Source organism: Chenopodium album, chromosome 24 (genome assembly GCF_948465745.1).
Source record: "Chenopodium album chromosome 24, dcCheAlbu1.1, whole genome shotgun sequence".
Lineage (NCBI taxonomy): Eukaryota > Viridiplantae > Streptophyta > Magnoliopsida > Caryophyllales > Amaranthaceae > Chenopodium > Chenopodium album.
The window spans coordinates 6074789-6348161 of NC_137857.1; the positions used below are offsets into that span (position 1 = coordinate 6074789).

General features: G+C 33.3%; 31 protein-coding genes, 1 long non-coding RNA gene and 1 pseudogene across 34 annotated transcripts; 22 read left to right on the plus strand and 11 right to left on the minus strand.

Moving 5' to 3' along the window:
- Window positions 1-11328: 11328 nt before the first annotated feature.
- On the plus strand, window positions 11329-12936 carry LOC145610451 (uncharacterized). Its single transcript, XM_081665792.1, has one exon. It carries the CDS (start codon window positions 11329-11331, stop codon window positions 12934-12936), a length of 1608 nt encoding a protein of 535 aa, XP_081521918.1.
- Window positions 12937-18292: 5356 nt separating this feature from the next.
- LOC145610452 (WAT1-related protein At4g30420-like) lies at window positions 18293-22059 on the plus strand. The gene is made up of 7 exons (XM_081665793.1): window positions 18293-18471; window positions 18809-18877; window positions 19602-19718; window positions 20706-20949; window positions 21090-21248; window positions 21502-21653; window positions 21879-22059. The coding sequence occupies exons 1-7, from the start codon at window positions 18293-18295 to the stop codon at window positions 22057-22059; spliced, it is 1101 nt and encodes a 366-aa protein (XP_081521919.1).
- Window positions 22060-22784: 725 nt separating this feature from the next.
- On the plus strand, window positions 22785-23249 carry LOC145610454 (transcriptional regulator TAC1-like). The gene has a single exon (XM_081665794.1). The coding sequence runs from the start codon at window positions 22785-22787 to the stop codon at window positions 23247-23249; it is 465 nt and encodes a 154-aa protein (XP_081521920.1).
- Window positions 23250-27623: 4374 nt separating this feature from the next.
- LOC145611873 (WAT1-related protein At4g30420-like) lies at window positions 27624-30271 on the plus strand. The gene is made up of 7 exons (XM_081667254.1): window positions 27624-27870; window positions 28322-28393; window positions 28515-28631; window positions 29085-29322; window positions 29402-29560; window positions 29667-29818; window positions 29939-30271. The coding sequence occupies exons 1-7, from the start codon at window positions 27689-27691 to the stop codon at window positions 30138-30140; spliced, it is 1122 nt and encodes a 373-aa protein (XP_081523380.1). The 5' UTR covers window positions 27624-27688; the 3' UTR covers window positions 30141-30271.
- Window positions 30272-30616: 345 nt separating this feature from the next.
- Window positions 30617-33196, minus strand: LOC145611474 (tetraspanin-8-like). The gene is made up of 2 exons (XM_081666803.1): window positions 32497-33196; window positions 30617-31178 (listed from the first exon to the last, which is right to left on the minus strand). Exons 1-2 carry the CDS (start codon window positions 32995-32997, stop codon window positions 30870-30872), a joined length of 810 nt encoding a protein of 269 aa, XP_081522929.1. The 5' UTR covers window positions 32998-33196; the 3' UTR covers window positions 30617-30869.
- Window positions 33197-39685: 6489 nt separating this feature from the next.
- On the minus strand, window positions 39686-45182 carry LOC145612181 (cytochrome c oxidase subunit 6b-2). The gene is made up of 4 exons (XM_081667557.1): window positions 45047-45182; window positions 42247-42335; window positions 42024-42105; window positions 39686-39945 (listed from the first exon to the last, which is right to left on the minus strand). Exons 1-4 carry the CDS (start codon window positions 45053-45055, stop codon window positions 39892-39894), a joined length of 234 nt encoding a protein of 77 aa, XP_081523683.1. The 5' UTR covers window positions 45056-45182; the 3' UTR covers window positions 39686-39891.
- A 680-nt stretch (window positions 45183-45862) lies between these two features.
- On the minus strand, window positions 45863-51217 carry LOC145610146 (cyclin-dependent kinase C-1-like). The gene is made up of 13 exons (XM_081665414.1): window positions 51096-51217; window positions 50822-50999; window positions 49871-49952; window positions 49661-49751; window positions 49546-49575; window positions 49301-49410; window positions 49129-49201; window positions 48924-49044; window positions 48676-48793; window positions 47778-47917; window positions 47623-47680; window positions 47024-47094; window positions 45863-46901 (listed from the first exon to the last, which is right to left on the minus strand). The coding sequence occupies exons 2-13, from the start codon at window positions 50929-50931 to the stop codon at window positions 46367-46369; spliced, it is 1539 nt and encodes a 512-aa protein (XP_081521540.1). The 5' UTR covers window positions 50932-50999; window positions 51096-51217; the 3' UTR covers window positions 45863-46366.
- A 909-nt stretch (window positions 51218-52126) lies between these two features.
- On the plus strand, window positions 52127-53400 carry LOC145610455 (F-box protein CPR1-like). Its single transcript, XM_081665795.1, has 2 exons — window positions 52127-52466; window positions 52571-53400. The coding sequence occupies exons 1-2, from the start codon at window positions 52127-52129 to the stop codon at window positions 53398-53400; spliced, it is 1170 nt and encodes a 389-aa protein (XP_081521921.1).
- Window positions 53401-53998: 598 nt separating this feature from the next.
- On the minus strand, window positions 53999-58373 carry LOC145612221 (protein FLX-like 4). The gene is made up of 4 exons (XM_081667599.1): window positions 58237-58373; window positions 55690-56189; window positions 54780-54919; window positions 53999-54474 (listed from the first exon to the last, which is right to left on the minus strand). Exons 2-4 carry the CDS (start codon window positions 56148-56150, stop codon window positions 54254-54256), a joined length of 822 nt encoding a protein of 273 aa, XP_081523725.1. The 5' UTR covers window positions 56151-56189; window positions 58237-58373; the 3' UTR covers window positions 53999-54253.
- Window positions 58374-61377: 3004 nt separating this feature from the next.
- On the plus strand, window positions 61378-62131 carry LOC145611487 (uncharacterized). Its single transcript, XM_081666817.1, has one exon. The coding sequence runs from the start codon at window positions 61420-61422 to the stop codon at window positions 61852-61854; it is 435 nt and encodes a 144-aa protein (XP_081522943.1). The 5' UTR covers window positions 61378-61419; the 3' UTR covers window positions 61855-62131.
- Window positions 62132-65135: 3004 nt separating this feature from the next.
- On the plus strand, window positions 65136-65885 carry LOC145611486 (uncharacterized). Its single transcript, XM_081666816.1, has one exon. It carries the CDS (start codon window positions 65166-65168, stop codon window positions 65613-65615), a length of 450 nt encoding a protein of 149 aa, XP_081522942.1. The 5' UTR covers window positions 65136-65165; the 3' UTR covers window positions 65616-65885.
- A 1868-nt stretch (window positions 65886-67753) lies between these two features.
- Window positions 67754-68614, plus strand: LOC145612515 (uncharacterized). Its single transcript, XM_081667868.1, has one exon. The coding sequence runs from the start codon at window positions 67873-67875 to the stop codon at window positions 68329-68331; it is 459 nt and encodes a 152-aa protein (XP_081523994.1). The 5' UTR covers window positions 67754-67872; the 3' UTR covers window positions 68332-68614.
- Window positions 68615-73737: 5123 nt separating this feature from the next.
- On the plus strand, window positions 73738-79077 carry LOC145612506 (uncharacterized). The gene is made up of 2 exons (XR_014106626.1): window positions 73738-73937; window positions 78676-79077. It is a non-coding gene; the product is annotated as an uncharacterized LOC145612506 (long non-coding RNA).
- Window positions 74596-78180, minus strand: LOC145611577 (uncharacterized). Its single transcript, XM_081666917.1, has 6 exons — window positions 78050-78180; window positions 76692-76951; window positions 76492-76615; window positions 76110-76409; window positions 75900-76016; window positions 74596-75093 (listed from the first exon to the last, which is right to left on the minus strand). Exons 2-6 carry the CDS (start codon window positions 76943-76945, stop codon window positions 74596-74598), a joined length of 1293 nt encoding a protein of 430 aa, XP_081523043.1. The 5' UTR covers window positions 76946-76951; window positions 78050-78180.
- A 2122-nt stretch (window positions 79078-81199) lies between the features above and the next one.
- On the plus strand, window positions 81200-82906 carry LOC145611663 (UDP-glucuronate 4-epimerase 1). The gene has a single exon (XM_081667014.1). The coding sequence runs from the start codon at window positions 81316-81318 to the stop codon at window positions 82660-82662; it is 1347 nt and encodes a 448-aa protein (XP_081523140.1). The 5' UTR covers window positions 81200-81315; the 3' UTR covers window positions 82663-82906.
- A 4656-nt stretch (window positions 82907-87562) lies between these two features.
- Window positions 87563-88311, plus strand: LOC145610456 (protein VACUOLELESS GAMETOPHYTES-like). Its single transcript, XM_081665796.1, has one exon. The coding sequence runs from the start codon at window positions 87563-87565 to the stop codon at window positions 88142-88144; it is 582 nt and encodes a 193-aa protein (XP_081521922.1). The 3' UTR covers window positions 88145-88311.
- Window positions 88312-101598: 13287 nt separating this feature from the next.
- LOC145611345 (protein VACUOLELESS GAMETOPHYTES-like) lies at window positions 101599-102615 on the plus strand. The gene has a single exon (XM_081666663.1). It carries the CDS (start codon window positions 101687-101689, stop codon window positions 102293-102295), a length of 609 nt encoding a protein of 202 aa, XP_081522789.1. The 5' UTR covers window positions 101599-101686; the 3' UTR covers window positions 102296-102615.
- Window positions 102616-105887: 3272 nt separating this feature from the next.
- LOC145611719 (protein VACUOLELESS GAMETOPHYTES-like) lies at window positions 105888-107132 on the plus strand. The gene has a single exon (XM_081667071.1). It carries the CDS (start codon window positions 106175-106177, stop codon window positions 106757-106759), a length of 585 nt encoding a protein of 194 aa, XP_081523197.1. The 5' UTR covers window positions 105888-106174; the 3' UTR covers window positions 106760-107132.
- A 1161-nt stretch (window positions 107133-108293) lies between these two features.
- Window positions 108294-113462, minus strand: LOC145611717 (uncharacterized). Its single transcript, XM_081667070.1, has 8 exons — window positions 113200-113462; window positions 112991-113115; window positions 112862-112899; window positions 110954-111064; window positions 110674-110753; window positions 110000-110036; window positions 109699-109740; window positions 108294-108624 (listed from the first exon to the last, which is right to left on the minus strand). Exons 1-8 carry the CDS (start codon window positions 113422-113424, stop codon window positions 108557-108559), a joined length of 726 nt encoding a protein of 241 aa, XP_081523196.1. The 5' UTR covers window positions 113425-113462; the 3' UTR covers window positions 108294-108556.
- A 1603-nt stretch (window positions 113463-115065) lies between these two features.
- Window positions 115066-126806, plus strand: LOC145612005 (uncharacterized). Its single transcript, XM_081667387.1, has 13 exons — window positions 115066-115357; window positions 115562-115729; window positions 115994-116130; window positions 116231-116380; window positions 117907-118008; window positions 118560-118724; window positions 119261-119371; window positions 121333-121430; window positions 122895-123018; window positions 123214-123303; window positions 124874-124918; window positions 125633-125953; window positions 126465-126806. The coding sequence occupies exons 1-13, from the start codon at window positions 115264-115266 to the stop codon at window positions 126489-126491; spliced, it is 1632 nt and encodes a 543-aa protein (XP_081523513.1). The 5' UTR covers window positions 115066-115263; the 3' UTR covers window positions 126492-126806.
- Window positions 126807-130956: 4150 nt separating this feature from the next.
- LOC145610185 (SWR1 complex subunit 2-like) lies at window positions 130957-139524 on the plus strand. Its single transcript, XM_081665465.1, has 12 exons — window positions 130957-131883; window positions 131979-132133; window positions 132246-132315; window positions 132788-132859; window positions 133077-133120; window positions 133200-133500; window positions 134470-134545; window positions 134645-134764; window positions 134930-134998; window positions 135567-135609; window positions 135951-136016; window positions 138638-139524. The coding sequence occupies exons 2-12, from the start codon at window positions 132066-132068 to the stop codon at window positions 138825-138827; spliced, it is 1119 nt and encodes a 372-aa protein (XP_081521591.1). The 5' UTR covers window positions 130957-131883; window positions 131979-132065; the 3' UTR covers window positions 138828-139524.
- Window positions 139525-140057: 533 nt separating this feature from the next.
- LOC145610186 (uncharacterized) lies at window positions 140058-145750 on the plus strand. The gene is made up of 5 exons (XM_081665466.1): window positions 140058-140458; window positions 141164-141343; window positions 143996-144122; window positions 144223-144336; window positions 145328-145750. Exons 1-5 carry the CDS (start codon window positions 140147-140149, stop codon window positions 145441-145443), a joined length of 849 nt encoding a protein of 282 aa, XP_081521592.1. The 5' UTR covers window positions 140058-140146; the 3' UTR covers window positions 145444-145750.
- Window positions 145751-146981: 1231 nt separating this feature from the next.
- On the minus strand, window positions 146982-153070 carry LOC145611344 (uncharacterized). The gene is made up of 15 exons (XM_081666662.1): window positions 152783-153070; window positions 152002-152327; window positions 151761-151840; window positions 151302-151402; window positions 151076-151198; window positions 150883-150952; window positions 150278-150364; window positions 150110-150175; window positions 149890-149982; window positions 149596-149652; window positions 149350-149478; window positions 149169-149259; window positions 148655-148743; window positions 147985-148178; window positions 146982-147499 (listed from the first exon to the last, which is right to left on the minus strand). Exons 2-15 carry the CDS (start codon window positions 152219-152221, stop codon window positions 147424-147426), a joined length of 1476 nt encoding a protein of 491 aa, XP_081522788.1. The 5' UTR covers window positions 152222-152327; window positions 152783-153070; the 3' UTR covers window positions 146982-147423.
- Window positions 153071-155616: 2546 nt separating this feature from the next.
- Window positions 155617-166425, minus strand: LOC145611904 (autophagy-related protein 18b-like). The gene is made up of 12 exons (XM_081667286.1): window positions 166105-166425; window positions 165914-165987; window positions 165301-165374; window positions 165057-165166; window positions 164137-164228; window positions 162912-163024; window positions 162253-162372; window positions 159344-159489; window positions 158097-158201; window positions 157237-157302; window positions 156558-156948; window positions 155617-156084 (listed from the first exon to the last, which is right to left on the minus strand). Exons 1-11 carry the CDS (start codon window positions 166161-166163, stop codon window positions 156807-156809), a joined length of 1101 nt encoding a protein of 366 aa, XP_081523412.1. The 5' UTR covers window positions 166164-166425; the 3' UTR covers window positions 155617-156084; window positions 156558-156806.
- A 1781-nt stretch (window positions 166426-168206) lies between these two features.
- LOC145612557 (protein CLAVATA3 INSENSITIVE RECEPTOR KINASE 2-like) lies at window positions 168207-173055 on the minus strand. 2 transcript variants are annotated; one of them, XM_081667905.1, is made up of 11 exons: window positions 172782-173055; window positions 172560-172692; window positions 172374-172445; window positions 172068-172211; window positions 171900-171971; window positions 171646-171705; window positions 171405-171508; window positions 171179-171313; window positions 170734-171078; window positions 169978-170357; window positions 168207-168997 (listed from the first exon to the last, which is right to left on the minus strand). In XM_081667905.1, exons 1-11 carry the CDS (start codon window positions 172864-172866, stop codon window positions 168611-168613), a joined length of 1917 nt encoding a protein of 638 aa, XP_081524031.1. In that variant the 5' UTR covers window positions 172867-173055; the 3' UTR covers window positions 168207-168610. The 2 variants fall into 2 exon arrangements, with proteins under 2 accessions (XP_081524031.1, XP_081524030.1); XM_081667904.1 differs by having other exon boundaries at window positions 170734-171081; window positions 172782-173052.
- An 11912-nt stretch (window positions 173056-184967) lies between these two features.
- Window positions 184968-188421, minus strand: LOC145610457 (isocitrate lyase-like). Its single transcript, XM_081665799.1, has 4 exons — window positions 188413-188421; window positions 186075-186927; window positions 185238-185990; window positions 184968-185080 (listed from the first exon to the last, which is right to left on the minus strand). Exons 1-4 carry the CDS (start codon window positions 188419-188421, stop codon window positions 184983-184985), a joined length of 1713 nt encoding a protein of 570 aa, XP_081521925.1. The 3' UTR covers window positions 184968-184982.
- Window positions 188422-189378: 957 nt separating this feature from the next.
- Window positions 189379-192009, plus strand: LOC145610458 (PKS-NRPS hybrid synthetase cheA-like). The gene is made up of 3 exons (XM_081665800.1): window positions 189379-191338; window positions 191425-191879; window positions 191941-192009. The coding sequence occupies exons 1-3, from the start codon at window positions 189379-189381 to the stop codon at window positions 192007-192009; spliced, it is 2484 nt and encodes an 827-aa protein (XP_081521926.1).
- Window positions 192010-203355: 11346 nt separating this feature from the next.
- LOC145610408 (S-adenosylmethionine decarboxylase proenzyme-like) lies at window positions 203356-204885 on the plus strand. The gene has a single exon (XM_081665754.1). The coding sequence runs from the start codon at window positions 203482-203484 to the stop codon at window positions 204685-204687; it is 1206 nt and encodes a 401-aa protein (XP_081521880.1). The 5' UTR covers window positions 203356-203481; the 3' UTR covers window positions 204688-204885.
- A 4833-nt stretch (window positions 204886-209718) lies between these two features.
- Window positions 209719-211317, minus strand: LOC145611604 (S-adenosylmethionine decarboxylase proenzyme-like; annotated as a pseudogene).
- Window positions 211318-232706: 21389 nt separating this feature from the next.
- On the plus strand, window positions 232707-235131 carry LOC145611692 (putative GDP-L-fucose synthase 2). Of its 2 annotated transcripts, none has more exons than XM_081667039.1 (3): window positions 232707-232901; window positions 233684-233795; window positions 233932-235131. In XM_081667039.1, exons 2-3 carry the CDS (start codon window positions 233777-233779, stop codon window positions 234879-234881), a joined length of 969 nt encoding a protein of 322 aa, XP_081523165.1. In that variant the 5' UTR covers window positions 232707-232901; window positions 233684-233776; the 3' UTR covers window positions 234882-235131. The 2 variants fall into 2 exon arrangements, with proteins under 2 accessions (XP_081523165.1, XP_081523166.1); XM_081667040.1 differs by having other exon boundaries at window positions 233730-233795.
- A 20566-nt stretch (window positions 235132-255697) lies between these two features.
- Window positions 255698-259800, plus strand: LOC145610126 (putative peroxygenase 4). Its single transcript, XM_081665394.1, has 6 exons — window positions 255698-255848; window positions 255985-256077; window positions 256207-256292; window positions 258586-258680; window positions 259021-259146; window positions 259249-259800. The coding sequence occupies exons 1-6, from the start codon at window positions 255809-255811 to the stop codon at window positions 259400-259402; spliced, it is 594 nt and encodes a 197-aa protein (XP_081521520.1). The 5' UTR covers window positions 255698-255808; the 3' UTR covers window positions 259403-259800.
- A 1601-nt stretch (window positions 259801-261401) lies between these two features.
- LOC145611905 (putative peroxygenase 4) lies at window positions 261402-264167 on the plus strand. Its single transcript, XM_081667287.1, has 6 exons — window positions 261402-261426; window positions 261525-261617; window positions 261725-261810; window positions 263546-263640; window positions 263776-263901; window positions 264011-264167. The coding sequence occupies exons 1-6, from the start codon at window positions 261402-261404 to the stop codon at window positions 264165-264167; spliced, it is 582 nt and encodes a 193-aa protein (XP_081523413.1).
- Window positions 264168-266493: 2326 nt separating this feature from the next.
- On the plus strand, window positions 266494-269305 carry LOC145610395 (putative peroxygenase 5). The gene is made up of 6 exons (XM_081665740.1): window positions 266494-266530; window positions 266651-266743; window positions 266837-266922; window positions 268257-268351; window positions 268674-268799; window positions 269134-269305. The coding sequence occupies exons 1-6, from the start codon at window positions 266494-266496 to the stop codon at window positions 269291-269293; spliced, it is 597 nt and encodes a 198-aa protein (XP_081521866.1). The 3' UTR covers window positions 269294-269305.
- Window positions 269306-273373: the final 4068 nt, after the last annotated feature.

Consider the following 273373-nt stretch of genomic DNA (forward strand, 5'->3'; position numbering starts at 1 on the left):
GTGACAGCAGCCACTGCCGCAAAGGGCAGCAGCGTGGAGCTGCTTTGCTGGGGCTGCAGGCCACCGTGCGTGGCCAGCCAAGGCTAGCCACGGTGGCTGGCTGCTTTGCAGCAGCCACTGCCGCGCAAGGCAGCAGCAGAACCGAGCTGCAGCCGAGGCAGCAGCCGTGCAACGGTTGCACGCTGCTGCCCACAGCCACCCTAGACCGCCGCCCTCCCTTCCCCTCCCTCTTGGACGCCACCTTGTCGGCAGCCGCCGTGGCTGCGCCACCCAGCCGCGGTTGCCGGCCAAAATTAATTTTTTTTTTTTTTGTTTTTGTGTTTTAATTTAATTAAAATAACATTTATCCTAATTAAATTAAATTAGTCCATATGATTAAAAATTAAATCATATTCAATTTTAAAATAGGGTTCATCATAAAATTAATCCCAATTTAATTTTAACATTTAAAATTAAATCTATGATCATACATAAAACATTTTTATGCATAAATCAATTCAATTAAAATTATGAAACATAAAACAAAACGAATAAAACCATAATCAAGCACAAAAATCATATTTTAGGGCTTGGAATTTTCGAAATTTAGGGTTAGGGTTTTCGAAATTTTCGAAAATATTAGGGCATAATTCGGTCCTCTTTATGGCTATTTGAGCATAATTAAATCGCATTTAACCGATTCCAAAAGTTTAATCACATTAAAATAATAATCGAACCATAATTAAATTAATTTCTCCCTCTTAATTGATTATAAAATTAACGTGGACATCAAATAATCGTATTATTATGATCTAGCGCGTTAATGCAAGAGGCTAACTGATACCACTGTAGGAGTTTATAGGTACTACGCAGCGGAAATAACATATATGAATCATATTCAATAAAGTACCTAATCCCAAGAATCGCATGCATAACACACAAGACACATAATCATACCTTTGAAGCGTGAATTCCACGAAGCTATTCGACAGGCAAATCAGGGAGAGAATAGAGCCCCAAGTGTTGCTCCTCTACTTAGTCCACGAGATTCGAACGAGTCGTCCACCAATACTAGATTGGTCGAGTGATTGAGGAAAACCGCGATCACCACCTTTTCGGACAACCGACCACCGCACGAACCACCACCACCACGAGACACCACCGTGCGCCGGGAGGAGGAGAGAGCCGTGAGAGAGGGAGTATGAGAGGGGGTTGGTTTCGTGTTTGCTAATTAGGGTTTGATCTAAATGATCAGTCAATTCCTTACATGCAAACCTAGGCACCTAGTCTATTTATAATCTCATCATAATTAGACTAGGGCACGAAGCCCAATAGCCTCTCAAAGCCCCTACATGGCCGGCCACCTAGAGAGATGAGGCCCATGATGGGCCTCGTCCTCTAATGCTCGATCTAGCCCCTTTGTGTGACCTTATAGGATCCGTCCAATTGGGCTTTGGCCTATTTTACTAGTCCAAAGATCGTAAGTACCTCTAGCTATGGCAAAACGACGACCCAAATGTCCGGACTTAATTATCTCCATAATTTGATCCAATTATATATCTAGTAATTGCACACGACGAAGACATAACTCCTTCAGGTTCTACTTTCAAGATTGAAGATTTCATAATTAATTCCAAGTATTGATTTCTTTTCTCAATTCTCTTATTTTATTATTGTTATCATGTTTTCTTTAATTACTTGTCTTGTTATTTCTATTATCATGTGTGAGTAGTTTAATAATCTAGGGTTAGGTTGAACCCTAATATGGATTAATGTGTTATTTAATTTCCCAATTCCCAATTTAATTAATTTATAATTCCTCTTTATTAGGGTTGGTTTTATTATCAATGATTAACTAGAAATAGTATTATTGAATGTGATTAGGTTTACAACGAAAGTTGATTCTTAATTGATATTAGAACCCTAATTAAAAGTTGGAGCTTTTATGCATGAAAATAGCTAATTGTTCTTGCTAGGACTTATAGGATGCCGTTCTCAATGTCTTTAATATGTATGATTCCATGAAAATAGGTATGATTGCATGTTAGGGAAGCTATTAGTTGATCGAAAGAAACTCTTAGTATTGTTTTAGGGAGCATCTGTCCTGTGGAATATTTATTGATTTAATTGAGGGAAAGGGATTGTTCTATTGCATTGATTCATATTAGTGGGGATACTTAATCTTAGATGTTTTTAGTTCTTGATTAATTTCATATTGTTATTATTTATTGCTTATTAGTTAATATTGTTCTAGTTTTGATCTATCGATATTGATTGGTTACTCGCTTAGTATTTATTTGAGTCTATTTAATTAGTTGAACCATAGTCTCTTGGGATCCGACCCTTACTTGCCCGTCTACATAGTAGTGGTCTTGTTAGGTTATTTTTGTTAGGTACGCGACACGCCTATCATGACACCTATTGGGAAATAAGATATAAACATTATTTTTGGTTATAAGTTAGCAATACAATCTTGTAGCTTAATGGTTGGAGGGATTGGGACAAAGCCCAATTAGAAAGGCCCTAGCCACACAAGTCTTGAGTTCGAGCCTTATTACTTGTAATTTTTGTATTCCTTTTATCTTTTTGTTTTTGTTTTTGTTTTTTTTTTTTTTTTGGGAATTCCTTTTATCTTTTTGTTTTTTTGTTTTTTTTTCCTTCCTATGTTATGGTTATGTGATTTATTGATTTTCATGTGATTATTTCAATTTTTTCCTTCTTTTTTCATTTAATTCATTGTAGTAGCATTAGCTAGAAATAGAATATTTTTTTTTTTTGGTTTTCCTTTTGAAATGATAATGAACTTATGATATTTGATTATCATGTGATTAATTTGATTATCCTTCAATGCTGTTATGTTTTGTGTTGTTGAGACATTACATTAAGTGGTTTTTCTAATTTGTGTTGTATATATTATGTTTGTATAATTAAATTGGGTATTGTGACTTAATTGGCTATAATATTCTAAAAACCACTTGGGTATAGAATAGATAAGTTGCAAAAAGATTGAATTAATCTATTTTTGACAATATTGGATTTTGTAATTAAATTGAAATTGTGACTTAATTTTCATAAAAACATATGATATAACAAGTTTCTTTAGTCCCAAGCATCCTCCTCCACAAACTCATCGTCTATCACAAAATTCATCCACCTCCGGTATGCGGTCGATGAGTGATGATCGATATAGGTGACAGTGACCCAACACCTTAAAAATCCTGGATCCGCCACTGGGTGGGGTCAGTCCAAGGTTCCTTCGCTAAGTTCATCCACAACGCGTTTTAATACATATATTTAGCCCTAACTAGGCTCAATAAACCTAAAGAATCGATTTGATCCAATTTAAGCTAGTTATTAGGGTAAAAGAAAATTATTGACCCAAAAGGTTGACCCAACCCCATGGCCTAACTACTCCACACCTCTATCTGACCCATAATTACCTCTATTTCGAGGATTTTCATACAATTATATTGTCACCTTCCCCACCACCAACGCGCAAACAGGCCAAGCACGCTCGCTATCAATCCTATATCACGGTATCACTATCAATGCGGCTCCCAACTAGCTAATACGGGGTCATAAAATTCTAGAAACCAGCTTGCATCTTTGTGATTTTGCCTAGTAGCTTAATAGCTGCCTCTAGCTTGCACATCACACGTCTGATCAACTTCCCTAAAAACGGTTCCCAACTACTATACTTAAGATTTAAATTGTCATTTTCATGCAAAATTGAGTGAAATTATTACGAAACCTAATTATTAATTAACACCAAATGGTGTTACATCATGGGGAAGTAATGATGTATTTCAGGGAAACTTAGGACACTTACCAATATCAACCATAAAAATTCTTTTGTGCGTATGGATTATAGAATTAAGACTTTATTTGGTTAGACGATATTTTTTACTCCCTTTGTTATTACCGTGAAATAAAAAGAATGAGGCAATCGTTAAGGGCCAAGGAAATCTAGCTAGCTAGCTAGGAGGCCGAGAATCTAAAGATTTGAGCTTGTGAACTTATTATTCAACTCTAAATTGTACGTTGTATGCTAAGGTATATATCTCAAATTACTTGTATTGTTTTCAAAGTAAAATAACAAATAAATAAATGAAATAATTATGAATATGATTTGACCATTACATTTATAATTCGAGACATCATTCGGACACAAAAATCAGTTGTTCATTCTTATTACGTTCACTTAACTTGATTTAGAATTAGAAAATACGAGTAAATTCGATTTTAAAATATGACAATCATTACGTGTTTTGAGTTATATAATCCCTACTTAGAATTCCAGGCCATATATAAATTTATTGCCATGTTTGGAACAACCAGGGAAGATGAAGATGAACCATGCATTTTCGTTTCTTTTTTAGTTTTGTACTATAATTATTAAATAAATATATTTGTACAATGATTACTAAAATATAAAATTCTACCGAGTATGTGCAATAATTGATAAATTATGCTATCGTGTTGAATATAATGGCTAAAACATTAAATCAATTAAAGGTATCAAATAATATGTACTCCTATTAAGCTCAAGCAGCTCAACTAACATCATTTACTCTTCCTATCATCCTATGTAATTACTAAGCTAATTAGTATTCTTCAAAGGAAAATCGATTATTGACATTCTAAGACAATATTCACTGCTTATTACAAAGTAATTGTGTATATTATTTGTATTTGATAGATAGGGGAAAAAAATTGGTGCCATGAAATTATCCTTGACCTAAATGTTCATTTTTTATTTTATTTTTATTTTTTTTTGTTGAAAGAAAGGGGGAAAGCACTGAAACGAACAATATAAAGGAAGCAAAAAATTAAACTAAAACAACAAAACAAAGGAAAAACTAACTAGCCATGGAGACCTTTTTGACACTAGTCTTGGCCACGCCACCCCACTTATTAGGTCCTCTACTAATACAACATGAAAATCCTTAGGGAAGACTGTAGGGGTGATAATGAGACTGAGCTATTCGTGAACTATTCGAGCTCGATTCGGTCAAAGCTCGATTCGTGGTGGCTTGACTCGGGTTTGAGCTCGGCTCGAGACCTTAACGAGCCAAGCTGAGTTATGCCAAGTTCGGCTCGAAAGTTCGTGAACAAGCTCGATTATTTTTTTCATATAAAGAAATCATGTATATAAATATAAATATATTTATCAATAGATATTACACAATAATAAGTTAGTGTTTTCAATATTAAAAAAATAAACTTGTTGTAAAATAAAAAAAATTAATAATAAACAATAAAGAAGACAAGTAAACTAGGGATAAGAATAAATCAAGTTTGTTCGTGAACAGTTCGAGTTCGGCTCGGTCAACGCTTAGTCAAAGCTCGGCTCGGTCAAAGCTCGACTCTTAAAGGTTTGAACTCGGTTCGAGTTCGAACAAATTTAAACGATCACGAGCCGAGCTGACCACAGTTCGGGCTCGGCTCGCTCGATTAGCACCCCTAGGGAAGAGAGTGAGGGATAGCTCAAGTGGTCAGAACTTCCCTCCCGATTCTAAAAGATCCTGGGATCGATTTTCACCCCGCTCTTGTGGCTCTCTAAACACCAAAAAAAAAAAAAAAAAAAAAAATCCTTAGGGAAATAGGAATCACCCCGAATAGTAAATACTTCTGATTAGAATTATCCCCATATATATATAATTCTACAGCTCGGCTAGCTTCCATATAATTGCAATGGTTAATTGTAATCTTCTAATTATTTGAACAAAAATGATTTAATTTGTATCTACTTTATGTTAAACCTTAAACTTAATTCAAGATCAGACTTGCTTGGTAGCCCCCACTTATCTAATAATCTCACCGTTATATATATAGATATAAATTTATGATGGTACATTAACTTTCCTATAAGTAAAACATCAATTTTCTAATTGTTTCTTTCAACAAAAATTAAATATATCCAAACAAATCTTTGAAAAAAAAGAAATATCATTGAAAATTCGAAATAGTGCAAAAACATATCAATTTCCTCATTAAAGAGTTCATATTATATGACACTATCAATTAGATCGAACATAAAATTTGTAATTAATTGACGTCTACTCCTAATGTACAGTCAACTAAAGCTGCTGTTTCATTTTACAAACAACTTAATTTGAAGGGGTTGCAAAGATCTATCTTGTGACTCTTGTCTGTTTATCATAAGATGATGTTATTGACTTTTTGTTGTTTGTTGTGTGAACTAATTAACAAATACAGTCCAGTTTAAGTGGCCTGGAAAATTAATACTAGTACTACTGCTTATTGAGTCATTCAGTGTATATGGCCACTGATTATCTGTGTTAAGATCACAAAAGATATACTAATTTTGAAATATTTGTACCCATATCCTTATAATTATTAAGATATACTCTTGATAAGATAACATATAGATGGAAGTCATTACCCTATAATGGTACCAAGCTAAATTTGGTCTAATAATAATGATTATACCTTCCAACTTTTATGTTGGGGTTCATTCTCTACTAGACGAAAACACTTTAAGAGTGGGGATCCCTTACCCTTTTCTTTCATTTTCAAAGTGTCTGACCTATAAAATCGAGAAAAAAAAAAATCGTGAGGATTGAGGTATAACCAAAGTCCTTCTCCTTACCTTTAAAAAAAAAAAAAAAAAAAAAAAAGTTATCCTATGTAAGACCCCCTCCAATGGTGAGACTCAATTGAGTATTTTTAAGAGAGAGAGAGTATTTTTTGCAATGTATACCAATAAGTTGTTATCTAAACTTAACAACTCCAAAAGAAAGTTGCTAAGTTTAGATACTCAACTTTGAGTCTCATTTGACAAAAAGTGTGGGGCCCTTGTCAATATTCTAATATATTTTGTAATTTTTTTAATTTTTTTTTTTAATCTTATCATATTTGATATTAAAAAAGAAATGGATTTGGTGAGCCATAAATTAATAGTGATATTTGTATACTTTTAGAGAATCTCACCATTGGGAAATTAGACTTCACATGAATTGCTAAATTGAAAAGTGGGTATGGTATCACTATTGGAGGTAAAAAAAACAACTCATTTTGTATTTCAATATTAAAACTTGAGTCTCACCATTGGAGATGGTCTAATAGGAGGATTAGCCCCATTGTTTTATCTGTGTCTTCTTCAACCAATGTGGTAGGTCCCTTTTAACTTTGTCTCACGTGATTTTTTGAGGCTAGAGTGCTTCTTCACTCTCCCTCACATAGACCAACTCTTGCCCCAAGGAACTTTAGCAATTTAAGGTCTCATATTGTGAACCTAGCTCTGATACCATGTTAAATACGGGTCTGGGTTACACCCGCAAATCAAGAAAGAGAGTCAAATAACAAGTTCATGGAGGTTCCATTCCAAAACTATATGGCAATAGGAAATTTAGTCTCATAGTCTTATAAAGTGTTTATCTCTCTCTTCTTCAACCAATGTGGGATACTTACTTTCGGACACTTACTTGGGAGGTTTATTCTTCAGCATTACCCAAACCTTCTAAACAAGTACTTAATTACGATTATAGTTTAACTGATTGAGTTTCCAATTCAAAAAACACTCTTTATAAACATGCTCTAATTATTTTTCACAAAACGCTTACTTATTTTTAGTTCGAAAAAATGCTTAAGCATATGACATAGGCCGTTCATGTATTGTTTTTCCTATCCCAAATCGACTCGTTTTCCTTGCCTTTGTGTAGCAATTTGATGTCTTTTGTCTTTTATGTAATGCTTGTTTTTCGTTGCTCGTTTCCATAATTGGGCCGTCAAATCAAATTAGCCTACTCTACTGGCTATCATAGACCGGTATTGGGCTATTAAGTTGCAAGTGATAGTACTTTGGGTCCGGCAGTTTGTTGACCCGGTAGAATCAAGACATTATTTGTTTGTTTTTTTTTTTTTTTTTTTTTTTTTTGAAAGAATCAAGACATTAATTTTTAGGTATAAAATAAGAAACCTATCGAGTCGGAACACCTCACATGACAATCAATCCTGAATTAATGGTTAAGATACTTTGTTGGGAGATAAGAATGATGTGATAGAGTATAAAACATATTCATAGGCTTCAAGCCTTCAACCATTATTTGATTATCCTTTACACAATAAAGGGCATTTATTAATAACTAATAATGATTTTTTTTTTTTTTTGAAGAGAATAACTAATAATGATTTGATTATCCTTTACCAGATTAAGGACACAATTTTAAATTTTTAACCTTATATCTGATGGTAGAACGTTAGTTACAACCAAACAATCAAGCCTAATTTAAGAGTAGCAGGAAATTTTTTACAAATTGGTCCAAAAGCATGGTTTATAACCTCGCAATTGGAAAAATTTTGAACTATGCTAATCCTAGAAAGGAAAGAGGTTGGAGTGCTTCCTCTAGATCTTACCTTGTCTTATAGCTCGTGATTTGGAGATACAACGAAATTTCAAAATAGCCACAAATTTGAGCTAAACTTATACTTGAGTCTTTGCAAAGCTATTAACAGACAAGTTATGGTTTCAAATAAACTTTTACCACCCTGGATGACAACCATGCGTGCATTCACTATCTTTTTGGAAAATTTTCTCAATCTCGAATTGGTCCTTAGTTCCTTACAACTTGGATGCCTTCGATTTGGGACAAATTTTGATTTTTTTTTGGGCCCAAAAGGAAAATAGGTTAGGGTTCATTCCACAGAACCCACGATTTCCGATAGGTCACTTTGGTGGCAGGACCATTTCTATTGACTACCAAATGCTACAAAATTTCAAAATTGCTATGGAGTACAAAACTGAATCAAGACTATAATACGGGCCTGTTCACATTTACTTAATTGATATGGAGACCTCGAAATAGCATTATCAAGAAACAAAATAGCAATCATCATTCCTAACTAGCTGCGTTTTTCCAAACAAAATGATATAAAGCCAAGTTATTAAGTTAAAGGATATACCGTTATTCTATACTATAATACGGGCCTGTTCACATTTACTTAATTTCAGTTCAGTTCAACTCCAATCAGTTCAGTTCAGTTTAGCTCCAATCAGTTCAGTTCAACTCCAATCAGTTCAGTTCAGTTTAGCTTTTAATTTCCCTTTCTCATAAAATATTCATTCAGCTTAGTTCAGTTCAGTTCAGCTCCAATCAGTTCAGTTCAGCTTCAATAATCAGTTCAGTTCAGTTCAGCTTAGTTCAGTAAATGTGAACAGGCCCTAAGACATTAATTATGTGATTAAGTGCGCAATCTATATATCTATATACTATACTCTAAAGTAATCACCAAAGGGGACACTTGACATAATTTTGTGAAAAATTTTCCCTCCAAAATGCTATTTATATTTTTTTACAAAAAATTCTATTGATAAATTAAAATTCTTTTATAAATTTTATTTATGCAACACATAATTATTGTTACATAAGTCGTTTAATCTCAATTAATTCTATATAGTTTCAATCGACTATAATTATTAATAAATCTTACTTTATAAATTCGTGCATTGCACGGGGCCAAAAACTAGTTATAATTATAACAATCCTCCAACTCAGGAACTAGTCAGCTCCAACAATGCTTTTTTGACACCACATGTATAATCATGTGTTGCATTCTAACACAACAAAATAAGAATATTAGATTGACCTTATTTTCGTTTTAAATCCTTTTTAATCATTGTAATTCACGTTGTACATATATTTGGACACATGATGTACGGCCAACTTTCTTCGTACAATAATACGAATAGTAGATTAGAATTCAATGAACTCAATCCTACAAATGATTATTAATGGCTTTTTTATACACTTTATTTAGTTCTTTGGACTCCAATTTATTTAAATATTTGAATTGTCATGTTTAATTCTTTTACAATGTAGTTTTAGCTATGAAGTATATTACTTTTAATACAAGATCAATAGATATATTGAACAAAAATATCTATTAGGCTGGTTTACTGAAATTAACTAGCCTTTTGGCCCGTTCGATGCACGGGTTCTTACCTAAGTTATTTCATATGTAGGTATGTTTTTCAATAGTTGAAACTTTTGATATGAAATACGAAGTAATTGTTTCATTGTTAAAACTAAAAGGGAAAAAAAGAATGAGGGTAGATCAATGGAAAAAGATAATGAAATTTAGTTACGTATATATACATGAAGATTGTAGGATATGAAATGACATATTAGTTTAAGTTATGTTTTAAGTTTAGGAATTAAAAAGACAATTTTTATATAATTCAATTCATATGTTTAAGTGAAGCATATTAATTGGTTCAACTTTATTTTATTATGATGGAAATGAAACACTTCATTTTCTTAATTGAACTTGCAAGTTATGGAATACATTAAGACTTAAACAAAAAGATTAAAAAGGTGACATGTGTCATATGTGGTATTGAGTGACTTGTGATGACATGTGTCATATGAAAAATTATGGTTTGTGTTTTTAAATACTAAGTGTAGATATAGATGCCTTAATTAGTAATTACAAGCCTTTCAACACGCGCCATTTGGTAAGTAGTCAAATTATAAGAATAAAGAAAGGTAATTATTTATTGTATGTAACTTTGCTAGGTAATTATCATGTGGGCATTGACAGGAAACTTTCTTCTTTACTTGTGAAATTTTATTTATTACTGTTACCATTACTACGATTTGTTACCAACTATCATATAGGTCGGACTTAATCGGATATGCTATTAGACGACAAGGCAAACAGTACACATGAGGGGAGTAGGTATACACCTCTTAATGCCCTTCACAAGCTTCAGATTATTGCCAGTATGCAACAGTACGTACAATTATATAGTGATAAGAACACCTCACTATTCAGATCACTGGTGCATTTTATATGTTACTTTTAATAATTTAGTATGATTGTATCTTCTTAGCTGGTTCGTTCTTAGCATAAACAGCAATCATCATTTTTGATGAAATAGAGAGTAGTAATATATGCTGTAGTAAGTAGAATATGATTTGTCTGTTAGTACTGTCATAGGCTAGCAGTCATTTGTTTTGTTCTGTAATGTGCTGTAAGGTTCCTAGTGGTCCTAAGAGGCCAAATCCCTAGGTTAAATGTGAGTGCTGTCATATATAAGGCAGCAAGAATATTGTAGCAGTAATTCAGAAAACACTAAAGAAAATGCTCAATGAAAACATCCTGCTCCTATCATATTTGCTGCTATTCTGTTTCTGCTAAAATCGAGCCTTTTATGTCTGTCATCATGGTATCAGAGCTGAGGTCAGTATATTAGCAGCAATTATGCAGTAAAGTTTTTAAATTTTTTTTTTGTTCCTTTAATATTGTGAACTGTAGATCTGTGAAAGCAATATATAAAGTTGATATCTTTATTATTAGATAACCATTGTATCTTGCATATAAAATATGTCGACTGTAATAGAGACCACTAGCCCCTTATACTTGCATCCATCTGATGGAAGCAACTCTATCAGTGTAGAGAAACTAGAAGGATCAAGTAATTATAGATCTTGGAAAAGATCAATAAAAATCAGTCTTGGATCCAAGAGAAAATATGGGTTTGTGACTGGGACTGTAGGAAGAGACTTGAGTGATAGGGTAAAACAAGAAGCTTGGGATACATGTAACAACATGATAATAGCATGGATACTAGAAAATGTGTCAGATTCTATCAATAAATCTGTCATGTTAATTAGTAACTGCTCTCAGATCTGGAAACAACTTGAACAAAGGTATGCTATTGCTAATGGTTCAAGGAAATATCAGTTGAACAAGGAAATTTATGAAACAAAGCAGTCGAGCAAAAGTGTGACTGACTATTATACAGAATTAAAAATTCTGTGGGAGGAACTAGAAAACATGACAAGCTTGCCTCCTATTACCACCACCAATGCAGAAATCACTGCATTCCTTACTGCCCTGAATCAGCAAAAGGATGAACAGAAGTTGTTCCAGTTCCTAAATGGACTGGATGAGAGTTACAGTCAACTAAGGAGTCACTTGCTTATGCAAACTCCTTTGCTTAGTGTTGACTCAGCATGTAACACCCTGCATCAAGAAGAGAATCAGAGAACAATGCTGAAAACTGTAAAAGAAGAAGTTGAACCCTTGGCAATGTTTAGCAAGGGTAATAGTGAGAGTGTGACAGGAGAAACCACATGTACACACTGTGGAAAATTTGGTCATGTCAAGGAGAAATGCTGGTATCTGAAGGGATTCCCAAGTGGACACCCAAAAGCTCAAAAAGACTTCAGAATGAACAATAATAGAGGTGGATTCAGAGGTGGAAGAGGTTATAGAGGTGGTGGTAGAATAGGAAGAGGTGGAAGAACTGCTGCAAATGTGCACACAGAAGCAGGAAGCACAAGCAACAACTCTTCTACACTGCCATTCAATGCAAGTCAGCTAGAACAACTGGTAAAATTGTGGCCAAATGTGGGAAGGTCAGCTGGAACGGGACAAGAAGAAGAAGATGATGTTGACTTCACACATGCAGGCATGGTGAGCTGTTATTATGCTGATGCAGCAAAGGCATCCTGGATCATTGACTCAGGTGCCTCAGATCATATGATAGGGAACCTAGATGTACTTGAAAATGCTGAGAAATGCAGGAATGAGGCAAAAATCAATCTGCTAACTGGTCATACATCTGGAATCACTCATAAAGGATGTGTGAGCCTAGAGAATGGGATGAAACTCAAGGAGATTCTGTATATTCTAGTATTCAAGCATAATCTGCTGTCTGTGCAAAAGTTGGTGGAAAATGAGTCATGTAAAGTGGATTTTCATGCAAAGTATTGTGTAATACAGGATAAGAAAAGTGGAGAAATCAGAGGGATATGCAAGGCTGAGAATGGTCTGTACTATCTCATAAATGAGTCAATGAAAGATGTGATGAAGAAACTTTCTGAACTGAAGAAACATAGTGAGAAAATAGCATTACAAGCAGCATCAACAATGACAATCCCAGGGACTATGAAGAATGTGAACAAGCTGAGTGAGCCAACTCTCTAGCACCAAAGGTTAGGTCATGCTCCTATGACTAAGATCAGAAAAATTGAAGAATTGAAGGGAGTTGAAAAGAAATATGAAGATGTGTGTCTGACATGTCCTGCTTCCAAGTTTACTAAGCTGCCATACACCTTGAGTGAATCAAGGGCAAAACAGGCATTTGAACTGATTCACATAGACATCTGGGGAGCATATAAAGTGCCAACTAGATGCAATCAGAAGTATTTTCTTACAATTATAGATGACTTCTCCAGAGTGACATGGGTAAAAATGCTGAAAGAGAAATCTTAGGCATTCAGTGCAATAGAGGAATTTGTTCATATGAGCAAAACTCAGTATGGAAAAAAGGTGCAAGTCATAAGATCTGATAATGCACTGGAATTTGATGATGAGAGCTGCAAAAAGATGTTCTGGAAGATGGGAATGATTCATCAGACAAGTTGTGTGGACAGACCACAACAAAATGGAAGAGTTGAAAGGAAACACAGGAATATTTTGGAGATGGCAAGAGCTCTCAGAATTCAAGCTGGAATTCCTTTGCAATATTGGGGTGACAGTGTTCAAACAGCTGTGTACATAATTAACAGGCTTCCCACTCCACTCTTGAATCACAAGAGCCCATATGAGGTACTCACTGAAACCAAACCAATTTATAGTCACATGAGAGTGTTTGGATGTTTGGCTATGGCAAGTAATCCAAGTAGAAATGTAAACAAATTTAGCCTAAGAGGTGTGCCATATGTGTTCTTAGGATATCCTTTGAATCAAAAGGGGTACAAACTACTCAACTTAGCTGAAAACAAAGTTTTTGTGAGTAGAGATGTGAAATTTCTTGAGTCTATTTGTCCTTACAAATTGTTTCATCCCCATAGTAAAAATCAGTCAAAAATTATAGATAACACTGGAATTCACATTGATAATAAGGGAATAGAAGATAGTGAGGACATTGAAATTGAAGAAAATGTGGAGTTGGAACACATAGAGGAAACTGAGGAAGATATTAATCACACTGAAACTGTACAGTCAGATCATGATCAGGATGATAATGAAGATGTAATGAGAAGGAGTAGTAGACCTCATGTGCCACCTAAATGGCACAAAGATTATGTGATGGGAAAGTCCAACCTTTGTTTCAAAACTGTTCCTGAAAAAATAAAAACAGTTGTCAATGTTCCAATCAGCAATACCTTTTCTGTTCTCATGTCTGAAGTCACAAAAAACCCTGAGCCAAATTCCTTCAAACAAGCTGTTAAAAAACAAGAGTGGGTGAATGCTATGAATGAAGAATTAGAAGCCTTAGAAACCAATAACACCTGGGAAATAACTGACCTACCAGAAGGGAAAAAGGCAATAGGATGTAAATGGTTGTATAAAACCAAATACAAGCCTAATGGAGAGAAAGAAAGAGATAAGTCAAGACTTGTGATTCTAGGAAACAAGCAAGTGTATGGCATTGACTATGACCAAACATTTGCCCTTGTAGCAAAAATGACTACTGTGAGATCTCTTCTTGCTGTAGCTGCCTTAGAAAGCTGGAATGTGCATCAAATGGATGTTAAAAATGCTTTTTTACATGGTGAATTGCAGGAAGATGTGTACATGAAGCTACCACAAGAGTATACAGGAATTGGAAGCAGAATAAGTGTTCAAGGAGAGGGGGAGCAAAGTGCCCTGAAAACTGACAAAGTGTGTAAACTGAAGAGATCTCTGTATGGGCTTAAACAAGCTCCCAGGCAGTGGTTTGCAAAGCTGAGTGGAGCTCTGAAAGCAACATGTTCACTCAGTCAAAATCTGATTACTCTGTTCTATAAGAAAAAGGGCAGAAGTTTGACTGTGATCCTAGTCTATGTTGATGACTTGATAATTGCTAGTAATGACATGGAAGCTATGAATGAAGCAAAATTTTTCTTAGCCTCTCAATTCCACATGAAAGACATGGGTGAGCTAAGATATTTTCTTGGTATTGAGGTTGACAGAAGTGATCAAGGAATGTTTCTGTCACAAAGAAAATATGTTGCTGATATTTGGAAGAATATGGAATGACCAATGCAAAACCACTTAAGCTCCCTATGGATCCTCACTTAAAGCTGAGAGATGACAGTGGAAGTGTGCTGAAGGATGCTGAGCCATACCAGAAACTGGTGGGAAAACTCATTTACTTAACAATCACAAGACCTGACATATCATTTACAGTCCATGTGTTGAGTAAATTCATGCATAAACCAACTGATGTGCACTATCAGTGTGCTAAGAGAGTGCTCAGGTACTTGTCTGGTTCTACACAATAAGGTATACTCCTTGCCTCAAAAGGTAGTGCAAAACTAAAGGCCTACTGTGATAGTGATTGGGCAAGATGCCAAAATACCAGAAGATCAACATCTGGCTTCTGTATTCTGTTTGGAAATTCTCCTATTTCTTGGAAATCCAAGAGACAATATGTTGTTGCTAGAAGTACTGCAGAAGCAGAAATCAGATCAATGGCTTTGACTGTATGTGAAGTAATGTGGCTAAAGAATCTCTTGAAAGATCTGGGAATGACTAAACTAGGGACAACCTCTGTGTACTGTGATAATCAAGCAGCTTTAGCTATTGCAGCTAATCCTGTTCACCATGAGAAGACAAAGCATGTTGACATTGATTACCATTTCATTCGAGATAAGTCAAATGAAGGTGTAATTGCCCCTAGCTATGTCCACAGCACTCATCAACTTGCAGATGTGTTCACCAAAATTCTGTTTGTGGGACAGATGAATCAACTTTTGTCCAAGCTTGGAGTTCAGTCTCATTCCTCACTCTAAGCTTGAGGGGGAGTGATGAAATAGAGAGTAGTAATATATGCTGTAGTAGGTAGAATATGATTTGTCTGTTAGTACTGTCATAGGCTAACAGTCATTTGTTTTGTTCTGTAATGTAATGTAAGGTTCTTAGTGGTCCTAAGAGGCCAAATCCCTAGGTTAAATGTGAGTGCTGTCATATATAAGGCAGCAAGAATATTGTAGCAGTCAGAAAACACTAAAGAAAATGCTCAATGAAAACATCCTGCTCCTATCATATTTGCTGATATTCTGTTTCTGCTAAAATCGAGCCTTTTATGTCTGTCATCAATTTTCTTAGTAAAGCATCATTAACTTGAATTTAACTAATATATAGAATTATGGGGATAACTTTATCCCACTATTCAATTTACTCCTCTTCTGTTCTTCATTTTTGTAACTTTTTTTTTTTTTTTTGAGGAATCATTTTTGTAACTTATGTACTATGTAATAGTATTAAATACTAATAGTACGAGTATACTAACATATAGAAGGTCTAGGTGCATATTAAATCTCAAAAGTGATATGATTTGTATAATTATATAAATGTATGTATTTTCTTCAAAAAAATATATATGTATGTATTATTGTTAGTCTTTTTTTTTTTTTTTTAATAGTGGTTTTGCTAATAAAATTTGTTGCAGAAACGTTTAACAGAAAGCCTTTTTATTGAAGTGGCTGGGAGTCCTTTGATGATTTTATTATCAACTCTTAGCTTAATTAGTACTTCTTCCGTTTTCTTTTACTTGCAACGCACCTTTTAGGCACGCAGTTTTAGGAGATGATTAGTGAGGGTAAACGAGCGATTTTATCAATATAATTTTTACATGAAGATTAGAATAGGATTAAGTATCATTTGTAAAAATTATAATGAATAATTTATCTGTTTACATACATTACATAAACCCGACCTCAAAACACGTGCCACAAGGCTGTGTTGCAAGTAAAAAGAATCAGAGGAAGTATATATTTGTATTTATAATGCATGATGAGTAGATTTATCTTACAAAACTTAGAGTATTTTCTTTTTTCATACATATTTATTTACAAGGAACAATATATACCAAGTGTATTTATAATTTAATAAAGATTATTGTCGATGCATGCATAATGAATGATAGAGTATAAAACATATTCCTGGGCCTCAACCATCAGTTTAACCTTTTGGTTGAGTTGGTCTTTTAACAATGAATATCAACATCAATTAATTAATTTATTATGCTTTGAATATTTGAATTTGTTGTACTTTCAACAGCTTATCTTTGTAACCTCTTCATTATCATCATAAAATTTATTTGAATCAACATAATGTTTTTGGTTCTTATATAATACCATGTGTGCAATTATCACATATATATGGACCCGATCTCTTCTAATCTTAGGGCTTCTTACAATAAATAGAATATGCTCCATTTTCTTTATTTGAATATTTCTAAGAGAATGCCTTAATTTTTAATAGCTAGCTAGGTTTTTTTTTTTTTTTTTTTTTTTTTTTTTTTACAGTGCTAGCTATGTATTTATATGGTCGTACTATTTACCTATTTATCTATTTTACTCAACCAAATACAAGTATATATTCTACTTTGTTTAGAGCACATACAAACAAAATTTTTTAAGATGATGAAGGAAGTACAAAATAGCAATTGTCAAATATCCACCTTTTATAAGCTTTCAAAGAAGTAAAACGATACAACGAGACAATTGAGCTAGTAATTGGATTTGGTTGCAATTTGATTCCTCCATATAAACAAATGTACACTACAACGCTTATATATGCTTTTATGAGATTATGAGACTCTTATGATTAATCCGACGTATAAAATGCACATACTGCCGAATGTACTTGTAAAATTGATGAGACAAGAAGTAATATAAACTTTCCAGAAATATCCTGATGGTTTCCTAATGTTCAGCGCCCCCCATACAGCACATGAAATTTCAAAATGCTTGAACAAATTCAGTTGTCTAGCTTAGTCACTAATGACTGTGCACCTTATGGCTGCCAACACATACATTCACTGATTCACATTTCACTAATAATTATAATTATTTCTACCTTCCTTTAACAACCTTCATTAGAAGAGTTCTACTCTTTTTTAAAATAAATTATATAGGGCTTTTTGACTCATCATTAAAATTGCCAAATTGTAAGATCCACCGATTTATAAATGATTATAAAGGAAAATAACTCTAGAATCGTGCATATTAATGTAATTAACAACAACATTACATAACATCTTTTGTCTTTTATAATAATTTCCTTGATTCAATTCTATTTAATTATTTCTTTAGTTTTTTTTTTTTTTTTTTTTTTTTTTTTTTTTTTTTTTTGTGTTAATTACATTAATATGCACGATTCATCTAGAGTTAATTATTCTTTAGTTATTTGTACTATCATTATAAGCTTTATAATCTTAGTATAAAAAGGGTCTTAGATCGACAATATTTATACCTCACTATCTATCTCCTCACATATTATTTGTAAATAATAATATACATACAAAGTGAAGGAAAAAATTAATTAAATTAGAGAAGATATAACAAAGATGGGAAAGATGGAAGATCAATTACCAGCAATAGTAATGGTGTTATTGCAATGTATATTTGGAATTATGGCACTATTAAATAGGGCTGCCCTTGTTAAGGGCATGAATCCTAGGGTGTTTATGTTTTATAGGCAAGCTATTGCCACTTTCTTAATGTGTCCTGTTGCTTTCTTTGCAAGGTTAGCATTAATATACATCATTGTCCTTCTCAATTGTTCTATGCTTCATGATCAAATTGTTTTTGTTATGTTAAAAATGGTGGTTATGTTAGGCATATTTAACTCGTATATCTGTAGGGCAACTTCTATTCAATTCGCCGGTGAAGTTGTAGTTAAAAGTTGAAAAGATGGTTGCTGGGATACTTTTTACTTGTTTCGATTAATCTTGATAAACGTGCAAAATATATTTTAGCCACGTAAACTATATATAGTTTTTTATTTCAATTTTTAATTCAAAAGGCTATTGTTTTTATATTGATGCTTAATAAAAACTCTTGTTGCATTGTTTCATTTGCAGGGGGAAATCAAGTGGTTCTTGGATGGGATTTAGGGCCTTTTTTCTAATCTTTGTCGCCGCTTTCATTGGGTATGTTAATTTCTTGTTTGCATTTTAATTTGATGTGTTCAATAAAAAAAAAATGATCAAACTCAAATATTATAAGCTACTCCATCTTAAACCATAATTTGTCATGTCTATATTACAAATAATGTTAAATTCAGATGGAGAGAGTACATACAAGTATATAATTGTCAACTAGTGTGTGTCCCGGGCGATGCCCCGGATTGCTAATTTGTACTTTTTACTTCTTTAATTTGATAATTATGTTCAATTGATTTTATAGCTAGTGTTTGATCCGAGCGTTATTGCCTCAGATGTTACGGTTTTTTTTTAACATCATATATATTTGTTTTCTAATATTGTGAAGAATAAATAAATTGAATAACCTCTAATTAATAAGGAATGTATAAAGTTAATTATGTGAAAGTTAAAACACTAATAATAGTGGTTGAGATGGTAAGTGTATAACCATTATTTGTTGGAGGTTGTGGGTTTGAATCTAGATTAAATCATAATTCATTTATTTTGTTAAATGAAGTTGCAAGCTTATGTGTCTCAAAAATAGTGACGTGGCATTGTGACATGGTGTCGTATACATTGAAGAGTGCCACGTGGCACCGTTCCTTTAAAAGGAACGCTTTTTAATAGATAGTATAGATATAGATATAGATATAGATTTTTTTCATTTAGCTCTAGTTTGTTTTCGGTTTGATAATTATCCGGTGGTTTTTTTTTTATTTTTTAAATACAGAGTGGTGTTGAATCAAACAATGTACTTCAAAGGACTATATCTGGCTTCATCATCAATAGCAACCGCCATGTCTAATCTGGTCCCTGCCGTTACATTCTTGATAGCAGCTATCATGGGGTAATTAATTAAGTTACATATGAATGACCAACATTATTATTTCATCACAAAACTCCAACTTGTAACAGTTGTAAGAACTGTCACACAATTATAGTCATTTTGGAATTTGCTCAATTATCAAAGAATCGATCGCAATTAAATACTTACAAAATTAAAAGAATTTTATAACGAATATTATAAAATAATTTTGATCCTAGAATACGCCTTTCCAAGAAGGTTGGAAAAAATTTCAATTTAAAAGCAGATAGATATGTATAGATGTCACCACACCCACAAAAACAATAGTAGTTCTAGGGTAGGATAAGTGAAGTACAATACGAGTAAAAATGATGACTATTTAAGGGATGCTATTTAAGATTATACAATTGTGAAAATCAATAAAAACATTGTTGTAATAATAGAATTGAATTGGGAAAATTATTTGAAATTGAATTAAGAGCGAGGAACATAATATATAGTGGGATTTTTTCAATCAACACATTGACATGTAATATGACTATTTGATCTATTTTGTTAAAAGTTACTTTTACATATATAAGTATATGAGAGGAAACACGCTTAAATACACAGATAGATAAACATATTTGTTTAAGAAAAAAAAAAGATCTGATCTGAAATCATGGCCTGGTTTTACACTAGTAACGTTGCAATCTTTTTTAAAAATAAAAAAATAAAAAAAAAATAAAAAAAAAAATAAAGTAGCAATTCTTATATAATTAAATCTCATAACTTACATTACAAAGCATTATTATGCTAATTAACTAATTAAGAAGCTAAAATTATAGGAATAGTAAAACTTTTAAAGGAAGAATTTGAAAGGTAAAACCAATTGTAATAGTGAAATGTCAATCTGACATTAACCTACTGTACGTGTTACATATGTATACATTTTTAAAATTTATATTTTACTTTACAAAATTCATTACTTTTGAGAAACTAATTAAACTAAATGTTATTACATGAATTATGATGCATGAAACAATGCAGGCTAGAACAAGTGCATATGAAGAAGTTGAGCAGCATGGCGAAGATGTTAGGGACTATCTTTTGCGTGGTTGGAGCAGCCTGCATGGCTTTTCTGAGAGGTCCTAAATTACTAAACAACGTCAAACTCCCACCATCACCCAATTCTCTTTTGCTTAACTCTTTTGGAGGTGATGACAGTTGGTTGATTGGCTGTCTCTTTATCTTTGCTAGCATGTGTTGCTGGTCAATCTGGCTCATTTTGCAGGTACTTTTCACTACGACATACTCTCTCTGTCCTTAAATAATATGTTAGCTACAATATTTTTTTTACTTTTTAATTAGATCGAAACATAACCACATTTAAGATTTATTTAGTAATTTTATGTTAAATTTTATTATGAATAGGTACCATTGACCGCGTGCTACCCTAATCATCTATCTCTCTCTGCTTGGATGTGTTTCTTCTCTATGTTGCAATCCGGGGCAATCGCCTTGTTCTTAGACCATGATCCAGAAGATTGGAATATTACCTCAAATCTTGAACTCGCTTGTTGCTTCATTTCGGTATGTGTAATCAGCACATACATTCTAGTGTATGTCATTCAATTCATTTACAAAGTACAATAATGTATCTTAAGACGAAATAAAATTAAATTAAATTAATGTGAATAATCCAAACTTATTACTACATATGCATACTTCGTATTTTTTGTGGAGTATGTTAATACCATATTTGATATGAGATACAAGTATATAATCTATTTCAATATAAACCTAGCTAACTTCGAAGGTCATATACTCTTATCTGATTTACTAGGGAATATTTGGATCCGGAGTTCAATTCTTTGCACAAGCCTGGTGTATCTCGAAGAGAGGTCCAGTCTACTCAGCCATGTTCAACCCTCTATCCACTGTTATCACTACTGTCTTGGCATGCATCGTTCTCCATGAACAACTCTACGTTGGCAGGTACTACCACGTATTTATTGTTACAAGAAACTTTTGACGATTTTCAACACGTATATATATAAATTGAGAAAATGGTAGATATAAGTATGTAACCCTAACATAACAACGACTGTGTGTATAAAACTATATGATAACACTAAATAATGTAACTGTACGTGACTTTATCATAAATTTCTGTATGTTACCTCTAACAAAGTGAGTTGTTTTTGTTGGTTACTTTTTCAGTTTATTAGGTGGTGTTGGGGTGATCATTGGCCTGTACATTGTGCTATGGGGCAAAGCAAAGGAAATAAAAGAGAATTTCGGATGTGTAGATTTTGAAAGTGATCTACCAAAAGCACCAAGCTTTAAGATTGTTGATGATCTGGAACAGCCATTATTATTCACAGATAATTGTACTGAATAAGTTTAATTATATTTAGCCGTAACTTATATTTAATTTATAATATTATTCTTTATTTCTTAAAAATGTACTTATAGTCCATTTTTTTGACCAAGCTCTATTTGGCCAGATGTTACATGTAGGTAATATAGAGCACATTACTTAGATGCCATCGAAAATAGAGGATGTAGTATCTGTCAATTTTGTTGATTAGTATGTTGTTCTCAAGCAGTAGACAAATTCAACTAAATACTAATTTTTCTTTTTATTATTATTTTTGCATGATAGCTGACCTTTTAAATTAATCTGGACATTTTAGAGTTGTACTAAGTACGCATACATAAACTATAAACGTGTAATGTTGTATAAGTCCCTCAACTAATGTTAATTTTACAAACTAATTAATAAAATATGCCACCACAATTCGTCATCATGTTTTTATTAGAAAAATTCTTCTACTTCATCTTATAAATAATGTCTAATAATAATCTTAAGTGTAATTATCCGTTAGAAACAATCAATCTACTCCTATACCTTGTCACTTGCGTCATTGCTAGCTTCGCCAATCACCACCGGCCATAAACCGACCAATTTTAGTTGACCAAGCCGTTCACTAATTCATAATGTTTAATTCTTCTTACCTTTCAAAAAAAAAATAAAAAATAAAAAAACGTTCACTAATTCATATTTACATATATCTTTTCTATATGCTAATTCTATCACAATGAGTTCGTTTTCCTGTCTCAAAAATGGAGATAAGCCCTCAACAAGAAGAAAAGTCCGGTAAATTCGACGATCAAGCATCAAACAATTCAACTCCAAGCTCAACCACAACAGATCACGAGCAAGTTTCATTAAATGATGAGTATTACGTTAGATCTTACACATGTAACTTCTGTAAGAGAGGGTTTTCTAATGCACAAGCACTTGGTGGACATATGAACATCCATCGAAGAGACCGAGCTAAGCTTCGACAATCATCTACTAATGATAATTCGTCGTGTAATGACCGTGATTCTATGCAATCTAATACATCCATTACTAAAACAAGGAGTCAAGTATTTGTGAAAAATGAAACAAAAGATGATATTGAGGTTGGGAAAAAGAAGGCCCTTGCCTTGTTTGTTGATTCGTCGTCGGGCAAGCAAGGAATGGTTAGCAGGGACGATTCTGGTGTGGACCTTGAACTTCGACTAGGGCGTTCAAGAACTTAAATATGAGTTCGTTGTATTTATGATCAACTTAATTAATTAGGAGTCAAAGAGCGAGGTTAGTAATATCATCTAATGTTAGCTCCTATCTACTACTTGTATATATGTACTGGTTGTATATATGAACATATATATTGAAGGTTGTAAATGTTTATAGTTATTTCTTGTTTTTATGAATTCACTTATTGTTAAAGGACCAACTTAACCAAAAGCTTAAGCTAATGGTTAAGGCCTAAGAATATGTTATATATTTTATCATTCCCCTCACAACCCCTCACATGAAAGACCCTTGGACCGGGGCTTGAAAATGTACTGTGAACGCAGCACAGACCCTCTCGCACCCAGCGTGAATTAATTTCACTTTAAAGGAGGGGTGGATGAAATTCGAACCCGTGACCTCTATGTCACGTTGGCTCTGTGAATATTTTCTATCACTTATTTTTTCTGATTCACCATTTTTTTTTGTTACTTTGAATTGTTGATACATGCCATTGTAGTGGGTTATTACTTTTGTTTCTCTGCTAGATGAGATTAATAATATAAATAATTTGATATACTAGTATAAGGTGATGTTTGAACATTATGATATTATTATCTTTCAATTCAATTGTATTTTTATTCTGTATTTACACTTTTATCCCTAAATACTTCGTCCTCTGTCTTTTTTTGTTGATACCTTTCTATTATCATGCTTGCCAACGCATGTTTTTAACGCTTAATAACTTCAATTATCAACATTATAAAATTATAAAAAGTGGATATTAATTATATATATATATATATATATATATATATATATATATATATATATATATATATATATATATATATATATATATATATATATATACGATTCAAACAAGATCTCACATGAATATGTTTTATCGTATCTATAAACAACAAAAGCGAGTCAAAGCGTGTTGTCTGAATAGTGTAAAACTCAACTTGTGTCAACTAAAAAAACGGAGGAAGTAGTAAGTTTTATTTCCATTTATATGGAGTATTCTTATTAGTTATTATTGACATTTACTAATAGCATAATTCAATAAAATCAAATACATTTTTTTATTAGCGATTATGCAAATTAATAGATCAATTTGTAAAATTACATCAAGAAAAAATATCAGTTTTAGACATTACAGAATTAAGTTTATTCAGATTTATTATGCATGGATATGATGTTAATAACCGTTCATGTACACACGTGACACACCATGCATCAATCTTTGAGACTTTGAATCTTAAGGGTAAATATGGCATAACCACATAATGTAACAAAACGTGTTTAGGCTGTTGGGAAGCCTCTTAGTATTAACCCAGCCCAATATCAAGCAGCCCACTCCATATGGCAATTAGTATTATGTGCACCATGGTGCACCTAGTTTTAGGTGCACCACGTCTATACTTTTGAACATTTAGTAAAAAAAATTGAACATTTAACAAAAAATGAACATTTAATAAAAAAATATGAACAAGTCACAAAAATTGAACATAAACATGCAATTTTTATGTTCATATTTTATACAGCGATGTTCATTTTGTATATAGTTAATGTTCAGTTTATTTTACAAAATTATTAAATTATTACGATGTCACACAAACTACTTTCAAAATTTGTTGACTCGTAATAATTTAAAATTTGCGATTGTTCAGATGTTTTTACTAAATGTTCAAAATTTGTTATTGTTCATAGTTTTTTACTAAATGTTCAAAAGTATAGGCGTGGTGCATTGCGATTATTCAGATTTTTGTACTAAATGTTCAAAATTTGCGATGTTCAAATTTTTTTACTAAATGTTCAAAATTCACAATTGTTCAGATTTTTTAAACTAAATGTTCAAAAGTATAGGCGTGATGCATTGCGATTGTTCAAATTTTTTAACTAAATGTTCAAAATTTGCGATGTTCATATGTTTGTACTACATGTTCAAAATTTGCAATTGTTCAGATTTTTATACAAAATGTTCAAAAGTATAGGTGTTGTGCACCTATTTCTAGGTGTTGTGCACCTATTTCTAGGTGCACCATGGTGCACCTTAAAATTTGCGCTCCATATGGGCCTTGCAAAGCACTTGTCTATAGATCTCAGTAGCCTCTAAGCCCAACCCTAATGAGTCTCAGCTTAATAAAAACCCATGTGCTATATATGACTAGAACAAGAACTAGAAACTAGAAAGGATTGTCAAAAAAAAAAAAAAAAAAAAAAAAGAAAAAAAAAAAGGAAAAAAAAAGACTAGAAAGTAGTCAATATGATGTTTTTCATAAAAAGAAGTTCATAGATCACTCTAGTCTAGTTTATTTGCAAAAGAATTTATGGAAGCCTAAGAAATATTTGGTATTCCTAATAGACTTGTACTCTAGCTATCGGAGTCAGTCATACGGAGTTATGAGTAAACCTATTAAGCTTGTTTTGGGCCGGGCTGAGCCATGCCACCAAATTAAATTGCAATATGGCTCATGGAACGCATTCTGTGGCTCATGCACACTATATAGGGAGGTTGGCTTCTCGGGCAAATGGGATGCTCTAATTTGGAATAGCATCATATAAAGGTGGTTTTGATGAGTTATTAACTTCTTGAGTTAGCCTTCATAACTAGACACAACCTAAACAAAGTGCTGGCAGCCTACCCATTATGAATGAGCACCACAGTTTTTACTTGTAGCTTGAGGTGATCAAGTTGAGCCCGGCCAGATTTTGAGCGGGCTTGGACAACTTTTTCAGGCCCGAATCGTGTCGGGCCCGGCCCGATTTAAAATTTTTTTGGCTGCCTTTGGAAACCAATTTTAGTTGTTTTTTTGGCCTAGCCCGAAAAGCCCGCATGGCCTGTTTAGTTTGGGCACACATTTTCAGACCCAAAGTTTGGCTCGCCCCGCCCATCGATCACCTCTACCCGTAGCTTAATACTCGATCATCTCTTCCCGATCTCTTGCCCTTTTAGACTGTTTACAACTTGTTAGTCTAGACTCTAGACTACACAAGAAAGTAAAAGAGTAATTTTTTCTTATGAGAATTATTTGAGAACCAAAATATTGGGCAAACAAAAAGAGACGGAAGAAATAAATTGGCGAATTAGAAGGACATTTAGGTCCCACCAACAGGCAACAGCCATTATGAGTTGTTCTTTTAAGGTGTGATTTGTACGTGCAATTGAACATCAAATTGCTCTTTGCAATCAAGTTTGCATGTGAGCTTATTTGTCTGGATTGTCTTACATTCTAATTTTCTGTAAATAGAAACAATGGTTATATTACCTAAGAGGGAAAGTAATTCCTAACAATCTTGAGTCATTTATAGGTGGAAGGAAATCTGCTTAGTCATATTTTGGTGGAAGGCAAGCTGGCAAGTGGTAAGGACAAGGTAGTAAATTAAGGTAGCTATGGTAGGGGGAAAACATTCACTTGTCAATTGTAAATGATACAACTTGACCTTTTCTTTTTGTTTTGTAATATTTTGCTTTTACTTTATTATATATGAGTGCAAATTATATAAAATACAAATTTGCACATGATTATAATTTGTATAATAATGATACTTCAAGGTCCAAGTCTTAATGCGTTAAGCATTAACAAAAAGAAAGATAAATATAAGGTATTAAATATATATTGCTTAAAGTTTAAAGGCTTACATAATTGAAATTTTAAACTAGCAATTGAAAGAAAATACTTTATGTAACATTCATCAATGATTGTTCATTTGTTCATCAATAATCTTAATTATAGTAAAATTTCATGCCCAATTCTCTAAACTTGCCAAAACTTATCATAATTTATAAAAGCTTATCTTAGATGAAATTTAAACTAAGAGTTAACTCTTACCAAAACTAATCTATTTTTCTAAACTTATCTTAATTGAACTCGTGAATTTAAATAAGTAAACAGAATCAATCAAACCTGAACAATCTCCTTTTGTGTGACAATCTAGAAAATTCTTACTTCACACATACGGATTAACAAGTAAGGAGTGTAGTAATCTTGATTTATCAATTTAGGATGAAAACTTACAAAACTTCGTAGTTAGGTCATGAGCTCATGACTATATATAGTTGATGAAAAATAAGAGAAAAATAGAGCAACTATGACAGAAATCCTAGTCATCCTGATAGAAACAAATTTGTAGTCCAATGAGGAAACTCGCCGCCGTGAATCATCATAATAATGCTACACTCCACTAACACACCCACATGCAACGTACATAACACCTATAAAAATAATATCTTTTACAACTGTCCTCTTATATGTTAAATCTCATCTTTCTGAATACAATTAATTTTACTTCTATATTCATATTATATGTTATCATTGAATATTTATTGCACAATAAATTACTTTAATACTTACAAAAATAGGTGTATAAATATATTATGTTGGTAAGAGGCCAAAGAAAGTGAGAGAGAAATTCTATTTTGCAAAAAAATAATTAAGGAGAGCCAAAGAAGAAAAAAATGGGGGCATGGGAACATCAATTGCCTGCCATTGGAGTGATTTCCATGCAATTTTTGTATGCTGCTATGGCTCTTCTTAATAGGGCTGCCCTTGTTAAGGGTATGAGTCCTAGGGTTTTTATTTTCTATAGGCAAACTATCGCGACTTTGGTCATTTCTCCCATTGCTTACTTCACAAGAAGGTTAGTACCTATAATTGACACGATCAATATATATATGTAATGTATTCATGTTCGTGAATTAGTATTTTTTGATTCTTTGATTTCGGTATAAAATTAATGATTTGATTGATTCTGATCAACTATTGTTTAACCTAGATTACATTTTATTTAATACGCAAAGTAGAGTGTTTTTTCTATGCCTCAAGTATATGGAGTTTATTTTTAATCGCTACACATACCAATGATGAGGTGCGTTACCTCGTGTGGTGTACAATAAGTGAATATGGTGGATGTACTATATATAAAGACCTCCGATTGTGTCTTTGTGCCAAATTAAAATGTTCAAAATGCCTAAATGATTAGTTGTGAATGGTTAGCGTTGTATAATACATTAGATATGATTTGTTATGATTCGCGTTAGCTTGAGTAATTAAATCAATTTTTGAGATTTATGTTTGTGTTTTATTGGCAGGGGAAGATCTACTGCTATGCCAAGTATGGGTTTTAAGAGCTTTATATTGGTGTTCATCACAGCTTTCATTGGGTATGTTGTTTTAATACGGAGTACATATGATTTTAATTAACATCTTAAATCAAATATTAAGTGTTACTAAATCTTTTTTATTTTGTTTTCAAATGCTAATTTGATAATAATGTAAAAACAGGGTGACTCTGAATCAGAACATGTACTTTGAAGGATTATACTTGGCTTCCTCATCAATTGCAAGTGCAACATACAATCTAATCCCTGCTGTCACCTTTATGACTGCGGCGGCTATCGGGTAAGACTGTAAGACAGATATTCAACTTGTATCTTATCTCTTATCTAACTAAGGGTGTATTCTACTCACCTGAATTTCACTTATCTAAACTTACTAAATAGACTAATGGTGCGCTTAGGAAAATCTATAAGATATGTTACAATCATTATTTTCTGTGCTAAGTCAGACTAATTGTATGATAATCCTTTCCTTAACAAAGTTGAAATTTTTTGATGTGTCTCATGATTTTGGCTAACAAAACCAACTTGTGATCTACTAAGAGTAAGTGTATACAACATGTTCAGTCATCCTGAATTTCAAACATCTCATCTCAAATTGCATAAAGGTGTAATGATCTATGTGATTCAGGATTTCAGGGTATTATCTAAGAAATTGAGAGAGTCTGCTGTATAAAAGTGTTTATGTTCAAATGAGACAACTTTTAAAATTGATGAACTTTGCTTGAAATACTAGGTTGGAGCAAGTGAACTTAAGGACATTAAGCAGTGCAGCAAAGATACTAGGAACAACCTTCTGCGTGGTAGGAGCGATTTCTATGGCGTTGTTGAGAGGTCCTAAGCTACTTAATACTCAACTTCCACCACTCAATTCTGCATTGCTGCACTTGTATGCAGTTGACAACACCTGGTTCTTGGGTGTTCTATGTCTCCTTGCTAGTAGTTGTTGCTGGTCTTTTTGGCTCATTTTGCAGGTACATTTCCCCTTTTATGTGGTTACAATGATTTGTTCTGTTATTACCACTACTTATAATCATCTATTTGTAAAATCAGGTGCCAGTGAATGCGCGTTACCCTGATCACATATCTCTTTCAGCATGGATGTGTTTCCTATCTATGCTGCAAACTGGTGTTGTTGCCTTGTTCTTAGAGCCTGATCCTGTTTCTTGGAATTTAAGTTCGGGCCTTGAACTCACTTGTTGCATTTTCTCGGTATGTATATAAGACTACTATATATAGTATCAGCCTTAAATCTTTAGCAATACACTGTGTACATGATTATCTACTGACAATGTGGAATGGATGGTTTAATCTGTAGGGAGTTATGGGATCAGGGGTACAATTCTTCATTCAATCCTGGTGTATCTCGCGTAGAGGTCCATTTTACTCTGCCATGTTTACTCCTCTAGCCACTGTCATAACTACTGTTCTAGCCTGTATTTTTCTCCATGAAGAAATTTATCTTGGCAGGTAACTACATAAACAAAAGATCAGTTTTTACAGTCGATGTCAATATTTTTGATACATATTTGTTCCAGTTTTTGGTAGCTGTAATGCAATTAACACAATTTTAACTTCATTTCCTCTCAGTTTACTAGGTGCTATCGCTGTGATCATTGGCTTATACGTCGTGTTGTGGGGCAAATCTGAAGAGCTAAGGGAAAATCTGATTCTAACATCAGAAAAATGTCCAACTGTAATAGCCCAAGAAAAGAGAGGTGGTAAAATTGATTTGGAGCAACCACTTTTGACAGCTGATAATAATACTACTGATAAGGTTTATGTTAGTTGATTGTAGAGTTGTAAAATTGCATTCAATTTTGTGATCAACAGTGTACTAGCTAGGTGGTGTTCATTAGTACATATCTCCGTAGAATGTATGTGTAATGGATGCATTTTGATAGTGTATTATTAGTCAATTAGTTGTGCTATCTTTGGATATCATTGTTATGATGTTTGAACATATAGCATTCAGGCACGCTGTGCTTTAAACAAGCTTGCGCTTTCATGCTACGGGTCTCAGGGTCTGGCTTATAACTCTATCAACGTAGCAAAGTTAAGTGGCTAATTTGCCACTTCTTTGGACACAATACAGTTATACTACCTCCGTTACATATTATTTGCAACGATTTGACAAGTAGAGAGGAAAAAAGGAATAATCGTTGCAAATAATATGTAACGGATGTAGTACAAGTAAAACTTATGAAGCAGTTTCAGTAGATATCAAGAACGAGATAAATCAAACTCAAGAGTATAAACAATGAGCTATGAACACGCCAAATGAGAAGCTCTGTCATAGTATAGAACAAAGTGATCATATACACAGCAACATGACTAACATATAAACCGTATGTCCATATACACTACTACTAGTGTAAGAAATTAATAGACAAACACAAGCTATGCAGAGGTTACAAAAATAAAAATTGAACCAGACAGTATCAAAACAGATCTAACATCTGTACAGATAACACTCTTAAGTAATAGTACTGACTACGGACTGATCATCTAAAGGTCATCTTCAGCGATATGGCTTCCATGGATCAGCACTGTCCCACCTGTTGTTGCGGAAAGCACAGCAACCGATAGAATATACAATGATGAGGAAGACGAGGAAAACGATGTTGATAACAGCAACCCTCTTCCAGTCACTCTTGAGGTTCTGCAGAAACCCGGCTTTGCACGAAGTGCAGTCATAGCAGAGAGTGGATGGGTTGTTTTTCCAGGCACCACAGTCGGGATTGTTTGAAGTGAGATTTCCATTCTTTGTCCAGCTGGTTGGGCTTTCATACACGAATTGGCAGTCTTCTGGGGGCTTACAGCAACCAGACTGCATAATGCAATAGAAAGATGTTCAGTACAAAGCAAGAAAATGTTCTAAACAGTTTGATTATACGAGTAATGCAGATAAATTTCAGACACCCTGATAAAAATGAATCATTTACTAAACAAAAGGCAGAGAAGCATACTCAATTATCAATTCTAATAGGGACTCATCAATTCTAAGGACCCATCAATTCAAGCAAAGTAATTAGCAATCACAAACTCAATTATCAGTTGAATTCTATATGGCGGCGAAAATTCAAGCAATAAAAACAATTATCAGTTGAATTTTGTATGGCGGCGAAAACTCAAGCAATACAAACTAAATCAAATCAAGGCCTCGGCTCGGTTTGGCTCAGCTTGTCATAAAATAAAAGGAGATAAAACTAGACAAAACTTTGAAATAGAAAGTACCTAGAGTAAATATCTAAACTCTTGCAAATTGCAATTGATGTGACACAAGAACATCCAACGTTATCAAGAGTTGTAAAAACTAATAATTCAAAAAAAATGACCAAAAAATACAAAATGAATGTTCAATTTTATCTAACAAAGAGAAAAAGTCCTACAAAGCAAAAGACCATTTCATGATACAAACAAAAAGGCTACAGTTAATTAATCAATGATTAACATAGAAAAATCAAAGATAACTTCAAATTATTCTAATAAATCTGACTCAACACTCATAAAATAAACCAAAGTCTAACCAAAGATCAAATTACTGTAAACAATTAATAATTGAAATTTTCTAACATTTTCCTACCAATTTCTGAATTTTAGACTAAAGGGACCAAAAAAGGGAATTTAAAAATAAAGGTATAGAGTTTGAACTTTGAAAGTGGTAGAAAATTCTGTAAAAAGGTTCTCAACTTTTTCAGAAGATCTGCAAAAAGAGCAAACAGAAACTCATGCAAAAGCATACTACACACATATTCCACAAGACAAAACTTCTCAATTCTGTTCAAAAACTGAATCATCATGTTCTCATAATCACCTAAAATTACTCCTAAATTCACCAAAAAATACATAACAAATTCAATCAAATTTCAGACCCAAAACATAATAAATTCTCATAAATCCACTTCTTGAATAAGAATTACAACTAAATAATTACTACTAACCATTCAAATCAAGAACCCAGAAAATTACTCTTAACATAAACATATCAAAAATTCAAAACAAACACAACAAATTACACAAACCCAGAAAATCCATGAAGTAAAAGCAAAAACCCAGAAAAACCCAGAAACTAAAGAGATCAAAATACAAAAAAAATTCAAAAACTAAGATGAAATAATTCTAAAAAGAAACAAGAAGAATTATACCTCAATAGGAGACAAGTGTTTGGCGAAGAATTCAGTAGCACCAGTATTACGTTCTTGAGCAAGTTTCTGACAAACTTTACCATCAACCAAACAACTCCTAATTCGATTCCAATTCTTAGAATTATCAACCCTTTTCTGCAACCAATTGGAGTAATCACCAAGCTTATACTCCTTATACCCACGATTACTAACAACTTCACCAGCACCTTTGTTGGTAACAACAAACGCAAAAATGGTGAAACAAAACAAAATTACGATGAGAATGAACATGACAACAAGGTAAACCCAGAGAAGCCAATTAACGCGACAACAAGCGCCGATAAATCCGGCAAGAGAGACGACGAGGAGGAAGACGCCGAGTGCGATAACGGGTTTTTCGAGGTATTTTTCGCAGTCGGTTGTGGCTTTGTGAGCGAGCCAGATGCCGCCGCCGAGGATGGGGATGGAGAGGAGGAAGGTGACGAAGTTGAGGATTCCGACGAGGCTGTTTGAGCACTTCATGGTGGTTGTGTGTTAAAGGAGGTTTTTGAGGAGAGAGAAAACTGGGGTTGTTGTTAATGGCGGTGTTTAGGAGAGAGAAAATGGGGAGGAAGAAGAGGGTATTTGTAGAAGAAGAGAGAGAAAATGACGGTTTCGAAGAAGGTGAAGTGGAATGGAAGAGAAGAAGAGGAGGAGGTTGTAACGGATTTTGGGGTGACGCGCTAACACGCGGAAGGTTGACTTGACTGTTGTGGTAATTACTAATTAGAGATTTAGCGATGTGAAAAACTGACTCGATTGACTTTATGTAAACTGACTTGACCAACTTATGTAAACTGACTCAACCAACCTAATGTAAAATGTATAGTTGTATAGGCATAATAATATAACTTGACAAAAACTTGAATTGAATATGATCGATCAGACCCAACTTAATGTAATTACCTAAATTGATACCTCTAGGCTCTAGTAGAAAATGGATTTTGGAATTCTTTTGGGGTTAATGTGGGGCTGTAAGGGTGATTGGTTGGTGAAGGTAGGTTGAGTTGTGCTAAAGAGGATGATGACTAATGTGAGGAAAATGAATAGGTAATATGTTTTATCTTATTAAAATGAGAATTGACAACTTGGATATGATATTGACATGGAGGGGAGAATTGTGGAAATATCTAGCTTGAGTTGGTGCCTTGGTGGTTCTAAAGAATGAGGACTGTGAGGTGAGTGAGCGTATAGAGGTGGGATTTTGAACATGTATGACATGACACGAAATCGTATAAAATAGGTATGTATAACACAACATATATGAGAGAGGTTTAAGCCTTAAAGGGATATTCAATTTTTTTAAGAGTAATCTAATTATATAACATGACACAATAAAATTTACATTTATAGTATACATATGTTGTTAGGTACTTAATTGTTATATAATATAGTCATTATTTGTGGTCAATTTAATTTTTGAACTACACATGATGTAAATTATCCAACGAAAAGTTAAACCTAACAGTACAAATAGCAAAAAAAAATAAATTATTTTTGTATGAAGGTTTTGACAATATCAAATTATCACTTTTTATGCAACAATAATGGGGTTTGTTGAGTTAAAATTAAATCGGGTTTAATCAATTCATTATGATCCAACATCCAAACATATATCAAGTACATGTATGTAAAATTGTAAACATTGAATTGGAATACAACCAGCCAAATATCGGTCCTCGATCTCTATTTGCTCATCAATAACATATTATTGTTTCTTTGCTCAGGAACATTTAAGATCATTACTAATATACCTACAAAACTACAAACTCGAGTAATTTTATATAAGACATGCTACAATACTACATAATCATCCAACTCAATTCAAATTTTTAGCCTATAAGAATAAAGTTTAGCCATGTCAAATCTTCTTATTTGATGTATTTTGTAGTGAGAATTTTCCATTGTACTATAAAATAATAAAATTACAAAGTGTATGTATCAATGGTGTGACTGTTGAGAACGACCTAAACCAAATGCCGTGTTGGTTTGGAATTACAAAGCTAAAGAAATTAGAACCAAACAATGTTTCAATAAAGAGATAAACTACTTCTTCAAACAATTATTCCATAATTATTTTATTGGTTGTAAGAAATAATCAGATTATCCGACCCCTTTAAATTGGCTGAAAAAGTAATCATTTAGCACGTGAGGTATTGTTTCTGTGAGTCATACCAAAATTAGCACAAGTCGTCGTCAGATTTGATGTCTCATGTTCAAAGTCAAGTAAACAAGAGGTAATTCCCTTTATTATTTATTAATTAATCCGTTTTAATTTTTCATAATTTTTAATAATCTGCAATTAATCATAAAGAAATGTAGGGAATCCAAAGAAAATACGAAATAACAACATTTAAATTGTCACGGTGCAAAAGTATCAATATTTTTGTTGGGTCAAATCATGAGATCGAAGAAAATATCAATAATGTCTCAAATTTTGTTTTAAATTAAAATACGAAAAATCAAATGTACCATAATACGTAGTAATAATTGTACTAAGTACTGTATTTATGTTGTGGACCTTTAACTTTTTTTTTGTTGGGGGCTTGGGGCAAACTTCCAACCTATCGATTGACTACGTAAACATCATGTTCATGCATCAAGATTCAAGAAGACAATGGTTATAAATTTTACGCTCGTTTAGTATCCAATGTAAGATGTGGTAATTGGGTTGTTTTGTTCGGGTCAATAAGGATCAGGTCAAACAGTGTTAATTGGTTTCTGAAAGTTCGGTCAGATATTTTAGGGTGGATGATAAAATAATTTATGCATATTATATTTACCAAGTCTATTTTGCCAGGTTCATATATGTTAGCTACCGTAGGCTGCTTGTCAAAGCTCAAAACAATAGTTCATGCATGTTTGTTAAGGCAACTTCATTTTTTTTTCCATGTGCTATGTTGTTACCTATCTACATGCTCAAGTCTATGTCAAAAAAAAAAAAGAAAAAAAGAAAAAAAAAATCTACATGCTCAAGTCTATATACGAAGTATATAACACTTTATTTAAAACATACAAATGATAAATACTAGGAAATTCCACGGCAATTTGATGACTAGTCATGAAGATAAAATCCAAGTATGACCAACACAATTCATGATTTTGTGTATCCAATGATTCCAATCTATTAAATGAAAAATTATTCATGCATGTAATACAAAAGAATATGTCATCAAGCTACAACTTAGTTTTTGTCATGCATTTTTTCAACAAATTAATTAGTTAATATTGGTATGGATAGATTTGCTCATGCTCCGAGGTACACGATCTAAACCGATATGTTGCTACTCCTTCCCTTGTTTTTCACAAAAAAAAAAAAAAAAAAAAAAAAAAAAAAAAAAAAAAAAATGCTACGGAGTACTATTATTAGACCATGTATACCAGAAAAAGGCTAGTGTACCTAACGATTGATTAGAAACATGACATTATATTATTGTAACTTTGAATTTGAAGGTCATAACTTGAACATGGCATGAAAACAGAAAAGAAGACATGGATTATTGGATTTCTTACATTCTAGCAACGCAGTGTGGTTTTCAGTATATACGCACATGGCATGCATGGAAGGCATGCATTTGGTAATAAGAACAATCATAACATATACGACCACCCATACATATACGAGTATATTTTATATGCACTATAATATGCATGTACTTCGTATAAAATTAAATTATATTAAAAATTTTGTGGCAGAATATTCTGATGATAAATATATATACTTGTAAATTGTTGGCAGTGAAAATAATTTACATACACAAGTTGCAACTTTCAATTGTAAATAAGAGAGATTAATATATAAAATTATTGGACAATTTTTTTTATTTTAAGGGCATGTGATGGCTAGCTATCTTGTACTCCCTCCGTCCCTAAATTACATTCCTCTTTGGAAATTTACACGGGAATTAAGGAGGGAAGAATAAGACAAATAACAATAATTAGATAATGTGATGGGAAGTACAAAGATAGATTAGTTATTACTCATGACATGTCATCAATCCTTGCAAAAAAAAAAGGACCAATCACATGCTCCTAATTGAAAATTTTTAACCAATCATATTCATTGGAATTTGGTACAAGAATTATGAGTGAGATTAGGTAAGGATGAGTGAGAAAGCATTAAATATAAAACAGAAAAGAGAGAGTTGATTTACTAAAAAAAACTTACCATAAATAGAAAGGAGGAATGTAATTTTGGAATACCAAAAATAGAAAGGAGGAATGTAATTTAGGGACGGAGGGAGTACTTGAAAGTTGAAAATTACAGAGTCGTCGTCTTATTTTTTATTGTTCATGTTGTAGAACTAGTCAATATTCATTAAAACCATGTTGAATTATATTGATGTTAATTAAAATCATACATAAACTATGTAGTGAAATGTTTATAATATACTACTCCGTATATTTCAGTTTAATTAATTGCTTTGTTCTATGTACTGATTAATTAATTAAAGAGAGTAAATAACTAAAATAATGATATGTAATAGGACTAAACAAATAACGTTAGACAAGTGTTATTTAGTATAAAAAAAAGTGTGTTGCAATGTAATGATAGATTTTATATGTACATGCCACAATAGTAATGCCAAATTCTTTCAAAAATAAAATGTTTTCAATTTTTGATCGATCATAATGTTCAACAGAAAATATTCCTCAAAAGAAATGTTTAATAGAAAATGTAATTGTAGAAATTAGATTTAATATACTTCGTATAAAAAAGGGAAGAAATTAACATTAGTGGTTCTAATACCAAATTTATTGACTTTGTTTAACTAAAATGGTTTGGTGAAAGAATTTGAATGGGTGACGCGCAAGTATTGTGTTTGAAGGTATGCATGCAGCTGCAGCGTTGTTTGGGTGACGAATTGAAGATAAGTTTGTAACGGTCTACTATTTGCATGTTTCGTAATTGGTTTTGGTTTCTCTTAAAATTGCATGAAGTATACATTTTAATTTTTGGTTTTTTAAAATCAAAGACAGTAAAATTCAATTAACCCACGTCTCAATAATATTAACCATCTATGATTTTTTAGAGTTAATAAGTTATTATGCTATATAAGATAAGATAGAACTATTTAAGTTAAGCTAAAAATATCATGAAAGAAATTTTGATAAGTTCAGATAAGCCACAAATTACTAGGGTTAATAAATAATCAGATCTAATAAATCTTTACAATAAGATTCAATAAGATAAGATAAAATGTCACAAAAAAAAATTAAGATAAGTTAAGATAAATAATTGCTTTAAAAGATATGATGTACTTCTCATCTCAACACGGTCCTTCTTTTTGGACAAAATGTACCGAAAAAACTCATGTTAATCCATGAGAATGGTTATTGCTCCTCGATATGGTGCACTGATTCACCGGTAAGAAATAAACTTGTATAATGACTAATGAGACTATCCAAATTAAAGCATATTTAATTTGATTAAGGAAATAATTCCTATGGTTCAAATGACATGAGAAATATTACTTTATATGTTAACAAAACGACCAAATAGGCACTTGTTAAATACGGGTCTGGGCCGCACCCGTTACGGGAGAGTGCAAGTCCACCACTTTACAAGACCAAGGAGGTTCCACCTTAAAACCATATGGCAATGAGGGGAGTAGCCCCTTAGCCTTATATTGTGGTGGTAACTCTTGAATTCTTTCAATGTGGGATTTCATTACCACTACACTTTCCCTTTTTAGTGTTTTTAGTGTGAGACAAGAAGAATGCTCATATGTGGGTTGTTCATGGGCTCAACAGCACTAAAACTAGCTATGGGGATAGTTCTACATATAAGTAATTATTAATGACAAAAAATTCAAGTATACATCGTTGGAATTGAAAAACAAAAAAAAAGGTGATATGAATGGAATAATGGTGTAGTTGTTTGTATTTATCTGCTAGCCACCCACTAAGAGGACAATTGACAAGGTGTCGTCCAAGCAAATGCAATTAAAGACCTATCAAATTATAACTCTATGGTGCCACTTAATATTATGTTTGCTTCATCTATTAGAGCTGGATTATTCGGCATGATGCACTTGCAGTTTTTTAGGTTTTTTTTTTAATTTTTTTTTTCGACAAGTGAAGATTAGAAGTGGAGAAGACAAAAACTATAGTATTAACAAATTTAGTGGAAAGAATAAAAAATTAACTTCACAAAAAACAATAGAAATACTTTAACATTTTTTAAATTACAGTACAAATTAAATGGTATCAATTTTTCGGTTGCAAGAAACCAAAGTTTCATAAATAAATAAATAATAGTATTTGGGAAATGATTTTGGCAAATCAAAATTAATTTTGACACACCCTTATGAGAGACTACAATAATCTAAGCTATTCTCAGATAAGCGTGTGCCAAAATCAATTAGTGGTGTACCAAAATCACTTTCCGAGTATTTCTTATAGTTGAACAAATTATCATGACTTAAATTTCGACAAAACTTTTAATGGTCATTAGGACTTAGACATCTTCTTCTTATATGATTTAATCTCTGGCTAGAACTTTCTCTAAATGTATGTATGCATATTATTTATAAAGTAAAAATAATAGTTTATATCATAAAGTATTTCAATAAATTTATATAGGCTAGTATTGACTTTACATCACCGCGGCAATAGGAAATAAAGTCAATCTTTAAATCTACAAGATCCAATAATATAAGTCAATTTGAGCTAATTATATCATTTAAAAAGAAATCCACATTACCAAACAGGCCATTAGAGTAAATAGAATGAAAATCAACGTTTGATATTCTACTTGCTAAAGAAAAAAGTACTCGTAAAAATTTGGAAGAAAATACATTAGCAAATGAAATGGAGGCAGAATGCAACGACTACATGAGGCAGTTATAAACACGTTTATATGAATTTACACTTCTTTCACCATTGTTTGACTAAAAGACTAGTTCCTAATTTTATATTTATTTACTTTTTTTTTTTTTTTTTTTTTTGAAAAGACTAGTTCTAGGAAGTTAATAAAGATGTGAAATTGTGAAAATACTGCAAACGTTGAAAAATACTCGGTTGATTATACGTTTAAAATAAATCTAGTTTAATTTGGATCAAGTTCAAAACTTCACAAAAGACGCACTTTCTGAGAAGTCTTGGGCCAATTTTGAATCAACCTATGAGCTCAGGTTGAAAACCTACAATCAATACACAAGCAACGCAATTCAAAGACAACCATCATCTGAAACTAACAATGAAGTTAGTCACACATTGTGTGAACAGCAAATGAGGATAAAATTCGAGTATTTCAACGGAAATTTTATCAATCCAGCCGGGTTTAGGAATAAAAAGTGAATAGTTGAAAGGAAATCGAGAGCAATTTAAAGTTTACAAGTGCCGAAAGATAGATCTTTATCAAGCATTTGATGATTACAGAGGCCCAGGAAAAGTTCCATTCTCCCTCTGCTCGTTCCAGCGATCAACCTGCCAAAAGTTACAAGGATTTCATCAAAATGTAATATTAAACATTGCATAAGAAAACACTAATACAGAACAAAAAAAAATTAAAAGCAGCCAGTTTGTTGGTTGCCATTACTAAGCTCGTTTTGTTGGTTACCATAACTAAGATTGTTTACAAGGTTCCACTTTAAGGATTAAGGATAAGGAACCACCCATTAGGGAATTATTCTCACAACTACTCTAACATGAAAAACATTACAGTAATTACAAAAACAATCATATATGGCCAACAGCCAACTGTGCCACCTTTTAATGTTTTCTATCAAACCACCATAAACTTCGGCATATATTCCACCAGACCACCACTCCAGCCTATTCGAACTACCCTAAATACCACCAATGTTGCCCTTCCATTGTTAATGACTTCTAAAAGTGAATAAACTTTGGCTGCAGTATTACCAATTAAAATCAAGATGATAGAGATACCAACATAAAATATAGGGTGGGGGTTTCAAACCTTTTATCATAGGCAACAAAAATCAAAACACTTATTATATTCACCATTTTATGTTCCGATGCTAAAAAGAATGACTTGAGAATAGTAGGTAAAACCGTGAAAATGCTTAAATACACACCCAGGTTCAAGGTACACGCAAGGCCCAAGGGTAATTTTTGCTCATTTGATGATTAAATGAGCAAAAATACCCTTAGGTGCGCTAAGCACCTAGGTTTATATAAGAATCTCTGGAGAATAGAAGAGAGGGGGCTAAGTAGTGAGGTAAATGAGAGCAAATGACGAGCATTTTTTCAAATAATTTTGTTTCAGCATATGATTTGTGAAAAGTTCTGATTCTTATTTTTATTATTATTGTTTATATTATATTTCAATTGAAGCTTTGAGTAGTAAGAAAAAAGTACTCCGTAGAAGTTTTATGTAATTACAAACAAAATTTGAAAGCAGAATGTGGTGTTTGAGTTTTGTAATTGAACGAATAAGTTCACCATAAAAAAATCCACATTTAAAAGTAGATTTTGGTTAATTTTCCATAGCATGGTGCTGTTAAACCTTCTGATACAATATATATCAGCAAAACTGCAGAGAACTGTATAAACAGGAACTTCAGCTTGGCTGGTATAGATAAATTATCCCATTACGATACATTGATCTTTCCTCCCTCACCTTAGTCATCAGAAAGAGGAGGGTGCGCTTAAAAAGAAAGAGGTATCAATCCTGTCTTTGAACTCTTGATATCCTGAACGATCCTCCTGTGCTTGCTTTGATTTTAGTTCTCCATGCGCATATTAAAATAAAGAAGGTAATTTAAAAATTGGTGTCAGTTTGGTTCGTTTGAATTGAGATAGATGCACGGAGATCAGCTTTAGTCTACATCAGTCAGCGAATAGAAAGTCGAAATGGAAGTAAATATATTTTAGTGGGTAGGTTGGAGTCAGACACTGAAAGCTGGTAAATTTAACTGCAGTTCAAATCGGCCCTTTCAATTCTACAGACATAATGAATGGACAGATAAGACAACCAGAGCTTTCATTTTCTTTATGAATTGAATCTCAACCAAAAGAATACCATGGAGAAAAGAATCCTTGCAACAAGGATAGCATGAGGCGCAAGCAACTAATGGATGACATAAAAATTCCCATCTTTCAGTAATCACAAGGATAAATGGCATCATTTTTTCTTCATCTTCAAAGGGTATGTGGAGTAAATGATAAGTCCATTGATCAATTGGTGGAAATTTTGCCAAGAAAATGCCAAAAGGACTTTCAAGATCTTATAAAAAAAAAAAAAAAAAAGGTTTGAGGCAACAACAGTGAATGGCACCAGCAGAGGATCAACTGTGAAAAAACCACTTCAGTAAATTCGTTATCTTAGAATGTGGACCATCTAGTACACCAGTAGGTTATAGCAAAAAGGATCAGTTTGTGTCCTCATGGGAAGGAAATAGGAAAGAAGGTAATTAAGTTGATTTGGAGCATAGTGACAAGATCTTTAAAAACCAACTTGTAGATGGTATTGAACTCAGTAAAGCAGTTCATAAATAAAAACCATGTATAGCCTATAATATTAAATTTTTAACAAGACTTACCCATTCACCAGGACAAAGTGCACGATAGAATCTCGCAAACTTTTCACAAGCATCGGACTCTTCACCCTTAGCTGCTGTGCACCTGAGATATATTTTCATCAAACAATACCCAGGTTGAAATAGATTCATCTAGTATTTACTTCTTAACTAACTTATGAATTAAAAAAATTAGGAATTCATACATCTTGATAATCAGGAAACACCAGAAAAGCAGAATTCATACCTGTGAAATTCAATGTATCTGGTGAAACAGTGACGAGTTTGATTCGTTGTTGGAAACCGAAAATCAGCTGGAGCAGTCTTCAGTTCAATCTGCGAGCCAATAAACATATATAATATCATAAAAAGAAAGTTGAAGTACATTTAAACAATAAAAATCTGTCCTGTTGATTACAAAAACATTGAAAGGGTATATGGTACATACTTTTATGAAACAATAACTTCTACTTGTATAAACTCCGTACTTCGTTTTTGCAAAGAACCTTTATGACTTTCTTTGTACGGAACCACCTATTAAATTATTTTTTCTTTCACAATACCGACTCTTGAAATTTTCTTTCTAAGAGTACTAGTAATCCTATTTTACTGCTCATGTAAAGTGCAAATAGAATTATGATCTCACCTCATAACCCCCAAGTCTATCTCCTGCTCTTGAAATGTATTTTCCCTCCCAGTTCTTCAACCAAAACATAGCTCGAAACATTACTAATTTACTGCTATGCAATAACTCCCAATCCCAAACTCATTTATTATATGATACCCAAGAGGTAGGATTTTAAAGTTAATGTAAAACAATTGTAGCAATAGCAATAATAAGAAAAATTGCCTTAACATTGTCTTTTTGTCCTATAGATTTCAACCATTATACAAATCCCCAAGTATTAATTCCTACTTTTTCATAGACCTCTTCTGTCTTCTCCACCAGCAGGCTTTTGATTTTGAATATGATTCCTATTATTTTTGTGTCTGCTTAGAACAAAATTAACTAGAGTTTGAAAAACCAGAATGAACTATTTCCCACACTCTATTTTCATCACCCATGGTTTTTTCAACATTAGTGAAGTATTCCATTATTTGCTTGGGGTCTATTCAAAATCCAAGTAATTTAGGTCATGTTCATTAAAAGTGTCCCTTACCGATTCATCAAATCTTCCAAATTTTCTGTCATGAGTGGAGATTTCTAACAGTCTACCTATCCATAATTCAAATATAAGATATACCTCAAACACAATGGATAAAGGTAAACCAAACAATGATCAATAATTCGATATTGTTGTATACTCTTCAATTCCAACGATGCTCCTCATGAGACATCTCTTATCACATAAATAAGTCAGTGTAATAGCAGAGCTCCTCAAGCTCTGAAAAGTCGATTTTCCTCTGGAACCCCCACTCATCCCCCTTCCCCCACCAATATGATAACAATTATTCATAAAACGTTATCAAAAAAATTCAATTAAATTGGACTTGAATCAATAGGTCACACAGCTATTCCCAGTAATGAACACACAAACAGATAACATCCCGAAATATTAAGCCTATATAATTCCCTGGGAGAAGAGATTGAGAATGATTACTAAACAATAAATGATTTGTGAATGGCTGAGGAAGGGGATTTCATTAGAGTGATTTGTGGTGCGAAAAAATTAAATGGTTCTAGATCTATATCTTACAACGATAAAAGAGAAAAGAAAAAACAATAATAAAAAAAAGAGTTCATTACAACTTTGTACGTAGGTGTTGAGCTTCAGTCTTTGTCTCTTTGAAAACTTTTCAGCTGAACTTTATTGAGTAGACGGAGGTTTAAAACACTAGTTAACATCTACAACTCCAGTAAACACAATCACCACTCTCAAGATACCAATATAGAGAAACTTTAAGGGGCACGTATAACTAAGATTCAGGAGATCAAAACCTATCATTCCATTGGCTAACTAATGTTGGACTAACAGAAGTAGTTCAAATCCTAGAGAACTTAAAAGCTACAGAGGGAATTTTTCTCCAAATATAATAAAGAGGGTATATAAGTCAATGAGCTATGATTAGCACTTAGCAGCTCATTTACATACATGATGATAAAGCCTCCCTTCAACAAGGGTGCAAATCTTCATAATTCCTAGTTGATTGATTGATCAAAGCTCTACATTGCCACTTGCAGCCCATGAAGATAGTCTTTGAACGAAAAGAACTTATCCAAACAAAACATACGGAGAAAAATTTGAGAATAGAGGAGGAACCATAGGGAATGGAAAACGTTTTACATCAATCAACCACACCATTAAATATATGTTTATATTTCTTCCCATAAACTCCCTCCCAAACAAAAAGGTCCTTGTTTCTTTCTTGGTGGGGGGTAAGACCAATCACTATTGCGAATTTTTGATGAAGTTGCATTTCTTGGTTGCTCATTCTTTTCAAAATATATACGAAATATATATTTACAGATTATATGCACTTATCTTGGTAACATGATGGTATAAATTATTCACTACACACATACGAAGTATTAAGGAGTATTTTTTAACACCTTTTCATCACTTCTCTTCTGGAAAACCCTGGAAATCCATTAATAACACACTACCAAGCTTTACAAAATTACAAGGGCGTAATATCATTAGCATTTGTCTCGAAGGAAACAAACTCATGCTATCAATGAGACTATTGTAACAAGGATTAAAGCTCTGATATTGTTTCTGTCGTATAACATACTCAAATATTACAAACTTTTCCCAAATTCATAAACATTACCAAAATATAATTTCATTCATAATTCAATCCTAAAACACAGCAAAATTCTACCAAAAATAAATAAATTATCGCACTTTATTTTATTCTACAAATACAACGTAGCAATTTGTCGATAATTACAAACAAAATCAAATAATGCATTCACCAATAACAGAATTCAAATTGGTAAAATAAATTGCAAAAATCAATTAAAATTGTAAATCAAACATAAAATGCGTGAGATTCAGGAGAAAGAAAAAGACAAATCGATAACGATGAAGAGCAGGGAGATTTACCTCGTCCATTTTCCGATCAGATCAAACGAAAGTGAGAAGCGAAACGATGAAACAAGGAAAGAGAAAATATGCAGATTATTGTTCTTAATTGCAGAAAAATGAAGTTAAATTAGTCCTTTTACAAAACAAAACATTTGTTGGTTTACTTTGACTGGGCCCAACCTGGTACCAATAAGGTATATGGGCTTGAGTGACTAACTGAGTCGACGGATTATGGGGATCGATTGCAAGATTTCTCATACAACGGTTACACTATAGGAACAACGGCTACATGTGGACTAAACTTGTTAAAAAGGGTTAGTTCAATTGGTTTTGGCATATCCTTAATTACGAGAAATTAGGATTTTTGTTCAAGGTATACAAAAGTATATGTCGTTGATGTGATCAATTAAGGTGTTGTTCAACTTCAAATACTCCTCTGTTTTTTTATATGCATCAGTTTAACCGGTACATTTGCCGAGATGCTACTTTGACCATAAATATCTTTAATTGTGTATTAGTAAAAATTGTAACAAAATTATATTATGAAACTAGACATTATGACAAATCTAATGATATATAATATAATAACATTTATTCATTTTTTAGAGGTGAAAAAATTAAGTCAACCATGGTATGTGAATAGTGCAATTGTCAAAGTGATGCATATGTAAAATAACAGAGATAGTACAAACATAAACATGATTTAAGTTTAGTAAGATATAGAGTATTTAGATGTCATAAGACTAATTTAATTTCAATATAATTTAAATTCAACAAAAATAATTTAAGTTCAAATGCATTAAAAATCTAGCACATGATAATCAAAGATTGATCAACCAACAAGGTAAGTTTATATATAAAAAAATTAATTTTTGTATTCTGAATTTTCATACAACATGAACATTAGAACCATACATCAGCCCAGCAAAACTGGGCAAAAGGAAGGGGAAGGTAGCAGCTTAGCTCAGCAGGCTATCTGATGCATTAGCACATAAAGAGCACACCTCCACCAACTTCTTATACTAAGCTCAATCATCAAATCTGAAATGCAGCAAATATAGATACAACCATAATTAAACGTCCTAAATGTAAGACACTGACAAATTCATCTACGAGCATCACCCACACACTTGTTGGCTTGTTGCAACTTGGATCCTCAACGTTCTCCATGGCCAGAAGAAACTTAATTGCATTGAACCATAATTCATTTTATTTGACAATTCCAGGTTCAGGGCCATGACCAGATCCCTTTGGACAAAATAAAAAATATATGGTGTGTAGTTTTTCAGTGCTCAACCTACAGCATGATCCTTTCTACCTCATCTAGGATTCATAATGTCATTGCTGCCAACCATACTGCTGCTGATTACGGTTCATATTTGAGCCTCGGCCAGTACCTGAACCGCCATATGGACCACCTTGCTGAAAATTTGGTGCACCTGCTCCATAGCCGCTTGCCCCACTACCACGTGGGCCACTTGACCCATAAGGTGGGCCACGCCCTTGCTGTGGGTAGGGGGCATTTCCATAGCCCCCTCCGCCACCGCCTTGGCTTGCACGATTAGGGTGATTATATCCACCACTAGGATTACCACTCTGGGAATATCTGTTAGGGCCTCCAGCAGAGGGCCCTCTAGGTTTTCCATAGTGATGGCCAGGCCCTGCAGGAACTGATGATTGAGAACCATGCATGGGCTGGTTAGGACCAGGCCGCATCTGACCATGTGACTGACCAGATTGCTGAATAGGTGGAAGACGAGAATGTGGCGGGGGATGCTGAAGTTTCTGACGTTTTGCTGCTTCTTCATGTTGTCTTTGCTGCTGGCGTTTCTTCTTTGTTTGGAATTCATGTGATGCTTCATATTTTGGCAAACTGATTTCCAAAGAATTAAGTTTTTGCTTAGGAACTCTGATTAGCTTGTAAAAACTTGGTCTATTACATACTTGTACATTTTATACCGAAATAATATATCCAAGAAAAAGAAGTAAAAGAACCTCTTTGGATCACAAGGCAATGGATCAGCCCAGAAGTATTCAGCATCTAGTGCATCCTTAGCAGAAATTCTCTGAACCAATATGATATTATGAGTCATAATATGCAAAAGAAAGACAAATCAGCTCATCTAAACAGAACATTGACTAATGGAAGCAAAGCAAATGACAAGCGTTTCACACTTCAGAATGTCTTAAAATAAGCATGCCATTGTTGTTAAAGTTGGCCACTAATTTAGAATTAATTTCTACTTTTCTCTCTCCATCAAAACCTTTTTCTCTTTGCATCCCGCACTTTCACATACTACTTCATTAACTGAATAATTAATCCACTTTTCATTTTTCTTTACTCTCCATTTAACAACTTCTAATAATCTTTAACCATTTACAAATGAGAATGTAACATGGGACTTGGACAATGAAAAATGTAACATGGGACTTGGACAATGAGAATGTAACATGGGACTTGGATAATGAAAAATACAAAATTTGATTTAGCCAAATAATCAATTCTTTGTTCCCTACTTCAGTTATTTTCTCCAACATTTAGCAAGAAAAAAGTAAAGAGAGATTTTAAGCATAGTTAAGCTGCCACTTGTTACCTGTGCTGGATCAAGTGTCAGCATTCTCTCCAACAACTCCAAAGCATGTCGATCAAAGCTGCCACAGGAAAATTTCAAAATAAATTAGGGTGACTATCTGCAAAACTGGAAATGATTATTGGTTTTCAAGGCATGAAAAAGGAAAATCAACATACTGTCTAAAATACTCCCGTAGACGTCTCTTCATTGGCCTATTTGGCTTAAAGTTGCTATACCAAGGGAGTTTTGTAACCCCTGGCCAGTTGGCCTCCTCTGGAGCTCCACAAAGCTCAAAAATCTTATTTATTTGCTCTGGCTACAATAGCGCAATACACAATAAGATCAAACCATGCATCACACAGGCCAGAGTAAGTAGTAGGGAAAATACAGCTCTTCATACTATTAAAGACAGGATTGCAGTTCAGAGCCAAGGGCATCAGATAGTAACACCTAACACAACAAGAATCACTGCATAAGAAGCAAAAAAATGACACCAGGCTGACCAAACCCATGACTCAACAGATGATGTCAATTCATAGCTTTAGAAGTTTAGCCTGACCAACCCAAGAAAGTAGACAACAGCCACTCCAAAATACTGACAAACATGCTGAGAGTTCTGCTAAAGTCCAATATCCACAAATGTGCTAAAGAAGCCACTGCTGACCAAATCTAATAGTTATTACACTTTAACCACCCAAAATCTAGATTTAGTAGCTGTCTATGAAAGGTAATCTGATACCCAAAATTTTACCTTGGTAATTTGGTAAACACTTACAATTGGGGTAAGTAGTGGTTTGGCCACTTACAATTGGGTAAGTGAATGTTTGAGCGTCTACTCTAAAATCTAGCCATAGCACCTACAATCGGGATAGGTAGAGCTTCTATTAGAGAGAAATCAGCATGTCAATTGTCAAATTCTTACTTTTGTTCCATTTGACTCATTTGTGGAAGGACTATTGTTATTTAACAATAAACTTCCTTCCCTAGCGCGATCACACACACATACAGGAAAATAAATACTCTACAGAGAGGGGGTAACATGGCTTAAACCAGCGTCCTATTCCTCATTTGTACCTCATCTTTGCCAGGAAATACTGGTTTTCCATGGAGCAGCTCTGCGAAGATACATCCAACTGACCACATGTCAACAGCAGGACCATACTTCGTGCTACCAAGCAGCAGCTCTGGAGGTCTGCCTCAAATTAAAAAAGGATTAAATATTGACCAAGAATAAAAAGTTGATAAGATCTATAAGGGCTTTGAATAACATAATGGAGGATATCAATAAATCCATATATTAATCCCTCACATCAACAACACACCTGTACCACAATGTAATAACACGGTTGGTGAGGTTCCCATTATGATCACTAGAAAAAGAGCGGGCAAGGCCAAAATCTGCAAGCTTTAGCATCCCCTCATTGTCAATGAGAAGATTTGAACCTGACATATACATATATCAGACTGGGTCCTAATACTCCTAAACTCAGCAAACAAACCAAACAACAGGATCAGAGATTATAAGACCTTTAATATCACGATGCAGTACTTGGTTAACGTGACAATAGTGAAGTCCCGTCAAAAGTTGTCTCATGTAACACTGCAACCGCAAAATTACACGTTCAGGTTTTAAAAAAACAGCGGAATCTGGTCAATAAGGAGATAAGAATTCAGTAAACTTGTTACAAACTTACAATACCTTGATCTGTGGAACAGAAAATCTCATCCCAGGACGATCAGCAAGCCCAGTTAAATCATGATCCATATACTCAAAGACCATGTAGATTCCACCTTTATATTTATTACCATCTGCAGCAAGAATTCAAAGGCCACATAGTCTAAGCTAACTTGACAAACAAATAACATGTATTAAAGGTTATATAGATATAGATATAGATGTGCATAGAAACAACATAATATGCGAAGAAGATCATAGTCTATTACCTGGCCTCCCTTGCTCATCCTTTTCAGGACCTGAAATAGAGCATGCATACAGTAAAAACAGAGTTTTGAAGAAGATAGTAGAGTTGTTAGCAGGCCAAAGGTCAGAGTAACTCACCAGGGGATGTTACAATCTCCTTTAGTTGTATCACATTTTCATGATGCAGCTTCTTCAGAATCTTGATTTCACGAATGGCAGTTATTGGAAACTGAAGCAGTAATCAAAATTAACTTTAGATCTAGTAAATCAAGTTTTAAACACTGTTTAGCTACCAAGTATATTAAATTTGGAAAGCAACACATAGGGCTTGCTGCCATGAGCACATACCCCTTCTTTTTCATTGTCCATTCTTATTTTCTTCAAAGCAACTATTTCTCCAGTCTCAATTTCTTTAGCCATGAAAACTTGCCTGAGGTTAAAAAGACAGAGAAAATATCATCAGATCATTCCGATAGTGTATGCATCAGTTAAAGAGGGCTAAGAAATAAATATCCTATTATGTAAAAAGGATATTACTTGTGATAAGGACCATATAAATGTAAGTTTTATTGAGGGCAAACAAATTCAATACATTTCTATCATGGAAAGATCAAGCAAAACTCATGGCCAGACGAAAAGCTAATAATCATTAATTGACCAAGCAATGGAATTTCACCCTATAACTGAATCTATTGACTAAGTTCAGGTCAACCTCACCTCCGTCAATAAATTGACTCATAGAAATACAACACAAACGAACAAAACCAATACAGAAACAACCCAAGATTACCGAAAATCTCAAAGTGGATGTTCGGATTTCACTCAATCAAGAAGTGCCCATTGTCGAAACACACAGAGCTGAATTACCCAATAACAATTCATTGATCATAGGCGAACCGTATTCCAACCCCAGTAAGGCAGTAAATAACCTTTCTTTTCATAAAAACTAAAATCACTCCCAGCATAATTCACACCAATTCATCTAATTCCCTGTCCCCATCTCCCCTGCCTCGCCCGGGTTAAATTAGACCATCAAAACTAGATAACAACCTAAGCATTGCATCAAAAGAGTAATTGTTCACACGAAATCACACTATTCTTGTTCCAAATTTACATCAAAAATCAACAATCCCACACAATTCAAATCCGTAGAACGCAATGCCAAATGAGGAAACTTCTTAATTATAGACCCAAAATTCAAAATTAAACAACTAAGAAAACCCATCAATTAACAAACAAGATAACATCAATTTGAAAATTATGCCAAAAAACACAAAATTAAGAAATTTAGTAAAATACCCATAAGTTCCTTCACCAATTTGTTCCAATTTCTGGAAACAATCGACGATTCTAGAACCCCAAGTGGGTGATTCATGGAGGTTGAGTTGGCCGGGAGCTGCCACCGCCATGGCAGTAAAGGTTTGCGGAAGAAGAGAGGAGAAAAACTAGGGTTTCGTAATTGTAATTATAGAATTCACTGCAATTAAAATTGTTTGACAAAGAGTGAACAAAAAGATAGCTTCAATCAACAACAAAAAAAAAAATTGAAATTCAACATTTTGTATATAAATACCTTTTCCCTCTTTATTTTTGGAATTGGGTTGGATTGGAATCCATCCAAACAAGTACTGTAAGAATTTCTAAATGGTTTCCTAAAATAATGTTTGTACTTCGTGGCTTCGTGCTCTATAAAAGAAAATAATTTGAACATCTAGTATTTTTAGAAATAGTTTATGCAAGCTTAGACTTTTCCTCAAAAGTCAAAACAAATAAAAAAATAAATAAATAAAAAGCTCGAAGTATATATTGTATTATTGTCATACTTTCTTCGTTTTTTTCTACTTTATTGATCTACTTTGACTATATATTATTCACACATACACCCTCTAGCTAAGTTATGAGTTACCCAAGGCTTAAAATCCAACTAATTATCGGACAATATTAGAATTTAGAAGTATTAAATAAAAAAAATGCAACACTTGAAGAGTTGAAGATTGTTACCCAAGGCTAAAAAGTAATTGTTTTATTTTGTTACACTTTGCAACATGAACTAAATTTCTTTAGTTGAGACTTGAGGGAAAAATGTTTGCAAAAGAAAAATAGTGTTTCTTTTTAGCGTAAACTATATAATTCCCCAATCATGCTCGATTTTTTAAATTAAATGGTGATTGAAATTCAAATATACAAAGTAAAGGTTCCTTGAAAATGTAGCACAAAAGTTAATCATATAAATAATGATTCTACAAAAATCCAAAAGAAAAAAAAATATATTAAGTGGAGTTTAGCAGTAAAAATTCCCTTCAAAAAAACTAATATGTATATACTACTATATCACTACTATATAGATATGTGCAGGCCTTTTCCTAAAAAAAAAAAAAAAAAAAAAAAAAAAATATGTGCAGGCTTAAAATTGGGCCTTACCCAGACCTATCTTAGCCAAAGGTGCCTTTTTGTTTATATAAATAGAAGATACCTAAACGACTACACTTATATAATCGAGATAATTTTATTTTTCCACCTACAAAATAAACCCTACCCAAATATTCTTAAGAAATTTCAAGATCATAAGAAAACCGAAAAACAACACACACCTCCAAGGCTCCAATGAATATACAACATATGCTTTTGTATGAAATCCTTCATAGACTACCTACGAAAACCCTAATGAGGTTCAAATGCATTAACAAATTCTTCCAAACATATATTTCTTCCAAAGATTTCATCAACCTTCATCTCCGTCACTCCATCACCTCCGGCACCAACCGCCTTGTCATCTTTTTAGCTGCTCCTGAAAGCGACAACAGCAGCACAGATCGCCTATATTCATTAGATTTGGATTCAGTGCATTCACTCGAGCCCCGGGCTCATCATTGTCTCGACCTTCCTAAACCCATCTGTTGCAAATCCGACCTTCATGTTGTAGGTTGTTGCAATGGTTTAATCTGTATAAAAAACAATAACAATACAAATATACAATCGTGTTAAACTTGATGATTTTTAATCCATGTAGTGGTATGTTTAAGTCTAACATCTCATTGATGTTGTCAGACTTGTGTTACCGTATAAATATGATTTGCACGAGTGTTGGATTTGGTTATGATAGTGTGAACGATGATTATAAGATTGTTGTTGTGGATTACTACCACGACGATCCTGTCATTTATAGAAAAACTTTGGTGTATAGCTTAAAGGCCGATTCTTGGAGACGTGTTGATGAAACCTTGACTACATTGATGAGACATCATGATTATTTTTATTTTTACACGCTTTGTAACTATGGTGTTCTTGTAAACAGCCATTTAGTCCATTGGTTGTATTGCTACCCAACCAACAAAGAGACGAGTATAGGGGTCTTCAATCTTGAAACCGAAAAATGGGTTGATGATGATTTACCATTGCCTAATATTAGTTTACCACTTCCTTACCCTCTTGAAGACCTTGATTGTACAAAATTTTATCTGGGGGTTCTTGATGGGTGTTTGTGTTTTACCCTTAATTTTAAGGGTAAACACGAAATTTGGATGATGAAGGAATATGGAGTTCACGAATCGTGGATGAAGTTTGTAAGTATCCCTATAAGTAGATGTTCTGTTGTTTTTCCTAATGGTTGTGGTACAAGAGGAGAAATTTTGCTTAGGAAAAAGAGCTTATTCGTGCCTTATGATGAATTTTATGGTCATACACTAGACATTAAAAGTAGTGTATGGTATGACATTGAAGATAAAACAATGGAGAGGTGTTTGACATTCACTGGGGCTCCTCTTCGTCATAAGGTTCTAGCATTGACCCTCGGAAGTCTTGTTCCAGTGTACGGAGGACGTCAAGCCATCAAGATAGATGAAGGTGAAGCTGAATTAGATAAAAGAGATGATGCATGAAGAGGTTTACCACAAGTAAATAAAAATTATGCTATGAATTGAAGTAGTGTTAATTATGTTTTATGAATTTTGTGATTTTTGTGTTTGGTCTTTCATTCAGTAGGAATGGTAACGAAGTTGGCCAATATTAGTTTTCAACCTTATAAACAGGCAGATGTATCTATTGGTTGGATTTCAGTTTCCTAACGGTTAGCAGTCCATTATATATGTGTTTGCTTCTGTTAAATCTTAATGAAACATATAACATACTTTGCCTGCAATTTCACCTCATCAAATTGGACTTGCATTAGTCACAAAAGTTGGCTGGTTGGGTAAGGGACAGGGGACTGTGATGACCGAGAGGAGTGATGGGGTGTGGGGCTGGGGGGCTGGCGCTGAGGCTGAGGCTGGGAGGGTTTGAGTGACAGGAGGGTGAGGATGACGAGAATTCTCTAGAGGCCGATCTTTGTCTTTGTCTCCGTATCTGTCCCTGTCGCTACTTGTTAGTAGTACTTTCACAGGTGAAAATGAGATTCATCTATGCTGTATAGTGTATAATATCATAGGACATGCAAATGCTGCAATTAAGGAGAGAAGGAGAAAGAAGTGAAAGAAATAGATATATACATCTACACTGTCAAAAACTCAAACCCACAAATTGTTAGCAAGATTTCTCTAACAGCATAAGCTCATCTGCTCATTAATTCAATCTACCGTTTCAAGAATGCTGGTTCCTAAGGAGTAAAGCTGACATTCTGTCTCTACAATTGTTGGCTAAGAACCCCACGTCCCTGATCTACATACTGGGGTTGTTAATGCAGCGAACACTAATCCTGAAACAATACATTCATGTGAAAACTTCAGTTTCATAGCTTCAATCTCGATTGCTGTGCAAAGATTCGAACTTTGGATCATAAGCCACCCAATGCCTATGTGGATTGGAGATGGAGCCAACTGCAGGTGGATCACCAGAATTGCTGTGAGAAACTGTTCCTTCCATTGCTGCTCTTCTATATGGATCATAATATAGATCATTGCTCTGGTATAAAGAAGGGTATTGGGCATCTTGATTTGGGTGTGCGCCGTCATAGGGAGCTGGCATTACACACAAAGACAAGAGAGAACTGTCAGCAAATGCAACAAATTCCAACCAAAGAACTAAAACAACAAAAAAAAATCTTATAAGCTCTATGGAAACCTAAATCAAATTTTTTTTTCCTCCTTTTTTTAGGGTATGTTGTATACCCAGTAAGACTCACTGAGATAGGATATTCATGTTTGTTTCCTTAAATTAAAAAACATATATAAACTATATAAGCCAAGAAAAACATTCCTAAAAAGCCGAAACAAAATTTCCACCAAAAATGTAAAGTATACAATATAAAGCCAAAAAGAATAACCTTGCACTCTCTTCTCCACATCCAGTATTTTAGCTCGCAGGGTTTCTACCTCCCTATCCATGCTGACCAGAGTTTTCTCCTTCGCTTGCATATGTTCCACTAGATCAAGATTCATGTGTTTTTCATGCTCAAAGGCCGAACTTCAAAAGAAACAAAGTCACTAGGTTTAGAATCAATTCCAAAGTCAATGTAAATACAACAACAAGAGATGACATAAGAGTTTCAATGAAATTGACGTGATAAATTCAAAGAGAAGATGATAATGAGATAATTGATATACGGAGTACAACGACATACAAATTCAACCTCTATAACAACAGACATCAAGCTAAAGAGCCAACAACCCAAAAACCGATGATTGAACTAAATGGTCCAAAGCTAAAATCAACTTGTACTTTCCTAATCGGTCACTGTAGTATGCTATCATAGAAGTATCTCAGTTAATCTGCTCATAGAGATCTTAAAGAACCTAGGGAGTTTAATAATTCAACTCACTTTCACTAGGCTATGTCAAAGTAATGGCTATTTATCTTTTATTGCATGAAGTCCAATTCAGAATGTTAGATCTAACCTAAAACTTTTGCTAGTTAAATAAATTACAAAGAAGATGCAAGGAGAGAATTATATGGAAAATATACTTCAGCGAAGCAGAACCATTGCCATATTCCACAGTCCACAGACTGCAGAAGCAACCCTCCAATGAATAAATAAATAAATGAAATAAAATCCAATAGGAAAGTCATATTTTAAATGCCATAGCTTGCACTTATAAACGCATGCACTTACAAACAAACGCACATGTTTTGTAGAGCTTGCTGGCTTTATTGGTTAACTACATTGCTAATACTCCGTGGTCAAGAAAATGACAAATTGATTTGAATGTTAAAATGCAAACACATACAGCACTCACCGTAGACGTTGGTGTTCCAGCTTCATACTGTCCAATTTAGAGAGCAATTCAGGAATCCTCTTAATGTCAGTATGCCACTTGTCAAGATCTTGACTTGCTTGCTTAATTTTCAATGTCAGCTCTTGTCTAGCCGCCACTAAGCTCTGTGCATCCTTGTGGGCCTGTTGGAGGTCCTTCTTTACACTCTCTCCAGCTTTAAGGCCTAACTCCATTCTTGCAATCTTCTCAAGCAAAACCCGAATTTGAATATCACTTTCCGTCTCAATACTTCTAATGTGAGCTTTAACTCTACGTATTTCCTCATCAACTATGGCACGATCTTGTCTCATAGCTGCTATTGATGTCGCCAATCTCTTATTTTCCATTACAAGATGATTTATCTCATCAATCTGTGTTCCATTTCCAGGGGGTGGTCCATGCCGCATCACCCCAGGCACCGTGAGATGACCTCTTCCTGACATCTCCAAGTAATTAACTCAGGCTAAAACAAGTGCTTCTGCCTGCAGAGCCAGCATAAAAACCACATATTCATCAATGCAAAAAAAAAAAAAAAAAAAAAAAAAAAGTCATCAATCTAGTAGAGAGTTTTCTGTCAAAGAAAAACTCAGAATGCCATTTGACCAATGCACAGTTCTGTGTTCAAAAATAGTATTGGGAAATAGCCAAAATCACAGGCATAGTGAACCTTTTTTGTTTTTTGAATTGGCAAAAGATATTCAGAACATGCAGCTGAGAACAAGGCTTATAAAAGGTTTTAATCCCATTTTCTACCACATCTTTTGTTAAGTCCAAGACAGATTTATAATATGAAACTAAAAGCCTCCTACCTCAAATATTCTCGCATAACTGTAAAGCAACTGTGTGCACAATATGGGCCAAGTACAGAACAATCGATCAGGAATACCTCCGGCTCAAACAAGAATTAAATCATATAAATTTAATTAACTTGGGATCATACAAATAGAAGAAAGCCAAGAAACCAATTATTATTAATTACTAGTTCTTTTATCTACATAAGAAAAAATATTGAACAGGCAACCAATATGACAAAACCTCAAACCATAATAAAAAATGCCCTTCAGACTTATGAATCAAAGGCCCTTCCATTACTCTCATTTCGTTAACAAATGATATCCAATCAGCTATTATCAAAGAAGTATGATGAGTATCAAATTTTATAGCCCAGATTTTTTAAAAATATCTGTAGCAAACCATCACTACATTTAGATCAATTAGATGAACAAACAGAAGAATTCTTTTCAATCTTTGTGCTACTTGAAAATTTGAAAAAATAAGAATGGCAAAAACTGGAGACAGAGACAGCGAACTCCCTGAATCTAGCACCTAACACTCATGTTTCTCACACACATTGAGGAGGAGGAAGAGGACTCTATTTGAAGTATAAATGTGTCAACAGCAACAAAGGCCACTATACGCATGCACAACCCTTGAAAATTACCCTTTCCTCACACTCTCCTCTCAAAGAAAAGTCAGTTATTACAATGACAAGTTATTACAATCCACAACTCATCCTATCTTAGAAAATCTGCTAATTATCAATCAAAATTATGTTTATAATTTTCAAACTAAATTGAGGGTTGTGTGTGAGTCCAAGGGATTTGCCTGCCTTTTAAATGGCTTTTATTACCTTTTTCTTTTAAGAAACATTTGGCAAGTACAATTTGCAACAATAATGTACAAAGGAAGCACTACTTCTGCCCCTTTTGCTCTTTAAGCTTTCATCATAAGTCCATTCCTTTCTGTTCTTCACACTTATGACTTAATAATCTTTGTAATCTTTTACCTCCATAAACCACAACTAAAGAGCTATGGTTTGCCATTTGCAACCTCAATTTTTCAATCTCTTCTTTTCTTAAATCTTGTGCAAATACTCCGTAGTAATCATTAAGAACATTAAGGAACGGGGGTAATAATATCCCAAGATACCATTTACTAAAACACATACTTGTATTATGTTTTCATTTTAACACAACTAAAACAATTAATACCTAAGCTTGACATAAATCCATGGTGCAACATTCATCAATTTGTATATATACCAATAGCAACAGTAATAGATTTTTTAAAAATTATCAATTTAATTAACATCATATAATGTGAAGAATCAAAACAATAAATTCTTCCTAAAACCACCAATTCACACTTCATAATCACAATAACAAATCAATAAACTACCACAGCAATCAATCAATCAATCCACATTAATAAATTATCATAAAAATGAGCAAAAAGCCAACAAATTAAGCTGATACCTACTTCATTAATTTATTAATCATCCCATCATCTTAAACGAAATCCAATTCAAACCCATCAACAAACAAACACAAGAATTGAATCAAAAAAACATAATTCAAATTTAACATGCACCCAATTATCTCCAGTAATTCACCCAAATATAAAATTCTAAAGAGCGTTCAAAAATCCAAACTTTTTTATCACAAAATGTAATTTCTTGACAAATTTCGGCAGCCCTTAAAACAATCTAGAAATTTAGACTAAAAAATCAGGTAAGAGAAGGGTACTAACGATTAAATGGGTTCGATGTTTCCGTCGCCGGAAGTCGGGAGCCCTGCTCGGAGCCTCGAAAGCTTTAATCGGGCCTTTGGATTTTCCCTTTCTAATGTCTTTTTTCTGTTTATATTTTCTTTTCTTTTGGACTACTCCGTAGTCCCAAATGCACAAGTCATAATATATGTACGAAGTAGTTGTTAACACTTAACAGCATAATGTTTTACTCCGTATTTTTTTTTTTTGGAAAATTTGTCAAAAATAAGTCAATCTTTGTCCGGTTCGCTTAAAATAAGTCAACCTTTCGATTAACTCAAAATAATCCAACCTTTATAGGGTATTCACTTTAAATGAGTCAAAACCTGTTGTAACCGGTTATTAAGGTTAATTGTGACACGTGTTAGAATATGATTCGTCATTTTTCTATTAATAATTAATTAGGATATATTATATGATTAATTATAAAAAAAAACTAATAATTATAAATTTCAAAAAAAAAATTAAAAAAAAGGAAAAAACCCCAACCCCCTCACCCTCCCCTGCCAGCTCACCCCCTCCCCTACCCGGCCGCCGGTAGCCGGCAACCACAAATTCCCCGAAGCCAGCACCGACGGCCTCTCCACCCACCCACGACGCCCCCACCCTTTCCTTTCCCCCTTTCCCCACCCCATTACCCCCGTCCTTCCCCTTCCCCACCGTCAATCGACACCCCAAAACCCTTGAACCCTAATTCCGATTTTGTAAGGGTTTCGTGAGGGTGGGTTAAAGGGTTTGGGGAGTCGACAGATGGTAAGGAAGAGGAGGGAGGGGTCGACTTCTACAGGGAGACGAGGGAGGGGGGTTGTTTCCGGCAGGGGGTGAAGGGGAGGGGGTGGTGTCGTGTCGGGGTGGGGAAAGGTGAATGGGGAAGGGGAAGGAGTGGGGTTGGGTGGGCGGTAGAGGTCGTCGGTGTCGGCGCCGGGGAATTTTGTGGTCGCCGACCACCGGCGGCCTGGCAGGGGAGGGGGGGTGAGCTGGCAGGGGAGGGGTGAGGGTGTTGGGGTTTTTTTCTTTTTTTTTTTAAATTTATAATTATTAGATTTTTTAATAATTAAATTATATTATAATTCCTAATTAATTATTATAAGAAAAATGACGAACCACATGCTAACACGTGTCACAATTAACATTAATAACCGGTTAATAAACGGTTGCAGGTCACTTGACTCATTTAAAGTAGATACCCTATATAGGTTGGATTATTCTGAGTTAATCGAAAGGTTGGCTTATTTTGAGCGAACCGGACAAAGGTTGGCTTATTCTTGACAAATTTTCCTTTTTTTTTGCTCGATTTGTCTGTTAAAAAAGGGTTTCGTTAAAGGTTTTGGTGGTCAATTTTGCACTTAAAAGTCCAAATTAGTCTCGAATTTGACTATTAAATTATATTCGTATAAATATATCATTTTGCGTATACTACTAAAAAATTTCTCGATTTGCGTGTCATAATTTTTCGTCACCTCTAATGTTTTGACCTTACATCTGGCAATATGGCATGATGAGGAAGTATAAATGGAGTGTTGTGAGACATGGTGAAATGTCTCACAACTATTATAAAAAATAAAAAATAAAAAAAAAAAGGTGCAGTGAAGAGAGATAGGAAAAGTGAAAAAGGTACCATTGAGACTAAATTTTATATCACTGATAGTGTATTTTGTACCACTGAAACTCCAGTGGTATTATTTGACAGCTTAATAAGACGTCTCTAAAATGACGTCTGAAATGCCTACATTGCCTTTGTCAGACATTATTTCATTGTCTCACAACCCTCCATTTGAAACACCTCTGATGGCATGATTATGCAACCTTTTTTTTTTTTTTTTTTTTGAGGAAATGATTATGCAACCTATTGACACAAAGTTTGTTATTTCGCGTTTACTTCACTTTGTAGATTAGATTTAGGACAAAAAAAACTAGGTAACTTTATGATTAATACTTGTACGTAGTATAACACATTACCACTTGCCATGCTATATATGGCAAGTAGCAAGTGGATTTTTTTTTTTTTTTTTCAAAAAAACCTTTGAAATGAAAAACATGTATACAAACAAGTTGAAATGAGAAGAGCAAATTTGTAGATCTCTCTCAATTTTCTAGATGTGATACAAGTTAAAATCTAGGCATATGTATTAAACTATATAGCTTAAAATTGTTATGTCGTTTACAATTTTGAAGGGAGCCTTGAAATAAAGGTTTTGATAGCCGTCCATACTCTTTAACTCATGTACCCGATCCGATCCCTAATAACTTAATTAATTGGCCAATCTTCTTACCTTGTTCAAATCTTTAAATATTACAATTCAGACATTATTTAATTGTTTCAAAAATAAAAAGTATATGTGTGTGGATGTCAATTAACTTAGTTTGTTAAAGTTTTGGAAATAATGTTGGTCGGATCCCAAAATTTGGATCAAGGTGTTGACCTTTTGATATACATTGATCTCAAGTACATAATGAATTGTGATATTTGATTTTATTATATTTACTAGAACCCTCACATCAAGAACTTCTTAATAATTATAAGGTCGAACTTTATAATCTTTGAATGTAATTTAATCAAATTACATTCAAAGATTATAAAGTTCAACCTTACAAATAACAATTATTTTGCACTTAATTATTTTAAGACAGATGAAGTACATGTCTTCTTGGAAGATCTAGACTGTTCGGTGGATGCTTTCCCCTACCACTTCATAGGTATACCGACCTAGTGGGAAATCACCAACAATAAGGCCTTATTCAAGATAAGATTTCATAATCCTGCTAAAAAGCTTACTACTGTAATCGTATAAGGATGCACATCTGAATTGAAGTGAAATAATAGAGATATTTTTTTGTGTAGAAAAAAATTGTATGAGCATGCCAAAAATTACAATGATAGATAGTCATCAAACTTTAATAATGGACATTTTCATGCATTCCACTATCACAAATTCACAATAATTCCTTGAGTGGAAATCACATGGCATATCACAACCTTCACAAATGTACATGTCATAAAACCATATACTAAAATTTTTATTAATTTTCTTGTACCAAAAAAATTCAACCGTCACTCCACTTTTATGTAATGGACTAATGGTTAGCATCTTACCACAAGGTTCACTTATTTTCTTACTATAAATATCCCTTTCACTCTTCTCTATATTTGAAACAAATCAAAACATGGCTCGTCTAAAATCAAATGCTTTACTAATTGTACTACTTGTTGCAACTTCTGTTGTATTGAGTGAGAGTAGGATTGCAAGGAAGGACTTGGGTTTAGACCTTGGTGGTGTAGGGCTAGGGTTAGGCCTAGGGTTGGGTGTTGGTGGAGGGTCAGGCTCTGGAGCCGGTGCTGGTGCTGGATCCGGTGGTTCAAGTTCTAGCTCGAGCTCTGCTTCATCTAGCTCAAGCTCAGGTTCGGGTGGAGGAGGTGCAGGCTCTGAAGCAGGCTCATATGCCGGGTCTAGTGCTGGGTCAGGCTCAAGATCACGAGGTGGTGGTCGTGGTGGAGGAGGCGGTGGTGGAGGTGGTGGAGGAGGAGGTGGCGGTGGTGGTTCGGGTCAAGGAAGTGGGTATGGACATGGTGAAGGTGGTGGACATGGTGGTGGGGACTAAATATGAAGTCTAAGCTAAATTTAAGTTAACATTCTTATGTTAATTGAAAATGAGCTTTTAAGAGAGCTTGTTTATTGTTTAATGATTAGCAATGCAAGTTACCATGCATGGCAACATCTATGTACTTTAAGGAGTATACAAATAGAATAAAGTAAATTTATGGTTTCCCATTGTAGAAAGTCAATTTGCTTTGCTAGTTTGTGTTTTATTTACGCTGTGTTATTTATTGTAATGACGTCAAAAAAAAGTTTATAATGAAAAGTTCAGTTTGCATCCATTTTTTTTTTACTAAATCTCTTATTCAAACTCATTTATGTATGAATTGGAGCAACAATGAGAATAATATACAATTTTGTATAAAAATGATATTAACGACTATGTATTGAGATGAAATAAGCAAAATTCCATAAGAGTATATGGTCTCTTTAAATAGGTTATAAATTTTTCGAGAGAGTTTTAGATTTTAACTGAGAAGTTAGATGACAAGCAAAGAGAGTATATGGTCCCTTTAAATAGGTTTTATTTCGTATCTTTATTAAAACGAAATATTATGAAGTATAAGAGTACTAATCCAATTGGCAAGTACATGATAGTCGGGTGAGCATATAGTTAGCTACGGGAGTACCGAGGTCACAAGTATTCGTGTTAGGCAACTCAAACATGGAGCAGGAGAGTTCAGTCCACTTATAAATTCAAAAGATGTTCAATACTAAAACCATTTGGTGATAATAAGAGATTAGTAACTTCACCCTTAAAAAGTGGAACTATATATCTCTCTTTTACTTTATTTTTTGAGATGGAAGTCATGGAACACTTACAAGTAGTTTCAACACATATGCTACTATATATGTACGACGTAGTATGGATGGGTAGCTAAATAAGACTCCAGAAGTGCGTGAATAACAACCACCTTTAGCGAGCGGTAGCTTCATTAACACACTATATATACTGTCTCAATAATTCGATTATTCAATTCCTACGAGCATATGACTACTAGTAGTTAATATGTACGCTTTATCAAATTACTTAGAACAAACACAATGGTTGCGGGCAACCATTGTGGTTATTGCTTATTTTATTAATTTCTATTTCTTCCACGTCACCTATAACCACTCTTATACCCATTTAATAACCAATGTCTCCCAATAGTTAACCACGACTTTTTGGTTATACATTTTCTCTTTCTTATTTTTACCCAACTCCACCATATAATCTCTTTTTTAAATCCTATCATATACATTTGCCACATCATCAAAGACACCCATCAAAAGCAAAAAGTGGATATTATTTTAATCAATAACCAAAACTTGTACCTGGTTATTTTCATAACCTGGTTATTACTTTTTTTCAACAAAACTTTATCTCTCTTCATTGTTTTAATATTTTTTCACTTTCTCGTTCCCCATAACCAAGCTAATTGGTTAATGGCTGGGTTTGCTCTTATGTTCATGATACGTTAACCAGACAAAGATCTAAATGTTAATGATCAATCAATCAATCATCAATCATCAATCAATAATCATCAATAATATATACTAAAAGACACACCAATAATGACAAATGTCATCTCCTGGTGTGTCCTTAGTATTTTGGTTTTTTTTGTTTTTTTTTTTTTTTAAATTTAGAAAATTTTATTTAAAAAGTTATTTAAAAGAAAAGTTTTTTTTTTGACAACCAAATAAACAAACAATAATATATTTACCTTTCTTATGTTATTACCCAATTAAGTACAAATTAAAAAGGAATTAAATAATCTTTTTACAGAAGTGTAATTATGGTGGAATATAATTTATTCTACAAAGATATTAACTTTTTATTTTGTATGCCATAAATGCATAAATTAATTTATAAAAAGAAAATATGGAGTAATTAAAATAACCGTGCATGGCACGGGACCTAATCTAGTATGATGATAATTTAAACACCAATTGACTAATTGAGTAATGATATGTCAATATTTTTTCAGAAAAATATGTACAATAATCAACTTTGTATGTATCACATACACAGTCACACTTTTTTTTTTTTTTTATTATTATTATTATTATTATTATTATTATTATTATTATAATTTCGCCTACATATATACAATTTGCATTTGAAAATCATATTGCACATTGTATGAGAAAAACATTATATGGAGTACAAAATAATAATTTACTTAACACATGTAAGGATTCAATTTGAAGAAACCCAATTACCGATTAAGAAAACGTTTCTTGATCTCAATCATTAAAAATTTAGATTGCCATGATCGCTCTTCTCACTAGGAACTTAATTATTTAATTAACAAGTATTAATTAATGTATGATATTTAATCATCATCCTAAAGAGAACTTAATTGAAAATTGAGATGGCAATCATATATTTCTTTATTCATTATGCATAATGAAAATTAATGTAAGTAAAATTAAACAATATATATTGAATAATCCTCAGCAAGTTATTAATGGTGGACATAGCCTAGTGATTTGTTAGTCACTAACTTCATCTTACAAGCTCAAAACTCAAAGACAATTACGAAATAAAAAGTTAAAAGTTGGGGATTTAGGGCAAACAATTAAGTCAACAAGCTAAAAATAGTGCGTGGGACCTTTTTTGCATGGGACGGTTGACACGGTTCCATAATGCGGCAAAATATTGGAAACCACAAATTTAGGTTAAGTAATTAATTAGTAAAATACTAGGTTAAACCCCATGCAATAGATGTACGGTTGTTCAATGAACATTATAAATATTATTTTTTTAGGCTACGTATAAAGTTATATTGAACAATTAAATATTTTTAGAAAGTTTGGTTTATATTTTATATAAAGAAAATGTAATAAATCAGATGCAATTCTTTTTTAAAAGTTATAATTTTTAAAGGAAGGATTATTGTGAAAGATAAATGTTTTTAGCAAGTATTATTGGAGGGAAAATTTTTAATAAAATGTTGCCATGTGTCCCTATTAGTTTCGCCTTTAGTAGTATGTAATAGATTTTATATAAAGAAAATGTAATAAATCAGATGCAATTCTTTTTTAAAAGTTATAATTTTTAAAGGAAGGATTATTGTGAAAGATAAATGTTTTTAGCAAGTATTATTGGAGGGAAAATTTTTAATAAAATGTTGCCATGTGTCCCTATTAGTTTCGCCTTTAGTAGTATGTAATAGATAGATAGAAGATTGAAGAATTGTTACTATATAGGTTGAATCATCAAAACACTAAGTATGATCAAATGCTTTGGCATCTATAAATAGCCCTTCTTTCATTCTTATTTCATTACTATCAATTGACTTGATCATATAATATTTAAAACAAATAAAAATGGCACGTCTAAAATCTATTGCACTATTCCTTGCCCTAGTAGTTGCAGCTTCTGCTATATTCGGTGAGAGTAGGGTTGCAAGGAAGGACTTGGGTATAGATCTCGGGGGTGTAGGGGTAGGTTTGGGTCTAGGATTGGGACTCGGAGGTGGATCGGGCTCTGGAGCTGGTGCTGGTGCTGGATCTGGATCTGGTGGTTCAAGTTCTAGCTCCAGCTCTGCTTCATCTAGTTCGAGCTCGAGCTCAGGTGGAGGTGGAAATGCGGGCTCTGAAGCAGGATCCTATGCTGGGTCAAGAGCCGGGTCAGGATCAAGATCACGAGGTGGAGGTCTTAGTGGTGGTGGAGGTGGTGGTGGCGGTGGCGGAGGTGGTGGTTCAGGTGAAGGAAGTGGGTATGGACACGGTGAAGGTGGTGGGTATGGTGGAGGATATGGCGGCGGCGAAGACTAAATTAAATATAAAGTCTACATGAAATGGTCACCAACATTCTAGTGTTAATATCTTCTAAGATAAAGCATCTGTTTGTGAGTAATGTAACAGAATAAAAAGTAAGGTGTCCCATATAGAAACGTCTATTTACTTAATCAGCTTCTAGCTTGCTTGTTTGTATTTTCGATATGTTCGTTTATTCTAGTATCCAAATAACATCATGTCTTTGTTTATGTCAAAATTTATAGTTGATCTGGCTATTTGCCTAATAAACTACTTATTGTACTAGTTGTTCGTTGTGGTAGTAAATTAAAGGACCTAAAGATTAGTTCTTAAATACGAAGTAGCTGTTAGTATTTTAGCAAGTCAAAACACTAATAAAATTACTACAAAGGTCATGTCAAAACGCCCAAGGCTCTAATGCTCTAGCTACGATTATAAAAATAACGTTCGAACGCACTCATGCACAATTCTTGAATGGAGAATATGCAATGATATAATAGCCCTCGTTTTCGCTGGACTGAATCAACTATTAGGTGATGGCGTGATGCACAGTACAACTAATTTGGTGGAATTCCTCTATTAAATTGTTATCGAATTTAGTACAAAGTATTTATTAAGTGCTAAAGAATGACAAACGTAAAACTTTATACCATTTTTGTGTTATTGTTCAATATAATCAAGGTCTAGATGGTGTGCATGTTTTGGCCGAAAAATAATAAGTATGTTCAATTCAGCAATATAAAAGTTCTATATAGTAAACTTTTAGGTCTAGCTAGATGATTTTAGAGTTGTTTATTTTTATACCAATAACCAATATGTCAATATATCAGAAAGAACTCTTTCAAAAAAAATATATATATCAGAAAGAACACAGCTGCTTAGATATCCATTGAATTATGACTTAATTAAGTTCTATATCATGTTGTGCCAATGCCTTCAATTTGGGATCTTGCCTTGGTCTTCATCATGTTGCGTGCAATGATTTGAAGAACCTCCTCAAAAACAAATATCAAGTAAGACATTGCGATCAATCCAAATTACATCTTAATTACAATTATATTCTATTCACCGTATTTTCACTTATTTCAGGTCCCATAAATAAGTTCAAATAAGATAAGTTCCGTGGAAATAAGTTCTAATAGAGGTTAATGAAAATTCAAATTCAAATTGCAACTAAAACAACTTATAATAAGTTCAAATAAGCTTAAGTTCATGTTGTTAAGATAAGTTCAGATAAGTGAAAATCTGGTGAATAAAACACAATTTACATTGATTTAGTGCGTCTTCAGCCTCTAAATTTACCATGTTGGGCTTCAAGATTATAGTGGGGTTAAATGAATTTTTTGCATAAGCTCTTCTCTTCCATGAAAAAAGCTTCCAAAGGTGTAGGTACAAGGTGCATCTCATTCTGAAACACTATAATGAGTATCCAATTTCGTACATTGTTGAAATTATTTGTGACAATTAAATCATTTAATAAATAAGTGCAGTGTATATATATAGATTGACAACAACATAGTTGAAATAGGTGATATATAAAGATTTACGGCATTCATGATAGACCCTAATGGTGTAATTATATGTGTAAATAATTATACTATTCGTTAGAGTTTCCCTTCAAAAGATTGTTGTTTATTGTTAGAATTATATTCTTGTCTTAGTATTAATAATATAGATAATTTGCACCAAGAAAATATAGATAATTGAAATCACTTTGTTGCTTGACCCCATCACTAACTAATAAGAACTCAAAATGACAAATGACATGCATGCTTAGTATATAATTTTATTCTATTAAGTTTGATTAATACATGCATGTTACTCATCCTAAGATAAACCTTGAGATGGCAAAATGTCAACCACAATTTCCTTTTGCAAGCAAATTGTTAATGGTAGACAAAACCTAGTGGTAGCCGCTAACTTCATATTCAAATCTAAAATAGCAAATTAAAGCACGTATGAAATTGTTTTGTATTACTAACACACTAAGGCTACACAAGCCAAGAATAATGCGCGGACCATTTTTGATGCATATGTTAGTGCCCTAACGCGGCAAATTTAAATTGTAACCCCGAGTTTAGGATTAATAATAATTTATTTATAAAAGAATTCTAGAATTTTCGATCACAATATGTTTAATAACCACCAAACACCAAGTAAGAACACCTTGCATGCTTTGGCACTATCATATGCCATAGATCTATATATATCTCCCCTACGCTTTCAAATTACTTCACAATCAACTAATTTGATAGTTTTGAAACAAAAAATAAACATGGCTCGTCTAAAATGTATTGCACTATTCATTGCCCTACTTGTTACAACTTCTTCTGCTGAGATTGAGAGACCTGAGAATAGGGTAGGTAGGAAGGAATTGGGTATAGACCTAGGGGGTGTGGGGGTTGGATTAGGGTTAGGGCTAGGCTTAGGTCTTGGTGGTGGTTCGGGCTCAGGAGCTGGTGCCGGAGCTGGATCAGGGTCCGGTGGTTCAAGTTCTAGCTCAAGTTCTGCTTCATCTAGCTCAAGCTCGAGCTCAGGTGGAGGTGGAAATGCAGGTTCTGAAGCAGGCTCCTATGCTGGCTCAAGCGCTGGGTCTAGATCAGGAGGTCGTGGATCACGAGGAAGAGGTGGCGGTGGCGGCGGCGGTGGTGGTGGTGGTGGTGGAGGTTCCGGTGGTGGAAGTGGATATGGACACGGGGAAGGTGGTGGATATGGCAGAGGTGGTGGGGATTAAGCACAAGGTCTAAATTAAAATTGTTTATTGTATGATGATGACAATTGACAATAATGCATGGCAACATATATATATCGTATAAACAGAATAAAAGAGTACTCCATAAAGGAAATCAAGTCCATTTTCTTGCATGGCTTGGATTTGTTTTCATATGTTTCGAGGTTCCTAAATCATGTATGTACTCAGTGTGTTCAATGTAATGGAAAATATTTTATAGTGAATTTCAACTCGCATCTTATGTGCTATTATATAATTCATAACTCTTTACAAATGACCAGACAGAGATAAGAAGGTACGGTTGAATGTATTACTCGTACTACTTTATCTAGTGTACGTATAGTATAATGGTTTTTTTTCTTATTTCCTCAAAATATAGTGAATGAGATTAAAGGTTTAATCTTGTGTATAATCAAGCATATGTATGTACTTAAAAGAGCAATAATCCTTGTAGGGCTTCAAGAGCATTGTCTTGAAATAGTTACAATTTACCACAAGTCAAGTCAATACTAATGTTATAAATTAACGAGATATCACAGGTCATTTTCTCTTTCTAGTTTAGTAGGTATTAGTAAACCATTTTGCACATTAGTTGTTAAAACTAACAGTCGACGTCTCGACGAAAACCCGTTCTTTTGAACCTATTTTCAATTTTTTGATTGTGTTCAATTCAATTTAAGCAGTTTCCTCGCTCTCTATAATTTCATTCAAATAGTTCCATTCACTCAATTTTATTTATCACTGTGATTTCGTCAAGTTTACTCTTCAGCTCAATAATTTTCACTATGTAATAAACTTCATTCAATACATGAAATTTAGTTCACTATAGTACAATTCATCTCAATTTAAATTCATCATTATAAAAGATTAGGATTCAACAATGCTATACTCCGAAACATTATATTTAACCCTTAATATACATTAAATCCATGCATATAATTAAAAATCGAAAATGACAACATACATTCAAATTCAAAACTTAAATGTGGAATCTATATCTATATCTATATCTATACTTCTATATTAAAAAGCGTTCCTAATACAAGATATGTGCCACGTGACACCCTTCACATGTATTAGAAGTATGTCACATCATCCATTCATCCATTGAAATATGAATATGAATGAACATGTTTTAATTGCAATAAAAATGTTTATGACAAGGTTTGAACACAAGACCAATGACAAATAAAGTAATGTTATTACCAACTTTGCTATCTTTACATTGTGCTTCATATTCAATAATAATATAAATATTTTAATTTGTACTTTACAAGACATCAATTTGAGAGCGTTTATTTAATTTCATTAGTTATTATTGTCCACTTATTTTTTGTAGTTATATAGTTTATGATTTTATAGCCCAAATAATATATGTATTGATATTCAAAGCAAAACCCGGTGCATCGCCCGGGGCCACACACTAGTTCTAGAGTATAAACAACTCCATAATTTTAAAATCATATTTAATGCTTACAATTAGGGCTGCATATCAATTTAATAACCATTAAAAGTTACGAATTGAAGTATGGATGCTTTTTGAATATATTCATTTATTCTTATGAAATGAAGCTGAAAATTTTCTCAAATCGTAATAAAATAAAATTAAACTTCTTGTACGTGAATGAAAAAATACGTCAAAATGTATATATACTTCGTAGTTTTAATATTTTGATCACATAATCAATCACATAGGTCAGAAGTATAATTGTTTTCCTATCTAGTATAATTTTTTTTAAAAATCTTTTTTCAATTTTTTTAAGTTGAATACATTATATACACAATTATATTGAATTCAATTTCCTCAAAAAAAAAAAATAATAAAAAAAAAATGTTGAATTCAAATTGATAACAATCATTCACCTTCATCTATTATGGATACAGGATACCACATCTACGGAATATTAATTTAAAAGTTTCCCATACACGTGTTAATACCTACTACGTACCAAACAAGTCCATAAATGATTAGCAACACTTGTTTGGTGTATCCGTGTATAAGATTGTTTATACACCATTTGTACGTGCAATGAACCTTTCGATAAATTAATTTATGCACGTAACTAGTGCAATACATATATATCTTGATCTTTGTGTGCAATAGATCATAGAGGAGCATGCGCCAAGGCAAAATTTGATCCACAAATTCAGTATGCGTGCAACTGTGCAAGTGATAAATTATTCTCAAGAAAATTGGTGGGTGGACAAAATTTAGTGGTAGCCGCTAATTTCATCCTCAACATGAGTATATTTTGTTACCAAAAAATAGTGCGCGGGACCAAGTTCTTGCATGGGACGGTGCAATATTTTATCTTACGTTCATACCATATATGCTATCTAGCTTGTTGACTAGAGTCAAGTGATTGCAATTAAGGAAGGACGGGCCGTGCACCGGTGCTGATGATCAAGTGATCTTGGGGCTGGCATAGGTTAGGCCAATAGGCCTACCGCCTACAAATGGTACGGTGCAGGTGCTAGAGTTTGGAATTTATAGTTCAAGTTCAAGCTCGTGCAGTGATCGTCTACTAGATCAAGTAGTTATCGGATAGGCAGACTGGTCTCAAGATGATTTTATGAAGTACTTTGAAGCTAATTTTATGTATTTGGATGATTTTGCATTTGCTTGAGCGTGATAATTAGACCATTAATATTTTTCCTATAAGAATTTATGCATGTTGATTTAACTCAATCACACAGTTTAGCTGGCACAAGTTCTTCATTAATGTATCTTCAAAGACTCCAATCAAAATGAAAACTATAATGTTGGGTGTGGCCCAAATTTTAATAGGCCCATTATTTTGATGGAGCGTTGGTTCATATTCTAGAAGCTTCCGGATACATGAAGCATATTGGTATTGCTCCTTCAATTTCCTTGATTTTTCTACTAGCTCGTATCATGCAAGCTACTAAAATATTCTAGAGAACTCTTGACATTGGGAGTAACTAGAAATATGATTCATGAATTTTCTAAAACATCATGGATACAAGAATGATAGAGTAATTTCTGAAAATTTCCGGCCATTTCTTCCACGCTCTATCTACAACTATAAATATGAGTCATGGTCATTCAACACATACAGACATAAGAAGCCATCTATACATAATAGTCTTCCTACATACTACACCTCCTTGTATCATACACCTCTCTAAAAATCCACTATATATTCCTATTTTTGAACTACTCTTTGTGAATTTGTATAGTGAGAGTTTTCTTATACTACCCACCCTTTGAAGGGTTTGTACTCTCTTATTATCATCTTGACGTTCGTGGTTTAATTATAATTTTCCCACGTTAATTATTGTTTGCCCATTAATCTATTACTTGTCTTGCCTTTATTTTGTTCCTATTTAATTTATCAATCTCTAAATCTTTAATTTACTTTTGGAGCGCACTCACCAACCCTAACCTATACTGCATTTGGTTTTGGTAATAAATAGAGTATACTATATAAATATATAAATTAAAAATAGTATTGCATAATTGGATGAGGGTATATTTATCAAATAATCGATTAATGTTATTAATCAAATGTCTTTGTTTAGCCATAAAAGGGTCTATCTCGCTCAATCGTAGATGTTTGAGTATATATAAGACCGTATCCTACCATTATAATTGAACGAACGTAAATGGTTACAAATGGGTGCACCATATGTGAATTTCGATATAATATTATAAATTCAAAAAATAAAAAATAAAAACAAATTTATTTGATGCGAATTTAATATAAAACATGAATTTAAATACACTACTGAGTGTCTGACTACAAAACATAGATTTAAATACACTACTGAGTGTCTGACTATAATGTTTTAAGAGTATTTGGTTTGATGTAAAATATAATTTAGGAAAATCTTTTCATTAAACTTTGGTGGATTGTAGTATGTGAAAAACTATTTCATCCTTCATGAAAAATATAAAGTTTTGTTTTTTTCTCAATTTAAATAAAAAATATAACCTATTGTAAATAATGATAGCTACATTTTTTTTAACTCATTATCTCCCTTATTCTTATCATTCTCCTGATCCACTTTATCAATTTTCCAAAAAATGAATATAATTGTTGTATTTTCTTTTAAAATAAAAAATATTTTTTATCAAAAGTATTAAATTGATTGAAGATATCTCCCCAAATAAGTGGGTAATTGCATGTGGCTAGCCACACGGTACGACCACATTGGTTTATAAGAGTATCTTCATTTATATGTACGAGTAACCCTATTTTTTCATAATAGTAGCTCCATGTTGTCCATAAAAGTAACTCAAATTCATTATACGAGTAAAATCAAGTAATTTCAAAATAAGTAATCTCATTTGTTCATTCGAGTAACCTTTATTCCTTTGTTTTAAAAACTAAAAAAATAATTCCATATATATTTAAGATAGTAACCCCTTTTCTCATTTAAGTAGCCTATATACGTTAAGATAAACCCCATTTGCTCTCGTGACATATATTACTTAATTAATTGTCTTATATGTGATTATGTAAAGTGGCCACACCATTGCCTAGCCATATATAAGAATTTGTGAACCAGATATAGCCGTGATACAATCACACGTAACATTAATAACAGTAAACCAATTTCAATTTTGTTAAAAACTAGACAAATATAAATTGTTTACTTAACTTTTTGACTGACACTTATCAATAAAAATAATGTTTACTCCTCTCACTTGGTAGATAGAAGAAAATTAAATAAATTAGTACGTAGTTAGTAGTGAAAGTAACTAGTAAGTAATACTTCGTATATATTTTATAGCGTAATGAAGCACTTACTGATCACTCCCACAGTCCCCCCCCCCCCCCCCCCCCACATATTTGATCAAGGCTTAAGTTTTTTAAAATTGACAACACATGATTGCACTAATTTATTTAAGCATTAGTAAAACCCTAGCTAGCATCAAGCTAAGGCCACCAAAAAGAGAATGAGAATTTGTGTATATGCACTAGTTATTGGTTTAAGATAAACATATGCAAGCAAATTGGTCAAATAGCCAATCATCAATATGTCTATGTAAATCCTGGCCGTTTATTTACATCATTCGCTCTTCGTGGCTATCTCTACAGACTACAGTACCAAAAAATACAAAGACAACAGGTTCAAATTTCATCTACCCCTAATTTAAAGTGGAATTAATTGGCACCAAGTATGGGTGGGCCTGTGTTGCATCCACATTTCAAGCCCAAAGGGTCTTTCATGTAAGGGGGTGATAGAATCAAACATATTCCTAGGCCTCAACCATCAGTTTAAGTTTTTGGTTGAGTTGGTCCTCTAACATAACGTAGCTTAATTCTCTTGCGCTTGTGCACCATCATATTGATCTTTCAATTCTCCTCCAACCATCTCACCTTTTGCATCCATATAAATATAGGCCTTAGCTTATTCAACAACTCACTCTTATCTTAAAAATCAATACATTTCATTAAGCATCATTTTTCATTTAGTTACAATTTCACCCTACAATATGGCCACTATCAAAACTAGTCTAGCTCTTTTATTATCATTTTTGCTATTGTTATCAACATTAGCAAACGTGACCGAGGGTCGTGTCGAAAGAAAGGATCTAGGGTTGGACCTAGGTGGTGGCATAGGTGTTGGTGTAGGAATAGGCACAACAAGAAAAGGGCCGTTTTGCGACGGAAATAATTCGTCGCAAACTGGCAAAATTCCGTCGCAAAGTGACTTTGCGACGGATTTCCGTCACAGGCATGGCGTCGCTCGAACTTTCGTAGCAAACAGTCCTTTTGTGACGGAATATCCGTCGCAAAACGAATTGCGACGGATTTTGCGACGGAAAGGTAGTTGTAGCTGAAAACAACATTTGCGACGAAAATTCCGTAGCAAGAGGAATCATTTTGCGACGGAATATTCCGTCACAAATTTGCGACGGAATGTATTTCCGTCGCAAAATGGATTCTTTTGCGACGGAATAGTCCGTCACAAATTTTGCGACGGAATTACATTCCGTCGCAAAGTTATTGTAATTTTAATTTTTTTTTTTTTTGTATTTTGTTTTTTTTCCTGGAACCTGTATTCCTGCAATCCTGTTTAATTTTTTTGTATTTTGTTTTGTTTTCCTGGAACCTGTATTCATGCAATCCTGTTTAATAAAATACGTGCATTTAAAATAATTTCAGTCAAAAAGTCCACGCCCTAACATAATTCAAATATATACAACACGTAGCCGTAACTACCAAGTACGGTACATGATATAATTTTTTAAACTACAATGTCATCCATATACAAAAATCGAAAAATGACACCTAACTAAACACAAGCTGGCTGTCCTTGGCCTGCACCACCACCACCACCACCACCCGGGTCGTTCCTGGGGTCTCGAATCTGAGGCTGAATCGTAGAACAAGTGAAAGGAGTGGTCAATCCTGTAAATCTACTGGCTAACTCCTCTAAGAACTCCTTGTTCTTCCTCTCGATTTCAGCCATCCGTTCTGCCACTCGAGCCTCCACTCGAGCATCGAGCTGTTCCGCCACACGGCTATCGATCTGGCTCTCAATTGCTTCCACCCTCTCATTCAACTCCTTGTGGAAGTTTTCCTGCATTTGAGTTATGACCGACGGTACGTATTGGCTGGAAGAACCCGATCCTCGTCCCCTAGATGTGCCGTAGTACAAGTCAGCACCAACACCAAGACCTCTAACACGACCCTTCTTATTACGACCACCAGCCGCCTCAAAGAAAATTTCATTTTCAGACAGTTGGGAACCCTGGGTTCTTGATTCCTCCTGTCTGTGTTGGTACGCCTCCTGTAACAAACAAAGGATATACAATGCAGAAATAAAAATAAAGAATGAGAACCTATTGATATAGTTCATAAGTGGCAATATAGGTTCACTAGGTCCTAAAACTAGGAAAATTGGGTGAAAATGGGGCGTTTTTGGTTCTAACTTGTCTATTTCTCACATTTGTTATCTAATGAACCTATTTTTGACCTTAATACACCTAACTAACATAGTTACTTGAGTTTGAGGCTTGAAATTGTTTATAAGTGGCAATATAGGTTCACTAGGTCCTAAAACTAGAAAAAATGGGCGAAAATGGGGCGTTTTTGGTTCTAACTTGCCTATTTCTCACATTTGTTATCAAATGAGCTTATTTTTGACCATAATACACCTAAATAACATAGTTACTTGAGTTCGAGGCTTGAAATAGTTCATAAGTGGCAATATAGGTTCACTAGGTCCTAAAACTAGGAAAATTGGGTGAAAATGGGGCGTTTTTGGTTCTAACTTGCCTATTTCTCACATTTGTTATCTAATGAACCTATTTTTGACCTTAATACACCTAACTAACATAGTTACTTGAGTTTGAGGCTTGAAATTGTTTATAAGTGGCAATATAGGTTCACTAGGTCCTAAAACTAGAAAAAATGGGCGAAAATGGGGCGTTTTTGGTTCTAACTTGCCTATTTCTCACATTTGTTATCAAATGAGCTTATTTTGACCATAATACACCTACCTAACATAGTTACTTGAGTTCGAGGCTTGAAATAGTTCATAAGTGGCAATATAGGAAACAAGTGGCTTGAAAATGGGCGAAAACTAGTTATTACCGCAATTTCCTTCGCTCTTTTGTTCGCAGGAACCTTCCCTTTCCCGGGCACCTCCTTGAAGTGTGTATGCAAGAAGAGATCAGGTGCTGATGGAAGCTTCCCTTGATTCTTTGCCGCCTTGCAATGTGAACAAGTGAACAGTATTATTAGATACAAATGTAATTAAGCACATATAAATACGTACATTCAATTTTTTATACAACAACTTACCAGCTTTTTTGCATGTTGTACCGCAGAGATGGAACCTTGAAAATGGGTCGGTTCTATTTCATTATCCATAGAGCCAGATCGTCGGTTCAATCTGTTCTGTGCTGACCTCTTCTTGTAAACGTCATCCACTTGGGGAATATCCATCATCATCTTGTGGATGTCTTTTGAGATCCAGTCTGGCTTTCTCCCTCCCATCCTTTTAGTGACGTTGTAGAACATTTGTCGCAACCGAGTTGCAGCATAAGTATCAAACGCCCTACGCACTTGCCCCTCCAAAGCAGGTGCCCAACTGTAATGTTGCTGAATATACAAAAAACTCTATTAGTTACATATTCATTTGGTTAAATTTATGACACCTATTATTTATAAGTTAAACTTATACCTTGAACAAGGTGAACCAATGTTCCTTGGTGGGACCTTCAACCTCGCTGTAGTTCTTCCAAGGAGCTTTGTAGTAGCCTTGAATTACATCAGTGACATTCCCCTTTACAGCGTCATTATCAAACCTATGAAACAAGGGTATTTGTATTAGCATTATATGAATAACAAATCAGAATTTTCCCTTTTCATTTAAAATCTTACCAGAGCATAGAAGGTTCCAACACCGGCATGTTAGACCCGGTTGAGCTAGGTTGCTCAAGCTGAGTGTCATCCGTATCCATACTCGAACGGTGCACGGTACTCGGCTCCGCCTCTGAATGAGGGGTGGGTACCTGAGTGTCACCCAACCTGGTGGCATCCTCGGTGATGGTAACCGGAACAGGAACCTGCAAGTGATAAGAAGGAAACTCTCTGCTCTTGCTTGATTTCTTCTTCGGATCACCCCGTTTACCCATTGATACCTGCATCATATTCATTTCACATGATAGGTTTTTCAATTAACAACAAATATAACATCAAATTGAATATAACATCAAATTAAATCACAGTTAAACCAAGATACGCATCCAAAAGCAAAAATTAAGTTTCAATTAACAACTCACGCATATAATCATATCAGTCACAAACAATAGTAGCAAAGTATCAAGCTAAGTTCTTTTCTTCATAAAATCAAACCTACATGAGGTTTTAGATGACATATATCCAGGGGTCCTTACCACTCCAACCTAACCCATCCTTGGACATCTTATCTCACTAGTGAATGTATGCCTAGTTTTCAATTCTATAGAAAATCCGACAGCATATCCCTACAGTTCTCCAAGTACACGATGTAGGTAATTAAACACACCAACATATGTACCCAGAAAACATTGTAGAGAAATGAGACGCCAAGATATTCCATAGAATCAAAAACATTGCATACATTCACCACCTAAAGTGAGATTAAACGTCAAAGGACAGTCCCAACCGGGGACTATTCAAGACATACTCCTAATGTGTATGTCTTGAACGGGTATCTAGGAATAAGAAGATGCAAATGCTTTCAAATCTTAGTGAACATATATAATTAACATACATACCATAATTGTTTAATTTAAACAAGTTTAAAGCAAGTGATGAAACACATATAATTAACACACAATTACCCACATTCAAATAAACATACATACACTAACATGTATTTTTAAATTAACATATATTTTAAACTAATCTAACATATATTTTAAACTAATCTAACATATATTTTAAACTAAACTAACATACATTATAAACTAACTAACATATATTTTAAACTAAAATAACATACATTATAAACTAATCTAACATATATTTTAAACTAAACTAACATACATTAAACTAATTCTAACATTGCAATATATCTTAAAAATTAAACTAATTCTAACATTGCAATATAAATTAAACTACACTACACTAAACACAAGTAATTAAATAATAAAATTTAGTTACAAATTAAATTAAAAAACATAATTAGAAAAAGTTAGGGTTTACATTAAAATTAAATTGAAAACAAAAACAAAGGGGGATAGTGGAATACTCACCGGGATTTGAGGGTGTTGTGGCGGAAATCCGGCTGCCGGAAGGAGGGTGGTGTGGTGGCTGCACACCGCCGGCGAACGGAGGGGCGTGAGTGGGCTTGAACGGAGGGGGTGGCGTGGGTGGGCGTGAGTGCGCGTGAGTGGGAGTGAACGGAGGGGGTGGGCGTTAGTAGGTGTGAGTGGCCGGATTCCGGTCGTTCCGGTGGCGACAGCGGCGGTGAAGTGGCCGGATTTTCTTTCTCTCTCTACGCTTTCCTCTATCTCTCTCTACGCTTTCCTCTTTCTGTTCTTCGTTTTCTTTTTCTCTCTCCTTCAGCGAAACTTCAGTTTTTTTTAAAAAAATTTAAAAACTTTTTGCGACGGAATTTCCGTCGCAGAATCCGTCGCAAAATGTTTTTTTTTTATTTTTTTTTTAATATTGTTTTGCGACGATTATTTCCGTCGCAAACAAACTTTTGCGAGGGAATAAATTCCGTCGCAAACTTTGCGACGGAAATTCCGTCGCAAAAGTTTGTTTCCGTCGCAAAGTTGCGACGGAATTTATTCCCTCGCAAATTAACCCTTTTTGCGACGGAATTGTAGTCCGTTGCAAGGTTTCCGTCGCAAAATGACCTATTTCTTGTAGTGAGGTGTTGGGCTTGGTGGAAGTGGCTCAGGTGCGGGTGCTGGCTCAGGTTCAGGTTCAGGTAGCTCGAGTTCGAGCTCGAGCTCATCCTCCTCTAGCAGTTCTGGTTCCCGTGGTGGGTCGGGAGCTGGCTCTGAGGCTGGTTCGTATGCTGGTTCTCATGCTGGTTCCGGAGATGGAGGAGGTGATGATGGTAACTATTAACTAAAAATTTTTACAAGCTTGTGGTAAAATATGTTTCATAGTTTTGTGTTTTTTTTTGACGAGATTTCATAGTTTTGTGTTGATTTCATTTAAAATTTGTGATTATTGTTCATGATTTGTACGTATGTCTTGTATTTGTTGTACTATATTTGCATCGTAACGATGCAACTACTCTATATTATAAGTGTTGCTACTTTTTTTATCGAGTTAAGTGTGATTTACTATTTTTATATGTAATCTAATGTTAATAGCTTTGTCTAGTGCACAAGTCAACAATGAAAATATGTATGAATAGATTGTTTCTTTTCTTTTTTTTTTTTTAATAATAAATTTCTTGATTGAAAGTCAACTGTTATTTTGTACCAAAAAAAGAATAAGTTTGAACAATCTTATGATCATAAGATCAAAATCTCATCTTGAAATTTTGGTTTACCCTTAACTATGTATAGCCATATTTACTGAAATACTGATTAAATTTGGACATATTTTTCTACGCTAGCACATTTGTTCATAATAATCCCGTCAAAAAATATATATATATATATATATATATATATATATATATATATATATATATATATATATATATATATATATATATATATATATATATATATATATATATATATAAACTTCATTGACTAATACAATGATTGGAAGTAAGAAATATGAGTAAAGTAAAATTAATCTAACCACTCGAGTCCACGACCCAAAGGCCAAAGCAATAACGTAGTACAAAAACAGTCCACTATAACATTTGTACCCAAATGTACGGGTCATAAACTCATTACAAACACAAGATGGGCTTTAGCCTTTTGGTCCATTTACAAAATCAGCTTAATTAGTTACTCGTATATGGACTTGACACTAGTGAATTGGTGATACTTTAATTAGTTATTTTGAGGTCTTTGACATAGATTTAGGGCCTGTTCTCTTATGTTGAAATTTAGTTCAGTTCAGCTCCTAATTTACTTCTCTTATAAAATATTCATTTCAGTTCAGTTCAGCTAAGTTCAGTTCAGCTGAGTTCAGTTCAGTTCAGTTCAGCTGAGTTCAGTCAATGAGAACAGGCCCTTAGGCTGAATAGCTATACTACTACTCGTATAATATTCAGAGTATTTATTTTAATTTTTTTAATTCTACGGAGTATTTACTACAGTCGATTTTTCATTTGAGAAGGAGGCTTGGCTCAGTTGGCCAATTCTCTAGAATTTCATGTGAGAGGTTTGGGTTTGGTTCTCTTCAAACTCAAAAAAAAAAAAAAAAAAAAAAAAAAAAAAAAAAAAAAGAGAGAGAGAGAGAGAGAGAGAGAGAGAATACTCCATATAATTGTGTAATCAATAGGTGAATATTGTAAAATTTAAAGTGTTGCATTTACAAGGTTTCCAAAAAAATGTAATGTTCTCATTACATTACTAAAATCTATATCTTTGCCCAAGAAGTAACTAAATCACATGATATGATACACACAATCACCAAAACTATTGTCCAGATCAACAACTAGAACATTGTCCAGATGAATAACTACTTACTAATTAGTTTCATGATAGATACATACTGTTTACACGTTTATACAAAAAGAAAAAGAAAATACATATTTAAATAAAGAAGTTATATGAAGTGTAATTCTTCAAACAATTAAAAATCTTTAAATCAACACCATTCATTCCATGAAATATTTTCTTCCTTAAACTCTTAATATAGTCAAAGTTAAAAATAATAACCTCCCAACTTAGTCCATCTATTTTCTTATTTTTCCTTGTTCAATTATCCTCATACAGTCATACACCCATACAAAATACAAATGAGAAGATATTCATAACACGGTCCAAATCAAACAAGATCACTCATCACCTAAGCCCCAACTACAGGAATCAAACCTTTATCTGACTGACCCAACTCAATCCGAAAAATGGAGTATTATCATTTTGACTCGTATGAACACAATAATTTAGTACTCCATATGACTTAAGTTAAATATAGACCCCATCTAATCCGGTTTTACCGAATCCAACCCAAACACCTAAACTAACGGCTATAGACGAATGGGGCTAACATTACTGGTACAAAGCTGAGTAGCTGACCATAGTACTGTACCGGAAACCCCTACACACAAAGTCACAAACACACAGGAGGTTCTCTGTCAAAAAACGAGTCAAGTTAAAAGTAATAAATAGAGAGCAGTAGAAAATACTGAAATACATCCAACCTGCCCGTCTTTTTAACGCGTTCACGCGTCTAGTTTGGTTAATTTGTCTCTATCTTCATTCCTCTCTCTTTCCTTGTGGGTGACCACTATATATCCCCCTCTTCTTTCTCTTCCCTTTTTTTCTCTTTGCAGATGCAGATTTACCATTTCCCATTATTCCTCCATTCTCTTTTCTCTGCATCTGCTAATAATCTCAATTTACACCAATAAAATTCCATTTAATCAAATTGAATGATTAAATTTCTGGAAAGAGAAAATCAAAAGAGAATAGTAATGCCTCAATTAGAGGATGAACTCTTCCCTTCAACACCTGGGAAATTTAAGGTTGATCAAAGGGGTGCTCATTATTTCATGAATCGTCAGCTTCATCGATGTTTCGCTTCCACAAGTACCATGTTTCTCTGGGCGTTGTTCTTGATCGCTCTTACGGCGTCGTATTTGAGTTTCCAGAGTTTTGTCGATACCGGTAGCAAGTATTTCACCGCCTCTTGGGGCGGTATTCAATGGGAGAAGCAAGTACGGACATCCGCGCAGATTCATCGATCTGGTGGGATGTCCGTACTTGTTACCGGCGCTGCCGGTTTTGTCGGGTCCCACGTCTCCCTCGCCTTAAAAAAACGGGGCGACGGAGTCGTGGGCCTCGACAACTTCAACAACTACTACGACCCGTCGTTAAAACGGGCTCGTAAGAATCTACTACAATCTCATGGAATATTCATAGTCGAGGGTGACATCAACGACTTCAAGATCGTGTCGAAGCTCTTCGACACGGTCGCCTTCACCCACGTGATGCACCTCGCTGCCCAAGCGGGTGTTCGATACGCGATCGAGAATCCCATGTCGTATGTCCACAGCAACATTGCGGGTCTAGTCAACTTGCTGGAAGTCTGCAAGTCAGCTAACCCGCAACCGAGCATCGTATGGGCTTCATCTAGTTCCGTCTACGGTCTCAACGAGAAGAGCCCGTTCTCGGAACTCGACCGAACCGACCAACCCGCATCCCTCTACGCCGCAACCAAAAAAGCCGGCGAAGAAATCACCCACACCTACAACCACATCTACGGGCTATCCATCACCGGGCTCCGCTTCTTCACCGTCTACGGCCCGTGGGGCCGGCCCGACATGGCCTACTTCTCCTTCACCCGAAACATCCTACAAGGGAAACCAATCACCGTTTACAGAGGTAAAAACAAGGTCGATCTAGCAAGAGATTTCACATACATAGACGACGTCGTAAAAGGGTGTTTAGGAGCATTGGACACGTCAGGAAAAAGTACCGGAAGTGGCGGTAAAAAAAGAGGGGTAGCACCGTATAGAATATACAATTTGGGTAACACACAACCGGTAACGGTACCGACACTTGTCGGTATACTAGAGAAGCATTTGAAAGTGAAGGCGAAGAAGAATGTAGTGGAAATGCCAGGAAACGGCGACGTTCCGTTTACTCATGCGAATATTAGTTTGGCCCAAAAAGATTTCGGGTATAAGCCCACTACCGATTTACAAACCGGGTTGAAAAAGTTTGTTAGGTGGTATCTCTCTTATTACGGCTACAATAACGGCAAACCTGTAAATTGATTTTTTTTTTTTTTTTGGAAGTAAAATTTTTTTTGTCAATTACAGAATTTTGTTGGGTAATTTTTAATTTTTTTTTTAAGGGTGGAGAAATATATGGGGGTTCTTTTTTTTCAAAAATGGAAAATTAGGATTCCAAAAAAAGAAAAGGTGAAAAAAAGTATCATGGGTAGATGAATTTTATTTTTTCAAGAATCATATCTGTAAAGGAAAAATCTTTTATTCTAGGTGCCAACTAATTTTTCCATATTTGCATACTTTGGATATTTTTGCTTTTATTTTTGGTTTCATACTTTCAAGGGCGGGGGTGAGAATTTTCTGGAATTGGGAGGGAAATTCTAACCACTTAAGCTATCCCTTATTCTCAGTGTTATTAATTAGTGGTGTTTATTTACGCGTTTAATTATATAATCAGTAAATAGCTTGGCCGGTTGGTCATTATTGATAGTAGTACAGCAATAATTGAAGGAAATTTCTTAGGAAAGAAAGAAAGGAAGGTCTAGAACGTGGCATGTTGCATCAATTTTCTACTCCGTAATTTGTTTGTAATGTTGCAAGTTATGTAGTGCAATGTGGTGGCATACTTCTAAGTGCAGGCATAAGATTTGATTAAATTACTAATGACATTAGCATAATTATAATTGTATTGATGAATAAAGACAAGGCCTTAAAGTAGTGTATAACATTGGATTTAGTAGGTAGTTACAAAGAGTTCATACCTGGTATTGTGTGTAAAGGTATGTAGGAATGGTTGGCCACTAAGTGTGCTGTTAATTAGACTTTATTTTTGTCTACCTGTCGGTGTTTACTGCTAATAGTTAAGTAGTCAAGATACTAATTAAAGAAAGGATGAGGCATGGCATGTTATACTTGTTGAGTAGAAAAATGCGTTTTAGGATTAATTAATGGTATGGTATGCTTAGCTCCTAATGAAAAAGGGGTTATATATAGAATACAACAAAGTGTAAATTCTACTCCGTATTAGAATTAGTTATTTGTAATCATGTCTAGCTAATACTGTATATATATTTGAATCGGTAACGCAATAACTTAATATAAAGTATGACTAATACGGAGTACTTAATAATATTTCGCATTTTTTGGTAATCACGTGAAATATAGTAGGAGGTGAGATTCGACCTCTAGCCTCGCACTTGATCTAGCAACGAGCATTGGAGATTAATCCTTGATTGTTGTGCAAGTACAGGGTCATTGTACACTATTACAGCTGAATGATGAGTAATGAATTACACATGTATCTTGTCACATACCCCATGACAGTTCAAATCACTATAAATGGACTATTGGAGTGTTCAACTTGGAAACCTATAGTACTACTTAAGTACTTAATAGTTAATACTTATACATGGATTATTATGGAATATTAAAACAGTTCAGTCTATTCTTAAGGATGAAGTTATTTGAATTCCCATAAAGATAGATTTCGTATTCCTACGCTCTACATTGTATATTACAAGAAGAATATACATTTAATTTAGTTCCCACCTTTTTCGTGATTTAGAAATTTTATAGTAATAATATTCCAACCTATTTTTTTGAAAGAAAATAATATTCCAACCTAGCATTGAATTATTCCATTTTTTCTAGAATCTTGTATAACTTAAGTTTTTTTTTTTTTTGGAAAGTTGTAATACATCTCGTACCTCTGTTAGAGAGAACCATCTAAATAAAAAACAATAAAGCCAAAAGTCGAAATAAGAGTGAAATAGTTACGTCATTTATTATTATAACAACATGACAACTAATTTGGACAGATATACTCGTAGTATCATATCTGTCACCATACAAAATATGGATTAATTTAATTTGTAGCTAGTGAAGCGGAAAAAGTCTAGCTTAATACGGAGTAGCACATTAAGTAAAATGTACGTATCAATAATAATGATAGTTTCAATCTTAAGCATGTTTCCCACAAAAATGTATAGAATTAGCCAACAAATACAATATAAATAGTGATCCATTAATAAACTTTTGAACTACTATTGCTTCATTAAAATGATTGCGAGATCCAACTATACTAGACAGAGCAAGTGGTGCTAAAAAGTTAAATAAAATTGAGGAATAAAGACAGGCTGGTTTTTAGAGCGTGACATACGGTATTGTTAATGGCGATGGGCCCACTAATCGGCTCTTGTGGGCCCAAAAAGGCCCAATATATATTTATCTAGCTGTTAAAGTTTGTTATTTAGCTATTTATATAGATGGATGTAGATATTAAGATTATGATATGATGGTTTATTATAACAACACATGCTTTACCGACAAACATACACTAGATTTTTTTGTTTTTTGGGTGCTATTTTTGTAACCGAGTCAGTTATACTTGTATGTTATACCTCCGTTTTAGATTAGGACATGTTCTTTTGAAGTTCTGAGAAGATATTTCTAATCTCAACCTGTATCTTACCTTATAAAAAAAAATGTAATATCTCTATTTTATAGTATATGCAACTTTAAGAGAATCGTAAGATTTTTCGGCAAAATTTATTTGTGAGTTTAAATAATTAGATAAAATGGATGCATGTGGTAAGAGATATATAGAGAAATGACAACCTACAAATAAGAGAAAACATTTGTTGAAAATAAAATTTAGCATCCACATCGACAAAGTCATAAACAATACAAAACGTTGTTGGCAAAAGTTGCAAATTATATAAAACGCATGGTTTGTTTTTTTTTTATTTTTTATTTATTTTTTATTTTTTATTTTTTTTATGAAGGATTATATATTAATTTTGGTTCCAAACCTTTTATTATTATTTTTATATTTTTTTCCCATTAGTTTTAAAATTTAATGGATCTCATTCATATTTGGGCTGAATGGCTGTATCTAAAATTCTCAATTATTAAATTTTTGTATGGATTTGAGTCCAATCCAATACCGGGACTCTTTCAACTAGTAACAACTAACAAGTCCGCTATGTGTGGTAGAGTAGTAGACTAGTAGGTAATGAGTATTTCACACATTTTCAATTTGACACTAATTACAAACTCTTGTAAAAGAAATATTTTAAATCCTAATTTCTCCGTTTCTTTATAATTGCAACACTTCTCTAAAATGTAAATTTCACAATAGTTGCAACATACCTTAGAAAAAAAGTTTTTAATGTGAAAATTGTATTGTTACCTTTAATTAAAGCACAATTATACTCCTTACAACCTTTTAAGTTTTAACCACATTTTAAGTGTATTATAACATGTGGGGTCCACTTTTCTTAAATATCGTGATAAAGTATGTGTTAGAACTATTAAAAAAAAAACGGAGGAAGTATAATACAATAAAACTACTTTTTATTACGAAATGAGGGGAGTACCATTCATTTCTTGAAGCTTAAAATGCATCAACAATCCTTTGTCAAAAAAAATAAAATAAAATAAACAGTGTCTTTTTGGTGCAGCAGGCCACATGGTGTGGCCTGCTGCCAAGTCAGCAAAAATAATGGGAGTTACTGGTATTGTCAAGGTTACTTGTATTTTTTTTTCAGGAGTTACTTGTATGATTACTTATTTAGGGGTTACTTATAATTTTTTTTTCAAGAGTTATTTGTATGGAATACTTATTTAGGGGTTACTTGTTTTTTTTTTTTTTTTTTTTTTTCAGGAGTTACTGATTACTTGTACTTTTTATGGGTTACTTGTTTTTTTTTAAGGGGTTACTTGTATGGATTACTTATTCAGGGGTTACTTGTATGAGTTAATTCAAGAGTTACTTGTATGATTAATTATTCAAGGGTTACTTATATGAGTTACTAGCTTATTTAAGGGTTACTTGTATGCATGGGTTACTTGTATGAGTCACTTATTCAAGATTACTTGTATGAGTTACTTGTTCAAAGGTTGCTTGTACGTATGTCTTATACCAAACCAGTAACACCCTACAAGTAACCCCGACCAAAATTAGTAACACCCTACAAGTAACCCCTGACCAAAACCAGTAACATCGTACAAGTAACCTCTTGAAAAAAAAAAATTGTATTCTGGGTTACTTGTTTCAATTCTGGAGTTACTTGTATTCTGGGGTTACTTGTATGGAACACTTGAATGGGTTGAGTAACCCCAGATCAAAATCTCGTACCAAACCAATAACACCCTACAAGTAACCCCTGACCAAAACTAGTAACACGTATACAAGTAACCCCATAATACAAGTAATACCTACAAGTAACCCCTGACCAAAACTAGTAACACCCATACAAGTAACCCCATAATACAGGTAACACCTACAAGTAACCCCTGAAACCAGTAACACCCATACAAGTAACCCCAGAAACAAGTAACACCTATAGTAACACCATACAAGTAACCCCTGCCGCACCATGTGGCCAGCCGCATACAAAAATTTGTGTAAAATAAAATGCATCAACATTATCCCAATGCATATTCTCCCCTAAATTCGATTGTGTATTTAAAGGATTATTTTTATGGTACGAGTACTTTGTTATTTTAAAATTCTTTAGGAGAAATTTAAAAATCCCCCTAAAAAAAAAAGTCTACATATTATAAGTTTCCAAGAAATTTCACGAGCTGTTAAGTATTTATTTTTAATCTTTGCTATTGAATTGAATTGGTCAAGACTAGATTATAAAATTGTAAAATGTATTTGACTGTTTAAACTTTGAAAGCAAACACAAATTATATTAACAAACACATCATGATCAGTGACAATACATTGGTAGAAATTTTCATACTATGTAACAAATTTAATTGATTTATGTTATTTTCAAAAGGATTATGAACATAAATATATATAGCATACCCTTAAGATCAAGATTAACTGGCTATGAATCTTCTAATATATATATATATATATATATATATATATATATATATATATATATATTATATACTATATGATCAATTATTGTTGATACCATAATCAACCATGTATCACCTAGAACAACCAAAATGGATCCAATACATAAAACACACAAAACACCCATTAAAGGAAGTCTACAAAAACTCAAAATTTGAGTGCAAGTCTTGCAAATCTGAGGGTCGAGGCATGAGATTTCGATGTGATCAATGCAACTACGACATCCATTCAACTTGTGGAACTTGCCCGGTTATGCTCTCTTCATTCACACACCCACGACACGTTCTACAACTAATGGAGCCACCACAACTCTCGTACCATAAGTGTCACCTTTGTCAAAAGCATGTCAAAGGGATGGCTTATAGGTGTAAATCATGCAACTTTTTTGTGCATCCTGTTTGTAGTCAATTGCCGGAGTATTTGATTAAACATGCTATGCACCCTCCTCATACGTTGAAGCTTCAATTAATGGCATCTAGTAAGTGTGACGTTTGTGATAAATCATGTAAATATTGGAGGTATTTTTGTGGGATTTGTGATGTTCATATTCATGTTGGGTGTTTATCAAGTAAGAGTACTATTAATAATGATGATGAAGGTGGTTTTGGTGATGTTTTGACTGAGATTATTGTTGGTGTTATTTCTGGATGAAGTTATGTATACATATATTTAGATTTATATGTTCTTTCAAAAAAAAAAAAAAAAAAAATTTGTATGTATAATAATTTTATCATATGGTGATGTATTGTATATGTTAGCTATGCAAATATGTATCATGTATCCCATTTTTTAGGAATAATCAACATTTTTTTTGAGCTTATTAAGACACGAATTGATCGCGGCGATACTTCACCAACCTAATTACCATATTGATTATTAAAGAGAACTTGCATATAGTGATATTAAAATTGTTAATTTTCCAATTAATCTATGATTGAACCATACATTGACTGACTACTTGTTTATCACTTTTGTAAATATTAGTTAGTTTGTTTTAGTAGTAGACCTTAGTGGCTTAGATTAATTTGTATATCTTTAAAAAAAACCCCTTTTTCTAAGTAAATATGTACATAAAATATTTAGTTGTTGACTTGCTGTAATGTATAGATTTAATTTATTAGTTAAACCATAAATTTCAGTCCTCCAATCTCTTCGTGGGATTGACACCTTATTTACCCTTTATTAGCTACTTGTTAATGTTTGTGCGGGCTAGATTAAATTTATGTAAAATTAATTTACACGTATCACCTCTTGGTATACATAACCTTATCATAGGATCTAGAAGGGTTTATACACTATCTAACCTTCAAGCATATTTTGAAAGACTTCAACTATTGCAAAGGTTTGATTAATTCATAAGATAGAATACAAACGACAATGCGGATCCGGAAAAAATATTTAACGAGGTCAAATAATATTTCACAAATTTTAATGGGGTCAAGTGAATAATTTTTATTGAAAAAACTTGATTTTTTTTAGAAAAAAGGTGTAATTTTAGAGGAAAAAATTTCATCCTTCCATGCTCAAGTGGGGTCCCTTGACCCCACTTAGTTGTATGTAAGTCCGCCACTGATGTCAAACGGAGTATAGAATACAAACGACTATACGAGTGATTAAGCTAGAATACAAACAGAGTATAACATTAATTCATAAGTTTCATGAAATTTAATGTAAACTTTAAGATAAATCTAACTGAGATTTTTTCAAATCGTAGCTCAAAAAACTCTTGGCAAACTATGTATCGGATGATCATCAAAACAAATGAGTTTCCTTCACCAAATATTAAGGTGCATTTTCTCTTTTATTTGATGTACGTAGCACCTTTTCAATTTTATTAAGCCAAATATAGTCCTAATACAGTAATACTAGCTAGTTAGTCTAGGAAGGCATAAGTGGCTCGGAATCTGAAGTAGGAAGCTAAGGATTGCTTCGAAGGTGAAAAGTATAGAGTAAGATCGAGTTGGGGCTTATTCTGATTGACTGAACTGAACTGAATATTTTATGAGTGGAAGGAAATTAAGAACTGAACAGAACTGAAAACAATCAGAAGAGAACAAACCCTTAAACTAACTGTAGAAAAGTTCATTATGAGCTTGAATTCGAACACGTGAAGGATCATCAGACTTCCTGATAAGCTTAAATGATTCAGAAGCTCCAGGATGATGGGTTGTTGTTACCACTACAATGTTGCCTTCACTAGACTACACACCAGCAAACTGATTGTTGGACACCCGAAATTGAATGTGTATTTCGTTGATTCTCCAAAACTGCACCTCCCGTAAACTTGTTAGTTGTTACTCACAATAGTAGCTAAGAAAATTTGCTCCATGAGATTGTATATATATATTATCCTGCTGAGGTCAAATATATACTCCGCTCTGTATAAAGAAAGTTTAGCTAATTACCCTGAAAGTTTCCCAATCAGATGCAGAAGTTAGATATGATTAGCAACTAACTAACTAAGATGGATTGTGTTCCATCCTGTGTAATATTGAATAGGGGAGGATGAAAAGACAACGAAAAAGTTGCATAATCAATAAGAATTTTGAATTTTAACACCAAAAAAAAAAAAAAAAAAAAAAAAAACTTTTATTTTAACACCACAAAACTTTTTTAAAAAATTTGATTTTACCACCACCTAACGGTTGCCATCCAAAAATCCGTTAAGTGGGGTTTATTGTGCCACATGTCATATTATTAATTAAGAAAAAAAATAAGAAAAATTAAAAAAAAACCCGTAAACTACCCAGCCAACTAGACCTATAGAAACCAATCCGAGAATCCGAATATTCGATCTGCAACCAATCCGAATTTTAAGATATTCGATCCGAGTTTTAAATTCATTTTGGATCAGATATCCGATCCGAAAAATCGAATATTGGATACAGATTCGGATTCCGATTTTCAAATTTTCCGATATCCGAAATTAAAAGGTTAAATATTGAAATTAGATACTATTTTTTTTTGTAAAAAAAAAAAAAAAAACACTGTATATTCCATAAAAATATATACTACCTCCGCTTCGGATTACTTGCAACAGTTTTCTTAAATGGCTGCTTCACATTACTTGCAACAATTATTTTCTTTCATTTTTTGGTAAGTTTTTTGCTACAAAATGACAATTTTACTTTTACTTTTTTTTTAAAAAAAAACATCCTAATTAAATCATAAATCTATTCTTATTACATTAATCCCTAAGGTTAATTAATTTTACCTTACCACCACATCCATCCTAATTCATTCAACAGCTTCCTCCATAAGTTCTCTCTTTTCCGTCATAATCCACCACCTTCAATGGCAACCACCACCATCACCACCACCACTGACCACCACCACCACCATCTTTAATGGAAACCACCACCTACATCGATCGCCGCCTCGTTTTCTCTCTCTTCCTTTGCTTTTTGTTTCCTTATTACCCAATTTCGAAGGTTTTTTGTCAAATTTAACCATCAAAACTCTAAATATAGAGTTTTGAAGAGTTTTGATGGTTAAATTTAGTCAATTCAAGCTTTAATTGATGATAGAGAAAGGTTTATGGGTTCGTTGAAGGTTGGATTGTGGTTTTGATTTCGGTTGCTGCGGGGTACGGTGGTTTTGGGGTTTTGATTAAAGGGTTCGTGGGTGGTGTTGGACGCGTCGGTGTTGGGTGGTAATGCTGGGTGGTTGTGTTGGGTGGTGATGCTGGGTGGTCGGTGCTATAGAGGGTTCCTGGGTGGTGTTGGGTGCGTCGGTGGTGCTGGGTGGTTTAGGTGATGCTGGGTGGTGGTGGTTGGTGGGTGGTTTCGGTGATGCTGGGTGGTGGTGGTGGTGGTGGTTGGTTTCGGTTGCTGGTTGGTGGTGTGGGTGGTGGTGGGGTATTTAATTTGATTAAAGTTGAATTTGTTTTTCCTTTTTTTATTGTTGGATTAATACCTAAACATATATCCTTATTTTTCCATAATCATGCTTCAATCTTTTGCCTTAGCCTCCGCAATTTGTACTTTGTTGCGAGTAAATCCGAAGTGGAGGTAGTATTAACTAAACACACTACTCACTTAGGGCATGTTCTGATTCACTGAACCAAGCTGAGCTGAACTGAACTGAACTTCTTGGAGATGAACTGAACTGAATAGTTTATAAGAGAAGGAAATTCAGAAAAGAACTGAACTGAATTGAACTTATTGGAGCTGAACTGAACTGAATTGAACTGAACTTATAGGAGCAGAACTGAACTAAACTGAAAATAAGCTGAAGAGAACATGCCTTTACTTTCTTTCTTTCCTTTTTTTTTTTTTTGAAAAAACCCGCAAAGGGGACTAAATAGATAAATCGAAATGGACTACATCAAGAAAATGAGAAGAGATTACATCAAACCACATTCTTTGACCTACTTCCCATGGTTGAAACCGAGCTAATTCATGTGCAACTTTATTCACTCCTTTTAACAAACGACCACGAAACACTAGCAAAATTAGAGCAAAACAATAAAATATCTTCAATAACAAGATTAAAATCACTTGGGCCAACATCCTCATTCTTCAGAACCTGCACCACCTGCAAACAATCGCACTCAACAATAATAGCCTGCACACCCAGCTCCGCTGCAAGCCTAAGCCCCAACATCACCGCCTTTACTTCAGCCACCCTCACCTCCCACACCCTGAATAACACTGCTGCACTCTAGCTGCCTGGACAGCTCTATCCCCATCCCTCACAACTGCACCCAGACCACAACCCAACTCCCTTATAAAACCCGCATCCACATTGACCTTAAAAAGTGCCTGCAACCGGAGGCAGCCACCTGACAGAAGCGTTGCTGTCAGCATCAACAACCCGACGAACCCCACTCCCCTTAGCACACGCCTTAAGCACTTCTTCATTTGATTTCAGCGCATACAACACTACCTCGATCGGCAGGATCCTTTCTCTCCTCTTCCACCACCAGTGAGTTTCATCCCCCCCCCCCCCAATCGCCCAGCAAATAGCAATAATGATTGCAAGTTTGCAACGTCATCCACATCAAGCTCCAAAAAACAAGACTCCCACCAATCAATAACACTATAAGCTCACATAGAAGAAACAAAAGCATAAGCAATCTTACCCCAGATTGCCTACAACCAACCCCATCCCCACCGCCGGTAGGCGGCGCTAGCCATCACCTCACCCAAACACCACCATTTCCAGCCCCAGCCGCCACAAACTCCGTCTCCACCCTTTCCCCCTCCCCAAAATCGACAAAACCTCCCAACGACCGCTTAAAAAGGGCGATCGTTTTTCAAACCCCCCAAAATTGACCACTAGTGGTTGATCTCGACCATAAACCGGTCGTTTTCGACCCTTAGAACCCTTTTTGGTGGCGGTTAGGGCAAGGTTGTCGGTTTTAATGAGGGGGGAAAAGGAGGGGGAGGAGAATTTTGTGGCTCTGGCTGGGAGTAGGGGTGTTTGGGGGGGGGGGGGCAGTGATCGGTGCCGCCAAGTCGGAGGTGGGGATGTGGTGGCTGGGTTAGTTTAGGGTTTTTGTTTTTTTATTATTTTTTAAAATTATTTTCTTCTAATAATATGTTGACATGTAAGCAATGAGGAGCCCACTAACGGATTTCATCCATAAAGTAAAGTTGTGGTAGTAGCCAATATTTTAAACTTTTTGTGGTGTTAAAATAAAAGTTTTTATTTTGTAGTGTTAAAATCCATTTTCAGACTATTTTGTGGTGTTAAAATTTAAAATTTCCTGATCAATAATAACCTAATAAGTATCAAACTTAGTGCCCCTGATTTAATGTTTGCTGATACCAATGGTTGTTCTCATCTTTTTGGAATAATATAACAACCATATCAATTATGCTTGATCTTTATAAACAATATTAACCCCAAACTCTTTGTACTACTCCCTCCGTTCCCAATTGATAGTCACTTTTGGTAGAAAATCACGGGAATTAATAAACATAAATAAAAAGTAACAAAAGTACATTGAAAAAGTAAATTTACATTGAGTATGAAAACAAGTAGAGAGAGAAAGTAATTAAAGTACATGGGAAAGTAAAAGTTACATGGAAAAGTTAAATTTGCACAAATATTTTTGCAAATGGGAGCGAATTTTGGTAAAAAAATATTATTAATAGTACTTGAAAAAAGCAAATGTGACTAACATTTTGGGTCACCAAAAATGACAAAAGTAACTATCATTTGGGGACAGAGGGAGTATTACATAGAATATATCTTTTGAGGAGTGAAGAGATGGAGGGATGGTTGTCCCTCCATCTCCCCCCATTGTATAGTGAGTGGGCCCTCCCTCGTAGTTTACCGTTTATAAACATATATAATATATCTTCTCTTGATAAATATACAGAAGTTTGATAGAGAATATCATTGCAGCTAAAAAACATAACAATTACAACCTAACCCCACCTAGCTTTGGACAAACCATCTAGGATGGACTCTCCAAAAGAAAGGCAATAACAAAAATTAATACATCAGATTTTAAAACAATGAACAATGCTCCAATATTTCAATTCCCATGATCAAGAGAAAACTCTATCTTCCTCAAAATTTTAAAGAGGGAATAGTCTCAATGTCGGTCTTTTTATCATCTTTTAATATAGATTCACTGAGACTCTAATCTTAGGCTCCCGACGCATCCAATGTTCTTTTAATTGATTCTTTAAAAAATTCTTATCAGTTGTAGAGAGTGACTGCGCATCATAATACTTTTCCGAAATCATGTTTTCCAAATCCGACTTGAATATTCCAATTATCCTTATATTGGGGCACTGTCATATCGCCACTCATATATGTCAAAGGCACCGACTCATATTTATATGTCTTATGAATTTCACAACCAAAAGGATTCATATCAACCAAAGCTAAAATCGGGATTTTTAACGTGTTGGAAACTTGTTTAACAAACATTGGATACTTTTGAAATGTCATGCCAATAATAAATACACATAAAAAAGTATGTAATTGATGAGATATTAACTCATATAACACAGCCAATTTTTCCACCACAAGAATACAAAAGGGTTTGGGTTTGGTGGAGTAAAATCTAATGTTTTTTTTATGTTGGTATAATTAATGGGAAATGCTTGGACCAATTGACTGTCATCTTCATCAACTGTCCTAAACAACAACTATATCATTTCTTATATAAAAACCATCTAATTTAGAATCAATACCAAAATCGGAATTTTCTATTTCGATTGAATGATGTTTTTTGGTTAAGTTGCTATTAATATTGTTTATAAATGGTTTCAAATAATCAATACACATTCTTAATTAAATATAAATAAATTTATGGGTGTTAATCATGAAAAATAAATGCAAATCTATAATAACATCATTTCTATATATGAGACAAATTAACAAATTACATTAAAAATATTTACATATTAACAAATAATTGCATGTATTTATTCTTCAAAAAAAAATGCATGTATAGTTATTACACAATATTTTTATTAAATAAATAGTGAGGTCAACTCATAATATTTTGAAATTAGATCTGCCAAAGGTTACGTGAGAATGACAACAAATAATTTTTTTTTTATGACCGTAGCTGTGATATAGAGGTTTATATTTGGTCGGTGAAATCTAATATTCTTATATGTTGCTATATTTAATGGAAAACACATTCCTTTATAAAAACCATCTAACTCAGAAACAATACCAAAGATTGTCTAATGGACTGATAATAACAAAAAATATCAACAATCATCATCCTCCTTATCTTTTCTGTGCTAAGATACCTTCGTAACTTTTATCATTCATCATATAATAATAAATGTCTTGTATCGGGGTCGACAACAAACATATTTGATCGGCTAAGTGACATAATTTTTCAATAATAATGCGTAACAATTTAATCAAGAACTTGCAAAAACTTTTGTGCACATGTTTCTTGTCTTGAACATATACACGATATTTTTTTCTTAACAGGCAAATCGATCTCTCTGAGGTAGTTCAACTGTATCTCCATTGAAACACTTGGATTGCAAGACAAGTAATTTGTTTTTCATTGTTGAATAAGATAAATTTGAATAAGATAAATAGGTGTTAACATGTGAAACATAATGAGCACCTTTTAATTCCAATTGAATCTTTTTGAATATTTCACTTAATGCTGAACTCTCTTCCTTTGAGTGGCTAATTTGTCAAAAAATCAACAAAGAAAGAAATTAAGATTTGAAGAAGAAAAGGCTGAGAAAAGTACATCGATTTAGCTAACAATGAAAGTGTTTCGTTTGAACTTCCGTTGTTATTTCTTTTCCTTTTCCTTTCTGTTAAGGTTTAATAAACTTTCATTTTCCAAGTCGTATTTAGTAAATTTTTTCTCTCTCGTACATTTAAAAAATGTGTTTTCTTTTTTTTTTTCTTTTATTTTTTATCCACATATTTACCCTTATATGATCTACCATCATTAAGTGTCGCTAATTTCCTATCTAAACAAATTATTGGTAATTTTTTTATTTTTTTATTGGTAATTCATTGTAATAACGATAAGTATAATCAATCAATCAATTACATGTCAGTTCATGGTGTTATTTTTGAAGGATTTATATCTTCGTCATGTGCAATTACTAGATACATAAATAGATCAAATTATGGAGATAATTAAGTTCGTACATTTGGGTCGTCATTATATCATAGCTAGAATTACTAACGATCTTAGAGCTAGTAAAATAGGCTAAAGCCCAAATAGACGGATCCTTTAAGGTCACACAAAGGGCCTAGATCGAGCATTAGTGGATGAGGCCCATCACGGGCCTCATCACTCTAGGTGACCGGCCATATGGAGGAATAAGGAGGGTTTTTTGGGCTTCGTGCCCTAGTATAATTGTAATACCTCTCATGATTGCTTTAAAGGAGTTTGATATACTACTCATATCAACAAGATGCATCTTCCTTTTAGGGAGCCCATATTCTAAGAATACTCCATAGTTAAGCGTGCTTGGCTGGGAGTAGTCTTGAGATGGGTGACCTCCTGGTTCACTCGACCAATCAAGTATTGGTAGACGGTTCGTTCGAATCCCGTGGACTAAGTAGAGGAGCAACGCTTAGGGCTCTATTCTCTCCCTGATTTGCCTATCAAATAGCTTCGTGAAATTCACGCTTCAAAGGTATAATTATGTGTCTTGGGCGTTATGCATGCAATCTTGGGATTAGGTGCTTTATGAATATGATTAATGTTTTTACGCATTATAGTACATATAAACTCCTACAGTTTTTTTCCCTTCAAAAACTATTTTCCAAAATTAAATATATACTAACTTTAAATCTTCCTTTTATATCTTTTTGATTGAGAACTTACTGAAAGCATACACACACACACACACACATATATATATATATATATATATATATATATATATGATATTGAGAAATAGCAATTAAAGATTCTTATTACTAATTAAGATTACACACACACACACACACATATATATATATATATGTTTGTGTGTGTGTGTGTGTATATATATATATATATATGATACTGAGAAATAGCAATTAAAGATTCTTATTACTAATTAATATTGATATATATATATATATATACATACACACACACACACACACATATATATATATATATGTGTGTGTGTATGACACACACACACACACACACACACACACACATATATATATGATACTGAGAAATAGCAATTAAAGATTCTTATTACTAATTAATATTGATATATATTATTTATTGGAATATTTGCTTCAAATTGTTAGTGGTTAGTTAACTCCTAATGTTAGTGGAATCATAATAGTAGTGGGTTAGTTTAGTGGGGGTTAATGTTAGCATGATCAATGATCATGGGATTATGTTCCTTATTTTTAGTTATATTTTGCACTAAATATATGTTGCAATGTAGTACAATTTTAAATGGATTGAGTACAACTTTTATTATTCTTTCCCTTCTCTCATCTCTATTTTATTATTTCAACATTATTTGCTCAAAATATATTTTTCTTCTTGATTTATTACAATCAATGGATTCAAATTATATTTTATAGTACGAAATAAGAAGGAAAAAAACTTTACGTTATAGTGTATCGAATTGACTCTTACATTAAAATTTATATCTATGTATTATATATTTTATTAAAGGTGAAATTGGGAATGACATGTGACATCTTTTTTTTAAAAAAAAATCCCGTCAAAATAATAATAATTGCATAGTACTTTGTATTAAATGTCCTTTAAGAAATAAATAATAATAATTCTTTCTTAAAGGATATTAATACAAAGTACTATAGAATAATACTTCCCTTCATATAACTTTGAGACGTAATCAATTACACATAGTTAGTCATCATGTACTCCCACTATTACGTGAAAATTACCGTGCATGGTACGGGACCTAATCTAGTAGTTTATTAAAATTAAGTTTCATATATAATCCCTCCATTTGTAAATACTTGTTCCAATTCTCCCTGTGAGGAGTTTTTGGAGAAATTAGATAAAGTACTAAAATATAGAGGTAGTAGAGTAGGTGAAAGAATAAAAAATTGTAAAAAGCAAAAGTAATTGAGACAATTAGAGGGAAAAGAATATAAAATTAATAAAGTACTATAATTTATGTTAGGTCCATTAGCTAAGAGAAATGAGTTAATTATTGTAAAAGTTTTCCAAATAAGAAAATGGAACAAGTATATAAAAACGGCCGAAAATAAAAAATGAAACACATATTTTAAAACGAAGGTAGTAGTGTTGGACATTCGATAAATCCTAACTTTCTTTCTGGGACTTTAGTTTCGTGTCTTTGCAAGCCATTTTGAAGAGCAAGGACATGGCGATAATAGATAAAATTAAAATTAAAAAAAAAAAAAAACAACTTTCTAATAAGATAATACTTTTAGTACTACAACATGTAAAAATAGATTATTTGTTCAAAAAGGAATTACAAGAATTTTTCACACAAAAAAAAAAAAAATGAATCACTCCGTACAAGAATTTCTCTCATTCGTTTAAAAAAAAAAGAATTTCTCTCATTCAATTATGTTAATAGGCCCCAATATACTCCGTATTTTTTTTTCTCTCATTCAATTAGTCTCGATCAATCACTCTTATTTATGGAAACAAAGTGTCATTAGTAATCAATGTTATTTATGAATCAATCTTATCTAGAAAACAAAATAACTATTTTTCAAAAAAAAAAAAAAAAAAAAAAAAACAAATACAAAAACAAAATATCTAGAAAAAATATCTAGAAACAAAATCACGCCTATAATTTTTAATTTATGAATTAATCTTTATTCAAAAAAGAAAAAAAAAATATCATTAGTCTCGAGATCATAACTTTTTTTTTTCTTTTTTTTGTTTTTTTTGAATTAAGTCTCGAGATTATAACTAAGAAAAGTATTCGTATAGTCGTATGTTGTTTCTTTCGTACGAGTAGATTGTTTTTGTAAATAAAATAAAAAATAAAAATAAAAATAAAAATAAAAACTGTATAAGTTTGCAAGGACAGAAGAAAGAACCCGTCAAACAAAACAAAAAGGACAGAAGATAGAAAAGAAAAGAGAAGGCGGCTGTTGTAAATCCATATACATCCATAGAAATTCCACACTTGTCACTTGGTTTTTTATTTTTTTATTTTTTTCATTTGTTTTTTGGCTAACCAATTCTTAATTGCAACCCACTTGTACTAGTAGTACAAAAACTTAGGCAAACCTATAAAATGCAAATTGACAACATTAAATTGACTTATACTTATGTTAGTTGACTTCAAGTCAACTAATCTTCTACCACATATTTTTCTGCTTGAACACCTTAATCCCATAAGTAAGGTAAGCTACATGAACCAACATGAAGATTTTTCATGTAATCATCCATTATAGTACTAAATACTCTCAATCATGGTAACTTATGCCAAGCGATGTGACAAAAATTTTACCCTAGTTGTTACTGACTTATGTTAAGCGATGTGACAAAAATTTACCCTAGTTGTTACTGACCTACATTTGGGACTGACAACGGGTAACCCACAATTTTAAATAGATGAAAGAGATAACAATAGATTTAAAATAAAATAAAATGAAATAACTACATTAATAAGTAGGAGAGGTAGAGAAAGTCGTCATTGGTCAAATTAAGTAATTTTGAAATTATTTTACAACTTCTAAAAGAAATACGAAGTACTACCTCCGTTAATTATTATGTGCATCAAAGGAATATTTTATGTCTCACCTTTGTTGCACATAATAATTAACGGAGGTAGTATATATATTTCCTATATGACCCGTGATGATTGTACTACCACATAAGCAACTATACATCAACCAGAGCAAGCTGCAAAGTGGATCCAATACAGCAAACACACAAAACATCCATTAAAGGAAGTCTAGAAAAAAAAAACCCAAAATATCTGGAAAACAATATCACGCCTATGTTTTTTAATTTATGAATCAATCTTTATTCAAAAAAGAAAAAAAATGTCATTAGTCTTGAGATTATAACTAAGAAAAGTATATTGTTTCTTTTGTAAAACTGTTTTTAGTAAAAAATTAAAAAATAAAAATGAAAACTAAGAAAAGTAAGGGTTTGTTCTGTTCAACTTAATTCCAGTTCAGTTCAGTTCAGTTTAGCTCTTAATTTCTTGCTCTCATAAACAATTCATTTCAGTTCAGTTCAGTTCAGCTCAACTCTGTAAATCAAAACAGGCCCTTAGAGTTTGCAACGACACAAGATAGAAAAGAAAAGCAAAGGCGACTGTTGTAATCCATATTACTAGGGATGGCAACGGGTCGGATCTGGACCAGGTCTGGATGGACGCGGATCCAGATCCGTTTTTGTATCTAGGATCCAGATCCGACCCGGATCCGTCGGGTCTGGAAAACGAAGACCCGGATCCAGATCCGACGGGTCCAACGGATCCGGGTCCGGATCTGGGTCCAAAACGGGTCCAATATATTTTGCCTAATTTTTTGCAAAAATTTAATATTTAGGTCAAAAAATGCATTTAAAACTTCCGTCGTTATTAAGTTCAACCTAAATTTTAGTTATACAACAAATCTAAAAATACAAAGGTACCAACTTATACATTTATATTTTGAAATAAAAATTATAAATAATGATAAAAGTACGATTTTAGTAATAGCTAGTGAATTTGATATGAGGCATCCAAAATTCATATCTTAAAAGGGCTTTATCAATACTAACATTGTCAACATATTTAATAATGAAACAAACCAATTATTATTATTTTTTTTAAAAAAAAAAAGGGTAAACGGATCTGGATCTGGGTCTGGCCCCCAGACCCGGATCCAGATCCATTTTTTCCAGCAGGACCCGGATTCGACCCGGATCCATCGGGTCCAAAATTTGAAGACCCGGATCTGGATCCACGGATCCGAGCCGGGTCCAGATCCACTGCCATCCCTACGTATTACTAATAGTCATTCTTCCACAAAATGAAGTTTGATTAATCAAATGAAACTATACAGAAAACCACTATATAAATCCATAGAAATTATACACTTGTCAATTGGGCTTTTTATCTCATTTGTTTTTTGGCTAACAAATTATTAATTGCAACCCACTTGTACTACTAGTACAAAAACTTAGGCAAACGCTAATTGAATGCAAATTGACAACATTAAATTGACTTATACTTATGTTAGTTGACTTTAAGTCAACTAATCTTCTACCACATATTTTTCTACTTGAACGCTTTAATCCCATAGATAAGGTAAGCAACATGAACCAACATGAGGATTTCTCATGTAATCATCCATTATAGTATACTCTCAATCATTGTAACTTATGCCAAGCGATGTGACAAAAATTTTACACTAGTTGTTATTGACCTACGTTTGGGACTGACAGCGGGCAACCCACAATTTTAAAGAGATGAAAGACATAACCAGGGGTGGTGCTGAGCATGTGCAGGGTGGTCGACCGCACAGGGCCCCTAAGTGAAACTACTATAAAAGGGCCCGACTTTTTAATTTCGTAACATACTTTTCCTTAAAAAATTGATTTTAGGTCCCAATTCAACAAAATTGCACCGGGCCACTTTAAGTGTTAGCATTTGTAACCCTACCTCTGGACATAACAATAGAATTAAAATAAAATAAATTAAAAATATTAATAAGGAGGAGAGGTAGAAAAAGTCATTGGTCAAATTACAACTTCTAAAAGAAATACATATTAGTGCATTATATATATTTCCTATATGACCCATGATGATTGGTACTACCACATAAGCAACTATGCATCAACCAGAGCAAGCTGCAAAGTGGATCCAATACAGCAAACACACAAAACATCCATTAAAGGAGGTCTACAAAAACTCAAAATTCGAGTGCAAATGCTGCAAAATTGAGGGTCGAGGCATGAGATATCGATGCGATCAATGCGATTTCGATACTCATTCTACGTGTGGGACTTGCCTGGTTTCGATCTCTTCGTTCACACATCCAAAACACACACTACAACTAATGGAGAAACCAAAGTTACCTTTCCATAAATGTATCCTTTGTCGAAATTACATCCAAGGTATGGTTTATAGATGTAAGGAATGCAGCATTTTTGTGCATCCTCTTTGTAGTCAATTGCCTGAATATTTGGTTACACATGACAAACATCCTCCTCATACTTTGAAGCTTCAACTAATGGGTTCTAGTAAGTGTGATGTTTGTGATAAATCGTGTAAACATTGGAGGTATTTTTGTGATATTTGTGATGTTCATATTCATGTTGGGTGTTTGTCCGGCAAAATTCCTAGTGATGATGATGATGATGAAGGTGGATTTGGATTACTTGGTGAGGTTTTCGGTGGAATTTTAAGTAATGTTATTGCTGTAGGTTTATCTTCATAAATCTTTTATATTAATCTCTTATTGTGATCTTGTAATGGTTGAAAATAAACTCGAACCACCAGTGTTTTGGTCGATGATGTATAATCTTTTTTTCACTTTATTATGAAGAACTAGTCTTTTAAAACGAGTGTTTTAAATTAAACTTCATTAGCTTTAATCAAAGAGCTATTTATATTTTATATGCATATGAACGTAAAATCGATTTGTCCATGTATTAATGTATTGGATTTGATTTCTCTCCAAGTGATTGTTTGGAGACTTATGTTTTCTCATTACAACTTGATTCATTGATAAGAAATTATGTGGTATTGTGTGTATTACTTCTTTGTCTACAATCAATCATATTGGATTAAGTTCTACTTCAATACGACAATTATCGATAGACCAATTTACCATTATCCATTGGCAGAGTGGGCCTAAGTTCATAATGGCTATAAGCCATAACCATTATCCCATGGATCCATATATTTTCAGCATATAACTTAGGCAAATTTGTCAAAAAAAAAAGGCCTTTTAAAAGCATTATTTTGCAAAAAAAAAAAAAAAAAAAAAAAACCTTTTTAAAAGCTTTTTGGTTAAAAAAAAAAAAAAACAACCACGTTCAATTTTTTTGCGAGAGGAAACCTATTTCCTTAATTATCCTCTAATTAACTTAATTAGACTCTAATTTCCTCCTTTCTAATTAACCACTAACCCACCCAATTACTTAATAATTATATATAATTTATAACCCCAATCACCAACCAACCACCCTTCCCCTTCTTTGTTCCTTTCCCCCTCCCTTTCAAGCAACCCCCCACCCACCGGACCCGTCGCCCAGATCCTCCCCACCTCCGGCGACCTACTGCCACCGCTGGTGGACCATCCCTTTCCCCCTTATTCCCGTTGGCAACCACCACCTCCCTTCGAATTTTGGATCTTGTATACTCAAACATGCTCAAATCAAGTCCAAATCAATTCCAATTTGATTCCAAATCACCCTAGCATCACATACATACACAATCAAAGCCAAAACAAGCATCAATTGCAAATAAGATGCACAAAATAAAAAAAAATAAAAAACCCCAAATTAATTTTCGAGTGTAGTTTTCAAAGTCAAGGAGATGGTTGTTGCCTTGTTGGGATGTGATTAGGGGGAAATGGAGGGTCATCTAGCGGTAGAGGAGATCGCTGGAGTTTGGGGGATCCGGGCAGCGGGTCCGATGGGGGAGGGGTTGATTCCATGGGAGGAGGAAGGAGGAAGGAAGGAGGGGGTGGTGGTTTTTTATATATATTAATTAAATTTAATTATTTAGTAATTTCGACTTTAATTAAGTTAATTAGAGTGTAATTAGAGGAATAGGTTTCCTCTCGCAAAAAAAAAAATTAATGTGGTGGTTTTTTTAAACCAAAAAGCTTTTAAAAGGTTTTTTTTCGCAAAATGGTGTTTTTAAAAGTTTTTTTTTTATAGACAAATTTGCCTATAACTTATTTCTTTATACCATTTACTTTTTTGGTGAAATTTTCCTTGTGGAGGTGTAAAGTATGTACCAAACATGGTACATATGTTTCATTAAAGAAAGGTGGAATGAACATATAATTGCTTTGTAAAGAACATATAATTATTTTGTAAAGAACATGATAATATTAAATAACATTATTCATATAGTAAATATACACGTGATAATTTATAGAATTTAACTATTATAAATGATCATGCAAGTATATGAAAAAAAAAAACATTTTACTGCATTTTAATTTACATTGTATTATTTACTAGTGAACATACGAAGTATATGTTATAATGTTGTTTACAAGTGTAATTGTACATTGTATTATATAGATCATGCAAGTATATGAAAAAGAACATTTTACTGTATATTAATGTACATTGTATTATTTAGATCTACATCTTTTTCTGAATTTGTCTATTTGTTTGCTTTCTTCTTCTGAAATGTAATAATTAGTCGGTCTTCTATAAGAACTTTATTTTGTTTCTCATTGTAACACCAAAACCGCATAAATTGGAAATTAATTTCAAAAAAACAAAAAATATGACCAAAAATTACAATTTTCAACTAAATTTATAAAAAACAAACAAGTACGAATGTTACTCTCTGTTACTCTCTTCTTACCTTTCGTCGTTTTTGTCTGTCATCTTGAACTATTTCGGACTCAAAAATTTTGAATTTATTAAAATTTTGCTTAGGGATTGAGGAATTTAAATGGTTTTTTTTTTTAAAGAGAAAATGAAGTTTTGGTTAAAAAAAAGGTGAAATGATTTGTAATTAATGTATGGTAAACAAATAATTACTACTTATCGATTCCCTTTTTTACATAACTGATGCACAAAAATCTCGCGTAGATTATAAATGAACACTATGTTCGTTTATATGCCCATGTACATTGGAATATACATATATGTACATTCCGCCCTTTTGTTGTTTTGGAGCGTATGTAGGGTGCGGACGGCATATAAATTAAAAGTAGTGGTTGAAAATTTAATCTATAGTTTTAGAAAATATATATTGATTTTTATATGTAACAGCAAGTCAACCACTACTTTATCGAACACTTATATTTAAATTATCTATCTTCACAGCCAAATGCGTGCTTGTTTACAGTTAACAATTACCTACACAACTAACAACTACTACCACAGCTCGCTACCCTTCACAGCTATGATTTGCCAAACATGACCTTATACCAAATTCCCACTGAAATTGGATATAATACAATATATATTGTTTAATTATTTAATTTTTTATCCAATTTGAAAGATACCTTGAGCCATATTTCAATACTTTTTTTTATTCATGTATGTTTCATTTAATAATTCATTCATTTTTTTGGTGAAAATAATTCATTCATTAAAATATCGAAGAGCAATATAAGTATCATTTTTCATTTTAAATTTGGTTGCACCACAAATTTTTTTTTTTTTTAGATCACAAGTAAAAATGTAAGTTTTGATTTTTTTATTTTTTATTTTTTTTTTTTAAATTAGATTATTTGTTCAAAAAGGAATCAAAAGAAGTTCTGTCATTCAATTATGTTAATAGACCCCAATATATTTTTTTCACTTTAGGCCTCCAAAATCTCAAAAAAGACCTTGACTTTGACAATCCGTATAGGACGGTTGCTCCTACAGTCCTACCTTATCTTGTGATTAATTAGACATTTTATTTTCATAAAATAACCCCATTTGGCCGTTTAGGAATGAGGGTGCAGTGGAAGTAGAACTAAAGAGTTTGCAAGGACAGAAGATAGAAAAGAGAAGGTGGCTGTTGTAATCCTTATTACTATAATTAGTTAATTACTAATACTCGTCTAATTCTTCCACAGAAGTTGATTAATCAAATGAAACTATACAGAAAACCATCATTATGTACATCCATAGAAATTCCATAATTGGTTTTTTTTTTCCCCATTTGTTTTCTGGCTAACAATTTCTTAATTGCAACCCACTTGTACTAATAGTACAAAAACTTAGTAAGCAAACATTAATTAAATGCAAATTGACAACATTAAGTGGATCAACTGATCTTCTACCACATCATGGTCGGTTATATGGATCAACATGAGGACTTTCTAAGTGGTGATCCATAGTACTACTCTCAATTATTGTGGCTCATACTTGTTATTGGCTTACTATAACTCTCCTTTTTTATTCAGGTTTTGGACTGAAAGGGGTGACAACGACGACGACAACAACAAAAAAAGAAAAAAAGAAAAAAAACATTGATGAGGAGAGGTATAGAGAAGTCAGTGATCAAATAGTGTAATTTTGAAATTATTTTACATTTTCTAAAAGAAATACATTGCAATCACAGTCGCGTATAATTGCATTAATCATTATATATATGACTAATGATTATTGGTACTACCACATAAGCAACTATGCATCAACCAGAGCAAGCTGCAAAGTTGATCCAATACAGAAAACACACAAAACATCCATTAAAGGAAGTCTTCAAAAACTCAAAATTCGAGTGCAAATGCTGCAAGACTGAGGGTCAAGGCATGAGATATCGATGTGATCAATGCAATTTCGATACTCATTCGACGTGTGGGACTTGCCTGGATTCGATCTCTTCGTTCACACATCCACAACACACACTACAACTAATGGAGAAACCAAAATCACCTTTCCATAAATGTAACCTTTGTCAAAATCACATCAAAGGTATGGTTTATAGGTGTAAAGAATGCAGCTTTTTTGTGCATCCTGTTTGTAGTCAATTTCCTGAATATTTGGTCAAACATGACATACATCCTCCTCATTCTTTGAAGCTTCAACTAATGGTCTCTAGTAAGTGTGATGTTTGTGAAAAATCATGTAAACATTGGGGGTATTTCTGTGAAATTTGTGATGTTCATATTCATGTTGGGTGTTTGTCTGGCAAAACTCCTAGTGATGATGATGAAGGTGGGTTTGGATTAGTTTGTGAGGTTTTGGTTGCATTTTTAGGTGTTATTGCATAAGGTTTATATTCATGAATCTTTTATATTAATCACTGACTATTGTGATCTTGTAATGGTTGAAAATAATTAAACTTGAATCACCTGCCTTTTGGTCGATGATTTATGCTTTTTTCTCGCTTTTATTATGGAGCACTAGTTTTTTAAACTCGTGTTGTAAAAAAACTCCATTACTATCTCTAATCAAAGAGCTATTTATATGCATATGCAAGTAAAATCGATTTGCCCATGTATTGGATTTAATCTCTCTCCTAGTGATAGTTTGGAGAATTTCGTTTTCTCATTACAACTTGATTTGTTGATAGGAAATTGTGTGGTATTGTGTATGTTTGTTCTTTGTCTACAATTAATCGAATTGGATTAAGTTCTACTTCAATACGGCAATTATCATCAAAAGCCTAGAGTAGGTTGTATTTGTTTCAATTTGATTTGTATTTTAATGTAAATGTTGTAAGACTTCAAATACTTTGTCAAAATATAAATAAATAAATAAATATGAGGTATACTTTGTACCAAAAATAATACATATCTACTGTACAAAGTACGTAATTAGATTTCTTCAAAAAAAAAAAAAAAAAAAAAGTACGTAATTAGATGATAAAAGTATGCATTCGGTGGTTTCCCTATTTTAAATCATATCACATTATCATCTACATTATGTCCCCAAATTAGATATCCTCATTTGTATTGATTTTAATGTATTATCACAGTAATCCACGTGTACAACCTAATATAATTCCACGTATCAACGTACAAACACGTGTCGACCTACACTGGCTAAGTAAACCCACACATACGTACAACCGTACAGCTACAAAAACCACATTCATACTTAGCAATGACTAAAAAAAAAAACAAGTCAAAATCATGACAACATCCAAAGTCTTACTCATGAAGAAATTATTGTTACCATGCTCATCCAAAACATCAATAAATTCTGTCTATGTTAGTCCTAAAATTTATATTAGGACTATAAGTTCAAATGAAAGAAGTAAGGAGCAACATCCTAGTAGAGAAGAGACCATTAAACCTGATCCAAGGCCAGGCTTAAGCCCTGGTGGTCCAGATTTGGTAAGTAGTCCGCACGACTCACCGCCTTCGGACCGTGATGATGGTAGTCCTCATTTTGGATGGGATCCGACCCTTTCGCCTCCTAAAGGACCTCTGGATCGAACGCAGCCCGATCGACCCCAACCTTCGTATCACTCTTCTTCTTAGGGTCTTAAGCTTAGTTACCTTAGTTACTTTGTACAACTATAATTGCACTCAGTCCTACTCACTAGTTTTATCTAGCTTCTTGTAACTTGTGTTGTACTAGTTTGTGTAACATTTTAATTTTGTCAACGATGTTACTTACATGAATGTATGATATAACTACGCTTACAGTTTTGGCTTCTATGATTATTAATAGGAGTAGATTATTAGTTACAGAGAAATTTTGATTATTGGCAACGCTTCTGTAAATGAAATCATAAACCAGGAAGAAGGATATTGGTCTAATAACCCCCAAAAGTAACTCCTATATATGACTAGAGTATGCATAAAACTCGCTTCATTTCGACAACATACTCTCAAGTCACTGATAAGTTGTCAATACAGAAAGACGTAAAATCGACTGTAAGCCAACCGATGTTGATGGAGTTATCTATGAGTTAGTTCTAGCAAAAGCGGTAAAAAAAAAAAGCCATCCTGAGATTCCAACAGACTCATAAGATCTAAACAATCTAAACAGGCAGGGAGTCAGACCTTCTGGAGTTACAAAGCTTAAAGCAGGCTGTAAAAAGATGGTGCTGTAAGTTACTAGTGTTTTGTTCTTCTTGATGCTATCTCCAATGCCCATGCTTTGCCGATATCAGTTTGGAATTTCCCTGAAAACAGTTGTTCATTTTCAACAATCGAACTGCAGAGTACAGCCAAGGCTCTAAGCAATATCAACAAAATGCAAAATCAAGAACCCGTTATCTCTTCCTAATTCCTAATACACTAGAGTGTCTTAGAAAAACAACTGCGTATTTCCTACCTTTTCACCATGCTTTCGATCTATGTTGGTCTAATGGTCTCCCACCACCACATAAGAAACACGAAGGGTTGGAGGGAAGAGGGGTGAGCGGGGTAGGGAAGGAATGCAAGCCTTACACTTTGTTTGGATAGAAGGAAGTGGAAGGAAAAGAAAGGAAGAGAAAGGGAGGGAGACAAACTCTCTTTTTGGGTTGAGGGAAGGAAGGGAAAGAGAGGGAGTGATCCATTTTCCCTCTCTCTTTAATAAGCATAATCTCTCCAAAATTGGAGAGTTTTGGAAGGAAAATGGAGTTCACCTCCCCCTCCCTTTCTTTCCCCTTCCTTTCCTCCTATTTCCCTCCCCTTCCTTTCCTTATTTGCTATCCAAACAATTTAGAGTTGGCATAATCTAAATAAGGTTACCTAATTGAAGAAAACTTTACAGCCCATTAGATACAAAGACATAATTAAGTTAACTTAAGAGAGGAGTTTGTGTAATTGTTTTTTTCAGTTCATATCCTCTACCTAGTGAAGTATTAAAAAAGAACAAATAAAGATAAATGAAAAACAAAGATTCCATAAGAGCGGATGCATTACTATGGGTATTCACACATTGTTATATTACCTTAGCTTAACTGATACCCTATACTAAACACGCTTTTGATAGCTTACAAATACAAATATCGCTGTTTATCCTAGTGTTTTGATGTTAAACAAATTTTAGCAAATCCTTTTTGCCAACAGTGAAGGTGGAAATTAATTCTTTTCTTATATACACAATACAGTATAATATTACAAAGGGACAGATGTATCCTGTAGGCCAATACATCCTTTATATAGGTGTAGTGTGAAAATTTCAAATAATAAAGAACAATTTTTATATTATTATCAACAGCAAAAAAATTGCTACATTGATAAATATGAACAAGGTTAGAAATGCCTACCAGCAGTGGACTCAAAAAACTCCTCCAAATCCTTCCCTTGTTCTGTGCAAGGACAAAAAAGAACAAGTCTGACATTAATTTCTATCTCAACACAACTAGCTAATAAGACTTCAAGCAGTTCAACGCATATGACATCTCAAAAGAAGGGTAAAGAATCGAATAAACTGTGAGCAATTCCATCATCCTTATACGCTTAGACCAATAGTAGTAACAAAAGGGGGAAAAAAAATTGCACATTTCTCTTTAGCTAACCAATTCCGGACTTTTCCATAGTTATCACCGCTTATATTGACAGCCTTACCTTTTTCATACTCCAATGCCTGAAGTATCATCTCAACCTGAAGAAAAAACAAAAAAAGTACATTACAATGACATCAGAACACTAGACAACAATCTTATATGAGACTTGGTTTTACAAGATAACTTTCAATATTTAGTATCCAAATCACTTTCATAATCTAGCAATGTTCAAACTGAACAATTTGGTTGCACTACTGTGATTTGATAACCACATAACTTGAAAACAACACAATTTTGTGATGCATGATAGAACACGTAATGCAATCCTTTAAGTATACATTGTGAAGCAATGATTCAACCATAGCATTTACACAGAAGGCAAAAGGCACACTCACATATTCTTATGATTGACCAGGGGTGAGAAGTGACTAAGTTGAAGCAAAAAGTGATACTACAGCCTACTTACATAATATACATAAGTCTGAAAGTGACTTGCGGCCTTGTGCAATAACATGATTATAGATCTAGCTATAACTCAGATAATATAAGACTTAGCCTAGAATGTACAACCAAAGGCCTAAGTCAAATGACATAATGCATCTACTACCAAAAAGTGAATTTACAGATGACAAGACTTCAATGCAATAGCTGAGAAGAATATACTGCAACATAAATTACGATCTTAAAGAGCACAGAAAATGTTAATTGCTGAAAGAAGTGCAGAAGATAACATACTTTATCGAAATCCTTGACAATCTTTGCTTCAAGTGAAGAGCATTCTTCGTACTCCATCCATAAATCATGAATCTCTTTGGCTGCAATTTATAAATATTACTCAGAGAACATAACACAATCAAATAACACGGCAGCTTAGAATTTCCACTAGGGGGCTATATTGAAGGGGTTTGATATGCCCTTTTCATATTCCTCCACCCCCCCCCCCCCCACCCCCCTCCCCTCTCATCAGAAATAGAGTACACAATGAGCTAGCTAGAGAATAATGTTCAGAAAAAACCTCTTGATCCTCCACCAAGGAGATTGCACATATGGTCAAGTGCTTCCCTTTCTCTACGGCTTTTTTCTGTCTTGGAAATCCCATCACAAGGAGTAATATCACCAACAATTGCTGCAAAGGGGGAGGGAACAAAGAAAAAATGTATTGAACTTTAGGGGAATCAGATAAGAAATCATATAGAGTTTAAAGGACATTAGAATTTTGTTATTAATAATCATATATCATGCGGATTATGAGTTTACACAAAATATACATCAGTTAAACTTAAAGCAGTATTACCAAACAAATAACATCTTTGCCTATCCTGTATCACGATATTTTTTTCTCCAACAGGTGAATTATAGCTCTTTTAAGAATTTAAGTTAATGAATAGTACTCATTTTTGCAGCTGAAAGGCCACTTATCACAGAATCTCTTAACACCTAGCACTTTATATCTCCTTCCATCCGAAAACAGATGAGCATTTAGGGGCCAATTATGCTATAAGTTTTGTCAAGCTATTAAGAACCACAATTTCCTCTCGTCAAAAAAATAATTAAAAAAAAAAAGATAATGAAATAAAAAATAAAAAGAAGAAGAAAAGGTTTAGGATTAAAAAATGGAGCCTCCAGTGTTATTAATTTAGAGGTATGGGACGAAGGGAGTAAACTGAAAGCACCTTTTGATGCATCTTTTATATCTAGTTAATTAATTAATTGAACATTGATGGTTTTCTTTTTAAACAAAGAACAAGGAATTCAGGAGCTAAGGCGGAGCACATTGCTTAAAAGAGCTGGCCTAGAATGTCAGAATCAATAATATATATTTGCAATTTTGAAAGTTTATGAAGTATGCCCAAGTATGTATACTTGATGCAGTACGAGGTGGGAATTGGAGCTCAGGTAGGCATGAGCATATTATTCATCTAAATCATTCAAGATATCGCATGAAAATTCCAGTAGTTGTATCATCTAAGCTTAGAGTATTCTCTTGCTTTGGGAGGGACCTTTGTAGGGGAAATATGATGATATAGGCAACAGTACATCCCTAAACACCAAAAGTGATGAAAGTTTACATTGCTCAGGCCCTCAGAGGGCAGTCTCAGACAGTACAAGTTCAATTATAACCTTACACCTTGAACTAAGAGATCTAATTTAGAGCTGGTGTTGAGATGCATAAATAACACATAGTATCTTCCTTCAGTGAGAGCTGAGAAGCACCTCAATGAACAAAAATCTACAAGCTAACAAAAGTCATTGCGCATCAGTCAACACCCTAACACTGTATTTAAGGTGCTTCATCAGAATTATATCCAAACTTCCTAGTGCTAAACAATATGAAACTAAAAACAATATACACCCTCCATATTTTTCCACTCTACTTTTCAACAAAGTTTTCATTGCACTAGTATCCCCACTATCTAAAAGTGAGATTCTGACTTTAAAAGGAATACATTTCTCATGGCCCCAAGTAGGTTTTACAATTTCCTTTCCTTTTTTCAATATTAATGCCAATGATAATGCCATAACCTATAGCCAGATTTCACTTTTTTCATATGTCCACTAACGACCCTTTAAGTGATTGAGTTACTAATCAGCACAATGCTAACCAAACAATTAAGTAATGCCAGCGTTAAATCACGTCATTTCAATATGCCTTCAAAAGCTCGGACAATTATAATATCTCAATTCACAATCTCATGAATATAATCCTAGTTCTTTTGATTCTATTCCTACCTCATATTCCAATTCTAATCAACCTCCATCACAACTCTTGTTACATAATTGTACAAACATTCTCCAATTCTAAATTACAAAACAAGTAAAAGAATACAAAAGTTGTCTTCCAACTTAGCAATTCCAAAATCACAAAAATATACTAGTTCAGCAAACTCATTTGAATTGTAAAATCAAATCAAAATCCTCATACCTTCAGCCATATCATGGACAATAGCCATCTTCACACACCTTAAAAAAAACAAAATAATTTCAGAAATTTTAAACTAACACTGTTTTTGATAATATTAACAATCAAATAAAACACCAAAACAAAGCATACTTATCACGATTAACACCAGGAATATCAGCAGAAATGAGAGCCATTAACCCCATACGATACATATGGTCAGAAATTGATTCTGGGTTTTGAACATCTCTCTTCACCCACCCTGCCCTTTTCGTTGTCTGCCATAAAAACAACAATTTCATCCAAAAAAAAAAACCCCAAAAAATACTAAAATTCCAATTTAAAGCAAGATGAAATTGTACCTTGAGACGATGGCATAGTGTGAGAAAGTCGATAGCAGAAGAGGGAGAAACAGAAGCATTATCTGGGTTGTTATTGTTGTTGGAAGAGGAGGAAGCTGCTGTTGTTGGTGGTTCAGAAGAAGCCATACGAAGAAGCTTGGGAGTTGATACAATGGAGGTGAATTTGTTGAGAGAGGATAGGAAGGAGGGAAATGTAGTCAATGAGCTTCTGCTTACACTCCACATTTTTCCCCTTCTTGGCTTGGGTTTCTTTTGGGGGCCCTTTCCCCTTCTTTTCCGGGGGAGTGATACAAGACTACAAGTGCATACGACGGGCGTGAATTAGATCGTTTGGGTTGGATTATGTTCAATGTTAGGGTGTGAATTAGATCGTTTGGGTTGGATGGGTGTGAATTAGATCGTTTGGGTTGGATTATGTTCAATAATAGGGTGTGAATTAGATTGTTTGGGTTGGATTAATTTTAAGTGAAGAAACTCGTTCGAGTTGATTTTGTATTCAAATCGATCACATTGAGTTTGTTGTCAATGTGCTTTGTATCATAATAATGCACATTTGAGTTTGATGTCAATATGCTTATTATAAGAACTTTTGTTAGTGATCGTCATTGTAGGTCAAGTGGTATTTGGTGGAATGTGACTTTCAATCATGTATTTTTTGATCTAAATTAAAAGTCTTACATATTAGCACATCATTAATCTTAGAGTGTTTGGTTATCAGGGGCGAAGCCAGACTTGATTAAGGAGTGAGGTGATCTAATAAAAAAATATAGGGTCACAAAGGCCACTTCAATCAGAACAAGTATGGGCCATGGCACTCTTAGGCCCCAGGGTCAATTGGTTTTTTTGCTTCAAATTTCAAACATTGTGCAATCTTGACAATAGGGTAGTTAAATGGAAATCAAAATTTTCTTTTGTTCATAAATGTGAGTCAAAAAACGAAATTCCTCCTTGGTAATTTAATAACACATATCTTATTAAAACAATGGATAGTCAATTTTTAAAATAAATCGTGCTTTGCACAAACTAAAACAATATGATGAATCTTTACTTCCTTCCAAAAACATCTTGTGTCTCTTTTTCGATTGTAAGTTCATCCTCCATCTCACAAATTTCGAATTCATCTTCTTCCATTATTCATTGAGGCATCCTTTTTGAAGGCTTAACCATTGAATTATGTCATGTGGGTGAAAGGAGGGTCTATTTTAACGTTGCTACAATGTACTCAACCATCAACAAAAAAAAAACCGTAATGGAAACCAAATTTTCTAAGTTTTTTTTTTACTATTGCAAACTACTATGTATAATTGAATACAGAATAAGTTATAGTCTAAGTAGTAGATATGACTAGAACTGATCGAATTCGAATGGAGAATGTACATGTAGGGATTTTTTTAAAATTTTTTTTTTAAATCTTTTATTTTTTTTTTGTTAAATGGTAAGGAGAAGACTTATACTAAGAAGAGAGGGGGGGGGGGAGGGGCTTTAGGGACAGACACCTAAAAATTGGAAAACCAGCTAACTACTTTATCATTCTATTTCAATGTGATATGTAGGAATATCTTAAATCAAGTTGATTTCAGACAATCCTACTAAACTTAAAATGATCCAAGACGATCTTAAACTTGAATTTGGTACACATAAAATACAACACAAGTCTAAAAACAGAGTAATCCGACAAGACTTAATCTAAATCCAACTTCCACATGACAAGACTTAATCTAATTCCAACTTCCACATCCGATTTGACACCTTTACCCGGATGAAAATTGGAATCCAGCGCTTGACATGAATCACATGTTAGAAACATTAAAAAGAAAAAAGGAGCACGAGATCACACGCTCTTACACTCTGTAGCACACAATTAAAACACCCGCCTACTTTCCATATTCCAACGCCGTCGAAATTCATTTTCTGGAAATAACATCAAATTCAACTCTCCAAACTTCATCACATTTCAACAGAATTTCTTCAACGAAGAACCCTAATTCTTCGTTTCCCCCAATTTCAACCTCATCGTTAATGCATTCTTGAACAATTTCAACAAATTTTCTCTTCTACTCTGCCATGGCTGCATTTCGTAGGCTTCTTCCTTCCCGCTCATTTGGTGTTTTTAGTCGGACTTGCAGTTCTTGGACTTCTTCTGCTTCTTCTACTGAAGGTACTCATTGTAAAATTTGACTTTTCTTGCGTTGAATTTGGTTATAATTTGAGCATTTTGATTATTGTTGATGCAATGATGTTCAATCTTGTAGTTCTACTGATAATACTTAATTCATTATGAAATTTGACTTTTCTTGCGTTGAATTTGTTTATAATCTGAGCATTTTGATTATTGTTGATGCAATGATGTTCAATCTTGAAGGATTGGGAGGGAGTTTGCGGCATTTCAGTGACAAGAAAGTGTTGAAAATCGAAGACAAGGTAGTCGAGGATGAAGTCGAGAGAATTCGGAGTGAATTCGAGATTGCTAAGCAGTGTTTCCTTCAAATTCCGCAGACTCTCAAGTCTATGCCTAAGATGAATCCTGAGGGTATGTTCTACATCCATTTCAGATTAATCATTCATTTGGCTAATCTTTTAATATGGTATAGTTTGAAACTTCATATCAATGCAGTATTAGTTCTTAAATTTCGGTTTAGAATAGCTATGCTATAAATGTGTGCATAATGTTAAAAGGCACCTGTATTGTAATGTAGGGAGTGATTCTTGTTTAATGGTTAAATGCATTGATATTGTTAAAATGCACTTTGATTTGGGTTATTGAATCAACACTATGTTGGGATTACTCTTCCAGGGATATATGTGAACAAGAACTTACGATTGGACAACGTTCAAGTTTATGGGTTTGACTATGATTACACATTAGCACATTACTCTGCTTATCTACAGGCTTTGATATATGACCTTGCCAAGGAGCATTTAGTCAATGAGGTTTGTTCTCATGTTTTTTCTTGAAATTTGAATCGGTTGTTTTAGCCATTAGCTTCTATTTCTTTGTTATATCTTACATAGTCTACTCTGATGGTTGTAGCTTAGGTATCCAGAAAGCTGCTTGAAGTTCAAATATGACCCTAGCTTCCCTATTAGAGGTTTGTACTATGACAAGTTAAAGGGGTGTCTCTTGAAGTTGGATTTTTTCGGATCAATTGAGCCTGATGGATGCTTCTTTGGTCGTCGTAAGGTGGGTTGTGACCTCTTATTAGCATTGCTTCTATGCATTGTCTCATTTATTTTAAATAGTAGTGTTTTCCTTGAAATTAGAGTTTGGAGGTTCACATTGTACATTGAATGATTACGTTATAAGTTAGTTGTATTTTAGTGTAATCTTGCTACCCCTAAGTGAATGGGATAGCAGAATCCTCTTTTAAGGATTAGAAAACGAATAACTCTGAACACTGTCATTTGGAATATTATTTCACAAATGAAATGGAATGTTGGTGTGATACTAGATTCCTCTATCCTGTTTCGCAGAATTAGCACTCCCAAGATTTGGTAATGACAAGATTCTCATGTACTGTGTTGGGAATCATGTAGGAGCTCTCACTTTTCTAATCATGAAGTTGGGGGTTCCTGTTCTTTGTTGGCCAATCTCATAGCCTCTGATTAGCCTTATTAGTGTTTGTGCACATGAGATATGGCCTGTTATTATCCACTAGCCACAAGGATTCTTCTTGTGTAGATGAGCTTTTGGGTCATCATTGGCGTATTTCCTGAGCATTGCCCTCTTGCCAACTTGCTGTTGTGTTGATGGAAAAGTTTATAAATGCTCATATCTTCCTTGAGACCCCCACCCCCTTTCAATATAATTTTAACTTTATCTTCATTTTATTTCGAATTTTTGGTTTGTTAAATTCTTCTATCTCTTGCTACCCCTCTTAAAGCTCACCCATCCAGAAGTGGAATAGATAATATAAAAAGCAGTTTTTGCAATATGATATAAAAAAATATGATTTGCAAGGATTTTGCAAAAAGGAGCTCCTTTTCTGTGATGTGCATACCTTGTGTCTTAGTTGTCCCTTGCACTTTTCTAAACCAAGCATTTATATAAACTTTGTACGCTGATTCATAGAAAGTGATGTAATTTGTGGAATAGTTAATGTCAATGGAACACTATCAAAATGCTTTATGATTAAAGGTGTTACTATATTACTACCGTCCAAGCTGAACTTAAGCACCATGTTGAACCATCAATGAGCAAATAATAAGGTGGAGAAAAAGGAAGTTTGGCTCTTAGATGACAATGGTAATGCAGTTTTAAAGGATGCTTAGATGCTTCATTTTACCTTTGTGCCATTGTGGTAACTCTGCACCACATTTTGCAGCTACAAGAAATCTAAAGCAATGTATTAAATAGCCCAAGGTGCACTTAGGTGATGAGGGGCCTGCTGCCAGCCTCATTGAAGTGTGTTGCTCTTAATAAATATCAGAAAATTTTAGAGTAAACTTTCAAGTTTATGCGCCTCACCTAGCTCAAAAAAGTTCTGTATCTGATCCAAAGCTTATTATATTGTTCATATTTGATAGGAATTCTGAACATTTGTGTCTGAGAATCACATGTCTTTTCTCAATCACCCTAGAATTGGACTTTACTGTGTCTCCTAGGAATGATTTCATTGTGTAGCATAATCTATCTTAACTGATGCAAATAAATTGGTCTATAATGAGGAATATCTGATTCCTGCTGATGTTTTCCATTTGTATGTACAGCTAAGGCGGGAGGAGATAATAGAGATGTATGGAACAAGACATATTGGTCGCCATCAAGCACGGGGGCTTGTTAGTTTGATGGATTTTTTCTGCTTTAGTGAGGTAAGACCCTTTTTCATCACATTTTTTTAATAATTGCATGCTGTTATCCTGCCTTACTTTAGCAATCACATTATTAGTCTGTTTGTATTTATAGATTCACATTATGCTAGCATAGGTAATAAGAGTGGGGTTGTACAATATTTTTATTTTATAGTATGTTTTACCTTTGCAATGTTTGTACAGAGCGAAATCAAGCTGTGAGTCCAAAACCACCTTCTACCCTTTCCATCTTTGTAATTTTTTTAAAAAGAGTAAAAATATAGAGGAATGAAAGAGAGACAAGACTGAATGAGTATAATTGATGATTTGTACATTATTAAACTCACAATAAGTGTGTGGAAATAAGACATATGGTTGTTGTTATTATGATTTCTTGTAACATTTATATTGCTTCAATAACAGTCTTAATGGTCAAGCAGATAATTTTACTTCTGGCATCAACTGCTCTCTTTTAACTTATATGCAGCCCCCCTCCCTCTTTTTTTCTTCCCCCCCCCCCCCCCCTAGTCCTGGTCTGCTTGTCTAACTCCCATCTGCTTGCTTAATTGAAGGCATGCTTGATCGCTGACATTGTGCAACATTTTGTCGATGAAAAACTGGAGTTTGATGCTTCTTATGTCTATCATGATGTCAATCATGCAATTCAGCATGTTCATAGAAGTGGAGTGGCTCATAAGGCAATCATTGCTGATCCTGAGAGATATCTTGTTAAAAATGTGGGTAATTATGCCGTTTCTTCACTATCACTAGTAATTCTGTGTTACTCAACTGTTCATTTGTCCCAAAAAAAGGTTTTAAGTTTATAGTCTATACATCCTCAAAATACAATTAAAACTGTAGTGGAATTTTGAACAAAAAGTATAAAATATTGTGTTAAATTTTAAAGTGACTATAGAAATGATTCATCATGTCCTCAATTCTTTCTAAATCTCAAAGTGTATCCTATATTTTGGGACAGACGAATAATTATTGTCTCAGATTTTATGAAGTGTCAATTTGGTTGGTGCATAAGATATAAGCAATTTGGTTAAATTACTTTTTATTCAATGTTAGTGAAGTTAGAGCTTTTTCTGCCTTAGGAAATGGAGTACCTAAAACTCGTTGGTTATTATAAACCTGTCTAGATGATGGTTAAATAACATTTGAAAAAGTATTATCAGTTTTATCACCTACAACTTGATAGTGTGATGCGTACTATATTTAAAAGCAGTCAATAATATTTTTATATGGCTTGCATTGCTTAATGCTACAGGATCAGTTGTATTGCTTTTTGAAGATGCTAAGAGACAAAGGAAAGAAAATGTTCTTGCTGACTAATTCACCCTATTATTTTGTTGATGGCGGTTTGCGCTTTCTTTTGGAGGTAATTTTCACACTATGTCAATTCTTCCCTTCACGCACATCTTGGTTCACTAACTTAACAAAAGTATTAAAGACAGGCTTAAACTTTATGTAATGTGCTTTCTGGAGTCATAGGATTGCTATCATCTTAAAAAATGAGCATAAGAGTCTGAATGAAATTGTTCAGGAATTTATGTTTCATGTTGCATGTAGATGCACCGATGCTATTAGGAGTCAGTTGAGGATGTAACAGCAGGGTTGCCTGCTTTTGTCTTTTAAGGCTTATTTGGTTTGGAGGCTGATCTCTCTTGTAATTAACTTTGTTACTTTCCTTGGTTAATTATATCAATTGCCAAAATATAATAAAAATTTACAAAGGTACTAAATTTAATATTACAAGCTGAGGGAAACACAAATAATGAATCAGATATATGCTTTTATTGTGAAAGCAATCATGGCATCTCTAATTTGCAGTAATAAATATATGGTAATAGATAATGATTTATGTTTAATTTAACCACAAGTCATCCTACAAGTATATGCTTTAACATTTTCAATAAATTTCCTAGTCTCTTGGGTAATGCATCCCTGATTCCCCATTAGCTTCCATTCTTCTCTGTATTAAAAAGGACTGCCCAACATCAATTTGGAATTTATGTGCTCTTATGATTCTTGATCATCATTGGGCTTATCTATAATCAAAGATAGAAAATTATAGAACATACAAACATGCAAAATTAATGTGTAGTTAGTATATACAATTTCCTCTAGACATTGTTTTTAATACTTAGATTAGTAAACTCATACTTATAAATCAATTCACCTCCAAGTTTTATATTCCTATTTTCTAATTATTTACGACTAAAAAAACTATCATTAGATGAGGAAAGAGGACCAACACCAACAGTGGGATTTTAAAATTCATAGTTGGCCGTTCATTTTTTATGGTGTGCCGTGTGCCTTTTTGAAGGCAATCAAGGCTTGGAGGCTATTTTCTGTGCATTGGAGAGACTTGGGTCTTATCTTTACAGTGTTGGATCTGCAATAGGCTTGTTTTGTTGGCTTTGGAGGTGCCAAGGAAAAGATGTGTTGGAATCCTTTTATGACTGTTTTGTGGTGTTTTCTGTTAGAATGAAATGCAAGCATTTTCTGTGGAGCTGGTTAATAAACTGATATGTTGTGGGTTTGATACTTTGATTAGATATCTAGCATAGGGCCTTAAGATTTACTCAGGCAGAGAATCAAAGTAATTGGACTTCTGTACTAAGGACGATTTGTCCTCTGACATTGTACTCTTACTATATATCTTGGAAAAATAGCGATAAGGAAAGGAGCTACTGACTATGCACTGGAATGCAAAAGAGATATGATGACAAACACCTATAGCCACAGATGAATAGTTTTTAGGACCATAATGGTAGGAGAAGAAGAAGATTCACAATGACAATAGCGCAATTTACATGATTAGATGACAAAATAAACTAATAAATTCAAGATTTCATGGAAAATAATATAGGTTTTTTTTTTTTTTTTTTAAATTTTTTTTTTTTAAAAATTCCTAATACACGTATATCTGTTGCTGAAGAGAGAGGTGGTGGTGAGTGGGTGCAAAAAGATTCTAAGGTTTTTCTGGGGTTTCACTTCTATGTAGTTTTTGGGTCTCTTTGTTATGTTGTATGGATTTATAGTAATGTATGAGGATTGTGCACAACTGCACATCCTCATATTCTTCTCAATCCTTTTGAACTCTTAGTAAGCCATGATTGCCAAAAATGTATTGGGATAAGAAACAACTGAGTTAATTTGTTAGGATTTATTTTTAAAATATTATTTATACTCCAATCTCCTGCTTTATTTTGGAGGATCCTTTAATTGGGTTGCACATGATCTTCACATTTGTTTTGTCATTTCAATAAATTATATCTTATTTGTGAAGATTCATGAAGTTTAAAAATTGTAATGTTCTTTTAATGTGTTGATCAGGATTCCCTGGGCTGTGGTGACTCTTGGAGAGAACTATTTGATGTAGTCATTGCTAAAGCCAATAAGCCAGACTTTTATACGTCAGAGCGACCATTCCGGTTAAGATCTTATGCTCTTCTAATTGCTTATTAATATGTAGATCTTAACCAGTATCACATTATTTATCTATATGTGGTTTGTTCTTGTGCATGTCATGGATATGGGAAGTTAAGTTGCTTTCTACTTCATAGTTTGTTTTACTATTTGACAAGTCCACAATTTTTTTTTTGGGCAAGGTTGGGAGGGGAGCTTGGAAAGCAATTAGCAAGTTTGTTGAATCCTGTTAGAAGAAATAACCTCTTCCCCTTTAATTGTTAATGGCTTTCACACTTCATACGAGTATGGAAGAGTCTGAACAACCTATAAATAATTTGGATTACATAGGTTTATAGCTTCCAATTCCCTTAATGTTGTGCTTTAAGGTATTAATTAATATGTTAACTGTTACAAAGTATGGTATGTTTGAAAAAAATGAGTATCAAACCCTGTTGTATATGTAAATATGCGTGCATTAATGCCATTCATGCCAATGTCTGTTTATATGGGTATACATGTATGTCTCACTTTGCATGTGTTTGTGTGAGTCTGTGCCTACTATATGCTTCTGATTTGTTTGTGAGAAAAAACCGCACATGGGTAGTATAACTTGTCAAGTGGCACCCCCAATCCAAGTTAATTATTATTAAATATACTGTATTCGATTAAAAGATAGTTAAGATGGCATGACTTTTACTCTTTTTTATTGGTCTTAAGTTCAAACCCTATAATAAACATCTCTATTGTCATTAAAAATCTTTACAATTGAGTGGATGATGTGACATGTTTGTAGTGCATGAGAAGGGTGCAACTTGGCACGTGTAATTTCTTAGATCTATACTTTAATATAGATTAATATATACGACGTATATTTTGACATAATTATGAAATATACTTCTCCTGTTTCTCATTACTTATAGAAATTATGTGTTAAGAGAGAGAAAGCAAAAGCAAGTAGGTACAACAGTATTAGTGGAAATGCAAAGCAAGGAAAGGGAAGGCAAAAACTACTGGGTAAATGTTACCCAAGAAAATGTGTCAACTACTTGTGCCATATGGAGTTTTACGCTTATCACTACTTAATTTGTCGTGAATATGTTAAATTATCTTTTAGTTCAAGTCATAAAAAGTTGATGTATTGAAAGTATATATCTAGACGAATCTAATAAGATCCTACATGACTATATCTTCCTTTATGCTCACAACATATGGTCAAAGGAGTGTGTGAATGGTATAAAAGTGCAAGTGGTGCAAGTATCAATAAATCGAAGAAGTACATGTCAATTAACAAGAAGCAAATTTAGTAAGTATATATGAAGTATTTAAAAGTTAAAACTTTGGACTTAATTGGACTTATGGAGCCCAAGAGGTTAACTCCAAAACTATATACCATGGGTGAGAACATTTGTACTAGTTACTTCTCTTGAATTCTTGCATTTTTATTTCATTGACTGCAAAGTACTGATTTTGATCTTTCTGTGGCACAGATGCTATGACACGAGCAAGGATACGTTGGCATTCTCTAAGGTGGATGCTTTTCTTCCCAATAAAATATATTACCATGGATGTCTGAAATCCTTTCTCAAAATTACAAAGTGGCACGGGCCAGAGGTATGTCAAAATTTGCTTTATCTTACTGAAAGGCTCCTTTATAGCATTAGGTTTCTTCTACTGATTCTGCTTGCTGGAACTTAATTGTATAGAAAATGTGCTACCATTACTTCACTGAAACTGCAAGCTTTTAGTATTATTCTAGCTGTCACGCGTCATCTTTTGGTCCTTTCTTTAAATATCTACATTTTGTAGGTCATATACTTTGGTGACCATTTGTTTAGCGATCTAAGAGGGCCTTCAAAGGCAGGGTGGCGTACTGCTGCTATCATTCATGAATTGGAAGTAAGTTTTGTGTTAATTTTGTAGCAATTCTTTTTGTCTTATCAATTAATTGTTTTGGAATGTATGCAATTTTCTTCATTTATTGCATTGCCTCTTCATTTTATGTACGAATCCTGAAAGCCTGAAGCTGATATTACTATCATGCTCAGTGGATCATAATTTCTTTGTTAACTGGTTTGATTTCATTTCTTTGCCACACCTGTTTTGAAATTCAACGAGGTTTTGTGGAAAAGAAGCAGAACTATTTTATGAGCAACATGTCCGGCACAGCCATTTAAATTACTAGATTAAGGCATTTAAGGGTGACATCGTTATATCTTTTATCTGATGAACATGGAAAACTTGTTAGAAAGAAGAGCATACTGCGTAAGTAGGTGAAATCTAAAGGTTCAATATGAGATAAGGTTGGTATCTTTCTGTGCAATAATGATGATTAAGACTTGGATTTCTGATGTTGACATTACAAAGACTTTATGGGGGTCTAGTAGCCTGTCTAGTGTCTACTTTGATGTCATTTTGAGCAGAATAAGTAATATACCTCTACTAAAACTCCTAATTTCTAACATAATAACCTAATCAATAAGGAAACTTCATGCTCTGTGCTGTCAATGACTTTGCCGCATATACATGTTAGTTACTTAGTCACTTTGCCAAGCTCCCATCAAGGCTTTAAGTTAATGTCAAAATACTACTTGACACAATCATGTGGTTAGCTTGGGTTGCAACCTAATATCACTAACTAAAATTTCTTGAGAATTTGGAATCCTAAAACCCAATAATGGAAAACATAAGTTGATACCTCTACACCACTGGTTTGAAGTATAAATTTCAAAACAACTCCTTGCTTCTAAAATTGTTGAAAGTTTTATGAAGTATTTCTATTCAATCTTGATTCACATCTTATCATCTACATACCATTGCACATTATCACCACCATCAAAAGATTTGAGCTGTGCTCTACATGGCGAACTTCTCACTAGCTACTCTAAAACAATAAGTTTGACCTGGCCAATGTTATCATCTTTTTTTCCTTATCAAATCCTCATTTTGAATTTGCAATGATCGATCATAACCTAAAAACAAATGAAAAGAAACAAATAATAGAGAAAAACAACGATTAAACAAGAAAATGCACAAAATAAAGAAACTAACTACGAAAAGCACAAAGTAAAGAACTAACTCTCTTTGTATTTTGTTATGTTTTGGAATTAACAAATAATTACCAGGCTTACTAAATGTGCTTTAAAGATTTGGTGTTGGTGATAACATGTATAGATGATGAGATGTGCGTCACAACTAAAAAAAAGATCTTAAATTTTTTTTACTAATTTTGAAGCAAGGGAGTTTAGCACGGTGTGTTGGTATCAGTGTCTTCTTAATGCATTCATGGGTCTAAGGATTCCAAATTGTCAAGATATTTTAAGCACTGGGTGGATGTATATAGCCACTTTCTGATCATGGGATTAGTGTTCCTATAATCATAGTCCTGGAACAAATTTCATCCATTGATGCTTGTGTAGTTTTTTCAGTTCACAAGCTCCTTTATAACTGTTTGATTTGATTTTTGCAGAATGAAATACATATTCAGAATGAGGAATCTTATCGTTTTGAGCAGGTACCCTTTTTGTGATGTTCTTATTTGTCACCTCCACCGCCCCATTCATTTAATCATTTGTGGTCAGTATTTTACAATCACTGATAGTAGTTGCAACTTGATGTAATCTCACATATTGCTGACTATTTCTCAGTAAGGTTGACGATGTAGATATTGATTATCTTATCATACAATGCTATCTGATTAACTGGGATATCCTATGACTGGAATTTCACAAGTTTACAGTTTTGTTACATGTACAAATGATGATTAGATCATGTAATTTGCCAACCAATGATGAAGCAAATTGCAAGAAAATGAGATCAAAAGCAGATTTTACATAAACCCTGCAAAGTTCTAGCCTGATCCAATTTATACTTTTTGTTGTAAAAATTTAATGAATTTGCTGCATACAGTAGGATATACTTTAGGATGTATGCTATTTTAAATTTTCATTTGAATTTGTGATGCTATTAAAACCATTAAATAAACTGATGGTTGCTCCCATTTGATTGGGGGACAAAATAAATACTTGTTATAATACACATAAAATAAGAGTATCTTCTAGATGTGATAGTTTAACCACATATTTCAGTTGTACACTCATCTTTGCCAAAATTATTGGACTATTTTGATGCTTGTAGTAGATTTTGTTTCAAAATGTGTCAAGTCCCTTGATTTCTTTTTATTCATTTGCCATGGGTCTTCTAAAGCTTTATCTCTCTTTTGGCACAGGCGAGATTTCACATTATCCAAGAGCTCCTTGGTAGATTGCATGCAACTGTTGTAGATTCACAAAAAAGTGAAGCATACAGGTCACTCATGAAAGAGCTCAATGAGGAGAGGCAAACAGCACGCTGCACCATGAAAAACATGTTCAACAAGGCTTTTGGGGCCACTTTCCTCACTGATACTGGTCAAGAATCCTCCTTTGCCTATCACATCCATCAGTATGCAGATGTTTACACCAGTAAGCCAGAAAATTTCTTGTTCTACCCTCCTGAAGCATGGCTTCATGTGCCTTTTGATGTCAAGATCATGCCACATCATGTGAAGGTATGTTAGAAATTTGAGTTTGTGTGAAGTCGACTTCTATGCTTTTTCATTGTTAGCCTGGCATATCTATTTTGGCGGAGAGGTGGGGGGGAGGGAGTAGGATGGTGGTTTTCCGTCCAAGGCATCCCTTTGTTGCTGGGTCTTCTTTTTTCTACCCATTTTCTTTCTCCCACTCCACTTCTGCATGGGCTGCCTTTTTGGCTTTCCATTGTTGTATGATGATAAGCTTGAACAGGAATCGAATGATAGCGGAGTTTAAACTGATGAACCTGGAAGCAATTAATTTAACTCTGGAAATTTCTGTTGGGAAGGATTTTGGAAAAAATGGTGAGACCCATTATTAGAAGAAAAGGAAAGGAAGGGGGGATTAAAAATGGTGGAGCTTGGTTCTTAACGGGACTTATATCAATATGTCATTGTAGCTTGTTAATTACTTAGTTCTTTAATAAACTCATAGTAATCTTATTAATCATTGTGCAGTAACTTATATATAACGTTTAATGTTGTTCAGGTTCCTTCAAGCTTGTTCAAGACATAGGAGACATTCGGTTTAATCATTTAGGATTGTTATAGCTTTGGACTCAAATTTTGATCTTGTGAGTAAAGTCTGCTTGCTCACTCCAAATGATTCTTTTTTGCTTATACGAAATACAGTTTAGGCAAATGTTGTAAAGTTCATAATACAGTTTAGGCAAATGTTGTAAGTTCGAAATACAGTTTTGGCATGTACCATAACATGTAGATTATGGAAAATCTTATACACAACCCAAGGTTGATAGATAAGAAAAAAAATATAGAAATAATAATCATTTGTAAACATCAATATTTTTTACCAATGTATTACCTTTAGTCATTTTCTTTGCTGTGTAATACTCCAATAATGTTGGATTATGTTTATATTTCTCCAATGTATTTTGTAGCATTTACTTTGTATGTTAGAGAAAGTAGACAAGGGCTGCAATTGGTCTGCACTTTGTTCAATCTAAAGTTGATGAGAATAATTAGCGTTTGAACGCATCTTGTTCAACCTTGGCTTGGTTTGAGCCTAATTCACACATGTGTTGATCATCTAAAATTCGCACTTTTCCATAACAACTATTATGAATTTTTAGTGGAAAACCATTTGGGATAGATGAAGCATATAAAAATATTTGAATCATTTAAAATAAGTTTTGACAAGTAAAGTATAATTTTGGTGATGTAAATATTAGCAAGTGTAAGTACTCAAGTGACAAATTGTAATACTACAACCAATTGTATCTTACTAGGTATAATCAAATACTACGTATAAATGAGCAAATTTTTTTTGTTAGTGTGTAAATAGTTTTTTTTTTCATTTGTATAAAACGAGCTGGGTGATTTACCACAACATTGCTAAAACAAAAATAAATTTCTCAATTGCGTTAGTCATACAACAAATTCCTAAACCTAATTTCCAATTTGCCATTCACATAGGATTGATTTATATATAGTGCTTGTTTTGGTTCAGTTTAAAACTACTAATGACATTAGTTTAAGAATTGCTAACGGCTTAGCGGTTTAAAGAAACATTCAAAGAGGACCTAACTTTTATGACAACAATTCTCTCTCTCTCTCTCTTTAAGTAAATGACTAAACACATTTGAAAATAAAAATAAGAAAACAAAAACAATGTTGCAGTCTTCTTGTTGAGGTAGATATAGATTCAAATAGATCGGGTCCCTAGATTAATAGACCCATATTTAAACCCACTAATAACATTAGTGTTTTATACAACCGTTAATGATATTATGGGTTTCATACCGAAAGCAATACAATTAACAAAAAACCTATTACCAATCCTACTTGGGCTGTATTATAAACCATCTACCTAAAATCGGATCAAGTTTCATACGAGCTATTTTTTTTCTTTTTTTCCGTAAAACTGCTAACATCATTATGGTTCATTACAATTGGAGTTGGATTGCTCATGCTCACTGGTTGGCACCTTGGCCGTCATGGCTAGAAAACGCCAATGCCTATGTTGGTCTTTTTGTTTTTTTTTGGGAAACCCTATGTTGTTTTTCTTAGTTTTCTAGAGGCAAACCCAAGCAATCAGCCTGATTGGTGAATTTCTGTCAATCAGTTGCTTTTGTGGGCCCCCTACTAAATAAATTAATTTATATTACTGTTTGGTTTTGAAGACGTTAAGAGTTACTAATAACGTCTTTTTTTTTGTTTTAAAATTTCTTTTATTTTTATTTTTTGAACATCTTCTCCAATCTTCCACCGGCAACACCGCCATAGCCACCATCACACCGACCACCATCCGAAACCCATCATAGCCACCATAATTACCACCATCTTTACGCCTTCCGCCGAACAAATTCACAAAGCCTTCCTGTTCATCCTATTCTTCAATTCTTCTTGTCGTCCTCTTCTTCTTCTCGTTGTCCTCCGATCCTCTTCTACCCCAACAATGGCCACTTCGCGGCAAAACTAAAAGACACCCTACTTGAATATAGTGTAAATTAGGGCCATATCAACACTTTAGGTAAAGCCTTTCATTTGCGGTGTCATTTTGAACTCCCATAGGTGGTGGTGCCATGGAGGAAGTAGTTTTTGGGTGTTCTGATTAGGGTTTCGAACAGGGGAAAGTGATGAATTTCTCGAAAGATTCCTCATGACGGAAGGTAACGACATTGAATATCAACGTTTTGACAGGCTAAAGTCGTAGTCACCTAATCAAAAGTAATTACCTAAGTCCTCTAACTAAAGTAGATAGGGAAGTAGGGTCGAATCCACAGGGAAACTAGTCTTTCTATTTCTAATTAATTATTATAATCTAAATTATCAGGGTAACCAATGTTGTTGTAATTAAAGACTATACTACGAAGAATATGAGTAAGGAAAATAAAGTAGGGAGAAAACAAATATTAAAAGGCCTAGGGCATAGGTTCACCAAATAAATAATATTTCAGGGTAAAACATGAAAATCAATCATCAATGCATCAATTAACCAGATCATAAAGGGCTTTCGCTACGTATTACAATCACAAAGTTAATTTACCGGTATTAAATCTCATCTCTCGAATCTCGACTTAACCATTTATAAATTAAATTGCCTATTGAAACTAGGCCTTAATATTAATTCTCATCTCTCGAATCTCGAATCAATATTGCGTAACTCATGCAATTAAACCAGCGCTAATCTAGTTGAAGAGAATTAAATCAATCAATAGGATATTAATATCAAGCATTGACGATTAACAGTAATAAATTACCCCTTCATATTATTCATGGATCCCCACAACCCTAGAAATTAAACTACTCGTGCATAATTAATACTAAACTAAACAAAGCAATTAAAACAAACATATAAAAACAAGAATTAAAATAAAGTAAATAATAATATTAAAACTAATAACAATAAAGAGAACTAGAAAATAAAAGCAAAGTTAAGAAAACTAAATAAAGCTAATATTGTGAAAGCTAATCAAAAAGCTGCGTAAAACATGAAAACTAAAAGAAACAAAAGTCAACTTTAAAGAATAAAACTATGAAATCCCACTTAAACTCAAACTAAAGAAAACTTATGGTAAAAGTTAAAAAAGAAATTAACAAACTTAAAACTAAACTAATAAACTTGCCTAACTAACCTACGTAACTACTCCTCCTTTTATAGGAAAAGGAAAAAGGAGTTTGACTTTTAATCCCACTCAAGCGTGAGAATATTGAGAATTCGCAAACCGACTATAATAAAGGCTGGAGTAAAGCCCAAGTCAGCAACACGGGGCATAGCAGCGAGCTGGGCTATTTGTTCGGGGCCGTCAGCTTCACACCATACAATCTCTTGTATGATTGGGCTGATTAATTCCTTGGCCCAATCTCCTTCTTGATATTCAATTATTGGACTTGTAACAAAATTAATACTCCGATCAAACCGAGCCCTTAATCACCGAACCAAATACCTTTAACTCGGTCTTGGGCTTAAAATATACGGTCATAAAATACGGTCCGACTCTAATATTTTCATAGTGGCTCAATAAGCTTGGGAATTGACATTAATCTGCAAATTCCTACAAAATAATACCAACTCTACAAAAACACTAGAAAACGTATATTAGTAATAAAAATAGCTCCGTAGAGCTCAAATAAGCACAAATATGACCATGGGACGGGGAATAAAATATATATATAAATTAGACTCATCACGTTTGCACAAGCTGACCAAACTACCCTTACTAATATGATGAAAAGACGAAATTGACCCCTGATTTGCACAAACTGTAAATCAGCCAGATTGACTTGTATTTCCTTTACGGGGCGTTTGGATTGTGGGAATGGGAGTTTGGGGATTAAAAAGTGGGAATGAGATTGAGAATTAATCAATGGGAATACATGAAAGTATGTCAATATCTTGTTTGGATAATGGGTGGGAATACATAAGGAATAAATAACAATTTTACAAAAATACCCTTATTAAGATTATTACTTCATTCTTTTCATTAATGGCAAAAATGTCAGTTTCCCCTATTCTCATTTCCATCCATTATTACCTACTCTCCCTAGGTAATAAAATGGTGGGAATTCACCCACAAATAATCCCATTCTCAAACCTTTTTTTATTCCCATTCACACCAAACAAACTAGGCTTTTTTTTTCAATTGGGATTAAAATTCCCAATCCCACCCTCAATTCCAACTTGCCAAACACCCCCTTAGTTTTCTGTCTGTTGCTCGTTTCTTTGTTTGTATTTGTAGTTATCTTTGTCAAAAAAAAAAAAAGGAAATTTTGTCAAGAATAAGCCAACCTTTGCGCGGTTAGCTTAAAATAAGCCAATCTTTTAATTAACTCAAAATAAGCCGACTTTTAAGGGGTATTTTCTTTTAATGGGCCAAATGACCTACAACCTACCAAATAGTTCATTTTTTTTACATAAAATACTTTATGAAATTTAATTAACTGTTTAACTATAATTATATTACATAAAAAATTCCCTTAAAAAAATATTACATAAAAAATTATAAACAAAAAAAAATAAAAACAAATCATAAAATTAAAAAATACCCAGCCATCCCTTTACCCACAACCACAGCCAGCGCCGGCGACCACCTCCATCCCTCGGCGCCGGCGACCCTATTCTCCAGTTCTTCTCCCTTTCCCAGTTTCCCCACCCACGACACCCTACTTTAACAGGTTCCCATTCCCACTTCCCCACCTCTTACCTCGACAGTTCGACACCATCCATTTCCCCCTTCCCCGCGGCCCCCTTGCCGGAAACTTCCCACTCTCCCCGTCCCCCACCTGAATCGACCTCCTTCCCCTTCCCCACGCAATAACGTAACCTAAAAACCCTAAAACCAACTCACGAAATCACCCTTAACGAATTTTGGATGTCGATTACGGTGGTTTCGTGGGTTGGGTTTAAGGTTTTTGAGGTTGGGTTTAGGGACGAGAGTGGAGAAAGGGAAGGGACAGGGCCGCCGGCGAAGAGGTCTTGACGCCGGCCCTCCCAAGTCGCTGGCTGTCGACCGCAGGAAAGGGGGGCTGGCAGCGGGTGGTGGCTAGGAGTTTTCTATTTTTTTAGTTTTTTTTTTTCTGTTTATTATAATTTTATTTATTTATTTTATAGTAAATTAAATTAATGAAAAAATAAATTTTAATTAATTTTTTTTAAAAAACGAACAAAGTCGACTTATTTTGAGTTAATTGAAAGGTTGACTTATTTTGAGCTAATCACACAAAGGTTAGCTTATTTTTGACAAATTTTCCAAAAAAAAAAAGTTCAGACTTTTTGAATTGATTTTTTTCACATGTGAGTCAAGTAATTCACGATTTCTTCAATCTATCATACATTCATACTATTAGCAAGCGAAACAGACAGAGGGCATAAAACTCCTCGGACCACCGTCACCTGATTGCCGCCGGCGAACCACCTTCACCGGATATCATACACTTTACCCTACTCTGTATTGTTTCTTCTTCGTTACTTAATTTCTTTCCCTTCAATTTTATTCACTTTTTTTTTTATTTTTCTCACAAACCCAATTTGCTAACATTTCAGTTGATTTCGAGCTATTTCCCTATTTATTCAATACAATTCGGACGAATATCATCAAAGGGTTTTCAAATTTCAATCTTTTCTGAAATCATGGAACCCTCACATGAAGAACAACCCCCCATACTTGATCGGACTTCTCGAGCAACTCGAGGAAAAAGGTGGGATTTTTCCAGTAATTATAGTAGCAGAAAACTTCAATTTTGTTACTCAATTGTTTTTTTTTTTTTTTTTTTTAATTTTGAGGTAATGGGTGTTTTCTATGTTTACCAGGATGACCAAATTGCTTGATGATGAACTTGAAGAAGACGAGGCTTTCTGGAATCAAGATGCACTTTTGGAGGTAATCTTGTGTTATTTATCTGAGAATGAACTTTCTTTCATTCCCTTAGGGGTGGTATCCAAGATCTCGGGTCGAATTCCGTCTACATTATCTGCCCTTTTATAGTATTGCTGTATCAAGTTTTGACTTGGGTTTTCAGGATAATTAGTAATTACGGAGTACCTCGTTATTTTATCCCCGGTCGAATTCTGTCTACATTATTTACCATTTTATAGTATTGCTCTATGAAGTTTTGAATTGGGTTTTCAGGATAATTAGTAATTGGTTAATTTCCTCTTTATATTATCCCCTCCTCTATTTTCATAATTAAATAAATGCATATATTTAGCTGGGGAAGAGCTTTCATGAAATGTCTTGCTAAACTTAGCTGTTGTTTTGTTATTGTAATGGTGGTTTACAATGTTGCTTTTATCATGTTTCAATAGTGTATGAATTGGTTTTTCTATGTATTTATGCTATTGTGATTTCTCAGGAAGAGAATGATGGAGAATATGAAGCCGAACCAGAGATTGCTGATGAGTTTGATAGCGACTTTGGTGAAGATGTGAGTGTCTAAACAGCTGCTATCATGCTCATTTTAAAAAAAAATTTGCACCTTTTAGTTTCTGGTTGTTTAAGTTTGTTCTTAACTCCGTTAAGTTTCTTGTTGTTCTTTAATTTTGTAGCACAGCATTGTGTGTTTTGGTTTGGTTGTTTTCCAAAATGAGGTTTCTTGCTTTTGAGTACATGAGCTAAAGATATTCACACTTGTTTTTTTTTAGGAGCCTGAGCCTGATGATGGAGTACAGAATGAGGCAGAAGCAAGGTTTATATTGATTGTAAAAACTTGAGTTGTTGTTTGATTCTAACAATGACATTGTAACGGAGGGTCTGTTATTTTGCAGGGAGAAGAGGCCAAAGAAACGGCTAATATATACAGGAAAGCCACAAACAAAGAAGAAAAAGAAGAAGGACCTTTCTAAATTGGAAGAATCTTTGAAGGAAGAAATGAATAAGGATGTTTCAGAAATAGTGGAGGTCCCTGATGAAGAAAAACGTTCCGGACAACCTACCACCTCGGATCATCATGAGGAAGGTGATGAAGCTGAAGGAGAAAAATCTGTGAGGAAATCTACTAGAACTGCTGTTATTGTTAGGCAGGCTGAAAGAGAAGCTATTCGTGCTGCATTACAGGCTACAATGAAGGTCAGTCTTTCCCCCCATTCTTTGATGTTTATATTGATACTTCATTGTAGCCGCCACAGTAATTTTTTTTTTTTTTTTATTTAAGAAATTTCATAATTCTATAATTTATATAAGTTCATGTATGCATACTTTTGTTCATGGATTTCCACCTTTAATAAAAGCAGTAGTTTTTGGGTTTTGTTATAGGAAGTGTGTTGGGGTGGATGGGTGGGTTGTGAGGTAGAGATTTCTGCTTCATACTATCATTCTGTTGTCAAGACTCAAGAGCAAATTGTTGGATTATCTGTCATATATTGTTGGTGATGAAGCTGTTTAGTGCCTTGGGTAGGAAGGAGGCCTGGACTATACTCGTAGGCTCTAAATTTTCTGTTTGCTAGGCATCTCTCTTGCTGTTGTTAGTCACCCTTCATTCCAAAGCTCATACTTCCTCTGCGTTAATTTACATGCAACACATATTATATCACACTTTTAAGAAAATCACTATTCACTAGTCCCGTGGTCCCACATGACTTTAACTCTTTGATTAATCCTTTGAATTACCCAACCACTCTCATAAACTCATCCTTGTCAATTAAGAAAACCCACCGTCAACTGCCATAACCACGTTTTCCACTTTCATAAAAGCCACTACCGCTACCACACTCACCATTGTCGCACCCGATCCACCATCCTCTTCCACCATTAGTGCCATAAAGGACCTTTCAGCGCTGGTGGTAGATAAGAATCTTCCACTTGTAAGAAGAGGCATAAGACGTGCACCGAATATAAAAAAATGTTTCTATTGCTATCAGCATGATATTTATTTGTTTATGTCAATATCAATAATCAAAATTATATTACAAATAACTAAATATCAAAAACTTTATGCTATATCTTGAATTATTCAGGTTCACATGTCTTTGTTCCGGATATAAAAAAGTAATAACCTCACTGATTTAAAGCATTTGTTTCATTTGAAATAATTATCAGCCTGTAAAAAGGAAAAAAGAAGGCGAGGAGAAACGAATGTCTCAAGAAGAAATGCTCTTGGAAGCTGCCCAGACAGGTTTCATCTTTTGATTCTTTCTTAAATGAGGTAATGAATGGATTTAATAGTAGTAAAGGAGCTTGTGATTTTCACTTCTTTATCATTAATATATTGCAGAGATTATGAATTTGAGGCACTTGGAGCGTGTATTAGCAAGGGAGGAGGAAGTTAAGAAAAGAGCTATTGTGCACAAAGCTGTCTATACTGGCCCACAAATGCGATATTCATCCAAAAATGGCAAGTTTTTCTTCTCTTTTAGCTATGCTTACTTGGACCCTCATTTTATCATATGTGAGAGACAATGACCATAGGCTGGTGCAGGATCCCTTCTCAAAAGGGCCTTAAATTAGACAATCAGAATTAAATGTTTTAACTCTCTGCTTATATATTTTTATCTTGCAGGTAACACATTTATTGAATTCAGGAATGGACTATCATTTGACTCTCAGATCTCTACAAAACCAGTTCCTTGTAAGTTCCTGAGTATGCGAGGCCATTCTGATATAATATGTACGGAGTATCTTGTAGGTGTTTAATTTCCATGTGGTAAATCTCTGAGTTTCGGTTAAGCATGAGTTTATTAAGGACCACATGTTATACATTTTGGTTCCTGTTATATTAATTTGATTGTTCTATGTAAAGAAATAGTTACTATATCATACTTAAACATCTTTATTCACTCTCTGTCTTGATTTTTGTAAGCTCACTTTCAAGATTAATAGGGACTAATATTAGTTATTGAACAATCTTTTCATTCAATGTGGCAAAAGCTTACAAAAATCACAACAGAATAAAGGGTTGTAAAAGCTGTTATTACCCTTGATTGATCGATATGCTACTGGATGCAGACCATTTGGTATTATTATGATGAAATATGTTTATATTTTTCTCTTGCCATCCACAGGGGTTTAAGGCTTTGACCAACCCCCTTGTTAATAAAGAAGGAATATTAAACCTCTGGGATACATTTTCTGATGTGATTTTCTGCTTTCCTTTCATTGTTCCTGCTCCTTGATATTCAAATTTCTTTTCCTTTCAGATCCTCAGAAAGCGCTATGCGTTGTCACTGGACTGCCTGCAAAGTAAGAACTGCAAAAGCTAGCGTTATTTATTTTGAATGAGAATTTTTAATTTTAGAAGCTGAGGTTTGACTATATGGGCATCATATTGGTAACCTTGAGTTTTTCAATTTTTAATTTTCCATTTCATACCAAATGCATATCTCCAGTAAGCCAATTCAATAGCTTCTTTTGCAATGTCTATTATAGACTAATTAATTTGATGATTCTTTAGAATATAATATGCCTTTTGTTTTAAGATAGACTGAATAGGCTGAAGGAGATGGTACTCATGCCTTAGTTCTATGTTTACCAGACTGTCTATTCTAACATGTTTAAATGGCTATGAATTTGATATATTCTAGGTACCGAGATCCAAAGACAGGGCTACCTTATGCAACAAAAGAAGCATTTCAGATAATACGTGAACGGTATTGCTTCATCATATTAATGCACCCTTTTCTTGTACTTACTAATGTTTTATTTTCATTCACTTAGAAACACCATAGCATTTTCCCTTTTTTTTTCTTCTCTTGTGGCCATCTACTTATGAATATGATATTATGTGGATAAGTTTTCTGTTGGATTAGAGTTTTGGATAATTTATTCACTGCTAAAGACAGAGAAGTATAATCTGTTTCTACATTCAAGTAAATCATAGAAGAAATTTCTAAGAAATACATCTGTTATCTGAAACGATAGGTTGTCATGTAAAAAGGCTGTGGTGTACAGCTGAAATCATAAGCTTCTAAACCAGTTGATATATGCTGATGCCTTGTGAATCATATTCCTGTAATTTTTTGGTAGATTGCCCAAATTTCCATTCCAGTTGCTCCGAAGGTATTTTCCTACAGTTCAGATTCTTATGTCTTGTCATTAGATCTTTTTATTTGTCACCTCCACCTTCAGCATAACTTAATTTGGCATACATACATCTCAATTACTTAATTTAGTAACTTTATGAAACATGGTGGGAAGTGACAGAGATGAAACATCTGATTGTTTGGGCAGTAGTGACGGGTGGAACTACTGTCGGAGAGAACCTATGCTACCTGGACTCAACTGAAAGTGTTCTACCCATGTATTGATTAATGTGTCTAATTGAAATTTCCTGTCTAAGGGTTTGTTCTCCTCATTTATTTCAGGTATAATAAATTCAAGATAAGTGCTTATTGTACAAGTTAATCACAAATAATTTATGTTCAGGTTTAAAAAGTTTAGATCAGGCTTCCATTCTCCCCACCTTATTGTCACTTGTCACTTGTCACTTGTCACATGTCCAATAAGTATAGATAAGATAACTTCAGGCCTTATAAGCTCAAATAAATTAATATAATATAATTTTATGGCATTAGATAATTGAAATTCAGGTGAAGAGAACACTACCTCAGTGACTAAATTTTTTAACCTGATTTGGTCTAAAATGTAGTGTCATGTCATATCCACATCTAATTGCCGAGTTTCCAGCACAGGTAGTTGTGGTAAAATGAAGTGGTAGAGAAACATAAGAGAGAGCACTATGAGCAAAAAAATTGGACCTAGCCACCAAAACTATAGTCACCAACCAACACTGAAGGAACTATTAACCAAGTGCTTGTGAAATAAGGAATGGTTAGGTTTTAAGTGGATAAAGTCACCTTTTTTTATGAAAAGTTATGGCTTTAACTTGTGTACTTCAACGCCAAAAATCTCTTCCCATGAATAAATAAACAAAATGCTTGAGCAAACCCTTTCATTCTCAATTTTGCAACTATAAATACAAATGTCTTCCTCATATAGAGGCTTCTATTGGATACAAGCTTAGAATACAAAATGCTTGACAGACTATTCATTCATCAAATTTCCAACACTCTGATTATTACAACTTAAATGTCTACCTTATGTAGAGAGAGGCTACTGCTGGATACAGGCTTAGGATACAAAATATCATACTTACACTAAGGTTATCTGAATATTAGACGTATCTAAGCATTGCTGAGATATTTTGTCCAATCAATCAATCAAAGCCTTAATCCCATAAGTGGGGTCGGCTACATGAACCAAAAGTGATTTTTTAAAATATAAATCATGAGTTTATTGACTCTTGCATAGTTGGTCAGTTGAAATTGAGTTGGAACTTTGAAGGCCTAGTGGAATCGTCTACAAAAGAAATTGCTTCCGGTTTCATGTTGTTGCTTGCTGATCAATTAGTGTCTATGTCTAGCTTTTTAATATTGTTTTCAGATATTTCAAACAACATAAATCATCTCGATGCAGTTTTTCTAGTATTGTAATCAAAGTCTTTCACACTTGCAAAAGCAAATCACAAGAAATTAAGACTTTTATGGGCAGTTTCGTAGGCTGTAGCACATATTATTTGGGGGGGGGGGGGGGTTTCTTTCTTATATGCTTTTTTTTTTAGTTATTATTTCTGTTATTCTATTGACATGGTTTACTTAGTGTTCATCTCTATGTGATTATGTGCCATGTAAACATGATAAATATTTCACACAACATTTGCCATTGCCAAATTTATGCTTGCTGCGTGGTTTATCTCATTCAGTGTTGTGAGTTCCTGTTCACTGTTGAGGCATTTGCAGTTTTGGATATGTAATTAGAGGGTTATTATTCATACATTAGGGTGTTGGACATTAGTTGAGAATATTGATGGAATCTTGAGCATGATTAATAATCTCTTTTCATTACTACAAATAAGACGTAATTCATAGCAATTAGTTAGCCAGTGATATTAAATTTACTTATAAATAATGAGTCAAGAGATTCATGAGGGAGCTGAATAATAGAGCTCCCGCAGGCCGCAGTCCCGCTTCCCAAGTGGTGTTGGAGGGTTTGATTTCAATTGCCTCCAACCTCATTTGAGTAGGATAGGTTTTGTTTTGGCCAGCTAATATCATACCATGTAAATATGTAATGATATGTATAAAATTTTACTTCTTAGTGCTATACGTGGATGTGATTGAGCTATGTGATCAAATGAAGCATGTAAAATTCTGACAACAATTCTTCTGATGCCAATGATTTCTGTTTTGACTGACCTTTTGTTGTACTGCAGCTATTCTGCTGAAAATAGCCGTGCTGAAAGTAAGTTGGCTAGTGGTGATTTATATGATTCAATTATTGGGCAAGGATTTATGGGCAAGAGAAAGAGATCGTCCACCCCGCATCAAAATGAAATATCATATGCTCAAGTCTCGAGGCGGTTTTGCAGAATTCCGTCTGCTGACGATTTGGTTTCAGATTAGTTGCTAGTGCAGTAAATTACTGAGTTGTTATGCCATCAATTAGGTGTTATATTGGAGTACGATAAGTCTCACCCTGAAGCCACAGCTGGAGATTGGAATGTCAGATTGATTTGTCAAGTTTTGGTGAAGGAACCATTTCCTGTGCCTAGTCAGTAGAGCAAGCAGAAACAGAAGCTACAGTGATTTAGAACTGCTGCTGCTGCTGAATTGCTTGTGGTTTCTGGCAGCCCTCAGAGCTCATATTACTGAATGTTCCTAGGTGAAGCTCCTTTTTGATGGCATTACAAAAATTCATATCCGAACTTCTCATTTTGGGATATATAGTCGACTCTTGGCTATATTGTGACTTTGCCACAACCCTCTGTGACTATAATCAGCCTAAATTCATTATAAGCGAGAATGGGGAACAGTGATAAGCAGCTGCGGTGTACAGGATGTTTGTCTATGCTTATCCAAGAGTGCAAGGAGACCAATGTGAATTCAAGCTTTGTTGTTGACATTAGTTTTCTACTAGGTGATTTAGAAGTCAATTGTGAATTTATGTTATTGTTACAATTTTTCTCGGTTCTCGGTGCTTAAATTTTATCAGATGTAATGTGCATTGTTCTATGGAGACCCCCATAGTTAAAATTATGTATATCAGTATATGTAATACATCCTTCAGTTAGAGAAACAAAGTAGTAAAAGTTAAAATTTACCACCCTCTTTTCATGGAGCAAGTGTAAAGTAAATCACATAGAATATGTATGGTGAGCTTGATATTGCTCAGATTTTTGGTTGAACAGAGAAAATTTTTCTTAGCACCTTTTTCTCATTTTGTAGGAAGCAGAAGTAAATACTACGGAGTACTAGTATTTGTCAATCAAGAGGTTTTTCTGTGTTGTTATTGTATCACTTTGATTGACATATATGTCAATGCACAACTTTAAGAACATATGCATTATAACTAATTCAATATAGTACGGAGTGCTTCGTAACATTTTATTTTATTTATTTTATAAAAGTACTTCGCAACATTTTATTATTTATACGGAGTATACATATTAAAGTTACATCTATAATTTCTACTACGTATAATAATTGCATAAAAAAAAAATTAAAAAAAAAAAAAAAAAAAAAAAAAAAAAAAAAAAAAAACCTAAAAGGGATGCAAATTAGTGCAAGTACTACGTAAAAGATAGAGAGATAGAAAAATTAGAGAAGTTGAGAGGTTTCTCGAAGAAATTTACCCAAAACCTTCAACTTTAAACCTTCTTTTTCCTTCTTCTTCAACCTCACTCAACAATCAAACCTTAATCTTTCCCAGAAAACTCTCAAAAATGGTGGTCATCGAACCAGCAAACGAAGAATCACCACCACCACAACACCAGATCAACCACAAGAATCTCGATTCTGAACCTGAAACGAGTTCCGCCATTAACAACAACAAGGACGTTTCTGAGGGTTTCGAAACTGCTAGCGAAGGCGATCATTCTGATAGAGGTACCGACTTTGGCGATGAGGATAACAATGGCGACCACGAACAACTACGTAATCATCAAGGAGGTGAAGAGGAAGAACAATCTGCGCCATTAATGGCTGCTAAAGATGATTCTTATGAAGATGCTCTTGATGATGATCAATTGAAACAGGTAATTGTTAATTTCTTTCTCTTAATTTTGATTTTGTAATTGTTTGAATTACTTTAGAGAATTTTGAACTGTTGATTATAATTTGTTGATTTTTGAGAATTGAGGTTGAATTTTGACGATTTTGCATATTGAGTTTGATTTTTCTGCTAAAAGTTCACTTCCCATTTAAAAAGGGCTTCTTTATGCTCTCTTGAACTTAGTATTGATTATACTTCGTAAATTTAGGATAATTTGATATACTAATGCAAATTTGGTCATTTGATACTGTTAGATTGAAATACTAATGCATTTGCAATCCTTCTTTTGAGGAAGGTTTGTAGAGATAGCTCTTAGCTTGTGCTCATGCGCGATTTTCCTACTGTTACATTTATATGGTTTTGATGGGCGCATTCCTATAGGCCAAGTATAAGCATTAGAGTAAGGGTATTGTTTAAAATATTGTGACAAAATCACGTGTTTGTTGGTGATATTAATGTTTGGCTGATGCTTAGTGTTCACAACGTCATCGATTTGTTTATATATGTGGTGACTGAATAATATTAAGTTACTTATTTTTAGATGTTTATGTAATGATTGACAGATGAATCTAGTGCTTGTCATACCTGAGTACTTGTGGAAGCCTAGTGTTTTCTTTGTACCTTAGTTGACATGAGACTGCCTTTTCATTTATGAAAAACTGTTAATGGCTTCTTTTGTTATTAACAGCGAGCGCTAACACAAGCTAATGATGCAAAAGTAGAAGGGAATACGTTGTTTAAAGATGGTCAATTTGAGGATGCATTGTTAAAGTATGAGTCAGCTCTACAAGTAGCTCCAGAAATGCCAGAATCAGTGGAGTTACGTTCCATATGCCATTCAAACCGAGGAATATGCTACTTGAAACTGGTATGTTACTGATCAAGGTCCTGTAGACTGATGTGTGCTAGCTTTATCCGCAATCATCAATGGACAAGATACAATTAATTGACATTAAGGCTTGGATTATATGAGGCATTGAGTATAGATTATAACTGATGAACCTCCTTTATTGCTAAATAGTTTAGTTGAAAAAGAAATCTAAAATGAACTAATGTAGGTACAATCAATGGTCTTATCCCTAGGTTTTCTAGTGTTCTTTTGAACTTCCCCTTGTGATGTGAAGATAGAATCATACTTTGTGTATATTGACTGAAATTTATAATTTGAGCCTTAGTTTATTGCTTATTCTTTAGTTCCCAATAGGATACTAGGTTCTTATAATGTTTTTGTTGAGAAGTAGAATCATAATTATATTGAATCTTGGATCATTTATTTTGTGCTATGTGCCTATATGGCTTGTTATTTATTCTTGCTTGGCATAAAACTTTCTTTCATACTCTCCCTAATTTCAACTTTTGGGGCTAATTGAGCTACTACTATGACTGGAAGATTAGGGTTGATATTCTTTAATAACACCGCAGTTTATTAGTCTTTTTTTCTTTCTAGTGAGTTTAAGTCATTGCAGCTCTATAAATGTAGTGTTTGGGTTGTTTTCCAGCACTTAGCAAAGAATCTCCCTTATAATACGAAGAGAGTAAATTTTTGTAGGACTGAATTTTTTTCTTCATGGAATAAGCTTTCTGAGTAAGTATTGGCTGGGTCCCATTAATCATAACTGAATTTAGCTCAAAGTCTTATAGGGTTTTGGTATACTTAATAAATTGCTGCAATGGGTCAGTTTGGAGTATTTAATCATCCATAAATAAAGACTAGTGCTCAATCTCCAAGGTTGTCTTATACAAACTAATTTATTATTGCACTTTATTACGTGATTCTGTTTCCTTCTTGTTTCAAGGGTCATGCAAACCACCTTCTTTTTTTTCCCTTTTTTTTTTCAATAACTTAGCTAGAAGATTCTGATAAACGTTTCTTACAAATAGTACTATAAACATTTCTACAATATTGCTTAGCGCTGGTCAATTGGTGAATTGTAGTCTTGTGGATATTTTGTCTTGTTTATTGATGGTTGTTGCTCAATCCATGACAAAAAATTTGGACATAATCTCTTTAGCATTCCAATTGCACACAATAAAATGTTTCCTTTGGATGTGTTAAATGTAGAAATTTGTGCACTGGTTGCTAAATTTTCTGGTCATAGATTGTGGCACTTGTGTTATTGACATTTACATAAAGGGCTGAACTATTCGTCCAGAAAATTGGCTTTTTTGCACCGGCCACCATTATGGTTGAAGGTCATATTGCTTATTTATTCAGTTTGTTCGGTTTTATTGACATGCTCATAAAGATGAATTTGCGTCTGTTATACATCGACACTTCTTATTAATTCTGTATCTTGCAAGTGCTTTCATAAGTATTGAATTGTTAGCTGGATGCTTAATTTGAACATAACATATGTAACTTGTAGCTTATGGTACCCTTGCAGTTTCAGGGTATTGGGTTGTGAGTCATCTGACTCTACAGGGGAGGGGGTGGGGTGAAAGGCAGGAAGGATTAATGTTTGTGCTAGCTTGTATGCGATTAATGACAATTAAAAATAACTAAGACATACAACTAGTAAGACAAGGAAAAATTTACCGTGGAAAACCCAAGAACCGGGAGAAAAACCACCAATCCACTATAGAGTAATCTTTTATGAAGAATGATGTAGTTTACGAGCTTTAAAAGTACCATGAAAGATCTCACCCCAAACACACCCCTTTCCACACCCAAACCCCGAGTGTTAGGGCTTTTACATTTGAGGCTCTCTCTCTCTCTGCATCTTTTCCTTCAATTACTCTTATACAATGATTAAACATGAGTATATATAGTGCAAGGCATAATAAAACAATCCTACGGTCATAAATAAGTCACACCACTTAAATCGCAACATCGTAGAAAACAGGGTTAAGAGTTCGGGCGAATGGGCATAGGTTGGCTTGGGCGAAATTCTTGGGAGGACCTTCAAATGTTGTTCTTCCTTGAGTTCAGGTGAACCTTCAACAGGTTCGGTTGAACCTTCCTCGTGTTCGGGTGAACTCTCGCGAAATGCTGACAGCTCTTTGTGAAACGGCCATAACTTCCTCAGCTTATGACCAGTAGCAAATCTCTAAAGACAAGCTATCACCTCCAACTTGAATCATCTCAATATCATTTCTAGGTTTTGAGATATGCTCATTTGAAGTTGGCCAAGGGCTTCCATCATTGCCTAGCACACCAAGCAATCAACCCATATCTTAATTCCAAAGCTATGCACCCGTATGCCTTGCACCGTTCTCCACACCTTCCTAACCTAACATGGGGGTTGGGTAGCTTTTTTTCATATTCTGGGTGAATCCTTTCTAATAGGTACAGCCGTACAGGGTATTAGGTACAGGGAAAGATCTCATGAACCCCTCTTTTTTGAACTATGGCTCCCTTCCCTCCCCTCACAATCATATTATATTTATGTGTTTCTAGTTCTACATGTTGTCCGGCTTTAAGAAATTAAGAATTGTAGTCTTCTGTCAGGGAAGACAATATCCTCCTGTGAATGTGCGTTTTAGTTCTCTAATTCCATTCTTTTGCATATTGCTCATTCAGGGGAAGTATGACGAGACAGTGAAGGAATGTTCAAAAGCTATAGAGCTAAATCCAACATATGTTAAAGCTCTTCTTAGGAGAGGAGAGGCTTATGAGAAGCTTGAACGATATGAAGAGGCTATCTCTGGTGAGCTACCAAATTGTTATGCATTTTATGCTTTATTATAGTGATGATATTTTTGCAATTCACCAATATGAATCTTGCACTCTGTGATTTACTCATGCAGATATGAAAAAAATATTGGAAGTAGAACCTTCAAATGACCAGGCTAGGCGAAATATAATTCGGTTGGAGCCATTAGCCCGAGAAAAGATGGAAAAAATGAAGGAAGAGATGATTGGTAACCTTCTTCCTTTTTTTAGCTTTCTTTGTTTCACTCTTTTTTGTGTAGTTTTTATATTGGTTTTGTACTTCATTCCTTTTTTTGTAAGTGGTTAGCTTATTTATGTTGATTCACTTGATTGTATACTTGGTCTTGTCTGTTTGATATTGAGGGTGTGTAATCGGAGCCTAGCCATAATGTTGAAAAATTACTATTGTGCAACCCATGGTAAAGTATATAGTTGTAATAATCTGTGACATGTTCTTCTAAACTATGTGAAGTGGAAGCAATATGGTTGAGTGAGCTTGTATATACACCTGCAGGATTCCCTACTTTACTGAGAGTGTAAGGATCTGGAAATCACTTATGCTCTTTTAGTGCTTCAAGATATGCTTTGTGGGTGTTATGGGGCAGGGAAGAAGTAAAATCAGTTGGCTATGATAAACAAGAAATTATCCAACTTTTATAACCTAGCATACTTGTGAAATAAATTTCTTGCTTCTATATGCACTAATCAAGCTGCAAAATGGTTTAAACTATCTTTATAAGGATTTCTATGTACAAGCCATAAGCTTTGTATCAAGTATGTTATGCATGTGGTGAGTTCTGATTCTTCGGAATGTTCAGACCCTTGAGCCTGAATGTACTGTTTCAGTTTCTTCGGTACTTGTGTAGAAATACAATTAAACCAGATGCTCTACAGCAGTAAGTGTGAAGTGTTACTGATCTAAATTCACATTTTTGGCATTTGGCTAATTGCCAATTATTTTATATGCTATTTTGATGCTTAGTATTTTTTGGCCTTCTGATTTAAATAAATTGCAATAAATATGTCTCCGTATGTATGTCTTGTTTTTTTAAGTTAAGTGGTCATGTGGTGACTCCGTGTGACTGTTTAAATTAGTAAACTGTCTATCAGCCTTTGATGGCGAAGAAAAATGTTATGTATTTAGTCTGTCATATTTGGCCATGTGAAGAGAGGAGTCCTAACATACTGTGCGTGTGGCAGGAAAACTCAAGGACGTGGGTAATAATATACTTGGCCGCTTTGGAATGAGTGTTGACAACTTCAAAGCCGTGAAGGATCCTAACACTGGTTCTTACTCAATTTCATTTCAACGCTAGTCTACTTGATGGATATTTACAATTTATTAAAACTGAAGCAGCTTTGGAACTTAAGTGTTAGAAGACCAAATGCACACGATGGTGGAAGTTTTTCACGGAGCTGGTGATGTTACCTGACTACCAGCTAAGAAAAAGGAACTAATTTTTCAATCCATTTTCTTTGAGCTAGCCTGCATATTGGTAGTTGCATTTTTTTTCAGAAACCAATTGCATTACTCAAAACAATGGCTACCGCAATATTATCTTTTGTGAAAGCTTACTGCTGTTACTAGTCTTGATTTATAGACTGCAAAATGGCTTTGATTGTCACCATTTTGCAAGAAATGTTGCACTATACTGGGTCTAAAAGCTGTTTATACAACAATATATATATTCTGTTGCCGTGATTACCTTATTTACTTTATGTTGATAGAAAAGTTGGAGCTTAACTAATGCTTATTTGTGTTAAACTCTCAAGGTTGTCTATCCTTGACTTATTTAGTTCATTCGTATGTTTACTTGAGTTTGAATAAGATGATCTACAAGACTATTGTTTCTGTGAAATGCGATTGTGTGAACCCTGTTAAACCTACACTTCTAAAACTGTGAGTATAACATAGCTGCGATTTATGTTTACAGTTCGAAGAGTACAATGAATGTAGTGTAATATGTTAATTGGAGAGCATGTAGAATAACCTTTTTATCATCCATCTTAAAACTAAATAAATTGCTCTGTTATAAAATCAGATAACAGAATAACAAAGTGACGTCTCCTTGACAAACCAATAAATTTTTTTTTTTTTTTTACCCAAAACAAACCAATAAATTGTTAGCAAAGAATTACTGGTAAAATTTATACCAACTTTTGTCACATTATTAGATAAATCTAAAGTTTGCTCTTCTCGTTCCTATCCTAAGTAAACCATTTTGCCAATGACTACACATGTAATTCATTCCTTCGTCTGAATTAATACTCAGTAATCTCATTGGCTCATCTCCTGATAATATGGAACAAAGTTTCACTAAAATACCTTTTAATATGGTGGAATTGTTCCATATTCTCAATTTTACTCGATCTTGGCGTGGGTTTAATAGGATTATTTTATATTCTCAATTTTACTCGATCTTGGTAAGGGTATAACAGTAAAGACTATTAGTATATATTAGTCCGCCTTAGTTTAAGGATTTTTTTTTTTTTTTTTTTTTTTTTTTTTCATTCTTATGAAATACATATGTGAATATTATTTCGAGATAGTGACATAGAAGCACATTTGATGCTAGGAGATCTTAATTCTCGTATTGCTTGACCAAGTGAACCCTGTTCAAGAACATAGTAAAGCTTTTCAGAGATTGATTCTAGTCATGCTCACACACGCATGCATAAGAAAGACAGGATATCAAGATACCTATCCTAGTTTACATAACTTGTTACAAGATATAAGTATATAACTACTATGTTCTCTTTACTAAGTTTTCCTTTGCATATAATCAGCCTCTCTTCAATAATGCAAGGTTTAGGGGATCAACAACTTTATGAAAAATGCAGAAGCAAGTAAAGCAATTCATATAACACAATAGTGATTGTCTGATAATAATAGTACATGCCCCAACCTTGCAGAGTTTTGAATAAGGTTGACAATTGCAACGAGTTTAGTACTGTATTGTACTATGGTTTATTGCCTTGTTTGTATCAAAAAATGTTTAGTTCAATCATCTAAGAATGCTAGTGAGATTCTTGTTCTATATACAACTCAGATCTACTCTGATGAGAAAAATATAAATGGGAGTTACAACAGCTACTATAACAGTAATGTCACAACAGGGTTTAAGCTCATATTATTCCGCTTTTGCTGGTATTATTAGGGATCAATCAATCTCCACTTTGCACCAGACCCAACTCGCAATTTAGGAGACTTTATGCCATCACACAAGATTTCTCCAATTGTACAAGAATTTTATTCATATCCTCTTTCCAGATGACACGGCATTTTCAGCTGATGTCTACTGTTCAGACTTCTTGGCTGCTAACATTGCAGCATGTTGTTCTAGGTACTCTTTGCTATTTATTTCTGTTAATCTGCAAGCACGAGTTCCACATTAAATAAACTTGAATTCACTAGACAGCCCTCCAAGAAAGGTGCGGACAAGAGAATTGGTAATTTCGTAATTTACAACTCTCTTGATCTCCTATAAATCTATAATGTCTCCCTTTTGTTACTTAGTGTCAAAACTTGACCTATCTTCTTTTAGAATCACATTCATTCAATCATACAGATAACACATTGTTATAATTACATTGAAAAATGCTTTTATTGCTATACATACTAAAAAAGGGCAAACGTTTGACAGAAAAAGGAACATTGTTAAAGAACAAGTAACTTCAAAGCTGGTCAAGACTCAAGAGTATCAGAGAAAACTTTCAGACTGACATAGCCTAGTGGTAACTTCTAATTTGTAAAGGATACAGCAAGCATATCAGTTGATTGATTCACGCACTAAAGGTGCCAGCATGTAACCCCCCTCCTCCTTTCGCCAAATAAAAAGGAAAGGAGAAATACATACCTGCTAATGGTGCGATCCTTGGCAAATCCAAGTTCATTGTCAACACAGAGATCTGCAAAATCTTTTTTTGCTGATCTTGAAGAAGTGCGTGGTGCCATGCTCTTGGCCTCAGATATTGTCACAACTCTTTCAAAGAGTTCATATGGGCTACCCTCAGCAGTACACAGTAAGCTAGCTTTGTTTTCATACATCACCTAGTAAAATACAAATAAAATTTTTAAGCTCATAATTTCAAGGTGCAGTCTCAAGATCCAATTAGGCAGTGATTACCTTATAATTGTGTGCATGTAGTTTAGGTATCTCACATTTTAAGTATTAAAATAAATTTATTTTTAAAACACGTGTAACACCAGGCATTTCTCAATATATATAAATAAAAAAATGCACAAATGAACCAATTGCAGAATTGTACGAACCAAGGCCAAACTCCATCACAAAGAAAAGAAGTGTGTTATATTGTTATATATTCCCTTAAAATTTCTTTTCTCCCTGTTCTCTTCCTGATTGGTATGACTGTATGAGCATTCAATTATCAATGACATTATCATACCCAAAACTGAATCTTGAGTCTCTTGACAGTATCATAATTCTCTTCCATCCACATAAAATGATAAAGATGCAACAAAACCCAATATGACAGGCATTTAAGAATTCAGGAAACAAGACATACATCAATTAAAGTGACAAACCGGTATGCTGCTGTCCTGTTATTAAGCCCAAATATTGGCACCCCATCTATAGCCAGAGTATGAAATTTCTCTGCAAAATAAAGCATATCATAGGTCATGTACATACTACATACAGCATATAACGTTGCAAACTCTACAGGCCGATGCACCACAGAATGAAAGCAAATAGTAAATATAAAAATGAAACCAAAGACAGTCAGCTGCAAGATCAATTCTGATAGCTTCAAATTGGGAGGCTGAAGCCTAACAACACCAAAGATCCCATGTTACAACAGCCTCAGATCAGAATACATAATGGCTCAGTAGACACCATAATGAATTTGCTTCTAGCCTTCTACACAAATGTTGGTGTATTAAATTATACATGTGTATCATTCATCCATTCAGATACATATAGTAGAAAACTAGAAACTATGTACAAGCAGCACTCATCCAAAACCAGCAAGGGAAAAGATGAGTGAAATATGCAAATATTAATAAAGTAACACTGCTTACTGAATAATCCAAAATAGTCTGCAGCTCCAAGAGGTCTGTCACACAGCTCTTCGAAAGGAAAATAAGCACATCCATTAGCACCCAATGGAACCTAAAAGATGTAAGCAGAATGTTTAGCAAGTTGCTTTTGTCATGCTAATTTGTCATGCTAAAACACTAGCGATATGTATCTTAAATGTACCTGTAATTTCCTCCCCATAACCACTTCTACCTCTTGTGGCTGAGGTTGATGTTCCCCAATTAGCTGCTGAAACTTAGCCTTCAGAAGACCTGACATATCCAGTCCAATTAAATAAAAGCCCTGCTCACCCTGCAATTGCAAGTACAGGCATTAGCTATAACTAATTAGTATATTAAAATGATAAACCTGCGTGATAAAGACTACACTAAATTAGACAAAAATACATGACTACTGAACCAAACTTACTGAGGTCATCTTCCGATAATCCACAGATGATCCAATTTCATGCACTGCACACCTTTCCTGCAAAAATAATCAATTCGAAAATTTTAGCAATTTTATAGGTAGTTTAAGTAAAGATTGTCAAATGGAAGTTTATCTTGAAGAAACGACTTCATATCTCTGGCATAGCTGAAAGCCTTGTTTTTCTACTATTGTCTTTGGCTTAATTGTGAACGCATAGTTAATTCATATCCTTCAGATCAAACTTTAAGAAACAACTAAGGTCAACGGCATACTAGGATGAGCCTTGAGACTCACCTTAACTGTGGCAATAAATGGTAGAAAAAGATCTCTCTGTAGGCCACCTTCATAGAGATTATCTGGGGCACGATTTGAAGTTGAAACAAGAATCTAATTTCAGCACAGAGAACAGACCAAAAAAAAAAAAGAAAATCAATCCGTGGAAGATGGAGAGAGGGGAAAAGTGAAAATTATTTATTTCAGACAACAGCAACAGTTTGAAGTTATAAATGCTTACAACACCATTGCTGAATAGATGTCCAAATAAACGATTCAATATTAATGCATCAGCCACGTCGGTTACCTGGGAAGCCAAAATAACAAACAGCAATTTGTCAACATATATTAAACCAATTAAAGAAGCTGTTGAAATCATTTATATGGTTCCATATGCCCAGTGTTGTACCATGAATTCATCAAGACATAACAAAATTGCATCATCTGATATCTCATCTGCAACAACCTCAAGTGGATCAGCCACACCCCTGTGTTTCTGCAAATAAAGAAAATTATTAAAATCTTTCATTCAAAAAAAAAAAAAAAAAAACAAAATCTCGGTGTCATTATTCTACTATGCAGTAAACTAATACCTGAGATCAATTTACATTGAATTGTTACTATTCTGCCATGTAGTAAATGACTCTATAGTCTACACATCAGTTGTTTCTATTAATCTTCTGATTTAAAAAACTATCTAGTAAAATCATCAGCTTATTCGGAGCATGAAATAAGCATGAGTAACCATACACAATATCTAATAGTCAAAAGACTCAAATCATTCCCTCACATTCACCCTCAACAAGGGCAACAACCCCCAGATGCCCCTGCCCCAAAATGAATTTTTTCTTTGAGTTATCTTCCTCCGGATACTCAAGATACAAAATCGTTGCAAGTGGTCTGAAACAATCAGCTTCTAATTGACATTTTATCTTCAGTGATGTCCATTTCTATGGTTCTTGATTTTCAAGACAACACTCTCATCAAAGGAATTTAAAGTAGAAACATCCGCACCTGCAAACGGCTATGAACATTGAGCATGAAGTCATGAAAATGTATCCTCCTTTTCCTCCAATTGCAAGGTCTGACAAGAGTTAATACATTATTACTTTTAAAAGGTTATTCAAGGAAGGAAGTAAACAATGTAACAATTACTTATATCTAACAACATTCTACTAGTTAGTCAAACAAATGAATATGGTCTTACAGTTGATGATAAAACAAGTCCATCAACATGGTTTTTCCTGTGCCAACTCCACCATACAGATATAATCCTTTCACAGGGGAATAAGATGTTTGTGGAATAAAACGGGACCATAACCACCTACTCCTGCATCACAAACTAAATCTTCAACTTCAAAAGCCACAAAAAAGAAAGCAGAGTAAATAAAACACTAAGAAGCAACAATAACAAGAAAGAGAAGAGCACTTGCCTCCCAGATTTTTCTGAAGTTGCATAGCGATCCAACCGGCATTCATTTTCTTTCTTAACAAGATCATCATAGAGCCGCTGAAGCTCTCTAATAGTGTCAAGCTGCAGTAATTATAGTCAGCATTTTATCCAAATGACAATATCTGATGAAGGACAATACTTATGCACGCTGCCAAATATTACATTGTAGTATGTACATTCAGTTCTTACATAATATTTGGCACTTTATTGCATTTTTACTTACGAAGAAAACCTTTTCTAGACAATAGTTCACAACACTGCATCAATAATTTGGCAATTAACAACATTGCACCAGTGTAAAAAAATTCCAGAAATCAGAGTACAAAGATGCTAATTGCTGAAACCAATACAACCAGTCATTGACCCTTTACAAATTGATAAATTACAGTATAGAAATTCCTTTTTCATACAAGCAGTTTCGAGATTTAACACTGCATACCTGACATAGATCACCATCAAATAGTTCACCAGCTGCAACTCGCCTTTCATACTCCACAAGAGGGCCTCCTTTAATCCCATCTGTAGCACAACAATGAGAGCAAAGACTTAATCAAAAAATTTCGTGAACATTATTCTTACACCTAAACATATTTTTGAGAGTGTTTGTTTCACTATATCAAACTCTACTAACTCTAAATCAAATTGTTTGAGAGTATTTAAGCTTAAGAACAGAATTTGACCTCCATTGGAAATTTCCACTGCTTCGGATGACAAGAATCTTGATGGTATAAAAAACGGATGAGCATATCTATGTATTTGCAAATTTCGAATAGCCTCATACTTATAATTCGAACTCCGGTTTACCAAATGTCTCCTCCTTGCCAATCCAATTGCATAATGTTCTCCTTGGGACCTTAAAATTGATCGAAATTGGCGAATAGAGCGAGCTAATATTCTCATTTTCTATCCTCTACCCCTACAAAGATGGGACAAGACTCAACCACACCAATGAAGCTTAGGCCTTAAACTTCAAGTGTAGTTCAATGTATCACAGTGATGCAAAGTTCTGAAACAATCCAAAAACAAATACCAACATAAATTTCAATTAGACTGTTTATCGAGCAATATACAAATTGAAATTCTCCAAAGTAAAACTCACTTCATAGTACAATTAAGTAGTAATAAATTACAACAAATCCCAACTATAAATTATCAATGTGCAGTCATAAGACCAAAAAAGAACCACTAAAATAGATGCAAAACATACAGTATGCTTATACAAGTTACAATTAAAACATGCAAGAATATGCGGAAGGTCAGCTAGTTTAGTTGGTAAAGTCTTAGGAGGTACGGGGTCTTGGATCAAAACCCGTCTATACCACGGTCCAAACATTACTTGTCCCACATAAACCCACCACAAATTCACATAATTATTCAATTCAATTGACCTCAATACCAGAAAGATGGAAGTTCTGAAAAACCCCAGAAAGCAAAGATTTAAACAATTAAACTAAAACATACCTGATCCAATCAAACTCCAAGAATTTGATTACAACCCAGTTGAGGAAATGAAATTTAATAAAAATGGGTAATCTTTGATGAAGTCAAAGGCTAAAAATTGAATTAAAAATTCCAATTTTGATGGAAAGAAGACCCCTTTTGACCAAAGTTGAAAAAAAAAATTATTTATGAACAGAACCCTAAATGAGGAAAGAAGATGATGAAATTCCAGAAGAGAGTCTAGAGTGAATGAGAGTGAATGACAAATTTTGAGGGGTTTTATATTTCAGGTACAAATGTTCTTGAAATCAAAGAAAAAAACTAAAAATAAACTAGAAAAAAAATGTTGCTGTTTTGACGAGGAAACCAATATGAATTATAAGCATGTGGATCATTTCCGACAATTAATATTATTATTTTTTTTTTTAGGAAATGGATTATTTATTTTTAAATAAAGTTTCCCACCAGTTTAATTGGAGGGTTGAAGAATGAAGGAAGAACAAAGTTTTGATTTTGATTTTAGGAAGGTGTGTTTTGTCTTTTCCTTAATAATGGAAATTAATATGAAAGGTCCCACCATCTCGGAAGCCCATCAACACAAGTAGCCACTTTCACATGTGGGTATGAAAGATGAAGATTCAACAAGAGGATGGAGTATGTAGTAGTCATATTTGTAACTCCATTAGAAGTGGCTCTTGTCGAGTTTTCGTGTTAGCGGACACGGTCCCATGGTATGGCCGGTGGCGCTTAATACTATCCTAGGTTTCTCGACGTATTTTGCCTAGTTCAATGGGTAGAGGTTACTCGGGTTTCTCGGTCAATGGTTACTCGAGTTGCCAGGGGTACTCGATTTTCTCGGTCTAGGGTTACTCGAATTACTGGGGGTTACTCGAATTACTGGGGGTTACTCGAGTTGGCAAGGTGTTGAAACCCATTGTAGCCCACTTATGAGTGTCCCACATTGGAGAAAGATGAGAGGTGGTTTCACTTTATAAGGTAGAGGAGTACCTCCTACTATTGCCAATTGGTTTTAGTATGGAAGCTCCAAAGCCTTATTTGTGGGCCTAACTCTCCTCCTCCTTGTTCGGGTTGCCCAGGCTCATTTCATATTGTTTCGAAATTTAACACAAGGTTACTCGAGTTACTCGGTTATGGGTTATTTGAGGGGTTACTCGGCCATGAGTAACTCAGGTTACTTGGTAATCCTGACTGAGTAACCCCTGACCGAGTAATCCCTCGAGTAATTCATGACCAAACCCCTCGAGTAACCCCTGGCCGAGTAACCCCTAATTGAGTAATCCCTCAAGTAACTCCTGACTGAATAACCCTTGATCGAACTCCTTAAGTAACTCCTAACCGAATTACTCGAGCAACCCCTGACCGAACTCCTTAAATAACCCCTAACCGAGTAACCCCTGACCAAGTAACTCGAGTAATCCATAACCGAGTAACTCGAGTAACTCCTAACCGAGTAACTCGAGTAAACCCTGATTGAATAACTCGGTTAACCTCTAGGAAAATAACTCTGGTAACCCCTGCTACACAGTGTGGCCTACTCCACTATAAAGTTGCCGGGTAGCTGTTATAAGTAGTCTTCAAATGATAAGAATCTTAGAGTGGGAAAATTTCTCAAATAAAACCTTGGATTTGTTTATTAAGTTATGTGTGATATATGTAATTGTAATGTTTTGTGCCTATAGGATTGGACTTGGTAATGCGCATGATTAATTTATTTATTTTTAACCTTTTTAGAACTAAATTCAACTTAAAAGATCTTCAAAGCTAAAAAAAAAAAAAGAGGTTCTGTATAAAAGTCCAAAGGAACAAGACCTTAATTATCAAAAAAGTTAAAATATTTAAATTTGTTATTGAAAATGTAATAGAGATGATCTATCAAGATTTCACATAATAATGTTTTTACTTATCTATTCCGTATGATTTACAAAAATAGTCAAAGTAGAGGTGTTTTTTTTTTTTTTTTTTTTTACATAGTACGTCAAAGTATTGTTTGTAAATATATTGTTAAAAGTAAAATTTTGTCAACTTACAATTGAGTAAACAGATTACTCCGTACTTCATAAAACATAGAATATACGAAGTATGTGTTTAGTTACAAATGGAATTAAAACTCTCATTCTATCCTCAATTCCCCCGTATGTAACAAATTTGGAAAGGAAAAAGTGGATTATGACGGGTTTGTCTTGTCAATTTCAATAAGAAACAAGATGTTTCCATACTTTCATCATCAATCATACTCCAATTCCCATTCACAAGCTCCCAAATTGCTACACGTATTACGGTATTAGGTGAACATCCCTTCAAATCTATCTACACGTATTCCAACAATTTATTCCATCGCTATCCATTGCTAGTAAGTATATTTTAAATTTTCTATGAAAAAAGTCTAGAAGAAGGACTTTAACCATACTTCAATCCTCAAGATATTTTTAGTCCATAATTTGCGAGTCAACCTTTTAAAGGGTGTGGTGGTTGGGGGAAGAGGGGGATAAGAGATCCTCATCCTCAAGTAGCGTAGTTGGGAGCATTTAACCATATGACCTCAAGATTACAAGGTGAATTCCTTACCAACTAGGCAACTACATCAAACCTTGTTTGGGGGACTCCATATTTATATTTGACAATTTCATGCTTCATAAATCTAGTGGCATACTGGCATTGTTGGATAATACTTGTACTTTGTATATGCATGGTCCAATGTTCCCTGCATTTATGCAGTAGCATACTCTAGCGTTGATCTAACGAGTGGAATAACTTTATATCACATGTAATTTTTTTATTTTTTTTTTCTTCTTTTTCAAGACCCTACTAAGAAAAAGAAAAAGGAAAAAAAAAAAAAAAAAACTGCTCGCGAGTCAGAGTGTATAAAGTTTTAAGGAAAATAATGTACTGCATACAAGTACAGTATTATTTATAGAACCAGCATTGGACAGAAGTCGCGGAACATACAATAATAGCTAAAAATGTAGTAGCTCTGAAGGAAAAAAAAAACTCCTGACATGTAATGTAAAGAGCGGAAGGGTACTAGAAGTCTAGAATGAGCAGAAACATCCGGTAAAATACCTACGACTATACGAGTAGTACAGCAACCTGGAAAGCTACACCAGTATGACGTACATTGTACACTTAACTGCTGTACAGAAACACTGAACTTTATGCCATTTTACAAGTTAGTTTACCGGAGCGAGTAATCAGCCACCCCTAGCAATCAAAGCTCTCAGATCAGATGCACACAGCAAGAAAATAGCAGCGACGGACATTTAGCACGAACATGGCAAGTGCATAGGTTGTTTAAAGAAGTCAACCTAATAAAAAAAAATAACAGTGAATGAGTTGTATGATCACTGTATAATCAAAACAGTTAAGAGAAGCACCAAAAAGGTTCATGAGCCGGTAGGAATAACAGAAATAGCAGCGTGTATAAAAAAATCCCAACTTTGAGAGGCATCATTATCATATACTACTATAAACAAGGTTTTCAATTTTCATTAGCAGTTCCATAGCAATCTTCATCGATAAGCCGATAAGAGAGATCAAAAATTCAAAATACACCTATACTGCAGTAAGATATTTTCACAAATGCATTTTAATGAAGACGAAAAAATTTAACTAAAAACATTTCTCCAAATCAGCCAGCAATTAAATGAACAAATTCTCCATTTATTAGCTGAATAAGATATTAACAGAATTTATTAACAGAATAAAATATTAACAGAAATTGGGGATGAAACATGGGACAAAAAGAGCATATATTATTCCATTTGAGTAGAAATTTTACCATAATCAATCAGAACTTTTTACAAGTGGAGCTGGAGCAGCAAATCAGCCGCCCTTACCAATCAGATTCCTCAGTTGCACGCAACAGTATGATAGCAGTGAGCCAGTGACAGACAGACAGATAAATAGCACGAACATGGCATGTGCATAGGTTAAAGAGGTCGGCGATTCAACATTAACAATGAGCGAGTTGTATCACTTGTATGATCACTCTACAATCAGAAACAGTAAGGGAAACACCAAAGAAGGTTCATGAGCCAGTAGTAATATCAGAAATTGCAGTCAACAGATTGTACTCTCGCTCCAATGTCCAAGAGGACTCATTCTTATGGTTGATATTGAATATGTATTCTCGGAAGTATCCATCATAAGTAACAACAGAAACAGTGGCCCTGGCATGTCAAAAAGATATGAAAGTGAGGTAGATAATAGCTGGAGAAAGATATTCATCACACCAAAATATTAATAGTTCAGCCCAGATCTTTTAAAGTCTGCTACCAAAAATTGAGATTTATTTGGTAGGGAGTGTAGCAATCCTCAACTTTCATGAAGCTGTTAGTTGCTACTCCGTATATTACAGAAATCAGAACTTCATTCATAGCAATTACTTGAGACTAAAAGTATGGTTATAGGGAAACAGACAGGAGGTCAATTTTAAAGATTTGACTCATCCAACTCACCTGAAACAGAAAGTTCCAGAGCCAGAAGCATTGGAAATCTTCTCCACTTTACGTATCACAGCATAACTGCAAAATACACTAACTTGAGCATATTTTCATACAGGAAATAGAATAACTCATAAAGCACGCAGAACATCCACAAATGGAGGGATTAACATGTAAATGACATGTCAGCAAATTGTTCAGGTTTTAAGATGAATGTTAATTTCTAACTTGTACCCAGAGGAACATGCCTATTCTAATTGAGCAATGTTGTGGCCTTGACTGCCCATGATTTAAGAAGTTGGCTTTGCCAACACAAGTTCATCTCCTTTCAGCCCGATCCCATACAATATGAAAATTGGATAAGTGATATGAGTGCCATATGGCTCAAGCCGTAAAAACCTTGTTATGCGCTTAAAAAGTAAAAAGTGAATAGCAGATTTCTCTAGCGCTTTTGATTCAAGCTCAAAATAAACCACTAGTTTCTTGACTAATGATTGTCATCCTTTCCGCCAATAGGTTATTGTGCTATATCCGTAAATGCGATTCAATTAGAGCAACGTGCTTATGAGCTGAGTGCTAGGACAAAACAATTCTGAGGTTAAGTGAAATACACTATAATTAGTTTATAAGTATTCAAAAAAGGAGTGATGAAAACCAAAGGTATTATCACACTTTACAATTAGCTGACACATGTTAGTCTCTTTAGTGTTGTTATGAATGTTATCTCTTCCAAACACCCACATTCAAGATTCTTCCAACATCAAACTGATCTAATAAATTACCTAAGACCAAAGTACATTGCACAAAAAATAAAACAATTAATACAGCAGATAAACAAAACAATATACCAGAATATTTACACACTAAATGTTCACCTTTTGACTCCTTCAACAACTGCGTTGTGAAGAACATGATGATGAGCTGGATCCAAAATTGAGCTAGGAATCATTCCACCAATAAAACTACTTGAATTTCTACCCCTGAATACAGCAAACATCAAATCAAAAATAGGATAGTCTATATTATAAGCTACATACAGGAACATCCAGGAAAATAAATCATAATATAATGCTCACAAAGTACGAAGTACATTGTAACAGAACAAAATATTAGTAATGTAGAAATGAGGAAGAAGAGAATTTGGGGGGAATTTGAAATTTGATTGTAATTTAATGCAATAAATTATCGAATGGGATCTATTATCCCAGTCCCAGTGTAAACCTTTATCACATCGCTTGACATGAGCTACAATGATTGAAAGAAAGAAGAAGAAGAAGAAGAAGAAGAAGAAATTACATTTCCTCTCACTGATCTCCTCTTACATAAATTTTTTCTGACTTCCTTCCCTTGCTCACCTTTTAACTACAACTCTCTACCTTCTTCTCCAAGCTAATCCTACTAATTTTTTCATACCAATAGACTTCTCTCTCTGAGCTAGTAGTCTTTTACATATGCTGAACCATAAAGCTAACTTAGACATCAAAAAGCTCCTTTCACCCTTCTTCTATCCCCAACAAGACACACAAAAACATGTGCATGTACACCTAGGGAATCGAGGAAATGAACTCTAATGCGGAGTACAAGGGTATAAAGAGGTCGGATTGGGGAGAATGAAAGAAATACAGTGCTAATATGTTACATTTGATCTCCGGCATCATTTAGTAAATGAGGCTACCCTAGCGGACTCCATACTACTGCAAATTTTTCTGACTGTGTTCACCCTGAAGAGAAGTCAATAAGATGAAAAGCAACACACAAGCTGCACAAAAGTCATAGCAGACAGAACAGTAGATAAAACCCAAACACTACAAAAGCACTGAGTGACCTTTAAACAAAGCCTACATTCAGGAGGATGAAATACTTCGGTTTCAATAAAAAAACTATGTCGATGCCTCGACGGTGACTGATATTAAAATCGTCGTAATATGGTAAAAACTGTCCAAACATTTGCAACAACACTGATTGAGCAATAGAAAATTCTAGAATATGGATAGAGCTATCACTAGAATCAAATATAAAACTTAAAAAGACACCAATTGAAAAGCAAAAAACAGTTTGAGCACTGAAAACAAAGAAATGATGAATTGATTAACAAAAGAAAAAAGAATTCATTTCAATCTACCTTTGATTAGAGGCAGCTCCAAGTATGAATAAGTGAAGAGAACCAGAGGAACTTATGGCGGCAAGAAATTCTGGGAGCTGCATAAACGAACCAAAGGACAAGGAGAAAATTGTGGATGGATAGGCTCCCCTACGAAAACTAAAACACTGACAAGAAAAATAATTAGGTTAGGCAAAAAGATTTATACCGAGTATCATCTGAAAAAGAGAAAAAAGTTTGCGGTTTGCCTTTGACACATCAGAAAGAATTAATATCATCCTTGAAACATATTATCACACAAGCACAAAAGATTCCATATCAATGGTGATATCTGTTGAAATGTCTTTCACAGATGCACCATTTATCAGATATCATAAATATCATCACAATTCCTCATCAAGAATAACCCGTTCAGAATACATGGGGAACCCATGGGTAAATGGAAAGCATGCATAACTATTACATAAGAAGCCTGGGAAGTTGCAAGTATCTAGTTTGCTATCAAATTCAGGGTATTAGCTGAATGAAATTTCAAATACATTTACCCAGTGATATTCTTTCCTCATCAAAACAACAAACTCAAACTGAAAAATATGATCATAATAAGCTCGGCAAATTCCTAATGAATTTGCACTCTCATTGTAACTTATGTTACCAGATTGACACCTATTGGAGAGTCTAAGGTTAACAATCAAGTAAAATGAACGTTTAAGTTTCCCTTCCTAGGAAAGGTGGATTGTGGCCTAACTCACCTAAAAGGATATATTACCTAGGTTAAGGGCCTTTAGGCCCTTTGGATCATACAGAAAAATCCATGAAGCAAAATCATACAAAGTACATACTTAACCAGGTCAGTTAGACAGCCTTAACTGGCCTGCTCAGAAGATTTAATTTTTTCCTCTCAAGACTTCATCAATGGATAATACTGGATGAAACCTTTTAGAGAGAGGTTATTTGGATCCCCAAGACCGTAAAAACCACTTTGTCCTCTTCAAGTACTAACATACAATATTCGCACATAGTAGCACTAGATTCCACAGAGACAACATAAACAGGAGAACAAAAAGTTGAAACTCAATCCAACCCTTATAAGATGAGGAGGGCCCACACTAACATCTGGGAAGAGCATACAAGGCCCAAAATAAATCAAGTTTTGTAGCAAAAGACAAATCGTGTTTGACAACGGAAGAGTGGGACAGCATAAAAAGTTGAGCAGAGTAAGATGCTTTTAATGAACAGGAAAAAGGCTTATACTCCCTCCGTGTTTTAATAAGTGTTACACTTACCAAATCCGGCCGTGTTTTAATAAGTGTTACATTTCCTTTTTTGGCGAAAAGCTACATTAAAATATTATATCTCTCTCCTCTCATGGTCCCCACCCAAACCCATCACTACTTTTTTATTATATCTTTTCTCTCACATTCATTACTTTTCAATAAAATATTAACCCCACTATCTTTCTTTTACAATTTTTTAATACTCCAACTACCCCACCTACCTCTAATTTTATTTAAGTCAATTAAATTGCCTAAAACTATGTGCCGGTCAAACTGTAACACTTAAAAAAACACAGAGGGAGTACTTGTTTACAGTTGTATCTTAAAATTTTTGTCTCGGTTTAAAGAGGAAAATTCAAGTAGATAGAAAAAGATGGAATATTTAAGAAGGATTGACTAATCAAATTATCAAAGTCAGAGTTCGGCCAGGATGAACTTCAAGAGTTTTTCAGAAACTATAGATATAGTTTTGGATCTAACCCAGTAAGCTACTAAAGTATTTTGCCTTTTGCCTATGAAGGGGAGGCTTCTTGCAACATTAGATTGTAAAGATACCATTTGTAATGAACCAGCATACAGATGATTCTAAAGAGATATTGATTATGAAAGCTGTAACTACAATAAGTTAAAGATAGTTGTCAAGTATTCGAGAACTTGACCCTCACCCAAAGCTAACAAAATAATAATTGAAATATTCTGGATGCCTTTTCTCTACGCCTACTCTCCCTTATTTTTACTAAATTTAATGACTACTAACAATACAATATGCTACTCCTATAGCCCCTTACCTAGGTTGCTCATTACATCAGAAAGTACCACCATGAAGTATTCACTACCCAACAGCAATGATAAGGTACAACAGAGGTGCAACAGTGTCAAGGAGTATAAAGATGTGAACAAATGAGAGAGGGTGAATTGTGCCCTGCCAGTTTCCAAAGAATGGATAACATTTACAACTCCTCTAAATGCTAATTTAAGATTATATTATCCCAACTCCCACCAACCGACACACATTACTTTAAAGGGAGGATGATGAACGGTCTAAATATATTTGGTAACAAGAAACACAGTGTTAATACCATAAGGCACAATGTTGAATTAAAATCAAAAGTGCAAAATAATGCACAAGATAGAAGCTTATGAACCAGGCCAGCAGACAATGGATCCTTCTTTCTTTTACAATTTCATGTTAATAATTTTGGTAAATATTGTAAGTAACTAGAAATCTTTTGTTATTCGGCCTGATGCTTGGGGATCAATTCAAAAGAACATGAAAACAGCAGTAATAGTACAATTTTGTGAGCATTAATCCCATTAACACAACTAGAACTCATATTTTCATTTATGAATCAAGAAACATAAAAAAGAAAGCTAAGAACTTCAATCTGATTCAAATTGAAGTGCAATTATGATAATTCACGGTGGCAATATTGCTCGTAACAAGCAACAACATTACAGGCTACTGCCCCTTGTAATTTAGTATGCATGTAAAAGTATAGTAGATATAACATCCTACAATGATACTTATAACAGAGCCTTTGTATAGTACATCATCTTACTGAGTACTTCCATGCATGTGACAACCATATGACATGAATTGGCAAAGATAAGGACCTTTTCCAAAATTGATCCTTGGAATTAGATAAAAGTTACCTTAGTTCCTTCAGGTACTGTATGTACTCTAACCATGGTTCCTTGCTCTGATGCTGTCGCTAGGTATGTTCCATCGGAAGAAAAGACCATTGCAGCCAAGGGTGAAAGATGAGCATCTATCTGTACCAAACAATATCTTAATTAGAACAAAACCAAAGATTAATGACTTCACAACTCATGCTAACATAAAATTATGTTCTATTTTTAGTCTACTATTCTACATTATTATGAAAGAAGACGCACAATAGACAGAAGCAGCCACACAAGGAAAGTAACAGATAGTTGAGATGATACAAGAACTGGCAGAAATTTAAATTACAGAGAAAATTATATGAAGTAAGAATTTCCATGCAGCTATCCTTTTCAGTGTTGCTAATGGCTCATTCAAGAGCTCTTTATACTGTCATCTAGCAAGTCTAGTAGCTATGTAGCACCATTGGTGTTTTACAAACTAATCAAGTTAGATACAATTGAAGTCTAATCTTAGGTCAAAATACACCAAACTTCAGTCAGGTATCAAAGAAGAAGAAAGTTAACATGTTGGACAAAGATCATGTATAAAAATAAATCTTTCAAATAAGCCAGCAATTAAATAAGCAAATTCTCCATTTCTTATCTGAATATGATAGCAACAGAAAAATTTATGTGAATTTACCAACCTCACACAAGGATTGGAGCTCCATAACATTGTAAACTAGCATGGATCCTTTGGTTGTACTTGCTGGAAGAGCCAAGAAGCAAGCATCCAAGATATGGGAGAATGCGGAAAGGCCTAAAATGAGAGAGTTCAAATATTAGACTGCGTGATAAACTCTGAAAAGTTCTATTGCAACACACAGAAACCCTTTCCAAATGAAAAGGAAAAAAAAAAACACTAAAAGGTAAAAAACGAAAAATGAATTGACACAAGTCACAAAATTACACAAGTCAGTATACTTCGCCTTGTACTTTAATCGCTTCCAAATATCAAGAACCCTGACAATCTACTTCAGTCTTAGGAACCGGGAAGGGTTATCTTTGAGTGACATTATTAAACCATTTTTAGAAAGATATACTCCCCCATTCCTAAGATACTTGCAACACTCGTTTTATTTGTCTGCTTCCGAAAACTGCATCACTTCCTATTTTGGCATGGGACTTCTATTAATTTATTGCTTCTCTCTCTCACTAACCCTAATTGCATTAACTTTATATTGTTCTGTCTCATGCAAACAAATAAAAATACCCCCATTTACTCTACTTTGTACATTAGTTTATTCATTTCCATGTACTACCACAAGCCTTGCAAAAACTACAAGCAAATTAAATGTTGTGACTTGTGAGTTATCTTTCACCCTTTATTGGCCATTGACATAACCTAGCCAAATTGGAGGTAGAAAATAAATAAATAAACAAACAAACAAACAAAAAAGGACTGAAATATGAAAAGAGATGACTACACACCACAGGCAAAGGATATTTAAATAAATATAGATAGAATGAATAGCCAAGGTAACAGTTCACATTTTGGCTAAGGTCTTTTTTTGTTTCTTTACTGACTCTCTCCCACAATATTTGCCAATTGTGAGCTTGAATTTAAAAGTAGCTCAGTATGTAGAGCAAGAGGGAGTATCTAATAGTTTATATAGTTTTGGGGAAAAGGAGATAAGAAAATATTCATGGAAACCTTTACATTTTAAGATGTTGTCTAGGTTAACCGCTTTGGTCAATATTGTCTCTTCAGCTTGATGCTAAGAATGCAATATTCTTACTTAGAGAATCCCAGCATGCTTGTGAGACACATATTGGGTTAATCATATCATATCACATTACATTTCACTGCACATCTAAGACAAACTATGGATCTTTGGTAGCAATAAATCAGAAATAGATCAGATCAAATACCTTTTGGATTTGGCACAGTATCAAGTACGCTTAGAATCGCAAGACTATTGATACCATATATGAAGACCTTGTCTTGCAATAGAACAATCAGTCTGCGGTGTATGATACATAAGCAAAATAATTATGAGTACAGAACACTGGATTAAGCATTGAGAAGTCTTTTAATGGTTACTGGAATAAACAATAAAGATAAAATGCATTCAGTTTTGGCTACGTATACAAGTAATGGATTCATTGGCCCCCAAGGTACAATAGACTTAGATTAGCAGGAAACACATGAAACTTCTAACAAACAACAACTAGGGAATGTTAAGGAACTAAAGGGTCAAAGAACCCAAAGATAAGGGCGTATACTCGTATAGAGCCTGAAAATTTGTATTAGAAATCACTGAAGTAGTCTATGTATCAACAATACCCTAATGCCACTACATAAAGTCTACAGGACGAAATGACACAATAACCCAAGACAGAAGCACACCAACATAATCTATTGGACATAGTCTTGCTTAACATACATCTAGGGGAAAAGAAACAATCATGAAAAACAAATATATATATATATATATATAGTCGATGGGTTTCTCATCACACATTTGCCATCTAATACACGCACAAACAAATATCAGCTTTCAAAATTGCAATTAGCTCCCAGCCCTTAGTCCTTTATGGTAGCTGCGATTATTTTTAAAGGCAACTTGAGCTTTAAATCAAAATAAGTGTGTACATGCTGGGTAAGTGATAAGCTTAAAGTTACTCATCATCTATGCAAAGTTCTAAATCTTGCATCCATAGCCTTTGAGAGGGAGGAGATGGAAGAAAAGGAAATTGTCACCCAAATTTCAAAAGAGTTAAAGCTTAGAAAAAGTTTATTTTTATTTTTTTGAAAAAAAAAAAGCTTAGAAAAAGTTTAGGTTACTCACCTAAGCTTATTTAAACGAATTGCAAGAACTGAAGTCAAGAAGTTTAGTTCTTGAAGAGGAGCTCCAGTTGTACTATTAAACAAACAAAGGCGGCGTGGAGATAGAGCTGCCTGAGTGCACCCAAAGGAAACAAAGAACCACCTAATTAGAATTATATAAAGCAGCTAGCAGACTGGCAGACTGATAGGTCAATAACTTAGTAAATTAACTAAAATCATCTTTGTCAAAATTCAATGGAAATAACCTGTTCGCCAGCTCCAACGATGGCAAGAAGACTCGAACTGAATCGCATTTCAACAATGCTGAAAGCACCCATATCTAAAATATAGAAACAAGATCTCATAAGACTAGAGCTAAGCTAACATTTCTTGATCAACAGACATAAACCTTCCCTGAATCAACCCTCTAACATCACTACATCAGAAGTTCAGAACCTTTCACCACAAAATTAACATTATTAAACTAAAAAAAAAAAAAGGCCATGTTCCTCTAACTCCAATATCACACTCAATGCATAAAAATTAAAAAAAATTGATTTTGCCAATTCTGCATTCTATACTATGTTACAAACATTCAGCAGCTAAGGGTGAAAGTTCGGTTTTCATATTGGATAAGTAATGTTAGGCAATTCTTCGTGGGTAAGGCCGCCTACGAACCGAGATCATACCAGTAGCAAAATCTCCATTAAAATTGTCATTAATTGTTGTTTAAGCAAGTTGCTGACATTCAGCAGCAGCAGAATTCAATCTTAAATATTTTGCCAATCATATCAATTCACATAAATTTAACTAATAATGCCAATAATTCTGAAACTTAAACAAATCAAAGATTAATAAACTACAAAGATAAGAATTTACCCTTTTCATAGCATAGCCTGAGAGTTTCAGCATCAAAAATTTTGAACCCAAGCTTCGTTCCCACAGCAAAGCAACTTCATATAATCCGACATAAATAGAAAAAGAAAAATTTTAAAATCAACCATAAATTTTGAAAGACAAATTATACAAATCAAAGTATAAAACTGTGAAAACCCCAGAATTAAAATAACCTGTAATCCTGATTGAAGGAAGCGCAAAGAATTGGGTATGATGAATTTTGGTTTGCCATTGTCAGAAATTACAGAAAGAAGAGAACTTGATTAAGAAATTTGGGTGATTTTAATTGAATTATAGAATACTGAATCCCAGAATCAGAAAACAAAAAGGAATTGATTAAAACAAGAGGAGAGATTTGGGTATAGTTTGTTGGCCAAAGTTAGAAATTTTGAGCACAAATTAAATTAAATTGTGGGATCACAGATTACAGAAAGAGGTGATTGAAACATTGAATGAGGAAGATGATTGAATAAGTAAGATTCTGGCTTGTGAAATAAAATCAGAAATAGTTGGTGTTATTGTGTTAAAAAGTGATGATTTTGACTTCAAATAGGAACATTATTTATACTATGACTAAGGCTGAGTTTGGATCACTATCTCGGGGCAACGTTCGGCTAAAACCATGTAATTATCGATTCGGGCCAAAAGATGGACTATCGGTCTGCTTTTACTCATCGGTCCGATCCGAAACAGTTCGGACCAGACCAATTTGTTTAAAGTATATAATTAGATAAAAAGATACGAAGTTCTATAAATTAAGAGCTTTTATTTTTAATATTTTGAACTATTTAATATTAGATAAAAAGATACGAAGTACTAGGTACTATATTATTTGATCCAATTTTGGTCCAGCTTTATTGGTCAAATCTAGGTCTGATAATAGAGCAATTGGTTCAATCTTCAAGTCTTAATTTGCAAACTTTAGTTTCGGTCTTTAACTGGTGACCGACCATGTTAATAGTGCCTCAAATGATAATACTCTGTAGTTTTCTTTGTTATTAATTACATTTACAGATTTAGTTTGTTACCTTTACCCTTTTTTTTTATCCCTTTAAGTTTGCCCTATACTCTTGTTATAAACCATCATTTCCTTTACTTCTCAATAAATGAATCAATTTGAGTGAACAAGTTTGTTGACTCATTACTTTAACCATTTAAAAATTATAAAAAGTTATACTTTGAATATTGTATATATTGTTGGAGTTGTAATATTTGTAATGCAAATCGGAGTGTTGCTAAATGAGTGTTGTTACTCTTTAGTGACATTGTGTGCAAGGAGCTAGCAGGGGAGATGTAGCTCGCAAGGCAAATGAGTATTGCAAGGCCAAGCTAGCAAGAGAGCTAGAGCTCGCAAGGCATGGGCTGCAGCCAAACCGAGCTATAGCTCACGTGAAAGTGAGCGATAGCTTGGATGCTTGCGTGGCTTGCCACAGGTGCGAGCGATAGCGCTCGTGCAAGCGAGCTATAGCTCACTGCTTGCATTGCCTTGCTGTAGGGTCAAGCGAGAGCTTGCTCGTACGCGAGCGATAGCTAGACCGCTCGTGGGCTTTGCCTGGAAGGCTCTTGGCTTTGTTGTTTCTTATTCTTTCTTATCCTATAAATATACTTTTAAGCCCCCAAATTGATTATGATGATTGTACCCTAAACACAGAATCACAAACCTATCCTTTGGATATCTGAGCAGTTCTTGTGCAATCCCAACCTTTGAGTTCGAGTACACGAATTATGAAGGTCGTTGGGTAAAAATTGAGGGGGGAGGGGGGTGTGCGTCATTAGTATACCTGTACCGGCGGTGGCGTATTTTGCTTCTAAGTCAGTGAGCTCCAAACCACGGCATAACCGAAGGAGGACAGTTTTTTTATTTCGATTATGGCGAATTTTTTCCAGGAAAATGCTGAAATTCTTTGTTATTTTTCATGAAATCAACATGTATTTTTCCAACATATACATTAAAATTAACACAATACAACAATGAAAATCATCCTATAGTGTTAAGAGTAAAATATGTCAAAAACTCAAAAGTATCAAAATCAAAATGCTAAACATTCTTAATATTGCAAAAGTCAAAGTGTTAAACTCATTACTATCGAAAGGCAAAGAAGGATCACCGTTCAGTCGTTCACCACACTACTAATCCGTATCACATTCACTACATTTGGTCCCACCAATTTTCTCTCGCACAAACTCCACCCAACCAAATAAAGAACTTGATAGAGAGTACAATTAAAATGGAACAAGTAAGATATCTGGAGCAAGAGAGATTTGAGCATAAGAATCAAAGAAAACGACAGTATTTGCACAAATTGTACTGCAACCAGATTACATCACACCAACCTACCATCCTACAACCAGTAGACGGCTAAAACCCAGTACTACTCTTAACAGCTTTTTGACCATTATGTTACATCAACCCTCTCTCTACTCATTCTTACTACAACAAAAATAGCATCTTATACATATATTTTCCCAAATTATATTTACATTCACAAGTTACCCCAAACAAGAAAATTTAATGCAGAAATTATATTAAAAAAAACATGCCTAAACTCTATATGAGTAAACTTTTTACAGCTCATTTTCCAAATTAATTAATAATGTAGGGACAAAAATTACATATTCTTTCTTTGTAGCTGTGATTTTGTTTCATTTTATATTTATTTTTTTATTTATTAGTTTAAGCTATCTTGGGCCAGAGAGTTCCATGGCAAAAGAATCCAATGAATGCTCATCATCATCATCATCAAAACTTGCTCCAAACATGGTTGTAGGTGGAGGGTGATGAGGATCCGTTGGCATGCTCGTGGCACGCGACAAACTTTTGTTGTTCGGGTGGGAGAAGCCCATGTTGAGATTGTCTTGACCGTGTGCAGCAGCCCATTTCTCCGCGAGTCCATCTCCCTCGAGCATACGTACCACCTCGGACATTTTAGGCCGGTGGGCCGGCAAGTATTGGGTGCAAAGCAAGGCAACTTGAAGAATCTCTCCTACTTCTATCCTGTCATAGTTGGTCCCTAGTTCCCTATCCACTAGCATCTCCACTTTTTTCTCCTGCAGAATTTTCTTAACCTAAAGGCATAACATGGCATGTATAAAGTGGTTTAGCAACAATTGGAAAAGAAAGTGAAGTAAAAGAAATAGAGATTAAAGAGAACAAAAAAAACATTGTGGGCTTGAGGTCTAATTATTGAGAAAAAGTAGAGAAAAAACTTATTACGGGTAAAAGCTGTATGATAAACGGACAAGATTGCATACGTTAACATTCAAGAGGGATAGAGGGAGTATAAAGTATTTTTTACTATAACAAAAGATGTGATACACGTGTTTCGAGCAACTTTACAGCAAAGAAAATCCAGCACTTCGTGCAAGGAAGATACCAAATAATCTTCTATAATTAATAATTGCTGATGCTTAGTATAAATAATTTCTAATCTTAAGAAACACAATCATTTGATAATACCTTATTGTGCTTCTTGAATGAATAGATTTATGTTTAAAGTAAGAACAAGGGGAATCCACATTATGTTTATCCTACAAAAGATTTGTGGATTAAGAAGGGACCCATCGCCCTCAACGGCTTAGGCATTTGCTTTTGTTTAAGCATATTATAACACTCTCCAATATTGGAAAGATTTCGCAATCAACATGATGGTTGATTACTAAAGTGGTCAAATAATTATAGTGGTGTAATCATATGGTTTTACTACTAATACACGATCAAAATGACTGTATAATTATCAATCAAGTTGATCTCCCACTAAAAAGTTACTGTGATAATTAATTAATTACACACACTTCTACATGGAATGTACACAACAAAATCTACATATGACCTATATACAATGTTATTAGACTGGTAACTACGGTTATGTTCTTTTTACCTCAAAGGGAAATATACGATCATTTTATATGGGTTACACAGTTTATTTGACAGCTGAAATAATGTTTACAAGAGTTTTAAATCGAGTTCTAATAATTTCAAACAAGGGGAAGCATGCAAGTGAAAATTTATGCAGGAAATTAAACATAGATGAGTAGAGAGAACTTACCCAATCGAGCATTGCACCTTTCTGATTAACAGTCTTGCCAAATTCGAGTGCTCTCATCCCAGTAATTAGCTCTAGCAAAAGTATGCCAAAGCCAAAAACATCAGTCTTTTCAGATGACTGGCCAGTGGAGAGATACTCGGGAGCTATGTGCCCAACTGTTCCACGAACAGCAGTAGTAACATGAGAATCACCATGATCAAGAAGCTTTGCAAGGCCAAAATCGCCAACAATAGCCTCATAGCAATCATCCAGTAAGACATTTGCAGCCTTAACATCACGGTGGATGATCTTGGGGTCACATTGCTCATGCAAATAGAGAAGCCCTCTAGCTGCTCCTATGGCTATCCTTTTCCTCGTGTTCCAGTCTAATGGTGGTTTTCCTGCAAAAAGAACGAAAGAAATACCTTCAATCAACATATTGTTTGACGAGCAGAACAAGGACCCACATGGTATATTGTATAATCACTAGTTCACTACTTTAAGGATGATTATATTCTTATCAATGATTTCAATACTTTCTTAGGGTTACAATATAATCACACTGTTGATCTGAATGGAATATATAGATTACCTTGAAAAGTGAAAAACATAGTATAATCCAAAACTACTGTATTAAAATGCAAAACTACTCAAGAAAATGCAAGTATTTTGTACTTTGAGCTCAACAGTCTATAAGATGTGAAACTTGTAAAATCCTGCACAAAGATAGATACTAAAAAAAAAAAAAAATGCAAGACATTTCAGTGAGTTAACAACCTTTTAGCCTTGAAGCCACACTTCCGTTGGCCATGTAAGGATACACTAGAAGGCGCTCATGAGAAGTAGCACAAAAGCCGATCAAACGAAGCAAATTTCGGTGAACAGCAAGGCTGATCAGCTCCAATTCAGTCTGAAACTGTGATTCTCCTGATGTTCCACTGATATCCTTTAAGCGCTTTACCGCCACCATAGAGCCATCGGGCAGTTTGCCCTTGTAAACATTTCCAAACCCTCCACTGCCAAGAATATTTTTTGAACTAAAACTGTCTGTTGCATTGTGAAGTTCTTTGAAGGAGAATGTCCTTAAATTACCCAATCTTATTGAACCAATTTCTTGTGTATCTGCTACAAAAATTAAAACACCCTTCTAAGAATGCAAACAAAACATACCGGTAGTGGTTCAAAATGGAAAAAGAATGAGTCATGCAAATTCGATCTTTACCATTGATCTTCATCATAAATCGACGGCGCCTCTTTTGCCTTCTCCAATAGATGACCCCAACCAATAAGATGAAGAACAAGACAATGCTAAATGTCACTCCAAGTGCTATTGCCACTTTCTTAGACTTTCTCTTTCCTACAATTTTATTTAGATGCATAAAATAAGAACCCATTTCACCAAAACATCACAACTTTGAAAAGAAGCTTAATCATGCTATGGTCATTACCAGGAGACGAACCAACGGATAATGATAGAGGAACCGGGACAACCGAACTCGAACAACCATCAGTAGTAGCTTTACTTCCACAAATCAAAGGGTTTCCCACAATACTATCAATCATCAATAATCAAAGAATAAGTACAATCATTAACAATCATAAACAAACAAACAAATTAAGCATGATTCAATAAAAAAAAAAAAAAGTAACAAAGAAAAGATTATATAAAAACAATCATAATATACATACTTGAATGTTCTAGTAGGAAATTTTGGTACAGGTCCACTTAGATTGTTAAAGGACAAATCCCTACACAAATTCAAACCAACAATCATAAAAAAATACAAAAATATCAGCCATTTGCTAAATCCATTAATCTATGAAAATGAAGGTTCAACCTTAAATGGGACAAAATGAAAACAAACAAGAAGAAATAAAAACTATATAATATACAAATATTATTCAAAATACACTAAGATATGTAGATTAGTAAGATTACTCACAAGAAAGTAAGCTGAGACAAATTGGCAAGAAATGCCGGAAAGGCACCACTCAACGTGTTATTGTTCAGCCTCCTGAATTACAGACAACATTAGAAACAAACACTAGCAAAAGAACAAAACAAATTTGCTCAATTTTTTTTTATTTCTTCAATCCAAATGAAAACTTACAAATATTGGAGGCTTTTGGATTGACCCAAAGTACTAGGGACATGTCCAGAGAATCCATTGTTGGAAAGATCCAAGGTTTGAAGTTTTGATAATGAGCCAATTTCCGGTGGAATTTTGCCGGAAATATTGTTATTTTGAAGTAATCTACAAAAACCCAAATCACCAAAATTATTAACAATTTCAAAATTATAAAATATACCCACCATTAATTGTACTTATAATAAATGAAATTTGGAGTTTAACATTTTTTTAAATACCGTGCACGTAGGCTCGAGCAGACCCGAGTTTGTATTAATAATTACTTACACTTGTCTGAGGTTAGTGAGGTTTCCAATTGCTCCAGATAATGTTCCTGAGAGAGATTGGCTTGGAGCTCCCCTGTTTTTAACACACAAAAAAAAACAGAGGAATTTATTATTTTAGTGACATTTTGAGCAAAAATATAAGATTAAAATTAAGAATTAAAAAATGGGGTTGAAGAAATTAAATTACAGGCCAATGACAGAATTATCAGAAGAACAAGTGATCATAGCCCAACTACAAGGATCAGCAGAAAATTCATCCCAATTATTTAAAACTCCATGAGGGTCATTCAATTGATTTTTGATACCAATTAAAGCTTCCACTGTAAAAAAAAAAATTAAGAAAATGGGTTTAGAAATTAAGCAAAAACCCAGAAAAACCCAGAATTTAAAATTGTGAAAAAAGATTTACCTTCGAGATTACGAGGCTCATAAGAGAGAGAAAAATGGAAGAAAGAAGACAAAAAAAGGAAGAAGAAGGAGAAGAAGAAAGCCATTATTGTGTAAAGCTTGAAGCTCTTAGTAGCAGGAAATGAAAATGATTATGTTGTTGCATTTCTTACATAGCGTGAGAGAAAGTTAAATCAAAGCAGAAAGAAAAAGCTAACAGAAAATAATTTAAATAAATTATTAAAAACTAAATAAAGAAATACTCTGTTTTTTTTCCTTCTTTATTTTGCTTTCTCTTTCTTGGTTTGTGGGGAGTGTTTCTCTTTTTCGTGGGTCGTTTTTCTCTTTTTTCAGTCTACTTCTTTTTTTTAGTGGTATCCCACAATAAAAAGAAAATAAAAGATACTGTTGTCTTTGATTTAGGCCCTGTTCTTTTGAGCTTCTGGGTAGAGCAGAGCAGAGCAGATTTCAGCAGAGCAGAGCAAAGCAGAGCAGAGCAGATTGAAGCAGCGCAGAGCAAAGCAGAGCCGAGCCGAGCAGAGCAGATTTCATGATTATTATTATTATTATTATTATTATTATTATTATTATTATTATTATTATTATTATTATCATTATTATTATTATTACTAATATTATTATTATTATTATTACAATTATTATTACAATTATTATTATTACTACTACTACTACTACTAATACTATAATAATAATAGTAATGATTTATTATTGTTATTAAATATTAAATATTATTATAACTATAATTATTAAATTTTATTATTAAATATTAATTATTATTAATAATATTAATATTATTAAATATTAATTATATTATTATTATTAATATTATTATTATTAAATATTAATTATATTATTATAAATATTATTATTATCAAATATTAATTATATTATTATTAATATTATTATTAAATATTAATTATATATCATTATTATTAAATATTAATTATATATTATTATTATTAAATATTATTATTATTATTAAATATTAATTATTATTATTAAATATTAATTATTATTATCATTAAGTATTAATTATTTATTATTATTATTAAATATACATTATTATTATTATTATAATTCAATATTAAGTATTAATTTTAAGCAGAGCAGAGCAGAGCAGGGCAGGACAAAGCAGAGCAGATTTCAGCAGAGCAGAGCAGATTTCAGCAGAGCAAAGCAGAGCAGAGCAGCTCTAAAGAACGGGGCCTTAATTTTATTTTTTCCCTAATTTGGATGAAAAAAACAATTAGGAAGCAATTTAAGAACACTTGTGATTTACCTAATTACCCACTAAGGGCCTTTTCTCTTACGTTGAAATTCAATTCTATTCATTTCAGCTCAGTTTAAATTAGTTCAGCTCATAATTTCCTTCTCTTATAAAATATTTAGCTCAGTTCAATTCAGCTCAGTCCAATTCAACTGAGTTTATTCAATGAGAACAGGCCCTAAGTTGTTGTTGTTTTTTTTTTTTTTTTTTTTTTTTTTTTTTTTTTTTTTTTTTTTTGAGGAAACTCACTCAATAGTTAAGGGTATGTTTTGTTCAGCTTAATTTCAGTTTACTTTAACTCCAATCAGTTCAGTTTAATTCTATTCTTAATTTTCTTCTCTCATAAACGATTCATTTCAGTTTAGTTCAGTTCAGTTGTTTTCAGTAAATCGGAACACGCCCTAAGAGACGGATTACATGATATTACAATCGTAAAATGCTAAAGGTGGCAAACAAGTCAATTAGTTCAAATTCAAGTCATATCCATTAGAGTTCAATTGTGTTATGATCGGCTACAACGTATTTCGATTCAGATCAATTTTGATTTTATTGTCAATTACCTAAGGGTGATTTGATGTTCATTTAATATTACCATACATCCGAGTATGTATTAAAATCTTCACTCCACATACACATATCGTGTCCAATATCAGCAATCCAATTACCTACACACAACCTTTTTTGACGATTAGCAACTAAACAATTGAGTAAAACACATTACAAATAACATTTTTTTTTTTTTTGGCAAGTGTGAGTAATGATTTTTGGTAGTGCAAAAAGTGTGAGCTGAAAAATTCACCTAACACCAACAGAAAAATACGACCAAGCAAGTGTGACTGTGAAAACTGAGGTGGGAAATTGCTTGTATTAGACATAACAGGAAGATGAGTGAAGAGCATGGGCTGATTTCAGAAGGGCTACAATTAGTCGAGGCCTCTTTTGTTCTGTTTTGCTCTTGTCAGTCAATAGTCTCTGCTTCAGTGTATAATTTCCCCACCCAATTCTCATTTCTACTCATTTCATTTGATTTGATTTGGGCTTTCTCATCTTCTTTACTTTCTTTGTCATTTCCCATTAAGAATTATGGTTTTTGAGAAATTTTATGTGCGTTACGTTAACGTTGGAGCCCTTGGAGGGGTCTAGGTTGCACGGGGACATACACGTACAAAAACCAATATCGGAATATAGATATGGATATGGATATGGATACAAAATAGGTAGTACAAAATATGTTTTACTAGTATATTTTAGTTAAATAAACAAATGAGTCATAAAAAAAGAATGAGAATAGAAAAAAAAAAAAAAAACGAAAAAATTTAAGACTTTTGATACATATAATTAAAAGGCAGATTTTATGAAAATTTCAATAAAATGGTAAAATTTCACCTAAATTACCAATTAAAAATGAAAAAAAAAAAAATAGCATTACAGATAAACCATTAAAATGAAAAAACTAAAAACTAAAAACAAAATACTACGTATGTCAAATTAAATAATTCATAGCTAAGTATGTGTTACCCATTAAGGGTTTGTTCTCATTGACTGAACTCAGCTGAACTGAATTGAACTAAACTGGGCTGAACTGAACTGAAATGAATATTTTATAAGAGAAGGAAATTAGGAGCTGAACTGAACTGAATGGAACTAAACTGAGCTGAACTGAACTGAATTTCAACGTAAGAGAACAGGCCCTAAGTACAGGCAGAAGTGTAGTTCCTTTATGGCCTCGTGTGTTATGTGTCCAATACAATTACGCCGGCCAATTGAATTTAATTACTCGTACGCTATTACATAGACTTCATAAAATCGATTCATCATTATCGTGAATTTTAAACTAGATAGTCTATTTTAAATAACATTGAAAGAAACTCTACTCAGCTCAACTCGTGTAAGATGTTAATTCAATTAATTATGTATCACTTATTTAGTCTTTTCATCAACACTAGCTTTTCTTTAGATCATAATACCAAATCAAATGGCTTGTCACTCAAATAGGCTTGAAATAAATATATACGAATAACTATTTATATTCAAATTAAACTCATTGTGATTGAACCATAACCTCTAGGAGTTGGTAACTGATCGATATTGTACGAACTTTATCATCTTTTCAAATTTTAATATATAAGGACGTGATCAAGCTCTTTACTTGTTTAAATCTACTTATTTTGGGTTGTTGCTCACTTGCTTGTTGGTCAAGTTTTAAGGTCATTTAATATCGATTTCAGGTAGATCAATCTTAAACTTGGCACCAATAAATTTATCAATTGAGTTAGGTAGGTTAATCAAATTAGGTTTTGTTCTCTTCATTTTTGTAGAAATTTTCAATAAAATATTTTCAATCAATAAAATTTTATAACTCCAAAGGATAACAAATATAACAATAAAAATTTAAAATTAAATTTTAATCAGTTAAATGATTTTTGAACAACATGTGTTATTAATTAATTATTAAACAATGTATAAATTTTATTAAATGAAGATATATGTGTAACAAAGCTCTAATACCACACAAACTGACAAATAATTGTACCAACATTTAAAGTTTTTGAAATTGATTGGTAGACTACTTCTAAGCATTATTCTCACCTACTCTAAAGCCTAGACCATGTGAGATTTAGAGAACGTTCATTACATTATTTACATAGAGTAGTACTAATTTTTGTACCAACAATCATGTGTGACATTTGGTTAAAAAAAAATTATATAGTACTAGTACATTATTATTATTATTATTATTATTATTATTATTATTATTATTATTATTATTATTATTATTATTATTTAAAGGTATATGTTAAAAACTTAGTATGAGTTTGTGTTCATATTAATTAAAGTTCTAAAATTTGACATGTTTTTATCGCTTATGAGCTTTTGTTTCGGGCGGTTCCTATTTCAGGGTTGGGTCAGACTATGAACGCAAAGACTTACCGATGTGTGTGGTTATGCTATCGATTGGGTGTTCCATTGTTCTCTGTCTCAACACCGTGTGCTCTGCTTGTTCGAGGGTTTTTCCAGGGGATATTTTCGGTGATCATGTGGTTTCGTGTGCTGGTATCGTGGGTATTAAACATCCACATAATGTTGTTCGGGATACACTAGCTAGCTTATGTTTGCTATCGTTCAGGGATTTCAGCAAGGAAAAAGGTTGATATTGGGTTGTCTGGAGGGAATGACGAGGCCCTCAGACCTGTAGATGTATTACTTTATTCCTGGGATCGCAGTCGCGATATCTGTGTAGATTTGACAGGATCTTTTCCTTTGACACAGTCAGGGCTCTCTGACTTAATTTCGGGACGGGTTGTGGCTGATGCAGCTCATTGGAAGCGGGTTAAGTATGAAGCTCGTTGTCAGGCAATTGGATATGGTTTCATTCCCTTCTCCCTTTCTTCACTTGAGGAATTAGAGAAGGAGGTTGTTGCGTTGCTGAAGTGAGTTCAGAGGTTCTCGACGACGCAAAACATTGGAGCACGTGCTGCAACTCATATTTTTACTAGGGTAGGCTTTGTTATAGCTAGAGGAGTGGGAACCCAGATTGTATCTCGGCTTTCCACTAATTTATTGTAGGTTGTATGACTTTTGTTTTTGGGATAATAATAATAATAATAATAATAATAATAATAATAATAATAACTAGGTTAGATCCTGTGCCATGCACGGTAATTTCAATATTTATCATTGGTTTAGTACAATTAATAAAAAATAATATCAAATTGCAAAATAGGATGAAAGTTCAGTAATTACAATTTTTTTGAATCTTTAAAGAAAACAGAGGAAGAAATGCATGCACGACTAATAAAAATAACCATGGATTACATTACAAAGTTATATATAATATTACATTATTGTATTATAATTCCTCCGTTTTCTTTTACCTGCAACACACCTTTTAGACACGCAATTTTAGGAGATAATTAGTGAGGGTAAATGAGTGATTTTATCAATATAATTTTTACACGAAGATCGATTAGAATAGGGTTAAGTATCATTTGTAAAAATTATAATGAATAATTTATCCGTTTACATTACATAAATCCGATCTCAAACCACGTGCCACAAGGTTGTGTTGCAAGTAAAAAGAAACGGAGGAAGTATGACTTTGTTCCCGTCATAAAATAAATAAATATATAAATCTTTGTTGAATGTGTAAAAATGAATATACTTGCCAAATAGAAAAGAAATATTATTGTAAAGTAAGTATTAAATTAAATACTTCTCTAAGAAGCTTTGAAAAAAAAAAAAAAGACCTTTTGGAGGGAAAATTTTAACCAGGTTATGACAAATGTCATTTCTGGTTTCGCCTTTAGTATAGGTACTAGTTCTTTGCCCGAGCAACGCTCGGATATTCACAGGAATAAAATTATATTTATATATTATTATAAATTTGTATTCGTTTATAGATTGTGTATAAATTAAATATTTTATTTATTTAAATTTGTTGTTATTATTCTATTATATAGGCTATGTATTAATTTTTTTTGAAAAAGGTTGTTTATGTTTTATTTTTTTTCATCAATTATCTTTTTATTTTCTAAGAAAAATAATTTGAAAAAAATTAAAAAGTTTTTGGAGGAAAATTTTTTAATGTAAACGTGACACGTGTAATTCTAGAATATTCCTGGTAATTACTTTAGTATATAGTATTGATATTGATAATAATAATAACAATAATAATAATAATAATAATAATAATAATAAAGGTTATAACAACTTTTCTTCCAATACTTTTGAGTTTTGAATTTTGATGCAATGATACACATGACTTTTGTCGAGTTCAAGGTCTCAACTAAAGTACATGCTTAAACCTATGGTCTATTGTAAAGATTTCCATTAATCCATGTCCCATATGAAACTTTAATTTTTTTTCCCTTTAACGATTTTGCCACATTTTTATACACATATCAAAGTAAAAGCAAAGGGTTTTTTCAACTACATCAACGTTCATCCATTCTTTACATCAGTCATTATTCTTTAGGATTGAATACATATGAATTGAATTAAATTTAAATTACTAAAAATTTATAAGATCGGGCAATTATACACTCATGTAATTCAAACTTTGTCCCATTATCTTATCTACACTTAATAAGCTCTCGACAAGAGAAATTTACAAGTTTCTGCATACATTATATTGGGTATCAAGTGAAGTTCCAAAACAAATTTATTCACAATAGAAGTAGTGCAAAACCCTACTTAAGTATTTCGAGCTAAACTAATATAAACATGTTGACTTAAACTTATCAATACGAACATACTCGTATTAGTCGTATATACAAGTATAAAACTATTAGCCACGCCATTCAAACTAGCCAAACAAAACTAAGGGCCTGTTTTTTTGAGCTTATTTTCAGTTCAGTTCAGCTCCAATAAGTCCAATTCAGTCCTTATCTTAATTTCCTTCACTTAGAAAATATTCAGTTTAGCTCCAATCAATTCAGTTCAGTCAACCAGAACAAGCCTTAACTAATAACCATCACTTGGTTTCCTAACAACACTCAAAAGTTCCAAGATTTGTAAGATTTCCTTTCAAGTGAGGACACGCATGAAGGATGAAGCATATCTTATACTCTTATAATCTTATTATGTTCCTAGGAATTGGCACAAGTTAAAGGGGCGTTTAATCCAAAATCCGACCGTGCAAATCTTGTTGTATACCTAACATACGTTAAGGGGGACCTTGGAATGCGTGATTATATTGTACTCTTACCACCTCCACACTTGGTGCCCTTATTTAACTTCTGTAAAGCTATAAAGTTTACACTCAAAGATGGAAAAAAAGAAGGGAACCCAAATTACAAAAGAACCCCAAAAGTTAAAGGACATAACCCCATTACCCCAATACGATTATGAATGAATACTTTCATACTTTGTACTTTGTAGTGCTAAATTAAAGTTAAAGCTCATTGACTCCTGCCTTCCCTTTTCCTTTCTCAGCCGAAAGCACTCCCATCCATAAAAATTACATTATATAAATAATTTTGTAAAAAATAATTTGATAATAAATTAGTACTCCTTATAAGAAAAATGATAAATGCGGAGATTAAAAATTAAATTAAAGATTGTGAATTATACATTAACCATTAATATATATAATTTTGTTATAAAATTGATAGCCAGATAATTAAACTCATGAATCTCATAAAACCAAATGACAATTAGACGTTTTAAAAAAAAAAAAAAAAAAAGAAAAAAAAAGACAATTAGAGTAGTTAGAATTTAATATACGAATGAAGAATAGCTTAGATATAAGAAGCAATCTTAACGATATACGAAGCATTAACAACTTGTTTTGCTTTAGATATATACCAGAACAAATATACTACGTAATTCATTTTGCAGAGAGTGAGGGATTTTGAGATCGATTCTCATCACCTGAAAAAAACATAATTCATTTTGCAATACATACATTTAGGTTTTGTTAAGTACAAAGTTATATAAAAGCTAAAATTAAATTTTTTTTGATATGATACACATGTGGATATAAGCTGGACTCGCCTATCAAGTTTAAGTTGTATATATGATGAAAAATCCCGTATAAATTCTTCATTCAACTTTTTAATCCCCATCCATTCCCTTAGAGCTTTATTTAGACAATTTTAGACTTGAACTCGAATCTCAACCCTAGATTGGAGCATACCAAATAATTTAGCTATTCAAGTGTCATACATTCACAACTATTGAGGAACAAAAAAAGCACCATAGCATTATCTTTTCCACCCATTATCTTAATAGTGCAATAGATACAAAAACAAATTGCAATTTTATGGAATACCTTTAAATTCTTAACTCTTAATCATTTGTTTGTACAGTTAACACATTACAAATAAAATAAAGGACATATTTCAAAAAAAATAAAAATAAAGGACAATGTCTAAACTTTAGAGACACTAGGAACTAGCTAGGATGAAAGTCTAAATTGATTGATTGCCTAATATCCTAAATTCCTTAGTAATTGACTAGAATAATCGTAAAGTTTGTCACTCAAATAAATATTTAAGAAAGAATCAAACTTATTCTGCACTATGCATGCACTAAATTGAGTATCCAAAATTTTTAATAATAGTGCACGATATTGCATGCTTAATTTCTTACATTGATAATTAGGTTGACCACAAGAATAGAACAAATTCTAGATACGTTGATATATTAAAGAAAATACTATAATATAAGTTGACTTTTATTTGATACGAATCACTCCATGCAAATTCCTTACCTAAACTACTTTTTTTTTGACTTTTTATTGATCCTATAATCCTCTTTTAATGATCATTGAATTAGGTTTATGGTTCTTTCAAATCGATATAATTTTTTTTGAATATCTTTTGTTTGACCAAACAAAAGGTTTTGTGTGAGACCGGACTCATGTGAGACCGGGCTCAATAACAAAAGTCCAATAAAGGGGCGCGGGCTAACTAAACCCGATCGCGAGGCCCGCAACACCAAAAACATGATAGTGGACTCACGTGAGTCCGTCTCACCCAAAACTTTACCTTGACCAAATGTGGTATATAATCTGTTATGATCAAAGCTTGTATAGTCTGTTCTGCTTTGGTCTAATTTCATGTTTGTTAAGCACTTAAGCTGGTCTAAGAAAATAAATGTTGATCGTAATTTTACACTAGCTAGTTTAAAGAAAAAAACTTACAAAGTGATGAGATCTTGTTAATTTCCTTTTCCAATGTACTTTTTTTTCCTTCAAATATTTAGGTTTTATAATGTTTATTATGTAGTAAAAAATAAAAAAAATAAAAAGTTTGATAAAATAATAAATTTATGGAATGAAGGGAAGATGAGGTGGAACAAATAATTCTTAATTTAAATGGGAGAATGTAACTCATTTTAAGGGCATGCTTGGATTGGGGGTAATACATTAAGGGGGTAATAAAAGTCAAACTTGAATAAACAAAGTAATTAGAGGGGTTGTTGTAGGAGACATGGTGCTTACAAATGAAATAAGCTAGTTGTGCCATGAGGAAAAGAGAGAGATGGAGGAATTATTACTCTCATAATGAGGGTAATAGTTACCCACCCTCCCCCTAGTGTAACTATTACCCCCAAAATGAGGGTATTGATTCCTCTTTCTTCACCTCACCATACCATTACTATATAATCTTCTTACAATCACACCATCACTATCTCTTTCTTCCCTATTTTCACATTCATTTTGCTTAGTTTGACTTTTATTACCCCTTTAACGTATTACCCTCAATCCAAGCATGCCCTAAGTTGCACAAAGTTGGAGCTAAAGGTGGTGGGTGATCCGATGAAAACCACAAAGTCGTTGTTACTCAGTTTATTGATAATCCTACAATTAATACTTCCTCCGTTATTGAAAGACAAAAAGAAGGTTACGTTTGGTGATTTTACACGGTTATTAAGAAAAATAAGATAGTGGAAACCAATTATTAATATATTTTTTTAAGGGAAATCAATTATTAAATTTAACTGCAATAATTATTACTAGTTTTATACAAGTTCCTTAGCTAGATGTCCTTGTTAAATTTTTAGTAGCAAATAATTGAAAAGAACAGACATATAGAGTAGGTAATTATGAAATGATTAGTACATAAAATAAATAAAGAATGATTTAAAATCTCAAATTATATATCATGTTGAATCACAAAATTTTGAAATTATATATATTAAGGGCCTATTCACATTTACTTAATTTCAATTCAGTCCAGCTCCAAGCAGTTCAGTTCACTTCAGCTTCAATCAGTTCAGTTCAGTTCAGCTCCTAATTTCCCTCTCTCATAAAATATTCATTTCAGCTCAGTTCAGTTCAGTTCAGCTCCAATCAGTTCAGTTCAATTCAATTCAGCTCAGTTCAGTAAATGTGAACAGGCCCTAAGGCATGTTTTTCCCACCTTTTTTTTTTTTTTTTTTTTTTTTTTTTTTTTTTTTTTTTTTTTTTTTGAGTTTTAGGTAGTTATTTTACTTAATCCCCCCTATAAGTTTTAGCTACTAGTTAGATGCCATACAATTTAAGTCCTAAAACGAGCTAACTTAGCTTGTCCTTGGCATTTTTTCTTGTTATGTTTTGAAGAAAAATACTCCTAAGTCCTACTGTATGTATTATAAGTACATTTATTTGTTTGTTTCATCATTTGGAAGCTTCCATATTATTTGTCACAACTCACAAGGCTCTTGGCTTAGATTTGGTTTGTGATTCCTTTCACCTGAATTTGAAAATTATAGTATTAAAAATGGATTAATGCCTTCCACTAAGCATGCATTAAAGCTAAACCAGATTTGACTGATAATATATTACGTGACAAATAACTTTATTTTATACAGTATTTTGTGTAATATGCTACAGTACCTTATACAATTAACTTTAATTATTAGCATTATTGCGCCAGTGTATAGTTTGTTTTTAGTCTTTTCAGACAGTCCATTCATATTCAGCAAAAATATGCCTACAAATTTAAAAGAACATAATAAATCTACCACAAACTCCGTCAGTGGGTTTCCCGCTGCCAATTCCAAGCCTAGATAAAGAAGGAGGGTTACGGTAGGCCAGTAACAGTAGCCAGTGTAAAACTTTGCCTCATCACTTGACATGAGTAACATACAATAATCAAGAGTAGTACTAGGATTAACCTCTTGAAAAATCCTCATGTTGGTTCATGTAGCCGACTTCATTTATGGGATTAAAAAGTTCAAGAACAAGAAAAGGAAGATAATAAATCTACCATGAGAACAAAGTAAGGGAGGGAACAATTATCTTATTTTGGTCCATAATATATGCCTAAAGTTAGGAACACATATATTGCGCAACAAATGAATAACACTATGAAAAAATTTTATAGGATGATTTGATTTAAGTTCTAGCATATCATTCCTTTCTTTGTTCGGCCAAACTACTTTATTTTGTAAAATTCTTGTATATGCGTGTTGTTACCTCTCGTTGACATTCTCAATTATTTAGCTAAAAGAATATTGCAAGTTTCCAACTTGCACTACAATGGAGAATAAAAATAACAAATGGTAAGAGAATATATTATCTCAAAAGAGATTATCTCTCTCAATTTAGGATTACTACGATGGCATTACCTTGATCTCTTATAATTTAGGATACATACGGCTTTTCAAATTTTCCTTTACGATGGTCATGGTATCTATTTTCCTCTATCACTTCATATTAAGGACCCGAATCCATTATTTTAACCCTATCCTTTTCAATCATAGTTGTATGTTGTATCATATTCTTTGTTAGTTTATACGATGATAATAGTACGTGTGAATGTGTGAATGTGTGATTAGTGATTTAGGTATAAAGTACTCCGTATAACTCGTGACTCAAATATTATGTGGATTTGGCCCAAACATTTTGTAAATTATAATCCATTATTCTGACCTACACTTTACCGTTAATCTATTTTCTCTGGATAAATAAGGAGGTAGCCACTTTCTTTAAGACTGGCTTTCATCTTTTGTTTTTTTAGTTGATGGGCTGGACTACTTTGGAATTTTTGTTGGAATCTATCTTTATTGGGCCTTCATTGTGTCAAATATTTGTATTTATACTCTAGAAAGTCCGTATTATTATACTTTGAAGACTATAGTATATTCATAGTCTCTCTTTCTTGAAATCTTTTTGTGAGATAAAAAAAAAAAAAAAAATTCGCATTATTTTGGAAACAATAATACATTGTGTCAAATACTGGCCGATGGCGGTATTGGTTTAAAAAATGGCGTGAACTTCATTACTACATTGCAAACCATAATACATGGGCTTTGAAATTTCATCATACACTTGAAAATAATTGTAACAAACATTGGGAATTACAGTAATTACTAGCTTAGAAACATTATCCACCATATTGATCAATATGAGTTTTAATCTGTTTAGCCAATTTTAATTGAAAAAAATGAGTTTTTATATCATCCTTCCAATCCATACATCTGTAGATGTTGTCAAGTTCGTTCAAGTTACATCCTTGGCCTAGCAAGCACCACATCCCCGTTACCCATGTCCGAACTCGATCCTGACCTAGTCCATGTCTCCTTGAATTGTTCCTCCGTAACCCCTGTCATATCAACACCCACATAGAGAGACAAAAACTCGTTAGCACTAAAAAAATAAATAAATACTGTTAGAGATATGAGATATCAGAAAATATATGTGTGATTCGAATTCAAAGTTACATTGAAAATTAAAAGAAAGTAGGGAGAGTATGTTGTGACCTTTGCCCATGGCCGCGGTTGAGGTAATACCACCCTGAACAGTCCTTAACACACGATCGTAGTAATTAGCACCCGACCATTTTTGATGTGCAAGAGTATCAACTTCATTAGTTCTTTCCTCCCTTTGAATCCTTTCGACATAAGCTAGCATACCCCTCTTAGCATAGTCTTTAGCAAAAGTGTCAATGACTAAAGCATCAGCATGAAAACCAGCAAGAGTAATGAACTGCCAACAAAACCCGAGTTTAGCAATCTTAGGGATAAAGTCCATCATTTGCTGATCATTCATACCAGATGCATCCCAATTGAATGAAGGCGAGAGATTATAGGCCAACATTATTTCAGGCTGCCTCGACTTCACCCCATTGGCGAATTTAGTACACTCGAGGAGGTCAGGGCCCGAGGTCTCCATCCAGATTAAGTCTGTATGAGGAGCAAATGCCCATCCACGCAAAATGGCTGCATCGACGGAGCCCTTAAACCTGTAGAACCCTTCCCTAGTCCTTGGCAAGTCCCAGTCCCAAAACAAGTTTTCGAGGCCTAATTTTGATGCAATCTCTCTAGCTTCTTCATTGGACAAACATTTATCAAAGCTTGAGTGATTCTTCCACTCGTTAAGTCTCATATTCTTCTCCTTTTCATCTATTCCATTCAGTCCCTTGATTGCATCACTTACACATTCAGAGAAAGTCTTTAGTTGTGCTTTTGCTAGCCACTCGTCTTCTAGGGCTTGCAGCTCAGGCCCTGACTTACCTGTAGTGGCGAATTTAGCATTTTAAATTTAAGGTATCAATAAATTTTAAAAGTGTCAAATTACACCCAAATTTTCTTGCTTACCTGAATTGGTGGCCTCAAAGAGGATAGTAGCAAGGCCTTTACCACGAAGAGCCGGGTTAGTAGCCCCCAAGATGAACTGGTGGTCGCGAGTATCAATATTAGACTGAATTAATGAAGCTGCCACAGAATCAGTCCTAGCCACCAAGACAGTTTCAGTCCCCATCACATCAAATTGTAGCCTAGCAGCCACGAGCCGGTTGATGTGTTCACTAACCGGTACCAAAACCTTCCCACCCATATGACCACACTTCTTAGTCACTGAAGACTGATCCTCAATATGAACTCCAGCAGCCCCACGCTCCACGAAAAGCTTACACAGCTTAACAGTAGCAGTAGCACCACCAAAGCCAGTATCCCCATCAGCAATAATTGGCTTAAGGTAATCAATATAAGGCGTTCGAGCCCTCTCCTCGCGAGGCAGGCTCATTCGAGCCTCCCTTTGCTTTCGATCATGGTATTGTTGTGCAAAGAAGAGGTGTTCCACCTTATTGGGGACGGTATCATAGGGGTAGTCAGCAAGGTCAGGGCCGGGTTCGTTCGTGGAAGTATGTGTAGACGAGCACTGCCACCCCGACACATAAATCGTGTCGAGGTGCTTTGCCATCATGGTGACTTGGACAGGGTCCAATGCACCAAAGGTCCTAGAGGCAGTACCATTAGCTTGGTGGCTCTTAAGGGTGCGCCATAACTTCTTGGCTAGGTCGTTCGAGGCGTAGTTTTGCCTGAGGGTGCCTCGAAGAGAGACGATGTCTCGGGCCGAGTATGGACGATGAGTTAGCTTGAAACGATCAGTGTTCCACCATGCTTGCACCTCTGCTACCTCTGCTTCGAATCGAACTTCTTCCTCCGTTATCTATATTCATTTCAAATATGTAACACAACATGAATAATAACTATTTTGTAACTTATCTTAATAATTTAACCAGTAATTTTAATAAATGGTAGTCACTGTTATATATATACAGTCCAAAAATGATCAAATTACTCTTAACAAAAAGGACTTAGCATAAATGTTGAACCAAATATAATAATTACAGAGATTATTTTAGATGAAATGCACGAAATAACATTAGAATTAGATATTGAATTAATCTTTGACTAGCATATATATAGCTGATTATCTTCATATGAATGAAGAATGTTGTTCTGAAACAATATTTGCAGAGAACAATAACTAATTGTACTTTGGCAGAACCGCAGAATTAATTATTACTCGTAAGAATAGGATTTTAGTGTACAAAAAATTAAAATAGAATGGGAATTATTCTATAATCCGTACATAAATTGGTAAGTAAAGCCTTATGTCAATTCTTATGGAGTAGAGGTGATCAACATTGATCCGACCCACTAGCCCGGTCCGAAATAGGACGGGTTTAGACAAGCTTAAAAATGCATTTTTTAGTAAAAAGTCCAAACCCGGCCCGAAAGCCCGTCTTGATCTGACAAGCTCGCTATTTTTTAACGGGTTTGGGCACGAGAAATTGTGTTAAGGCCCGACCGGCCCGATTTTTGATCACCTCTATTATGGAGTTATTATATTCTAATTAATGGTATAGTATATTTTTATTCTTTTTGAAAAAAAAAAGGAAAAATTGGCCGCAACAACACCAACTATGACAAAGGTGCGTGTAGCAGCACAACCTTTCAAGGGTGCACTCAACATCACAAACTATGCACTTGGGTGCACATAACAACATAAATGACATTGGCAAAATGTAGATTTCTTCTAAAAGTGAAATCTTAAATATTTTTAATGCCTTTTTGTTTAAAAATATTTTTGATTAATTTCATTCTACTTAATTTTCCATTTTCCATCACATGTAATTAAATAACCATTAAATTGAATTATTTCAAAAAGTTTTCGCCATTATTTTCTATCGTTTGTTTCTTCAATTACTTTTTTTACATCTCATGTGATGATTGGCTTAGTTTCCTCTTCCATTATAATTAATTTTTTCCCTTTAAATTAATTCTCTCTTAACCTCCACAATTTAAGTGTTGTACATCAAAAACAAAAAAATCAATTTGACATATCCTAAAATCCAACTCTAAAATTATTTTTTGAATTAAGTATTTGAAATCACTTTGTGGGTTTTGATATTAGTATTTAGAAAGTTACCTATGTATCCTGAAATCTTGTAGAATAAAGGTATTTAAATGATTTTATTTTTTATTTTTTATTTTTTATTTTATTTATCAATTTAGTATTTAACTAGGTGGAAAGGGATAGGAAACTAAGTCAATCATGTGAGATCGATATTAGAAATAGTAAGTGGAGAAGCGAACAAAGGAAAATAATAGCACCATTTGATTTTAATGGACCTTATGTTACACGCACCTTTATCATAGTTGGTGTTGTTGCGGCCAATTTTTCCAAAAAAAAAAAAATTTAAGCATTCCTAATGTTAGGCAATTTGCTGTAAAAAGACACCATTTGATTTTAATGGACCTTATGACCTTTTTACCTCGGTAAGAGTTAGTGTCACGTGTACACATACGTGATTTTTATTGAGTTTTAAATGAGATTTGTTTTTGTGGTTATCTACAAGGAGCTAAAATGTAATGAAATAATTACGAAAAAAACATGTTTGGGAATGAAGTTGCACTACTATGGACATTATCTTGAAATTTCATTGATTGCATTATTAAAACATGAATTTAGTTTCAATATCACAATTCATCTATACCTAATTTTTTAAAAAGGACCATTATAAAGGTGTTAGAATGAAGCCAAAAAGGATTATATATGGTTTTTAATAGAACGAGAAGGATGAGTATTTTTTGATAATACCGTGGTCAAACCGCTTTTTCTGGGCGTTTTGACCATGGTCAAACCGCTTTTCCTGGGCGTTTTGACCATGGTCAAACCGCTTTTCCTGGGCGTTTTGACCATGGTCAAACCGGTTTTCTAGGGCGGTTTTGTATTTTTTTTTTTAAAAAACTCTTTGCTTTAATTACTATTATTATTATTATTATTATTATTATTATTACTATTATTATTATTATTATTTCTATTATTATTATTATTATTATTACTATTATTATTATTACTATTATTATTATTATTTCTAATATTTTTATTATTATTATTTCTATTATTATTGTTATTATTTCTACTACTATTATTGTTATTTTTATGATAAGTAGAATTAAGTTGTGATCATTGTTGTGATTATTATGTTTTTTATTTCCATTATTATCATGGTTATTATGCTAAATTTCATGTTATTTCTTTGTTTAGGCGTCATTGCCGGATTATGGGGGTGATGGAGTTGACTACAGTGCAGTCTTTATAACGTCAACGATGTTCCCAACTTTTGAAGAGGCCTTTGAATGGGCTCAAAACATCTCTATTGGTAGCGGCTTTTTCCTTACAAAGTCTTCATATAAGACACAACGAGATGGTCGGCCGGTCAAGTATCTGAAGTGCGATCGTGCCCATAGAAATACAGCCGAAGACAGGGATATGGAGAATGTTGTACGAAAAAACACAAAAAGAAAGGGTATCAAATGTCCTTTTCGGATGAAGATCACATGTGTGGTAGATGATCTTGGGTGGCAAATAATTCCTGTATCTGGTTTGCATGGCATGCACAACCACCCTATGATGGTTTATCGAGAGGGTCATAGACAAGTGAGTGGTTTAAGTCCGGCTGCGAAGCAATTGGTTCGACAAATGAGTTCAGCATGTGCAAAACCTAGTAACATAATGGCAGCTGTGAAAGATGCGTATCCCAATGAGAACCCTAACATGAGGCACATCTATAATTTCAGAAGTCGTTTAAGGGTTGATGATAGTGAAGGGAGAGATGTCGTAAACCAGTTTCTTCACTTGGCCAACGAGCACAAGTACGTTAGTTGGGTAGCTGCTGACCCCGATACACGTGTTGTCACCCATGCCTTTATGGCACATCCAGAGATGGCGAATATGTTGCGGACTTATCCACATGTCATAGGGATGGATTCCACATACAAGACAAACAGGTACAACATGGCGTTCTTCGAGATTGTTGGGGTCACACCGACAAACCAAAACTTTTTGATCGGGTATGCTTTAATGAAGACAGAGTCTTATGAGAGTTACAAGTGGGTGTTGGAGAAATTGAAGCTGTATATGGGTTTTGAAGTGACTCCTACTGCGATTCTAACTGATCGAGAGTTGGGACTGTTGAAGGCGGTGAAAGAGGTATTCCCAGACACAGCTCACTTGTTATGTAGATGGCATATCAACAAAGATGTGTTGGCCAAGGTATATCATTTGTGTAAGAAAGATATGGTGTTAGCTGAGAAATTTAGAAATGGGAGGTGGTCAAAACTCATGAATGCAACAACTGAGGCTGAGTATGAATTTGAGTTGCGTCAAATGAGGGATACTTGGGGAAGATCATGGCGTACCGTTGTGGATTATGTGGAAAAAACTTGGCTTGTACACAAGGAGAAGTTTATCCTGGCATGGACGAATCAGGTGTTGCACTTTGGCAACGTTAACACGTGTAGGGTGGAGAGCCAACATTCTGTGCTTAAACAATGGCTCGGTAGTTCCAGAGGGTCGTTGGATTCAATATTCAGTCGTGTGCACCGCGCCACAGAGGGTCTGCTTATTGGAATTCGTCATCATTTGGAGGACTCCAGACGACGAATTGGAGTGGAGTATAGGGGCATGCCGTTGCACAATCTCAGTGGCCATATGTCCTTCCACGGTCTCAAAATTCTGAAGCATGAGGTGACCAGGATGAGAGAGTTATCTGATGATGTGTACGAGCGATGTGGTTGTGCGTTGTTGATGACACACGGCCTACCATGTGCTTGTACCATATATACCTCGATTCAGGGTGGCACAGGTTTATATTTGGATCAGGTCCATCCTTTTTGGAAGACTCTCGTCATTGGGGATGGTGTAGGCATTCATACTTTTGCTGATGAGTCGGAACAGGACACTGCACAATTTAGATCCCTAGTTGATGAGGTTCTACAACGCGACCCCGGTTTTGTGCGGAGTGTGAACCGAGTGTTGTTTGCGGAGCTTCACCCTGAAGAAGGAGATTACGAAGAATCTGAGATAAACGAGACAACCAGGGGTCGACCACAAGGCCGGCAGTGGTCTTCGTCTACTAGACGGGATGCAAGTGGGTTCGAGCACATTCCGAGCAGTCGTAGTCGTGGTCGTGGTCGTGGGCGAAGTCGTGGTAGAAGCAGGGGTCGTTCTACATCCAGCTCCGGTCGTGGAATATCAAATGAATCTGTAAACATGAGGACGCCACCTGGTATAAATTGTTATTATTATTAATATTTTTGTACATTACGTAATGAATGGCGAATTGTAATTAATGCGTTGATGATGTATTTACAGGTAATCAGATGAACATCGACGAGTTTTTGTACGTCGATTGGTTTCCAAATGTCATGTTGCCGTATTTGGAAGGATGGGTAGACCCTATCGGTGATGGCAACTGCGGATTTCGTTGTGTTGCAGAATTCTTTTGGGGTAACCAGGAGGAATGGATATTGGCCAGGACTGTGATTGCGAATGAGATAACCAGGCATCCTAACGTCTACTCTCACATTTACGGTGATCAATTGGAAAATGAGGTTCGTCGTATCACGTGGACTGGTGGTAGGTGCACAGGCGACCATTGGATGGCAGTGTTTCAAGACTTGTTCCCGATCGCAAATCTGTTCAACGCTGTCATTATGCTATTCGGTACAGGCATTGATGGTGTAGGTGTGTATCCATGCATCACTGTGTTACCGTGGAGTGCCCCGTCCACTTCCACGGGCCCGAGTAGCGAGCTTGCACTACTAACGGTGGGGAACTATCACTACGTGCGGTTGCAAATGTCTCCTAATTTCCCTGTTCCCCCAATAGCCGGATTTTGGTATGACGTTCGTGAATTTAGCGTCCAAGATTGGGACCAACGATATGCAAGTAGGATAGCAACATGGCATAATATTACACATTTAATAAAACAATAACCATACCTCAGCATCAGTCATCTGATCAAGTCGGGCCCGAAATGATGCGAGTCGGTGCTCATCCCTGGACTGTGCTCTAGTATCCCACATCGAGGCACGAGCCTCACCAGGCTGTACCACCAAAGCTCCCTGACATGGCCGAAAGGATGAGAAGTACTCATATATCCATGCCTGGAGAAGCGTGAGACAACCACCAATGGCCTTACACTCAACACGGGAGGCGATACCCAACTGACGATAAAGGAAAGCAAGTGCAGCTGACCCCCAAGAGTAACGGTCAAGATCGTCAGTAGACTTCTTCAACTCCAAAATGCAGGAGGGAAGAAGGCGGTTACCACTCTTGTCAACGAATAAGGTGCTACCGAAGAGTGTAACAAAGAAAGCCATGAACTGAACGTCGGGAACCCGATCCAACAACTTGCACCGCTCATAAATGGTAGTCACCGCAACAGCACCGTTTTCCCAAACTGCTCTTGGTTTCACCAACAGCTCATCCCTACTCAACCCCAGCAACTCCTGAAAATCAGCCTGAAGAGACGCACTGTCGCTGACCATGTCCACCAAGTCCCCGTCAACGGGGATCCCAAGAATGTAAGCGACGTCGTGTAGCATGATGGTCATCTCACCAAAAGGGAGGTGAAAAGTGTTCGTATCCGGCTGCCACCGTTCAACGAACGCAGAGATCAGAGGCCAATCAATGTGGGAATGCATGATAGACGGCAAGTGTCGTAGTCCAGTGACACTAACGCGCTCACGTAAATCAGCACTCAACTCTGTCTCCCACTCCTGCAGCGACTTGCACCACTGAATCCTACTGTGGCACCTCAACGGCTCACGATCCTGTCCGACCCAAATACGTGACGCAATATGAGCCGCGTAGCTGGGAATAAGACTCCCATCAACTGGACCCCCCGGCATCGCCTCCTGAACAAGCCAAGTAGTATCCGCGTCTCGAGCAGCACGAGACCTACGAGTACGGCCAGTGCTCGTACTCGCACTACTAGAAGCCACAAACCTCCCTCCTCTACCTTGCATGACGAAAACCCCTGATGGCGCCTCCTCGTGCTCGCCTCCTGCGGAAGTCGAGGCATCCTCCATGTAGTCATGATCAGGATCATAATCGTACATGTCATCATCCGCCGCTCGAGAAGCTGCCCTCTCCCTCCTAACAGAAGCATCAACACCTCGAGATCGTGTATGTCGAGGACCTGATCCTTCGACATGTGTGAACTCGATGTTTAACCTCCTCATGTTTCGTGGCTGTCATTTAATTAATAAATGTAATTGGTATACGATTCAATAAATTTAATATATATAGAAATATAAATGCAATTACTTTTTTTTATCTAATTTCCTAAATATAATGCTATTAATATATAAACTAAAATTTACCAAATATATTAATTAAACTCAACGTAAAATATAAAACTATACTAGTTGATTATCTAAACATACACCTAATTATTTTAAAATTCAAATACACAAATACATTATTTTATTTCTAAACATAAATTTAATAAAGCTACACATATAAAAAAACAAACATATACAATATCATTTTTTTCCTAAACATATAATTAATAAAGCTAAACATATACGAACATATTATTTAATTTCTTATACATAAAACGTGAACTTAAATTAAACAAATATATATAATTAATATTTTTTTAAATTATACATAAAACGTGAACTTCAAATAAATATTTTTTTTTTACTAAACAAATATTAAAATTAATCTAAACAATTAATAAACAAATATATTATTAGTATAAATTTAAATTAAAAAAAAATAATAATTTAAATTCCAGTGCTCAAACCGCTCAAGATATCCGGTTTGACCATGGTCAAACCGCCCAGTGAAAACGGTTGACCGTGGCCAAACCGGATATCCTGGGCGGTTTGACCATGGTCAAAACGCCCATGAAATCCGTTTCGACCACGGTCAAACCGCCCAGGGAATCCGGTTTGGCCAAGGTCAACCGTTTTCACTGGGCGGTTTGACCATGGTCAAACCGGATATCTTGAGCGGTTTGACCATGGGTAAACCGCCTATTTTGGGCGATTCGGTCAAGCGTTAAAAAAAAACCGAACCTGCTCCTCCGGCACGCCGTCTTCCTCCCTCGACCGTCCGACGTTCTTCGTCCTCGGCATCTTGGCGGTTCACCGGTGGTGTTTTTGGGTGCTTGTGGTGGTGGTGGTAAGGGGGTTGGGTGTTGGTGAAAGTGGTGGTGGTTTTTTGTTTTTTTTGGTTTGAAGGGAGTTGAAGAGAATGGTTTAGGGTAGAGTGGTTCAAGGGTAGAGTGGTAATTTCGTTGTAATTTTGCGGGCGTTTTGAGTAATTTGCGGGCGTCAAATAGCAGTTCACAAATTTAATTATTTGAAGTAAGTATTTTACAAATTAAGGTATTTGAAAAAAAAAATTATACTGTAAATAACAATTTAAAAATACTAAAAAATGTAAATAGTCACCTAATTTAATTTTTTCATCGATTTGCATGTTTAAAAATATTTTGTTAAGGTTTTAGGGGTTAAATTATCTCTTAAAAATCTAAACCGAGCTCGTAATTGACAAAAGATTAACGTAAGTGCCTCGTTTTTATGGATAGTTGCATATAAATCAATACGAGTACATTCTTTTATAAGCAAAATGAGACACTTACATTATTTTTTTGTCAATTATGAACTCAATTCGAATCCATTAGGACTAAAATAACCCCTAAAATCTTGACGGAAAATTTTTTACACGTAAATCAATGAAAAAATTAAATTGGGTGGCAATTTGCAAATTTCCTTTATATTCTATTGTTTTTTTTTTTTTAATAATTAACACGTACTCGTAAAAGTGATAAGATTTTTCTTTTTATTGAGCAAAATAAAGATATTTACGAGTATTATTTCTGTACATGAATTATATTAACCTTAATAACCTGTATGATCATAATATGTTGTATGATAAATTTCTCTGAATTATAAAGGGTCAAGAGTTATTTGACATCATCCATTATGCACAAATCTTTTTCTAACTTTCCATCGTCACTACCTTGATAACACTTATATATTCATGTTTATTTTTTTCCCACCATATTTCAAGGGTTTACGTTTATAATATAACAAAATTTCTTGCCTCATGGTTGTTACTTGTTGGTTTCACATTAATAATTCTAGCATAATATATGGAGTAGATTTTAATTCTTATGTTGAAATTTAAAGGTTTTGATGATGATAAACACAAAGAGTAAACTTCATCTAATAAGTACTTTCTAAGTGTTGGAATTAGAACAGGTTTATAGGCTTTGGAAGTGAGAAACCTATCTATGAAGACTCAAGGAAATTCAGAGGAAAGATTAAGGAAGTAGAAGAAGAGTTCCACTCTGGAACTAACTGAGTTCCTTAACTGGAACATGAAGACTAATGTGTGGTTGGTGCACCAAGAAAGAACATTAGGTATATTTAAAAGAACATGGGCGAAAAAAAAACATTACAGATTTTTATAAAGAACGCGAGCATAATATGTTTTTAAAGTTTGATTATTATGTTCTTTGAGTTTGAACTATATGTTCTTTACATAATACAATATGATCTTTATGTATGTACATACATTTATAAAATAAAATAAAAAAATATCAATCACCCGAGTAACCAGCAGGAAAAAGAACATGATCTTTAATGTACTATCATGTTCTTTTTGTAAAGACTTTATGTTCTTTGGCTAAAGGTGATCAAAGTTAAACCAACCCAACCCGATTTTGGATGGATTTTGGGTAGAATTTTTTCGCCCCCCAAATCGGGTCAGACCCGACCCATAATATAAATTTAATTTTTTGGGCGGGTTTGGGATGCATTTTTATGCATTTTAGTTGATATTTTTTACTCAACCCGAAAAGTCCGCACGACCGGACCATTTTGGGCGGGTTTGGGCACAAAAACTTCAGCCCAAAACTTGGCTCGACCTGAAAAGTGAGTTGTTTTTTAAACCTTGGCCCGACCCGCCCAATGATCACCTCTATCTTTGTCAAACACAAACTTGTTCTTTTTTTTTTATCAAATATAATGTTCCTTTTCAGTCACGTTCAACCACCCGAGTAACCATGAAACATAACGTTCTTTTGTAAAAAATTTATGTTCTTGTCAAACACAAACATGTTCTTTTTCAAACACTAGCATGTTCTTTTTTTGCCGATGTTTTATAAAATATGTCTAATGTTCTTTCCGGGTGCACTATACTATTTTCACATGAAGACAGCAAGTTGTGAAGACTAAGTTAGTCTGCGATAAAGACGGCAAGTTCCACTAGAACTTGGCCTACGAGGTTCCAGTAAAAGTACTGGACAAGTAAAGACAACAGGTGCTTAGTCTTGGGCTTGCGTGAAGCCCAGATATCATGGCTTACAATATTTGACAAAGCAATTTTGTTTTGTTAAGTCTATATTTTCTAAGATTGCTGTAAATATGTTAGGTTAGTTTTATGCATGGAATTTATTAGAAACGTGACAAGCTTGGCAAGCTTATAATAGGAAAGTTTAATTTAAAAAGATAGCCTTTAATTTATGAAAAGATTTTCTAAAATATTTTATTTTCCGGTTCTCTTAAAAAGATATTATTCTTTTCATAAATTTATCTTTGTTAAGTTTTTCTAAAAAGATTTCTTTTACGAATATGATTTACTTAAAAACGTGTTTTTGTTAATTCGGCTGATTTAATAAAATCTATCTTTTGTAAAACCCTACTTGCTATACGAGTTCATCTTGTATATATAGTAGTAGTAACATTTTATAGGACTTGTGAGTTTATGCGTGAAGAATCTGAAGAGAGCTTAATTGTGTAAGTTTGCCAAGTCTATAATTTGTCATATTAGTTTCGGATTCCATGTGTAGCTTTCCTTTCATATAGTAGAAGTCAAGTATTTGTATTGGTTGGGTTTGAGTGAGTGATTTACATTTTCATACAGTGTTGTAGGCTTCTATTGTGAGGCTGAGAGCTTGAGTACTCAGGGAGTACGGAGTGAATCTAAGTTAGGGACTTAGATTGGGGGGTAGAATAGGGTTCTACTGTGTAGCAAGTTCAGTCTGGAACTTGTAAGTTTTAGTCTGAGTGTAATAAGTTATAACTTGAGTGTTTACCCTATTATAAAGAAGTGTTTTGGTGTTGGAAATCCCTTAGAGGGTCGAGGTTTTACTTCCAATTGGGCCCTAAAAGGTTTCCTCGTAAAATAATGTGTGTTGTGCAAGTTCCTTTACCTTTTGTTTTACTATTCCGCAAAAATAGCTAATAGGAACTCATCTACAATTCGCCCCCTATTGTAGTGTTCGTCTCAACTAACATTTATTACTTACATATCAACTATAGTTAGCCTTTCTATTGCTTTCATATTAACAACTAATATATAATCATAATCCGCCCTACGCATATCAAGTATTCAAGTATCATATAAGGCAACCCTCCATGCATTGTATTCTTATGTTGATTTGTGTGTCTTGGTGTAGTTTAGTTTCATTGTGTGTTCTTATTCTGGCTTGTAGTTAAATACAATGATTGTGTTTGCATATGTGGAAGAATAGCCTGGATCAAGCCTCAGGGATTCAGGCGTCACATAAACACGCTAGTTATTATAAAGCTTGTTTTACATATGTGGAACGGGGGAAGAAATTTAGTCTGGATCAAGTCTAAGAGATTCAGGCGTCGCACAAACACACTGCTCGCTCACTTAAAAGGACCACATGACATTGTCTTGCTCTATGTGGCTTTAGGTCATGCAAATATCCAAAGACCTCAAAATAGAAAGGTGTGATTAGTCCATTGTTGACACGTAGAATACAACAATGACCCATCCCATATGATCCATCTGAGCCCAAATGCACCAGCCCATAAAGAAGCCCACTCTAAAATCTTGGTTCATCAGTAGATTAAGCCATTAGGGTCTACCATAAGTCCACAATTATCATTTACGTAATATATATACGAAGCGAAAATTCTACAATATCATTCTTAAAAGCACCAAAAAAAAAAAAAAAACACCACAATTTGCTTATGTGCTAAGTCGGTCTGGACCGATTTATCCGATTCTGATATTATTGATTGATTTGGACGTATATGTAGAACTATTGAATGGCCCATTTCAAGTATTTTGATTTTTATTTTGAGTTATTAAAATGTCCATAATGTAGTAAAATTGTATATATATTATTTATTATTTTTAATACATGTATTATTTTAGAAATACATATTTATAAATTATGAAAGTTTATTTTCATAATCTAATTACTTTTCGAAATTATACTTATTAGGACAGGGTGCACTTACATGATAATAATAATAATAATAATAATAATAACAATAATAACAATAATAACAATAATAATAATAATAATAATAATAATAATAATAATAATAATAATAATAAGTACTAAAACAGACACCAAAAATGACACATCTCACTTTCTTATGCTGTTTTATTCCCTTCAAAGCCCTCCTTTTTTTATTTTCCTTTTTTTTTTTTATCAAAGCTTCCTAGAATTATATTTAGCATAGTGTTATTTACCCTAAAATTGTATTTGTTTGTAGATTTTGTATACACTTAAATGTTTATTTACGTTATCAAATTATTATAGATGAGACACGTTAATATAGAGTATCTTTATCTTTGTAGTGAATTTAAAATTGAGTTAGAGTCCCTTATTTTAATAGAAAATGAATATTTCATTTTATAGAATAACGAACAGGGGCGAAGCCAGGTTTTTAAACTTGAGGGGGCCGAAATATATATACTTTGTATTATTAAAATAGTATTGTATTATTAATTATTTCATTGCAAAATTTTATGGTTGTGCACTATTATGAGTTACCTTAGCTTTGATTGTATTTTTACTAATCCCTCCGTCTTTTTTTTATACATATAATTACATTTTACTTGATGAGTTTGGTGGTCAATATTTAAAACCTTTGACTGTAGAAAGACACAAATATAAACCTCTAAACAATATCACGTATGTGAGTTGTTGTTAGATTAAAAATGAAATAATGAATTTTCAAAATATCATTTTTCTTAGAAGTTTTACTAACCTTGTTTTTTTTTTTTTTTTTAAACAAGAATTATTACTAACTTTATATTGAATACATACTGTAAAAGTCAAAGTATAACTATTAAAAAGAGATAAAGGGAGAAGTCTGTAACAAAAAATGTTACTTCATAATATGTTGATGATTCAATTCATCAATTAAGTAGAATGTTAGTGATTAAAATCAATATATTGGTAGAATGTTAGTGATTAAATAATATGTTAATGATTCAATTCATCAATTAAGTAGAATGTTAGTGATTGAAATCAATATATTAGTCAAATAAACTACTACATAAATAGTAATTTTTATAACGTTGTTTACTAAAGGTATCATTGGCGAAGTTTTGTACAACATATAATGATAAGTGCAAAAGTACATAAAAAATAAGAAGAGTTAATAATAATAATAATAATAATAATAATAATAATAATAATGGAGTATTAGAAAAACTAATTAAATGAAAGATGTAAGGATAAAATGAAATATAGGGAAAATTAATGAATCAAAGAAAGGTATAAAAAAAAGGTGCAAAAAGAAGTAAGTGGGGATCGAACAACCGTTGTAGCGAACTACCACCCTCACAAGTCTTCATCCACTGAACTAAGATTACCAACATAAACATAAGCATTAACATTGCGTTTGGGCCTCGGGGGCCGGGCCTCCACCAGCCCCCCCCGGCTCCTAACGAATGAACAAGAGAATATAAGTGATTTATTTAATCTTAATATATAATAAAAAAAATTTAGTATTGTGATTGTGATTTTCTATTTGCAACAACAATGCAAATTTATCTAATTTTTTCTTATTAATTTATAAAGAAAAGAAAAAAAATATTTATTTATTTAAATTTCTTTTTATTGTTCAAATTTAATTGCCTAAAATTATCGATGCATGGTATCTTTCTCTTCTTCTGAGGCTGAGTATCGATGCATGGCTTCAACCACACATGAGTTGAAATGGTTGAAGGCATTGCTTTTGAGTTTGGGTGTCCAACACCCTAAAGCGATCAAGTTGTTTTGTGATAATCAATCTGCTTTACATATAGCTCGAAATCCAGTTTTTCATGAACGTACAAAATACATTGAGATTGATTGTCACATTGTTCGTGATGCTATTACAGAGGGCTTAATTGCTCCTTCCTATGTTTCCACTAAGGAGCAACTTGCAGATATTTTTACTAAGGTGCTTGGGAAATCTCAGTTTGATCATCTTCTTTCCAAGTTGGGCATTTACAATCCCCATGCTCCAACTTGAGGGGGGGGGTATTGGAGGATATATTTTGGAAAATTATCAGGATATATTTAGTTTCCATATTTTATGCTTAGTATATATTTTATGCCTAGCATAATATCTTTTTGATATCTTTGATTATTTCCTAATTCTATCGGGTTAGGGAACAATGTATTATTTATTGGCCATGTCCATCATCTTTGTAATTTCAAGTGATTGAGTTTATTCAATTTATTCACTCTATATTTTAGCAAATGCACTCCTTTGGAGAAAAATTACTGAACACTTCCAAGCCACATGCCCACATCTGTAAAATGAGCTTCGAAATTCTCAAATTTTCCGCATTTCCTGAAATAAATACAAGAAATCGATGATATTACACATTTACATCCCCATTTTCACAAACGTTACTCACGTTTAGGACGTTTAGGACAAATCACATCATATATTACTTAATTAATTCCAAAATATTCCCCTGACCTACCTTAAATGCAAATAATCGATGACTACACCTCCATTTCCTACAAACGTAACTCAAGTTTAAGACAACTCACACCATAAATTACTTATCTATTTTAAAGACATTTATTTTCACCTAACTTACCTTTAAAAAGTGGATGATTTACAAAAGTAGTTACTTTAAAGGAAATTTTGTCAGAAAAAATCATTTATAGCAATCTTTTTGTTGAAAAAAACCTTATAAAATTTTTTTGGCACAAAGAAACCAGATTGTAAATTTTTTTGTTGGAGACAACCTAAGCTCTCTAATCACTCAATTAACCTCTAATTTTCCCTTAATTTTTCAAATTATTCATAATTCTCACTAATCAATTAATAATTAAGTTAATTTATATAAAAATAAAACAAAAAAACAAAACCCACTCCTCACCACCACCAGGCATCAGCTGAGCACCCTTTCCTTCTCCCCCTCCTATGACAGCAACCCCCTCTCCCGTCCCCAGCCTCCGCGTAGATCCCCCACCCCCGCCGACCAACCTCCACCGCCGAACCGATCCCCTCCCTTTCCCATTTACCCTCGCCGCGACTACCCTCCTAAACCGTAACCCAAAAATTCTACCCAATAGAGTGGCCACCATCACCGCCGAAATAGAATTGCTTAAATCTCTTTCGAAATTGAAATGCACAAGGTTTGATGTTTGTGCGATTTGTTTTGATAACTTGCCGGCAAAATTTGCGATTTGTTTATCATTTTGAACTTGTGTATTGTCATGTCGTATATGTGTAAATCAAAGTTTGATTGTGTCAATCATTTTGAACAGGTATAACTATATAAGATAGGAAATAATATTCCTAAAACATAAGGAGTATATTGGTACGGTAAAAAAATCAATTATGGAGTACAAAATTGTTGATAAATTTGTAAAATATGGAAAACACATGATAAAATGGGTCAATTGACCAGATTGGTAAATAAAAAAGACTCTTATCGACAATTTGGTAAAAAAATTAACCCTAAGCGACAATTTGGTAAATAAAATAATCTCATGCAACAATTAACCCAAAAAATACAAAAATTTCCAACAAATTACTCGAGAATGCTTAATTTAGGTCGTTTTTCGTGTTTTTTTTACCAACCCTTAGCTTTTACACATATGTGACTTTATAAGACATGTGTACAGATGTACACGAGAATTAAGCCCTGTTCTTTTAAGCTATTGTGTTCTGCTTTGCTGACACTTGTTATCTGCTTGTCTAGAAGCTCAAATAAACAGGGCCTAAGCTGCTCTGCTTTGTTTCTTTTGCCCAGAATCTCATAAGAACAAGTCCTAAGCTGCTCTGCTGACACCTGTCCAGGCCTAAACTCAAAAGAACATAGCCTTAACATGAAACATTGTAATGCATACTTCGTATAAAACATCGATCTTGGTTAATATTTCCACTTAATTCATATATCCCTTGACTTGACCTAAATCAACCAATTTCGATGAAAGCTCGCTAAATTCTATTTAAATTTTATCTCCATAAAATGTTTCAAGCCGATAGATAAATCTAATCAAATCGACACCGCCTAAAAAGTTATTGTTAAACAAAATCCTAACTCCTACCATGACCTAAATTAGGCACGTTGTAACCCAAACCACACTAAAAAAAAAAAAAAAATTGAGCCGCACTTCAAGCCAGAATCTATTGAAATTCTATCAAATTAGGGTTCTATAAATTACCCTGTTTTCCTCCTATTCTTTCTCCCTCACACAAAACTAACTTCCTTGAATTCCCCTTTTCTCTCTCCTCTTATAATCGCTTCCTACCCATTCATTATTCTTTCATTGCCTTCATCTTACCCAACAAATTAATTATTTTTCTTGCTGTTACAAATCTCAAAAATTATCCTTCATCGTAATCTTAATACCCAAGATAGTAATATTTAATTCTTGCTGTTACAAATCTTTTCAATAATCCGTTATCATAATCGTAATCATCTTAACCCCTTTTTTTTTCTGGGTTTTTTGAATTCTGTCGATTAATTATGAAATTGTTGTTATTTGATTATTAAATCCTTGTTTCTTGATTGAATTTTTACAGAGAGAAATCAAAGATTAGCGTGAATGTTTTAATGGAGTCAAAAGGTGGGAAGAAGAAGTCTAGTAGTAGTCGTAATAATTACGAAGCTCCTCTCGGTTACACCATTGAAGACGTTCGACCTAACGGTGGTATCGAAAAATTCCGATCCGCTGCTTACTCTAACGTATGTCCTCCTCCTCTCTCTCTCTCTCTCTCTCTCTCTCTCTCAATTCTCTGTTTTCGTGTTATTCAAAACTCGTATACAACTGGTGTATTGTATAAAAATTCATATTTTCAGGTTATTCAGAATTAAACTTTGTATATAAAAAAAAAAAAAAATTGATTCCCTACTAAGTCGAGTTTATGTTTTTTTAATAAAAAAACGTATCATATCATACAATACACCCGTTGCATACCAGACTCGTCGTAATTTTGCATTGTCAATAAATTATGTATTTATACATTTTTTATTTATTTTGTTTTGCAGTGCGTGAGGAAGCCATCCTGATATTTTCCGGAGTTCAGTAGATTAATTAATTTGTTTTTATTTTAATTTTTACCAAGCAAAAACCCTAGAGTACCAAAAAAAAAAAAAACACGTTTATTTTGATTTGTAGCCATGACCGTAGATACAGAAAACGTTTCAGCAATCGGGTTCGAGGGTTTCGAAAAACGACTAGAGATAACGTTTTCGAACCCACCCTTGTTCACTGACCCTTCCGGGTTAGGACTCCGATCCTTAACACGACCTCAACTTGACTCGATCCTCGATGCAGCTTCATGTACAATTGTATCCCAGCTATCAAACACGGTGTTCGACTCGTACGTACTATCTGAATCGAGTATGTTCGTGTACGCAAACAAGATCATCCTCAAGACATGTGGGACTACGAAGCTGTTACTCTCGATTGATTCGATGCTCAAGCACGCTAACTCGATCGGACTTACTGTGTCAAGTGTTCTATACTCGAGGGGAACGTTTAACTTTCCTAGTGAACAGGTTGCTCCTCATAGAAGCTTTACCGAGGAAGTTAGTTACTTGAATGGGTATTTTGGTAATTTGGCATCAGGGCCGTGTGCTTATGTTCTCGGTGATCCGACGAATCAGAATCGTTCTTGGCATGTTTACGCTGCGGCCGAGGTGGCGGATCGGACGACGGACGTGGTTGGTGTAGAGATGTGCATGACGGGGTTAAAGAAGGAAAAAGCGTTGGTATTTTATAGAAAGGAAGGTCATTTTGCTAAGGAAATGACTAAAATGTCCGGGATTGATGACGTCATTAAAAGTCACGTGATATGTGACTTTGACTTTGACCCCTGTGGGTACTCTATGAATGGGATCGACGGTGGGGCCTACTCAACCGTGCACGTGACCCCCGAAGATGGGTTTAGTTATGCTAGCTATGAGGTCATGGGGTTTGACCCTAGCTCGGTCCGGTTCGAGTCGTTGGTCCAGAGGGTGCTTAAGTGTTTTGAGCCCAAGGAGTTTACTGTTGCTGTCACGTGCTTTGGAGATGGTTTGGCACGTGGTTGGGTGAATGTGAATGGTGCTGACGTGGAAGGGTTCATGTGCCGAAGTGCTGTGAAGCAAGAGCTGCCAGGTGGTGGATTTGTGGTGTACAAGACCTATGTGGCTGAGACACCAGAGAGGGAGGTGCACACTCCTTTATCTATTTTGGCATTACCTTGTTGGAGGGCCATCGAAGCAGCCGAAGACAGTGGCGAGGTGGTGGCTTGTGGTGGCGAGATGGTGGCTTATGGTGGCGATATACCGTCATCCGGTTATGGGGGTCTATTGGGATATAATTTTGTGCCACCTGTTTAATTTATGTAACGAAGTCAGTCTAGTTGTAATGAGAATAAAGGTCACGGTCATGGCCGGAATTGGGTGCTTACAACTTAGTAGTAAGTTGTTAGATTTGACATACAATTCGTCAATTTGTGTCTTATGAAGAAACAATGAATATGGAGTCTTGTCAATTTTTATGAAATTATAATGATTTGTGAATTTATTATATGACCACTAGCTTTTGTTCATGTAGTGCAATTTCATATCACAAATTTGTCTTACTCTATATATTATCATCTTTGCATCCCTATTTTGCTTTATCTTATCATTTGTGGGCCATTTTTATAGTTAACAGTTTCCCTACCTACCTAGGTAAATCCAATGGTCAATAGGTGTGTAACTTTACAATACATCTACATACAAATTGTCACAAAATGCATTAGTAATCGTCATCCTTGTGAAGGTTACCCGTGTACAACACAATTTACACAAATCATATCGATCAAACCCTCTCCTTAGTACCATAATTGGAGTCCTCCATTCTTAAGCTCTATGTATCATTTATGCAACTTTAAGCCCTCACGATTGTTTTGATCCGTTATTTGCCGATCAAAACTTTTAACCCCTCACGAATATTTTGATCCGTTATTTGCCGATCACACAATTTTGAGAGTGAGGGGGGGTGTGTGTGTGTTGGGGGGGGGGGGGGGGGGTTGGAAGCTTAAGGGTAAGGGATTGCACCCTCAAAGTATTTCTAGTAGGGATTGAACCCTCAACCTCAAGGTTGAGATTAGAAGGTACATTTCTTACCATTAGACCAAGCTAAACTGAATTGGTCAACTCTCATGGTATATGGTCGTATACAAGCACAATGTATTTAAAATCAATTAATATGTACGCAAATACTTTGTTTAAAACTATATGTTTGTATACATGACCATAGATACATGAGGGCTGTCAAATATGGAACTGATAATAATGAATTAATATTAGATCACTATCGACTAATGAATATTATGACGAGAATCCATGGTTTAAAAGGAAGCATGACCAAGTATGAGTTTAATTAAGGGGTTCATAATTAACTTAATTATTCTTTATGTTGTGGTAAAGTCAAGAATACAACAAATCTGTAGAAACTTCAGGTAGAATACTAATTAAGCACTGTAATGAATGAATTGGTTGGCTAGAAATCAATTTCTCAACAACGTACGCTACGTATGCGAGGTAAAGAACATACATTATACATTGACTACCTTGTATAGGGGACCAATTTGTCAGATAGAAGATTAGATCAAAATTACTCTTTGTTCTCAATAAATCTTCATTTTTACGTCTTTGTATGAATTCACAGCTTAACGTCTAATGATATGATGCTAGCTAAACAAATTTTATTTGGCGAACTATAAATTGATACATTATTAATGACCTTTTTTGTTAATGCATTTGACTATATATCTTCTTTATGGTTGTCACTTTTGATTAAACAACACGTTTGTGTGCGGTTGGCCACTTCATATGACTGCGCGCTTGTAAAAGAACAAAATCATTCTTACTGTATAATACTGACCGAGTGTTTCCTATAACGTAACATTTGCAAGGTAACCCCTATAACACTTACAAAGTAACCTCGATGGTGTGGCTAGCTACACGGTGTGACCAACAACATATAAAAATTTGTGTTTATTAAATCATGGTTCCTTATACTCAGGCTTTGTTCTTCTTATCAATCATGTTTTCACTTTCATTATTTCAAATAAGTTCATATAAGTTATGATAATACATGCAAATTCCAGACCAACAAGTTTTGATAAGATTATTTCAGGGCACAATGCCTTAGAATCCTTCCTTAAAATTTATTCTCACATGTTTAATAAGTTTAAATGAAAATAATAGCTAGCTTATTAGCTAATTCAAATAAGATGAGTGTAGGGCAAATTATAAATTCAAAACTAGTAAGATAGATTTGGCCATTTGGGGTTAATTAAGAAGTTCGCGGATTGAATAAATATGTGTAATAATTCAGATGAAGATAACAAGATTGTATACAAATGAGTTTCCAAACATGATGATATAATAAAATACATTATATAAATCAATGAATTGAAAGAAGAAATAATCGCATAGATGTCAACTCGATTAGTTGTTTGAGGTGTCGAGGGATAATATCTAAACTTGAGGGATAATATCTCATCTACACATCTTTTGCCTTTTCTCGTAGCTCTCGATCTCTACACTAAAAGAAAATTGTTGTTCTATGGATATTCTACTTGCTTCAAGCATGGCACTTCAAAATCATGGTTGTTTAATTAATACCATGGATACATTATAATCGAGCACTGTATGTTTGCCCTATCTGCACTCTCTACACTAAAAGTAAGTGCCATCTTATTCATTGAAAAATAAATCTTGAACTTGATGTTTGATTTTGGTTAGGGTTATGCTGTTGACCTGTTGTACTCAAAATGAAGTAGAAATTATAATTAAAATATCGAAAGTAGAAATTTAACAAACTACTCAGCAGGTGAAGTGTTAGTGTAGCAAGGCTAAAGATTGTAATTAGGCACATACAAGGCCAAGGTAAGAATTCCAACATATATTAGGGTCATTAATTATTTAAGATTTAACAAATTATTTTCAATCTTTTTCATTTGCTACAAATTTGTTAAGATTTATAACAAACCTTTAATCGTCATTAGCTTTATAGGTTTAAGAAGAAAAATGTGTCTAGTCAACCCCTAATAACCACATAATTACAAGACATTCCTTTATAAAGTCGACTAGACGACTACTATATTACTTTCTTTCTTTTTTTTTTTTTTTTTTTTTTGAAGCAAAACTACTATACTACTTAAGATGACTAAACCTGTTGTCTTATTCTAGCTATGTTACACCTATTGTATACTTCATATAAATTTTGGCCGGTAAAAAAAACAAGCGCGCGTGAACATGTAAGAACAACTAACTAAACACCAACAAAAGCGTGAAATTTTTATATGTGGGAAGGAAAAATATTTGAGAAGAAAACCCATGAGAGGAAGTTGCCAACAGAATCATTTAATTAAAAATAAATAATTTGGTGGAATGCAAACAAAATCATTATAGATTAATCAATGGCGTGCCAAAGATGATGTAGTAACTGGAAAAGATACATAACGAAAGATACATGGAAATGATTGTTTGGTTAACTAAACAAGAATATTTTTGTAAAATTAAAGTATAAATCTACTCCAAATATTTTGCATGCTTTATTTATTTATTCTTATTAATTTTTGGCTTCATGCTATATTGCTAGTAGTGGTATTCGGTATCCACGTTATACCAATAACATAATTTCATACCATGCAATATTAGGCGACGCATGCTATTTCACAAAGTGGAATATATGAATTTTTAAAGAAGCTAAGATATGATCGAATATATTCCCCCTTCAATTATCAACCGACCATATTTTCAAGCAATATTCATATGCCTAGGGTTAAAAGACAATAATTTGTATGAAACATAAGGAAAAGCTAAGATGTGCTCTATTAAATTTCTTGATTAGGTATAAAAGAATTAACTTTATCTTTGGGAATTCCATGGATCAAGAATATGGAGTTCGTTCGTAGGACTTTTAGATGCATACATATTGAAGTGGCGTTAACACTGTAGTCTTTTTTTTAGAATCACTTGATTTTAGGAAGCGATATGGAGTATCAATTGTCAATCAACAACAGTTAATTATTAGGAAGCATTGAAATAAAGTACTCCATAATAAAGATCGGTTGAAAATTGATCTAATGCGAAATTGGTGTGGCATATATTCATTCTGTGTTATTTTCAAAGCAGACACATCAAATTTGTCATAGGTGTGACAGATGCCGACATATGCCTTGACAACACAAACTATACATGAGTGTGTTCTTCAATTAATACGAAGTAAAAGCTATATTTAGAAGATTAGACGATGAAATTTGCATATGATCTACTCGTAATATCTTTTATGCATAAAACTCTAGTCTCATAGATGATCCCCTTCTCATCAAATTAAGTACTAGTCACGTTAATATATACTTGTATTGATAGTATAATTTTTGACCTAGCTATGCTACTGAGAATTAAACAAAATTAAACATTTGCAATACTATTATACTATAATATCGGGATTATATTTGTAGGAAGAGATAGTTCTATGTATATAAGAGGATCAAATAAGTTTTACTTGGGTTAGGAGGAACATCATACCATATAATCTATAGTTGATCTTTGAAATCAAAAGGCCAGGGATGTCGTTCACTTTCTCTTTCTTTTTTAAAATAAATTTAAAAGATGTCTGCCTCTTTACAATTTCAGGTGTACCTTTAATTAGTTTGTTAAACTTGTATTATCATTACTTTATGTTTTATGAAAAAGTGGTAGTTAATAACGTTGCACTAGATTCACTAGAACCGATAACTCTCAAAATAAAGTATACATAACTCATGACACTCTAATTAAACGTTTGAATGTAATAGTGATACTTGACTTCTTTTTTTTCATATATATTGATTTTACTATCAACTTTATTAGGTCTTTAACCAAGGTAATTAATTATTATGTTGTACATATTATAAAGTGCACTATATTAACATTCACTGGACTGAACTGATTGGAGCTGAATTGAACTGAAATTAAGTTGAAGTGAACAGATCCTAAGTTTTCTCTTACAAAAATGTAAGCCACATGTAAGTTTAATGATCGGTCAAACCTTGTTAATATTTGTTTACGTAATATATTGTTTTTATTTATAATTAATAACCTTATTAATCTTATCATTTGTATTCACCTTAAAAATTTGAACACGGTACATTACTTTTCAAATTAACATTTATTGTCATAAATGGTTTAAATAGGCTGCAGTGTATTTAAATAGAAGATCACGTAATATTTTTATTTTTATCACATGATTTGGAGAGAATTAATTTAAATGTAATATATAGCCATATAGGGTATGTACAAAAACGTTGATGTTTGTCTTGTACACTCTAGTCTTTAATTCTGTATCATGAAATGAAGGAGGTAATAATAATAACACAAGAATTAAAAGAATTTCTCTTGATTAATTACTTACTCAAATGTCATTGAATATGACAAAACCTAATTAAGTTGGTAACACAAAAGCACAAGCCAACAATGAGTTGCTATTGTACAATCATTCTTTTGCATGTGAGCGGACGATTACACACTCTTTGTATTATTCTAATGAGCTCTAGTAATTCTAAATCCCAAAAAGAAGAAAAATGAATAAAAAAAACTCAATCAAGCTAATTTGACGACTATCAATGACGTTTGCACATCCCGTTCTCATAATTGCACTTTCCCAACCTAAGAGCCCCCCACTCATAACACGTCCATAAGCCACCATCTCGCCGCCATCATCTGCCACATCCGCGGCTTTCCAACAAGGCAAAACCATGATTGATTTAGGCACGCGTATCTCATGCGCTAGTACGTGGGCCACAAATGTCTTGTATAAGACAAACCCACCACCTGGCAACTCTTGCTTTACTACACTCTGACACGTGAAACCCTCCACGTCAACCCTTTTTTCGTTAATCCAATCACGTGCCACTTCATCTCCAAAGCATGTGACGGCGATAGTCAACTCCTTTGGTTCAAAGCACCTTACCACTCTTTGGACCAATGGTTCAAACCGGACTGAACTCGAGTCAAACCCCATGACTTCATAGCTCGCGTAACTGAACCCATCTTCGGGTGTCACATGGACCGTTGAGTAGGCCCCGCCGTCTACCCCATTCATAGAGTACCCACAAGGCTCAAAATCCACGTCACAAATTACGTGGCTAGAGATAATTTCATTAATAAGGGACATTTTGGTCATTTCCTTAGCCAAATGTCCCTCTTTTTTGTAAAAAACACCGGCTTTTTCCCGACTTAGCCCCGTCATACACATCTCTAAAGTAACCACAGCCGCCCGATCCTCCACCTCATCAACCGATGACGCTGAGTAGATATGCCAATGACGATTCGGGACCGTCGGATCACCCAACACATAAGCGTGGGGCCCAGATGATAAATTACCAAAATACCTATTCAAGTAACTAACTTCCTCCGAGAAGCTTCTATGAGGGGCAACTTGGGCATTTGGGAAAATAAATGTTCCCCTTGAGTAAAGCACACTTGACACAGTGAGTCCAATTGAGTCAGCCAATTTGAGAATTGGATCAATAGCAAGGAGCAACTTTGTGGTCCCACATGTCTTGAGGACGATCATATGTGGGTACACAAACAAACTCGACTCGGACAACACGTACGAGTCGAATTCCGAGTTGGACAAATTAGCCACAATAGTACATGAAGCCTCATCGAGGAACGAGTCGAGTTGAGACCGAGTCAGGGACCGAAGTCCCAACCCTGACGGGTCACTAAAAACCGGTGGGCTCGAAAATTTAATCTCGAGCCTCTTCTCAAACCCCTCGAACCCAATACTTGAAACGGGCTGGCCCGTTCCAGTATCATTCTTTTCCGAACATACAGCCATAATATAATCAAATCACAAAACACGTAACGTTTTCAAGTTAATAAAAAGAAAACGTACGAGCGTACGTTCGTTGTAATATTATTTCACTCACCTCACTAGAGATCAAGAAATAGTGTTTGTACTTAAAAACTTTTGTAACAACACTAGAATATGTATGTACTACTACTTCACAACATATAGTGAATGAACTATATATATAGTTACAAATAAAATGGATAAAATATAGATTGTGAAAAAAAAATAAAAAATTGGGAATGAATAATGAAAGATAATTGGTTAGATTGGGTGGATTAAAGGGCATGCTTGAATAGGTGCAATGATATCAATAAGTGGTTCATGTGAAAAAATAAAATGATGTGCCATGCTATTTTTTTTTAACCTTATGGGCGTGCCAAAGAAGTGGTCTCCTGGTTTGCTGGGAAGATCATGAGATCAAGGCCACTTCTTAAAATGTAGTGTTACCAAACATTATATTATAATATTATATCATATTATTAATTTTCTTTTATTATGAGATTATGAAGTTATATTTTAACTGTATATTGGACTATTAGGATTTCTCTTTTGTACGGTAAGAAAATGAGTGTAATCTTTGTTAAAAGGACTGCGTATGTAATTGCTGCAGTGGTAGAACTATAATTTGTCGGCCTTATGCCTCTTTCTATAACTCCGACAAGTTACTATAGATGTGTAAACATAAAAGGGTGACCTAATTAAAAGCTTCTCTTTTTGAAAAGTTACTACGAATTTGTATAAGGTTGAGCAACTTTTGTTTATAGCAAACGACAAAAATTTTAGTAGAAATTTAGTAGATATACACTTTTAAAATATAATCCGTATCATCTTCTCATAATGTAAATTAATTCACTGTATGTAAAAAATAATAAGTATTGCGCAGTTAATATAAAGTGCTCCGTATATAAAATGGTCTTGTACTCCATGCTACGAGTATAAAATAGAAAATTGTACAGTACATAGTTTCATAAAATTATACCTTAAAAAATAACCCTAAATTTTAGAATACGTCACGCTTAGCTTCCCATGCAACGTTTTTGGACAGAAACAAATACAATAATTATGCCTCATAAAAACAAATACTCTGGAAAAAAATTAAGCTAAATCCTAAACATGTCAGTGTATCTTAGTTACTCATTGCTTAGGCAGGATTAGCAGGTACTAGAGTATTATTCAGCCATGTTTGGGTAATTGAGATGATAGGAATGCTTGCACTTTTTTCTAACCATACTAATCATCACTATAACTCTATTATTGTCTATAGTTAGGAGTAGTTTTTGCAAAACATTTACTATGATTTACTTCATCTGATCCGTCCCTAAAAGACTATCCCATTTATTAAAATTTAATACCTTTAAATTTTTTTTTTTTTTTTTTTTTTTTTTTTTTGTTTGACAAGATATTACCTTTAAGTTGTTGCTTCATACTTGAATTGGTAAATTTATTTTTCCACTTTTAACCCCACTTGTTTTGTTTATCGCTTTTTTCATCAATATTGTGTCTACCCATATGCATTGATTTGCACCTACTTCTTAAAAAAATGTACTACGTTAAAGTTGAGGCGTTCCATTAGGGACAGATGGAGTATATATATGTTGTAGAAGTCATTAATTGCATAAGATTGAGTCGGCAGATTACTGTTTTGTTGGAAAGTAATTAAGGTAATGAAATTACTTGCCTTAAAAGTTGAAACATCCTTATGATCCCTAAGGTATACAGTTAATGTATGTATCTAATGGGTTAGTAAAGGCAATCATGTATAATTGAAATGAGTATATGATTGAAGTAAACTATTAAGTATAAAGTGTAACTCTTTTAATTCTAAAACCTTCCACATTGATATGAAGCTTAATTAATTAGCTTAATCTTTCTCTTTTGTGCTCATGATCTAGTAAGTCATGTTCTCCTTACTATCATTCAAAAAAAAAAAAGAATGCTTATATTAATTGAAATCTAATCTCATTTAAACAATTTATGTCGTATTTTATAAAATTACGTACTTAAGTCCAGTAAATTTGAAGTTCATGTAATTTGAGGTTTACCCTAGCTAGTATGTTTTATGAAATTGCAAAACATAGATCATAAATATATGTCAATATTTAAGTAAAAACATATTCATGTATATACATATGAAAACGAACTTGATTGATTAGTCTCGTGTAGATTCAAAATATAATTTTTTTTCCTAATTTTTGGTAATACCTAATCAAAATTTTATTAACCTAAAGATTTATTTGTCAACTAATTAAAAACGCGGAAAGTAAGCAGAAACACACATCAATATGAAACAGGTGGAGTATTATCTACGAAGTATATGAAATTCAAAATTTTTACTTTACCTTTTCTACATTTACATTTTGAGACCACTTAATAATAAACCTTTCTTTATATGTACGAGAAGCTAACTATAGAGGGTATGAATCTATGATTTAACTTTGAACACTCCCTAAAGCATATGATAATTAGATTGTCGTCGCAATAAAAATGGTGTTTGTTGTCATGCCGACCAATGCAATGGCCCACAAACTACAAATGTTGGCCTAAATACACTTGATAAATCATTAGGCATGGAAATCTTAAGCGTGAATGTGATTGTTAAGTTTTTTCTTTTTTTGTGTCAAATTTCCAATTCTGAGATCAGTGTGAAGAAATGATGATGGTAGTAAGAAATCATTAGGGAACTACTTGTTGATAAGTTTTGCGTTAATCATCATGTCCCATCATGTTTTTTTAACTACTACTACTACTACAACTACAATTAATTGTGAATATCAACTAATTATATGATTAGTTGACAAATTTTCTAAAGTTTCTTTGTAAAATGTCTCCAAGTTTGAAAATTTTCTTATTTGACTTCTTGTGAAATTTTGAACTTTTGATCGTTAGTTTGCAATATAATATGATTTAATATTGTATTTTTTTTAATGGTAATTAAGAAGAAGAAAATTTTCCTAAGAGGTAGGAGATAAGAGCAATTCCTCAAATAAATTTCTTAAGATTTGAAGCTTACATCTCAGGAATTTGAAGTGAAAACCAATGCTATCACTACGTTACCTCTACTTCAATGATTTAACATTGTGTATAAAAACATATTTCTAAACCAAAGTAACTACTTTATCACAGTACAATAGAGAACAATATAGTACAGAGTAAAATAGAACAGGTCGTTTTATTACTAAGTTTAAAAATTCATGTTTTAAATGGTTTGACGGCTTGTTTGTTTGTTAGTCAATAGTTACACAAAATATGTAAAGTTATGCATATCAAATACGAAGTATAATCGAGCTTAGCAATTATGAAAAGAGAGATTAACATATCACACATTTTGTTAACTTTTAATTATATTTTGTACCTCACTTAAGCCACGTTAATCTTTGTTTTAATAGGATATAATGTCAAATTTGTAAACGCCAATAAAGTAAGTGTTTGACCTTCAAAAATTTGTACTTTTAACTTCATCCAAAAAAAAAAGGATATATGGAAGAGATCGATGAGGCTTAATCCAAGAAGCAGTAATAATGAAATGATGGTGTCTGTCGATACCATATTATAAGTTAAACAAGAAGTTGTCGGATGTAATCTTCTTCTTCTTTTTTTTTTTTTTTTTTTTTTTCATTTTTTTGGTGATTTATTCGTTATCATTGACTGATTAATGAAGATTATATCGTACCACATTGCGACAACGTCCATCCATTTCTAGACCAGTAGGACCCATCAAATATATAACTTAGTTAAGCATGCATGAATCTACGGACTATCGGAATAAATATTAACTATTCTTGCCCCGATGAATTCGGGTTGACGGTTCAGTTAGGGTGTTAGGCTAGAGTTGATATATACGGTTTTGGGTTAAGACAGGTCGGATTAAATCGGGTTTATTTAGACATTTTAACTGACAGATCAAATTGGTTCAACCCTGATTATTAACAGATCGGTTCAATTTCAGGTTATTTTTGTACGGACTTAAGTAGTAAACAGTTTAGGCCCTTAGAGTAATCATGATTGGAATTGTCGAAAAAGGATTAACATAGGAGCAAGTTTACCTCAGCATAATGCGGGTTCAAGTTCATATATAGCGGTTCGGGTTATAAACTTGTAATCATCAACTTATAAAATATATAAAAAAAATTACTCTAATATAGCTTTTACGTAGTATATGGTATATCATCCCTACTAGCTACTTGCATTTCTTTACATCTTTTTAGCGCATATCCAAAAAGAAAAAGACTTTGCCTTTATATTATCTTTAGAAAAAAATCTTACGTATGTAGTACTAATATATTATTACATGCGTTTAGTTAGAAATGCATCTCATTTGTGGTGTTGTGCATGCATGTCTACCTCTTACCCCAACATTGGATTTTTGTTCAATTGGGAGAAAAAAGAAAACTAAATTAATCCTCCAAATGCATAATGCTTTCTATTAAGAGCCTTTAACATTAGCCCGTGCCTTTAGCTGCGAAATTCAAGCGACATGTTTTCTTTATATAGTCCTCATGGCGATAGTTACGGGTGTGTTCTCACTTGATTTTTACTTATTTGGATTTATCTAAACTTATCTGATTTTATCTGAACTTATCTAGACTTATTAGCCCTTATTAGAACATATTCTAGTTATAAATTAAACTTGAGTAGCTCAGATTAACCCTTATCACAACTTATTTGAACTTTTTTTTTAAAACTTATCTTATCTTAACTAATCTGAACTTATTAACCCTAATCTGAACTTTTTTCCTGAAATAACTGAAAAGAAGGTGAACAGAACAGGGCTTACGTAATTGATGTTTCAAAACGTTTAAGAAATATTTCGTATATTACTATCGGTTTTCTTAAGTTTACTAAATAGCTAGATTATAGTCACTAGAGTATAATCTAATGTTAAATGATCAACTCAATCAAAATTTTAAGTTGCTGGTTAATCATAAATTAAGATTAATTTATATACTCTATCACACCCCCTCACATGACAGTCCATTGGCCTTGAAGTTTGGATGCAACATGGATTCCACAGCTAATGATTTAATCTCATGATTGATTTATATACTTTATCAACTATTAACCATGCTTAGGTACAAGAGTTATACAATATGTAAAAAAATTAAAAATGATCCTAACATGTAAAAATAAATGTTATAACGTAGGAAGTTCTTTTAAAATAAAAATTTAAAGTGCGTTAAATTGCTCAATACTATAATATACAAGTATATGGTTACTAGGTGTTTATAACTATACAAAATGATCATTGATTAAGAACACTAATATAATTTTTAATTTTATCATTTGATTTGTGGCTATGAATAAATAATACATACATGAAAGCTACAATGATCATAAATTGTTTTATTTGGTTTTGAAAGAAGTTCAACACTAATAAACAAACTTCCTTGGGCAACGATGGAAGCAGTGATCTCCATATGCGAGAGCGAGACCACATCTTTGGCACGCCCATAATGTATTAATATAGCACTTGTTGACATGATTGCTTCTATCGAAGCACGCTCATAACTAAACACACAAAATTAGGTAGATCATGTATGTCTAGGTAAATTAGGTGAATTCCAAACTTGGATCAAATTGGCTTAGATTTAGGTTTCATAAAAGATCATAACTTATAACTATTCCATTTATAGAATCCACTTATTTGCACTCATGAATTGTGGCATGCGTGACTAGCGTCCGTTCGTAGAAAAATTTGTTAAAACTTAGGGCCTGTTCCCTCATTGACTGAAATGAGTTGATCTAAACTGAACTGGATTTATTAGAGCTGAACTGAACTGAACTGAAATGAATATTTTATAAGAGAAGGAAATTAGGAGTTGAGTTGAACTGAACTGAACTTATTAGAGCTGAACTAAACTGAACTGAAAATAATCGTATGAGAACAGGCCCTTAATTTAAGCACTGCTCTTTTGAGTTGTTCTGCTCTGCTCTGTCATGCTTAGATACTCTGCTGAAAATTGCTCTGCTCTACTCTGCAGTGTGTTTAAAGCTCTGCTCTGCTCTTCTGAAATCTCTTCTCTGCTCTGTTTTGACCAGAAACTCAAAAAGAACAGGGTCTTAGTTGTCCATGTTGTACTTTGTTAGCTCTTATATATTATTATATGTGAACTTATTGGAATTAATCGTGAACTCATTTAAACACAATATTATGAAAAATTCCTAAAAATAATCCTGCCTTTTTTTTTTTAATATGAACATGTTCTATTAATCTATTTATAATCAGGCCTACTATATATGGCCACGCCTCATCACAACAATATGACATGAGCCTGAAATTGTAGCGGTTAGATTTATTTCTTGTTTCATATTTTGTAAATTTTGATTTAATATATACATTCAGCTATTGTCAATAAAAAATTATATGAGCCTGAAATTGTAATATTTGTGGGATACGAGTTCATAGTCACATATAAATGAAATGTTTAGTGGTGTTTCACATTTGAGAACAGAATAAATAAGTTGCATTATTATAAACTTTAGGAATCATCTCGTACCCTTATTATAAATTGGTTAAGATGGAACCTCCTTTCAGCTTGTAATGTCTACTCTCCTTCTAATTACTAATGTAATAGCACATCTGATCTGCCCATGCTCATTTGAGTATTGATGAAATTACGAAAATCGATTTTACTACTCATGGTATTGTGCAACAAAAAATAAGATTAAGTAAGAAGAAATTAGGAGATCAAGGTTGATAGTATATTATACTCTATCATATCATGCATGTCACCTTTAAATATTCTTTGGAAAACTCGAAAATCCATATGTTTCTTTCTAGTGGGCAAAAAGTTTAATCTATTCTCCACCATAACCAAAAAATTTTCTAATCTCTAATTATATTATTACACCCCTTCATTTCTGATTTGTGTGTATATAATGATTCATAGATATCATGTCTCTTTAAACCTATTCACATGACTATACTGAGCTCTTCATTATTGATGAATCTACAACTATCGAGATATATACTCATAAATAATTATTTCTGTGTACAAAATCTTTTCAACACTCATATCAAATCTCTTGCATTGTATCGTTGTATGCATGCAAAGTATAAGATTGCAATTGTGAAACTTCGTGATCAGAGAGTATTATATTGATCAATATTTGTTCACCGAATTAGTTAAGTATAATATGTATGATAGCTCTAATTGTGTTAAGAAACCCGTCAAATATGGCTACATCTATCACAAAGAGCGTGGCTATTTACTGAACTACTTCGGTGAACAATGAAAAAGGGGGATGATTTGAATACTCCATCAATTTTCAAAAGTTCTTACGACAAATTGTTAATAATCACCTCTCTAAACACCCTATTTAGAACTAATCACCTATTTTTTTACGAAATTATTAAATACCACCCCTTAAAATCAAGTGTTAGATTTCACCACCTCTTAACAAAAAGTTTCATTCTTTAAAAAAATATATTAAAAAAAGAAAACATCGAATTTTGTGTTAAAATTTGCTCTATTAAGATTTTAGAGACCATTTTAATCTTTTGGGATGGATTAGAGTCAAAATTAGAAAAAAAAAAAAAAAAAAAAAAAAAAGTTATTGAAAATGCCTAAGAAATTCTTTAATTACTCCTCCAAGGGTCTATAGTTTTCATTGACTGAACTCAGTTGAACTGAACTGAACTGAGCTGAACTAAATTGAACTGAACTGAATTTTAACATAAGAGAACAGGGTCCAAGTCTTGTCTTGACAATTAGTCAAACAAAGCATCGAAGGATGGAAAAAAGAGCAAGTGGCAAAAATCAAGGAAGCAAGCACCACACACGGACTCACCCGGTGCTTGGCCTGCTTGTGCGGACACTATAGTTGCCTTTGCGAGGAGGCGCTCCTTGAGTATTCTCATTATCATCTATTACCGCTTACCAATACGGTTGCATATATTTAAATGAACAAAAAAATTGTCGAACATAAATCAAATGACGGACCATGGACAGTGACACCTACTTGTGTCATCAGCCATCAGGCCAAAGAGCAAGAAAGGCTACAAAATAATGAATACTAGTAGTAGTTTCTACTTTAAATAATTATACTCGAAATACTTTTTCCCATTTTAGTGCATCAATCATTTGATTATGTTAAAGAAAAGAGGAACAAAGTAAATCTTTAGGCATTCCTTTATACCAGTTATAACATCATTTCCGGCACGCCGTTGATTAGATTATAATGTGGCTTTAAAGCATTACTATACTGATTCTCTTTGCAACCAACACCTTCTCCGTGGTCTTTTCTTGCCATCCAAATATGTAAGTGTATTCACTCTTTTGTCGTTTCTCATTCTCGTTACTCCTTTTTGTACACACCCGGTTTACAATAATTTTAATGTACATCAAGCAGTGCTTGGTAAACTTTTAGTGAATTTTAGATTACTTTTACCGAATTTAGGGTAACTTTTAACTCTTTTTGGATAACTTTAAAATTTATGCGGTTTAATATAAATAGGCACCGGGATAAGTTTTATAAGGGTAATATAATTAGTTATTGTTTAATTTCAACAATTGTGATGTGATTTTAGGTCATGTGTAATTTTATCTCAATAAAACATACGGAGTATATAGCTTTTATATATTAGGGTAACTTTTATTTATTTTAAGGGTAACTTTTGATCATTTCAGAGAAACAACAGATGTACAATATATTTATTGTACACCCGATTTTTTTAAAAAAAGTTTGACTTTCTTTTATTATTCCTTCTTTGACTTTTTTTTTTTTTTATTTTTGTCTGGTAAAAAGATTTATATAGGAATAACAAAATAAATAAGAGAAGTTAAGGTCATTTCCTTATATTATTGGTCAATACAAATATTCTTAATAGGCTAGATTTAGGGTCAGTTCAGTTCAGTTTAGCTTTAATCAATTCAGCTCCTGATTTTATAAAATATTCATTTCAGCTCTATTCAGTTCAGTTCCAATCAGTTCAGTTCAATTCAGTAAATGTGAACAAGCCCTTAATTTGAACAACAAAAAAAAAACCTACTTATGCTTCTGGTTCACGTCTGACCTAATCAGGTTTAATTCAAATTTATGATATGTGAAGTTGAGTCAGTTACGAGCTGGGTAAAAACTAGAAAGTGGACATTAATAAAGAGACGGAGGGAGTATTAGAGTAAGTGGTGATTGGGATGGGCTGCACATGGTAAAAGGACCGCGTGTTCAATCCCGCACAAGTTCACAGCAACAATTATGAGAGTACTGGAACCTAACTTCTCAAAATTAAACCTTGAATCCTGATTAGCCCAAAGAATAAAGCGGATGGAATACCCAAAAAAAAAAAAAGTATCACATCATGTGGTTAACGTAAACGGTTTGTATTATTTCACAATGAGTTACTCTGGAGGAAAATACATACACTCGTATTGTGAATTGTGATACTTTTTTTTTTTATTGAATTGTGATACATGTTGGGACTCCGGACTCGTATAGTCGTACATGTTGGGCTTAGATCAAATAAAATTGTGTATGTAAATATGTCATTGTATAATCAACTTTCAAATCTTCTAAGAGTTGCACTACTTAGGCCCCGTTCTTTAGAGCTGCTTTGCTCTGCTCTGCTCTGCTCTGCGTTGCTCTGCTGAAATCTGCTCTGCTCTGCTCTGCTTTGCCCTGCCCTGCTCTACTCTGCTGTGCTCTGCTTAAATTAATACTTAATATTGAATTATTATAATAATAATAATGTATATTTAATAATAATAATAAATAATTAATACTTAATGATAATAATAATTAATATTTAATAATAATAATAATAATTAATATTTAATAATAATAATATATAATTAATATTTATTAATAATAATATATAATTAATATTTAATAATAATAATATATAATTAATATTTAATAATAATAATAAATATTTAATAATAATTAATATTTAATAATAATAATATTATTAAAAATTAATATTTAATAATAATAATATTAATAATTATATAATTAATATTTAATAATAATAATAATATTAATAATAATATTAATAATAATAATATAATTAATATTTAATAATATTAATATTATTAATAATAATTAATATTTAATAATAAAATTTAATGATTATAATAGTAGTAATAATAGTAGTAGTAGTAGTAGTAGTAGTAGTAGTAGTTTTTGTAGTAGTAGTAGTAGTAGTAGTAATAATACTAATAATAATAATAATAATAATAATAATAATAATAATAATATTTAATATTTAATAACAATAATAAATCATTACTATTATTATTATTATAGTAGTAGTAGTAGTAGTAGTAGTAGTAGTAGTAGTAGTAGTAGTAGTAGTAGTAGTAGTAGTAGTAGTAGTAGTAGTAGTAGTAGTAGTAGTAGTAATAATAATAATAATAATAATAATAATAATAATAATAATAATAATAATAATAATAATAATAATAATAATAATAATAATAATAATAATAATAATAATAATAATAATAATAATAATAGTAGTAGTAGTAGTAGTAGTAGTAATAATAATAATAATAATAATAATAATAATAATAATAATAATAATAATAATAATAATAATAATAATAATAATAATAATAAAATCTGCTCTGCTTTGCTCGGCTCTGCTCTGCTGAAATCTGCTCTGCTCTGCTCTGCCCAGAAGCTCAAAAGAACAGGGCCTTAACCCTCTAAATTTCGGCCATTGTGTTGAGAATCTTAAGATATACTTGTATAACGGAGCTTAATCTAATTCTGATAAAATATAAAGAATAATTCTCTGTAATTCTCATTCATCACAATAGCCACATACAATATGTATATATTAGGTATACTTGGAGGGCAAGACCAAATAACCTAAAATAGCTCACAATATACTCTAGGATATATTTTCACAATATTTACAATTATCTTGTTTCCTAAAATATATCCCAATACCCCCCCCTCAAGTTGGAGCATACGGGTCACAAATGCCCAACTTGCGAAGTAGAAACTCGAACTTAGCTTTTCCCAAAGCCTTTGTAAAAATATCAGCCAACTGTACCGTTGTAGGAACATACAAAGGTATAATCGTCCCATCTGTAATCGCATCCCGAACAAAATGACAATCTGACTCAATATGTTTTGTTCGTTCATGAAACACTGGATTCTGCGCAATGTATAACGCAGACTGACTATCACAATAAAGGTGCATCCCATTCTCATGTCGAACACCTAAGTCACCAAGTAGTCACTTCAACCACTTTAATTCACAAGTCGTTGCATTCATACAACGATATTCTGCTTCCGATGAAGAAAGAGCTACAGTAGGCTGCTTCTTGGTTTTCCATGACACTGGAGACAAACCAAGAAGCACAAACCAACCACTCAAGGATCGTCTGGAGAGAGGACAACCTGCCCAATCTGAATCACATCAACCTTCCAACTGTAAAGCACAATCAGATCTCAATAAAATTCCCTATCCCGGACTCTTCTTTAAATATCTAACAACTCGAAGAGCTGCTTCCCAATGATCAATCTTGGGATTTTGCATAAACTGTGATAAAATGTGTACAGAATATGCTAAATCGGGTCTCGTAACAGACAAATAAATCAATCGACCTATGAGGCGACGATATTTCGCAATATCATGAAAATACTCTCCCTGAGATAATGCTAACTTGTGATTTTGTTCCATAGGGAACTCTGCAGGCTTAGCATCAAGTAAACCTGCTTCAGTAATAATATCCAGTGTATACTTCCTCTTGCAAATAAAAATTCCCTGTTTGTTCCGGGCTACCTCTAGCCCCAAAAAATATTTCAACACTCCAAGATCTTTCATCTTGAAACAATCTCCCAGATATGATTTAAAACTGAGCATAGCATTTTTATCGTTGCCTGCAACAATTAAATCATCGACATATACTAACACATTAAGCTGCATTTTACCCTTTGTCAGAGTAAACAAAGAATAATCATAATATGACTGTTTAAAGCCATAAGTTTTCAAAGCTGTAGCAAGCTTTGCAAACCAACATCGAGGAGCTTGTTTAAGCCCGTACAACGATTTCTGCATCCTACAAACTTTGTCAGAATTATCTTTCTCAAAACCAGGGGGAATTTTCATATATACCTCTTCTTCCAAATCACCATGAAGAAATGCATTATGAACGTCCATTTGATGAACTTCCCAATTTTTCACTGCCGCTACTGCAAGAAAGGTTCGAACAGTCACCATTTTTGTTACTGGAGCAAATGTCTCATTGTAATCTATTCCTTCAACCTGATGATTGCCAAAGATGACTAATCTCGCTTTTAATCTCTGCAAATTCCCATGCTCATCATACTTTTCTTTGTAAACCCACTTGCTTCCAAGTGCCTTTTTACCCGGTGGTAGTTTCTCTAGCACCCAAGTACCCTGCTCTTCTAGAGCCTGGATCTCATCCGTCATTGCTTTCCTCAAACCCTCGTGCTTCATGGCCTCCCTAAAACTTTTGGGTTCATTTCCACCTGTGATAGCAGCAATATATGTTCTATGTTTCACAGAAAACCGGTGAGAATCAATAAAATGTGTTATAGGGTAAACAGTACCTGAGGAAGGCGATGTCACAGATGAACGCTGAGAAGATGCAGATGGACTACTATTTCGGATCGTATGTGTCACAAAGTCACGGAACTTTACAAAAGGAATTTTTGTTCTCTTGCCTTTACCCAAAGCCTCATCATCGTTTTGTTGAACACCCATTGCTGCCTATGTATTGTGCTCTCGCTGCCCAGCTTGCTGCTGTGTCTGGGGGCTGGAAGGTGACGTAACCTGCTGCCCATGCTGAACAGCAGACGCAGGGGAGTCAGCAGGCTGGTCTGCGTGCCTGGCAGACTCTCCCGCAACCTGGTCATCAACACATTTTCTACTACGACTTGCAAACTTGTCACTCTTACTTCTTTGATTGTGAGTATAGCATAAACACCCAAACACCCGAATATACTCATATGAGGGTTGTTTGTCAAATGAAATGTCACAAGGGGTTTTATAATCAAGTAAACGAGATGGGGTTCGATTAATCAAATGACAAGCGGTTTGGACACACTCCCCCCAAAATTTGAGAGGTAAATTGGCTTGAAATCTCAAAGCTCTAGCAACATTTAAGATGTGTTGATGCTTTCGCTCAACACGGCCATTTTGTTGAGGTGTTCCGACACATGAGGTCTCAAAGTATATGCCATTTTCAAAAAAATAATTCTTCAAAGAAATAAACTCCGTACCATTGTCACTACGAACCACTTTGATATCTTGATTAAATTGACGTTTCACAATAGCAACAAAATTAAGAAACATATATTCAACTTCCGTTTTATTTCTTAATAAATAAGTCCACACTCCTCGAGAATAATCATCTACTATAGTTAAGAAATAATGAGCACCACAACTCGAAGGTGTCTTGTAAGGCCCCCATAAATCTATGTGAACAAGTTCAAAAATTCGACTAGCTTTATTTTGACTCAAAGGGAAACTACTCTGATGTTGTTTTGCTCGAGGACATACATCACATGATTTAAATTTATTGCTACTATGACACACAAAAGGAAGTTGTTGAAGAACCTTTCCCGAAGGATGCCCCATACGTTGATGCCACAACTCTGTTGATTGATCCCCATCTATCTTCAAAGCCTTCACCATAGGAACACCCCGAAAATAGTATAGTCCATCTACTCGTTCACCCGCTCCAATCACCTTCCTCGTCGCTAGGTCCTGTATAACACAAAGTTTATTAGTAAATTGCATGACGCAATTTGATTCATCACATAATTGTGTTGTCGAAATTAAGTTGCAATTCAATTGAGGGACATAAAGAACATTGTTAATATTCAATCCCCCTTGCAATGGGACCGATCCAATTTTGGAAGCATTGGCATAATTCCCATCCGGCAATCCCACCGGATAATGGCTCACATTCGTCACATTTCTCAAAAGAGAAAGATCACAAGTCACATGGTTTGAGGCACCTGTGTCAATAATCCAACCCAAATCGTGCTTACTGGGAAGCTTGGACTGAATAGAGTTTAAATAGTCAAGTAGTTGCTTTATTTGAGCCGACATGACCCCTACAAGGGCAGCCCCATCTGCGGTGGTGACAGCAGCCCCTTGTAGAGGCCGAGAAGCAGGTTGTCCGCCTATGTTGTTAGCTCGAGCGGGAGAAGCAACGCCCCCCTTACCCATGCCTCGACCCTTTTCACGTCCACCCCACTCGGGATATCCTGGACGCTGAAAACAAGTGGCCATATCATGGCCCTGACGGTGGCAGTGAGTACAAAACAAATCCGTAGCCATCACGCAACTTCTCATGATAAACACACAATTCTTCACACAAGAAATTTAGTAAAAATAGAGTTGATGAACCCTCACAAACTCACAAAAAAAACGTGAAACTGATCAAATTCCCACAAATTGAGTTTGTATTCCCACAGATTCAATCACAACTCCCACTAATTATAAGTGAGAACTCTCACAATTATAAAAAATTGGCACCCAAATATGATCCCACAAACTGAAGAATGCCGCAAATAATATGCACAATGATCCGAAACACTGTTCCGATCCAATTAAAAAAAAATAATTTATGTGAACTCTCACGATGACACGAAATTATGTAAATTACGTGTAATCAAATCGTCAGAAAAAAAAATTTTGGATCAAACCTAAGCTCTTGATACCATGATAAACGGGTCTGGGCCACACCCGTCACAATTGTCCATTTTATACGACCAAGGAGGTTCCACCTCAAAACCATATGGCAATGAGGGGAGTAGCCCCTTAGCCTTATAAAGTGGACACAACTTTCTTCTTTCTTCAATGTGGGATACACATCCCAATATTTCTCTTTCAATGTGGGACAACACTTTCACTCACATGTGGGTTTGCTCATGGGCTCAACACTCCCCCTCACATGTGAGTTGTCCATAATCTGGCCCAGATTACAACACAACCTAACCTGGGCTCTAAAACCATGATAAAATATAAAGAATAATCCTCTGTAATTCTCATTCATCACAATAGCCACATACAATATGTATATATTAGGTATACTTGGAGGGCAAGACCAAATAACCTAAAATAGCTCACAATATACTCTAGGATATATTTTCACAATATTTACAATTATCTTGTTTCCTAAAATATATCCCAATAAATTCCTAGCTTTGTCTATGCCAATGTATAAAGGGAGTTAAGTATAAAACAAGGGACTCAATTCTTGCAAAATGTGGGGAAAGGGGACTCTATTTATTTTATAGAGAGAAAAGGGACTGGGCTAGAATGGGTTTGGGTTTTCGGTGGGTTCTAATTAAATAAGGGAAAGAATTGAGTCCCCTTGGTTAAAGAATTGAGTCCCCTTGGTTAAACAATTGAGTCACTTTGGTCAACTAAAAAAAAGGAGTTTTTTTTTTTTCTGGTAAATATTTTAATTTAAGACCAACAAAAAAAAAAGAGTTCCTTCCTCTTTTTGGAACAAAAATAAAGCATAAAATTACAATACTTTGAATGTTTATTTTCTTCATCATCTTCATTACATTCTCGACTTTCTAACTCCACATTTCTCTTTAATTAAAATCATGACCATCTCATAAACTAACTCTGACTCACGTGGATTGTCAACCAACCTACCACCTAATATAATCACACCCATCCACTTGTTTATAGTTTGGGCATATTAGAAATCTCATAAAAGGATGCTTGACTTTCTTAGAAACTCTCCTTAATGACCTTCTGTTGCAATATACACTAGGCTTATCGATAATTTTTTTTTATTTTTTTTTTTAAAAAAAAATTAGGGTCCTACAAGCCTTCACTAAAATTACGATGTGTGCTTCTACTACAAATGCAAGACAAATAAGCTACAAACCAGAGAGATGAAGAACATTAAAAAATTATTGAAAGAAATTTTTTTTTTTTTTTTGGATAACAAACATTAAAAAAATTTCAAGAACAAAGCTTTTGTATTGTTGTTGTACTTTCTTAATTTCAAACAGCCATATTTTCAAAACAATCAGCAGAAATTATTAATGAAGGGATTGAATTTGTCTGGTAATATAATCAAGGCAATAGTGAGGGGACTTAATTCTTCTTGGGTTAAAGGTGAGTTAAGTCACCTGAAAATACCCCATAACACCATAAATTTAACCCTAATCCCCTTTTCCTCTATAAAATAAATAGAGTCCCCTTTTCTCACATTTTGCAAGAATTGAGTCCCCTATATTATACTTAACTCTGTATAAAGGCATCCATACATGTTATGTTTTTATTTGAATATTATACCATGAATCACGTTATATACTTCGTATAAACATAGTTAGGTTTTATTTTATGTTTATCTTGTGAAAAATATAATTTTGCAACCTGGAGACCTAATAAAGTACTAAACCACTCAAGGTAATGAGGTGATTTCCCCTCAAAAAAAAAAAGGTAATGAGGTGATTAAGGGCTAAGATGACTTAGGTTAGGGTCATCAATAATTGGGCCATATTTGGTTTGGCACACTTAGATGTACTCCGGTAGTCAAGTTCATTTTACTTAGGCTCTCACGTTGTCAATTTAAATTATCACATTCGGGCGAAAGTCACATCAGACGTTAAGTCATTTGATTTTTGTGATTTATGTATTAATTTTGATAGGTCTAATTGTGGTAAATTCACTTTTAAGACGTCATGTCACCCCTTTTTTTTTTTTTCCTTATGGATTATGGAGGAGATGATTCAAAAAAACTTGAAAAACAAGCCTAGTTGAAAACAAAGGCTAAAACTTGATAAGTGATATTACTCTTTCATCACCAACATAATTGGTCCCCTGTATGAACCTAGAGAGAATACCTTTGCCTAGCATTTACGTTGCTGAAAACTTGATCTCTTGATTAAAGAGTCCATCAGAAGTCTCTAGATGTTACACACTTCACACATAGGAGTAGTGTATATGCATTGGTCCCAAATCAAAGTTACAAATTTCATTTTTGGGATATTTGAGTTGTACAATGAGGCTTAATTTGGTGAAGGATAACAATCGAATGAACCATTCTATCTTAAAAGAAAAGATCTCAAACAGACACAACATTTTGGGGTGCGCAATAAAGAATACATACATTATATTATGAGACGGGAGAAGTATGTATAATTTAAAGGATCAAATTGAAGTTTTTTCTCATTATTTTAGACTTTAAACCTAAAACCTAAAGCATATTATGATTATGAGTCTTTTAGCAAGAGATGCAAAATAAGAGTTTTTAACAAAAATTAGAAAAATAAATAATATATGAATTTAAAGTATTAAGAAGATGAATAATAGTGGTCCACATACATGCACAAGAAGATTGCTGGCTTATTTTGGTTTGAAAATCATTAGGCATGGAACTGATACAAGTGTGAAGCGTGACTATGATTGTTTTCTAGTCTTTTGTTCTATTCTATAGAAATATTTTGAGATGTTTGTCTATATAGTAGGTAATTGAATTGGTAGGATTAGGATAAGAAATCATTAGGAAACTAGCTAGTTGTTAGATTTTAATTTTAAATTGTATCATTTAATAAAGAAAAAAATATATATATCGTTACATTCATTCTTCTTGTTAATACATTAAAGGTGATATATATTCATCTACTTTTCACTTATTCGAATTTAATAAACTTATCTAAACTTGAATCCGTTGAATGTATTATAGAGTATAATTTAGGAAAAATTGATTCTAATAATCCCACCTTTAGTTGATTCGCTGTTAATAATCCCACCTTTTGATTATTATCTAATAATCCCACCTTTATAGGCGATTTTCTTCTATTGGTCCCTTGTGACTGGTTACCTGTATAATGAGTAAAATTTTTTTTAACTGACATGTGTTATTATGTAATAGGACAAAAAAAATTAAAAATAATACCAGCCATCCCAATCTCACGCCACCTCATCCCTTCCGGCAGCCGTACTTTCCCACCCCTCCTCCTCCGGCGGCCCCCTTCCCCACCCCCACCCCCACCATCGAAATCTTCCCCTCTCCAGGATCCACCCAACGACAACGCCCCCCTTCCCCAGAACCCATGGAGTCCTTATCCTTGTCATCGTCTTCACAACTAGGCGACAATGGTGAAGAAGTTGCAGGTCTCATTCCTCTTACTTCAATCTACCAGCAACGAACTGAGCTCCTCTCTTTCACCCTTGATGGTCTTCACAAGGTCACTTTCATTCCCTGAATTTCTCCATTTCTGACTTTTGGAGGTCCAATTTTTGCGACATTTTGAGTTTCTGGCAGGAACTATAGCTTCTTAGAGTTGATGCGAAGCGGAATTGGTGACAAATGTAGGAATTCGCAATGGCGAATTATCGTTCTTTTATATCTAATGCTGATGCTTTGGTTTCGATTAAAGAAGAGGTTTCTTGATAATCATCTTGAATCAGTAGTAATTTATTGATATTGTTGTGTTTTCGTGGTTGATTACAAGGTGGAGAGGTGTTGTCGTGGGTGGTCATGGAGTGAGGAAATTTCGGTGGTGGTGAGGGTGGAAAAGAGGGTTGTCGGAGGGTTTAGGAGGTGGCTGCCGGAAGTTGGGGTGATGGGGGTGGCGTAAGGGGTTGGGGTGGCTGAGGTTTCTTTTTTTTTTATTGTTAATTATTAATTTATTTAATATTTAATTTTTTCTTTTTTTTTTCAACCAATCAAAAAGTGACATGTAGCATATTACCTACCAAAATCGGTTACCAACAAGTTAGGGACCAATAGAAGAAAATCGCCTGTAAAGGTGGGATTATTAGATAATAATCAAAAGGTGGGATTATTAACAGCGAATCAGCCAAAGGTGGGATTATTAGAATCAAATTTTCCTATAATTTATCGTAGTTGTAAATTGAACCTTCATACCGCTTAAACCCTTATATGAAGTTATGTGGTACACGAAAAAATAATTTAATTGGAATTGCTAACCCTTGTCATAACTTATTTGAACTTATAGTTGTTGCTGAAGGAAAATAAGGGTGGATTCTTCGCTGCAGTAATCCACATTCTTGAACTTATTCTACATCAAAATATTGTCAAGATGTTTGATTGTTAATCAGATCATGATGTCTTCATTTTTACTGCAAATTACATAACAAACAGGAGTAGTGGGTTATGGCGATATAAAATTGAGTGAAAGATAGCATATGCATCAGAGTAAAGCAAAATTAGATTGTTGGTAGCTCCAATTAGTTATGTAGGGGTAGCTCCAATTAGTCTTAGGTGCATCCTTGTGCACCTTACATAGGTGCAACAACGTAAAAAAAAAATCAACAGTACGCTCTACAAAATGAACATTTAGTTAAAAATATATGAACATGAAAAAAAATGAACAATTAATAATAAAAAATGAACACGTAAAAAAAATGAACATTTAATACTTATAATGCATATGTTTCATAATCATATTATTTTTTATTTCTTCAAATTTTTATGTTCATAATTCAATGCATTATATTCATAATAATATTTTATATGTTCATATATTATTTCAAATATTCATAATGTAAATATGTAGTGTTGTTCCTGAAATATTAATTAAATCTATTTATGCATATGTTGTCTTTCTTAAATTTTTATGTTCATAATTTTTAACGTATATGTTCACCTTTTAAATGCTTATATTCACTTTAAGAAAACCAATGCTTACGTTCATGTTTTGAAATGTTATGTTCACTTTCTGAAATGCATAAGTTCACATTTTTTATGCCTATGTTCACTTTATGAAAAGCTAATGTTCACATTTAAGGGAATCTATGCATATGTTCATATTTTGCATGATTATATTCATTGATAAAAAAAAAATGCAGAAAATCAGATAGAATTCAATTCATTAGAATTAAGAAAATCATATATTACCTCCATTAACATTTAATAGCATTTTTGGAATATTTTATGTCTCTCAAATAATAACCCCATAGTTGCAACTAAATGTTAACGGAGGTAGTATAACCTAATCAATCGAAGTTAATCACAAAGTCGCCATATAAGAAATCAAAAATCACACATATGTATGCAGTATGCCTATGTTCACTTTCTGAAAGTTAATGTTTATATTTTTTTATGCCTATGTTCACTTTCTAAAAAGTTAATGTTCATATTGTGCTGTTGTTACACCTGGCCTATTTCTAGGTACATGAGTGTGCACCTAAGAATATGTGACAACCGCATAATATGAACATTAGCTTTTCAAAAAGTGAACATAGGCATAAAAAATATGAATATTAGCTTTTCAGAAAGTGAACATAGGCATAAAAATGTGTGATTTTCGATTTCTTATGTGGTGACTTTGTGATTAACTTCGATTGATTAGGTTATACTAAGCTACCTCCGCAACATTTAGTTGCAACTTTGGGGTATTATTTGAGAGACATAAAATATTTCAAAGTTGCAACTAAATGTTAACGGAGAATTTTCTTAATTCTAATGAATTGAATTTTATCTGATTTTCTGCATTTTTTTATCAGTGAACATAATCATGCAAAATATGAACATATGCATAGGTTCCTTTAAATGTGAACATTAACTTTTCAGAAAGTGAACATACGCATAAAAAATATGAACTTATGCATTTCAGAAAGTGAACATAACATTTCAAAATATGAACGTAAGCATTGGTTTTCTTAAAGTGAATATAAGCATTTAAAAGGTGAACATATACGTAAAAAAATATGAACATAAACATTTAAAAAAGACAACATATGCATAAACATATTTAATTAATATTTCATGAACAACACTACATATTTACATTATGAATATTAGAAATTATATATGAACATATAAAATATTATTATGAATATAATGCATTTATTTATGAACATAAAAATTTGAAGTAATAAAAATAATATGCTTATGAATCATATGCATTATAAGTATTAGATGTTCTTACGTGTTCATTTTTTATTATTAAATGTTCATTTTTATTTCATGTTCATATTTTTTAACTAAATGTTCATATTTTTTAACTAAATGTTCATTTTAAAGAGTGTAGTGTTGATTTTTTTTACGTTGTTGCACCTATCTAAGGTGCACAAGGACTAATTGGTGTTTTTCTAGCTTCAAAGTAAGGATTGAACATATTTACTTGTGTTGGGCTGAGGTCTTTTTTAAACTTCTCGGATGTATTGGACGAATGAAATTGGGCCTTGAGGCACAGCAATGTGATACATGCTTTGCTTAGGAACTTTGGAGACCTTTTTTTTATGAAGCTCTATGAGTATTTCACTAACTCCCTACATTTATCATTTGGGGATCTTTAGATCTTGTGTCAAAAAAAAACTTTATTGTTAATACCGTAAAGATATATAACAATAAGAATTGGAAATTTTGATAAAGTAATGTGCATTACTTACAAATCTGACCCAAAATAAACCTAATGCAATCAAATTGACAAAGGAACCTGAAACAACGTGAATCCGATTTAACATGTACCATCAAGTGTCAAAACGACTTGATGACCCAATTACTCCATAACACCCTAAGTGGCCCTAATAGGCTAGGAGAGAGTACAAGTTAGTAGTTAATGTGGACTAAATTGCACGATAGCCGTTTAAAGCCCTCGTTCATAATTTATGACATAAACAATTATTAAATCCCAGTTCATCAAGCTCCAAAATAGAATATCCAATTTCATTCAATACAAAATTAAATTGTGATAATTCCCATTTATACGAATTTCACAGAAGCATCACCACCCAATCAGGCGATCAGCAAGAACTCGACGCAGCTCTCCGCTACCCACCGACACACAGGTAAAGAATTGAACTTTGAAAACCCTGCTTTCTCTCTCTTCTTGTTGCTAAATTTTGCTTGAATCTATAAAAACCCAGATTTAAAATCTTGATTATAATGCAATTTTATGCAATTCCCACAAAATTTGGAAGTGAAAGTAAAATTCGGGTCTTTGATACATAATGTCGAACAGGTAGTGTGCATAATGTATTAGTTGATTTAGATCAATGGGGTCTGATCTATTCTCCAAAAGGGTAGAATTTTGGCATCTTGATTTCTCTATTCTTCTCAATGATCTGCTAGTCATATGAATTATTGTTTTCTGGGTAGATTGATGACATTAGATTTGTTAAATGGTTAAGTAGTTTGAATGCTGAACAGATGAGATGTAGTGAGTTGAAATATGATTGTTTGGGTAGATTGATGAAATTATCAAATGGGATGTATAGCAGTGACTATTAAATGCAAAATTGTTGTTAATTAGTATTGTAGTTATTAATAAGTGGGAAATGAGAACTGTGAACTTTGCTTCCATAGTTGCAATCAAAGGTTTTGACTTTGGGACCAAAATCTTCATTTTGGGTTGAGATTACTAGAGTTTATTATTATGTACTTTCTTTGAAATCATAGACAGTTTCATACTTTCATTAGTGTTTGTGAGATTATAAGTAAATTTCTTTCCTATGACATAACATTGTCTTTTCCCCTGTGTTTTAACATCAACTATAGATTATTGATTTCTGCCAACTGAAAATTGAAATCTGGATGGGCCTCTGATAAATTGATTGTTGGGTGTCTGTAGATTTGGAAGTTGACCATTTTTATGCATTAAACATTATCTAATTCAGAGTTGAAGCTGAATTGTGGTTGCTTCGATTCTGCCTCTTCCGTAATCATGGTTGACACCAATACTGGTACTTTAACACTTCATCCTTTCCTCCTTGATTTGTGGTTGAATTGTGGTTGCTTCGATTCTGCCTATTCCGTAATCATGTGTTTTCGTTATGATTTGATCATTTATATTGCCTTATTATCTTGTTTTTGTTTCAGGTTCCTTCTTCTCTGAAAAATCAGCTAAGATTTTTGTAGCTGGTCATCGAGGGCTGGTGGGATCTGCCATAGTTCGCAAGCTGCAATCTTTTGGATTTTCCAATCTTGTTCTCCGGACACATTCTGAACTTGACCTCACTGTCCAATCTGCTGTTGATGCTTTCTTTGCTTCTGAGAAGCCTAAATTTGTCATACTTGCAGCTGCTAAAGTTGGGGGAATCCATGCTAATAATACTTACCCTGCTGACTTCATTGCCATTAACCTTCAGATTCAAACTAATGTCATCCACTCATCTTTCACCCATGGTGTCAAAAAACTCCTCTTTCTTGGCTCCTCCTGCATTTACCCTAAGTTTGCTCCTCAACCAATCACTGAATCTGCACTTTTAACTGGTCCTTTGGAGCCCACCAATGAGTGGTATGCCATTGCTAAAATTGCAGGAATCAAGATGTGCCAAGCTTATCGAATTCAACATAATTGGGATGCAGTTTCTGGTATGCCCACTAATTTATATGGCCCCAATGACAATTTCCATCCTGAGAATTCCCATGTTTTGCCTGCATTGATTCGGAGGTTTCACGAGGCAAAGGTGAGGGGTGATAAGGAGGTGGTTGTGTGGGGAAGTGGGTCTCCTTTGAGGGAGTTCTTGCATGTCGATGATCTTGCTGATGCTACAGTGTTTATGATGGATAAGTATAGTGGGTTGAGCCACTTGAACGTTGGAAGTGGCAAGGAGGTGAGTATTAAGGAGTTGGCTGAGCTTGTGAAGGAGGTGGTTGGATTCGAAGGGGAGCTTGTTTGGGACAAGACTAAGCCTGATGGGACCCCAAGGAAGCTTATGGACAACTCAAAGTTGATGGAATTGGGTTGGGAACCCAAAATTTCGCTTAAAGGTGGTCTTGTAGATACTTACAAATGGTATCTGGAGAATTACGCTGCCAAGCAATAATGCTTGCAATACTCAGGTGAAGAACTGTCCCCCAGCTTGGCAGATATTAGTTGCTTGTTTTGATACTGTTAATTTGTATCCATTACTTAATATAGCTATTTGTAGTACCTTTTTTGTTTAAAATTGTACCATTTCATATCATAAGTATTTTGAAAACCTTAATCATATAAATGAATTATGTGGCCATCCTTTTTTGAGCTATTTGTCATGTTGATCAAGCTGTTTCAATGAAAAAAGTTTATTTTCTGTATGCTATATTGCTATTATCTTTTCTTTCTTCATTGAACTGATTAAAGTGGCTTGAATTTTTTATTAGTTTTGCTTTTTTCTTGTGCTAACATGGGGAAGCAGATTTATGATTTTGATGTTTTTCATTGTAACGTGTCGTAGTAATGTTATTTCATCTCATATTAATTAGAGATGACATGTTTAGAGGTTTCATGTGTTGGTTATATGACTCTTATAGTCATGCTCGTGTGCGGTGTGCTAAATAGCTTCACAGTCTCGTTAGAATTTATGCCCCTACCAAGTAATTTGGCTATTTTGGTGCATAGTAGAATTCTTGGGCACATAGAATATGAGCAAATGGCTTAGTAGTGAAGGCATGGGATGGTGTATGCTGTATATGTATGTAGTAGTAAGTGCTGTGTACGAATGAGAACTCATAACCTCTTTTATAGGCTAGTTGTTATTAATTTTCCTATACAACGACCTTCTACCTAGAACCTTACTATGAAAAAAGATTGATAATCTTGTGAGAATATTTTCAAATTATTACTGTTAGAAGGTTACATAAAAGTATCTTCACTAAGCCCCAATAACCTCTGTTATGGAATTGAGTACTTCTAGAGGTTTCCACAAAAACATTTTGAGGAACTATTGAAATCGTAATGACACCCGTATCTGATTACCTATTTGGATTCTCTATGCCCCAAATTCCTGGATACAAAATTTTCTCAAAAGCCTAAATTTCAAGACTATGAAAGTGTTTGTTCCTATGTTTCTGCAGTCCATGATAATCAAATGAGTGTCGTTACTGATTCATAGGGGAAATGTGCAAGGAATCAGCCCAAGCCTGGTATTCGTTTCACATATGCAAGAAGGCCCAAACATAATACTCCGTACTTAATTCATGAAAACAGTTTGTAAGAAATCAGTTTTGAGGGTAGAGGGTAAATTAGTAATTCAGGAATAAGTTTGTTGCTAATGCTGCTTAGAGGTAGCTTGGGGTTGCCTGCTTGAGCTGTGATTGACATTGTTGTCTATTGTATAATCTAAAGATTCAGCCTTGAAGAGGTGGCTGCTACTTTCATAATTTGAAGTATAAGATAGTTGCTTTTGACCCTAAATTGGTGATTGATCCAAGAGTTTATACACTGCAAATACAGGTAGAGAAGGGGACAAGGAATTGATGTCCTGGTATCATGATGTTAATCGGAGGATATTGTCTTACTGATGCAGTATGTATCACTGAATTTCTTTGATTAGTTCTTTGATTGAGCGATGTTTTTAAAACTAGAATTTTGTGGGTATGGTTGTCTAGATGCAGTAATGCAGATACTCGGGTAATTTGAGGTGGTTATAATGTGAAAATTGTTGCTGGTGTCAAGTGACTTGGCTAATGAGTTTCTACAGGATAATGGGGATGAGAAATCAATTGTCTGTGTTTCTGCGTCCTTTTAAGTTATTCTGTTTAATATTGTGAAGTATATGTTTACTAGATTGCAAAAGATTGGTAGAATGTCAAAATTCTCAGTGTTTTTCTATTTCTTGTTAAGCTAGTTCAGTGTTGGCATTTTTTCAATCAAAGATCGAAGGTGTAACTGGTTTAAGCTATGTTGGGGTTGAATTTAAGCTTCATTGTGTACCTGATTGTTTGTTTAAAAGAAGCGGGAGTGTATCTTTCGAGTGAAGAAGTCTCAGCAAAGGCCTTGTCCAACTGCTGTCTTCTTTTAGTATAATTGTTAACTTTGCTTTGTTTTTAGTTATGTGCTACAGACCTACAGTATACTTACTTCGTATTACAAGAGTATTATTCAGTGATATATACTGGGCAATTGGAGAAAGGTTCCTCCATTTCATACTGTAGAACCATTTCCTCCCAGAAATAGGCCTGCTAATGCTAACATAACTCGAAAGAATTGAACTTGATCGTGAGAATATCCGAGTGTGCACCTCAGGAGTCTAAGAGAAGTGTATCAATAATTCTCAACCAATTATTGAATGTACTTCGAGAATGATTAAATCAAACGAAGTTCGACACCCCTCGGAGCTGATCAAATTGGCCCAGGTCGGCTCCGTTGCGGGCAGGTGTGGGCAGAGAATGCTCGGTGGTCAGGGAATCTAGCTCAAGAGTCTAGTTTGGCCTTGGATTTGCTTGGCTTGGCCTGAATAATGCGGATTCAGGCCGAAATTTTTAAGCCTGATGACTGGACCCATAATGAGCCTGAACCATTAAAATAAAAGCTGTAGACTGGGAAATATGGGAAAATTTGAGGCATTATGGCTATATTTAAGCAAGATTAGCCGTGTCTTGTCTTAAGATTTTTTTCCCATGCCACATCATATTTTAATAATTTTTAATATTTTATAATTATGCTAAGACTCTATAAGATTCAACTACATTTAGATCTTCATTCCTCAGACTCATTTAAGATTTTTCAAAAATATACATACTATTTTTATTTTTCATTTTTATATATGATATATTAATAGTATAATTTACAATGGTGTAGTATTTGTATATACCAAGTCCAATTCCAATCATATTCAAGTGATTTTTAGGGACTAGGGAGTATTTTATATTTGTGTAGTCTCAAGTTCTCAACTCTCAATACTTATTTTATCTAAATTTATCTGAATTTATTTTGTCAGGTATTATTTGATGGACCATAAAGCCCCTTTATCAAATTAAGCCAATTTCAGATCTATTGTTAATTAATTTATTAGAAAAAAAATTAATTTAAATAAAATAATTTTCAAGCCATGTTAGGTTACGACTTACGAGAAGGATTAATAACTTGTTTATTTGTTAAAAGTAACAAACAAAAACAACTTATGACACCTACATTGACCTTAAATAATAATAAAGGTGGTCTAACCCTAGCAATTAGGAGTAGTATACTACTCATAGCATATACTAGTATTATATCCTATATAAATTAGGATTTAGGCATAATCTCTAAATTAAAAAATGCATTAATTATGAGATTATGATAAACTAAAAGTACTATAGTGTCCAACATCGAAACAAATATCGAGCCAAGTGAGACACTTGAAAGGACCCCACTTAAAAAATGAACAGTAGCACTATCACTAAAGATTGTTAAGTGCAAAAATACTTGTAATAATTTTTCACATCAAAGAAAGAAAGGTTTCACGTGCACAGAAAAAACCGAAATATAGGAGCAACCCAATGTCCAACAGTTCTTGCTTGGTGCTTTGATTTGATAGGACACTTCTATGGCTGCTCCCTGCACATTTTTTCTTGTCTTTCTTTTTGTTCTTTTTTTCATTCATGCCTCTTTTTTTTTTTTTTATGGAGTTGTAAATGAAATTTGATCTCATGTCTTTTGGTAAGAAACACTTACGGACGGAGTATAAATTTACTTTTCGTGTTTTGCTAATTGTATTGATACTACTCCATAAGAACTACTCCGTATATACTTAAAGTTACTCTACATTGGGTACGGAATTATTGAGATCGTGTATATACGAAGTATTATACTTCCTCTGTTTTAAGAGTTGCAATAGTTTGACTTTTGCATTGCTGATGAACTCTACTTTGACTAGCTTTAATGATTTATGATTATACAAAAATAAAGTCATGTGGGATCTCATTAGATTCGTCTCGATCTATACTATTTTAATATTTAATGTTCATATTTTTGACATATTCACAATTAAAGATATTAACGATAAAAATAGTGTATCGACAAGCGTGAAAAGAGAAGTATTACAAGTACTACCTCCGGTCCAAATTACTCGCAACTTTAGAATACGAGTATTTTATACTCCCTTCGTCTTTAAATACTTGCTCCATTTCTCCATGCGCGGAGTTTTAAGAGAAATTAGAGAAAGTAATGAAATATGGAGGTAGTGGGGTATTTGAAAAAATAAAAAAATTATAAAAAGCAAAAGTAGTGGAAGAATAGAAGGAGAGAGAGTATAATGTTGGGTCCACTAAGTGTGAGAATTGGATTAAATAATGTAAAAACTTTCCAAAAAAAGAAATAGAGCAAGTATTTAAAAACGGCCGGAAAAGGAAAGTGGAGCAAATATTTAAAAATGAAGAGAGCATCTCACAAATAATACCCCAAAATTGCGAGTAATTTAGACCGAAGGTAGTATTAAAAAAAAACAGAGGACGTAATAAATTGGAACCCAATGTAGAGTAATTTTTAAGATTAAATACTACTCGTAGTAGAAAATGCATGTGGTCTAAATGAAAAAAGACTCTTCCCTCTGATTTTTATTTTTTTTATTTTTCTTTATTAATTTACCGTTTACTGACTAGTAGTGACGAGTCATTGCCATCAATGTACGGAGTACTATTGCTATCAAATTTCAAAGACATTATGAGAAACCAATCAATGCAACATACATAAAAGCCAAAGGTTAAAAAGATTTTTTTTTAAAAAAAGATTAAAACTAGGAAAAATATCTGGTAACAATGTGCAAATAATAATAATAATAATAATAATAATAATAATAATATCTAAATGGTTGGAATTGTGGTCAAATTTCATAATATAAGCATGGCAATAAAAATAAAAATGTATAACCGAATATTACTTAAACAATGTGCTTATGTAACAATATAAATGTAACTAGTTCCAATGAACAAGAAAAGATACAAGAATGGTAAAAAAGACTAAAAGCCAAATAGAAAAATGACAATAGTTTTTTAGACTATGCTGCTCCACTGCTCAGAACATTGGACTCTGAATCCAACATTTTGAATCAACCTTTTTTCAAACATACCATTCTAACAAATTTAATTAACCATAATTAATAATTTAATTAATATAATGAGATACAAGTATGATACTCCGTAATAATTATCAAATTTATAATTATGTACAAAAACAAAACATTTAACACTACTTGAGCATTAACGACACTGATCGACGCATGATTTTGTCATGAATTCTTACGAGATATATGGTGTAAACAAGTGTAATCCCTTGGGGTTGCGTATAACAAAACCGAAATGTAATAAAAAGAATGGTTAATAATAATAATTTGCTAAATGAAGCTTAAATTAGGTACAAAAATTGTTATGAAATTGGATCAAGAAAAAGGTACAAAGGTAAATAAAGGAAAATTGAAAAACATAGCAAATAATTATATCCAAATCTTCATATGAACAAGATTAAAATAATTAAAAACAAGGAAATAAATAAAAATTAAAAAAAAAAAAAAAAAAGGTGGGAAATTTTACTAACAAATCATAGATTGAGCCGTCCCGCCAATATCACAACAAACACCAACCAGTAAATCAGCTATCCGCCATTAACATGGTGATGAGAGAGAAATAGGGACAAAAGAAGCTTTAGCTTATAGCTGTTACAACAAATGGGTTTTTCATAAACATGATTTTTACACAAAACCCATTTTACAAAATACTTAAAGATTGCTTCTTTTTTCTTCATTATAATCATCTTCATTCTTCAAAATGAACAAAATCCAAGCTTTTTTTCTTCAAATTCTGTATATAATCTGCCCTTTTTTTATTAGCCAAATCTTGGTTTTCTCTCTCCACCTTTTACTATCAACAACCCAAAAAACAATTGGAAGTTACCATTTTTGGGATTTTTGAGATTGGTAAATTGGTAAAGTTTAGATATTGGGAATTTGGTTTAAGATTTAAATTGCAAATTTGATGCATTTTGTAGTGAAAATGGGGGTGTGAAACAGGGGAGAAGAGGCAGAGGAAGGGAGAAAATTGGGTGTAAAAAAAGAGGTTAAATTTTTATAAAATGTGTGAAATGAAATGAAAGTGTAAAAAAAGTGGTACAAGAAAAGTCATTTATTTCTTGCTTTGTTGGAGAGGAAGGGCTTTCATGGGATTATCTTGTTCTTATGTCTTTTGTCTTGGAAAACTAAAAACTAGCCCTAAAAAGAGAAGTGAATAATTAATGTTCTCTCCAATGTGAGGGGTGTTAATTCTAATTGTTGAATTATTGGATTAGTTTAATTTACTATCACATCATATCATATACGAGTACTAAGAATTTTTTTTTTTTTTGGGTTGCTAAAGAGAAGGGCTTTATCGGGCTGAACCTCTTATAGGTCCTCTCGACCCAGATTAGCGGGTTAGATAATTTGGAAGAGTGGTAGGAAGATAAGGGAGTCTCACTCCCCCAAATTGTCACTAGTGGAGATTGAACCTAAAGGTGCTTTCCTATCTACTAGATCAAGTTTGGCTTAGTACGAGTATTAAGAAAATTGGATTAGGGTAAATGGGTCATGCTAAGGAGATAAAACCCTTAGTAGTTTTCATAATCAATAGTTAGGGCTTGTTTTCATTGATTGAACTAAACTAAACTAAACTTATTAGAGCTGAACCGAATTTATAAGAGAAGGAAATTAGGAGCTGAATTGCACTGAACTGAAAATAATCATATGAAAACAAGCCCTTAGTGTATATGAGGTGTAGCTAAAGAAATGTACATTTTACCAAAGTAAGGTTTAACTCAATTGGTAAAGTTCTTATCTCATATACCAAAAATCTAATGTTTAAATATTGTATATTGATGATATTTGGTGGTAGAAATTCTTTTACCTTATTGCCTACTACTCGTATCAACTATCAAGTGAGTGAAATTGAAACATTCATTGTGGACTTATATGGATGGCCATATGGATTAGGTGATGGATTTTTCTTACCTATTTTATAAATATGCAAATACAAATCTATCACTAATCAAGACATGTACTAATTTTAGCCTATAATAAGTTTTTTGGGTGTAGTTCAATCTTCACCATTAATACATTTGGTAGGACTTAAATTTATTTCATCTACCTTCATTAGAAGCCATGTTTGACTTGACTAAACAGCTACATTAGATATTTTGATTAATTAATTGTACTCCCTCCGTCCTCCGAAAGAATGACCCTTTTGGGTTGATTTCGCGGGTATTAAAAATGTTACTCCCTCCGTCCCTAAATTACATTCCTCTTTGGAAATTTACACGGGAATTAAGGAGGGAAAAATAAGACAAATAACAATAATTAGATAATGCAATGGGAAGTAAAAAGATAGATTAGTTATTACTCATGACATGTCATTAATCCTTTGTAAAAAAAAAGGACCAATCACATGCTCTTAATTGAAAAATTTTAACCAGTCATATTCATTGTAATTTGGCACAAGGATTACGAGTGAGATTAGGTAAGGATGAGTGAGAAAGCTTTAAATATAAAACAGAAAAAGAGAGTTGATTTACTAAAAAATATTTACCAAAAATAGAAAGGAGGAATGTAATTTTGGAATACCAGAAATAGAAAAGAGGAATGTAATTTAGGGATGGAGGGAGTAAATAAAAAGAAGTAAACGTATATAGGAAAGATAAATTTACATGGGGCTTGTATAAATATAAATATATATATATATAAAGGAGAAAAAGTAATCAAGTACATGGAAAAACAAAAGTTTATATGGAGAAGCTTATTATGCACAAATATAGTTGCAAATTGGTGGATACTTTAATGCAAATGGATCGATCATTTTGGGACTAAAACTAGACCAAATGAGTCAAATTTTTTGAGACGGATGGAGTATTTGTTATAATTATTTGGTAAAATTAATTGTTAACTTTAGAATTTTCATTTGGCTTTAAAATTCCGCAATTAATAATCATGTCAAAACCTAAAAGCACCTTCGCGGCATTAGATAAGAGATACTAAGAGTCTAATTAGGAGTTAATATATTGATGTAAAATAAACATCTAATACACTAATTGACGCGTGATTTTGACATTCATCCCAAACTTAATACCATTGAAGTAATATATTAATTAGTTGTCTAATGTTCTGAGGGTCGTTAACAAGGTCTATCTAAAATAGCTCAATTATTTTATTTGGTACTAATACACGTATGAATTAGTGGTTTTAGCTCAATCAGTTTTGTGAAAAGTTGTTTTACTATGTCCTAAATGAAATACGAAGTAGTTATTTATGCAGTGTTGTTCTAAATTAATCAACTATGTCTACGAGCAATTATTATCTTATCCAAATTCTCTTACTAAGTTGTGTCATTTTACAATTTTTACATACTACATACGATGATACAATCTTAGATCCTTAGATGTGTTTTTAATATTCAAATTCAAATTTGAGCTTTTTTTTTTTTTTTTTCTAAATTATCATGACCTCGCCCTTATAACAACATGAAGATATAAGGACTACAATGTGCCAACTTTAATAGATGAATCTATAACGCACAATTAAATTTTTTTCAACACAATTATTTTTAACCTAAAAATACATAACTAGTAAAGTACAGTACTAAAAAGTGTAGTACGCGTATAATAAATGTTTGATGGAAGGTCGTTCAAAACTTTCTACGTGACAAAATTCTATACTTCCCCACCAGGCATCCGCTAGATTTGCGCAAGCGATCCTTGTCCTCTTTCTTTTATACTTTTACCATTTTACCCCTTCATATCCTCATAATCTCATTTTTGTACCTCCTCTTATTTTATTTTAAAAAAAAAAAATGCTGATGTGTTAATTAATTTAATGTAGAGATCTGAGTTTTCCCTGACCCAAAAAAAGGGAGAAAAGGGAGTTAAGTTTTTCAGCAAAATCGAGGTGTTTTCATCGAGAAGATCACCCATGTATTTAAACCACCTATTCATATGCAAGTTATAGATTTATTAGTCGTACATAACACAAATGGGTGCTTATTGGCCTAACATTCGTTGGTGGATTCAAGGTTTCTTTCTTTTTCTTCACACTTAACTCTATGGCCCTATTCCGATTTAGGGTCTATTCTCATCGATTGAATTGAGCTGAACTGAGCTTATTAAAGCTAAACTAAACTGAAATGAATATTTTATTAGAGAAGGAAATTAGGAGCTAAACTAAACTGAACTGAACTTATTAGAGCTGAACCAAACTAAACCGAAAATAATCGTATGAAAATAAGCCCTTATTGAAAACAACTTAATTGAACTAAACTGATTGGAGCTGAACTAAACTGAAATTAAGCTGAACAAAACATGCCCTATATTTCTTTTCCATTAATCAAGAATAATGGGATTGCACCATATTAACATAAATAGTTTGGGTCATCACTTATCATAATATTTTAAGCATTTGTTCTGTTTACCTTATTTTTACTTATTTCAAATTTAGTAAGCTTAAACAGTATTGAAGATTAATAAAATCAGATAATATTTTACAACAAGAGCTATTCCATAATTTTTTTTTTTTTTTTTTTTTGAAAAACTATTCCATAATAAGTTCATATTAGTTAATATAATATAAGTTCATAACTTGAAGTTGTTTTAGGTTTGTTTGTAGCCAAAAAAAAAAAAAAAAAAAAAAAAAAAAAAAAAAAAAAAAAAAAAAAAGCATGATAATAAAAAGATGTGTACTTTTAAAAAAAAAAATATTACAGTAAAAGTTGTTTCATTGTCTCCAATAAACATCTTTGACCATGAATTTCAACAGCAATGTACAAGTAAAAACTATTGAAAGGAGAATTTAATGTGATCTCATACGCTAATTTATTTCTTTTCTATATATAAATCTTAAAATGTGATCAAAGTTACTATATTTTGAACACATGAATAGTGAGTCAAACTTTCGAAAACATATGTAGTATATTTATTTAGAAAAAGAGGGTGTAAGGTCTTGTTGTTTAGAACTTACTTTTCAGATTTGTAATTCAATTAAGCTCTATTTCGGACTTGTTCTCATTGACTAAACTCAGCTGAACTGAACTGAACTGAAATGAATATTTTATAAGAGAAGAAAATTAGGAGCTGAACTGAACTGAAATGAATATTTTATAAGAGAAGAAAATTAGGAGCTGAACTGAACTGAACTGAATTGAGCTGAACTGAACTGAACTGAACTCAGCTGAACTGAACTGAACTGAACTGAATTGAGCTGAACTGAACTGAACTCAACTGAACTGAACTCAGCTGAACTGAACTGAAATGAACTGAACTGAACTGAACTGAACTCAGCTGAACTGAACTGAACTGAATTTCAACGTAAGAGAACAGGCCCTTAAATTAAATTAACTTATCCCTCAGTTTAATTTAATTCAACTATCTTTAATTCAATTCAATACTCGTATAACTCTATTTTATTTACTACTCGTACCTTGTTTTATACTACTTGAAATTCTTGTCAAAAATGAATGTTATACAATATTTGCAACAAATGGTTTTTTAGGTTTTCGTTCCGCTCTGCCCTTCTGATCACATGCATTAATGCATACCTATTTCTATCTCTCTTCTTTACACTCACAAACAAGTTTTACCTAAAAATATGTGCTTTTTAAAGTTGAAAATAATTTGAAATGAAGGTTTTTTTTTTTTTGAGAAAGGATAAAATGAAGGTATTTCAATTCAACTTTTTTTTTTTTTTTTGAAACCTAATTCAGTCTAAAAATAACATAACTCAATCTAGCTAATTCAACCTAATAATGCAGGACTTCTTTTTTTTTTTTTTTTTTTTTTTTTTTTTTTTTTTTTTCTGGCTTATAACTTTAACACCAGTCGTGTAGTCATAGAAGTCCATGTAATAAATGATTGCTCAATATCTAATGGTGTCCCAAATACAGTGGAAGAAAAAAGTTTAATGAAATTGGAGCACGTACAGCATTTTTTTTATTTATAGTATTTTTAATTTTATTAATTAATTTTTTTCCCAAAAAAAAAAGAAAGAAAGAAAAATGGTCATGTTTTAAATAGGAGGGTAAAAACAGCAAGCGACAGAGCTTTCTGACAAAATGTGTCAGAGGAAAACTGAACAAGAGAGAGAGGTTACCCTTTTATTTTTCCTCTGGAAGAAAGAGAAAACGAAGGGGGGGTAAAATTGTAAAAGAGCAGAGTAAAATCCTGAAAATGGAAAAGGATAGCTCAAAGTGGAAGCCATGCATCCTCTTTTGCTCTGCCCTTTTCTTAGTCCAACGCTTCTTCCTTCACCCTCTCATTCCACAAATCATATACTACGTAGTATATCTAGATTAACCAAATAATAATAATATCCGATTGACTGTGTAAGTTTTTGTTATTTTTCTATAATAATACGGAGTAGTAATAATAATAAACCAACACTTTGTATTTTGAATAATCGGTAAGAAAGAAAATACGGATGAGGCATCAATTCAGGTCATAAATTAGGTTGGGTCAGATTTAGGACCTGTTTTCTTCAGTTTAGTTTAGCTCAGCTCAGTTCCTAATTTTCTTCTCTTATAAACAATTCAGTTGATTGAATTCAGTTTAGTTAATAAGAACATGCCTTTAGTTCGGTTAGTTTTTTTCATCTCAATTTTTTTTTGGATACTCAACTTTGACTTGATACATATGTGGTATGTCGCCATGAAACATTGATCTATACAGGCCAAAAGTGCAATAGAAGTATAGTGAAAAACGTATAAATAGAACGCTTAGAAGGATAAAGGGAGGATACTTAGGGCCTGTTCTCATTGACTGAACTTAGTTGAACTGAACCGAATTGAGCTGAGTTGAGTTGAACTGAACTGAAATGAATATTTTATAAGAGAAGGAAATTAGGAGTTGAGCTGAACCGAACTGAACTGAACTGAGCTGAGCTGAACTGAATTTCAACGTAAGAGAGCAGGGCCTTATTGTTTCCATATAGATTGAATCTTAATTGATCAGGTCTCAGATTAGATTGGATTGTTTCAATTCGAGTTAGTTTTGATGCCTGGTTTAGAGTTGACTAGAACAATACACAATTTAAAATAGGTGTTATTAAAACATGGATTATTTTGGTAGATGACTTTTATACAGTACTACGTAAATTACTTTGTACAACATTTCTACCATAGTACCATTTCATCACTTACTTTACTCATTAAACTCATTTCACTTATTAAATTCATATGAGTAAGTTAAAATAAAAATACTTCATTAGTTTTTTTTTTTATAGATTATTAGATGACATATTTGATAATTTTACAATTTACAATTTACATCATCACACTAGCTGCTTTGATTGTAATATTGTGTGGTCTATACATAAAAATATTTATATGTGGTCGATATCTTATTAATTAGATTCATCTCAATATATATACTTGAATAATATTGGATTTTTATTATACTTTTTACAAATGTATAAATAGAGATATTATTTATATAGACTAATACATACGGAGTATGTGGACAATGAATAAACGTAGTATATTGAAACAATCAAAATCTAACAAGTTTCCAATGGAAAATTCTATGGAGTAATTGGTAACCATGTCCACGTGTATGACATTTAATTGCATGTATTTATTTGTTTCAGTTTAAAAAAAAAAAAAAAACCCTTGATAATATTGGTGGTGGACTGGTGGTAACATTTTGTACTTGGGTACAATATACTTACTAATATTTGTAAGAAAGAGTTGAAACTTAAAGATATACGAAGTTCAAATTACTTAGGTAATAGTCTCTCTAATTAATTGGTGACAGTCTTTAATTGAGCCTCCATTTCTTTTAATTAATTAGTAAATGCAATAATTATCAAAATTATCATCATTTTTATTATGAGCAACTACTCGTACATGAAAACATACGAAAACGAAAGGATAGCATGCTCTTCTAGTCTTCTTACAGGGTCACACAGTACTGCACTACTGCACGATGAGAAACATCGTTTTCTTGAGATTTTTTTTCAGATTTTATCTACAATTCCACCTTATTTATTTTATTTTTTTTCCTTTTTTGATATATTCTTTAATTTTTTATCTACATTACTTATTATGTAGACCTTATAGGCTTATATATTGAAATTTCAGATCAAATGTACTGTAATTTATGATCGTTTATATTGTTTTTCTATGCACCATTTGATTTTCTTTAATACTCCATATCAAATACGTAGTATATGATTATATCCTTAATCCTTTTATACTTCCTCCGTTAATGGTTATTTGCAACAAAGGAATATTTTATATCTCACAAATAATACCCCTTTGTTGCAAATAACCATTAACGGAGGAAGTAATATATATATATATATATATATATATATATATATATATATATATATATATATATATATATATATAAAACGTTAAAGGTTATCCTTTTTTTTTGTAAACGGTTTGAGGATTTCATTAATTGCATGCATAGCTTTAACTTATTTTGATTATTACATATGTATTTCAAATAAAATAAATTTCAAATGATTTAAAGCATAAGTAAATATTAATAATAAGTTCATAACATTCATAAGTTGATCAATCATTAAGGCCTTGTTTAGTTCACCTTATTTTTTCTTAAATCCTTATTTTTACTTATTTAAGAAAAAATAAGATCAGATTAGATCAGAAAAAATAAGTTCAGATCAGATCATCGTTTTATGTGCAACTTTTTATCGCTAAATATCTTTAATTTCGTAATGAAATTAATTATGAAAATTACATATTAATAAAATACACATTAATACGAATCTAACAAGACCGCACTTAATATATTTTTTCTGTATAGATTATCGTATATTCGTATATTTAAGGTCAAAGTTTGGTCAAATCTGTCATTCAGATCAGACCAGACCAGATCAAACCAGACCATACCACATCAAATAAGCAAAAATAAGTTGAACCAAACAAGGCCTAAATCACAAGTTCAAACATAAAAAGTAGATTTATTTAGACGTTAAAAAAAACTAAAAGGAACATACCATATATAATAATAATAATAATAATAATAATAATAATAATCAATTTTGTTGTGAACTAGATGTATTTGTTATTTTTTATGGATGCCAATCACTTCATCATGTTATGATTATTATTAGCTTAGGGCAAATCATTTTTTTATTTATGTATTGTGTTTTGATACGAAATATTAGCTTTTATTAAACCCTAAAAATTCCATAGCAGATTATGATCCCACTTTTAAATCGGGTATAATTTGCCAGATTGTTTGAGATTTAGGAAGTAGTTTAAAAAGAGTGTACGTTAACATCAAAAGGCCAAAATGAGTAAGAACTTTTCATAGGATATAGAAGAGACTTGAGAGAGAGGTGCAAAAAAAATGCTATTTGTACCACTTTGGAAGTTTATGACATGATGACATGCTATAGAAAGAGGAAGATGACAAGGAAGATAATGTACATATCATAGCAAAGATAGTGTCTTAATTGTTAAAAGTTGCAAAGGAAGATCTTATGTTCTAAAGAAACATTTTATTTTTATAATAGTACTAGTAAAAATAACCATATAATATAAAATTAACCCATAAAAAAAAAAAAAAAAGGTTATAGTGAATGTTCACTTTTTTTCATCTCTTCTTTTTAATTTTCAGTTTCTTTATGTTTTTTTTAAAGATATGTCATTAGTTTGGTCATATGATATGCTTGGGAAACTTTATTTTAATTTCAGAATTTTACACTTTGTCGATAAAATAGAGCAAAGGTTACAACTTTTCCTGACGAATGGCAAAAGAAGCCGTAATTTTTTCACTTTACTCTAACTTTTTTTTGTTCTTTAATTTTCTTATCTCCAGAAAAAGGAAAGTGTTTATATCCTATTTTTGCAAATCAGTTGGGGAATCTAGAGGGGGCAATGCATACATGTTTTACATTTGTACCCTAACATAACAATATAAATTGGTCGCTCAATTGCCTTTCTCTCAACATAGAGATTTTAGGTAGCGGTACAAGAAACACGGGTTTTGGCTATTATAATTTGACTGTAAACATCGTTACTTAGAAACTTTGTACAACACAGTACATTCGATATTATGAATATATTGATGTATAAGCGATATGTTGATATTGTATTGATAGAAAATCCGATCACAATACAATAAATTTAGTACTTGTTTGGTTGCAATTAATTTATTGAACTTATAAGTAAAAGATATATATAAAAAATGTAAAAATATTGGTAGTAACTAGTAAGTAATAAGGATGTGTATACAATCCGTCCAAAGAAAAAAAATATGTGTATACAAAAATTTTGGGTAGCATGTCTCAAATGATAAAAGATAACATGTAACAATTTTTATAAACATCTCAAAACTATTAAGTGTAAAATAAAATTGAGAAGTAATGTACAATATTCATTCCTAGGAGTTAATTTATTTTCAAAATTATCTTAGACTAACTATATTAGTTATACAAAGGGGTAAGTGGTTATAATAATAAATCCAACCTTTGACCATACATAAACACTTAATATATTTTCAAGAATAATATACTGATCTTAATTTAAGAATAGATGAAAAATCATGTAAATCAGTGTATACAAGTAATATTTTTATTGCACACTCCTTATAAAAAAGATCACTTATATCCTTGGAAAGGAAATCGTGTAGCAGTTTAGTTCGCCAACTAAAAAGTGGTATAACTTGAAATTTAACTTAGGGCCTGTTCTCATTGACTGAAATGAGCTGAATTGAACTGAACTGAACTTATTAGAGTTGAATTGAACTGAAATGAATATTTTATAAGAGAAGAAAATTAGGAGCTGAACTGAACTTATTAAAGCTGAACTGAACTGAAAATAATCGTATGAGAACATGCCCTTAGTACGGAATAGAATTTTAGATGAAGATATAAGGGGTGGAGCTTTCCCTTGTTATGTTCCCTCACGGACCCTTCAATTTTTTTTTTTTTTTTGCTTATGATTTTTTTTTCTTCTCTTTTTGACTTGTTTCTCATGAAAGACAATTGTATTGCACAAAGGCCCAATGCACAAAATGTTGAAATGAAGTCATATAAAAATAAAACCTAACCCATGGGCCACAGTCCATTTCATGAATGGCGGATACAAGACCCAATCTAAGAATTCAAGATTTGTCCACTAAATACCATTTGACTTGATAGAGTTGAAACACAAAAGTTTAATGATTAACATATATGACGTCCAACTGTCCAAATCTAACAGATAATATGCGTGATTGAACTATTAAAGAAACGTGAACATGAAATGTTTACCTCATAACAAACTCTCACATTGTCTTTAGTACCAGACTAAAGCAATATCCTATCATATAAACTTTAACGTGCAAGTATTGATCACTAGGACAACAAGATTTTAAGTTTTGGCAATACTAGTTGTTGTAGTAACTGTAAGATATGAAGAAATATTATTATTAGCGGTTTGGCAATACTAGTTGTTGTAGTAACCGTAAGATGCGGAGAGATATAATTGTTAGCGATAAGAGTAGTTCTTAACTGTCGACTACGTAGTAGAATTTGTAAGGTGGTTGTCAAATTGATTGAGTACTCATAAGTTTCTGGTGCAAAATACATGCCAAAATAGTAATGTGAAGTTATATAACACTAAAAGTTGTTATCGAACATTTAGGTTACAATTAAATTCCTATTAGAGGTAGTGACAATCAATGAATTGAATACCTTAATCAAGCAAGAATTTGGTACTTAAGATGATAACTCAAGAGCCAATTTGGCAATAAAACCAACTTTGGCGACAATTATTAGGTCACAAAATTGGACAAAGGTTGCAAAAACCTTGAATTCTCGGTTGACAAAAGCGAATGCAAATAAATAAAGTAAAAGAGTATGGTAGTGATAACATATATTTTGTTAAACAATCGCAATCATCACATTAGAAGAGATAATAATCTTCTTTTCCTTTCAAAATTTTTCAATGTGTATTCTAGGTCTTTGATGTGTTTGCGATTGAAGCTTCTTTGTAAATGAAGTGAGTAACGTTTTGTTTGAATAGCAAATAAAGAAGGAAAGGAAGGGGAGGGAAATAGGAGGAAGGAAAGGGGAAAGAAAGGGAGGGGGAGGTGAACTCCATTTTCCTTCCAAATCTCTCGAAATTTGGAGGGATTATGCTTATTAAGGAGAGAGGGAAAATGGATCCGTCCCTCTTCTTTCCCTTCCTCCCCTCAATCTTTTACCCAAACAAGAGAGTTTGTCCCCCTCCTTTTCTCTTCCCTTCTTTTCCTTCCATTTTGATCTATCCAAACAAAGTGTAATGGAGGGAAGATGAATATAAAGGAAAAGGTATGAAAATAGGAAAAACATATACATATACATATATTGTATATAATAAGTCCAAAAATGTAATAATAAAAGGGTCTAAGGAAATCAATTCTCCAAATTAAGCGTGGATGTAATTTGTTAAAATATGAACTCGTGACTTTGTGTTATGTTTAGAGGACCAATTCACCAAAAATTCTATCATTCCTGCACAGTACAAATTTAAAGCCTAGTTATATGTTATCAAAGTAATTTGTTATTACCAAATTGTCGCTTATTTTCAATTTTTTCTACCAACTTGATCAATTATCCCTCTTTTAACATTGGGTTTAAATAATTGGTGGTAACAACACAAAAGGCTTATTTTCTCTTGTCTTGGAGTACTGAATTTTGCTATACTAAGTACTAACTAACTAACTAACATAGTTGTATTTTATTTTCACCCCATGTTTTTCTACCCAAATTCTCGGTTAATCATAACAACAATTCCTATTATTACACCGAGCTTATGTTTCAATATTTTGAGGGGCTATATTTTGACTAAAAACATCTTAATACAGAAAATTTCTCTTGATGTTCATTTTTAACAATAGATCTCTAAACTAAGAAAGAAAAAGACTAAACACTAAAATAAAACTTTATTTCTTCTAGCTTTCGTAGACATCTTAGCTTGATGTTTTAATATAAAATCTGAGTCCAGTTGCCTGGAAGATCGGTTAATCATAATTAAGGGTTTTCGGTGCAAGAGATTTGTGGTTGTATTGATCGCGTTACATTTGCTTCAAAGGACAAATTAAAGGAAGTAAATATGTCACGGCATAGTAAAATTGAGTTTTGTGGTTCGTACTTCCTATATTTTTTTTCCCCTTTCTTTGATTTATCGAGTAGTTATCGTATTTTCTTTGGTCGTTGATGCACAAACAATAGCACAATGAGTTACAAAAACAATTATCGATCACATAGCTTGTATTAGAGTAATTAGCTAGTTAAATTTAGACCGAAGTTTATTTTTGTGATTTTAATTTACAACTTGCAATGGGAATGCAATTTGTTTTACTCATTTTCATGGCTAATCTTTGAGGGCAATGCTAAATTTAACAATTTAATTAGATATACAACATGCTCATTATGCTTATTATGCTATATGGAAAGGCTTGTTTAATTTTGATTTGAATCATGCCAATTTATTTGGTTAAAATGTATGGCTCATTACCATAGATAATTTCTATAATTTGATCAATATATAGACTTAAGTAAGCAATAACTTCCTTTCATAAACCCTAGATACAATTTATATGGGCCGAGTCGTTGTCATAATTAAAACATACTTATAAGTGCACTGTAAACTAACACATAACAACCTGTTAAAGATAACCACATTAACTAATAACTTCTTTTATTATGTGATTACTTGTTATATTACCATATCTATTTATCAATACAAGCCTTTAAATAGGCATACAAAGATAGTCTACATTACATGCATGACAAACTAGTAATGGTAAGATGATTGATAACTAGTTAACTACAAGCTAATGAGTAGTTAATAGCCTAGAGATAATTACAAAGCTAAAAGTTATCTACAGCTAACAAAGTAATAACAGAGAGATAATTATGATATATAACAACAATTAATTTGACTAAGGGCCTGTTCATATTTACTGAAATGAGCTGAACTGAACTGAACTGATTGGAGCTGAACTGAACTGAACTGAACTGAACTGATTGGAACTGAACTGAACTGAATTGAGCTGAAATGAATATTTTATGTGAGAGGGAAATTAAGAGCTGAACTGAACTGATTGGAACTGAACTGAAGTGATTGGAGCTGAACTGAACTGAAATTAAATAAATATGAACAGGCCCTAAGCTAGCTAAATCACATGAGAGGAACTATTTACTTTAATAATTATCCTCACCACAACTAACCTCCCCACTAGTCACACAATTTACATGTATTCCATGATTCCATCTAATTTTTTTAATTGTCGGTTTTTTTAAAAAAAAATTATTTATTTATTGTTATTTATTATTATTATTATTATTATTATTATTATTATTATTATTATTATTATTATTATTATTATTATTATTATGTTGTTTATGAATGCATTCATATGTACAAATGTAAATATTTCAATAATTAAAATTTAATTTATACACATTAACATTTGAAAACTACACATTTGAGACAAACAAGATTCCATAATTATGTTTTTCCCTTTACTAATATTTAAATGTTTCATTTGTAATGGAATGTATAAAAATTTAAATGATAACTAATAGTAAAAGAGACTAAGACAGTATATATGTTTTTCCAAGCTCTACTGAGCATTGTGTTAAAATATATCTATCGACACTAAATTTGTGTAATATTAGGGTTAAGAGTGTGGTGATTGGTGAATGATGTAGATCTAATATGCCAAAAGGCAGGGAAGGTTTGTTTTACCTATATATATGGTTTAGGGAAAGAGTCATGTGAGTATGTGACTCATGCTTGCTAAGGTTGTGGTAAAGAAGATTAAAGTAACATTTATGTATAGACACACACAATCCTAGTTTAAGTCAAACGAGTAAATAAACTTTTTTTTTTTTTTTTTTTTTTTTTTTTTTTTTTTTTTGGAAAGAGCAACTAAATAAACTTAAATATAAAGGAAAGATGAGAACTTATCAAGTTGCGCATTCAGCTAAACAAAAACTTGCACATTTAGTAAACTTTGTAAATATAAAGTTACAGTTAAATTCTTAACCTTTTTCTTATAAGCGCTTTCTCACCAAATTCAATACACACTTTCACTTGTGTTTGGCCTTTTGCCTATTTTTTATCATTTCTATTTTTCCATTTAAGGTAACTTATGACTGTTGACTTGTTCGGCAACTTAAGTTTTTTTTTTAACCATATAGAAATTAGGGTCAAACACCTAGATTGGTTTTCAATTGGGGATAAAGTCAAAGTATTATTGTCGAATTGTATCGATTTGAACCAAATCAACTGGTGCGCTTCAATTAAGAATGATGCGTAGATTTTCAATTCGGTTATTTTCGAGTTCAATTAAGATGAATGGTATGTACTAAATTTAATCTTAAAATTTAAATAATTTTCTATGTATAATCGGTTGTACCTTATATACGTCATACAAAGTATTATACAACCAATACCTCTTTGTTCGTCACATACATTGTGTGAACGGAGTACCTCGAAAAATTAAATATCCTTTTATGATCGTATCACTTTGGATTACAATTACTTATAACACAAAAGTAACCGAATAAAATAAGTGACGTCCCATCTCAACATAATATCTCATCCCATAACAAAACAATAAATGCCTTATTCATGAAGAAAGAAGAAACCTCCCATTTCTAAATTCCAATTTCCAACAGTAGGATCAACGACAAAAGCAACAAATGAAGGATTACTTTTGATTGAAAGCGTGGCAATCATACTTCGCTTACAGCTCACAAAAGCAGTTATATAAACGTTACATAATGTAAAAGCAACGTGTAAATTCATACATAAAGCAAGTTTAAAAGGCATGACAGATTATTTGTTACATACTTATATATATATACTTCAATAACATACCGTATTTCCTTCACTTTCATATATTCTTAACTTTACTAATTTATATTGTTTATTTAACCACCTTTTCTAAACGTTTTCTTCAATATTATCCTCTTTATTGCAACTTTCAGACGACATAAATCACCACAAAACGTAGAAGAAAATAAACCACTAAATTTGTATCTAATTCCTTTGTTAAATTATGGATGTTTCAAGTGGAATCACTACTAATCAAAATGAAGGTAAGTTACTTTCGATTTTATTTCAAACTGTCAAACAGGAAGAAATTTTAGAGACATATCGAGAGAGTATTGGTTATTGTACTTGTAAATTGGCGAGTTTTCATGGATTAGTAAAGTTTGTTATGTAATTATGCAGTTGAAGGACCAGGAGAGAATGTGCTTGCTAAACATGTAGCCTTCTTTGATAGGAATCATGATGGTGTTATTTATCCATGGGAAACTTTCCAAGGTTTGTTAAACTTAAACTTTGGTTAAATTTACTTATTTTTTGATGAATTTGAGTTGGGTTTTTGGTTAATTTAATGGGTTTTTGGTTAATTTTATAAAAATTTGATGGGATTTTTTGTTGTTGTGGTAGGATTTCGAGCCATTGGAAGTGGGTTTCTGTTATCAACAGTTGCAGCCTTCTTCATCAACATGGGCCTTAGTGGCAAAACCCGCCCGGTATGTTACTATTGTACCCCTTAATTATTGCGTTACGTGTTACTACACGTCTGTTAGCAGTTTCGCTAAAATAGTTGCACTCGTTTTTTCATGGGGTTCACTGTAATACATTCTCTTCGTTTCAGAATAATTAACGAAATAATATTTCATTGTTTTTTGTTTTCGCTTTACATTGCCCTCGTTTTCTTGCTCTTTCTATTTTCTTTCGTTTTCTTTCACTTTCACTTTCACTTTCTCACTTTTCTTTGTTTGGATTAGTTTCTTAATTTGTCTTTGTACTTTTTGATACACCAAGTAGAGGGTTTGTTGTGATTTTCTTTAGCCCTATCACGTTGCACCAGGGGCGAAGCCATGAATTGAAATATGTGGGGGTGGGGGGCGAGATTTATCAAGTAAATCGTATCTTATTTTCCAACAGTGATATATTATAAATTGGATTTGACTAACATAAAATATTTCATCAAAATAATCAACATTACAACCTATGACTTGTAAAATTCAAGTGAGAAATAAAAAATTTCCCTTAAAAAAAAAGTGAGAAAAAAATAGTAAAAGATTGCCGTGAAAAAAAAAAAGTAAAAGAATAATTAAAAAAAACATGGATGTGACACCCACAAGAACCGAACATTAGACCAATATGTGATAAAATTTATAGATTCCACTCTAACCACTAAGCTATACACTAGAAAGTTAGACATAAGTCCACCTTTATATAACTATGGGGGCCAACCTTCAAAATAAAGGCCGGCCCAAGGGCCGGGCCTCCACCAGCCTTTTGTGGTTCCGCCCTTGCGTTGCACTGTGTACTCGGATGTATATTAAAAAATTTAGTCATACCATACATTGTTTGTTTTCCTTGTTGATTTTGGAATATGGATTTATATTTATATTTATATATATATATATATATATTTTTTTTTAAATTTTGTGGTATGTATGTGTGAATGCTAGTCAAGTCTTTTGATTTTCAATATTCGCCACATATTTTTTATGAGATGTCTATGTCTATTGGGTGGTGTTTCTAAGAAAAAAATAAAAATAAATAAATAAATGAAAGAAGATAATATTAGGTTGGTTGATGGGCCAGGGTGGGACTTAACAATCAATACCAATTCAAGAAAAATGGACCGAATCCTGCAAGGGCCTAGTGTTTTGCTATCTTTTTTGTTTTGCTAATCTTTACAAAGTTGTCAAGTGTGTATTCTTTTGGAAATCAATATGGTGCACAAATAATTGGGGAAAAAGAAAAAAGAAAGCATTTCATAAAAGTACGTAACAAATTAGCTTTGTATGCATGTGTTACATGTGAATATTAAAAATGAGTTTCATGAACAAGATTGGTAAACATAAATTGAGATACACCAATTTGCTTTAAAAAAAATAATGCACAAATTTGTTTTATAAAAATACACAAATTTGAAATACGTATTATTAATAATTATAGGATGCAAATAAAAAAAATAATTTTGGAGGAAAAATCGTCAATAATACTATTGATATTATTGACATATTACCCATTTACGCTATCCATCATTCATTATTTTTAATTCCATAGTTATTATTTGCCCATTTTTATTCATCAAATGCGCGCGGCGATGCGATTGATTAATATTTCACTTGTTTTTTCTTACTTACAAGATAAAATCAAGACATGCATTTTTAGTTGGTGAGTAGGGAAGGTGAATGCATGACCTTATCAAATTAATTCTAACACATTGTTTAGGGTTGCATATAGGCTTTAAATACATATTTATACGAGTGATTAAAAATGATTAAAATGGTACTTAGCATTATTTTTAACATTCATGAAAATCATATACTTCATATTAATTAATGGTTATTGGCATTTGAATTTCATGAGGCCATGAGGTCAGCTATTATATCCGGCTATCTAGGTATGTATGAATTTTTTTTAATAAAACCTGTTTTACGCAATGATGACTTGTATATCTAAGCAATTTTACAACGTATTTGTTAAAAATAAATATTTATCGCGTATTAGTGAGGGAAGGTCCCCTAATATAAGTAGTAAGTAACCTTTATACACTTGTAACTTGGAAAAAAAAATAAATAAATAAAAAAAAAAATTGCATTTTCATCTATTAAGCTAGGAAAGTTTTATCTTTGAACCCTAGGAAAATGAGACTTTAAAATTTATATGGAACATTCCAAACATATTATTAGCATGGTTGTCGTATTTTTTCATATATGTTAAATACAAGTACTATTTTTTTTAAGAAAATAAAATTTGACAGCTGATTTTATGTTGTATTTTTGGCGTGAATATATATAGGGGAAATTTCCTAATTTGCTCTTCCCAATAGAGATAAAGAATATCACCAAAGCCAAACATGGGAGTGATACTGATGTCTACGACACACAAGGAAGGTATGTTGTTAACTTAACTTCTACGTTTGTCTTTCATGAACCTTAATCACCATCCAATGAAGACTAAAGTTCATTTGTTATCTTTGACTTACGACGAATCTTTATCGTCAAACTTGTCTATAATCAACATCAATTTCACACCATAATTGACCTTAACAAGTTAACATAGCCAGTTAACAGTAAAATATATGGAAGTATTACGTTAATTACTTTAATTAAAAGGGTGCATCCGAATAACATTGAAATGATCAAACAAAGGGGATTTTATAAATTGTCATTTCTTTCTTATGTTAGCTATGTTTTGCACACACTTATGATCATTTTATTTTGTAAATTGAAGGTTTGTAGAATCGAAGTTTGAAGATATCTTTAAGAAGCATGCTCATACATGTGCGAATGCTCTTACTTCTGATGAACTTAGTGAAATGCTCAAGGCAAACAGAGAACCTAAAGATTATGCAGGATGGTTAGCAACACTCACTTTCGTAAATTTCATATTAATTTTCATATATATGTCAACATATGTTATATGGTTCAAACTAGATAATTGTCGAATTCTTTGTCACAGGATTGCTGCCTATTCAGAATGGAAGATTCTATATTACCTTTGCAAGGACAAGAATGGCTATTTGCCAAAACAAACGATTCGAGGAGTGTACGATGGAAGCTTATTCGAGCAGATGGAGAAGGATGCACAATCTAAGAAACACAAACAAGGGTAAACTTTCAAGAAGCTAGTTGGAATTGAAGCATATATATTATGTGATTCAAATATATGAATTGTAAAGTATTTTTAACTAGTTAATTATTCTGATTTTTTTCCCTTCCTTCTCTTCTCAAGTGTTCATGGAGGAGATAAATAAGTTAGCATTGCAGTTGATCTTCACGTACTATCCGCATCGAATCGTTGTTGTGGCTATGTATCTAATAGTTGCTGGGTTTGAATTAAACATTGTTGTTCATTGTAGTGATTGTGTGACGATGATTGTAATTTTATGTACATTGTTATAGTTTGATTACAAGGATGTATTATGTCACATATTTGTGTTTGTGTGCATGTGTCGGGGGTGCATATTACTCCCAAGCTAGTCTTGGTCTCGTGATAAGAATGTGAGCTTGTAAATTTTAAGGTCACGGGTTTGATCGATCTCTAATTCTCTACGACTTGTATTAGTTGTATATGATATTTGGGGAGGGAACGGTATTTTCTTTCTCACATACGTAGTCCACTCTTTAAGCTAGACTATAGGTTTTGATTTGTTATTTGTAACACATTACAATTGGGCCTGGGGCCAGATTTGATTTATTTTCATCAACTTATGATGTGGGTGTTTAATTCAGGTACATTTGAGAAATATTATCACTAATTACCTTCCAAAACCATTAATTTTTGTAAGATAACTTTGTTTGTTATTCGATTTCGCTCTAACTATGCTACAAATTCTCAAATTAAGAGTTTCCAGATAATTTCATATTGATGGCCAAACTATGTTAAAAACTTAAAACTAAAGATGCACGTCCAATACATCCAATTAGGCCCCGTTCATTTCACCTTATTTTTAACTAAAATTATTTTTAATGAACTGAAATTATTTTTGCTAAACTTAAATTATTTTTACTGAACTGAGATTATTTTTGCTGAACTTAAATTTTTTTTACTGAACTGAAATTAATTTTGCTGAACTGAAATTATTTTTACTGATTTTCTATTTTATTTCTTTTTTAAAGATACCGAATTTTACTGAACTGAACTTATCTTTACTGAACTGAAATTATTTTTACTGAACTGAACTTATTTTTACTGAACTGAAATTAATTTTACTGAACTGAAATTATCTTTACTTAATATTATTTTTTTAAGGTGAAGTGAATAGGGCCTTACCTTTTCGTTTGGTATCTCGTTTCCAATTTTCGTGCAATCTAGTGATGTAAATATCAGTACTTAGTAGGTCACCCATTAAACCAAATTCTTGAATATAATTGATGCAAGTATATGTATAGCTTAAGATAGTTTATAATTGAACCATGGCCCGGCCAATGCATTTCAATTTGCCATTGATCTTATTGAGATTTATTTATGATTATATTTTTGTAATGAGGTGCTTTGTATTAGGAATAATCTATTAATGTGTATTAAAGAAAGCATGCTAATTATTCTAAAATAAACAATTTTTGTTTGATAATGCCAACTTGAGTTTTGAATAATAGTGAGTGTAGTGAGTAGTGACATTAGTATGCACAAGTGCACATCATCGTCATTTTAGTATCAAAAGTTGTTGTTGTGAGTTGTATCTAAGATTTGAAATTCTTTACATTATTCCAAACATTCTTTCTGTTAAACAATAGAGCTCATTTTCACCTGCTTATATAAATGGATTAAAATAGTGCTAGACACTAATTTAAATATATTTGCTCAAGTTCGATTCATACTATATGGTCATGTCAAGTAACCTTTTTAAGTTTCGGTCCTTATTACAACATACTACAACATATTAGAATATGAAAAATTTTCTACTGATAATTTTTTTTATTAGTTTAATTATTAATTGTATGTACAATTACCGATTATTTAATCAAAAACCAGCCAACATTCCCTCACAAATTAACATATTTAACAATGCCATAAGTATTGCCTTTTTCTCATTAACAAATTCTCCTTCAATTCTTTTCCAACGTTTCCTCCATTACCAAAGTATTAGAGCATCTAAGTACTTGGAAAACATGGATGTTACTAATCAAAATAAAGGTATGCATATGTTCATTTCAAATAAACATTACTACTAATCATAATTGATTAATGCTTTTTTTTAATAATTAATTAAATTTTGTTATATGATTTTGCAGTTGAAGGAACAGGAGAAAATGTGCTTGCTAAACATGTATCATTCTTTGATAGGAACCATGATGGTGTTATTTATCCATGGGAAACTTTCCAAGGTTAGGTTAATTATTTCCTTAAACTTTGATTAAATTTACTTAATTTTGGTGAATTTGTGTTGGAGTTTTGGTTAATTAGTTTAAAAATTAATGAAATTTTGTTGTAGGATTTCGTGCAATTGGAAGTGGTCTCCTGTTATCCACCCTTGCAGCCTTCTTCATCAACATGGGCCTTAGTAGCAAAACTCGCACGGTATGTCCGTTGCATGACTTGCATCCCATATGATTTTATTTACGTGTGGTATTATTTCAACAAAAATTTATTTACACTTGTGTCCATTAGGGTTGAGCAAAATTATTCGAATATCTAAATAATATGCATCTGATGTTTTGATCTAAAAACTTTTATCGATCCAATTATGATTGTCATGTAGAATGGTAACCTCTTTTCTATTACAATATAAACATTATCATGTTTTATATTGGAGATAATTACATAATGAAAATTGTATATTAAAGAGTACATATATAAGATATAGGCGGAATTTGATTTCAAGTCTAGAGTACCACATCTCGCTTTAACCAACGAAGCTAAGTGGCTAACTAATCATAGACTATTTTTTGTAACAAACAAACATCTCAACTGCTAAACGTCGCTCCCATTTTACATACTAACGCTCCCTTTTTGACATGAAAGGACGATATTGCCCTTTGTGTAAATTGTAGTGCATAATGGTATAATATCATTCCCGACCCCTCCACTTACTACCACGTGGTAAAAAAAAAAAATCCCGAACTACCACATCCGACCTCGCCCCACCACATTCGATCTACCACCAAAAATCCAAGTTAATTTTTTTTAAAAAAATTTACTCAGCATTAGCAACAGGTTTAGGACGATGGATGTCGACAACATTCGGACACCGAAAGCTTCGTCGGAGGATTCCATAAGTCGTCGTACTATTTTTTTAAAAAAATTAAAATAAAACATCCGCCTAAAATTTTAGGATCCACGTAGGTGGATCCACTCAAAATTTCCGGATCCACCAAGGAGGATCCGGAAATTTTAAGTGGATCCACCTAGGTAGATCCACTTAAAAAATTAGGATCCACCAAGGTGGATCCTAATGTTTTGGGCGGATGTATGTAGTGCTTTCTTTTTCTTTTTTTTTTCTTAAATTGATTGATTAATCAAATTTACTATTGTAATCTTTGTATTACTATTATTATTATTATTATTTTATTATGATTAGTATTAATTTTGTGATTAGAGTAATTAGTATTATTATTTTATCAAATTTATTATTGTAATCAAATTTTTTGTTTTCCTGATTTTACTTATTTTTTTTAGAGAATAAAATGAGAGTAAATGAGAGTATGAGAGTGAAGTACGAGAGTTTTGAGTACCGTAAAGTGAGTCGTGGCTATTTATTTGTTAGGGGTAAAAATGGAAAATCTTAAAAAAATGCGAGCGATGCCTAGTAAAAGGGGAGCGACGTTTAACAACCCCCACAAACATTAACTTTAATAAATTGGACTGAACATCACCTTGGAGATCATCTTAGGTAGGCTAATGGGCCCGTTGTAATTGAATAAGTCCAACACAAGTGTATTTGGGCCGGTACAATCTTGGGTGGGCTGATGCCTGATGGGCCTAGTGTTTTGTAAACTATTTTAACTTGCTGATAATGCCAATCTTGGCACATATGGCACAGAAACCCCATATTGTGACTCTTGTGAGTTGTATGATTTGTATTTAAGAAATTTTGCAACTTATAAAAAAAAGGAAAACAATTAAGGTGTATACATTTTATAATGTGAATTAGCTGTTTTTTTTTTTTTTTTTTATTTTTATAAAAAGAGTAAATTAGCTCATTTAATATAGTGCAAATCTCAAATACTGTATAAAATTTTGACATTTTATTTTCTATGTATTGTTAGAAACGATACAATTTGGGACTAAGATTTTGTTGTTGTGGATAATACAGGGGAAATTTTCGTCTTTGCTCTTCCCTATAGAGATAGAGAACATAACCAAAGCCAAACATGGGAGTGCTTCCGGCGTCTATGACTCACAAGGACGGTATATTGGCTTATTGCCTTTATTGTGATTTCTACGGGATATTAAAGTGTGTCTACCATTTTCCATATAACAAATATGAAGTACAATTACATTATGTGTATTGCACTTATGATCATTTTATTTTGTAAATTGAAGGTTTGTAGGATCGAAGTTTGAAGAAATCTTTAAGAAACATGCTCGCACAAATCCTAATGCTCTTACTTCCGAAGAACTTAGTGAAATGCTCAAGGCAAATAGAGAACCAAAGGACTTTGGAGGATGGTTGGTAACAACTTCATATATTTCGCATTTATGTACATATATATCAACATATGTTTTATGGTTCTAACTCAATAATTGTTGTGTTCGTTCTATCAATTTTTATTATAAGGATTGGAGCCTATTCGGAATGGAAGATTATATACTATCTCTGCAAGGACAAGAATGGCTTCTTGCAAAAAGATACGCTTCGAGGAGCATATGATGGAAGCTTATTTGAGAAGATGGAGATGGAGGCTAAGAGACGTCAAGGTCATAAACAAGGGTAACATTTCAAAGAAGCTACTTGGAGTACGTTACATTGTGTATGGTTCAAATGTATGAAATGTAAAGCATGTTCAATTAGTTGATATGATATATATGAGCCAGGGGTTTCATATATATTACCAATCTATTCTCAGTTTCGTGGTTGGTCATCGATCTTGTGATTTTGAGGTCACATACTCACATGTTTGATATTCTACCGAGGTTTGGGGAAAAACATCCGCTTTTAAGCTAGACTATTAAATTTGATTTGTCTTAGTGTCCTTGCAATTGGGCTTATTAGGGCCAGATTTGACTCATTTGCATGAAATTATGATGTTGGTGTTTAGTTATTTGATTAATGTACGTTCTCAAATATAAATATTCGTAAAACCATTAAAATCTAAACAACTTCTACATATATGTTGTTCTTATTACATGAATTTTCTAGTTTATTAGCTTTTACGGTCTATATTTCATTTTCCGTTTTCATGCAATTCAAACAACTAATATTATTATAATATGGTTTTCAAAAAAAAAAAAAAAAAATTATTATAATATAAATATATAATCAAATAATTCTTTGATATATCTAATGACAGGAGATTTTTGAAACTTATTGAAAATAGCTCATCTTAAGAAATTATTAATCTCATTGATTGAATTAGATCGACCGCGTACAATGCATTGAATTGATTCTAATTAGTTTGTTCACGATTAGATTTTGTCGTCAGGTGCTGTTTATTAGGAATACTCTTCATAAAACATGCAAATAATTCAGAAATAATATAATTTTTTTTGATAATGCCATCTGCAACTATGACTTATTAACGAGTTTAGTATGTCATCTTCATTGTTTATTACCAAAACCAGTTGTTGTGACTTGTGAGTCGTATTCAAGAATTGAAAATCTCAACATTATTTTAGTCAATCTATTTATTATTACTCTCTCGGTTTTTTTTTTTTTTTTTTTTTTTTTTTTTTTTTTTTTTTTTTTTTTTTTTTTATATTCTTATTTAAAACTTGCAAAAAAAACTCACACAATTGCGTGAAAAATATTGATTAATTTGTTTCTAAATGCTTTTAGAGTATCAAAATTTTTAAAATTTTACTAATACGCCAGATATCTTCTTAGTGAGACATAGCGTATGTATATTTCCAAATGTAATGTGCACAATTAAACGGAGAAGTTAAGTAAACCAATACGACATTACGAGTATAATTCATGTTACGTTGAATTGCTTAAATAAATGAGTCAAAATGTATGTTTGGAGCAATAACTTTATCAATGGTTAGAACTCTATTAAACTAGCACCTCTTTCAAATCAATCAGCCTAACTAAACAAATCAATGTTTGAGAGTATTATTTGGGTGTTTGGTAAACAGATTATTAAAAGAGCATTTTAGGAAAAAAAAAAAAAAAAAAAACACTTTTTAAAAAAAAACTCACAATAAAAGCTTTTTGAAATCATCTAGTTGAAATACTGTTGCCCTTCACCTTGCTAAATTTATTCCGTTTGGTGTCGAAAATGTTTGGGTGAATCATTATCCTTGTGAGCTGAGATTTGCTCGTATGTTTTGATGGACACTTTATCCTTTATTTTATACTTCCTCCGTTTCTTTTTACTTGCAACACAGCCTTGTGGCACGTGTTTTGAGGTCGGATTTATATAATGTAAACGGATAAATTATTCATTATAATTTTTACAAATGATACTTAACCCTATTCTAATCTTCGTGTTAAAATTATATTGATAAAATCGCTCGTTTACCCTCACTAATCATCTCCTAAAACTGCGTGCTTAAAAGGTGTGTTGTAAGTAAAAGAAAACGGAGGAAGTATATCTCTTCTGTTTTATTTATTTTTTTTTATATATATATATATATATAAAAAAAAATAATCTTATTGAATATTTAGCTTTTAAATACAACTAACAATTAAAATCTATCTGCTAAACCCTTTTATACAACTAACTGACTATCTAATTAAATCAGCTAATACAATAAACTAGTCAAAATAGTTGATATAACCATGTAGCTAATTACTAAACAAGGCCTTTGCGAGTTCTCCAACATTTGCTTTGTGCCTTTCTCCAATGATATAAAGTAGTACTCCTACCTTGTACATACCACTATTAGGACTTAGGAGTATTACGCAAGAGCCTTTCACCCAAAATAAAAATTATTCCGTAATAAAAAAGCATTCATATACACAAGAACCAACACCCCATCACTAATAAATAAATATGGAGTACCGTACCATAAATACTGTTATCTCTCATTAACACTATCTCTTTATTTATATCCTATCGTTTCCTCCATTCCTAAAGCCAAAAAAACTCGCTGTATAACATGGATGCTACAAATGGAATTACCAATCATAATGAAGGTATGTATAATTATAAAGTTCATTTACATAAATTTTTACTACTAATGATCATACTCAATTAATACATTTTTATTCGGGTTTATTTGAATAATTAAATTTGTTATGTGATTGATTATGCAGTTGAAGGAACAGGAGAAAATGTGCTTATGAAACATGCTGCTTTCTTTGATAGAAATCATGATGGTTTTGTTTATCCTTGGGAAACCTTTAAAGGTTAGACTATAAACCAAATATTTGCTTAAACTTTTTGATTAACTTTTGTAATGAAATTTCATGTTTTTTTGGTTGAATGATGGGGTGTTGTAGGAATGCGTGCCATTGGATGCGGGTTGTTTATATCCACCTCCGCCGCCATCGTTGTAAACATGAGCCTAAGTCAGAAAACTCGCCCGGTATTTCTCTCGTATCTCTAGTCAATTGCGGAGTATAGATCTTACACCGCATGTTATTACGAGTATTTAATAATGACATTTTCGTAACTTTGTAACTTTTCAAACTAGTTATACTTGTATTTCTTATTTTCTTTACTTGTAAAGTCTTACTATCCAATAGTATAAAAGTTTATTAATTTGCTATTTGATGATTCCGTAATTTATTTATAAAGATTATAATTTATAAAAATGAGATACTGGAATGTAAAGAGGGGAGATGCATAATTGAATATTCAAATTTGAAAATCTATTAGATTTACTTTAACATGTCGTAGTATATATTTTTGCTTAACTTTAATGAGCATGGTCTTATGTTTAGACTTGGTTTTCATTAGAACTTTTCTAAAGATTGAGAAGGGGTTTTGGTGATATAGGTTTTTTTTGTTTATGCAAATAGTTAGTGACATAGTTTAGATTTTTTTTTTTTTTTTTTTTTTTTTTTTTTTTTTTGATGTAAATGTAGTTAGTGACGTAGTGAATTAAAACGGATAGAATATAAAACATATTGTTCGACCTCAACCCTTATCTTAAACTTTTGGTTGAGATGGTCTAGTAACATGGTATCGGAGCCAGTGTGATACAAAATGCAGAGGGTTCACACTGCATCCACATTTCAAGCCCAAAGGGCTCTCATTAGTCTCATGTGAGGTCAGTTTTAAGCTTATGGTTGAAGCCGTTAGAAAAAAAAGTGATGAAAAGATCAATTTGGACATGGAATCAGTTAAAGTGAGAAATAAGAATAAAAGTTTTGTAAGTAAAAATTAATCATCAAGTTAGATTTTGTGACAAAATCGTATGACCTAATCATTTCTTTCATCGTTTGGATAATCTTGGCCTCATCACCTAGCAGTACGGTCCCTTGGTTGCCGCCACCTCTAGCCGGAGGTATTTTTTTGTATAGGAAATTTGCACTAAATAAAAAAATAAATTATAAAGTGATAGTCGTTTAGATAGGCAGAATATAATAATGGACCAACCAATAATCCAATATTGATTAATCAGTTTGTAATATACACATGCAAATAATTTAGTGATTTTTTTGAGTAGAGATGTTGGTACAACATACATGAAAGATTGAAAGTACCAAAGCGTGTTGTGAGTTGTATCATGTATGATTCGTTTCAAAGTATTTTGTAACATACCAATCATCCTATTATTTAATGTTCAAATATTTGTTTCAATTCTATTATCTATTTGTATGTTACTTATGTAATATAAGAAAATTATTTCGATAGTATTCACTAAGTATAATAATTTTGAATGATTTTCTATGTATTTGTTGGCTTTGTATACAGGGGAAATTTCCTTCATTGCTTTTCCCAATAGAGGTAAAGAACATAGCCAAAGCCAAACATGGGAGTGATACTGGTGTCTATGATACACAAGGAAGGTATGCCTAAAAAATCGACTTTTCTTGGCTGTCATGTTGCATCATTATTCGATTAAATTAAATAATCGAGAATAATACTAATTGAGATGGTAATGAGGAGATTGCCTAGAGGAGGTTCCATATTAAAATCAATTGATGATTTTTTTTCAATAATCAGGAAAAGCTTCCCCGGCCCTCTACTCCTCTAGCTTAGAAAGTGATATTTTGTTCGTCTTTCTTCAATGTTGGACATGTCCGTATTAAGACCAAAATAGAACATAGCTCCATTTCTCACGTACAATGAATACGTGTGTGTTGATCTTTTGTGTGTTTTTATTCAAAGGTTTGTAGAATCGAAGTTTGAAGATATATTTAAAAAGCATGCAAGGGAAAATTCAAGTGCTCTCACTTCTAAAGAACTTAGTGAAATGCTGAAGGCAAACAGAGAACCAAAGGACTTTGGAGGATGGTTAGCAACACTACTTAAACTACTCTTCTCTAAAATTTTGTGTACAATAGTCATATATATTATGCTCGTTCTTTTTGTTCTATTCACTCTTTATATTCATTTGCTACATTATATTCTTCTACATTCATGTTATTCATGTTGGAATATTAATTTTCTCTTTTGAACTAATATCTTGGCTCTTGGCCAATTAATTATTCCACGCGTAGATGATCTACTACTAGTCCTTCCTCTTTTCCTTGATCTACAATAACTAATGTATGAAGCCATGAAGGTACTTGATATATTTATGGTTTGGCTTAGAATATAAGTAATTCCGTCGTTTTTATTTTTGAAGGTTTGGGGCTTTTGTAGAATGGAAGATTTTGTTTTCGCTATGCAAGGACAAGGATGGGTTGATGCAAAAAGATAAAGTTAGAGGAGTATATGATGGAACCATATTTGAGAAGTTGGAGATGGATAGACAATCGTCTACTAAGAAACATAAACAAGGGTAAAACTTCAAGAAATCATTTGTGTGACTCAAATATAAGAAATGTAAAGAACTTTTGATTAGTTTATTCTAAATTTTTTTCTTCCTTTTCTTCTCTTCTCAAGTGTTCATGGAGGAGATAAATAAGTTAACAATGCAGTTGATCTTCAAATGGTGGGCACCAATTCATTGTTTGGTTATGTATCTAATATAGTAATAGTTGGTTTTGAATTTATACATTGTTCTTTTAAGTAATTATGTGATGCTTGTAATTTTATTTACATTTTTACAAGGATGTATAATGTCACGTCTTTATTATATTTGTATGGGTGAGGGATGCATAATACCAAGCTGGCAAGTTATTCTCAATGTGATAGGAATTTGAGCTTGTGATTTTTGAGATTGCTATTTGATTTTAATAGGGTTTTTTTGATTAGAAAGGAAGTGATACATAAGTCCAACTCATTACCCTGATAACAAAGCCTTTTAATTTACGAGGCCAAAGCCGGCCCAACTATCAATGGCCTATAAGCCCCAGCCCATGATCTAAATATACAAGGCCCAACTATCCATAGCCCATAAGCCCCAGTCTCTGAAAATATAACGGCCTTGTTTGGCAAATGGTTGTTGGCGGTTGGCTGGTTCACTTGGCTTGTTTGACCAGCTGGGATGTTTGACTGTTTATAATGGCTTTGAAATTGGTTGTTTATAAAAGTGTTTGGTAAATTAATTGTTGGCTGTTTATTAGATAAATTGTGGGCTAACAAGCAAAACGCCAACAAAAAAAGCTACCCAAAGCAGCTTTTTCATTTTGCTTAAAAGCCAGCTTTTTCGCTGACTAAAAAGCCAATTACCAAACACTTTTTTTGGTTGTTTGACCACATAAAAAAGCCAAAAGCCAAAAGCTAACCAAAAAGCCATAAAAAAAACCATTTACCAAACATGGCCAACATGCATGCTAAAGTAGTAAAGTATTATAAATACACATGCATGGCAATAAGAAAGCTTCCTTCCTATTCGCATTGCTCCCTCTTTCTTTTACTTTCTTAATACATACATCCATCATCCATGGTAATTGACTTGAGCTTTGGAGGCTCCATCCTGAGGAGTGAGGACCCTCTCAAAGCCTGGAGATCACTGTGTAGGTTATCTGACAAGGCAACGACTAACATCATCATCCTGATTCCACATAGGAACAATAATTCAATCGTGAAAAAGAGAATAGAAAAAAAAAAAAAGGAACTTTAAGACTTTTTGTTTTACATGCTCATGTTCTTTCAATTCATGTACACACGTTTAAAAGAAGTTTGTATGTAAAGTAAAGAGTCCACATATCAAGAATTACGTTTGTAACAAGAGCATGATGTATTGATGTTCATGGACTCCTGGTGCATGTGAGTCTATGATCGAACCAAAATTGTATTACTTAGCTAGTGTATTATTAGATGTCTTAGCGTGCATCAACGATTAATTTTTATTTTATTTTATTTATTTTAATTTTTTTTTTTATTATTTTTTTTATTTTTTTTGAAATATGCATCAACGAAGACAACGATTAATAGGATCAATGTTATACAGTTTTAACTAATAGCATGCATCAATGATTAATAAAGGTGAATTTTATACTAATTATACGTGTTATATTAAATTTGTATTGCATTGATCTTTAACTTCGATTTAGTTTACTCATTAGTATATATATGGAGCAATCCATAATTCTTAGTATCGATATAAGGGATCATTTTGAGGTGCTAGCTTTTAAAGATTTTTTTTTTTTTTTAATCTAAATTGATAAATAATTTCAATGGAAGATAGCTTAGTAATACTATGTTCAATTCACATGAATTGCTCTGAATTTTTTTAATCTAATCATATGTTCTGAATTGAACTAATTTTAAATTTTGACAAACTTTTAAATGAGATGTCATTATATTTGTTTTAATATACACTGTTCAAATATGAATTATTAATTATTTTATTAATAATAAAATAATGATATTTAACAATAAATAAATGTAAATTAAGATCTGACATCTGATTATTTCTTAAAAGTTGATATTAACTTGAATGCTGAACTACAAAATGTTAACACATGGTTATGAATTTATGATCGAGCTAAAGAATGTTAACATGATCGAACAGATTGTCATATCAAATTGTCAATGCCAATACATTGTCCTTAATCTTATTGTCTAAAGTGGTCTTTATATTATTAATTTTGTGAAATAAAATAAAATAAAAACTCTGTAAAAATAAGAAATATACAGAAATATAATCAAAATTGCTTAGAGCCTTATGTGATGCCAAATTGCCAACTGGTACGTTGACTAGCGACATTATAACGTGTTACGTGCAATGTCATTGCTCACTTATTCAGCATCAAAATCGTTATTGTGACTTTGTGAGTTGTTTCCAAAACTATACTTTTTTAATTGTAACGTATCCATCAAATAGTCACAGCAAATCTTGATTATGCTTTTAAAAATCAATTAATCATCAAATAGTTTTCCTGAAAGCTTAGTTTACTTCTACGATTAGCTCTTTGCAATTCCAATTTGGAAAAATATTTTTTGTAGCCTGCTAACTTGAGATCAAAACTCTTTCCAGAAAAGGCGGTATGTAGCTAGTTAAATTGACTGTCGAATATGCATGATAGGGGTATTGTCGTAGGGTATTTTCTGATTTACTGAATTGAATTGAACTGAACTGATTGGAACTGCACTGAACTGAATAGAGCTGAAATAAATTGTTTATGAGAGAAAGAAATTAGGAGCTGAACTGAAGTGATTGGAGCTGAACTGAACTGAACTGAAATTAAGCTGAAAAGAATAGGCCCGTAATCTTAAGATCCTAATGAGGAAATGAAATGGAGAGGATCTTAACATGTTAGAACGATAATTTTTTCCCATAATCCCATGTTAGATGCGACGTATAAGCAACTTTCTTATGATAGCTAGGTATGCGGATAATAATACTGTCGTCTATAGCTAATTGCATTATTGCACAAAATCGGTTTGACTTTTCTTTCCTTTTGGAGCAAAATTGAGTATTATAAACTATAAAGTATTGAAGACATGTAATCTCTATATCTATTAGATTATATATTGAGATGTGTTGTAAATTAATGAAAATATATTATTGTACATTATATTGTATGATAATCAGATTATAAACTTTTAATTGCTATAATTTTGTAAAACTAGGTTAGTCCCCGTGCCATACACGAAAATTTTTAATAACTAATTTTAAATTAACATTGTATGAGTAAATTTACATATGTGAATATTATGATGGATTATAAAATAGCATATTTGTCAAGCAGATCATATGCATTTGATTGTGGAAGGATACATGCATACATCAAATATTTTTATTTATGGATATAAGAAATTTGTTTTATATTTAAGTTTATAATTGGCAATAAATATTAGGACGGATCAAATCTTTTTATTTATGTATTTGTTTTTTAAATGGATTTTTTTTAAAACAAAATTTAAAAATATAATCGACACACCAGGAAATGACACGTGTCATTGTTGGTGTGTCTTTTAGTATATAGTATTGATAGATAATTCGATGCTAATAAAATTGTAAGTAAAATAAGTCTTCCATATTCATAAACACGCTCAATGTCCTACGTAGTATGTATAAATAAAAGTTAGTGCAGTACTATGTATACTTGATTATTGTACCATTTTGCCAACCGAAAATATGAAATGTTACATGATCGACTTGCATCAATTATCCCTTGTGTGAGTATGTCATAGAGATAGAGGCTAGAGAGCCACCAAAGGTAAATACTTTAAACAAAATTCAATTTTAGGTCTAGAGATCAACATAACTGATAGACTGATAATGTATATAAATCAATCACGAGTTTTAACCATCAACTTAAATTTTTTATTGTACGTCTTTTATAACCAATGAAAATAGATAACAACCACTATATATTAAGTTCTTTACGTGCACATTAAAATCTATGCTGCAATCTTCATTTGACAAGCAATTTGAAAGTTAAACTACTTTTGTTATTTTAATCAAAATCCGACCATATTGGACTTTTAGATTAATTAGTATCAACATATAGAAGTCACAAGAACAAATA

Excerpts from the sequence above, each read along its gene's own strand:
- LOC145610451 (XM_081665792.1), top strand. The coding sequence starts at position 11,329 with ATGTCGACTGTAATAGAGACCACTAGCCCCTTATACTTGCATCCATCT.
- LOC145610452 (XM_081665793.1), top strand. The coding sequence starts at position 18,293 with ATGGGAAAGATGGAAGATCAATTACCAGCAATAGTAATGGTGTTATTG. Across the intron at positions 18,878-19,601 it reads TTTGTCGCCGCTTTCATTGG|AGTGGTGTTGAATCAAACAA; the intron begins GTATGTTAATTT and ends TTTTAAATACAG. Across the intron at positions 21,654-21,878 it reads GAACAACTCTACGTTGGCAG|TTTATTAGGTGGTGTTGGGG; the intron begins GTACTACCACGT and ends TTACTTTTTCAG.
- LOC145610454 (XM_081665794.1), top strand. The coding sequence starts at position 22,785 with ATGGAGATAAGCCCTCAACAAGAAGAAAAGTCCGGTAAATTCGACGAT.
- LOC145611873 (XM_081667254.1), top strand. The coding sequence starts at position 27,689 with ATGGGGGCATGGGAACATCAATTGCCTGCCATTGGAGTGATTTCCATG. Across the intron at positions 27,871-28,321 it reads ATTGCTTACTTCACAAGAAG|GGGAAGATCTACTGCTATGC; the intron begins GTTAGTACCTAT and ends TTTTATTGGCAG. Across the intron at positions 29,561-29,666 it reads TCACTTGTTGCATTTTCTCG|GGAGTTATGGGATCAGGGGT; the intron begins GTATGTATATAA and ends TTTAATCTGTAG.
- LOC145611474 (XM_081666803.1), bottom strand. The coding sequence starts at position 32,997 with ATGAAGTGCTCAAACAGCCTCGTCGGAATCCTCAACTTCGTCACCTTC. Across the intron at positions 31,179-32,496 it reads AACACTTGTCTCCTATTGAG|TCTGGTTGCTGTAAGCCCCC; the intron begins GTATAATTCTTC and ends TGCATTATGCAG.
- LOC145612181 (XM_081667557.1), bottom strand. Across the intron at positions 42,106-42,246 it reads AGATACATTGAATTTCACAG|GTGCACAGCAGCTAAGGGTG; the intron begins GTATGAATTCTG and ends AATATATCTCAG. Across the intron at positions 39,946-42,023 it reads CACTTTGTCCTGGTGAATGG|GTTGATCGCTGGAACGAGCA; the intron begins GTAAGTCTTGTT and ends AACTTTTGGCAG.
- LOC145610146 (XM_081665414.1), bottom strand. The coding sequence starts at position 50,931 with ATGGCGGTGGCAGCTCCCGGCCAACTCAACCTCCATGAATCACCCACT. Across the intron at positions 49,953-50,821 it reads ATTGGTGAAGGAACTTATGG|GCAAGTTTTCATGGCTAAAG; the intron begins GTATTTTACTAA and ends TTTTAACCTCAG. Across the intron at positions 48,794-48,923 it reads GTTATTACATTGTGGTACAG|ACCTCCAGAGCTGCTGCTTG; the intron begins GTGTGTTGTTGA and ends AATTTGAGGCAG.
- LOC145610455 (XM_081665795.1), top strand. The coding sequence starts at position 52,127 with ATGAATATACAACATATGCTTTTGTATGAAATCCTTCATAGACTACCT. Across the intron at positions 52,467-52,570 it reads TTGTTGCAATGGTTTAATCT|ACTTGTGTTACCGTATAAAT; the intron begins GTATAAAAAACA and ends TGATGTTGTCAG.
- LOC145612221 (XM_081667599.1), bottom strand. The coding sequence starts at position 56,150 with ATGTCAGGAAGAGGTCATCTCACGGTGCCTGGGGTGATGCGGCATGGA. Across the intron at positions 54,920-55,689 it reads CTGGAACACCAACGTCTACG|TTCGGCCTTTGAGCATGAAA; the intron begins GTGAGTGCTGTA and ends TTTCTTTTGAAG. Across the intron at positions 54,475-54,779 it reads TGTGGAGAAGAGAGTGCAAG|CTCCCTATGACGGCGCACAC; the intron begins GTTATTCTTTTT and ends GTGTAATGCCAG.
- LOC145611487 (XM_081666817.1), top strand. The coding sequence starts at position 61,420 with ATGGCTCGTCTAAAATCAAATGCTTTACTAATTGTACTACTTGTTGCA.
- LOC145611486 (XM_081666816.1), top strand. The coding sequence starts at position 65,166 with ATGGCACGTCTAAAATCTATTGCACTATTCCTTGCCCTAGTAGTTGCA.
- LOC145612515 (XM_081667868.1), top strand. The coding sequence starts at position 67,873 with ATGGCTCGTCTAAAATGTATTGCACTATTCATTGCCCTACTTGTTACA.
- LOC145611577 (XM_081666917.1), bottom strand. The coding sequence starts at position 76,945 with ATGGGTAAACGGGGTGATCCGAAGAAGAAATCAAGCAAGAGCAGAGAG. Across the intron at positions 76,616-76,691 it reads TTGGAACCTTCTATGCTCTG|GTTTGATAATGACGCTGTAA; the intron begins GTAAGATTTTAA and ends CTTGTTTCATAG. Across the intron at positions 76,410-76,491 it reads ATTGGTTCACCTTGTTCAAG|CAACATTACAGTTGGGCACC; the intron begins GTATAAGTTTAA and ends TTGTATATTCAG.
- LOC145611663 (XM_081667014.1), top strand. The coding sequence starts at position 81,316 with ATGATTAAATTTCTGGAAAGAGAAAATCAAAAGAGAATAGTAATGCCT.
- LOC145610456 (XM_081665796.1), top strand. The coding sequence starts at position 87,563 with ATGTATCACCTAGAACAACCAAAATGGATCCAATACATAAAACACACA.
- LOC145611345 (XM_081666663.1), top strand. The coding sequence starts at position 101,687 with ATGCATCAACCAGAGCAAGCTGCAAAGTGGATCCAATACAGCAAACAC.
- LOC145611719 (XM_081667071.1), top strand. The coding sequence starts at position 106,175 with ATGCATCAACCAGAGCAAGCTGCAAAGTTGATCCAATACAGAAAACAC.
- LOC145611717 (XM_081667070.1), bottom strand. The coding sequence starts at position 113,424 with ATGTGGAGTGTAAGCAGAAGCTCATTGACTACATTTCCCTCCTTCCTA. Across the intron at positions 110,754-110,953 it reads CCTTGGTGGAGGATCAAGAG|CCAAAGAGATTCATGATTTA; the intron begins GTTTTTTCTGAA and ends TATAAATTGCAG. Across the intron at positions 110,037-110,673 it reads TTGTCAAGGATTTCGATAAA|GTTGAGATGATACTTCAGGC; the intron begins GTATGTTATCTT and ends TTTTTTCTTCAG.
- LOC145612005 (XM_081667387.1), top strand. The coding sequence starts at position 115,264 with ATGGCTGCATTTCGTAGGCTTCTTCCTTCCCGCTCATTTGGTGTTTTT. Across the intron at positions 115,730-115,993 it reads GCCTAAGATGAATCCTGAGG|GGATATATGTGAACAAGAAC; the intron begins GTATGTTCTACA and ends TTACTCTTCCAG. Across the intron at positions 116,381-117,906 it reads GCTTCTTTGGTCGTCGTAAG|CTAAGGCGGGAGGAGATAAT; the intron begins GTGGGTTGTGAC and ends TTGTATGTACAG.
- LOC145610185 (XM_081665465.1), top strand. The coding sequence starts at position 132,066 with ATGGAACCCTCACATGAAGAACAACCCCCCATACTTGATCGGACTTCT. Across the intron at positions 132,860-133,076 it reads ATAGCGACTTTGGTGAAGAT|GAGCCTGAGCCTGATGATGG; the intron begins GTGAGTGTCTAA and ends GTTTTTTTTTAG. Across the intron at positions 135,610-135,950 it reads GTCACTGGACTGCCTGCAAA|GTACCGAGATCCAAAGACAG; the intron begins GTAAGAACTGCA and ends GATATATTCTAG.
- LOC145610186 (XM_081665466.1), top strand. The coding sequence starts at position 140,147 with ATGGTGGTCATCGAACCAGCAAACGAAGAATCACCACCACCACAACAC. Across the intron at positions 144,123-144,222 it reads ATATGAAGAGGCTATCTCTG|ATATGAAAAAAATATTGGAA; the intron begins GTGAGCTACCAA and ends TTACTCATGCAG. Across the intron at positions 144,337-145,327 it reads AATGAAGGAAGAGATGATTG|GAAAACTCAAGGACGTGGGT; the intron begins GTAACCTTCTTC and ends TGCGTGTGGCAG.
- LOC145611344 (XM_081666662.1), bottom strand. The coding sequence starts at position 152,221 with ATGAGAATATTAGCTCGCTCTATTCGCCAATTTCGATCAATTTTAAGG. Across the intron at positions 149,983-150,109 it reads ATCTATTCAGCAATGGTGTT|ATTCTTGTTTCAACTTCAAA; the intron begins GTAAGCATTTAT and ends TGCTGAAATTAG. Across the intron at positions 149,260-149,349 it reads TTATGGGGAGGAAATTACAG|GTTCCATTGGGTGCTAATGG; the intron begins GTACATTTAAGA and ends TACATCTTTTAG.
- LOC145611904 (XM_081667286.1), bottom strand. The coding sequence starts at position 166,163 with ATGGCAAACCAAAATTCATCATACCCAATTCTTTGCGCTTCCTTCAAT. Across the intron at positions 165,167-165,300 it reads TCGTTGGAGCTGGCGAACAG|GCAGCTCTATCTCCACGCCG; the intron begins GTTATTTCCATT and ends GGGTGCACTCAG. Across the intron at positions 156,949-157,236 it reads TCTGGAACTTTCTGTTTCAG|GGCCACTGTTTCTGTTGTTA; the intron begins GTGAGTTGGATG and ends TTGACATGCCAG.
- LOC145612557 (XM_081667904.1), bottom strand. The coding sequence starts at position 172,866 with ATGGCTTTCTTCTTCTCCTTCTTCTTCCTTTTTTTGTCTTCTTTCTTC. Across the intron at positions 171,706-171,899 it reads TTGTCTCAGCTTACTTTCTT|GGATTTGTCCTTTAACAATC; the intron begins GTGAGTAATCTT and ends GAATTTGTGTAG. Across the intron at positions 168,998-169,977 it reads AAGGTGCAATGCTCGATTGG|GTTAAGAAAATTCTGCAGGA; the intron begins GTAAGTTCTCTC and ends TTATGCCTTTAG.
- LOC145610457 (XM_081665799.1), bottom strand. Across the intron at positions 185,991-186,074 it reads CTTTGAGGCCACCAATTCAG|GTAAGTCAGGGCCTGAGCTG; the intron begins GTAAGCAAGAAA and ends TCGCCACTACAG. Across the intron at positions 185,081-185,237 it reads AACCGCGGCCATGGGCAAAG|GGGTTACGGAGGAACAATTC; the intron begins GTCACAACATAC and ends TTGATATGACAG.
- LOC145610458 (XM_081665800.1), top strand. The coding sequence starts at position 189,379 with ATGTTCCCAACTTTTGAAGAGGCCTTTGAATGGGCTCAAAACATCTCT. Across the intron at positions 191,339-191,424 it reads AAACATGAGGACGCCACCTG|GTAATCAGATGAACATCGAC; the intron begins GTATAAATTGTT and ends ATGTATTTACAG. Across the intron at positions 191,880-191,940 it reads GCGAGCTTGCACTACTAACG|CCGGATTTTGGTATGACGTT; the intron begins GTGGGGAACTAT and ends TTCCCCCAATAG.
- LOC145610408 (XM_081665754.1), top strand. The coding sequence starts at position 203,482 with ATGACCGTAGATACAGAAAACGTTTCAGCAATCGGGTTCGAGGGTTTC.
- LOC145610126 (XM_081665394.1), top strand. The coding sequence starts at position 255,809 with ATGGATGTTTCAAGTGGAATCACTACTAATCAAAATGAAG. Across the intron at positions 255,849-255,984 it reads CACTACTAATCAAAATGAAG|TTGAAGGACCAGGAGAGAAT; the intron begins GTAAGTTACTTT and ends GTAATTATGCAG. Across the intron at positions 256,078-256,206 it reads TCCATGGGAAACTTTCCAAG|GATTTCGAGCCATTGGAAGT; the intron begins GTTTGTTAAACT and ends TTGTTGTGGTAG.
- LOC145611905 (XM_081667287.1), top strand. The coding sequence starts at position 261,402 with ATGGATGTTACTAATCAAAATAAAG. Across the intron at positions 261,427-261,524 it reads TGTTACTAATCAAAATAAAG|TTGAAGGAACAGGAGAAAAT; the intron begins GTATGCATATGT and ends ATGATTTTGCAG. Across the intron at positions 263,641-263,775 it reads GTCTATGACTCACAAGGACG|GTTTGTAGGATCGAAGTTTG; the intron begins GTATATTGGCTT and ends TGTAAATTGAAG.
- LOC145610395 (XM_081665740.1), top strand. The coding sequence starts at position 266,494 with ATGGATGCTACAAATGGAATTACCAATCATAATGAAG. Across the intron at positions 266,744-266,836 it reads TCCTTGGGAAACCTTTAAAG|GAATGCGTGCCATTGGATGC; the intron begins GTTAGACTATAA and ends GGGGTGTTGTAG. Across the intron at positions 266,923-268,256 it reads TAAGTCAGAAAACTCGCCCG|GGGAAATTTCCTTCATTGCT; the intron begins GTATTTCTCTCG and ends CTTTGTATACAG.